The 288,358-nt window shown below is 39.0% G+C and overlaps 2 protein-coding genes across 2 annotated transcripts; both read right to left on the bottom strand.

Moving 5' to 3' along the window:
* Positions 1-92,371: 92,371 nt before the first annotated feature.
* On the bottom strand, positions 92,372-227,498 carry LOC149160742 (plastid-lipid-associated protein, chloroplastic-like). The gene is made up of 3 exons (XM_089436795.1): positions 226,322-227,498; positions 93,159-93,354; positions 92,372-93,070 (listed from the first exon to the last, which is right to left on the bottom strand). The coding sequence occupies exons 1-3, from the start codon at positions 227,290-227,292 to the stop codon at positions 92,756-92,758; spliced, it is 1,482 nt and encodes a 493-aa protein (XP_089292921.1). The 5' UTR covers positions 227,293-227,498; the 3' UTR covers positions 92,372-92,755.
* LOC149160743 (uncharacterized) lies at positions 97,840-206,392 on the bottom strand. Its single transcript, XM_089437599.1, has 4 exons — positions 205,916-206,392; positions 204,321-204,414; positions 98,328-99,523; positions 97,840-98,205 (listed from the first exon to the last, which is right to left on the bottom strand). The coding sequence occupies exons 1-4, from the start codon at positions 206,390-206,392 to the stop codon at positions 98,002-98,004; spliced, it is 1,971 nt and encodes a 656-aa protein (XP_089293725.1). The 3' UTR covers positions 97,840-98,001.
* Positions 227,499-288,358: the final 60,860 nt, after the last annotated feature.

Genomic DNA, 288,358 nt, shown 5'->3' with positions numbered 1-288,358 from the left:
CAATTGACATATGATAAGTCAGATGTAGTACGAACACACCACGAGTGAAATCTTTGAAGGATTTACTCTTAATTGTGAAATTAATAGCCGTTCAAGCGCCAATCGTGATGAATAAATACCATAAATACCATCTCATCAATCATATATTGAATGATTATCTCAAGCATGTCTTTGGATTTCCTGATCGGCGATTGGCGATAAATCACAAATCGCAATCGGGAGTTTCAAAAGGGTAAGGCTTTGTCACTTGCAATGAATATCTCTGATTGCCAATAAATTGATATTATAATAGGGTGGGGTATGTTTTCGTTAAATTGGTTTGATTTATTAATTTTTAAAAGACTTATGCATGCAAACCATTTCGCAAATGTTTCCTTCTTGAGATGCGCGCCTTATTTATTGATCGCAATCAGTGGTTCGGCTTGTGTTTTAACTCTTTGTCATTGATACCTCTAATTGATGATTGCGAATACCTTTATCGAATCGGAGGATTTGATGAGGATTTGATCAGTAGTCCGTCGTCGCTTGTTTTACCCATGAAATCAGAGGGTGAAATCCCAGTCTCCTCTCTGGGTCACTTGGAGGTTTCCCCTCCATGCACAGTCTAGGAGCAGGAATATCCTTTCCCTCCTGAAGGTTTCCCTTACACGGGAAGCATTTCGACCAGTGTTCATCCTGAGTTACCACGTAATTACGTGACTTTAGCTCAGTTGGTTTCAGGCACGCCTACTGCCTCATCACTATATCACAACCCTATTTGGGAATCTGATTGTATGCCTACCATAGGTTCATTCATTCAAAACCCGACCTCCCAACAGACGGTGATTTCTGCAGTTACTTCAGTCCCGATGCAACCCACCATTCCAAATCCTCTTGTTTCGTCAGTCCAAGTAACCCGTCTAGTTCAACCGACGATCTTGAGTCATGTCCCGTCATTTCTTCGATCCCTCAGTGAGTGGACAGGTTGTGCCACCACTTGGGGTAAAGTCCGAATGTGTCTATGATGTTGGGTACAACCAATGTGAGTAGTTCACAAGCTCACATGGTTGGAATGAACCAGCCCTCTTCGAGTACCGTTCTAAACCTATTGGTCGTGTTGGATTGAGCAATGTCTAGTACCAACAATCAAAGCCTTTTGGTCCATCTAAGTCAAGTAACATCCAATACCATAGCCTAATATGGCTCAGTTTTAGTACCAACCCCCTTATGTTCCACATGGTTCAAAAGCGATGGTTAATCTGCCCTACATCCCTCGACCTTGACCTTATGTCTAGCCTGTTCTGTCGCCACGTCTGGAAGGTATGGTGATCTGAAATGACCATAACTAAAAACTGATGTAGAATTTATTAACCATTAATGATTTGAATGTTAGCTGAACCACACAAACCGAGGGAAAATTGCTTGAAAAGAACACTTTACAACACCTGATTAAACATAAAATTGATGCATAACAGAAGTGAAAACAGTAAAAAAACACAGCGATACTAGACAGAAAATGATGACGGAGTTCGTCCCTGATGGACTACGTCTTCGGGTCTGCTTTCAGATGGGGACTGTTTTTATTAGGTTTGAGAAGAAAGGAGTCGATTACGCATTGATTTAGTCAGACTGAACTTGCACACATGCAATTCTAACCTTTGTCATCAGATATCCCTCTGAACCAGCTTTCCAACGTTGCTTACATTTTCCAAAAGACTCTGGATGCTCCTGAAACTCTGAAAACAAAATCACCTATGTCCTCCAGAATCTGCATACAAAATTCAAAAACCACTCTTTTTTCCTCCATGGGAAAACTTGCCTCTTATCCTGTGGATGCATAAAAACCTCATCTAACTACATTTGAGGTGAATGAGGTGACTTGAAGGTACGATTTAGGGTTTTGGTTATGACTTTTGACGCCTAGGGCTAAGTTCTATGGTGGTCGAATTAATTTTACAAACAAAACTTATCATAAAACCCAAAATAGACTATAGTCTATCCTCCAAAACGTTGGTGGTCATTATAATGCCTATGTGAATATGTTGTAGGCTAACCACAGGCAGACACCATTGCAGATAACGTACAGTGGTTCCGCTAACGGCAAGATGCTAGTGGTTAAATGTGACTGCTTCTGGCACAGTCTCCGCCCAGTTATCCTGCCTGCCATGGTGATGACCTCCGCTGCTTACACATTTGTTCCCATGCTACCAATTCTGATGCGGTATCCATCTTGTTGGTTAGGACCTGGCAATCATGCTAACCTGACGGCTTATCTATCCGCTCACATGGCACGTCCTACCACAGTTAGCATTTGGTGGTTTAAGGACTGTGTTAACAGTTTTATAATGTTTTTGCATTTGTTTGTAATGTTTACAAAGGCCGACAGTTACAAGTTCTAAACTTAGGACTTTTAGATGCTAGGTTTGTAACTTGGTTTGGATATGATGGTTAGGGTTATTAGGTTTAGGCTTTTAGCATAGGTTTGATGTATGAATTAGGGTTTTGATTTAGGATTAGGATGTTAGATTTTACATTAGTTGTAGAAACACATTTTCCAATCATTGTCAAAAGTGACATGAAACATATGCCTATCATCGACAAATGACGATATCGATCCTTTGCCACGACGACACCCATGTCGACACTAATCCTGTGAGTCGAACGACAAAACAATGTCGTCGACCATTCCTGGCGAAACTGTCATGAAAACTAGTCGACAGCCACGTACAACCCATATCAATTGAACGCCATGAAAACTATGAACATTACTTGAACAACGTGATCCCTAACCAACACTGTCGATCTATCGAAGATGAACTAAAATGACGATGACACTGATCACCAATGACAAAACTTGAACACCTATACAATTGAATCAACGAACTCTTTATCTCCTCTCCACTTGAAATCTTTTGGACCACAAAAGTTTGACTAAACAAATAGTCGATGAGGGTAGAACTCCTCTTTTCATCATGACCTGACGATGTACCAATACATTCGATCAATCACCTGCAAGTGATGACCCTGATGATGCTGACCATGATACCTTTTGAGTCGGTGACCTATTTCATCCATCCGCAGTATGAACAACTTGCGATGATGGGAAAACAACCTGTTATCAACATGGCAATTGAATTATTTCCACAAAGAATCATGAGTTAGTGATTCAAAAAAATCTTTGAAAATAGTATTTGTAGAACTTTGTTCAATACATCTGATGGGTATTAACAATCTACTTTCCGGAATAACTGAAATATTCAAAGACTCCTTTGATTTTGACTTCATATCAATTACTTGACTTGATTTACTTTTGTTAACTAATTACTAAGTGAACTTGTTGCATAGAACTCATCCAGCTATGATGTAAAGACTGTTGCAACTTAGTTTGACATTTAAAGTATCTAAGTAATTGTTTATTTACTTGAATCACTATTTCTTCATCTATTAACTAATATCTCCATTGACTAAAACTTTCACTTAATGCATTAGTTTTCAAATCATGATAAGGAAACATTAGATCTGCTTTCGAAAATGCTTTGTCATGAAACTTATAGACTTCCTCTCACTTGAAAAGAGGCTTCATTACTTTTTAAAGCATGAAATGATGATGAAATACCAAAGAAATGTAACGCTGACATTCCCAATACTGACCTGCACCCTTGAAACTGAAAATAAACATACCATCTGAAACAAGTCTCTGATTAGACTCACATGTACCATTCCCTGCAATACACTGCTAATGATGATAGTTTCTAGAATTCAGTTGAATGAATGAGTTGAGAGTCATTCTGTCTTTAAGAATATGTTCATAGGACATCAAATGTATCTCATTTTTCTTATCCCGTTTATGAATAAGATTTCTTGGAAAATAATTAACCACCTTGACCAATTGATTTATAAACTGAATCTCGCATTTTGAAAAATCATACCTATGTTGTTCCTTAATAATCATGAGTACATATTTACTTGAACTTATTAATTGCTTAACTTGATTTGTAACAATTAAATCCAAGTTTGATTTGACTTTATGTGCCCTAACATAAATTCAACCCTTCTTTCTTTAGGTGATATTTATGTTCTCTTCTATAAAACACTACATCTCTATCATAAAGATAAGGACTTCCTAAGACAACTCCACATATGTCTATAGGGACCACATCTAACTCCACTTCATCAATGTACTTAGATGTAATTGAAAATTTTAACCAACACTGTTTGGTGACTTTTATCTGAGTTGATTTATTTAGCCATCCTAATGGGTAATGTCTTGGATGATTTCGTGTTTCCAAACCCAAACTTTTAACTAAATATTCAGAGATTAAATTCGCTTGTGATCCACTGTCAAACATTGTATCTATCTTTGTATGCTTAGAAGTTATCCTTATGTGGAAGAGTTCAACTTTTATCCTCATGTGAAGGATTTATGTTCGAAGAAGATACAATATTTTCGAACTTGAACCAGTATCAGAAGTTTTACCTATCGTATCCATGGCGGTTATCCTCCTTTCATCATCTAAATCTGAACCAAATCTTGCTGGATTTTTGCAATGGCTTCTTTTCATCCTGCGCCTTAAGAAACTTTTTGGGCTTAAGTTCTGGATGAAGTTTCCAACACTTCGATTCATCACGACTGATTCTCTGGAAATGAGAACAAGTAGGTCTTTCCTTCTGAATGATCACTGATTTTTCTCTTCAAATTGTTCTTCCCCTTATTGTCACTGGAATCTTTGGTTTCCAACTCGTTGGATGACTGAGATGAAAACTTGAATGGTCTTCCACCTTATTCAATATGTATGGCCTGAACACACACCTCATCAAAATCATCAAGATTAAACATCAATAAATTATGCTGCAAATATGAATGTAAACTGATGATATATTTTAACAAAGCTTCATGTGTATCAAATGAAAAACCAAGTGCCAATGCTTTCTTTCTGAATTCGTGAGTTAAACTCCTGAACACCCTGCCTTTACCTTACCTCAGATATTCAATCAACAACAGCTTGCTGCATGTATCCTAAAGGATAGAACTGTTTCCTAAGAGCTTTTAAAAACTTAGACCATGAAGAGATGACTTTTCCTTTACGCTTTACATCTATCTGAGTTTTACTTTCCCACCAGATTAAAGTTGTTCCCCCCATTCTAAGTGTAGCTAACTGAATTTTAGTTTTATCGCTAGAAATGTTCTAAATGCGACAATACACTTCTAACTGCTTTATCTAGTTATCTAGATTTTCAAGATTCATTTCGCCATCATAAACAGGTAACTCAAATTTAACATCAAGTTTCAAAAGAGATGTTTTCTTAGGTTTCTTTTCCATTTCAGATTCTACACTGGAAGAAGAAGAAGAAGAAGAGGATGATGGAGATGATGGAGGTGAAGGTGGTTTATCAGTCTTCCCTTTACCTTTGTCCTTCTTCGATGGCTTTGAAGAAGCTGCATCTCTCGCCTTCTTATCTTCGTACAATTCTCCCAACATCTGCTGCATTGTTAAGAATGCCCGCTTAAATTTTTCTTCACTCATCTTAGTTTCATTGTTTTCACCTGCATCTGATCCTGACATGGTCAATTTCTGAACGACTCGTTGCTTTCCAATCTCTGGATTGATCTACCCAAGGATTCCTTCTCCTCATTGCGAATTTGACTGGTTAACATTCAATGGCACATTCTACAAATGAAACCTGCTTCGATACCAAATTATATGATCTGAAACAACCATATCTAAAAAATGATGTAGAATTGATTAACCATTAATGATTCGAGTGTTAGTTGAAGCACGTAAACCGAGGAAAAACTGCTTGAAAAGAACGCTTTACGACAACTGATTAAACATCAAATCGATGCATAACAAAAGTGCAAACAGTAAGAACATAGCAATACTAGACAGCAAATTGATGACGGAGTGCGTCCCTGATGGACTACGTCTGTGGGTTCGCTTTCAAGATGGGCGACCATTTTTATTAGGAATGAGAAGAAAGGAGTCGATTACATAGTGATTTAGTCAAACTAAACTTTCACATAGGAAATTCTAACCTTTTTCATCAGATAGCCCTCTGAACCAGCTTTCCAATGTTGCTTATGGTTTCCAAAACCGACTCCAGATCTCCGAAACTATGAACAAAATCGCCTATGTCCTCTAGAATCTGCATACAAAAGTCAAAAACACTCTTCTTTTCCTCCATGGGAAAAACTACCTCTTATAGTCCTGTGGATACATAAAAACCTGCTCTGACTACATTTGAGGTGAATGATCTGACTTTAAGGTATGATTTAGGGTTTTGGTTATGAGTTTTGACACCTAGGGCTAAGTTCTATGGTGGTCGAATTAATTTTACAAACAAAACTTATCAGAAAACCCAAAATAGACTATAGTCTATCCTACAAACCATTGGCAGTCATCATAACTGGTGCGCTGGCTAACTGCCTATGTGAACAAGCTGTAGGCTAACCACATGCGGACATCGTTGCAGATAACATATGGCGGTTCCGCTAACGGCAAGATGCTGGCAGTTAAATGTGACCGCTTCTGGCTCAGTCTTCACCTAGTTATCCTGCCTACCACGGTGATGACCTCTGCCGCTTATGCAGTTGTTCCCATGCTACCGATTCTGATGCGGTCTCCAGCCCAATGGTTAGGACCTAGCGGTCATGCTAACCTGATGACTTATCTATCCACTCACATGACATAGTCCCGCTGCAGTTAGCAATTGGCGATTTAAGGACCTTGTTAACATTTTTATAATGTTTTTGCATTTGTTTGTAATGTTTACAAAGGCCAACAGTTACAAGTTTTTAACTTAGGACTTTTAGATGTTAGGTTTGTAACTTGGTTTGGATATGATGGTTAGGGTTATTAGGTTTAGGCTTTTAGCATAGGTTTGATGTATGAATTCAGGTTTTGATTTAGGATTAGGATGTTAGATTTTACATTAGGTGTAGAAACACCTTTTCCAATCATTGTCACAAAGCGACATGAAACCATATGCCTATCATCGACAAACAATGATATCGATCCTTTTCCACGATGACACCCATGTTGACACTAATCCTGCGAGTCAAATGAAAAAACACATGTCATCGATCATTCCTGGTAGAACTATCAATGAACTCAAGTCGACAGCCAGGTACAACCCATATCAACTGAACGCCATGAAAACTATGAACATTACCTGAACAACTCGATCCCTAACCAACATTGTCGATATGTCGAAGCTTAACTAAAATGATGACGACACTGAACACTAATGACGACACTTGAACACCTGTACAATTGAATCAACGAAATCCTCCTAGATCATATGGCCAGATATAGTTCGAGAATTTTCAAGGTGTCATTCTGGCAACTGTTCAAGTACCTTTGTAGTAGCAAGGATAGCTCCTGCAGCAGCAGGGGAAACCTTCGTTGTAGCAAGGGCCATCCATGTAGCAGCAATGCTAGATGATGTCGCAGCAAGGATAATTGCAACAACCGCAGGGGCAACCCTCGCAATAGTTACAGCAATCCATGCAGCCACAAGTGCAGTATGCACCGCAATCCTCCCAGCATATTCCTTCACGAGGTCAACCTTTGTAGCCACAGGGACAACCTTTACAACTACAAGGTCAACCCTTGTATCAACAAGGTCAACTCGGGCAGCAAAAACCCTTATACTCATATCAACACGGTCAACTCTTGCAAGGGCAAGGCCAAGGTCAAGTCCTGCAGCAACAGGCACAAAATCCTTATGTCCAAGGGCAACAGGTTCAGCCTCCTTTTGTCCAAGGACAGCAAGTCCAAAATCCTTATGTCCAAGGGCAGGAAGTGCATAATCCTTACTTCCAAGGGCAGCAGATCCAAAAACCTTATGCTGAGGCACATCAAGTGCAAAATCCATATGTCCAAGGCCAGCAGGTTCAATAGCCTGTTAACCTGTATGTTTCTTATCAATAGCCTATGGTCGGATAGTTTCAAGGCCTTCAAGGTTAGAATCCTCCCTACGGGCAAGGTAACCTACAGTGGGGGCAAAATCAAATGCCATATAGACAAAATCCTCCACTATGGGGAAAAATACTTACCAGTAGGGATGGGCCCCACCAGTTGGGCCCCCTTATCGACCTCAAATGCCTTTCAATACCCAATTTTCGTTCTTGGCTACACTGGAATTGCCAAATGTGTCTAGACTCATGAATGACCCGATTATTCATTCGCCATACTGGCCTCCAGTTCCGTCCAAGGTTCCGAGTGATTTTCTGAAGTTTGAAGGAAAAGCAAAGGAGGATCCGCAAACCCATGTGATGACATATTACCTTTGGTGCTCCTCGAATTCCTACGTTGATGATTCCATTCATCTTCGACTTTTCCAATGAAATCTTACAAGTGATGCAACCAAATGGTATATCTAGCTCCCTCGAAATACCTATCATGACTTTAACACTCTCTCCATGGCCTTTCTCACACATTTCTAGCTGTCGATACATTATGAAACTGGCACCCATTTGCTAACGTCTCTCAAGAAAGACACTGCGACCCACATCTCCTATCACATCCATGAATGGAGACGTAGGCATCGTCTGATTAAGTTTGAGATTGTTGATCAGTGTTGATTGAATGGTTCACCAAATCATTTGTCAACAAAACTACTGAGTACATTGCTATGAGTGGATGTGTCACTGAGGAATAATCCATCGCGTGTGCCCAGTATTTATACCTCACATATTCACAATCTGGCACATTATATGATGTGTTACCCAATGCGCCCAAACCATCATCTGATCTGACGACATCCAAGTCTCCAGCTACACCTCTTTTTGATGGAGTAATTGGTTCAGTGACTCAGACCCCTGCAAAATCTTCTTCCAAACTGAAGTCAGTCTCAAACACTACTGCCAATGATTCCTCTCGCAATTAATCCGGCCCTGGTAAAGCCTTGGAGGTTCATGCTGTCCAATCTAGTGCAACGGATAAATCCTCTAAAGGTAATAAGAAAGGAAAATGCAAGGGTAAAGCCGATGCCCCGGAACAGGGTCCTCCTAATTTATCTGCTGGTGATGCTTCACAACGGAAACCCAAGTATCCATGCCTCATTTGTGACGAGGATCACTATACTAAGGATTGTCCCAAATGGTCCGAAGTTAGTCGTTTTCTCAAAGGGACCCCCGTTGTCTTGAAAGAGCCCTTTCCTTCCTAGAAAACTCAAATGGTAGACCAGCCTCAGTCATCTACTTCCTCAAGTTCAAAAATGTTCATGATGATCACCCCGATTAATGTGGCTACTAGGTCCAAAGATTATCAAACTCCTACCCAGACAGAAAGGAAAGAGAAAGAAGGCACCCCTTCTTCTTCTGCCCTGTCCAATGTTTGTCCTATTGATATAGAGAGACCTAATCCTGATTCAACCATTCGACCACCTTCTCGAGGTGTGCTACAAAAGTCCTCGTACATTATAACATTGTTGAAGATTTGGCTCAAGCGCCATTAGCTATGTCTTCTCTCGAGGTCCTTCAAAGTTGTCCTTCTCAGCGGAAATCGTTACTATTGGCCATTGGGGGTATTGATCCAACTGACTCTAATCTCATCTGTTTTGACTTGGAAAACCACATTCCACGTTTACCTCGTCAGATTTCCTTTCTCATTCAGGCGATCATAAATGAGAAAACCATTCATATGACCATCATCAATTAAGGTGCTTCTACCTGCATCATGTCTGTCACTTATTGGAAGGAAATTGGTTCTCCTACTCTGAACCAATCCACTAACACTCTGGAAGCTTTTGATGGACGAGATTCGCGACCATTCGGTGTCCTTCCCAACCTTGCCATTACTTTGGAAGGAAAGACAGTACACGTCGAAGTAGATATCATTGACACTAACTACAATATTCTACTCGGACGGAGCTGGACCCATGCCATGCATGTTGTAGCCTCCTCCCTTTTCCATGTGATTCGTTTTCCTCATCAAGGAAAGATAGTCACAGTCGACCAACTGTCCTTCTTTGCCTCTTCCTCCTCGGATGGCAATGTTTCTTATGTCAAGCACAACGGTGCTCCTTATGAGAGTGTGGGGGTAGGACTCTTTAAACATCCTACCTTGATGGGAATTTTTCTGCTCCCACCCCCCATGTTGCCTCTATCAACAAGATTTCGGTCAAGTCTCACCCTTGGGTCATTCCTTTGTGAGATATTGTTGATACGCGGGGTGAGGTTATGCCGTTAAGTCCCACCGAAATTGATTACGTCAAAATTGTTTCAGCTTCACCTTCGATGTCATCTAATCATCATGTTTCGAGAACATCTCTCGATGTGTATTCTCAATCCTCGTGGCTTGGTTCTTCAGAATCTCCCGATCCCTTAGTCGAGACTTTTCTTTCTGATGAGAGTATCATGGAAGTAATGTCTCTAGAGGAAGTACCTTGGAACAACACTCATCATTGTTCCTCGTTCTTTCCTGGCTCGGCGGTCATGTTTACTTGTCTCAAGGAGTTCTCTTCTCAGTTCCTGTCCCTACCACTTCAGATGCCAATCATGACTCATGAAGTTTGGTCGGAAGGGAACATGGGTAACATTACCCAAACGATGCTAATTGATATTTTTGTCAAGCCTGGTGTCATTGAAAATGTCCATATCGGGGTAACTTGTTCTCTAGAAGAGATCAAGCTCTATACTCATCTATTCCAAGAGTTTCGGGATGTTTTTGCGTGGTCATATGAAGAAATTCCCAACATTGACCCAAGTATAGTCATGCACGAGATTCCAACTTATCCTCATGCGAAGCCTGTTCACCAACGGCTTCATCCAGTGCACCCTAGAAAAGCAGTCGCCATTAAGGGTGAAGTTGAAAAACTTCTGAAAGCTGGATTTATTTATCCAATCCCTCTTATAGATTGGGTGTCGAATATCGTATCAGTGATAAAGAAACAAGGTACTATTTGCGTTTGTGTCGATTACCATGATCTCAATCGTGTCTGTCCTAAGGATAATTACCCCACTCCCTTCATTGACCAGATCATTAATGAATGTGCTGGGAGTGAAATCTTTTCCTTTATGACGGTTTTTTTGGTTACAAGCCGATAAACATTGTGCCGGCTGATCAAGATAAGACAACCTTTATCTGTTTGTGGGGGACCTTCACGTATAAAAATCTCCCTTTTGGCCTTAAGAAAGTTAGGACCACATTTTAGAGAGCGATGTCTTATGCATTCCACGACATTCAAAACATTGTTCAACCTCACTTGGATGATCTCCCCGCTCATTTGCGTAAACGCCATGATCACCCTGATCATCTTCGAAAAAAATTTCTTCACTATAGACACTATAACATTCGACTGAATCTGCATAAATGTGTCTTCTGCATCGAATCCAGATGACTCCTTGGCTTTATCGTTTCGAAAGAAGGCATTCACCTTGATCCTCTTAAAGTCAAGGCATTGCACCAACTGCAGAGTCTATAGGGAAGAGAAAATTTCCTCCATCGTTTCGTACCAAACTATGTTGAGCTAACTTCAAGGTTCACCTGGTTTCTCAAGCAAGGAACCCCATTTTTTTGGGATGAGGCTACCCAAAAGTCTTTCGATGACCTAAAGGTTGTCCTCATCAATGCTCCTTTGCTGCATCCCTCGAACTATCATCGTGATTACTTCCTTTATCTAGTTTCAGCCTCTAGTACCATCGCTATGGTGCTGGTATAGGACGATGACGAAGGCAATGAAAATTTTATTTATTACCTCAGTCGCAACCTCCTTGACACCAAAACATGTTATTCTCGTGTAGAGAAGTTGGCTTTGGCTGTCGTACAGGCTGTTCCACTCTTTCGAAATTACATTCTACTCCACACTACCACTGTGATTTTGGAATGCAACCCATGACCTACATCCTGACTCTTAAGTTGCTGGGGGCCAAGTATTCAAAGTGGATTTTCATCCTCCAAGAATTCAATTTGGTGTTCACTACTACCAAATCTAAGAAATCATTGGTCTTCGCTAAGTTGATTTGCTCCCTTCCCTTCGCTTCTCTTCGTGCTGGTGCTGTTGAGTAGCTCCCGGACGAGACTCTTTTCTTAATTATCACTCTCGACCCCTAGTACGATGATATCATCATATACGCCCAGACCTCCACTTTCAGTCTGCGTTGACCAAGGATGATCGCCGATGCATTCAGCATCAATCTCAACCTTATTGTATCATTGGAGATACTTTATACCGCATCGATGTCGATTCAATTCTTCGTCGTTGTCTCACTCTCGAGGAGGTTGAGAGAGTCTTGAATGACTACCATTCTAGTGCATGTGGTGGTCACCTGTCTGGATATGCTACTGCTCAAAAAATCCTTCGCGCTGGTTATTTTTGGCCCTCTATCTTCAAGGATTGCATCCTTGTTGTTCGCAAGTGTCATGAGTGCCAAATTTATCAGCGCAAGATGCGCACCCCACCCGCTCACCTACACCCCGTTATTACCGTTGGTCCTTTTTCCAAATGGGGCATCAACTATATGACCTGTAACCCTCGTTTGGCCGAGGGGCATGGGTATATTATCGTTGTTGTGGACTATTTCACCAAATGGGTCGAAGCGATGCCTACATACTCTATGGACGGTAAAACGGCAGCTCAATTTCTATTCAATCACGTTATTTCCAGGTTTGGAGTGCCTTAGGCCATTATCACCAACCATGGCTCCCATTTTCGAGATTACATGATGGCTGAGCTGACTTCTACATTGGGTCTATGCCATGATGGCTCAACCCCGTATTACCCTCAGGACAATGGCCAAGTTGAAGCTGTGAACAAAGTCTTTCTTACGATGCTTCAATGCACCATTGGGATGCAAAAGTCAAATTGGCATCTCATGCTATTTTCAACTTTGTGGGCTTACCGAACCTCGACCAAGGACGCAACTAGATTCACACCATTCGAGCTAGTCCACGGTCTGGAAGCAACTTTACTGATTGAGTGAAAAATTCCATCTCTCAAGCTGGCTGTCGAATTTCTCCCTGAGACCTCACCTCAGGAAGAGTGCCTCTTGTACCTAGAACGACTGGATGAGACTCGGCATCTTGCTGCTTTGGTCATAGAAGCACAGAAAAAGCAGGTCAAATCCTATTTTGATCAGTTTGTCTCTCCTCATGCTTTTTCTGATGGCGATTTCGTTCTTCTGTATGATCAAGCTAATGATATGCTGGGGGCGGGCAAGTTTAAATCCATGTGGCATGGGCCCTACATTGTTAAATGTGTTTTACAAAAAGGGGCCTATGAGCTTATTGACTATGAGGGAAATCCCTTCGACAAGCTCTAGAATGGGCTTTATCTCAAAAAGTACTATGCTTAGGTCATCTTGCATGGTTACTTTTGTACAATAGTGTGTTATTCATTTTTCTACAGTGTGGTTTGGTGTGTTGTTTTGCAAGTAGATTTCTTGCTTATTATGTTTCTCCCTGCTTTTTAGGTCTCGGTGTCTCCTCACATCAGTTTCGTTGATGGTGCTTGCCATATTACCCGAAATATATCATCCGCAGCATGGGCCATTTATGACCCCCGTGGTGATTTGATTCATCTTCAAGGTATTTGTCTAGGTCGAACAACTAATAACATCGTTAAGTATAGCGTAGTTATCGAATTGTTGTCAGAAGCTATCACTCTTGGCATCCGAGAATTGGTTGTCAACCTTGATTCACAACTTGTCATCCTTCAACTCAACGGGAAATATTCCGTCAGAAACCCTCAGATATTGAGAATGTATCTACGTATTTGTCTATTGGAGAGAAATTTTGATTACATTACATATCATCATATTCCTAGACACATGAATACATTAACAGATGCATTAGCTAATTATGTGTTGGATAGACATTTGTGAAACATGTAAAAACTCAAAACACAAAACATTTGTACCATAGTAAGCAAGGAAGTATAGTATATATATATATATATATATATATATATATATGATAATGTTTTTCATACATCAAAACCCCAAAAAATAATATGTGTGTTCAAATACATCCGTGGCTCGCAGGCCTCAAAAATGTGGAATGCTAGACCTATGCACTAAACAGCATGATGCTCATGGTAGCATGTAACTGCTCGAACTACGCGAGTCAGCAGTCGATGGATCCGATCTGATACCCCCACTGTATGCCTCTGATACTGGCGTGGAACATCACCCATCCAGGCATACTCTGGGATACCATGGGTCAATCCCTCGAGGTTCCACGTGATCTCCTCCTCATTGTTGCTTCCCTCCTGATAAGGAGTGACCTTGAACTACTGAGCAATGTGCCTGGCAATCGGGGACATCCCGGTAGGGCGTTCAGTCCAAAATCTACATTTATAAAATCAAAATGTCATGAACACATATATCTCAAAAACATAAAAAAATTAAAATTGTTTGTTTTTACCTCCATCATCATTATCCTTCCCCTCTGGGAGCGGCATATCTAGATCACCACAGAAGTCAGTACCGTTGTAAGGCCAATCCTCCACTACGATCAGCTGTCATCGTAGCCACGAGAAGAAGGCGGGATTTTAGGACATATGTTGGCCCCCAGTAATCCTGGGCATCAATGCACTCCAACAGACCATTTGTGGGTCTCGTGGTAATGGCGATTCCACGTCAGTCAACTAGTAGTGGAACAACGAAACCCACTCCAAGAAGAAGGTCACTAGAACTGATCCATAGAAAAATTGCTTCAGGTTTCCCACCTTAGATTTTGATAGTTGGCACTTCATGTTGACCTTCATAGATTCCGTCCATTTGAATATTGTGGGAGTCGTACAGTCGATAGCATATTGTAACTTCAACTTGTTGGTCTCATGCTGCGCTTGGTCCCCATCCACTCTGTTTATGGTCAACAGTAACACTCTCAACACAAGATCCAGCACAATCATGATCTCGATCTCACCACTTTTTGATTTGAGTGCTCTTGGACAATGTTCTGCAAGTAGCATGGTCACACTTGCCCCAATAGGCCTTGACCCATATAGATTGACTGGCTCCCCTCTTCGGGACAGTCCTATGATGAAATAAATGTCTGAAGTTTCCAACTCCAGTTCTTGGTCACGGATCATGAAAACTTCCTGATTCACGTCCCAGAGACTAATCAAATACCATACAAATTCAGGTTGAGCCCGTAGACCTGGTGTAAGGAAGAATTTGAGGAGTACACAGTTCCTCAAATATTTCAAGCAATTTGGGTCATCCATTGCTTGAGTTTCAATATCCTCATGCTCGCGTTCCTTCCAATCCACCATTTTTCATGAATTTTTCCCTGAAAAAACCATATAATCAAGTCAATAAACATCTTTGGCCAGAGAAATTTGGATTCAAATGGATAAATTGGGAAAACAAACTTGAAAAAAAACTGTTCAAAGCGTCGGCGCGCTTGACAGTGTTCATAGCCCCCGATTGGTGCAATTCCGTGCAAGGAAATCGCGTCAACCGAGGGAAAAAAAATTTTTGACAAAACCTCCTCAAGAAATCCAAAAAATAGTTAAAAATAGGTAAAAAAGCATGAAAATGGAGCTTAATGTCTTGGCTCTTACTTGCAACTGACGGCTCGACAAATGGCCTCCTAGATCTCCCACAATCTGCTCCAAAAAAACTATGGCAAAAGTGGGTAAAAAGCTCTTCACACAAAGGTAAAATGGTAAATGGTAAAAAATAATTACTTTTCCTCCTTTTATTCATTTTTCATGAAATATTAGGGTTTTCAGAGTATTTTTGACCTATTTTGCCTTAGAAACAGGATAATGCATTTACCTTTTGTGCAGCGACAGGTGACAGATTATCGATGATGATACTGGAGTCACGTTTAAGCTCTTTTCTCGACTCATAAAACTCAAATGAAAAGATCACCGATTATTTTTCCCTTTTTGACTCGTAAAAGAGAATAAAAATGGGGGGTCCACTTCAAGCTCTTTTCCAACTCTTTAAACACAAAAAGATTACTGAGCTCTTGTCGTTTTGAACTCGTTAAAGGCTGTGAAATGCCATTCATCTAGTATACATTCATTTTTTCCTTCCATTTGATCTATGTCACGTCATCATGACCACCGATCCTATGGATCCAAAAGCTGCCAAACTCTGGAGTTGTGTCGCCGATATGTTCAAGAGTTAGTCCTTTAGCAGTTACACTTACTCCTGATTCTTTGTATCATCTGAAATCATTTGCATCCCTTTGTCTCATTTCGATGATGTGGGATATGTCATGGCCCTCTTTCGACACGGTCACTTCCTGTCGACTTCAACTCATTATCCAAGAAGCTGGACGAGAGACTCCCTTCTAGTACCTTAAATCTTGCATACCCTAATGGCAAGTTCTTCACACTTGACGACAAGCTCACATCATTGCCTTTCGATCAGGTGATTTCATGAGTGTTCGACATCAATTCCTTTATTCACATTCTATGAACTGTGTTGTTGTTACCTTGAGAGCCATTGTCATTATTGGTGGTTTCTCTCGCACTTGTTAACGGTTCACATCATTGACCAGTAATCAAGCGAATTTCTAGCATGTTCAAATTCAACAAATTCCTTCACATGTTAGGATTTGTACTTTGATCGGGTCGTTTGGAGTGCAAGACCCTGGGCTAAGATTACACAAGTCCAGGTTGCGAGGTGATCTAACATGATCATGTTGATATACATGTCTCTTTCATATGGATGGTTGTGACCATACCATGAGTTGTTATATGTGATCCTCCTCATTATTTAATGGTTGTGACCATACCTTGGTTTCGTTATGATCCTTTCTATTAGATGATTGCACCATGCCTTGCATCCATTTACATGATATTTCTCTAGATGGTTGTGTCCATACCATGATTCATGTATCATTTGTCAGAGTTTTCAGTGATGTATATGTATCTACGCTTGCTTGCAGGTTTTCCGACAATAGACTCTATTTCCCTACATCCACTTGTAAAGCATGTAGGTTTTAACCCCATACAGAAATTACCTGCATACGAATTCTAAAACACATAAAATAAACAATGTGAGAGCATAACACATAAAACACATATACACACATATTTTCCCCTGGATCCCAAAACCGGGACTACTAGCTTGATTTTTCATTATGTTCCTTTCAATTTTATAATACATATTTATACATGTTGAAGCATCCAATACCATGGACAGAAAACCATCGCGTCCAAAACCATGGACCGAAAACCATCACGTCCAAAAACATGTGCAAAAATCATGCACAAAACCATAGGTGGGTCCGCCCAACCTAACATAGGTTCCAAAACCAAAATTTTCCGGGGCGTTGCCCCGGACCCCATAGAGTGGGGCTACCTGCACCCCTCAAACCCCTTGTAACCCCCTCGCCACGCAATCAGCGCAACGAAGGGGGGTGCTCCACCCCCCCCCCCCCCCTCTAACCCCCCAGTTAACTACATGGGCTAGTCATGGAAAGAATATAACACAACCCAACATTCTCCCACTTGTTGTTTTCTTTCCACAGGGGGCACAAGAGGGCTTAGTCATTTATCCAGCCCTGCAACACCCATTGTTTCTCTACACCAAGAGAACTTCTCAGAGCTCACAGATTTTGTCAATGCATCTACAATATTCTTCAAAGTGTCCACCTTTACCAGCAACACCTTTTTTTCTTCTATCATATCCCTCACAAAGTGATACTGAACATCAATGTGCTTTGTCTTTGAATGATATGCAGGGTTCTTTTCCAAGAAAATTTCACTTTGGTTGTCACAGTCTATCCTTATAGCTCCCTGTACTAACCCCATACTTGAACACAATCTCTGCAACCAAACAGCTTCCTTGCTTGCACGAGTGGCTACCATGTATTCTGCCTCTATAGTTGATAGTGCCACTACAAATTGTTTCTTACTCATCCAACTGACTGCACCTCCAAATAGGTTAAACACATACCCACTTGTAGATCTTCTCTTATCCAGATCTCCAACCCAGTCTGCATCAACAAAGCCACGAATATCCACCACTCTATCTAATCCTAGTCTTCCTTGGTAGCACAAACCATAATCACTAGTGCCATGCAAATACCTGAAAACCTGCTTCACTGTTGTCCAATGCTCATTTCCTGGTTTTGACATAAACCTGCTCAATGCTCCCACTGCATGTGTAATGTATGGTCTAGTACAGACCATTGCATACATCAGGCTATCGACTACATTGCATATGGAACATAGGACATGTCCTCTTCCTCTTCTTGTGTCCTGGGACACTGTTCAGTAGATAACTTTACACCTACAAGAATTGGAACCTTCACCGTTTTACTATCCTGCATATTAAATCTCTGCAATATTGTCTCGACATACTTCCTCTGGTTTAACCAGCTTCCTCTTTGCCCGATCTCTTTTAATTTCCATGCCCAAAATATAGTTTGCAGCACCAAGATCTTTCATGTCGAATTTGGAGGACAATTGGATCTTCAAATCCTGGATAATTTCTTTGCCATTTCCAACCAGCAACGTATTATCCACATACAAGACCAAATAAATAACACGGTCACCAATTAATTTAAAATACACACAGTGATCTGCTTTGCTTCTGGTGAAGCCAAGTCCCCATATAAATGTATCAAATTTTTGATACCACATTCTTGGTGATTGTTTTAACCCATACAGAGACTTATTTAACTTGCATACCAATTCTTTCTTACCCTTCACCGGAAAGCCTTCAAGTTGCTTCATGTAGATTTCCTCTTCTAGATCCCCATGAATAAATGTTGTCTTCACATCCATTTGTTCTACCTCAAAATCAAAAACAGTAGCAACAGATAAAAGTAATCTAATAGAAGTTACCTTGGCAACAGGAGAAAAAATAATACCAAAATCAATTCCCGTCACCTGGGAATAACCTTTTGCTACCAACCAAGCTTTGTATATCTCTACCTTTCCTTCTGCATTTGTCTTCTTCTTGAACACCCATTTGCTGCCAATGGGTTTCCTTCCAGTCGGCAACTCCACCAGATCCCAAGCCTTATTTTTGTGCAGAGATGCCATTTCATCAACCATGGCCTCTTTCCAGAGTTTTCCATCCTCTGAATTTACTGCTTCCTTCACAGTTTTGGGATCATCATCAGTAATAGATAAAACAAAAATTTGAATAGAAAGTAGATGGACTATACCTTTCTTGTTGCCTTCTTTCTCAAACTGATCTTCTCACACCCGGAGTTTGTGGCTCTTCATCTTCTGATTCCTCCTCTACTGTAGAGTCTGAGTCTTCCTCCTTTAGCTCAAACTCTATCTTCTCAGGTTCCTTTGGTTGGACTTCATCTTTAATAACATCTTTCACCTCTCTGAACACCACATCTTGGTTGTACACAACCTTCCTTGTTATTGGGTTCCAATGCTTATAATCCTTTAAACCATCCTTATACCCAATAAAGATGCACTTTTCAGATTTACTATCCAACTTGGTTCATTTCTCCTTTGGAACATGTACATATGCATCACATCCAAATACCCTCAGATGTGAAAGAGAGGGTTTCTTACCAGTCCATACCTCTTGTGGAGTTTTATCCTCCAACGCTAATGAAGGTGATCTGTTGACTAGGGAACATGATGTCTCCACCGCCTCTGCCCAGAATTCTTGTCCTAACCCAACACCACTGAGCATGCTTCTTGCCCTTTCCATCAATGTCTTTTTCATTCTTTCTGCAACTCCATTTTGCTGAGGTGTATATGGAGTAGTCTTCTACCATGCTATACCACAATTCTTACAGAATTCTTCAAATTCCTTACTGCAAAACTCTCCACCATTATCTGTCCTCAGCACCTTTATCTTCTTCTCTATCTGGTTTTCCACCAAAGCCTTGAATTCTTTAAACCTATCAAAGACTTCAGATTTCTTCTTAAGGAAATATATCCATGTATTCCTTGAGAAGTCATCTATAAATGATACATACTACACAGACTTACCCAGTGATGGAACCTTCACAGGTCCAAACACATCACTATGCACAAGCTCTAATATATGTTTTGCCTTCTTACCACCAGAGTGGAAACTCACCAATTCTGCTTCCCATATACACAATGTTCACAGAAATCAAAATCTAGAGAGCTATTACTCATACTTTTACCATGAAGTATTCGAAGGCCCTTCTCTCCGATATGTCCAAGCCTTTGATGCCACAACATGATCTTCTCTCCAGAGACCACTAGATTTTCTGTTCCACTTTCAGGAACCATAGAACTGTTGCACCCATCAACAACCGTGCTACCTTGCAGCTTGTACAGAGTTCCAATCCGAACTCCCCGCATCAATACCAGTGCTCCCTAAACCATCTTGCAGGTATCCTTCTCGAACACTATTTTTACACCTGCATCATCCAACTTGTTTATAGAAATCAGATTTCTGGCCAATGCAAGAATATGCAGAACACCCAGAAGTGTTCTAACCCTTCCACCTTGCAACTTCAACTTTACTTTTCCGCGACCAATGATTCTAGCCTTCCTATCATCCCCTAGGAAGACATCACCACCGTCATATTTCTCATACTCGCAGAACCACTCTCTATGGGGAGTGAAGTGAAAGGATGCACCTGATTCAATCAACCATGCCTCATGATCTACATGTGTACTTGAAGAAGCCAAGTACACATCCCCACCTTCATCTGAAGTGGTTTTCGCCTCTACAGAAGGAGCATCATCAAATCCCTTTCTTTTATCGGGAGCTTTAGATTTATAGTCCCTTTTATAGTGCCCTTCCTTTCCGCATTTCCAGCACACCACCTTTACAGGTTTTCCTGGAGATTTAGATCTCCCTCTAGATTTAGATCTCCCACTCGATGACTTATTTTTGCTTCTGTTGTGGGACCGTCCTCGTACAGACAAGGTATCACCATTCTATCTCTCCATATTTTTCCGTCTCATCTCCTCTGTCAGCAAGGATGAGACTATTTCATCAAATTGCAAGGTAGTTGCATTGCTACCTATTGCAATAACCAGACTATCCCACGAATCTGGTAGAGAACACAACAAACGGATTCACTTATCTTCATCTAAAATTTTAATATCAATAGATGCTAACTGACATACTGCAGTATTAAATGCATTTAGTTGCTCTGTCATCGAGTCTCCATCTTTCATCCTCAGGTTATACAGCTTTTTCCGCAGGAACAGTTTATTCACCAGAGACTTAGATTGGTACAAAGTCCCTAACTTGTCCCACAAAGCCTTCGTTGTAGCTTCCCCTGATACCTTCAACAATACTAAATCTGAGACACACAATCGTATTGTGATCTTTGCCTTCCAATCCAAATTCTTCCATTCTTCATCAGACACTCCTGTTGGTTTAATACCTGCATCTACCACGATCCACTGATCTTTATCCACACACAGATCCTCCATCTTGAGTTTCCACAACTCAAAACTCTGACCATTAAATTTCTCGATCTCTATCTTTCCACTGCTCGCCATCTTCTTTCACCACCAGAATCAATTTCACATATCTCCCACTAAACAGGGGCTACCACAAGCCCGAGTGAAACCCCTCAGCAACAAAGGCATGCCCTTGAAGCTAAAACAACTCTGATACCAAATGTAGGTTATAACCCCATACAGAAATTACCTACATACGAATTCTAAAACACATAAAATAAACAATGCAAGAGCATATCACATAAAACACATATACACAGATATTTTCCCCTAAATCCCAAAACTGGGACTACCAGCTTGATTTTTCATTATGTTCCTTTCAATGTTATAATACATATTTATACATGCCAAAGCATCCAATACCATGGACCAAAAACCATCGTTGATCTGGAAATGGGGCTCTTAGGCTTCTTGTATAACTTACAAGAACCTCTCCCACTTCCAAAGCTTTAAATATTCCCAAGTATTTATGATTAACCAATGCGGAAGTGCTTGAACAAAAGGTGTGTGTTGTTGTTTTTTATTAAAATTGTTTATGTGTTGCAATTTAATATGCTCAAACTGATATATAAATACATATAACAGTAAATAAAGCAGCAGAGACAATGCAGCAATAACACACACAGAACAACAATATTAATTAGGAGTTCACCCAAAATTCTTGGGCTACATCTCTATGAGCTCTATTCAACTCGATTAGACTCTTTGGGATTATGGCAGCAATATTTTTACAAGCTCTCTGGCTCAACTCCATGGTTTACATAGAAACAATGGGTTTAGCATGCCATTCGGTCCCCAGCTCTGAATCTCTCGGCCTTCTGGCTCTCGACTCTCACTCTGGCTCTTGGCTCTAGCTCTTGGCTCTGACTCTGACTCTGACTCTGGCTCTAACTCTAGCTCTTGGCTCTGGCTCTAACTCTGGCTCTTGGCTTTAGCTTCTTCGGCTCTCTGTCAGTTTACAGCCCTCTAGCTTTCCACTTGAACTCCAAGTGACTCCCTTGACTGCGTGTGCTTCCGCTTTTGCTTTCTGCGCTACTTGTTTCACTATTGCCTTTTCGCGCTTCTCTCTTACGCCTCAATTTCCTGCTTTGGCTTCACTTTCAGCAAAAACTCCAACAACTACCTTTCTGTCTCTGATATTCATGGCTTTTAAGCCAACTGGCGCTGTCCATTCATTTCCTCTTCTCAGGCTCTCTGGCTCTTGGCCTTTGTCTGCTCGAATTCCCTTCTGAGTGTTAGCACTCATGGCATAACATCTTTAGGGAAGGTGGCCACCTGTTCCGTAATGGAATGGACCATCGGTGCCCTTAAAATCCCAAAGATGGTTGTTCTCAGCTTAAGTAGGGAAATACACAGAAAGCATGTAAAAATCCGCCCAAACACGTCTATTGAACTTCAAAAAATATGAACTTCGTATTATATTCCATCGGGTCCACCTTTTAAATCGCTATCACATGTCGCAAATGCTTGTTCCATGGTTTCCCTTTGTATTTTTAAAATACATTAAAACATTGCAAAATGGTGCATATCAGACTTGAAACAATATATATTTTCATTCGCAAACCCTTTCGGGTCCAGTTTTCATTGTATCAGAGCTTCCCTTCGTGTTTCGTTTAATAAATTAAATACGCAAAAATACATAGAAAATTGTTGTTGACAGAACTCAAAATATTTTAAATCTGGTTCATATTGTCGTCGGGTCCGGCCATCGCCGATCCGATCATCGGCGATCGGAATATTGCATATCGCATGAGCCCCGCGATCTATCCATATGGCATGGCCTATGCCAACACGATCCGCTGACGCCGATACCAGCGATCGTGATATCGCTCGGCCCGGGGTCCCGCCTTTGCCTCATGGTATCGCCGATTGCGATCCACCGATATCGGTGATCGCAATATCGGCAGCCCATCCCGCCTTTATGTTATGTGTGCATGTGCCTTCCTCCAACCCGATTTGTCGAGGATCAACAATCGGGGTTGCTTCCCATTTTCACTTAAATCCTCCTTTGACCTCCATCGATGCGATTTTCCTCATAAAGCCTTTTAGGCCATTTTTAAAAGGATTTTGCCTCTTTTTCTAAGGAACAAAGGCATCTTCTTTCTGCAATAAATTTTACATCCTAAGTCCATCTTTTTCGTAGATTCAGAATGAGATGATCTCTGCAACGGGGCTAGTTCCAGGAACTTCCTTGGACTTTTATTTTCCTCAGTGAGGAACACTTAGACTTAGGAGTCTATCCAAAATCTTTTTTGGATCACGCCTTCCCACTAAAAGAACTTTTGGTCTCCAAAAGACTGATATACTGATCTGAGAAGTAAGTGAAAGTGACTAACCCTCTTCTTTCAGCCTCCCTACACTTTGTCTTGCATAGTGCCTCTGAACCAAAGTTTCTGACCACTTCCCTTCTTGGATGAGCTGGCCTTCCTAGGAAGAACTGTCTTCCTCCTTGCCTTCCTGCAGAACTCCTACTGAAATGGTTATAGAAGGTAGTTTGAGCTTCTCTGCCTTGATCATTGATCCAAGGTGGCTCAAACAAGTGTGAAGTACATCTGCTCCACAAAACTTTCATTTGTACTTGTTTGACAAGCTGTCACCAACAATTGTTAACAACAACTAAGACACAGACAACAACTGGATGGCCTAAACTCCTGCTTCAGCAAAAGAAACAGATTTCACATCTTGTGAACACCTCCATGCCTTACATTTGCATACAAATGATGGACTAGGTAACAAGCCCACAAAACATGCCTTTAAAACAAATGACCCTTCAAGCCAAGCATGTAGAAAAAGACCATTTGGACTCTTTTTCAAAAGATGAAATACTTCATTATTTCCTCCATCTTGGAGACCAAATCAACTTTTTCCAAGTTAATATTGCATGCATGTTTACATCAAAGCAATCAACCCTTCAAGTTAATTACACATACATGTTCAAAACAAGGAAAACATCAACATCCCTGTGTTCATGCACATCATGCTTATGCATGTATTTCATCCTTCAACTTTCACTTAAGCACATTGTACTTTCGAAGCTGAAATGAAATATAATGTTGCAGCCATAGAGTGAGCCTCCTACTCAACTTCTCCATTCACCTTCTTGGTAGAAACCTGCAACTTGCATCTCATCAACAAAGAACTGCAAATAGATGCATTAATAGACATGCAATCCTTAATTGGAAAAGAACTCTAACCATTTCTTACCAATCCAGTTCAAAGGTCATCCTTTTGTCTGCACATCAGCATCAACATGTGAATCATTTTGAGACACATCATTCATGGAAAATTCCTTTCCATTTCTGCTATCTTCTCTTTCCACCTTCTTCAGCTTTTGTGGAAGCATTGTTGGATCCAGAGTCCAACACCTTTTAGCAAGATACCCTTGCTTATGGTAGTAAGTGAAACACATGTGCATCCTCTTGACAACATGATTTTCCTTATCCAATGGACCTTTGGCTCTTTACTTCTTTTCCTTCAAAAGTTTCCTGTATGTGGCCATTCTCTTCCAACATCTAGAAACATGATGGTTATCCAAACCACAAAAGAAACATGCAATTCTTTTCTCATGCTTATGTGGAAATTTACCATGCTTTGCAAAATCAAAAGGAATGTGTTTAGAACCAAATTTATACCTGCCTCTTTCACCTTTATTTCCTTCATGAGGAGGTGAAGCAAATGAAGAAGTGGCTTCCTTTGAAGGACCATCAATCTCTTCAAGGCTTTTAGAGTTCCCACAAGTATCTTGTTCAAGTGTGTGCTTCTGAACACCTGCATCCTGCAAGTGATGTTTCATGATATTGCATTCCTCCTGAACACAATCTTCATGCTCTACAATGCAACTCCTTCTTGGAGCTATTCTAATGGTCTCCATGGCAGCTTTGGAACTCTCTCCATAAGACTGTCCATAGCCAAGACCCAAATACTTAGGCCTTTCCTCAACCATTATTGGTTCAACAATACCTTGTGCATGCTTTCCCAAGCCCTTTCCCTCATAGCCCATCTTGGACATTAGCTTGGAATCTATGCCTCTAGTATGTTTTTCAAAAGAACCAATATAGGCATTCTCAGAGGAATTTGAAGACAAACTGGAATGGTTTACCTATTCTTCAAGCTGTTACTTGACCAAGGCTTCTTTGGCAACAAAGAGTTGTGACTCCAACTCATGCATCCTCTTCAGGTTCATATTTGCAATATGAAGTTGCCTCTCCATTTCCTGCAGTCTGTCAGAAAGCAACTACTTATCTTCCTTCATGGAATTCAACTGCTTTCTAAGTATGTTGCTCTTCCTTCCATCCTCATACATTTCTCTCCCCTTTTCCATCATGATGAACAAGTGTTGCTTCAAGTCTCCATCATAGAGTCTTGTGATGAAGGAGGAATTTGAAGATTCACTTGTAGAAGTTGTCATTATACCAATGAACAAAAGAACTTCAAACAAGATCAATAAAGTGTTTTATTAAGCAACCTTTTGCAGCAAACATCTTGTGCTTCAAGGATTGCTTTGAGGTCCTTTGGGATAGAAGAATGCCTTCAGCCCTTCTTCCTTCTTGCCCTTCCTGGACTGAGATATCAATAGCTTTCTCTTTACCTCTACAAACTAAAAAAATAGTCAGTCTGCAAAACAAGCATACAATCAGCCTCTTATTGTTCAAACACCTTTCAGACAAACAGTCTTTGCTTTGTCAATAAAGCATTATGATATAACCTTATTTGAAGTTGTGGTTAACCAATCTCAGGCTCTAATACCACCTGATCTGGAAATGGGCCTCTTAGGCTTCTTGTCTAACTTACAAGAACCTCTCCCACTTCCAAAGCTTTAAATATTCCCAAGTATTTATGATTAACCAATGCGGAATTAAATATGTGCTTGAATAGAAGGTGTATGCTGGTGTTGTTTATTAAAAAAAATTATGTGTTGTAATTTAATGTGCTCAAACTGATATATAAATACATATAACAGTAAATAAAGAAGCAGAGACAATGCAGCAATAACACACAGAGAACAGCAATATTAATTAGGAGTTCACCCAAAATTCTTGGGCTACATCTCCGTGAGCTCTAGTCAACTCGACTAGGCTCTCTGGGATTATGGCAGCAATCTTTTTACAAGCTCTCTGGCTCAACTCCACGGTTTACATAGAAACAATGGGTTTAGCATGCCATTCGGTCCCCAGCTTTGAAGCTCTAGGCCTTCTGGCTCTCGGCTTTCGCTCTGGCTCTTGGCTCTAGCTCTTGGCTCTGGCTCTGACTCTAGCTCTTGGCTCTGGCTCTAACTCTAGCTCTTGGCTCTGCCTTCTTCGTCTCTCTGCCAATTTACAGCCCTCTGGCTTTCCACTTGAACTCCAAGTGACTCCCTTGGTTGCGTGCACTTCCGCTTTTTCTTTCTGCACTGCTTGTTTTGTTGCTGCCTTTTCGCGCTGCTCTCTTACGCCTCAGCTTCCTGCTTTGGCTTCACTTTCAACAACAACTCCAACAACTACCTTTTTGTCTCTGACATTCATGGATTTTAAGCCAACTTGCGATTTTCATTCATTTCCTCTTCGGGCTCTCTGGCTCCCAGCCTTTGTCCACTCGAATTCCCTTTTGAGTGTTAGCACTCATGGCATAACGTCTTCAGGGAAGGTGGCCACCTGTTCCATAACGGAATGGACCATCGATGCCCTTGAAATCCCAAAGATGGTTGTTCTCAGCTTACACAGGGAAATACATAGAATGCCTGTAAAAATCTGCCCAAACGCGTCTATCAGACTTCAAAAAATATGAACTCCGCCTTATATTCCATTTGGTCTGCCTTTTAAATCGCTATCACATGTGGCAAATGCCCGTTCCATGGTTTCCCTTTGTATTTTTAAAATACATTAAAACATTGCAAAATCCCACAAAACGGTCCATATCGGACTTGAAACAATATATATTGTCATTCACAAACCCTTTCGGGTCCAGTTGTCATCGTATCGGTGCTTCCCTTCATGTTTCGTTTAATAAACGAAACACGCAAAAATACATAGAAAATTGTCGTTGACGAAACTCAAAAATATTTTAAATCTGGTTCATATTGTTGTCGAGTCCGGCCAACGCCGATCCCATCATCGACGATCGGCATATCGCATATTGCATGAGCCCTGAGGTCTATCCATATGGCATGGCCTATGCCGACGCGATTCGCCGATGCCGATATCGATGATCGCGATATCGCTCGGCCCGGGGTCCCGCCTTTGCCTCATGGTATCGCCGATTGCGATCCGCCGATATCGGCGATCGCAATATCGGCGGCCCAGTCCCGCCTTTATGTTATGTGTGCATGTGCCTTCCTCCGACCCGATTTGTCGGGGATCATCGGGGGTGCTTCCCCTTTTCACTTAAATCTGCCTTTGACCTCCTCCGATGTGATTTTCCTCATAAAGCCTTTTAGGCCATTTTTAAAAGGATTTTGCCTCTTTTTCTAAGGAGCAAATAATTTTTGCATCCTAAGTTCATTTTTGTCCATTCGAGTTGCAGTAGATTCAAAATGAGACGATATCTGCAACGGGGCTAGTTCTAGGAACTTCCTTGGACTTTTATTTTCCTCAGTGAGGAACACTTAGACTTAGGAGTCTATCCAAAACCCGTTTTGGATCAATTGCGTCCAAAAACATGTGTGAAAATCATGCACAAAACCATAGGTGGGTCCGCCCAACCTAACATAGGTTCCAAAACCAAAATTTTCGGGCGCTGCCCCAAACCCCATAGAGTGGGGTTACTTGCACCCCTCAAACCCCCTGTGACCCCCCCGCTACGCAATCGGTGCAACAAAGGGGGGGGGCTCCGCCCCCCCCTCTAACCCCCCAGTTAACTACGTGGGCTAGTCGTGCAAAGAATATAACACAACCCAACAAAGCATTTCATCCCTCACTCTAGTTCGGCCCTCACACTTTAGGGGGCATCTGTTACACAACATTTTGTCACTGTACCTATACTCCCCATACATGATCCTGGAGGACCTCTACAATGAACCCAACATGCTTTCCCATCATGAAGAAACTCCCAGTATGTCCCTCTTCATCAGTAGAATAATTCCCCTTTGCATCATTTCCCAAGAATCTTCCTTTTATCCCAATTTACAGGACTGGCGCTACTGACCAGCTTCCTCCTCACGCTGATTTTCAAAAATAAAACTAGCCATAGCGTCGTACGGAGTGACTAAGCCCTTTTTTAGTCATGTTGATCCTCTTTTGGTAAGTTTTTTAAATATGGTGTTGAAGCTTTGTTGAGCCTCAAAATTACTCTTTCCCTAGCAACTCTTCTCATTCCTTTTCTTTGTTTTTCCATAAGAAAGATGCATTCTCATCACCAATGACCGGTATATACTGTCTTGAGGGGGACATTTAGTGATTTACATGTTATACTTTTATGTTTTGTTGTTTGAATAAATTTTTGTATATTAGCTACGAAACGCAGCCTATTCTGCAGCTAATCGGCTGTTCTGTAGCTACCTTCATGCTCCAACAGGTTCCAAGTGTCAGAAGGAGAAACTAGCCACATGGGCAGCTTGGAAATCATCGTGACATGGACCCTATCCTATTAATTTAGCCCAGGTCGACAAAGAAGATGGCATAATACTACGGTCAATGGATAAGTCAAACAAAGAGAGACCGAAGGTAACAGGACTCTGTTTTGTGGTTAATTAATACGTTTCACAGTGATGGGAAGCGTTATCTGGAGCAACTACATGTACCTACGAACTCCAACGGCCACCTGTACAAATGAATCTAATAGCCACCATGTCTTGGATTTATGTCTCTAGCAGTTGAGGAAGAAATTCCACATATTTGTCTTCTTCGTGTTTGGTTGTAGCATGTTTTTCTCCACAAATAGTGATAAGATTTTCTTATAAATACTTGTGTAAAGGACCAAAGAAATTAGTAGTGATAGTAATAGTTTTATTGTGAAATTGAAGTTCTAGACTCCATAATTTATGGGCATTTTGTGTCCCTATTTTTAATGTGAAGACCGCATGTTTTATGAAAATCTGAAGGAGTTTTCTTGGAGTTGATTGAGCAAGCGTAGCCTAATTAGTTACAGAGGGCCCCTGCACTGAAGAAGGTTTCATTTCATTTCTTCTTCTTGTTAACTGTAAATTCATCATTGTCTTTCACAATGTTTATAATCATTTTCTTACAAACAATTTTTATAATGCAATTTCGATCATCTTCTTATTAACAGTGTTTATAATTTAGAGCAGTTTCCATTTTCTTGATCTCTTTTTAGTTTTTTATCAGTAGTTAGAACATACAACTCAATGGTGTAATCTTGTTTCTTCAATTAAAAACTAGCCTTGTTTCAGGATGAAAGTAGGATTGAAGAATGATAAGGATACATTGTTGGATAGTTTACTTCATTCACTGTTTTGCTAGTTTAAATTCTCAATTAAATTGATCAGTGTCATTTACTGTCTTTGCCATTTCATTTTTAGTTTACTGACTCATGGTGTTAATGAATGTTTATGCAAAACCCTTCAAGTTGATAATCCATCCTTAACTAAGTGGTTGAACATTTCATCTATGCAATGAGTTATTTTTGCATCTCTGTATTTGCTTTCTCTTAGATTAATGAAGTATAGAATTACTCAAATGTCATCCCAAGAAGACTTTCTCCCAAAATTGAGAGGCAGAGTAACCAAGTATTTCATTTAGTTTTATTTCTGTAATTAGTTAGACATTAGTTGCAAATTACACTTTCCGTTTTAATTCATGATTTAAAAATAATGATAAAATAGGAATATAAACTTTGTTTTCATTTCTTTCTTAAGCTCTATTTTCATTTTTAGATTTTGAGCAATATTTACAAAAGTTAGATTTAAGTTTTGATAATTACATTGTAAATCATTAGGAATTAAAAGACCAAAAACCCCCCAAAACAACATAAAACACAAAAACAATGAAGTAAGAAGGGTTAGCTAGCACAAACAGTGCACTACACTTCATCAGTTTACGATACCCGGATTGATAATTTATGTAGAGCAATTTAGGACACTAAATTGACCAGACAAGCTTCCAGCTCTAGAAGCTTCGTAACGGAATTATGGTAGATGGTTGGGCTGGATGGAGCCGAAGAATTCAGTTTGGGCTCCTTACCCCTATTAGGATGGAACAAACTCAAGAGATAAGACCTTCTCCCATGATGAGAGGAACCATCTCCCATCCATCCAAGCTATATAAACCTCTCTTTTCCCAAGCTAAACTAGTTTTTGGAGTGAGTTTGAATGATCAACAAGACATCTATAGCTTGTAGCTTTATAGTGTATGTTTGAGGAAGAATAGTGTGTTTTGGTTTGGTTTGAGACTAGAGGGAAGAGGCCTTAAAACTTCCATTGTTGGGGCTATCCATGAAGTGCTAGCAGAAGTGCGGGAACCCGGATACGTCGGAGGAGACCAACAAGGTTAAGGCATTGGTTGTAATCTCCTTATGATTTATATGAATACAACTATTGATTGATTTCCTACATGAAGTTTTATTTTACATCTTTATGGCTTAATGTTCCTTGACCTATTATGTAGGTTGAATACAATATTGTATGTTATCACGTTTGTTGTTGTTGTATGTTTGCTTGTTTTAGGTATTCGAATGAAGGAAATGGAAAATAGCTGGAGTGAGGAGGTAGGATCATCACCAAGCGGAATAGAGTTCTAATAGGTAGGCCCTCTTAATTGATTCTATCTTAAGGAGATTTTCTATAGATTGTTTGTTTGTGGCTAGACTCGCTCTCTTGGGCTACAGGAATTGTTTGTGTCCGCACTGAGAATTTACCTGCAACACAGTATGGTAAGTAAAGAACATCTTTTGAGGTACACCTCTTAGTTAAGTTTGCAGGACTTCTTGTCATTGTCATATCACCCTGTCCTTAGTAACAAGCATGTGTGCAAATGCGAAAAGTCATCTCATGTGTTTCTTCTACATGTCTTGCTTCTTTTCACTTGTTCAACCAATTTTTGTCTTTCGCATTTTTATTGATATGTCATGCTTGCGACCTTGTTCTGGTGATGTTGAAGGTTGTGTTTGAGTTGTGTTCACCATGTACACATCTATTGCACTCACACATAATGTTGTATGCACTATCGCGCAAGCGTCATGCTAGTCATGTTGAGCATATGTTGTCTTGATGGTTTGAGGCATCTTGTCGTCAAGTTATGTTGAGTGTGTATTCACAATGTTCACGTATGCACAAATTCACTCGCTCACACACTTAGTCATTTTGTTGAAGTTATGACGACTAGATCACCCTCTAATAGCTAGACCTCCACCTTGCAATCGACTCGATCGACTGTCACCTAGAACAACGCAAAAGTGTCCAACAAGCCATTTCAATCTGCGATGACTGCACGTTGATCATTCAACTCTCCTACTGGTCAACTGGAGAGTTTGACTAGGCAGTCACCCCGAGACTCACTCCCCTCAAAAATTGTGCAGAAGCTGCAGACCTTACACGCTTCGCTGACTAAGAAAACTGGCAAACAGGTCAGACAGAAAACAAATGTCCATCCCTGTCTCCCTTCCAGGATTGCACATTTTTCCCAACCAGTCACCAGTAAGCCGACTGGTTGCTCACCCAGAAAACTGTGCATATTTCTAAGCAAGCCCCTTAGCAACCCAACATCTCGCTCAGCTCAGAAACTGAGTAGAGGTGTCCAGCATGTCATCCTCCCAACAATTGCACAATTTTCTTCTCCAACAAACCCCACAACCCGCTTCCAGCTCCCTCCAGGAATTGTGAATATTTTGCTACCAAGCCATCATGCAGCCTGCTGCCTACTCCCTTTAAGAATTGTGCAGTTTTTGTTGCCAAGACCCATTTCTGCACAAACTGCTTCACCCTAGAAATTGCACAGATCTACCCTCCAGCCGAGCCAAATCCCGCGGATAGTCACTACTGATCTGGATTATCCATCTCAGTCTCCCAGTGACCTCTGCGTAATTTTCACCAGTAATTCCTGGAGCTCGCATCCCAGCTCAAAGCTTGCCTCGCACAGTTTCGCAACCTTGTCCTCTCTCCTGGTCACCTGCATACAAAAGTGAATGATCATGCATCATGGTAAGCTAGGAGGTTTATGGATTTGATGTTGTCTCGCCATGAGTGATTACATATATAGGTACATGAACAGGGAAAATTTTAAGAACCCCCCCCCCCAAATTTATAAATATAATAATTGGGCGAATCTCCATGGTATATAGGAAAAATGGAAGGCGATTTTATCAATAATATAATATGTATATATAATTTTTTGGCGAATCTCTCACCAGGCATGGCGAATATTTTACTCAATTATAAAATCTTGTAAGAACTTGGCAAGTCTTTCACTAAATAATAAAACTTTGTAAAGTCCTAGTGAATTTTAGCATTGTGAACTCTTAGAGAATTTTTTGAAGAAGTATAAAACCATATATGATAAGAGCCACATGGTGGCAATATCACTATCTTTTTTCACATTTCCACGACATGGAACTTGTCTATAAAATTATAAAAAAACCAACCAGGAACAGGAACAACTCAAATGCTTTGTGAGAGCTAGTCTAGAAAAAAGCAACAAATAACATGTCGGCAGAATTGTTCATCGGTGAGCCACTATTTCGTGGGCAATCTGTAAAGGAGCAGTTGGATATCATATTTCCAAATCCGGGAAAGCCTTTCCCATCCCTCACAAGATTTGTTAAAAATGTTGGGTGTCTAGAAGGTGTGGATTTGCTGAAACAAATGTTACAAGTGGATGGAAACAAAAGAATAACAGCTAATGAAGCTTTGCAACATCCATACCTTCAGTCCTACAGGACTATAAATAGCTGCCATAAAGATTAAAAATGGAAATCAGCTACAAATCTCTTGATGACAACACTATCAAGATAGAGGCCGATGCTCTCTTAAAGACAGAGCTGCTGGAAATGGAAGCAGGTGCTATGAAGCTGACACTAGTAAAAGATGGGACAGCACAGCTTCCCATAGTGCATCCCACTCTGGGACAATCAGTTTTTTGATGTTTTGCAGATTGGGTTACAGTCTTGCAACTTGTTTTGGATTTGTCACCAACCTGATGTTTTGCTTCTAATTTATTTTCATCTAGTGATAAACAAAGTGTCAATCTTTTCTCAGGATAAAATAGTATTCTTTACAGATATATTAACTTGGCTGAAAAGTCCAGGACAATATGAACAGGACAGCTTCCAGGTTTTTTTGAAGATTTCTCCTATCAATTTACTGCCGGAGGGTTTTCTGTGATTTCTTGCACTTCTGAAATTTAATCAAATTTCTACTTGAAATAAAAGTTCAGAAGAGACTATATCACTAATGCTAAACACACATAATTGAGAAGCCGATATGAAGCATTGTTTTTTTGGGTGTGTTACAACTTTGGTGACCATGCAGCTCAGTCATTGCATGTTCAGTTTGTAACTCCACCTTGAAAGAGTGAAATGTGTGGTGTAGGATAAGAAGCTCTCTGTTAAGGCGCAATTGTTTTTCCCCAAAATTCTAATATCTAGATTCTATCCTGTTCATGTCTGTGTCAGGTGATGTTTCTTTTCATGTGCATGTGTTTAGTCAAATATAAAATACTCAAGTTCTCACCAGCCTGGGCTACAGTGGCCATTCTGATGATCTATTCCATACTCATTGCATTTTTCTAATAAAATGACATTATATTCATTTAAATTATGTGATTGAAATAGGGATATAAGAGCTTATTTGTATTTGAAGGTCTATAAGGCAAAGTATAAGCTCACACCAATCCTTGTTATTCTCTGCAAGAGAAAATCATTTTCTATTTCACTCCTCAATAACACTGACTAAATCTCAGTTTGAAAATCAGTTAAATTAAGAAGACTAAATCCCAATTTGAAAATCAGTTAAATTTAGATGAAATTACTCATTCAAAATCATTTGGATGAGGAAATTGTCAAATAATTGTAAGTTGTCGTCTTAGAGAACATGAAGGGAGCACATTCGTCATATTCTACCAACTGCAACATACCTACCTTAAATGCACTCTCTGTAAGGACCATAACGGGAGAAAATGTGGACCCATGTACAAATTTTTACTGCCTCAGGGTTTGTTTCGTCCTGTGACTACTAGGTTCGTTAGTCCTTCACATAACTCTCGAAAAAAATGAATCCAAGAGTGGAATATAGACTCTTTACACGCAATTTATTTTCTAGAAAGTCTATACAGAGAAATGAAAGTTGCAAGTATAAGAATTATGCTTCAAAAATGAATTTTCTTGTGTAGTGAGCTATACCAAGGGTATGCTTTTGCAAAGTTTTATAACAGAAAAATTTGTCAAGAGGAATTTATTAAGGAAATCTCTTGTTAGAAATGAAATCCAGTTGAGTTGAGATAAAGTCCATAGTTACAAAGAAGTATTGTTGTGGAAAGCAATTCCACTATGACATTCCTGTACATTTTAATACAATATAAAAGGAAATTGATGTGATTTCCAAGCTACTTGAATCCATTGAACACAGAGAGAATCAGTTGAGAACTGATGAATGAACATGGAAATCGATGTAATTCCTAAGCTACTTGAATCCATTTTGAACACAGAGAGAATCAATTGAGAACTGATGAATGAACATGAGCTGAAGCAAAAGGACACTATCATTAAGCTAGTCGACCCTGAAATTGAAGAAAATGATCATGTCAAACAAATCTACTAGCAGTGTACTAATAACGGTAAAATCGACTTGCAAGAAGAAAGTAACTTAAATACCACATTTGTTGGAAAATGAAATCAATCAAAAAATGTTCTAACCAGAGATGAAGTTGATTCAAATGAAAGAAGTTCAAATCAGGGTGAGGTGAACCCAATAAATGAGATGTCGATAATCCCAGGAAAAATCAACCAGCAACAATGAAGGAAATCGATTGAAAATAATTAGTTAATTCCATTGTTAAGATTTCAACTTGGATATCATTTGTTGCCCAGGTACATTCTCTTGGAGAAATCGACCTGCATGTTAGGATGTAAATAAGTTCCAATTAAACAAAACATTTTTATTTGAGGGGAATTGAGGTCCAAAAGAGCAGAGTTCTTGGCAGAGGAACAATATAACTGCAAACACCCATTCAATATCTATGACTGTAGATTGAAGTTCTGCAACCTTGGAAGCACTATTGAGTACTTAACCAGAGCTGTAGAATCATTGGTACTTTATTAGATTTGATATGCAATACAATGCTTGATTCGCCTTGATTCCCATTTATTCTGTTTAATTTCTACATACTGATTCCTACTGATATCGTTCCAACTGCTTGAAACAATAAAATTTTCAAAAGGTCTCTTTCACTCTCACTTCAATTAGAACAGTACCCCTTTCTCTACTACATTCATGCACATATGCTTACATTTCCAATTCTGCAGATTGGTTTTCATGAAATTAACCAATACTTGTTTTGCATCTAACAAATTCACATAACTAAACAAAGCACTGAAAATATCACCAAAACTGAGTGGCCTCTCTAGTATTACAAGAAGATTTATTCAAAAGAAACAAGAAGTTATTTTAAACTACCCTAGACATCTCATTGTCAGTACAGCATGCAGGACTTTTTCTGCCTGCCAGTTTTTTACTTCCGTGAAGTCTTACATTGAAGATCTAATCAAAAGATCGCTGCAAAACTTTAAAGGGGTGTAAAACCCCCAGCATTCAAATGCTTTGATGGCCAGAGCATGAGCCCAACTCAAAGTTTAATCTGAGATGTAATCTCTACAAATATAGAATGCAAACAAATGCACTAAAAACCAAAGAAACCTAGTTCACTGGCCCTTTCCTTCTCAAATGTCTCAAAGTACTCTCTTTCAATTCCTTAAGTGCTTGCATAAATGGTTGGGACATGACAAGACAAATAAATAAAGGGAGAGGAAAATTAGATAAAATGAAACACCCAAACTCAAAAATAAGACCATTACCAAGGCAAGTGAAGGATGATAAACCATTGGGGTCTGCATTTGCTCACAGGGATGGCTTCAAGTAGGGATTTCACCAGCACTAACTTATCCCCCTTGATGATAACCATCTATTACACCATATTGACATCTCCTTTTCAACCTTAGAAACCATCCACACCCATTATATTTTTTTGCAGTCACTGAATTTAAATAAAGACATAGCGCTGTGATTACAATTGAGCTAAGGACAATTCCACTCAAATGTATCTTCTACTCTAGAAACATTAATTATATCTTTTGTTATATTTGAATCAACAATGATTGTCCAACCTGTTCATAGTTTCAGTTCCTCTGTTACACTTCTAGTGAACATCAATTTAACTATTTTAGAAATATTGAAGCACTGTGTGAACAGTATTTGATTGCATTAATGGCTTCCAATGAGCGTAGAAATTCATTTGGGCTTACATGGGCCTAAGCAGTGGGATTATTCATACAACGACCAGGACACAACACAGAAAAACAAGTCTGTGGTCTTGACCAGATTAGCAGATTATAACAACTAACAAGAAGATGAAATGTGCGGCGTCTGCTGGGGCCAAAATGGTGAAGGAAGGGACTTCGGCTGGTATCCGTTGGGCCAAACATCAATACCACAAAAATGCCCAAAACTGAAATGGTAGTCAGTGTCCAAAATTAGCAGAAGAAATGAGTGTGGGAAGGGCATATATGTGATCTATTTTGCTTCTGTTGTATTCTAGAGCAGACTTATATTGTATTAATTTTTGGGCTAAAGTTTTGAGTATATTAAATGACTGAACCATGTAGAACCATTGACTTGACTTTACATATATGGTCGTAAGGCCTCCTGGTTTTAGTCATCCATTAAAACAGGGGATATTTGTGCACTAAATGTTCACTCCATGCTTTATTTTTCTGCTGAAAAAATATTTGAATCAACAATAACCTCACAATCATGTTCAAAAGGCCTCTCATTGTCATGCTTATTTGAACTAAGCACTAATCCAGCATTGTAGGCTTCCTATCATTTCCTTGATTTTAGTCTCTACTTCAAAGCAAGATCATTCTAAAGCTACATTTATAAAAAATGATCTATTATTATTTTTTTGAGTAAAGGTTCGCCTTTTCATTATGCCATCAATCATTCACAACTGATTTGACCTTGCATTATTGATTTTCCCGATGGGAAAACAGACCAATAACACAAGTTTATGAAGGAAAAGTAACCCCAAAGCACAGAAGTTGGGATCTTTCTAATGATGGGCATTACTGCAAGGCAGCCAACCGCCATCAGAGATTGCAACAAATTACTCAATTGTTGTTCTTTCACCTCAACAGGAAGCAGGTCATCCACGTCCTTGTCAACATTAAAAATTGATTCATCAACTGGGCATCCATATTCCCAGTACTTGCGGCCAACTGAATTGTGGTCTCTTTCAATTCCTTAAGTGCCTGCATAAATGGTTGGGACATGACAAGACAAATAAATAAAGGGAGAGGAAAATTAGATAAAATGAAACACCCAAACTCAAAAATAAGACCATTACCAAGGCAGGTGGAGGCTGATAAACCATTGGGGTTTGCATTTGCTCATAGGCTTCTTGCATGTTTCTGTATAATTTCCCTAAGGTTGAATTTTTCTGCATACTTTTCCAGATTGTTGTCACTAACTTGCTAAGCACCAACTGTAACAAAAGTACTTGTAAGTTACTCGTCTATAAAATGTCTGAATTGTGTCTTTTCCCTGAGAAGCTGCAATTGATAATTCCAATATATTAGTACTTGATGTTTGAGGGTAGTTAAGCCTTTCATGTGCATTGGAGATTCAAGAATAACACCATTTGAAGGAGGTATGCCAACAATACCACATAAAATAGTCTGTCACAATAAAAGGAAAATTTATGAATCCACTAGAGATTTTTTATGGAGGTGAAAACAAAGAATGAAGAGTTAGATCAAGATGTCTTCAGGAGAGCAAAAGCTCTTCCAGAATAGGGTAGCCAGTGATAGTTGAACCTAAACATGAACCCTGACAAAAATTACAACATAGTTCTAAATAATATATATTTACTATGGTAATGGGCCTTGACACAATCTCTGCAATAATGGCCCTGCTTGATACAACATCATTTTTCAAGGGTTTTTTGTGAAGTTTCCTTTAAACTTTTCTATGCAGACTTCTTCCCTTTCTTCTTAGTGATTTCAGTGTAAGTGCTCGGTATACACTCTTTTAAGTGAATCTGTTCCAGCAATGTTCTTTCTGCAGTAACATTCCACCAAGAAAGTTAGCCACTTTATCAGTGGCATTCACACTGGTCACAAATGGCTGAAACATTTTTTTCAACCATTGGAACAGTGGCACTACGAACTTTAGGATCAATTCTATCATCAACTGCTCCAAATTGATCTTGCACATCCTGAATACGTATCGTATAAACAGTGATATACACAACCAATCATTTAAAATGCATACAGTCATTTCCTAGAATAGATAATCCTTGTTCTGTTAGAGAATCCTAGTCCAAATCTTACAAGAACTAATCAAACTTCTAATTTGAGGACCAATATGATCTGCAATAGTAAAACTTATAATGTACTGCACATCTTCATTGTGCTCCAAAAGCTTTACTAATTCTTTAGCAACAGTGCAATTTGTCTTCTTACCCTCCACAAGTCTTAACAATCAATTCTTCAATTATATGTTTAGCACCCTTCACTTGAAGATAGGATAATTCTTCCCATCAAGCTTAACGTTGGGTAGAGGGATGCTTTAAGATGAAGCTATCCTCCCCCTTGCTCAACAATTCTCTATAGATCTTAGAACAGAACCAAAGGTAATCTCAGGAACAGCGTACTATACTACTATGACAAAGAACCACAATTCTGAAAGAAACATCAGTTTGGTTAGGATCTTCAAACAGCTACCAAGGAATCAAGCAAATGCTGCTCTGCAATTCCAAGACTTCAAGTTTGGCTATTTCTTTCCATTTTATGAGGGAGCATCCTTGATTTAAGACCATAGGACACACACGTAAGCTATAAATGATCAACTTGAATTTTATTAGGACAATAAGTAATATAACTTTAGATCGTTGAAAGTTGCAGTTTGAGTAATGAAGGCATTTCATCCATTGATGAATGAAGCACTAATGAAGGTGCAGAACAGTTTATAGGCCCAAAACCTGACAGGATCAATCCCAGCTTTCAAGCAGCAATACTGCCTGTAACTTCAACAGTTATATTTTCTAATAGTGCAGCAATACAATAAAGTATTTCCTGGTTTGTTGTGCATTACAAGTACCATGTAGGTACAACAGTCGTGAAATCAGATACATTATGGAAAAACGACCAAAGGAAATCTCTCAGATTTCTCTAACACTGTAGTGTTGATGAAATTCCACTGCTTCAAAGTGCTTACAAGTATTGTCAAACGGCAGTACATTCTAAATTTACTCATATTACACTTGAGAACTAGAACACATACCACTTGAGAAGAGAGCTGCTGCCGCTTCAAGTACCTCAAGCTCAAACTAGTCTGTTGTTCTTTCTTGCATCAAAAGAACTGAGTACAATAAGAAACAAGTTCCATGAGTATAAAATCAACAAATACAAATGAATATTACATTTTTTATCATCACCCAACGAACAAGAACCAAACAAAACTCAAGTCTAAGGGAAGGTTTATCAACTTGATGTCGAAAGAAGTACCATGAACAGGTATACCCCATCTTCCGGAAAGCAATTGCAATCCCTGAGAAAAGAAATCATCTTATTGTCTACCACAGTACAGACTATCGACATCTGAGACAAAAATTCATTCCCAAGTAGTCCAAAGCACCTCATAGCAGTTTCTCTATTACAAATCAGACAATATTAATACAACAGATTTCTTGCCTCGAAAACTTTTCAAAAGGTCTATACAAAACTTGAACTACAGTCTATACAGACACTGTGTTCAATCCAGATTTTGATTACAAACACCATTGAGGCCATACGGTATCTCCAATTTTTCACATCATTGAGGTCATCAGTATCTCCAGTTTCAAACAGCATTCAGGCCACATTTGCTTCAAAGTGCTTACAAGTATTGTCAAACGGCAGTACATTCTAAATTTACTCATATTACACTTGAGAACTAGAACACATACCGCTTGAGAAGAGAGCTGCTACCGCTTCAAGTACCTCAAGTGTAATATGTGTAAAGTTAGGCCTAAGCACCTTTATTATTGAGATTGAGTGCTTTCAAATACCAGGAGATAGGTGTGTGTGTTGACTTCAAGTTTGGCCTGGGAGAATTATTACACACTTTAAGCAGATTCTATGAGGTTTCAAGGCACAGTGGGAACAAATCTTCAACTAAGGAGGTTGAGAACTGTCTAGTGACCTAGAACAACTAAGTGGGTTATGCGAAGATATTTATTAAGGGTGGTTGTGTTGAAGGTAGTAGGGAGGTTTAGAACGCAAGACAGGGGCGAGTATAGTCACTGTGAGAAAGAACTTGTGGAAAATCTGGGAAAATCAAGATTGTTTGTTATGTCAAAGGTCAAAGGAATAGAGCAATTGACTAGTGGGTCATAACGTAAGGTTCCACAGTTAAGGCTGCTAGAAAAAGGGACCGGAAGAGCCAAAAATGGGAAGGTGAATGAATGAGATGGACTACGTTGAATGATGGAAATATGAGAGTAGCCAAAAGGTATGCATTAAGTGGTACTATAGCAATATTGATGCTCTTGGGGATTGACAAGTGATTGAGGAGGTTTCTGCAGTGAACCAAAAAGATTTATAAGATTGCTCGTGAAGAAGAGACATCAAAGTTGAGACAAAGAAACCAAGAAAATTTTGGGCAAGAGGAACCTAAGAAAAAAAGTGAGGAGAGAAAGAGATTGAGAACGAAATACAGGATTGGAGCATATTAAAGAAGTACCAACCAAGTGTAGAGTTAGGAAGAACTGAGATATTGAGACCTCAGAGGTTAAGGAACTAGTAGGTAACTGGTTTGTATTTTTTTTTAAATGTATACAAGGAGTTAATCCTTACAGTGGTAATAGTAGAAGGAGTGGTAACAGAGGACCAATAAAGTTCTTAAAGTGTATGGCAGCAAACTTACGACAAATAGGCTACAAAACAAAACATAGAAGGTTTCTAGCTGAGGTCCTCAAAGAGAAGAGAACAAGTGGAGTTCTCAAAAGGTGAGAAAAGTGTAGAAGCCATAGAAGACTAGAGCATGCTCAAGTGGGTTCCAGAGGAGGGAACCAGAGGAATACCAAAAGCCTAGGTTGAGGTGAAGTGGGTGAGATATTGGGTAACAAGTGATGGAGAAGAATTGTTAAAGGGGCTTGAGTGTAGCTCACAATGAGCAAGAGAAAGCTCACAAGAAAGGAGGAAAGAAGATGGCTACTGATGGACATAATTCAAAGAGAGGCCATAACAAAAGGGAGAAGCATGCCAAGGAAAATGGCATGAGTAAAGAAGAAATTGAAAAGGAGATTTATGAGTTGAAGGAGAGATTCAACATAGTCAAAATGAGGCTTGAAAGAGAATACCAAAGGTAGAGATGGGACCTAAGGAAGAAGGCCAAATTACTTGTCAGAAAAAAGATTTTAAGAGGAAGCCCCCTAAAGCTAGAAAGCTAGGGAGGAAGATGAAGCACCTGTTGAGCCTAAAGTTGAATTAGTTCACTATTTTGAACCAGAGCAGGGAATAGTCCTTGATGATGAGGAAGATGTTGAAGAGAGACTATCAGAGAGTCTCATGGACTGCATAAAGAGTTCAAATCAACATATGGATTTGTTGATAGAAGATATGGTGGAAAAAGCATCATAACAGTAGAGGGAGCTACACAAAGAGGATGTCGATGAGACAATAAATGAAAGTCTCATGGGAGGTTAGCTAGAAGTGCTCGTAACATATATACCATATGGGGCTAAAGAGCTTGGTGATTATGATACTGATGCTATGTGTATAGATGCAGATGATAAGGATTTTCAAGAGGGACAATCATTCATAGTTGTCATAAGAATAGAAGAAAGAGAAGGAGTACCTTCCTAAAGCATGGAAGGAAGACAAAATTTGATGTTGGAGGCATCAGAAGAGGCCAGGTAACCTTTTATTTTTAAAATTGGTGAATTTTATGTGAATGCATTCTTTGCATGTGAGGAGAATGGACAACTGGTCCAAAAGGAGAACGAGAGCACTAAATTGATCCAAGAAATCCAAATTGAGGTAGTAGATGCTAAACAATCCTCAAGGAAGGATGAGTTTCCAAAAGGAAAAAACAATGCATAATGAAGCCAAGATAACCTTGCAAGCAATTTTCAGAAGTGACCATGGATCCTAGCAGCCATGTGAAAGATGGATAACAAAACCAAGTTTATGTTAAGACAAGGAAGGAGGCAAAATTATCCCTCAAATGTCATTAAGGAGGAGGCCTTGAACAATCAAAGAATGCATCTATAAGAGAGAAATTGTAGAAGAGGGGATGAACAACATCATGATGCAATGTTCTTTAGAGATCGGTTGATCAATCCAAGGTTGAAGGATTGGCTTGAATAACATTGTTCAAAGAATGCAATCAATAAGACAAAGGTGTCAAGCTTATTGCTGCAACTGGAGAGCTTGGTTCAACAACAAGAATTATGAATGTTGGCACCCAAGGTATAGTACAATTAACCACAAAGAGAGACTCATTTGTCATGTGAAGTCCTTGAGATGAAGACTAAAATTGTGGAGGAGATTGTATTCTAGTATGATGGCAAAGGATAACCAAATGAAGAGGAGAAGGGAGAAGGATTATCTCTCATCGGGCAACGATGGTGGAGGTAGCCAAGTTTTTTGAACACATTAGAGTTGTTGTTGGATGATGAAATGACAACTAAGGTAGTACATTCTAAATTTACTCATATTACACTTGAGAACTAGAACACATACCGCTTGGGAAGAGAGCTGCTGCTGCTTCAAGTACCTCTTATGAAAACTTTTCAAAAGGTCTATACAAAACTTGAACTACAGTCTATACAGACACTGTGTTCAATCCAGATTTTGATTACAAACACCATTCAGGCCATACGGTATCTCCAATTTTTCACATCATTGAGGTCATCAGTATCTCCAGTTTCAAACAGCATTCAGGCCACATTTGCTTCAAAGTGATTACAAGTATTGTCAAACGGCAGTACATTCTAAATTTACTCATATTACACTTGAGAACTAGAACACATACCGCTTGAGAAGAGAGCTGCTGCCGCTTCAAGTACCTCAAGCTCAAACTAGTCTGTTGTTCTTTCTTGCATCAAAAGAACTGAGTACAATAAGAAACAAGTTCCATGAGTATAAAATCAACAAATACAAATGAATATTACATTTTTTATCATCACCCAACGAACAAGAACCAAACAAAACTCAAGTCTAAGGGAAGGTTTATCAACTTGATGTCGAAAGAAGTACCATGAACAGGTATACCCCATCTTCCGGAAAGCAATTGCAATCCCTGAGAAAAGAAATCATCTTATTGTCTACCACAGTACAGACTATCGACATCTAAGACAAAAATTCATTCCCAAGTAGTCCAAAGCACCTCATAGCAGTTTCTCTATTACAAATCAGACAATATTAATACAACAGATTTCTTGCCTCGAAAACTTTTCAAAAGGTCTATACAAAACTTGAACTACAGTCTATACAGACACTGTGTTCAATCCAGATTTTGATTACAAACACCATTGAGGCCATACGGTATCTCCAATTTTTCACATCATTGAGGTCATCAGTATCTCCAGTTTCAAACAGCATTCAGGCCACATTTGATATAAATAGTGCTAACTGACCCATGACTCAGGCAAGAAAACACCCAATTCCCCCACTCAACCCTATGAACCAGCCCATACTTGGCAACATGACTATAACGCTCCCTCTCACCATAAAAGACATTTGAGACAATTGTACCGAGATCAAGCTGAATGAAAAATATGAACAATACAACAATCATTGCCTAGATCTTTCCAACACGAACAATACATGGGAATCAGAAGCAGGAAGTTGCCTTCTCCATCACAATATTCATCTTGGGATACTGGCAGACTGCAAACATCCAAATGCTGTAATATTTAGGGTAACTACTGATAACTTTCCAGCTCAACAACACAACAAAAGGGAGGACACAGACAATCATAAAAAGAGTAAGCAAATCACGGCTACTTATCCCATGCTTGAATATCAACAGAGTTAATATACCTTTTACACGAACATGAGAATAAAGGGGCCTAATTTCTCGCACTCAGCCAACAATTCGGTCAAGTACCGACTATTGTTGTTGCTGTTGCAGTGGCATGAGCCGTTCAAATCCAAGAAACAATGGATACCGAAACCAGAGAAGAATAAGCGGATTGAAATCTGAAAACGCAAGAATATCCCACCGAAACTGCTACTGCTAACTAGAACATTTAGATTTGTGAACTAGGATGAAAAAACCTATTTCAAAACCATTTTTATACAGGGACCCAGGGAGCCATATACACCAAAACAGCGGGCTGAATCCGTCAAAACAGGGAGCCGCCCTCCATTTGAAAACAAATTAAGCTCCGCCCTCCATTTCAAAACAAATCTAACATCCCATGACCAAATCGACCCTCACAAACCACTCCCGGGACCAAATCGACCCTCACAAACCACTCCCAAACCAGAAAACCCAAACTGTCAATCCAAAATGGCGATTTTTCTCTCCCAAACCAGGAGCAAATATCAAAATGGGGCAATTTTGATCAAATACGATTCCGCAAATATCAAAATGGGGCGATTTTGATCAAATACGATTCGGTTAGTTTATCCGCCCTGGGCTAAAATAAAAAAATAAATTAATTTTTAAATAAAATATGGGCTAATTATATAAAAAAAAATATATTATTTTAATTAAAATTTCGCCCCATTAAAATATAAAAAGCCTTAAATTTCGCCTTTGGGCGATTATTCGCCCCTAAAATTAACCTTGTACATGAACAAACATGACGCGACAATGAATGGGATGAACAAGGAGAGTACATGCAAAGGGATATGTTCATGAACAGATGAACAGACGAAACATGCAAAGAGACAGTTTCACGAAAGGATGAAACATGCAAAGAGACAGTTTCGCGAATGGACAAAACATGCGATGAGACAGTTTCACAAACAGACGAACGACAAAACATGAGAGGACATATTTTCATGAACAGACGAACATGTCAAGCATGCCAAGTACAAACAAAGGAGCAATGTGCACATGCATCAAGTGAACCCAATGACCATCGAGGACTCTGCACACCTTTCCATTCAGAGGTGAAGCTGCGATACACCAAGAGGACATCCATCACTCAGCAACACTACAGCTCAACATGCACACCAACATCAGCATGAACATACCAACACTGTCATTTCGAGTCGTTTCATGAGTCATGTCGGTGACATCAACACTGTGGGCCATATTGTTGTCAATCAATGTAATGTAACGTGGAATTCCAAGAGACCCACTTGTAATCTGAAGAGTCATGTAATCCGAAAAATTCATGGAAGTAAAACAGTCATGAGGGAAGTCGAACAGTCAAAAGGGCCAGTTTCACCCTTGGCTATAAACACCCCCTCATTTGTACATGCAAAGGACTTTTCACCTTGGCTCCTCCCACATAGCCTTGAGAGTCTATAATCTTTTCTTTGAGGAGTGAGTAGTGGCTCCAATTCCCCACCCATGGGGTTAGTGATGTATGGTGTATCGATGTGTCTTGGAACTTTCACTTAATTCAGAAGCATGCTCACAGGCCAGCACGTTTTCTCACATGCGTTGTAAATGTTTATAAGAATTAATCTTGAACACTTGTAATACATGTTTCTTTAACCTGTGTTAAACAATTGAACTCATTCAGTTGTTTTAATACATATATTTGTTGCATAAGTTGTTAACGATGTCTTGCCCATGTCGGTTGCCTCTCGAACAACAGACAAAACCTTTTATGAAACCTATTATAATGACCATCGCACTCACGCAGACTACCGGCTGGGTGTTGTACGTGTTATCTTCCTTTGTGTGGTGTGACACCCGCATCCGTGTGGATTAATCTTCCGGAAGTTGTGCATGTCTTGTTGTGTTGTGTGTCTTTGACAAAGTTGGGACTTCCTCCCATCCAACCTTAGACTCACTCCTACCCTCTCTCGCTGCTGTGAAAAAACCTTGACATAAGTAACATTAGCATTCACCAGGAAAGTGAACCTCATTGTTTGAATAAAAAGCAGACCACTCTCTCGTGCTGACAAGAAAGAGCTAAAGTATATCTTTAAGATAATGGCAACCGGGCCATCATACCAGATGGGACTCTTACACCAAACTGTGTGAGGTCTAGTTGGGACTTCATACTAGGGAGATCCCCTGATGTTGGCAGGTCCAGCACCGTCATCAACAGTCACCTTTCATAGGGAGTCGGGATCCCCCCTCAGGCTCAAGGATGTCATGTTCATTTAGGGCCTAAAGAAAAATCTCATATTTATTGCAGTTTTGGAATATTGTGGTTATGATGTGATCTTCAAAAAAGGAAAGGCATTCCTGAGACACATAGTCACGGGACAAGTGAAGCAGATCGGGGTTCATGTGAAGAACATATACAAGCTAGATGTGGAGGATTGTGTTGCATTGAGAACAAAGGTGGAGAAGGTGCAGACCCATTATGTCGGTGAACTTTGGCATAGAATACTTAGCCATTTGCATCATGGTGCTTTGAAGATCATGTAGTAGATAACCACATGCCTCCCCAAAGGAGCACTTGAGCAGTAGGATGTATGCAAAGGATGTACCTTTGGGAAGTAAACAAAATCCACATTCCATGATCGGGATAGCAAAGCACATGCAATCCCTAAAAGGATCTACTTTCATGTATGTGGACCTTTCTCGATAGTGTCCACTTCCAGGCACAAATATTTTGTCATTTTTATTGATGACTTCTCACGAAAGTGCTAGATCTTCTTCATACAGAAGAAGCATGAGAAATTCTCCAAGTTTGTAGAATTCAAGGCACTGGTTGAGAAAGAAAAGGGAAAGAAGGTGAAGGCTCTCAGGAGTGGTAATGGAGGTGAGTACGTGTTGAATGAATTTAAAAAATTATTTGAAAAAGAAGGCATTCAACGGGAGTTGACAACACCCCCCCAACCCACAGCAGAATGGCATGGCTAAGAGGAAGAACCATAGCATTGTGGGAGCAGCAAGGGCGGTGTTGCATGATCAATGCCTACCTATGCATTTGTGGGTTGAGGCATGCAACACAACAGTCTATTTGTAGAACTAAAGTCATCATCGGATTCTTGGCATGATTGCACTAGAGGAGGCTTTCTCAGGGAGAAATTTAGATGTGTCGCACTTCAATATTTTTAGAGACTCTGTTTACTACCATGTCTCCAAATAATCAAGGAAGAATCTAGAGCCAACAACAGAATTGGGGCTATTTTTGGGTTACACAGAAACTCCCCACAACTACCGTGTGTACTTGTCATCCCTAAGAATGACAGTTGTGCAAAGGGATGTAAATTTTGATGAATATAAAGCCATGTGATGTTGTCTTGAGAGGGAGCTTCAAATCCCACTAGAAGAGGAGATTTTAGCTTCAAAAGAGGAATCTCAAGAAGTTTTGGAGCAGCCACAAGTTGAGGAGTAGAGAGTGGAGATAGCCACTCAAGCAAAACCATCTAGAGAAGGCAGGAAAAGGACCAGGGAAGCTGAGAGACTTGTTCAAGATGTGAGGGAGAATGTGGGTGCTCCTTCAAATCAGCGCAGGCAGAGAAGGTCATCAGATTGGTACACTAGATACACGGCTCTAATGACTGAGCTTGTAAATACTGAGCCATCCTTCGAGGAAGTAGTAGAGAAATGTGGGTTGATGCAATGGTGAAGGAATATGAATCCATTATAAAGAATAGTGTTTGGGAAGTGGTCCCAAGACCAACACAGAAATCAGTTGTGGGTTTGAGATGGATCTTCAAGGTAAATCATGTAGGAAATAGAAGCATAGAAAAGTACAAGTCTCAAGACCATATTTGTGTCCAAGGGGTACTCTCAAGTTGAGGGGATTGACTATGAGAATACATTTTCTCTTATAGCTAGGTACCCATCCATCATATCAATTCTTGCTATGGCTACACAGATAGGGTGGAACACCCACCAGATGGATGTGAAAACAACATTCCTCAATAGATTTATTGAGGAGGAGGTGTATATCGAGAAACCATAAGGCTTCAAAACTTATGATCAGGGGTCTCATGTGTGCATACTCAAGCAAGGATTGTATGGTCTCAAGCAAGCACCTTGTGCTTGGTACACCAGGATCGATAGTTATCTCACCTGTTTGGGCTTCACCAAAGGTGAAGTGGATGAAAACCTCTATCATGTCTTGGTAGAATGTAAATTGTTGATTATTGTCTTATATGTTGATGACTTGATTTTAACTGGTGATGAACAGTTGAACATATATTGCAAGGAGGACCTTGCAAGAGAGGTTGAAATGAAGGACATGGGTCTCATGCACTACTTCCTCGAATTGAAAGTATGGAAATGTGATGGGGAAATGTTTGTCTCTCAAGGCAGGTATGCCAAGGAGATACTTCAGAGGTTCTGCATGGACAGTTTCAAACCCATGGAGACACCTCTTGTGACCAACTGGAGGAAAGAGGATGCCACTTCAGGTGAGGAAGTGGATGCAACTCTTTACCGTCAATTGGTGGGTTCACTAATGTATCTTATGAACACAGGACTAGATATGTGTTATGCAGTAAACCAGCTAATCTGATCTATGGTTCGGCAAACCAAACTATTTTGGAGGGCATCTAAGAATGTTCTACGGTACCTCAGAGGAACTACCCAGATTGGACTATGATACAGACAAACAAGGGGAGAGAAGTTATGTGGCTTCATAGATGAAGATTGGGAGGGATTCTATCAGACTGAAAGAGTACATCATGTGGAATTTTCATTGTTCGGTCCAAAGTTGTTTCCTGGTACAGCAGGAAGCAAATATCTGTGGCACTCAACTCGGCAGAAGCAGAATACATGGCTTCCAATCAAGCAGCATGTGAGGTGATATGGATGAGAAAGATACTTGTTGGATTATTTGGTCAGATGATGGATCTAACTATGATCTACCATTATAGTCATAGTTGCATCAAGCTCTCTAAAAACCTTGTTTTTCATGATTGATCCAAGCATATAGATATCCAATATCACCATTTACAGGATTGTGTGCAGAGGCGGATAATTTTGTTGTAGTACATTCCAACAAAGGAACAAGATGTTGATATTTTGACAAAGGCCTTGTCAAGAGGGAATTTCGAGTTCCGTAGGGGCAGGATAGGGGTGGTTGATAATCCCTTTCTTGCTTAGAGGGAGTGTTGAAAAATGTAACAAGAAATTCTCAATTTTATTTTGCCTTGATTAAATTAAGAAAATTCAAATTTCCACATCAACGGACAACTTGGATGATGTTAACTTGTGTGACATGGCTTGTGTCACCCAATTTACTTAGTAAATTTGAGTTCAAAGGTTTAGAGTTCAGTTTTCAATGGATGATTTCTAATATGTAGCAATCAAGGTCAGTTATCTCATGTTGTTTACAGTTAAACTAGTTCCAACTTTTGGAGAAACTAGTGGAAGGTCAGTTAAGTAGTGGGACTTCAGTAAAACTCTTTGATCATCCAATTAACTGATCAATCAGCCCAAAATAGCTAGTGCATGCAGAGAATTTGAGTTACTTAGTTGAGGTGGAGATTCCAAGGCAGAGTAATATCAGTTGTAGACTAGTCTTGAGTGTATAGGTGTTGCATGCAATCATATGATTAGCCTAAGGAATTGCGCAATTCAATTAGAGGAATTTCCTAAATAATAGGGGCTAATTTTGTGTCTTGGAATATTTCTGCAAACGTTTTTGTTCTTTTTCGCTTTGGGTAGCTTGAAAACACTTTTTTGCAACGAGTGACAACATTGGCTCCAACTGGGGATAGTGCCTTGCTAGAAAGGTGATGAGAACCTACAAACAAGTAGCCTTCACCATTGGGTATGGAGATAAGAATATAATGAAATTTTATAACCATAATATCTCCATGAAACCTTGTTTGCAGGGAGTCTTTCCCCACCAAACTGAAATGCTGAAATATAAAATCTAACAACTAGAAATTAAATACTCATTGAGTGAGCTTATTTATGTACAACTCATACTTATGTATAGGGCTCAATTCACCTAAGTGAGTTCAACCCTCCAATCGAGCCAGGCCAGCATTAGAGTATTGGACCTAATGCCTCCCTGTTGTTGAAATTTGCAAATCAAAACAAGCATGCACCATGAAAAATCTTCAACCGAAAAACTCGATACATTCTCTAGGAACAACCTTTGTTGCTGACTTAAGAATGTCGTCATGTAGTCAGCTACAAGGTGATAGAACTAACAAGAAAAATTTGTAGCTGCATTTTCTTCATGAACAGTGTGCTAACCAATATCTTCTTGATCAGTGCAGCCACAAACATTGTTCATCTCCTCAACCTTATATTTTCTAAGAAAATCTCATTGCTGATCTTTTGCTACCCATTTGTCAATGGGACAACCCTCTTGGGAATCTGCAATAGAATCTTCAGTTTCTAAACTATAAGAGTTGTAGACTAGAGGGTCTACAGAGAATTCATGGAAGGAATCTTTTTGTAGCAGGCAGTCGCAGACCCTACTTGGTCCTTCAACTTCGGGCTCTTCTTGTGAGATTTGTTGCTGGAAGCCTGCTCCCCACTTGATGGTAAATGACTCCTTTTGAACATCCACGGCCATCTCCTCCTCTTTTGAATAATATGGATCATAAGTCGAAGGAGGTTCTTGAACTTGTTCTCCAAGTGAAGGATGTGCATCGTGGTCTGGAGCCGCTTCTTTTTGTGCATCTTCCCATGACTGGGACTATTGTAGTTCAGTGTCACTCAACTTCCCATCAGATTCATACTCATCATAAGAAGAATCATCAAATTCGGTTAAATATGATCTTTGAGGGTTTATGTGCAACTCGATGATGTTTCCTTCTTTTCTTTCTTAACCACTGGGCAATGCTTCCTGATGTGAGTATATATATTCTTGGAATGGAGTCTCACAAACATATTCAGCAGGATCATTAGCCTCAGGGATATTTTCGACATAAAAATGTGTGCAAAAATATTTAAACAAATCATTTGGTGGATATAATATTTTGCAATAAAGATGGAATGCTTTATGAAAAAATTTTAGGGAGGATATGCTGCCACGAGGTATTTTTCTATACCAAACTCTAAAATCTTGAGTACATGAACCATTTAATTTGCACATCTTCAAAAAATAATACCATGTTGCTCTATGCATTCATGAAAATCCTTAAGGTGTTGATCCGGCCTTCTATCGGTGTTTCCATTGAATCTAGGAAAATAGGTATTCCATTCATTAAATGCAGGTATGTGATTGGGATAACCAACAATAGAAGAAAAATCCATTGGGGAAAATTGGTTGGCCAAGAATGCAAGAATGGCCATTTTGAAAACCCCTTAGGTGAGTGATCTAGTTTCAAAGCTACGGAAATTTTTCGGCTGCTTTAGCATTAGAATGAGTATGAGGCTACTTGAAATTCAGGACGATCAAATAGAGATATGGTCAATGAAGTCGCCAAGATGTTTACCAAAAAATTGAGACAATCGAGTTGCCAAGGTGAGATATCTTCAACCCACACTTCCCTTGCTCACCTAACAGGGGGAATGTAAATATTTGTCATACCCAAGGAAATTATTCTAATCTATTCCCCGGAAACGACGCCAGAAAGATGTTGTTGCTTTTAATGGAACTTGTATCATGAGTGCTTTGGGAGACATAGAAAGAATGCTAGAGACAACCTTTGGGTTGATTGTAGACCAGTGCCTAGGACATCTTAGATATAGGAGTGCATGGAATATTTTCAAGAGGTGATTTCGGTTGCACCCTAATTGTCATGTAGTTTAAAAAGATAATAAAAGGGGGGCTCAATCAACGTTCATCAAGGTAAAATCAAGTTAATACATGGATCCAAATGTTCAGGGGGTAAATCGGGCCAGCCAACCTCAAAGAGAAATGCCTGGTTCTCGTGTCCGACACACAAAAACATGAAACTTACTATTGACTTTGCACTAAAGTGAAGAGGAGGAAATAAAGGAGGGAATTCAATGCATAGGGCTGCCAACAGAATCCTAAGCAACAATGTTCCAATAGAAATACGGAAGAGGGAGGAGATAAAAGAGTGGAAGGAGTGGAGCGCTAGTGAGGGTTTCAGGCCATATACTCATGGGCACATTTGTATCTAAAATCTCAAGAAAATATGTGCACATTACAAGTACTTAAGTAATTTGTAGCTAACACGTGTATTATTTCTACTTGGTAACAAATATGCAATTATGAACAAGGGAGAAACCAACAGCTTCATCGCATTATTTTAGAGAAAGAAAAACATATATGGAATGAGATTAAAGAGGGGAAAACATACTATGAATTTCTCTGATAGGAATCACTAAAATAATTTCATTAATCCTCGAGTCCCAATCACCATTCCATTACATTTAGCAATGCATCCTACGAGTCCCTTATGAAAGCGGTTAGAACTGAAATGGAACCATAGAATTTGGACACTCTGGGTGCAGAATTCTGGAACCTATATTAAGTGTTTCTCCCCCTTAATTATACAGTGAAGGGAGGCTTTGAATCCACATTTACAAAATATATTAGCCAAGGGCCAGCTGTCCGATTGACTAGCTTCCTAGGCCTACAATAGCTTTACTGCCCAAAATGATTTCCAAGGATTTTATTCCTTTCTTCAAAACAAATAGAAATTACAGAGTAAAAGAAATTACAGAAAAATAGAAAAGAGGGAACTGAACGATGATGGAGGAAAATATCGTCCTGTGGTTCCTGTAAAGGCCCCTGATCAGGACACATCTCTACCAAAATGTATCCCTCCTACTTCTTGGTTGGTTTATGTCGCTTTCGCCTTAACTGCCTGAATTGCTAGTTCTCCAGAGAAGGGAGTGGGTCGACTGTGAGTTGCATGTTACCAACTAGAAGTGGAGAATGTCCTGGCAGTCCTTCACTGTGTATCTGAGTGGAGCCCCATGTTGAGCCATTAATCTTCCTGAGTCCCCATACCTTCATTTACTCTCCGAAGACGTGTAGCGAAAGATTTGCATTCATTTCTGAGGCCATTGTTGTCCTGGGTTTCTTGTTGCGGAGGTTTCCACAGGATTAGCCCATATCGATCTACAACTGCTCCATGCCTTCATTTAATACCTCAGTTTCTGACCCATATGCCGAAAAATACCCTCATCATCCCACTGAGCGAAACCAAAATAGACATTTTAATGTTCGTTGATCTAGGTCGTTGACCCAGGCCGATTCAATCTGGGTCGTTGATCCGGGCTTATTGGTATCGCAATCGTAATAGAGGAGAGGGAATTTTTACCATATTTCATAGTGCTTGTCAATTTTCTGGACATGAAACTTCAATAAATCATGAGACACATAAAATATCGCATTCAGAACCAAGACTCGTATATCGCCATCGGAAAGAGAAAAGGGGCTTTAACACCGATTTTATGGTGATTTCCCAATATGTCATATCTGAAATTTCTGAAAACCATAATACACAACCTTTCGGGTCCATCGCAATTGCAAGTCGGAAGGGAGTTCAGTGGAGGAGGGAGTTATGTTTTGTGTGATCCCTGATTGTGACATCGCAGTCGGTGGGGGGAGGATTTATCATGATTGACGAAGAGGACCTTGTCGCGATCGGAGGGAAGGTGGAAATATCGTGAACAGTGGGGAGGACCTTATCACAATCGGCAGAAGGAGGGACTTAGATATGAAAATCAGCGGGGAATTTGCGATATCGCAATCAGCAGGGGAAGAAATTTATTGTGGTAGGTGGGAAACTTTGCAATATGTGATATCGCAATCGCAAAAGGAAAAGGGAGATGAGCGGATATGTGTTGCAAAGAGAAATGGGCCGATAGCGATGAATTTTTATGGGTCCCAACCTTTTAAAAGGCCTTCGATATATTCTGTGAATGTTTTTAAGATATTTGAAAGGGGAATGAGGAAACACGGCTAGAGTTGGAAATACAAAGGGTAAAATGGGGTTTGTGAAAGAAATGGTATTAAGAGAATATGGAGATTTCTCCAAAACAATTTAAATTGGACTTGTTCTTCCTCCTTTCAATGGTGACAAAACCCTCATCTTTAACAAGCCATATCTTCTGATTCCAGGGTCCATTTGAGAAGTTCCATATATCGTTTGAAATTGTATTCTGAGCCCTATCCAATGGAGAGGGTATGGTTTAGCTTTTAGAGCTTCTATAGCTTGGAAGATCGCTGCAAAATTTTCTTCTCTTTTGCACTTTGGGTAGCTAGAAAACACTTTTTTGCACCGAGTGACAACATTGGCTCCAACTGGGGACAGTGCCTTGTTGGCAAGGTGGTGAGAACCTACAAACCAGTAGCCTTCACCATTGGGCATGGAGTTAAGAATATAATGAGCTTTTACAACCATAAAATCTCCATGAAACCTTGTTTGCAGGGAGTCGTTTCCCCACCAAACTGAAATGCTGAAATATAAACTCCAACAACTAGAAATTAAATGCTCATCGAGTGAGCTTATTTATGTACAACTCCTACTTATGTATAGGGCTCAATTAACCTAAGTGAGTTCAACCCTCCAATGGATCCAGGCTAGCATTAGAGTACTGGACCTAGTGCCTCCCTATTGTTGAAATTTGAAAATAAAAACAAGTATGCACCATGAAAAATCTTCAACCGAAAAACCTGATACATGCTCTAAGAACAACCTTTGTTGTTGACTTAAGAATTTCGTCATGTAGTAAGTTACAGGGTGACAGAGCTGAGAAGCAAGATTTGCAGCTCCCTTTTTTTCATGAGCAGTCTGTTGATCAATATCTTCTTGATCAAGGCAGCCAGAAACATTGTTCAACGCCTTAGCCTTAGATTTTTTAAGAAAAACTCGTTGTTGATCTTTTTCTACCCATTTTTCAATGGGCCAACCCTCTTGGGAATCTGCAATAGAATCTAAATTTTTTGAACTATAAGAATCATAGACTAGAGGGTCTACAGAGAATTCCTGGAAGGAATCTTTTTGCAATAGGCAGTCGCAAACCCTGCTTGGTCCTTCAACTTTGGGCTCTTCTTGTAAAATTTGTTACTGGAAGCATGCTCCCCACTTGTTGGTAGACGACTCCTTTTGAACATTCGTGGCCATCTCAACCTCCTCTAAATAATATGGATCATAAATCGGAGGAGGTTCTTGAACTTGTTCTCCAGGTGAATAATGTGCATCATGGTCTGAAGCCTCTTCTTTCTGTGCGTCTTCCCATGATTGGGACTGTTCTAGTTCAGTGATGCTTGACTTCCCTTCAGAGTCATACTCATCATAAGAAGGAGAATCATCAATGTCAACTGAATAAGATCTCTGAGGGTTTATTTGAAACTCGATGATGTTTCCTTCTTTTTCTTTCTTAACCACTGGGAAATGCTACCTGATGTGAGTATATATCTTCTTGGAATGGAGTCTCACAACATCTGCGGCGGTATCATTACCCTCAAGGATATTTTCGACATAAAAATGTGCACAACAATCTTTAAACAGTCATTTGGTGGATATAGTATTTTGCAATAAATATGGAATGCTTTATGACAACATTTTAGGGAGGATATGTTGCCACGAGGTATTGTTCTATACCAAACTCTAAAATCTTCTTCTAAGAGTACATGAACAATTTCATTTGCGCATCTTCAAAAATAATACGTTGTTGCTCTATGCATTCATGAAAATCCCTAAGGTGTTGATCTGGCTTCTATGTTTCCACTAAATCTAGGAAAATAGGTATTCCATCCATGAAACGAAGGGACATGATTGGGATAACCAGCAATAGAAGAAAAATCCAGTGGAGCAAATTGGTTGGACAGGAATGCAGGAATGGCCATTTTGAAAACCACCTAGGTGAGTGACCTCAGTTTCAAAGGTAGGGAAAGTTTTTGGCTGCTTTAGCATCAAAGTGAGTATGAGGCTGCTTGAAAGTCAGGATGATCAAATAGAGATATGGTCAGTGGAGTCGCCAGGATGTTTACCAAAAAATTGAGATAGTGGATTCGCCAAGGTGAGAGATCTTCAACGCACACTTCCCTTGCTCACCTAACAGGAGGAATGTAAAGATTTGTCGTACCCAGGGAAAAATATTCTAATATGTTCCTTGAAAACGGCACTAGAAAGATGTTGTCGCTTTTAATGGCACCTGCAACACGAGTGTTTCGAGAGACATAGAAAGATTCCTAGAGACAGTCTTTGGGTTGATTGTAGACCAGTGCCTAGGACATCTTAAATAAAGGAGTGCATGGAATATTTTCAAGAGGGGATTTCGGTTGCACTCCAATTGTCACATAGTTTAAAAAGATAATAAAAGGAGGGCTCAATCGGCCTTCTTGAAGGTAAACTCAAGCCAATACATGGATCCAAATTTTCAAGGGGTAAATCGGGCCAACCTCAAAGAGAAATGCCTGGTTCTGGTGGCCGACACACAACAACAAGAAGCTTACTATTAACATTGCAGTAAAGTGAAGAGGATGAAAGAAAGGAGGGAATTTGATGCATAGGGTTGCCAAAATAATCCTAAGCAACAAAGTTCCAGTGGAAATACAGAAGAGGGGGGAGATAAAAGAATGGAAGGAGTGGAGCACTAGTCAAGGTTTCAGGCCATATACTCATGGGCACATTTGTATCCAAAATCTCAAGCAAATATGTGCACATTACAAGTACTTAAGCAAATATGTAGCTAACACATGTATTTTTGGTACTTGGTAACAAATATACAATCATGAACAAGGTAGAAACCGACAGCTTCATCACACTATTTTAGAGAAAGAAAAACACATATGGAATTAGATTACATAGGGGAAAAAATATTGTGCATTGATCTGATAGGAATCAACTAGAATAGTTTCATTAATCCTTGAGTCCCAATCACCATTCCATTACACTCAGCAATACATCCTACGAGTCCCTTATGAAAAAGTGGTTATAACCGAAATGGAACCATAGAATTTGGACCACTCTAGGTGCAGAATCCCGAAACCTCTATTAAGTGTTTCTCCCCCTTATTTATACAGAGAAGGGGGGCTATGAATCCACATTTACAAAATATCTTAGCCAAGGGCCAGCTGTCTGATTGACTAGCTACCTAGGCTTGTGATAGCTCTACTACCAAAAATGATTTCCAAGGATTTGATTCCTTTCTTGAAAAAAAACAAAAATTACAGAGTAAAGAAATTAAAGAAAAATAGAAAATAAGGAACTGAATGATGATGGAGGAAAACATCATCGTGTGGATCCTATGAAGGCCCCTGATCAGGCTATGTCTCTACCACAATGTATCCCTCCTGCTGCTTGGTTAGTTTCTGTCGCTTTCATCTTAACTTCTTGAATCGCTCGTTCTCCATAGCAGGGACTGGGTTGACTATGAGTTTCTTGTTACCGACTAGAAGTCGAGAATGTCCTGGCAGTCCTTCGTTGTGTATCTGAGTGGATCCCCATGCTGAGCCATTAATCTTCCTGAGTCCCCATACCTTCATTTACTCTTTGAAGACGTGTATAGAAACAGTCGAATTCATTTCTGAGGCCATTGTTGTCCTGGGTTTCTTGTTGCGGATTTTTCCACCAGATTAGCCCATATCTCTCTACAACTGCTCCATGCCTTCATTTAATACCTCAGCTGCTGACCCATACGTCGAGAAATAGCCTCACCGTCCCACTGAGCAGAATCGAAATAGACGTTTTAATGTTCATTGATCTGGGTCATTGATCCAGGCCGATTCAATCTGGTCCATTGATCCGGGCATGTTGGTATCGCAATCGTAACATATGAGAGGGCCTTTTTACCATATTCCATAGTGCTTGTCGATTGTCTAGATGCAAAACTTCAATAAAGCATGACACACATAAAATTCCGCATCCTGAACCAAGACTCGTAGATTGCCAACGGAAAGCGAAAAGGGGGTTTAACACTAATTTTATGGAGATTTCCCTATATGTCGGATTTGAAATTTCTCAAAACCATAATACATAACATTTTTGGTTCATCGCAATCGCAAGCCAGAAGGGAGTTCAGCGGAGGAAGGAGTTATGTTTTGTGCGATCCCCGATTGCGATATCGCAATCGGTGGGGAGAGGATTTATCGCGATCGACGAAGAGGACCCTATCGCGATTGGTGGAAAGGTGGAAATATCATGATCGGCGGGGAGGACCTTATCGCAATCGGCAAGCAGAGGAGGGTCTTAGATATGAGAATTGATGGGGAATTTGCAATATTGTGATATTGGTGGAGAATTTGTGATATTGCAATCGGCGGGGGAAGAAATTTATTGTGGTAGGCGGGAAAATTTTTAATATGCGATATTGCAATCGCAAAAGGAAAAGGGAGATGAGCAGATATGTGTTGCAAAGGGAAATGGACCGATAGCAATAAATTTTTGCGGGTCCTAGCCTTTTAAAATGCCTTTGATATGTTCTATGAATGTTTTTAAGATATTTCAAAGGGGAATGGGGAAACACAGCTAGAGTTGGATATACAAAGGGTAAAATGCGGTTTGTGAAAGAAATGGTATTAAGAGAATTTGGAGATTTCTCCAAAACAATTTAAACTAGGCTTGTTCTTCTTCCTTTCAACGGTGACAAAACCATCATCTTTAACAAGCCATATCTTCTGATTCCTAGGTCCATTTAAGAAGTTCCATATACCGTTGGAAATATTATTTTGATCCCTATCCAATGGAGAGAGTCCAATTTAGATTTGAGATCTTATGTGGCTTGGAAGATGGTTGCCATATGTTCTTCTCTTTTACACTTTGGGTAGCTTGAAAACACTTTTTTGCAGCGAGTGACAACACTTATCACATCAAATTTACTTACGATCATCTTCACCATCCTGAAGATGATGTACCTGCACAGCTTAGATAGAAAGTACAACCAAATATTATAGAAGCATGAAGTTAGCCATATCAAAATCTTATAATAACGTAAGCATTAGACTTTATAAATATAATCAGCAAGAGACTATATTTCAACTTCTTTCCCAGGATTAGTTACAAATCCTAAATCACATCCATAGCTAATCAAGATATCAAAATCATTATATCTAAGGTTTCAATATTCTTTCAATGACATGACACATTCTTTCATGTAGAAAAACATAGAAACAAATCATATTATGCATCTAACAATTTTCAAATTTCATATGTTAGACTTCCTACTAGGATTTCATGTAAACCCTAGATTTTATAACAATCAAAACCAATCGCAGCTTAATCAACATCATGACTAGCATCTACTCGGGTTTGATGTAAACCCTATATTTCCATCTACAAATTCATATCAATCATTATATGGATTTAGAGTTTTCATATTTCATATACTAGAGAATCTAACTACTATTAGGGTTTAGTTGAAAAACTCTAGATTTCCCAAACAACATCATACTAGAACATCAAACTATGACTGGGGCTTGATTCCAAACCCTAGGACTAATGACCATTAATAATGAGGTCAACATACATGCATATATAGGACTTCATTATTAAGTATAAGCACATCATATGTCAGGAAATATTGATTCATTAGACATATACCGACCTAGACCAGGCTAGGGTTTCAACCAAATGGACATATAACCACCTAGGGTTTCATTCCTAGGATCCTATTCTAAAGACATAACAAGGGTTTTTCTTATAGTCCCAACCAAACCCTAAATATCTATGGTTTCATAACATAGCAAAGCAAACCCTACTATACCAAAACTTCAAAGATTCAGGATTTTTAGACAACGCCATTTCAACCCTAACAAATTAGGGTTTTCATGATCATACCAAAACCCCAAACATGACATCATCAATACATCAAACATAGTAGCAATTTTCCAATAACCCTAAGCAGTCTAGGGTTTCACACATTGTCAACATACCCTTAGTTTAGGGTTTTCTAGAGAACCAATCTAGGGTTCTATATAATCAATCAAGAATATGAGGAGGTTAGATTTATCAAATGATGAATCATCCTAAACAAGAATCTTTATGATTCAAGACAACTAGACATAATGATGTTAGTAATGTAATGAAAACTTCAAAAATAAGATGAACGTACTTTTAAGAGAATCTTGTAAGGTGTATAGTCTAAGGCATACCTGGAGATGTTCCTTAGAAAACCTTGTAATGATTCCTTGAACTGTTCACTTTGTATTAAGTCATCATCTTTTATAGATGTAATACATACTTACAAGCAAAACATGTGATACCAAGAACATGATTTAATTTCTCAAGTTAGATCTTCTACATAATCATGGAGGATAGAATCCTATGATATCGAAGATCAAGTTATTCATTCTTTCAATCAATATTAGGACTTTTGTTTGACATCCTATATTACATGTAAACCCAAGAAGATAAGGATGTATGTTATCTAGGGATTACAATATTTATCCTAGTATAGCTATAAACAAGGATCATATGAATCATTTAAGATTAGATACTTTGAAAATTTAAAATGTTATGGACATACGTACCTTGAGTTTGCACACCTTTGATTTCATTAGACTTGTGACAATACTTACTTGATTTCCTAGAGTTGGTACCTTGTACTGGAGCTAGTACAAGATTTGTATTTTCTTCTTCAGTTCTTAGTCCTTCTTGCAATCATAGATACCTTAGATCGTTTGTAAGTCTCCACAAAGTTGCACCAAGTGTCCTTTCTTCAATGAGTTGAATGTACTTTACTACTTTGACCTTATCATTGCTCCAGCACTTAGTGCTTCAACTATAAACAACTCATTGAGCATGAAATCTCCTTTATGACTGTGACATTGATTAACATCAAAATTCACACTATAAATGCCTCATAAGATCATTTCTGAAATTGATCCGAGCTTGTCTCACTATGGTAGATCAAAATCTTGTCACTGTGACATCTGAATTGCCTTATGAGATTATGTATCGAACTTACACCTGTAATCCGCACTTGTTTCTTTCACGAGTCCTTTACTCTAAAACATATCTGAACTTTACTTTTTGCTTGTGACTTATGTTATTGTCCTATAGAGCGTAGTTATATCGATGAACATGTAGCCTTCCTTCTACGAACCCATTCTGAAATTATCTGAATTATCTTACTCATTCACTGTCATATCTTAACTGTATACTAAGATTTTGCATTTGAGCGAAGTACTTCTTGATATTGAATACAAATGAAAACAGAACCTTTTACTGAGAATACTTCAAAGATGTATAAGTGGTATTCAAACTTCCTTTGATCATGACCTTAGCTCTGAAACCATATTGAGAAATCCAAAGTGTGGCAGTTAAATGATTTCTCTTATTATGACATTATCTTGTGATGTTTTCGTTATTATTATTAGTTCTTTCGATTTATCTTTTTTTATCATCAATACTAATTCCAAGCAACAAATAGAAAAGGACACAAGATGTAGGCACACAACCAGGGAAAAACCTCACTCTAGGGGAAAACCCGGTCAAAATTCTTCCTTCAGTAGATTCAAGAAGAGAAGACCAAGACCCTATACTAGAGACTCCCTCCATCACGTCATCCTTGATTGTTCTTCTAAGTAGTGACTTCCTTTCATTGTGTTTGCATTGAATACTTAGCACTGTGTTAGCACCAAAACCTTATCACTGTTAATTGCACCGATATCTCATCATTGTAAATACATTGAGATCTCATCATTGTAGTTGCACAGAGACCTCATCACTATAATGCACCAAGACCTCATCATGATTTCATCACTATAAAAGTACCGAGATCTTCATCACTATAATTACACCGAGACCTGTGATAACATTGAGATTATAATGGCACCAATAACCTTTACTAAGATTTCACCGAGACTGTGGCACTGTGGTGAGACTTCATCACTGTGTTTGCACCAAAATATGATAGCACTGAAATTGTGATAGCAGCGAGACTGTAATGGCACCGAAACTGTGATCACTGTAATAGCCCAAAACTGTGGTCACTGTAATAGAAATTGTGGTCACTGTAATAGCCTAAAACTATGGTCATTGTAGTAGCCCGAAACTGTGGTCACTATAATAGCCCGAAACTATGGTAGCATTGAAATTGTCCACTATGATTTACGAACCTATCTTCGTGAGATTATCTATGTAATTAACCTGAGCTTATGTGGTTGGATTGATGCGAAAACCTTAGGCTTGTATATATAGTTGTTTCCCATAGTAAATAAGTCGACATGACCTTGTTGAAGGGTTTTCTTCCATATATGTTGAGGCTGACTTGAATTCATTTAAATGTAGTCGACTTGATGATGATCTATTTGAAGTCGACAAAAAGGAGACTTGATGGAGGAGTCTTTGACCAGTCAACAAAATGACCTATGACAATTGACCCAAGCATTAAACCCATGCTTTAACAAGTCAATTCAATAATAATAATAATTCTTTTTGCTTTTCTTTTAACAAATATATTTTGACTCAAGTAAAATTTATGAAGACTGAACCTAGTTACATTCTTTAATAGGTTGAAACTATTATGGTGGGTGAAGCCTATGAGAATTTCATTGTTGGTGCATGCGAAGGATTTCTCAGTGAGTGAAGCTTACAAGAAACAAAATTACAAAAACTGCCAAGGAAATATGGTGAAAGATACAAGCTATTGTGCTCCAATCAATCTTGTTACAGTGCTCGACAGTTTGGGAATCTTTCGTTTGTGTGCTCACAATCATCCAATTGTTGTCATAAATTGAAAACCAACTAATCGAATGGGTGTGCAAATCTTCTCTCTCAAAATACTGCTCAAATGAAAGAGGCACAAGAAATGGTTAAATTTGGATAGCATAGGTTATAAAACCTTAAGCATGAAATGCTACGCAGATAGAGAGACAAAGAAATGAACCAGGGAAGATGCATGGAATATCATACCAGCACTCAAATCTCAGAGGGCTAGTGAATGTCAGACCATACCAAGGCTCAAATCTCATAGCCTCTGAAAGTGCCTAGCATATAATACCATTGTTAGATTACACCCAAAATAAAATATACTAGTGGATTGCATTTCATTAAATATAATTACACATTATGTATGTCTTCATTTCATTTTCCAAGAGGATTATGATACCACTATTTGATTACACTCAAAATGAAAAATTATAGTGGATTTCCATTTTATTTATTAGATATATTTTTTTCAGAAAAGAAAAAATGATTTACTTTCATTAAAAAGAAATTTCATATACATGGGATTTTTGTTGAAGAAAGTAACTAGTGCTAGTCTTCATAATTATATTTGAGTCATGACGTAATGTATTTGTCAAAAGAAAGAAAGAAAAAATATGATTAAAGAAATTGACTTATTAACGCATGGATTTCATGCTTGGGTCAATTTTTTTAGGTCAAAGCCTCCATTGAAGGCTTCTAGGATTTATGTCAAGTATCCTTGTCTATGTCATAATGTAAAAGACCCTTCTTGGGCTCTATTTGTCAAGAAAGAAATTTATTTTAATGTAAATTAGGTCTTCTAAGCCTCCTCCACCAAGTCGGCCTCAAACTAGACAAGTCAACATAACTAAGGGGAAAAAACTCCTATATAAAGGCAGCCATTTGACCTCATTTGGAGCACTCATCCATCAAGTTCGATCTGAAACTTCTAAGGCCAGAAAAAGTGTGAAATTCAAGGAAAGAAAAGGAAAGGGATAGCGAATGAGAAGGATATCTCTATCAAGCACAAGAAGTTGAAATTCTTTGTCTCTATCTCACACGTGTGAAGCTGCTGAGTTGTTGGAGGGGCCGAAACGGCAATGTTGAAGCTGGGCCAAAACTCTGAGTTGTCGGGGGGCAAAATTCTAGGTTGTTGGGGTATTGTTGTTGGACAAGAAGAGACTATTAAAGATTGTTGAATTATATTGAAAAGTTGACTTGGTGGAGAAGGAAGGTCTTTAGGTCTAGGGTCTTGGGCTATATCAACTTGAATTTTCTAGTGGAAGAGTTTGACTGGGTTTCCCCCTATATAAGGGTTTTAGCCCTGGCAGAGTGCCTACATCTAGTGTCTTCGAACTTCGTGTTTTGATTTTAATAATTGCTTGATGAAACAAAGATAAAAGAAGATCATAAGAAACTTAATAAGAACTCAAAGATATCACAAGTAATTATAAACATAAGAAAACCTTCTGCCTTTTGATTTTCTAACATGGTATCAGAGCTAAGGTGAAGAAGAAGGAAAAATGCATATTGAAGATCTATTGAAGAAAAAGGGATCAAATAAATGTCATTAAGGAAGAGGATTATATAAGAAGAGAATCATACTACCTATAGAAACTATGTCAACTTCAATGAAGGGAGAAAACAAGCTAGAAGGAGCATCCAACTACAGGGCATGGAAAAAGAGGATAGATCTTATCCTCGAAAAACACAAAGTTTTGAATCTTGTTCAAGGAAAAGTCAAAAAGCCTATTGATGAAGCAGAGAAAGAGAAGTTCAGAGAAAGAAAAATATTGGCCATGAACCTAATAGTGGATGGAGTAAAGAACAACCTAATTCCATACATATCCAACATAGAGTCCACTCAAGTAATTTATGAGGCTCTCTTCAAACCATTCACCATGAATAACATTGGTCAAATAGCAAGCCTCGTGAATGAATTAAAATTATTAAGATGACAAAAGATGATATTGTATCATCCTACTTTATAAGGATTTCTAGAATCAGAGATGAAATCCAAGCAATAGATGAAGTTGTACCAGAAAAAGAGCTCGTAATTACTGCTCTTCTAGGACTACCAATATCTTGGAGTGTTTTTGCATCAGAAATTAACAGTTGGAAAGATACTCCAACATTTAAACAAATTTGGAATGCATGCAGTCAAAATGAATCTCAAATATCATTAGTAAACAACAAGAAGGAAGATGAAGAATAAAATACCTCTATTTCATATTCTACTCATCGCAAGAAAAAGGAAACCTTCAAGAAGTTCAAAGGACCAAAGAAGAAAGTTCACCTATCCAAAATTGAATGTTACAACTATCATAAAACGAGTCATTACAAGAATTGATGTCTTGAGAATCCAAGGAATAAGAAGATAGATAGGGAAAAAACAAATATTATCGATGAAGTTCCACCTATGAAGAACAAGACTTGGGAATCAGAAGTCAAGGACCTGTACCTACATATCCTTCTTAGTGTTGTATTGTTTTCCTTTATGTTTTGATTTCTAGAGTTTGTAGGCCTAACATGTATTGTAAGAACATTTTTGAATTATTTTGATAAATTTGTAGGTATCCCTCAAGATTGTATTAAGAGGAAGCCTCCACCATTCTCACTACAAAGATAAGTACTTTGTCCTTCGTTTCATCTTTTCATGTTTGGTTTCCTCCTCCTATCAAGATTTGTTTGTATTGTATGCTAATAATTTTTTATTTATATTTTCCTTGGTTAGGAAATATTGCAGAATACACAATGGTGATGAAGGAGACTTGAAAGGATAGACTTGAAGGATGGAAGAAGTTTTGTTGCAAAGGAAGCTCGTCAAAATTTGATATGTTATAAGGTTTGTTAAATAACAATTCAAGGTATGTCATAACCTACAATTTTTGTTACAAGGTTCTCTTTATAGAATAAGGAATGTTCATTCTCTTTTGAAATTTGTTTTACATTACTGACATCGTTATGTCTAGGGCTCTAAATCTTAAATATTCTTGTTAGGGTGATTAATCATTATATTGAATCTATCCTCGTCATACTATCATTTTGATCATTTTTGTGTAACGTTAACCTTTAGGGTTCACTATAAAACCCTAGCCTCTTGAAGCTAAGGGTATGTCAATAATGTTGAAACCCTAGTCCTCTTAGGGTTGTTGATAAAGTCTAGAAATCTTATTCTTTTAATTTTTAGAGTTTTGGTATTGTTATGATAGAAACCCTATATCTTTAGGGTTTGGTGAATTAGGGTTTATGAACAAAACCCTTGTAATATTTATCATAAGATACTAGGAATAAAACCCTAGGTGTATATTCGTCTATATGATCAAAACCCTAGCCTAGAGAAAATTAGTGTATATCTAACTTTGATGTATTGATGTTTGTATTGATGAGAAATGTTAATGCATGAAATCCCAAATATGCTAACCTAATTATTGATACTCATGTTTTAGTTTGTGAATTCTAGGGTTTGTAAAAAATCCCTAATAGAGATTGATATTCTAGGATATGATGATATTGTTTTAATTTAGTTTTGATGATAAAATCTAGGTAAAGTTTGACATGTAATTATAAAAGTATATTTTTGAAACCTTACATGTATAGTAGAATTGTTATTTAATTGATTGATGATATCTAAGGCTTTGTGTCTCGAAGATGGAGTCTAGGGTCTATGACAAAACTCTAGCAAGAAGTTGAAGTCTAGTATGTAAAAAGATGTGTCTCTTGTTGATTATGAACCTAACTAGGTTTAGGTGTTTGATGTCTAAAGTCTAAATACTTCCATTATAGTAACATGATTTTGATATAGTCAACTTTGTGTTTCTTTATTTTTGTATATGGTTGTACTTGTCATTAAAGTTTTGCAGGTACATAATCTTCAAGATGATGAAGATGTTCGTATGATAACAATAAGCATGACGAAGTTATATAAATTATGATGATCAAGATGACCTTGATGTCGTAAGAAGGAATGAAGCCATGAAAGGTTTTCCAATGTTACATAAAAAGGAAGTGGTTGATCTCAATAGGTTGAGAGGGAGCTTGGATAGAAGAAAGGGTATATCTCCCCAATTGAGAGGGAGAACATATTATGACAATGAATACGTTGAAGTAATAAAAAGTACTCCAAATTAATGTTCATGTTTCATGAAGTTGCAAACAAAAGACTTGAGAATATCTAAGGATGTATTTTGTGTTGTTGAAGAAATGAAAGAAAAAGAAATCTTCCAACAAATTGTATATGGATAACTTGATGATGAAAGTAGGATCAGAATGATTGAAGGCCCTGAAGGATTGTGTTTACTTATTTTTGAAAGTTTATTACTGTTGAGTGTAACTTTAATACCTATTTTCTACACTTTCTTTCCCCAGTTTTGATCCTCTTTTCCTCCAAGCCCATGAAACTTTACATGTTAATTACCATTTTTCTCATTTATACAGTCTATTCCACTATCATGTTATTTTTCCATGTTTTTCTTAATAATACGATACTATATTCCTTTTTGTGGCTAACTAGGGTGAGCATTGGAGGAGTATTTTGGAAGCTCTTCTCTTTTTCAAGTGTTGCTTGCGGGAACAAGGTTACGAAGTGAACAGGCCGCACTGATCGGTTTCATAGTAGGGTAGAGCAGATTGTTGTTACACCCTGTACGTTGTTATACGTTGTTGTTACACACCGTATGCTTTTATAGGATGTTGTTACACCACGTGCTGATACAGAAGACCGAAGTTACACCAAGGGTGTTATTTCCCAGTGATTGTTGTTACATCCTGAACCGCTACTCGACGCAAGATGTTGTTGCACCGTAGCTAAAAACGTCATGGGTACTATTCCACACAACCGTTGTCAGGTGTTATGAATTGTTTATTTAGAAGCAACAGACCCAAGTGGTTGCAATCTTAACCAATGTATCTGAGAAGTATATGTATTTAGAAATAGGTTATAACTGCTTATATTTTATGATCAGTGTGAGAATCGTGAGATTCTCATGACTGATCTATTCTTGAATTCAGACATGTAATAATTATAAAAGAAACTCGATTTCTTATGTACAAGGACGACATATAGAAAAGCATTGTTACTCGTAACTTTGAATTATTTTTAATAGTAAAGTCACTACGGTGATGTTGTTATTGCTCTTCATCAAATTCGTTAACTAATCTCGTGTTATTCTTGCGTCCCTGCTAGGGAGGAAGGGCCCTCCACTTTAGCAGGGACTGCAGCAGTAGAAGTAGTTGTATATTACTGTTTTTTTTGTTGTCATATGGTTTTTTTTGTTTTTGTTGTATAAATTGTGAAATAAATCCGCTTTGATTCCATATTATATTATGTTGTTACACTGGTTTGATTAAACAGAATGATAGTGACTAGCTGGTGTAGTCATTAGCTTATTGTGTGGCGCACCCTTTCTCTGGTAATTGTGAAGTGTGATTTCAATTTTGTGGAGTGTTTTAATTTCTACATGAATGATTTAATTTCTGCAATTGATTCAGTGACATATCTTATTATTTCTTTCTATTTTTCATTCTTGGTTGTAGTGTATCGACATAGACAATGCGAACTCCATTGAAACAGCAAGACCTACGCTGGATTGGCAATTAAATGTTGCAGTCTCGGTCAATTAGAATTGATTGAAACAACACTAAATTTTGGCATTGTTGTCGGGGATGGTAGTTGACGATACAGTCAGCCAAGTTGTTTGCTTGATGATAGAGTGTTCCTAGTCCACAATCATTGGGCGATAAGATGAGAGGTAATAACATGTGCATCGCTCTAACACACCTGGGCAGGCTCACCATTGTGATCACTAGGGCACTTAGGGTGTGGCATTTTGGTGTTTTTTTAGTGTGTCTTCAACTCTTCAGTTGTTGGGCGGTAAGACGAGAGGTAAGAACCTGCACATCGCTCTAACATACCTGAGCGGGCTCACCATTGTTGAAGACTGAGACACTTAGGGTGTGAATCAATACACATAGGGTCCATGTGTGCAATTGTAGGAATTATAGAAATACAAAAATTACCCTTACTCTAATTAGTCACAGGAAAAACTGGTCATAAAAAGGAAAGGAAGAGTGTAGATTTGGGAAGGAAAACATTTATCCAGGAACTAATCTCCAAGGTAGAAAAAGAACAATCAAGTTCTCAAAGGGACGCAAGGAAAACAAGGCCACAAAAAGTTGTTACTCCCATAACAAGGACAACCTCTGATTCCTCTATCTCGGGGCTATACCATTCTAAATCTAGCAACCACACTCCCAAGATTAAGCATCCAATTCAAGAACAACAAGGGGAAGCTAGTAGCCAAAACTTTAGGACTGAGGGACAAGGGGAAACTAAAGGGGGACATCAAAAACCTGAGATAAGAGAGCACCTATTGGTTTATCAATATCCGGATTTAGCTAGTGCAGTGAAACAACCAGCCCTGGAGTCACTTGAGCCACCAAATCCACCTGCAAGACAATCACAAGAGCAGTTTGAAGAACGTTTGTTACATCAAGGGTTAGAACGATTAGCAATGGGAAACAACAATGACAACAATGTTAAAGCAGATGCTACTGTCACCACCTTTGAGTTCCCAATTGGGGACATCAGAGGCGAAGCTCCCATGAAAAATATTCCTCTATCATCCTTACCATTCTTTTAAGGGATGACTGTGGAAGACCCAGACACCTTCCTATTTGAATTTAATGGCTTACGTGGGAGTTATGATTATATCTCAGATGCTCAGAAATTGAAATTATTTCCGGCTAATTTAAAAGGAGTCGCCTTGAGATGGTTCATGGGGTTAGGCTCCGCTTCTATTCGAACATGGAGCGATATGAAGGAGACATTCTTATCAAAGTACCAAGACTATTGCAGAACCAGGGACTTAAGGGAGGAAGTATTCAGAATGACACAGAAGGAGGATGAGAGCCTGGAAGACTATGTAGAGTGGTTCCACTATAATTTGCAGAGGTCTAAACACAGTGATTTAGACCATGAGATCTTGAAGACCATATTTATAAGAGGAATGAGGGACGACTACCTTGATACCTTGAACCTACTAGGAAAAGGGGACATATCGCAGGAACCATTCGCTGAAATTGTAAAGCTCTGTCTAAGATGCTCTAGAGGATCGTCTAAGGGGAGAAGCACAATTCGAGATGCCTTTGCCCGAATACAAAAATCTATAGGCAGAGGAGTAACTAGAGTAGAGATCAGGAATTTGTTTGAAAATTTCAAGACCGATATCCTCAGTACTCTATCTGCCCAGATAACGACAGCACAGATCAAGAAAACACAAGCGAACTCTGATACACCTCTGGTTGTGTTATTCTCGAATTGCTGGAAGAAACATCCCTTGAGGGAATGTGAAATGAATAGCATCATCTTGTGCAATATTTGCGAGTTGGAACATTCAACGAGTCAATGTCTGGAGCTTCCTAGACTGAAGGCAGTACTTAGAGAGTCAAGCGAAGAAGTGCAGTCCTTTTATTTCATCGCACCAAGGAGACCATGGCAGCCACGACCTCCAGGTATGTCCCAAGATTTTTCTTCTTTCAATTCATGGAACAATGCATATAATACTCAACAATATCCATGGCAATATCCTGCTCCTTCTTTAGCACAGTTTCCTTCACCCTGGAACCAGTGGTCTCGATCTCCCTCTATCCAATACCCTACATCTCAACCATACCCTTGGACCAAAATTAGAGAGGAAATGCCCAATATACAACTTTACCTGGATTACCAATGCAGCAACAGCTACAACTACCTCCTTTCCAAACTCCTGCTCCTACACCGCCTATGCAACCCCAACTACCTATGCAACCTAACCCTAACCCGAACAATAAAGCAGCCTAGGGCATAGAGGCTTCGACCACCTTCCAGACCTATCTTATTACTCCCGTTGGGCTTAATAAAATTCAATTGCGGGTGAGTAAGGTGATTACACCAAATCACCCCTACCATTACCAAGGAGGAATGTGAACCTTCCAGAGGAGAAATCGTAGATCTTGAGGTGGTCGTTGCACCTATAACAATCAATATAGAGCAAATTGTTACGTCTGTAACAGCCAACCCGTGAAGGATTGTTACTCCTGTAAGAGTCAACTCGGGTAAGGCAGATACACTTATAACAACCGACTCGACTACTATAACTCAGAATCATTCGTATCCTCAAATATTAACTGAGCCTGGAATGGCCTCACAGTCTGAATCTGATTTTCTTAGGGAGTTGCAAAATTTGCATGTACGAATTCCTCTGTTGCAAGATCTTAAAGAAGTACCTATTTATGCTAAAACAGTATGATATTTGTGCATCAAGAAACCTGGGAGGAAGCCTAAAGACCCTGTTACCATACATGTGATGGGAAATTATCTGAATTAATGTCTGCTCACCCTCTTCTAACCAAGTATAATGATCCAGGAAACCCTAAGATTATTGTCTACATTAATTACCAGCCCATAACTAACACATTGATTGATCTTGGGGATGCCATTAATGTGATGACAAAGGACCTCTTTACCACCCTAGGGCTACGTGGGATTAGACATACTCCTATTGTACTTGAATTAGCAGACAGATCCCGTGTTAAACTCGAGGGGGTGTTAGAGGACATAGTAATCACAATAGCCTCCTGGAGGTATCCAGCTGACTTTCTTATCTTACAGCCCAAATCCAACTTGGGGGGGCATCCTTTGATCTTAGGGAGACCTTGGCTAGCCACTGCAGATGCATTTATAGGATGAAGATCTGGATCTATGGTGATCTTGGATGGTCAGGCTACAAAGAATCTTAATCTTTACCCCCCAAAACCAAATGTGGATTTATATAACCCCTGGTGGGATGAGTTTGAGCCTGAATCGGATCTTTCCCTACCGCTCCTCACTCTGGGGAAATCCTAGTACTTCAAGGATGAGACAGAAAACGACATCATTAATGGTTTTATTAGTAACTCGCTTTTTGTCGCTTCCATTGAAAATTCAAAGGAGGAAGAGGAGGTAGAAGATATAGATTTTGAACAAATGAGAACCACTCTGAACACTGACAGCAGTCCAATTGAAATAGAACCAGGAAAGTTTCTAAACATTAACCCCAACTTGACTACTGAGCAAAACCAACTGGTGTTATCGTTGTTACAAAAATACAAGAAGGCATTTGCATGGGACTATACAAATATGAAAGGGATCCACCCCAGCTTGTGCACTCAGCGTATTTATTTGAAGGATGGTTGCAAACCAGTAAGACAACCGCAGCGCCGCATGAACTCTGCACTGAAGGAGGTAGTGAAGGAAGAATTACAAAAACTCTTGAGTGCTAACTTTATTTATCCAATATCTAACAGTCAGTGTGTGTCTCTGCTTTTCATCATTCCTAAGAAGAATGGAAATTGGAGAGTCTATGTGGATTACAAAGAACTCAATAAGGCCACTCAAAAGGACCATTTTCCTTTACCATTTATGGATCAGGTCCTTGACACCCTTTCTTGAAAAAAATTATTTTCATTTTTAGACAGGTTTAGTGGCTACAACCAAATATAGATTTCTCCGGAGGATCAAGATAAAATGACCTTTACTTGCCCTTGGGGAAATTTTGCATGCAGAGTACTCCCTTTTGGACTCTGCAATACGCCAGCAACCTTTTAGGGGGAAATACTGGGAATTTTTCCTGATTTGTTGAATGACTGTCTTGAAATCTTCATGAACGATATTACACCTTACGGAGATGCTTGAAACAACATTAGATAATTTAGAAAAAGTGTTGGAACGTTGTGTACAGAGTAATGTTGCTTTGAGCACTGAAAAATGTCACATGATGATCACTGAAGGGATCATGATAGAACACTACATTTCTATTGATAGGATCAAACTATACCCTTCTAAAATAGACGTAATTCTGGAAATTCCAACCCCCAAGATGCAAAAAGAGGTATGTAGTTTCTTAGGGCATGCAGGGTATTACAAAAGATTTATAGAAAAAAATTCAAAATTGCATCACCACTATTTTCTTTGCTCATGAAGGATGTCGACTTTTTATGGATAGGAAAGTGTGAGCAGGCCCTTTTGGCTAAAATTTTGTGTATCAGCAGCACCAGTTTTACGAGGACCTAATTGGGAACTGTCTTTTCACATAGCTACAAATGTATCTGATATTGTTGTAGGTGTTGTTTTGGGCCAACTAGAGTACAGGAAACCTTATTCTATTTACTACATAAGCAAAACTATGACTCCGGCTGAGCTCAATTACATAGTGACCAAGAAGGAATTCTTAGCAGTAGTACGCGCCATCAATAAATTTCGACATTATATCATCGGGTGTTAAGTATTTGTACACACTAACCATTTTGTCATTCGTTTTTTAATGAATAAGCCAATTACCAATGGTAGAATTACATGCTGGTTATTATTGTTACAGGAATTTGATATCACAATTGTCGATAAACCTGGAAAAGATAACGTAGTAGTTGATTTCCTTTCTAGGATAACTATTGATGACAATTGCACTCCTATTGAGGATTATTTCCTTGATGAATATCTCTTTTTTATTTCTACTTACTCACCTTGGTATGCAAATATAGCCAATTATCTCGCTGCAGGGAAGTTTCCACAGTATTTTTCCTCCAAGGAGAAGAGAAAGATCATACAACAGAGTTCTACCTATACCTAGATAGATGGGAATCTCTATCACACTGGACCAGATTTCCAGATCAGACGTTGTGTTAGAAAATATGAGATCTTTTATATCCTTAAGGCTCGTCACGAGAAACCTTGCGGAGGGCACTTCGAAGACAAGTGGATAGGATACAAGGTCCTTTTGACAAGGTATTATTGGCCAACAATATTTCAAGATGCCAAGAAGTTCGTGAAAGGATGTGATAGTTGCCAAAGAATGGGTCAACCTCTACAATCAGATGAGATGTTGTTACAGCGCAAAATCATCTTAGAACCTTTTGAGAAATGGGCCTTGGATTTTGTGGGACCAATTAATCCTTCATCCAGACAGAAATCTTACATCTTGGTCTGCACTGACTATGTCACAAAATGGGTTGAGGCAAAAGCACTAACTAGAGCCACGGAGCAGGTTGTTTTAGACTTTCTGTTTGAAGACATCTTTGTTTGTTTTGGTATACCCAAGGATATAGTCACAGATGGAGGGCCCCAGTTTACATCCCATATGATCCAAAAGTTGGTTGAAAAATACAAAATCCATCATAGAATCACAACACCTTATCATCCACAAGCGAATGGCCAAGTGGAAAGCACTAACAAAGTCATTGAGGGGATTCTTACCAAGATCATGGCCAATCACTGAAGGAATTGGGCCGACAAACTTCCAGAAGTGTTGTGGGCATACAGGACTACATGGAGGAATACCACGGGATTCTCACCATATGAACTTATGTATGGTAAAATCTCTTATTCCCTATTGAGTTCGAAATCAAGACACCAAGAACAGCATTGCAGGTAAATTTGGATCTAGCTACAACACAAAAGCAGAGGTTGAACCATCTCAATGAATTGGAAGAGAAATGACTAGCTGCTATCCAACAAACAGAGATTATCCAGCAACAGAGAGCTAAGTGGCATGACAAATTCATCAAGAAGAAGGAGTTCCAGAAAGGAGATTGGGCTCTCTTATACGACTCAAGATTCAATGACTTCAAGGGTAAGGTCTGCACCAAATGGTTAGGTCCCTATGAGGTAGATGCAGTCTTTCACAATAGGACTGTAAAATTGGTTACCATTGATAGTGCGAGGACACCATTTCTTGCAAATAGGCATTGTCTTCAATTATATCACAAACCTACTTCAAGGTATTCATTTGTCAACATTGTCACAAATTCGGATCCTCATATTACAGGAACAAGGGAAATCCCTCCTATGTTGCCAAAATTCTAATTTTTCAATAAGTGTAACAGCTAAAAACCAACCATTATTGGCGGCTATTACACCTCTTACAACAACAACAAAAACACATAATAAAACAATCTCGCTGTGAAAACTTTTTTTGGGCACATGTTATAGACAATTTTGTGCCTTGCAGCATCAGGCATGAATTGTCAATAATCCAAGGGATCCAAAGTCCCTAAACATGATGTTCCTACCCCTAGAGGAACAAGGTCAGCAAACCAACAGCTCTCAGATCAGTTCTCCACCTGAAAACACTCAAAAACAAGCAATCCTGAAATCAAAGCAGGTGCTCCACTAGGCTTCTGCGCTGAAACTCAACTCCTCCATGGTGTACCTGCGTTGCAAAGCAAGTGGAACAAAGGCCACCTGCGCTGAGCGAGATGGGACAAGTGGCACACTGAGTCATTGCTCTGGAATCTTCCAAAAATGACACTTGGATCAGGGATTTCGCCTTGTGATGAGTCAGAGGCTCTGTTTCTCCAAGTGGAAGCAAGGTTCTCCAAGTGGACTCAAGAACTGAAGATCAACTGAAGAGAGAGAGGACACAAGGCAGCTACACATTAGTTGCAAGCTGACTCATCCTTTCTCAATTCATCTATATATTGAGCTCTCTCCTATGAGCTCAGGAGGCTGGAATTTTGTGCAAAGTAATGATATGTTGTTGGTTTCACTATAGAGCTATTGGGTGATTGCTTGAAGGAGGTGAAGAGGAGAAATTCTTTCTGCTGGGAGGTGTTGCTGGATTGGGGCCTTCAATGGTTGTAACTCTCTCAGAACTTTACTTCTTCATTAATAAAAGCTATTGAGGTTCTTCTATATGCACTTGTTTCAATGATATATTGTGATAATTGTATATTTGATTTATGCTAATCCTTGAATCAGTTATGATTGCATGCTTCTTGTAGTTTCCTTCTTTGTTATTTTGCAGGATCTCATTGTAGCTGGGCCAGCAAAAGAGCAAGGAGCTGGGAGCAAGCAGCCAAAGAGAAGAGTTTGGATTCGACATTGAGCGCAAGGCAACGGTCAGTGCATTTCCTCATTCTCTCTTGCTTTCGTAAAGAAGTAAACCTTAAGTAGTTTTATTTACAGTTGTTGCTGAGGTACTATCACCCTTAGAGTGGGATAGGGTCATCCGAATCGGATACTTTTCCCTACAACAAACTGGCGACTCCACTGGGGATCGTATCTGTTTGATTGTTTGTAGTATTTTGCTATTCATTTCCTGAACAAAAGAGTACCAAATCGAAAAGCTTTTGACTATATCAAAAGCGAAGTAGAGGGCAGCTACTCTAGCTCATTTCTGAGCATGTTCATGATTTGAAGAGCTGATCTACAAGGATCCTTGTAAGCTCTTAGTGATAGCTTTTCATCTTCCTTGTCATCCCTTAGTGTGTGCTTGACTGATAGCTTCTGATTTGAGCAAAAACTGTGAATTTTTTAGAAAATTGTGACCCGGAAACTGAGAAAACGCAACTTTCGTTTTCCAAAGCAGGTAGTACACAGGCTACCTGCTTTGCAACGCAGGTCCCGAAGGGGCTACCTGCGCTGAGAACCAGACTGGCTGAGCAGCACCTGCGTTGGCCCAATTTTGCCTTGTGCAGTTGGGGTTTCCTCCCTTTTTCTTGCCTGTTTTCACTATAGTTTTTGCAGCAAGTTGTCTTTCTTGTACCTATTCTAAAACCAACCTTACTTGCCATCATTCCGCCTCTGTTATATAACGAAATTGTACTTGTTCTTTTGTATTTCTTACATCATTTACAATTTCCCATAACGAAAGTTAACCAGTCTTGCTTTGGCCTCTTAGATCTGAACCTGTGTTAGGCATTTTGCTGGTCTAAAGAGTTGCTTGTTTGCTGTCCATAGCTGATTAGCCTTTTTACTTTCGTCATTATGGTTTGATTTCATGTATTTCCAGTGATTAAACAAGTAAATCTTAAGGTGTCTTTTGATTTTGGACTAGCTTGTTTACTTTCGCTTGAAATCGAAATCAAAGTTATATAACAACTTTCTTTTTGTAATACATCAACATTAAGAAAGGGAAAAGAAAATACATGCATTGTGCATTTTGCATTTGACTGTTTGCATGCTGATTTAGGAAAATTTGCATTAGTGTGTGCTCTATGATCTGTGTGAAAAGATTTGCCTTTCTTCTCCCTCAGTAGTTAAGATTTTCAAAGTTGAAAGATTGAAAAGTTTGCTTCTCATCTTAGACTGCATTCAGGAATTTGTTACATACATCTCGTGGTGATCCTTAAAGGCAAACTACTAAGCAAGATCAACATTAAAATAAATTCAATTTACATAACAACGCTTTGTAACATAACGCAAACACATAGAGGTCTAGGTAGAGACGTGTTCCGGCGTCGTTAAACATAGTGACTGTCGATCTCTACGAAGGTGGGTGATTCCTCCTGAGAGTCGGTGGCACTAATACGGACTTGTGCTCCCACGTACCGTCGCGTATATATTGGGAGACCCCTATAGTGACAAAGCCTTTATCCATAGGAAGCCGTGTCGGCCGCCCTACTGATCGCGATGCAGTGAACACAGCATTCACGAAGATTGACCACCCGTACCATAAAACGTATTCTGTGGTTTCGCGAAAAGTTTGGCACACCCTCTGCCTAGAACTCCAGAGAAGTTTCTTTTGGCCTTTTTCAAACTCTATAACTGAAAAAGTCCATCCGAGCATTTGTCACTTCGGGCTCGTTAAAACATCGAAGGAGACTAGAGTCATCTTTAGCTTTTTCTCGACTCTTAAAACATGAAAAAGCAAAGTTGTGTCTAAAGCGTCGTTAATAAAATTTATTTTAATCGGAACATAATCACCTGTTATTCCCACGTTGATCTTTCAGTTGAAAAGTATGGAGCCCACCAACCAAGGAAGTCACCTTGGCGGAAGTCCCAATCCCTTCTCCTCTTGGGGAGATGTTGGTGCGCCTCATATGGCCACATTGTCACTTCCAGGATTGACAATTGGCCTACCTGTATGGCTCTTTTCAACTAATGTAGTTCAAATCACCACTAATCCTGAGCAGTCGAATCAACAGTCAGACCAGTCTAGAGTTACTCACCAGCCTTCCACTTCTTACAATTCTTCCTCTGATCCTTCATCTTCGCGAGGTAGAGCCGGCAAAAGTCAGCCTCCCATGGAGAAGAAGGAAAAGAAGAAGAGAGAAAAGAAGCAGAAGGGGCCTATGGCGAAGGCGACTGGGGGCAAGCAAAAGACATCTGACAAAAATCCACACACTGCACCGACCGGGCCTAAATCGCCATGTGTCATTTGCAAAGGGACCCACTTCCACCGTGACTGTCCTTGTATTCCCCGGATACTAAGGGACTGGTCCCCCAGGTTGCACAATCCGGTAGCATCAACCTCTGGTAGTCATGTTGATTGCAGTCCGTCAACTAACGAGAGTGAAGGACGAAAAGGGAGACCAAGATCACCCTGTATGTTGTGTGAAGGCGATCACGCCATCCACCGATGTCCATTCTTAGATGAGGCGAAGAGAGTTTTGGAAGATCGTCCGGTTTCACCGTTATGACTTCCTCCTGGATACCAAAAACTCGTGCCAAGTCCCTCGATAGTTGAAAATCCAGCTGGCCCGATCAAGTGGTCAGCTGAAGTGTCGGTCATTGAGAATGAACCTACTGAATCCAGACCAGACGAAAGTCTAAAGGTCGAAACGGCAGTTGACCCGGTTCTTCCTTCAGAGGTTTCATCCTCAAATGACTCCGTCATTGAAGACCCATCTTCAAATGACACCCTCACTGAAGAGGATAAGGATGACACCGTCCATATTCTTTTCATCAACATAGACTCTGATGAGCATCAGGTCAATGCGCCCATTCCTTTATCGCAGGAAGGAACATCGTCAGGGTCGTATCCTGCCGTGTATTCGGTCCCACCACCAAGCAACCTAGTTGTATCCTTTGATTGGAATCAACTAGGCGGACCCCGGTTACCAGCCAGTATCCCATTCAGAATCATCGTCCAAATCTACAGAATGGTGATGGCTGGAACTATCATTGATGAAGGGGCATCTGTGAGTATCCTTTCCTCTATTGCTTGGAAAGCACTGGGTTCCCCAGCGCTTTTACCTGAGATGAGAAATCTATCGGGTTTTGATAAAGGAACCAGTCGCCCGTTAGGGATTCTCCCCAATGTTCCAGTTACATTGAAGGGGAAGACAGTTCATATGAACGTCATGGTCGTCCAGGGACCCTTGGTTTATAACTTACTCCTTGGACGAGACTATATATATTGCATGGAGGCGATAGTGTCCTCACTCTTTAGAGTTATGTGTTTTCCGCACGAAGGAAGAATGGTCAAGCTCGTAGACCAACTTTCATTTCCAGGATCACGCATCGCAAATAGTCAAATACCATCCCTTAACGGTTTATTCACTCAAGGAATGCCTCCACCCCCGGTTCTACTTCCCGATGAATGCGAGTGATTCGGAAATATGTAACTGGGACCCAGGGGGCATGCACCCTGGCCTGCCTTGGGCAGAGGAAACCTTGGGTATAAAGTTAATTTCCGCAGAAGAATGGGACTAGTCCGTACCCCATCCGAAGGAAGGAAGAGAGGGTTGTTCTAGGATAAAGTTTTTTGTCAAAGTTATGTGAGTGAGATAATCAGCTTCTCGCTCCCTTTGTCTAAAAAGTAGGCTCTCCTGAGGGAGGAGATCCATTTGTGGCGGCAAGTAGCCACCATCTTTGAAGGCAAGCCTCACCCATTAAAACATATGTTTTGAAGGATAAGTAGGGGCAGCCTCCAAAGAAAGAGATGAAATTGCTGCAACAAGTAGTCACCATCCTTAGCAACCTAATGATAGACATCGCCGAAAAGAGAGTTTAGTTTGCGGCAGCGAATAAAACCAAACCTCCCTCCGTAACGCCAATGTTTTATCTGTTGCGATCTTGCAAAAATCAAAAAGTGAACTGATGGGAAGACAAGTACCGTCGGCACCGAAAAATAACGAGAAGACAAGTATCGTTAAAAATATAGCAAGACGACAAGTAGAAAAACAGAGGTGGGACAGAGGAGGGGTAGCCTTGAAATTATACTTTATACCTGGGGGCATGCGAACCTTTTGGAGTGCAAGCACGGGACGACTATTTATTTTTTTAAATTTTTAGGTCCTCCCTTTAAACCTGTAGGTCTAACCCGTTAAACTCGTAGGATTAGCCGTTTCCAGCTTGCATAAAGAAAGGATGTGGGGCAAAAGTTAAAACTTGCCAAATCGGAGTAACTAGTGAGGTATAGCTCCTTAAATATGACTACCTCACCTGAGGCGTTCCTTGTATTAAGACTGGTATAATCGAGCAGTTTTAGCAATGTTCATGCTCGTTTAAAAAATAAACGCAAGATCCGAGTAGTTTTAGCACATAGTTCATGCTCGTTAAAAAATAAACATAAGTTGTGAGCAATCTTCCCCTAGAGTTCAAGCTCACTCAGAAAAAATGAACCGGTAAATAACCTTGGTAAATGTAACCTTTGACAGCCATATTAAAGCCCTTGGTCGTGTTCTTGCAGTCTCACCTCCATCCGTTCATTTGGCCAATCGTTCATCTCCATATGTTTGTTTACCCATTTTGAGGAACAGCTGCGAAGAGTGATTTCACTTAGCCATCCTTGTGACACTGCCGTGATTGGAATATTCCAACCTGTACCTGGAATCTGCTGCTACCCTGTTCATCACTCGTTCCTCAAAAGACGAGTCTTCTTTGAGCTCTTTTCACTGACTCGTAAAATATGAAAAGTTTGCCGAGTTTTGGCCTTCCAGCTCGTTAAACGACCGGAAGAGCTATCCCTCCTCTAGATTTTAATCTTTTTGGACCTGACGGATTATTGCACAAAAAGATCGAGCGCTTGTTTTGTTCAGCTCGTTAAAGCAATCGAAAATTCATCCCTTCTGTATTGTTTTATACTTTTTTGGACTTAAGGGATTAGATGACGAAAAAGGAATTTTGGAGTTGACTTTATGTACCTTTTCAGACTCTCTAAAAATGAAAAGGACCGAGTTATCCTTGTCGTTAGACTCGTTAAATTCATTAAATAGCGACAAACTTGTCTTTAGACGAGAACGAGTTTCCCTATCGCTAGGCTCGTTAAAACATAGCGATGGGCTTGCCCGAAGGGCAGGTTATAGAACAAGCATATGTTATCCTCCTCAAGCTTGATAAAAATAAAGAGGTACTTTTCAGCAATGCCTGGGGAAAAATTGGGAGAACCTCACAGCTTTAATGGTAGCAAGTCGCTCTTGAACATGACACTTTGTCCTCCGTATCACATCGGGTTGGGTTGTTTCATTCACCGGTCTCATCACCATGGTCCTCGCCACACCATCCACATTTGGGGTAATGCTACCGATCCATCACATCAGTGTCGTTATATGTTCAAGAGATGTTGTTCTGCAAAGAGTCAACCGTGTCCCATCCACTGCCATACATTGTCCTTCATCCATTTCATGACCGCCACCCTGAATCATACATCACAGTTTGTTTTCACCTCATCACAATCACTAGCTCCGTTCCGTGTCACTGATGTGGGATTCATTAAGGCCCTCCTTTGACGGATCGCTCCTTGTCGACATCAGCTCATTATCCAAGGAGTTGATCTAGGAACACCCCCTTCAGTACTTTGAAGCTTGCATGCCTCAATGGCAAGTTTCTCACTTCCGGCGACGGATATACATCAATGACCTTCGACCAGAAGATTTTGCATGGTGGTCGACGCCAAGTCCTTTATTCCCACCATGTGAATTGTACTGCCGTACCTTGAGGGTCATTATCCTTATCGGTGATTCCTCTCGCGCTTGTTAACGGTTTACATCATTGACCGGTAATCAAGCGATGTCTTTCCATGTTCGACTTCAAGAAATTCTCACATGGATTGACTTGTACATCGAGTGAAGATCGGAAGAGATTGAAGACCCCAGATCTAGTTTCATCCATCCGGGCTGCGATATATATTCAGGATATAAAGACATTTGATATGTACATCATTGCAGCAGATGATCATCCTTCTCAAAGGATGATGATTTCAGCAGAGAATTATCAGTCTATCATCAGACGATCGTCTGTTCTATGTACCAAAATGTATTTATAAAGCTGAGCATGGGAATGCCCGCCTCAGCTAGATCATGAAAAAAGAATGAAAAATAATGTATTGTATTGTATCTTATTACAAGACACTTCTCAGCAGATTGAATGAACTTCGGATCCTCCTAATAAAGCATTTCACCCGATAAACGACCTCATACTTTAGGGGGCATCTGTTATAGACAATTTTGTGCCTTGCAGCATCAGGCATGAATTGTCAATAATCCAAGGGATCCAAAGTCCCTAAACATGATGTTCCTACCCCTAGAGGAACAAGGTCAGCAAACCAACAGCGCTCAGATCAGTTCTCCACCTGAAAACACTCAAAAACAAGCAATCCTGAAATCAAAGCAGGTGCTCCACTAGGCTTCTGCGCTGAAACTCAACTCCTCCATGGTGTACCTGCGTTGCAAAGCAAGTGGAACAAAGGCCACCTGCGCTGAGCGAGATGGGACAAGTGGCACACTGAGTCATTGCTCTGGAATCTTCCAAAAATGACACTTGGATCAGGGATTTCGCCTTGTGATGAGTCAGAGGCTCTATTTCTCCAAGTGGAAGCAAGGTTCTCCAAGTGGACTCAAGAACTGAAGATCAACTGAAGAGAGAGAGGACACAAGGCAGCTACACATCAGTTGCAAGCTGACTCATCCTTTCTCAATTCATCTATATATTGAGCTCTCTCCTATGAGCTCAGGAGGCTGGAATTTTGTGCAAAGTAATGATATGCTGTTGGTTTCACTATAGAGCTATTGGGTGATTGCTTGAAGGAGGTGAAGAGGAGAAATTCTTTCTGCTGGGAGGTGTTGCTGGATTGGGGCCTTCAATGGTTGTAACTCTCTCAGAACTTTACTTCTTCATTAATAAAAGCTATTGAGGTTCTTCTATATGCACTTTTTTCAATGATATATTGTGATAATTGTATATTTGATTTATGCTAATCCTTGAATCAGTTATGATTGCATGCTTCTTGTAGTTTCCTTCTTTGTTATTTTGCAGGATCTCATTGTAGCTGGGCCAGCAAAAGAGCAAGGAGCTGGGAGCAAGCAGCCAAAGAGAAGAGTTTGGATTCGACATTAAGCGCAAGGCAACGGTTAGTGCATTTCCTCATTCTCTCTTGCTTTCGTAAAGAAGTAAACCTTAAGTAGTTTTCTTTACAGTTGTTGCTGAGGTACTATCACCCTTAGAGTGGGATAGGGTCATCTGAATCGGATACTTTTCCCTACAACAGCACAGACAGACAATTTATGTCGCAGTTGAAAAGCACTTTGTGGCAGTTAATACACACTCTATAACAGCATTTGTTATTTCAAGCATACTCTACAACAATGTTGTTACACGACCTTTTTTCTTGTTTTTATCTTTTGTGAAAATCAATAATATATAACAGTCGTCTTGGTTGTTACATCTGTAACAATCGATGACTTCTAGAAATAATCTGAGTAAATTATTTATTGTAACAGACATCATGCATCATCGTGTTTCGAAAAGTAGTTGCCTTGACCACCAGAGTTAAGTTCACGTGCCTCGCCACCAACGTCTTCTCCCCGCGTCACCGAGGTACGTCATACAAAGGTGATATCGTTATCCACTTTTATTCATTATCTGCTTTTATTCAGTAATTATGGCAATTTAACACAATATCCCTTTTGACAGTCGAGGTCGGCTGTCACATTTAAGGGGGGGTAAATTATATGGAAACATGACCTTTGCATGACCTATGAATATTTAAAAACCCAACTAAAGCATGGTGATCTGGTAATCATTGTCACTTAATGATCAATCATACCAAAAAAAGGGAATTGTACCTACGACTAGACCTCTCATAACCTCACATTGATAGGGTAAAATTACTGCGTAGTATGAATCATGATTGCAAATCTTAATTTGAAATTCTCTCTTGCGTCACCCTACCATTTACCCCCTGCTAGAGCATTGCATCCCCATTGAAAGTGCTCAAAGAAGTGGAGAAGAACAGTTGCAAGGCTAAAACCATTGAGTAGTGTTCCCACTACTCCGAAACTTCTAAAGGAAGGAAAAAGAAAGGAGAACAGCATTGAATTTGTGTAGCGATGGGTGGAGCAGCAATTTGGCATGAACCAGGGTCAACAGAGGCTTTAGAGAATTGCCCCGAAACATGTCAAATTTTTAAAGACGTGGGCTGGTTTGAGTTCTTCTGGAGGCTAGAAGGATCAGACGAGAATTGCCATGGAGTTCGCGAAGAATTTAGAGAGAAATCAGACGAAGGTTAGGGTATTAAAGTTGGAGGTTACAGAAGGGGTAAATGCCCGAGTGACGACATTACCAGTAGAAGGAAAAAGGTGGTTTAATAGGAAATTTAATGACCCCTATTTGAAGGAGGATTTCCTCCAAGGGGAGGAACAGCGGGTAAAGAAAGGGAGGGGGGATTGACAAGTAGTCACTTCCCCAGCCATGGGACGGTATTTCCCTTTACCTCATCAAGTACATCACTTGTGAGGGAAGGGCAACAATCGTATTCAATTACCACTTTCCGTTGCTAAACCACCTTCGACATTGATAGCTGATAAATCTTCCCTACTTTTTGTTGGAAAACATAAAGCATATGGTTATGGTCGTAAAAACACCGGCGCATCCAGAAACATGCATCACAAACCATGGTCTCATCAAGCTTATTGTGTTGGACGCCCTGAGTCGCCAGGGCAGGAGTTGGGAGGAATTCGTGAGGAAGGAGGTCAAAACTACCCACAGGAAACAGAGTGGGATGTCTGAGGAAGTTGTTATAGCGGAAACCAAGGAGCAACCTCAGCGCTCAAAAGTAAGGGTTGGAAAGAGACCAGTTGGCAAGCCAATTGGTGATAGGTTTCCAAAATAGAGAATAAGGGTTAGTGGGCACCCAGAGTCCCCATTCATGTCAAAGAAGAATGAGGAGGCAATAGAGCAGAAGATGAAGAGCAGGTTCAGCCGGAGGAACCTTCCTCACCTAGTAAGAACGAAACTCAATCATTGCTATTAAAAATTGAAATTTTAGTTAAAGAGAATGGAAATATAAGGGAACAATTAGCAGAGGAGAAGGTAGAGGCAAGGGCCCCGGGGTTAGACACTTTGGCCGAGGCCGTAGACAGAACCGGGAAGGGAGATGTCTCGGGGGTTGTGTGCACGGCCTGTGCTAAGAAGCTAGTGGCAGTGGGGTATAGAGCCTGTGCAATGGACACCATCTCGAAGGAAACACAAACATAATTCTAAGTAGCTGACACACAAAAACTCATTGAAGATATTGTTGATACACAAGAACCAGTAGCCGAGACGGCACAGTCCACAGAAAGTAATTTGGTAGTTGATACAGAGGAACCCTTGGTTGACATTGTTGTTACACCGGAACCTGCAATGGAGAAAGAAGTCCACCAAGGGAAAGAACAAGACGCTGATATCCATGAACCTGTGGTTGACACTGTTGTTACACAAGAACCAGCAGTGGAGACAGAAGCTTACCAAGGGGAAAATGAGACACAAGAAACTATGGATGACACTGTTGCTACACAAGAACCAACAGTGGAAATGGAAGTCGTTCAAGGAAAGAAAGAAATTGTTACACAAAAATCCATTGATGACGTTGCTATGACACAAGAACTAGTAGCCGAAATGGAGCAGTTTCACCCTCGGGAGGCTGTTACACCCTCGATTGTTAGTGCATGTGGGAGAACACCAGGTCCTGGCGAAGGATGGGGTTCTGAAAGAATGTTGTTGTTGTCAGAGCTATAGAAATGGAAGTAGCAAGCACTCTCTCTACAAGAGGGGGTGATCTCGCTCAAGGCACACAAAAGGATGATGGATTCACTCAGGGAGAAATGGTTAAAGGAAGAATGGGAGAGAGAATGGGAAGCACAGAGACATAAGGAAGCTATGAAGAAAAAGGACGAACAGTTGCACTGTTGCAACGACAGGTCTTGGATCTGACAGATGACAAGACAAAGCTTCGTGATATTGCCTTGAACCTACTAGCATGCAAGTGGCCTTCCCCATCGTATCTAGTGTTCCTCCGGGAATGTTATTACTTATTTTAGTTAAAAGCAGTGTTTGAGAACAGGTCTTATTTGGGTTCTTCTACCCAAACTTTTCTTGAAATTTTTCGCACTTGCGATTTTGATGAACAAAGCTTGCTTTGCGAGCTATTTTTGCATAACATAATGTGTGAGTATGTCAGCACAAAAATGGTAGCAAGTGTCTTTTGCTATATGGGAGATTTGTAGTTGCAGGGTTTTCTTTCATTTATGAGAAACCACATCGAATGGCATCTGGCCATGAAATCAGGCGAAACTAATGAAGAAAGGACAGTGTTATCGGTCAGAGCAGAACCAGTGATGGTTTACGAACTTAGACGTGAGTTTAAGTTGTTCCTGCCCCGGGGATCAGGGAACAGTCAGCGACCTATAGGAATAGGATTTTGAGGATTTGCCTCAATTTGCATGCACATATGAAGAGTCGAGCGCTAGCAGGGTGCCTCAAGCACACCAAGGTATGTAGCGCTAAAGTGCAATAAGGAGATCCTTTTGAATACAGAAATTTCGCAGTTGCTATTACACGGGTGCCTGAATATGCTCGAGTAGTGCAGACATTGGGGGCATTCTAGATCGGAATTAGATTTAAATTTCCTTTGATTTGGTTACCAGTAGAAGAATATTAGTCGGACTACCACCTATGCGACTATGAAGAAGAATCATGGCTGCGACAATTGATGGTTACTCAGGGGTACAAAGCTTCGGGTGAAGACACTATTGGTGCTTACAGTTTTACAGACTTGCATCAGGGGTATAGCAGAAGGAGATGAGGTCCTGCATTGGGACATGTAGTTGCTTCAGATGGGGGGGGGATGTTGGGTGTGGCTTTTATACCTGTTTTCTACCAGTGTTGATCATCTTTTCCTCGAAGCCCATGAAACTTTACATGTTAATCACCATTTTTCTCATTTATACAGCGTATTCCACTGTCATGTTATTTTTCCATGTTTCACTGAATAATACGATACTATATTCATTTTTGTGGCTAACTGGGGTGAGCATTGGAGGACTATTTTGAAATCTCTTCTCTTTTCATGTGTTGCTTGCGGGAACAAGGTTACGGAGTAAATAGGTCGTGTTGATCGGTTTCGAAGTAGGGTAGCGCAGAGTGTTGTTACACCCTGTACGTTCTTACAGGCTGCTGTTACACACCGTATGCTATTACATGATGTTGTTACACCACGCGCTGATACAGAAGATCGCAATTACACCAAGAGTGTTGTCACCCAGTGATTGTTGTTACATCCCGAACCGCTATTCGACCGCAGGACGTTGTTGTACCGTAGCTGGCAAAATCGTGGGTACTATTCCACACAACAGTTGTTGGGTGTTATGTATTGTTTATTTAAAAGCAACAAACCCAAGTGGTTTCAATCTTAACCAATGTATCTGGGAAGTATATGTATTTAGAAATAGGTTATAACTACTTCTATTTTATGTTCAGCATGAGAATCGTGAAATTCTAATGACTAATCTATTCCTGATTTCGGTCTTGTAATAATTATAAAAGAAACTCAATTTCTTATGTACAAGGACGGCATATAGAAAAGCATTGTTACTATGATCTTGTAACTTTGAATTATTTTTAATATTAAAGTCACTACGGTGATGCTATTACTGCTCTTCATCAAATTCGTTAACTAATCTCATGTTATTCATGCGCCCCTGATAGGGAGGAAGGGCCCTCCTCTTTAGCAGGGACTGCAACGGTAGTAGTTGTATATTACTATTTCTTTTGTTGTCATATGGTTTTTTTTGTTGTTGTTGTATAAATTGTGAAATACCTCCGCTTCGGTTCCAGATTATATTATGTTGTTACACTGGTTTGATTAAACAGAATGATAGTGACTAGCTAGTGTAGTCATTAGCTGTGGCGCGCCCTTGTTTTGGTAATTGTAAAGTGTCATTTCAATTATGTGGAGTGTTTTAAATTTCTACATGAATTATTTAATTTCTGCAATTGATTCAGAGACATCTTTTACTATTTCTTTCTATTTTTCATTTTTGGTTGTAGTGTATCGGCATAGACAGCGCGAACTCCATTGAAATAGAAAGACCTACCCTGGGTTGACAATTAAATGTTGCAGTCTCATTCAATTATGATTGATTAAAACAGCACTACAATTACTGATCGGGATTTGTGTTTGTACAAGTAAATATCTCCATAAAAAGGTTGAACACTCTAGAAGCATGCTTGGACAAATGGATATATTTGATTTAGTTGATAGGGAGAGATGAAACATCTTCTAGCAAGATGCTTGGGAGGACATCTAGTCGGCTTATGTGTTGATGCCTAGATCCTGAAGGAGGAGGATGGCATTGGTCATGGAGCTCCAACCTTGAATACGCACCTAAATCCCTAGGTTGGTGGTAAAGCTTAGAACCCTGATGGTAGAGTGGATAAAGCTTGAGTCCCCTTAGTCCCACCCAGATAAAATACCCTGGTCAGGTATCTAGTCTGCAACACTGAGTGTGTTATAACTCTTCATAGAGCATATTATTTTGAGATCTTTCATGTACCTTTGTATATATGTAATCATGAATACCTCCCTAGTTAAGAGGGAGTATCGAAGAATGTAACTAGTGTCGGTCTTCATAATTATATTTGAGTCATGATGTAATGTATTTGTCAAAAGAAAGAAAAAGTGATCCAAATGGATCCTAAAACCCTCTAAGTCTTCATATAGTTAAAAACTATCGCAGGGGGGAAACCTTTAAAAAAGGCGGATAACACTATCAGGCCTGAAAAACATTGAAAAACAGAGCTATCGGAGGCTTAAAACTACTTTGCACGAGAGTCGTCGGATCTGGCCGATCAACGGTCCAGATCTGATCGGCACACGCAATCGGCGGTGACAAGCGAAGGTTATCAGAGGCAACTCTATGAACGTTACGACAGCGATCAGCATGAGTCAATGAGGACCGTCGATCAAGCGCGCAAATCGACAGGCCAGGTTAGCTCGTGATATCGCATCGGTAAAACACAAAGGGAAAGGCTTACGAAGGACCGAAGACCGTGCGACATGTGATTGCGATATATCGCATCGCATTATCGCATCGGAGCAATATAAAGGAAGGCCGATACACTTGCGACTTGCGATAGCCGGACCTGACAGAGATTATGAATGGAATTTAATATATTTTGAGTTCCGTAAAAAGGAGTTTTTCAATGTAAATTCGTGTTTTCGTTAAATAAACGAAAAACAAAGGAAATGCGAATTGGGCGATAAAACGGACCCGAAAGGGTTTTTATATGCAGCGATATGTGTTTTGAGTTCCAAAACAAGCGGAATTTCGGGCGGGCCTTAAGCGGTAAGCAGTATTAGACGGGCTCCACCCGAGCCCATACACTGGCCACCACGTGGCCAGGCGCCGGAGAGAGAAAACCACCCTTTTCGGGCGGTTAATCCCCATACGCATAAGTCGCCTGAAATGAATCTCAACCATTGGATTAAGATCACTTAGATCAACGGTGGATATGCGATAGCGATATAAAGGCTGACCCGATAGGATTCTATGGCAGATTTAATGATATTTTAGGTGCGATAAACGGCATATTGGTGAATTGTCTTGTTCTGGTTCTGGTGGGGGCATTGGCTTTTTTTCTATGGGCATTGGATTTTTTCTATGGGCGAAATTTTTTTATTTATATCTAAAGAGTGCTCTTTTCCCCTGGGGCATTTCCCGTGTTTTAGTGTATTTCTCTGTGTAAACATAAAATGACTATTCTGAGGATTTCAAAAGCGTCGATGGTCCCATCTGTTGCAGAACAGGTGGCCACCATCCTTGGAAGCGTTTAGCAATGATTGCTAATGCTCAAAGGGGGATTTGAGTGGACAGAGGCCGGGAGCCAAAAAGCCCAGAAGAGGAAACGAACAGACAGTGCCGATTGGCTTAAAAGCCACAGAATGACAGAGACAGAGGCAAGCAGTGCTGAGACAGAGCAAAGACAGAGACAAAGAGTGAGAGGGAGAGTCTGTGTACTCAGAGAGGCTTGAGGGATTCAAGAAAACTCCTGTTGTTTTGTATCTGTTGTGTTGAGACTCAATTTGAGCTCACATTTTGTAAAACTCTGCTCTTGAAGACATAATAGAGAGGTCACCACTGAAGGCTGGACCAGGAGACGTAGCCCAAGAGTTTTGGGTGAACTCCATATTAAACTTGTTGTGTTATGTGTGTTTGTCTATTATGTTTCTCTAACTGCTCATTGTCTATATTATTCGCAATCTTATCGATCCGTTGCACTAAGTAATATAGGCAAATCCATGCACATGAGTCTGTAATACCTTAATATTAGTATAAGATTTCATTTTCAAAACAAAAAGAAATTTTATTATTATAGAAATGGACTTATTAAAGCATGGGCTTCATGCTTGGATCAATTATTTTTATATCAAAGCCTCCACTGAAAACTTGTAGGGTTTATGTCAAGTATCATTGTCCATGTCATGATGTAAAGGACCCTTTTGTGCTCTATTTGCCAAGAAAGAAATTTATTTTAATGTAAAGTAGGTCTTTTAGGCCTCCTCCACCAAATCGAACTCAAACTAGAAAAGTCGGCCTAATTGAGGGGCAAAAACTCCTACTTAAAGGTAGCAATTTGACCTCATTTGGAGCACTCACTCATCAAGTCCGATCTGAAACTTCTGGGGCCAGAAAAAATGCAAAATTCAAGTAAAGAAGAGGAAAGGGCTAGCGAAGGAGGAGATCTCTATGAAGCACAAGAAGTAGAAATTCTCTCTATCTCACATGTGTGAAGTTGTTGAATTGTTGGAGGGGCCAAAACTACAATGTTGAAGCTAGGCCAAAATTATGAGTTGTTGGGGGCCAAAATTATGTGTTGTTGTTGGGTTAAAGTTGTTAGACAAGAAGAGACTACTGAAGATTGATGAATTATATTGAAAGGTTGACTTGGTGGGTCTTTGGGTCTATGGTATTGGTCTATCTCAACTTTAATTTGTTGTGGAAGAGTTTGACTAGGTTTCCCCCAATATAGGGGTTTTAGCCCTGCCAAAGTGCCTACATGTGGTGTCTTTGAATCTTCGTGTTTTGATTTTGATAATTGCTTGATCGAACAAAGATAAAAGAAAAACATAAGAAAGTTGATAAGAATTCAACGATATCACAAGTAATTATCAACTTTAGAAAATATTTCTGCCTTTCTCATTTTTTTAACAATTTTCAATTGTTTACACTGTAGAACAATTAGCCCTCTATGCTATCTTTACCATTTCATTAATTAGATATATAAATGCATATTATGTATGCTTCTTGGTTTCATCTACCCAGAGGTCTCTTGGACCTCTTGGACTCTTAATGACTTTTCTCACCATAATCTAAACAAATTAGGTGTCTAACATCATGTATAAGAATGCATCTTGTGCACTTTTTCACGCTGATACCACAAAACATTTCCAACACTAAATGTGTCTATTTTTACTTGGTTTAACTAGTTTTTGTAAATTCAGTTTTGACCAAAAATGTTGACCATTAATAGTAATGTTAAATTATTACTTAGAATTTTTTAATGTTATCATCAATTTCAAGATGTTTGAGAGTGGTTACAATTTCATCAGACTTCAGATGGAGAAAGTAGAATTTCATATCTAGCAATCAAAAATTAATAGACTTATTAGTATTATGAATTTCAGCATTGACCAAATTGCAACATTATCATCGGATTCAATCAAATAGAAGGGTATGAGATTGGCATTTAATCAAGAGCACCAAGTCCTTTATGTACCCCGATGTTGGTGCCATTAAATGTTGAGCTTCTCTGATGGTCTTCGCAAAAAATGTACCCTTCATTCAAACCAAATAATTGATCAAGCACATTAAGCTTTTTCTACCATATTTTAAGGCTTTGGAGTAGGCATTTTCATCAAAATTGAATCGTGTTGACTGATGTTCATGAATGATTGAGGTAGAGGCAAAGGCTAGACTAGCAAGGGTGATAATAATGATGAGTATCCGGTGGAATATTGCTTATCATTATGTTTGTTATTTAAATGTTCTTGTTTATTTGTTCATAATGTTTTCTTCCAAAAGTTTAAATATATAATGTTTACCCATTTCCAAATTTTTGAAGGGTATGTTTCCAATGCATTTCCATTTTGAAAACTCCTACCCATTTCCCCAATACATACAAACTAGGTATATTGAAATTCCATAACCACAACAAATTCTCTTCAATTCACCATTACCTCAGCATTGACAGCTTTAGCTCTTTGCAACGCATAACTACTTTCAATTGTTGGACTACCCCAACTATTAGCTTCATGTAATTTATCTCTGGTCCAAAACATAAAGATCTTATATCATTCTTTATTTCTAGCTCTGTACAGATACAAAATTCTACTTTTATTAAGTCTGTCGTGCTAGTAGTGGATTTTCATCGACTTCAGAAAGAAAATGCATAACAAAAGCCAACATAAGGCAATGTTAAATGGTTGAATGGACTATTGCTCAGGACTCTGAAAGTTTAAAAAGAATCCATAATAGGACCGCCAAAACGCACCAATAATAAATAAGTATGCATGACACATCCAAATCCATGCACTCTCACCACCTTGGGATGCTTAAGTTCCAGTACAGCCTCGCCCGTCAAAAAATTGTAAAAACTAATGGAATTAACACACCACAATATGTGAAGTACATGTTTTCCAATCTTCAATGCTTACAAACTCAAAAGAGGACTTCCTTCTTTGACCAGTACGAAAAGTCCGCCCCCATCTCCTCTAGATATTCGCAGATCTTTGTCAAGATACGTAATTAGCAGCCAGGATTGTGCCCCATCTCTCCCAATAGGAAGTTTAAGTGGAGGCTGTCCTGATATGACTCGGGAGATGTTTGTTGCAGCTTCTTGAAGAGGATGAAGAGACCCCAAAAAAGAAGTCAAATCTATTTTCTGTCCAAAGATTTCAACCTTTTGGGGAACATCAAGGGTGCTTGTAATTTCCGGTGGAGGTATTATCCCCTCCTCAAACTTTACCTGAAAGACATGACACATTTAATCATTTAGTTAAAAATCATCCTCATCACATGAATGGTCCATTAGGTTTTCAGTTGAACTATAGTACCTCTATTCGCTTGGGACTACGAACTTCAAAAGATGCTAATGCCCGAAATGAGAAATTTGCAAATGGCCCATTGTAGGAAGCAGAATTCTCTATAGTGAACTTATCTACATCAATTTCTTGGCATATTTTCTCAAGCTTCACAAATGGCAATGTCCCTGCAGCTATTAGAGGCAATAGCTCAGAAAATGAGGTGTACCTGGAAAACCTCAAAAACAAACACAAAAGTTCTATGTTAGAAAAATATTAACACAATTTTGTAGTTACAATACTATTGGAACTACAGTTGGGTGAATAGAAATTCTCATCTTAGGGCAGGAAAAAACTGCAATATTCTATATGCAGAACCTGGAGCACGTAGCATTTTAAGGTATCAAATTTGCAGAGTGTAAAAGACAGTATTAAAACGCACCTAACAATGGATTGTGAGTTTGCCACAGCTCTTTCAAAGATTCCAATCAATACGATAACCATTCAAAAACAAACAAACAAAAAGCTCTCTATATTATTCAACTTTCAGACACCTAAATCAACAAATTCGTTGATCGGACTTTGTCTACTCTTTGCAAGAAACTGGGAGTTAAGGATGAACATGGGGATGATTTGGCGAAATAAATTATAGGAGAATAAACTGCACCGGAATTCAGAAACCTATGTTCATGTCATCGGACAAGGCTGGTTATATTAAACTATGAGATAGGTTGACGTCTAAAATAACATTTTGTTGATACGGATCTTGACATGACTATAATGAAGGTGTCCAGGTTGATTGCCATAGCTGATGGTATCAAACTAGTTTCAATGATAGCAAGTGAAATGACTTCTTTTGAGCACAATTCATGAATATTGGAGTACTATAGCCAATAGCAGCAATCCAGTCCATGTTCTATAGGTAGCACAAAACAAATTCAGAGAGTATAGAAAACAACAACAAAGTTGATTTGGCAATCACAATTTCAACACAGTTGAGTTCATTATTTGCATCAGAACATAAGCCTAGTGACAAAGCTGGAGGCGTGCAACAAAAGAAACCTAGTTATTTTGTCTTTGTGAACTCAAACTTGTTGAAATTGCTTTAAAGTTAAATAACTTGAATGAAGGAAATAATAATATGAATAAATAAAGTAGCAGCTACACTAATATGTTGGACTAGGATTATGAAGGATTAAAATAACATTGCAAGAAGGAAAACAATCAAACACCTTGCAACAGTCACAACACGCCATAGTCATTCATAAGAAAAGGTACAAGCTTAATAAATGTGAATATCCATGATCGAATGGTATGCTGTCCATAAGACTGGCATATAGTACCTTATAAGACATGACCTTACATAAATATTATTAACCTAATTAGGCACATTGTATGCCCTCCCATCTAGGAATGCTTTGTCCACAAAGCACAAGGAGACAAAATGCATTGATGATTTTCCAAGCAACATTGATGCATTGTAGAAGCATCTATCCATCAAAGGTCGACTTTTATTGGAATTATTTATTGATAAAATTCTCAAGTAGAGCTTCTCTGATTATGAGTCCAGCACGATATCGAGAAACATGTACGAGCTTCCAAAATAGAGACATTCTGGAAATGCGGCCGTCAAAATAATTGGAAACAAAGACATATATATATATTGCACTGGTTTTGGAGACGGGGGATGAGTCCCCGGAACAGCTAGAGCACAACCCCAAATTTTCAGGTGACGACGAGTTGGGGATGGCATATATATATATATATATATATATGTTACCCTGAAACCGCTCCCGAGAGGTGTGAAACCCGTTCCAATGGTTCCCGCACTCCCAGAAGCTTTGGAACTATATGGGGACGTTCCCTTTTCAGCAGGAGCTGCAATAGGAGCTGGGAAAAGTTCAAGGAGCTTTGAAGACTAATTTTTTGGAAGTTTCGGCATTCCCTAGGGTTGGGGAATACAAAGCTTGTAGAGAAATATGTTGAACTGCCCACAAAACATGAGTCTATGTTGAAACATTCGCGGGAAGAAAGGCCAAAGACATCCTTAACACCGATATCCTTAATTGAGAAACTGGAGCAATCTCTTGATGGGTTTAAGGAAGCGTGCTGCACCTCGATGTAAGGGTGATATCTTGGATGTGATACTGATGAGTATTTATTTTGTTGTTTATGTATATATATCGCAGAAGATTGTGTGTGCATATTGTATGTGGCAGTCAATGCTTAAACATTAAACTTGCTTTACTTTCTCTCTTAAGAATAACTAGAGAAACATATGTAAAATTGCTCCTTTGTATTTTTAGGCCAGATCGTTTCAAAGACTGGTCATGTGTCAGAGAACTAATAATGAACTTGACATTTTAATATTTTATATATATAAAAAGGGAGAGACTCAGGGAGAGAGACACCCAAAGAATATATTTATATATAAAAGATATTATATATTTATTATTTCTATATTTAAATTGGTTTTAATATTTGAATATTTTAATTCAATATTAATTTTGATTATTATATAGCTTATATAATTAAAAATTTATTTTTTATTTTTTATTTTTTTATTTTATAATATTACCGCTCCCGATTAGTCGTTTCTTGTAAATTTTGGGGAAACCTCTAGCCGTTACCGACACCCGTACCCAAGTTCCCAACATTCCCATGTTCCAGAACCTCATGCAATATATATATATATATATATATATATATATATAACATTTGTAGTTGTTTCAAGCTTGTAAGCATAACAAGCTATACTTTATAGTATTATGCACAACCCTTACCCTCGCCAATTAAAATCTCAAACAATTTAAAAAATGGTTGAATGACATTCCATTATTGGCCACTAGACATGAGCTTTAGCTTTAAGAAACTTAAGTGTAACTACTTTAAATTTGTAATAAGGTCCATGAACAATCTATCACATAGAATTGTCTTTATAGCAGTTTTTTTCCTCATATTTCTTGTTAATGATGACTATGTTAAACATAAAAGGAATTCCCTTTTCAATAGGTTTTGCAAACTTTTACAGTTGTGTTGAAAACCACTATAAAATACTTTGGTTTTCTAAAGATATTAAATTCATATTTCAGATTAAGGGATTGAATAGGAATTTATTTAAACATTTAGTATCCAATCCAATTCACTACTATCTGATTGTTTTCACAACGCTTGGGGTTGGGATGATGGAAGCACTGAACTTGAATGAGTCCTCAAAACCCACATAAAATATATAAAAGTTGAGATGATCCAAAAAGTGAAAAAACAAGAAAAATAACCACAAGGATCAGCCTTTTAAAACATTGTATTTTCCGCTTTCTTGACATGGAGGCTGCTTTTTGTAATTTTTCCATTGAAAATACAATATCTATATCACTAGAAATCCAAAATGAAACCCATCATACAAACCCCATGTTTTGAGTTGCAATTTGCACAAAATATTTAGATTCAATGCATTCCAAAAAAAATGAATGGGAAAAATGATCAGATTGTTCGATCATCAATGTCCATGATTGTCAAAACTAAAGCCATGTGCTTGGATTATCCCTAAAACTTTCCCAAAACATCCCTGAAATCTTCCCAAAAAACCCTTGAAATCTGCCAAAAACATCCCTGAACTTTGTCCACAGCATTCCTGAAATTTATTCAGAACGTCTTGGGAATGGCCAACAAGTCCCCAAGTCCCCAACAATTTGGGGACGTTTTCTAAGGGTCCAAAAGTCCCCGAAATGCAGGGACGTGAGTATTTTTTTTTTTGGGGGGGGGTCCCTATGCAACATATATCAATCTAATTTGTTATTTATAAAATAACACTTTATATATATATATATATATATATAAAAAGTGTTATTTTATAAATAACAAATTATATTGAGATTTTGAAAGAAAGCATTATGAATAAAGGAGCAGAACATTTAAATGACAAGCAATGTTCTACCATCACCCTTTGCCTCTTTTATAATCTCTGCCTCTACCTTGATCCTCTAGAGAAATCAATCAACAATCTAAATTTTGATCAAACGGGGTAATCCAAGCCTTAAAATATGGTAGAAACAATTTAACATGCCTAATCAATGATTTTGATTTCAATGAAATGCACATTTTTGCTAAGGCCATGATAAGAGAAATTCAACAATCAACACCACCAACATTGGGGTACATAAAGGGCTTGGTACTCTTGATTAAATGTGAATTTCATACCCTCACATGTGATAGAATTCAACAAAAATGTTGCAATCCTACCAATCTTGAAATCCTAAAAACTGTTAAGTTTGTTGAATGTTGAATGGGATATGAAATTCTACGTTCTCATATGAAGTCCAATGGGGTGGAACCAATGTTGCACGAAGCGGGAGCGAAGCGGAAGCGCGAAGCGGAAGCGCGGAGCGCGGAAGCGTCATTTTCCAAAAATCTAGGAAGCGAAGCGTCTGCTATATATATATATATTTTTATATTTTTTTGCATTTATACTCAAAACAAACATCCCAAATACCAAATTAATTGTAGAAGACATGAAAACATGCATATTTTTGCATAAATCAAGATAGATATGGCATCCATGATTCCATTGTAGTTACTAGTATGTACAACAATCATCTATATTCTAGCTATTACAAACATACATCAAATTTTTAAGCATATTATAAAACATAAAACATTTAAGCATATTATAAAACATAAAACATAGAGCATATTATGATTTATCTAGCAAGTGAGCAACTGTCAACATTTGTCATGTCCAAAATTCAAATAATAATGTTTACAAAATATGTCACTTGGTCACCGCCAAGCCAAAAAGGTTCAAAATTCAAATTCACAAGTCTACAAGTCTAATGAGTAATCTATGACAAAAAGAAGTAGATTGTGAATATATCTACTAATCTCTCCTCCTTCCACCACGAATAGAACGTGATGGCGGGCCTCCACGTGGTGGCAATGAAGAAGATGGTCCCTGTGTAAGTCGTGGCACTGGAACTGATGAAGAAGAACCCCCTGCCGTTGGTGTTGAACCATGGAACCTAGAAACCAAGGGACCAGATGGGGGTGGGGGTTGTGGCATATCAACACCCGTGTCATCATCCTAGAATCGCTCAAAAAATTCATGCAAAAAAAAAAACACTAGTTAACAAAAAAATTAAAAACATGAATTAGAGAAATGCTTTATAAGGGAAAATTGGAAAATTCATACCACAATGGACATACCTGGATAAGAGAATCCTCTAATTGCTCTAGTCGCAACACTCCATCCTCCAAATTGGGCTCCTCTGGATTCTTGTCCCAAGTCAACAAGTCTTTATTAGACTTTGCATCTTCACAGTAATGGGACAACAATCGCAAGTTGTAATGAACATAAACCAAGCTCTCTGCCCGGTCTAAATTCAACCTGTTCCTTTTAACACTGTGGATGAAAGAATAAGAGCTCCAACACCTCTCTGCAGAAGAAGTGTTTACCACCTGTGATAGCACCCGCAATGCCAAACTCTGTAGAAGTGGAGTAGGCCCTCCATGCATGTTCCACCACTCAAGAGCAGAAAAATGCTCTCGATCTTCAATTGCATGCATGCTCCCAAATGGACCAGTGTTGCTCGTATAGTTGCTCACCTGTCTCCGTACCAATGCAGCCTCCTCATTATCAGGGATTAATCTACTCAATGCAGCCATATATTTTTCGTGAACCTCTTTATCTTGGTGTGGTTTTTTCCTGACTCCCCCCCCAGGTGTTGGTTTTGAAAGCCATGATGGATGATAGTATTTAGGTGTCAAAACATATGCTAATGCATGCAATGGAACATTTAGCATATCCCATCGTTTTTCCACCTCTTCACGAATATAATTGTACAAGGTGGTATCTCTAGGCTCAACAATGTCTTTAATCTGCCCCAACATGCTATCCATTTGCTCATACACCTCCCCAATTACTGGTCGATCTGAATCTGCAAACTTGATCATGTAATAAATTGGTTTGGTGAATTGCAAAACATATTTAACCTGTGACCAAAAGTAACTGTCAAGAACAGTGTCCTTGACTTCATTAGCACCATCTGTGTCAGTGTTAATTTCATCCCATGTTTCAGCACACACCAGATTAGTTAAAGCTTGTCTCACCCTCACTAGCCGCCTAAAGGTGAGGTAATAACTAGCAAATCTTGTCTTTGCAATTTTAAGCAATTGCAACTTGGAGTAAGTGCCATAGAAGTAGTTTACCCTTGTATGCCCTGTGATGAATTTAATGAGCTGCTTCCCTTTCCTGTAAACCTCAGCAATCCACCCACAATCTTTGTGTTTCACAATATCATGCATCAAAAGGTTCAATGTGTGAACCAGGCACCCAGACCAAAAGATGTGTGGATGAGTACGCTCAATAATTTTTCCTGCTAACTTACAATTTGCTGCATTATCTGTGATCACTTGAACCACATTATTCGGACCAACATCTTTGATTGATTTCAATAGGAGATCTGCAATGTTTGGTGCAGTTGCACTGATGGAGGAGGAGTCATGAGATGCAATAAATACTGCACCACTAGAAGAAACACCAAGAACATTTATCAAATGTTGGTTTCTAATATTTGTCCACCCATCTGATACAATGGATACCCCAGAATCCACCCACTCATGTGTAAAACGTGTCAAAGCTCTTTGAACCTTAGCTTTTTCTCTTTCTAATAACATTGTTCTAGCTTTCTCATAGTTGGGGGCCTTGTATCCTTTTGGGGCTTCATTGATGGCCTTTACCATTTCATGCCAATAGGGAGAGCGAAGCACATTGAATGGTACACCGCAAGCACAAAGAAAACGGACTATCTTTCCATCCACATCATCCCTCCCAGCAACATTAAGGAAATCCCCTATTGTTTTTCTACCTCCAGAGGTTGCAAAAGTACCATGAGGAGATGGGCAACTACCAAATTTAGAGGTTGCACTTGATTCAGAATGAGTTTTTTGTTTCTTGTTTTTTCGTTGTGCAGCCATCTCAATTTGGATGTATTTTTCTCTTTGTTCACTTGAAATGTTTGGGCAAATGGTTACCCCCACAGAACCCTTTTTTTCATCACTGTCCAGCACCCCACAAAGATGCCTCCTCAGACGGGTATATGAACCCGTATATGGTTTTCCTCCATGACAACCATGAGGGCACAAAAATTTGTAAGATCCACCACCCTTTCCCCCTTCAAGTTTGGTCACATAGTTCCACAAGGGATTTGATGTACCTTTCCCATCTTGTGCTTCAGTGTCCCCTTCAAGTTCATCCCCTTCCTCTTCAAACCCTTCCTCCTCATCATACATTGGGTCACCAAGTTCATCCCCTTCCTCTTCCCCTCTATTCCTCACCCTTGCCATCATTAAAACCAAGAGTGGAATGATACATAGAAGCCAAAAGAACACCATCTTGGAATATGGATATAGGTGGTGGACAACCTGTAAATAAAGGAGCAAGTAGAAACAATGGGAAAGAGTAGGAGAGGGAGGAGAAAAATACAATTTTTTTTTCAAAAAAACAAGGGAGTTTGGGGTTTGAACTTACCTCTTTAGCTCTTGTAGATGAAGTCCTCCAAGCTCTTGCTCCAAGCTCCTCCTCCTTCTCCTAGCTCCTCCTTCTTCACTCCTCCAAGCTCTCCTCTCTTCTCCTCTCCTTTCCTCTCTTCTCTTCTCCTCTCCTCTCTTCTCTTCTCCAACTCTCATAAACTCAAAGTGAGAAAATGAGAAGAGAATGGGGGCTTTATTCTTTTCTAAACTCACCCTAAAGTGACCCTAACCCACCCCTAACCCACCCCCTCATGCTTAGTTAAGTTAGATTTTAAATGAAATTAAAAAAAAAAATTGATATCCGCGGGTTGCGTGCGGGTTGCGCCCGGGTGGCGTGCGGGTGGCGTGCGCTTCCGGGCAGGTTGCGTGGCGCCACCTCATGCCCGAACCGCATGCCGAAGCGCGATTCCGGGGGGCCGCAACCTCATTTGGCAGGAGTCGTTTCAAAAATGCGGAAGCGCGCAACCTAAAAATCGGAATCGCGATTCCTCTGTCGATTCCGGAACGCTTCCGCACGGGTCGCGGTTCCGGGTTAGGATCCGAGGGGGGGCGATTCCTGCAACCCTGGGTGGAACCACTCTAAAACATCCTGAAACAAGTAATGGTAATGTTAAGTAAAAGTTAACATTTCAACTTTTACTTTAAGAATTTAATGCTACCATTAATTGTCGACATTTTTGGTCAAACCTAGTAAAATCTGAGTCAAAATAGTCAAATTTAGTGTTGGAAACATGTTGTGTGAAAACTAGTATGGCTCGAAAATGCATTTCCAATTGTACAAAATGTGTTTCCCGCATATGAGACACATTCATATGGTCGAAAACACATTTCAAAGCCATACCACATGTGTTTCTATATGGAAATGTCCCTGGTATGACACCTAACATGGCATTTCATGCAACATACCACCAAGTACATCTTTAGAAAGAAGTACTAGAATTTCGATTCTTTGCAATGTGCACAACATTGTCTTTGTTCAAAGGAATGTTGATGTTCGCAAGTTCACTGATCACCAACATGAATCTCCTAACTAGGTGAGAGTAAGGTTTCCTTGTGAGTAAATTAAGTGTTCCTTAATCTCAACTACAAAACATTCATTGTTAACCTTAAGTTAAGAATTGGTATCTCCATTAGATTTTTCAATTGATCTGCAGATCAACAAAATTTTGTCAGTGGTGACGCTTTGACTTTTAATTTTATGTTCTAACATGCTATGTGCATATTCCTTTGTCTAACAACCTACAGCTCAAATTTTGGCGGTATTTTTCCATGTTTGGTGTGGGTTTATGTTAGGATATTCCGACACATAGGAAATAGTTAAGTATAACTTGGTCTAGTATAGAGTTAGGTAAAGTGTGTTTTTTTACTATGTACATTTTGTAACTTACAATTCGACGGTCACGATATGTAGTGATCCAACGGTTCATTCTCTCCTCGGTATTACCGACACTTGATCCGTGGCTTAACACCTGATTGGTCCATGATCTCTATTTAAAGATCATGGAGGGTCATTTGTAGGTTAACTGTTCATGAGAGAAACTTATGTAAAATTTCATTCTTTTATTAATAAAGTGCTTGAAGTGGCCGCGTTGGCTCAGGTCGTGGACTGTTTCCCTCTTTGAGGGTTTTAACCACGTCAAAACACTGGTGTATTGATCTGTGATCTGTGTGTGAGCGGTGTCCTTTGGTGTTCTGTCTGAGGAACTTACCCTGTAAATTCCTACATGGTATCAGAGCTATTTGAGGGCTGCGTCCGTTGGTGATCCAAATCTGAAGCCGGTAGAATTGCATCTGACTACCGTTTCCTAGATCTACTGTTTCTGACTGCTTTTGGGCCGAGAGGACTGCTCTGTTGTGTTAGGAGCATCTGTTTCAATGAGGAACCCCTTTCGTTTCACGCGAAAAGGTTTCTGGTAGCCCTAGCTACATCATTTTTAAGATCTGGAGGTATACAGTGTTTATTTGCAGTTTCTAGTTTTTTTTCTCTCTGTTTATTATTTCGGTTTATTTAGTTTTTTTTTATTACCGGATCTATACCTTTCGTTTCTGCGTATGCTCTTTGCCCTGCGACTCTGTGCAATCTGGGCAAATCAGAAACAGAGAGGAAGGATTTTTCTCATGCGTATGCTCTTTTCCGCTGCACCTTAGTGTGATCTCGAAAAATCAGAAACATTGAGGAAAATATTTAGTTTCCGACTAAAGCTAACTTCGAGCCGTAAGGTTCGTTTTTTTTTGTATGTCCGTGTTGGGTTTTGTGTTTTTGTTTTGTAAGAAAAAAGAGCTTTCTCAAGCAAGCACGCAACCCAAAGCTTCAGTCACTAAAAAAACTCAACCCCCCCCCCCTCTCTCTCTCAAACTTTTAGTTTAGCTCACTTGGTCCAAAGCTAATTTATGAGAGTAGAGGTCTTGAGTTCAAGTCTCCTTTTTGTGGGGGCGGATTTTTCATTTCCGCACATTCCCGCACTTCGTCGGCATCTTCATCAAATTTTCTTCAAAAAGCCATAACTTCTTCATCCGAAAGCCGTTTTCAGAGCCATTTTTTTTTAACCAGCCTAATTTTTCGAGATCTTTCCATTGGAACACTTAGTTTCAGCATCTATAGCTTCAGTTTCTGTTAAAATGGAAAGTCCATGCCAAGTTATTCTTGATAGCACCAACTACTTCCAATGGTGGTCCTACATTGTGGATTTACTTAGAAGTAAAGGTCTCTACAGAATAGCCTCAGGCCAAGAAACCAAACCGAAAGATGAAGATAAGGTAGCTAAATGGGAAAATAGGCAAGATCAAGCACGAGGGTTGATAGGGATGTCTATTTCTCCAGATCTTAGATTCCATATTGCAGAACTTGATACTCCTGAGGAAGCAATGAAACAGATCACTAAAGTTTTTGGAATTAAAAATGAACTTAAAGCCCATCAACTTGAAAATGAGTTGCTTACATTGGACCCGAATAATTTTTCTTGCATTGAAGATTTTTTGTCCAAATTCAAGACCCTTAGACTTCTCTTGGAAGGTGTTAAGGTTAAGAAAGAAGATAGTAGCCTTATCTATTCCATTCTTACTAAGTTGGGACCAGCCTATTCTGTGTTTGTTTCCACCTTCCATTCTACAAGAGAAGCCTTCATTTCTCAAGGATGTTATGCTTCTTCATTGCTGCTTCCAAGGCTTCCATCTTCTTAAAGCATTTGGATTCTAAGTGGCCATCTCGATTACAAAAGTTGCAATGCCTACAAGTCCCCTTCCTTTGATTCCTTTTGTGATTCTTTAATAAGAGAACAAGAAAAGCTCTTACACCTTGGTATTCTTAATCTTGGAAACTCTTCTAAGAAAGCGTTAGCCGCCCAGCAGCAACCAAATTCAAAGAATCCTAAGAAGTTGTATCCTAAAAGGAATGGTCCTAAACCAAACAAGGGTCCTAAGCAATTTCAGCCTCAAAATGAAAAATCATTTCAACAAAATGATAAGACAAATAAAAACAAAGGGAAGAAGACTAATAGACATTGCAACTTTTGTAATCGAGATGGCCACTTAGAATCCAAATGCTTTAAGAAGATGGAAGCCTTGGAAGCAGCAATGAAGAAGCATAACATCCATTTGGAGCACTCTTCAACTTCAACTTCATCTTCAGGAATAGCACTTTTTTCATGTGGTTGTCAAGCATCTCGGTCTGGCTATGCACTAAATGTATCTTCTTCTTCTCATTCTCATGAGTGGCTCATTGATTCTGGAGCTTCTTATCACATGGCCAAAAACAAAGCCATGTTTTCTTCTTTAAATGATTGTAACACCAAAAATATATATGTTGGTGATGATAGATCTCTTAGTGTTGTAGGGACTGGAACTATTCATATAGACAATGGTCAATTTAATGATGTATTATGTGTTCCAACCTTATCTTGCAACCTTCTATCTGTATATCAGATAACTCATTCAGGTGAAGGTAAAATTGTTGAATTTTCACCTCATGATGTTGTAATTAAGGACCTAAGAGATCCTAGACAGATTTTAGCTACTGGCATTGCTGATGATTCTACAAGGTTGTATAAGTTTCACAACTTTGAGTCATCAAATCTTCCCTCGGTATTTGTTGCTCATAATGATGAAGTGAGCAAACTTTGGCATGAGCGATTTGGTCACTTAAACTATCGCTCTCTTCAGAATCTATGTAAAGAAAATATGGTGACAGGTCTTCCAATGGTATCTTGCAGAGATGGTGTTTGTTCCGGATGTGTACTCGGAAAACATCATCGGGACAATTTTGAAAAACGTGCCTCTTGGCACGCCTCAGCCCCTTTACAGCTTGTGCATAGTGATTTATGTGGTCCACTTCCAGTTGTTTCATTCTCTGGCTACAAGTATTTCTTAACTTTCATTGATGATTTCTCCAGATGCACTTGGGTATACTTCTTAAAACTCAAGAGTGAAGTATTTAACATGTTCTTGGCCTTTAAGGCCTTTGTTGAAAAACAATCTGGACATCAAATTCTTAAGCTAAGATCTGATAATGGCGGAGAATATGTTAACAACAAATTCATCAACTTTTGCACTAAGAATGGAATTCAAATGCAACATACTGTTCCATATACTCCACAACAAAATGGTGTAGCTGAAAGGAAGAATCGCACCTTAAAGGAAATGGCTAATTGTATGCTTCAATCTAAAGGACTTAGTCTTAATTATTGGGCAGAAGCAATTAACTGTGCAAATTACATAATAAATCGCACTCCTACTAAGGTTTTAAAGAATATCACTCCAGAAAAAGCATGGAGCTCAATTAAACCAGATGTAAGTCACTTTCGTGTTTTTGGAAGTGAAGCATGGGCCCATATTCCAAATGAGAAACATAAAGCTTTAGAACCTAAGAGTGAAAAATGTATTTTTGTTGGATATTCTGAAGATGTCAAAGGATATAGACTTATTCCACTTAAGTCCAAAAATGTTATCATTAGAAGAGATGTAAAGTTTGCTGAAAATATATCGGCCTACGAGCCTAGTTCGGCGGATGTGCCACCTCTCCCTATCTCTTCTACTTTTGAAAATATTTCTTCTTCAGATGATGAAAGCGAGGATGAAAATCCTCCCCCACCTTCTCAGGATCCTCCTTCAGCTCCTCAGCTTCCAAAATGGGTCCGTGCTACTCGGGATGCAGCAGGTGATCTTGCCGGTGATCCTACAGATCAGCGACGTACACGTTCTAAGTTTGATAGAGCCTCTTCTTTACTGGCTCAAGCTTCAGTGAATTATGATCCTGACACCTTTGCAGAAGCTTCAGGTCATCCAGATTGGGAAGCAGCTATGAATGAAGAATATCATTCATTATTGGCAAATGATACATGGGATCTTGTTCCTCTACCAAAGGGACGAAAACTTGTTAGATGCAAATGGGTTTACAGAACCAAGTATGGACCAGATGGGAAAGTTGATAAACATAAAGCTCGTCTTGTTGCTAAGGGTTTTTCACAAGTTGAAGGCATTGACTATACTGAAACCTTCTCCCCTATTGCCAAAATGAACTCTATCCGCCTTGTTCTTTCCCTTGCTGCCTCTTTCAAATGGGAAGTCCATCAGATGGATGTTAAATCTGCCTTCTTGCATGGGGACTTGCATGAAGAAATCTATATGGAACAACCTATTGGCTTTATACAAACAGACTCCAGCCTTGTATGTCGGCTTAAGAAATCCCTTTATGGTCTCAAGCAAGCTCCTCGGGCTTGGTATACCAAAATGGATAGCTTTCTTTTAGAATCTGGCTTTTCTAGGTGTCATTCTAACAATACTGTCTACACCAAGAAAGTGGGCAAGTCTCTTATCATTCTTGTTCTTTATGTTGATGATCTTATCCTCACTGGTAGTGATCCCAACCTTATAAACCATGTAAAGTCTAGCCTTAAAAGGAAGTTTGAAATGACAGACTTAGGACACTTACATTATTTTCTTGGTCTTCAAGTCTTGCAATCCAAGGAAGGTATTTCCCTTTCCCAGTCCAAGTATGCCTGTGATATTCTATGCCATTTTCACATGGAAGACTGTAAGCCAGCCCCTTCTCCCTTTCAGTCTGGAGTCAAACTTTTAGTCACTTGTACTTCTCCTGAAGTTGATGCTACCTTATACCGTCAACTTGTAGGAAAACTTTTGTATCTAACCCATACTCGTCCTGACCTTTCCTTTGTCGTTGGCCTTGTTGCTCGGTTTATGCAAAACCCCCATGAAAGTCATTGGAAAGCAGCTAAAAGAATACTTCGTTATGTTCAAGGTACAGTTCAGTTTGGGATTAATTACAGTGCCAAAGCAGCTCCTCTATTGGTTGGTTTCACTGATTCCGATTGGGCTGGTGACCCTGATGATCGGAAGTCTACTGCAGGTTATGTGTTCACTCTTGGTTCAGGACCTATTAAATGGGCTTGCAAGAAACAAGGTGCCATTTCTCTTTCTTCAGCAGAAGCAGAGTATCGTGGTGCCATAGAAGCTAGTAAGGAAGCCTTGTGGCTTCGTCAGATCCTGTCAGAGTTTGGCTTTCAGCAGCAGCATCCGACTACACTTTGGTGTGATAATCAAAGTGCCATTCAACTATGCAAAGATCCAATCCAACATCAGCGCAGCAAACACATTGAACTACACATGCACTTCATCAGAAAGCTCATTCACGACCATGTTCTTGAAGTGCAATATTGTTCAACAGATGATCAAGTTGCAGACATCTTTACAAAGGCTCTCACAGAGGCGAAGTTTACTAAACTTCGATTTATGGTTGGAGTTTAGGAAGTTGTCACTAAGGGGGGGATAGGCTCTAGTGCCTCCTTCCTTCTCCTATTGTGTCATATTTGTAAATCCTTCAATCCTATCCCAAGTTGTTCTTAAGGGGGGATGTTAGGATATTCCGACACATAGGAAATAGTTAAGTATAACTTGGCCTAGTATAGAGTTAGGTAAAGTGTGTTTCTTTACTATGTACATTTTGTAACTTACAATCCGACGGTCACGATATGTAGTGATCCGATGGTTCATTCTCTCCTCGGTATTACCGACACTTGATCCGTGGCTTAACACCCGATTGGTCCATGATCTCTATTTAAAGAGCATGGAGGGTCATTTGTAGGTTAACTGTTCATGAGAGAAGCTTATGTAAAATTTCATTCTTTTATTAATAAATTGCCTGAAGTGGCCGCGTTGGCTCAGGCCGTGGACTGTTTCCCTCTTTGAGGGTTTTAACCATGTCAAAATACTGATGTATTGATCTGTGATCTGTGTGTGAGCGGTGTCCTTTGGTGTTCTGTCTGAGGAACTTACCCTGTAAATTCCTACAGTTTAGGCCTCATGTGTGAGTGCCCTAGGCTATTTGAGGTGTAGGTGAACTTTATTCACTATATCATGAGGACTATGGGTTTTATAGGAGCGTTCCCATTGGGCAAACATGTTGAGGGTGATAATGCTAATTTAATGTTATCTTCACATTATTCTATTGGAGAGAGGCTTCTTACATAAGCACCTCCATTTTTAATGTTGTATTTCAAACTTGCTATGGTTTATTATGATGTGGAGGTGGTTATTAGGTGGAGCACTCTCGTTTTGCACACATGTTGAGGTGCTCACCCATTTTTCATTACTATTTTCTCCCTTCTTGGTATATGGTTTCAATCCTAACAACCCTTGCACGTGTGTTAATGTGGTTTAACCTAAGTTGCATGATATGGGAAAATGGATATGCGTTTCTAAAACGGAAACACACTAGACACGTGACCCCCCAAAAATTTGGAAACATTATATATATATAGCACATTATATTGAAACCTTGGAAAGAAATCATTTTGAATAAATGAGAAAGAACATTTAAATGACAAGCAATGTTCCTCATCATTAGTATCACCCTTTGTCTCTACCTCAATTCTCTAGGGACATCAATCAACAACACCCAATTTTGATGAAACTACCTAATCCAAGCTTTAAAATATATGCTACGAAAATCCTAGCATGTCTAATCATTGATTTTGGTTTGAGTGAAGAGTACTATTACCCGCCAAAAGTAGGTGACCCCATAAGAGAATTTTTTCTCCTGGTTATCTCTTCAGCTAGCACCAAGCAACCCTTGATAGCAATCGATGTAGCTGATATATTGTGCCATTTGATCTCCACTCCCTGCATTAGTCACGTCCCCTCACCCATATGTCAAGAGCATATGTTATAAGGCAATTCAACCCAAAAGGTATGTTTTTCATTGTGCAATTGGGTGCTTATGCTTGTTTTTCTTGGGCATTTTTGGCATGGACAATTGAGTGACTTGGAAGAAGGAAGGCTTTGGCAATGGTTTTGTTCCCTCACCTTAATTGGAGGGTTAATCCTTAATCCTAGTCCCATGGGATCTCCCCTATTGACCTATGGGTTAGGAAGGGCACCACTTGGGAAACCCTAATTTTGGTAGCGTGGTCTCATTTCCCCGTTCCACATTTTTCACTCCCCTTTACATATTACAAGCCCTATTTCATCATTTTCCTTCTCTGGGTCCACATGACCACTGGGTCCACAAGACACTGGCACTTCCCCTCCCCTTGTCCACATGTCTGGGTCGGGCCTAGAAATGTTGCCCTAGAGGTTGATGCAGCTAAAATAAAGTTAAAAGCATATCACGGCCACAAACAAGAAACAAAAGAAAAGAATATTATAAAATGCAAAAGATGGTCAGGACAATAATTAGCACTTGGGGAAAAACCAAACATGTGCTCTACCCCTTATCATGGTCATCACCATCATTCCTAAGGCCCCAAGAGTGCCCCCACATCATTAAGAAACCCATGCATGTTCCAACCCCTAGTGGACGATGAACTACCCCAGCTTAAGGCGTAATAACTACTTTATATCATTCACAGCATGCTTTAATTTCTTGGAACCCCGAGTAGTAATACAAAGAAAAATCAAGAAAAGACAAAAGGCAAATAAAGAGGGGTGAAAAAACAAAGGTTGGGGTAACTCATGTATCCACGATTTCTCCCTCCTACATCTATATATCCAATATGAGACATCCCTCATGATAGTTATCCTTGTACCCATGGCATTTGGCCTTGAGAACCCTGTGTCCCCATCCATTTTATCATCATTCACATGCCACCTATTAATTGAAGGATGTACCTAGGACCTTTCATTCCCCTTAGGGGTTGAGAACACCTAATAGAGTTGTCTATTAACCACTCCTACCTAGGGAGGTAACACTATTACGAGATTAAATCCCCAAATTTGGAAGGAAATCCCCATATGAAGTCTCAATGTGCCCTTGATTAACAAGCCTGGTTCACTTAGATGCACTAATGAATTATTGTACCTGATAGTGAAGATGCAGCACTGGACATTATATGTGATTGGCAGGTGGTTTCATCATGGGTTGGGCAATTTAATTGGGGCCCAAGTCCACCAAAGGATCATATTGACACCCTCAGGCAAAGCGTTGAGAGCCATGGACTCCCATCATGTGCAAAGCACCATTTCATGCCATGGGCACCTTTAGCACCCTCAACAGTCTGCTCATTGCCCCACATTATTCACGAGATGATACACTTGGACCAATGTAGCCCAGCCGGCTTAGCATTTACCACATGGTGTGCTAGTTGATCCAAGGCCCAAAGGAGGTGTGTCTCACCCTTTAATACATGGGAGGTTAAGAACCATCGTCAGAACCCTCGATATTGGAGCATTATAGGTTATTCTATCATCGGGAGACCCATGAGACCAATTTTTGTGCCCCAAACACAAATATGGGCCCACATCATGGAGATTGAGGAGCCATCCCCTTGTTCGAGATTTATGGAGCCCTCTCACACATTTTGGAACAAAGAGGACTCAATGTTTCCCTCCAGCAACCCTACATCAGCATGACATCATCATCTTGGCTTACATTTGGATAGCTAATCCATATTTTTGTAAAGCTACTTGGTCAACTTGTGACCAAGGGATATATCTTGCCCATTTTTATAATGTTGTGGGGCTTGTAGGCATAATTCGACTTATAGAAGATCATTTCATTGGATTGAATCATCATCATCACTTGGGAATTTCAGCTTCTTAGGCTAATTTGCACTTGCTCTTGGAGTGGCTATTGTAGTATCTTGGATGCATTTTGATATTTGGAGCTGATTTTTTATCTTCTTTTGGAGTTATCTCTTGGATTATGGATTGATATATTGCATGTCATCTTGTAAGTCACTTTTGTTGAAATTTTTCTTTTAAAATCATGTCTAATGTATGGGATTGTTGCAACTAGATTAATGTTACATTGTGCCCTAATTTTGAAGATAATTTTTTTTTGAAAGCTATTTGGTTGGCAATTGCATATATTATTCATGTCATGACATGTGATAAATATTCCTAGTGGTGAAATATTGATTTTCTCCATAAAACTCTATAATTCTTGAGTGACTAATTATTGAGAATTGGTAACTAGGGCATCAATTCTTAACCTCCTTAAATACAATTTTGGCCAATCTAAAGCATCTAGGACTCCATATGCCCAAAGGACAAGACACTAGTCCAAGCGTGTTTAGTGATCAAACACAAAATTTCTCCATAAATTTCCTTTCCTAAATTTCAGTCCCCTAAAGTAGGACGGCTAGGCTAGGGCATAGAGCGAATTGCATTAGAGAGTGATTTGGTGGAATCTAAGAGCCTAGACACCAAGACTAAGGTCTTGTCCCCTTGACCTCAAAGTTTGGTGGGAATCTAGTTGGTTTCCATCCATAAAATATCTTGCCCTAGGTGTGCCCTAAGAGTGAAACCCTAGCTTGTTATTGTCTCAACTTGGGGACTTATTGAGAGTTGTATGGTCCTAGTACTTGGTCAAGTAAATCATAAGAAGCCCTTTCTCCTCCTTGCCTTGACCTTGGAAGTGGCTCTATCCACGATTATATATAAAACCCTAGGTCTTGTGCAAGTCTTTCCTAGGTCTCTTAGAGGGAGCGAAGTACCTTTAGAAGCATCATTTCATCACCTTAAGCTTCTCTCGAGAGGTCATACCACATCACCTAGCACCTTAAAACCTAAAATATATGTCAAAGATGATTATCTATACCCCTCCCATCGATGAAAGTCCATAAAGAACAGGGGACATCGGTTGTGGTGACAGTGCGCCATTGTCCCATTGTTAGCACTTAGTCTAGCTCTTTGTCTTGAAGGGTTTCCCTCTTTAAGGACTGCTAGATTTTGTGGTAACAAGTACATTTTTGTTTGATCATTGAGGAGTCCAATACGCAATATCACTAACATCAAGGTATATAAAGGGTTTGGTGCTCTTGATTGACTACCAATACCATACCTTCATACATGATAGAATCTAATGAAAATAATCTTGAATTCTAAAAATTGTCCAAGTCCCTTGAATTTTGAATAGGACATGAAATTCTACCTTCTCCATATGAAAACTAATGAGGTTGGAAATACTCTCAAACATCTTGAAACAATCACTGGGAATGTTAAAAATTTAAGTAAAAGTTCTTTTATTTTAATAATTTAACAATACCATTAATTAACAACATTTTGGTGCGAAGTAATAGTGAAACCCTTTTACAAAAAAAAAAAAAAAAAAAATTGGTCTCAAAGATTTTTAGAAGTCTTGTTAATTCATAATTAAGCTTTGATTAGGCAATAAAACCAAAAATGTAAATCCCAACAATTAAATCAAGGCAACATCATACAGATTTCATTTGGAAACACATTGTACAGACATTGAAATGTGTTTTAGTTTGCATGGAACACATTTCCCACATGTGAAATGTGTTTCATATGAACTGAAACGCATTTCAGTCGAGTTTCAGAGTTTAGAAATGGTAATGCCAGTAAAACATTGGTGGGGAAAAGTTGGGAGGAGTCACCTCACTATGGTTTTTAGATGATCACTTCCCTTGGGCACAAATTTTGAGGGTGATTATGTTAATTTAATGGTTATTTTCACATTATTATAATGAAGGGAGGTTTCTGACAATAGCACCTTCCTTTGCAATGTTGTATTTCACACTTGCTATAGTTTATTATGATGTGGAGGTGGATATTAGGTCAATTGTCCCATCTTGCACACATGTTGAGGCACTCACATATTATTCATGACTATTTTATTGCTAGTGGACAAGACCACCCTCTCTTATTGGTATATGGTTTCATTCCTAACAACTCTTGCATGTGTATTGATTTGGCTTTAACCCCTTCTCCTTTGGATACAACCACTGGCACAATTTGAAGAGGCTTGTTAGCTTGAAGACTATGTCACTAAGTTGGTTACGAGATTGACTTCGCCTTGAAGGCTATCTTTAGCATGGATCTACACTTGGCATCATATTTTCTCCTATCTTAGAGGTAAACTTACCTTGTGAGGACCTTTTTGTTGAAATTTCTAAGTCTAACTGTTAGAAAGTACATGCTCAACACATGACAGATCATCAACTGAAGGAAACAAAACAAGCACACAAGTGACACCGTTGTTTTTGGACCAAAGTCCCCGGAGAAACCCAATGCGGGAAAATCGATGCAGCTATCTAAGGGTTTTATTATTATGCAGTTTCTGAATACAATCTGGGTGCCAAAACCGGCTCACCCAACAGAGAATAATCCCAGTAGTGGTACCTCTCTACTCGGAAGCAGATATTCCTACTGAAACCCTGGATGAACACTCTGACAGCTCCCAGCTCCAATCTGCCACACGAAAACCCAGCGTCTGCCTCTAGGGATTGCGTCAACCCTTCCTGGCCCAGCGTCAGCCTAATAACCCCTGCGTCAACCTCTGGAGGCAATGCGTTGGCCTCTAGAGCCTCTACATCACCCATGTTGGCTCTCTAAGGCACTGCGCAACTCCTAGCTGCTTCTGCATGGACCCTAGTTGGCTCTGCGTGGCCTCTAGCTGGCTCTGCGTCCCTCTCTCCTGGCTTCTGCGTTGATCCTCCCAATACTGTCTCTCTGCCTCTCTGCTTCTGTATTAACTGCCTGTCGCTGTTGATCACTAATTCTATCTCTCTTAACAAACCCCGCACTAGAGAATAGAATGACTAATCACTATGGTGTGTTCTCCAAGTGACCCTCAAGCCTCCTTATATGCTTTTCTCGTTGACAAATCAATGGCCGAGATTAAGTCCCTAATCAACGACTAAGATTAACTCTGGCTTGATCCATGGCTTTTGGACCCTTCTAACATAGTTTTATATTAATACACATTAATATTTTATTTTCCCTAAGTTAAGACTTAGGGACTCCATTAAAAATATTAATTATTTTAATATCTCCCAAATTTTTTAGAATCTGCCCAAACCATTTCTGGGTATTGGAGATCTCATGTGCCTTAGCCTCTCCACCAATTTTTGCGGCTAGAGCACATCTGATGCTACCCCAAATCAACACTCCCTCTTAGCGAGGACTTTGCTCTAGTAATACTCCTCACTAAGTATCACCCTAATCATTCGGCATCGGTCCCTGTGTCAATGCTAGGTCTGCTGCCCAACATCCTCTGCACAACTACATCCTGTACTGCTACCCATGGCCCTACCATTGCCACTGCTGCATCTGTACGGCAACTCCCTCTGCATCCGTGCTACTGCCCATGGCCCTGCCACTACCATTGTTGCATCTGCACTGCAACCCCTCTCATCATGTTGCATCGTGGTGCCCATAGCACTGCCACTGCTAACTGTTGCACTGCAACTCAATTATTGAGAAGTAACTGATCTCCCAACTCTGACATCTCCGTCAGGCAAGAAACACTCTCGATGTTGAAGCTCCCTCTGTCATTAACAAGTGCTCCCTCACTGACCTCTGCGTTGCTGCAACTATTCCATGCATCTCGCACCATTGCACACCTCTCTGTGTCATCTTGCACTGGTGCAACACTCCCATGCTTCTCGCACTACTGCCTCACACTGTCCTGGGAATCCTGCCCTATAGCTCCCTCTATCGCTCCATCCGCATCCGTCTCTACTGACATCTACCAGTACTGCTACTCCTCTTCGGGGCTCTCGTAGCAAGGTCTAATCCAAGAGGCTGGGTACCTCGAGGATCCTGCCCCTCATTGCTTGTAGTCTGTCCGACTACAACTCGATCTCTCCCCACTTCCACTCAAGTGGTGTGTGGGCACTCATGGCACGGTGATCATCTGTCTCCACTTCCTTCTCTGCCCTTGCTGGTGCAACCTTGGTCTCGAAGGCCTCTCCCTTGCTCTTCTTCCTTGGACACTGGGTCACATAATGACCCAGCTCCCCACAGTGGAAGCATTTGACCTTGAAGAGGTCCTTCTTTTGTTTCTCCTGCTTTCCCTCAGATGCTAGGGTAGCATCCACCTCCTCCTCCTTCTTGAGTTAGATCCCCTTGTCGTTTCTTCCCGCCTTGCTCAGCCTTCTGATCTCTTCTTGGCGAAGAGCCGCCCACATTTCCTCCCAATCTGGAAGGGTCGCCTTGGCCAGTATGCTCTGGACAAACACCTCCCAGTCTTCAAAGGTTGCGTTCAGGGTTGTTCCCACCATCAATTCTTGATCCGACGTGGCCCCTACGGAAGTCAGTTGATCCCGGATCTCCTTCAATCGTCCAAGGAAGGTGTCGATCTGTTCTCCATTCTGCATCTGGTATGACCACAACTGATTTTTAGTAACATCCTTCTCTACACAGAAGTATGCTAGTACAGTTTCTTTAGGACCTCCCACATCTCATTTGCCATGTCCTTTTCGACAATATGTGGTACTACATGGTCCTTGACCCCATCAAGGATGATGCTCTTGGCCCTCGCCATTGCCTCCTCGTACTTGTCGTTATCAGCTGGGTCAATTGGGATCGCTATCGTTCTCAAGGCAAAGTGCTTGACACGATTCCTGTCTAGAACGGATAAGATTCTGGACTACGAAGTTTGAGGCTCCGTCCAGCGTGTCCTGGTCTCTTACCCTGTTCACTGCCATCTCGCTACTCCTCTACTTCCCTCCTGGAAGTTCTTGGTATGACTCCCTCTAAGCCTCAATTTCCCTCCTGGAAACCATTTTGCCAATGTCGAGATGCCCCCACTCCGATTGTTAGTGCAGCTGCACCATTGATCTGGATTTCTCGGCTAGAAATCCTCGATAGCAACTCCCTCCTCCTTGGCCTTGCCTTGTTAGGTATTTTTCTGACTATAGTACCCCACCAGCTCCACTCTGCAACTTACTCACAGCCTCCTAAACCCCAACAAACTGAAGGTTAGAGCTCCTAGGCTCTACGCAATCAGGTATTGGCTAAAATGCTCCCCTAGCCAACTGCGTCAACCCTCCTAGTCTCTACGTGGCTCTGCGTGAGCTTTTACTGCCCTCCTCAGTCTTTGCGCTGGACTCTTCCTAGATCAATCTTGATGTCGCAGGCACTGCATCACCCCTTCCTTGTTGCTACTCTGCTAGGAACAACTTCTGTCACTCGGGACAACTGTTTTCTACTGTTGTTGTTCTTCTCCACTGATGTCCTCAATTCTCTTGTGATCTGCAACCACGCTCTGATACCATGTTGGAATTTCTAAGTCTAACTGTTAGAAACCCTTCATGTACTTTACTGATTTATTCCTACCTACTTGTTCTGTTAATTAACAAGTTATTTACCATGTAAATACTAGAAATAAATACAAGTACATGCTCAACACATTACAGATCATCAACTGAAGGAAACAAAACAAGCACACAAGTGACACCGTTGTTTTTGGACCAATGTCCCCGGAAAAACCCAATGCGGGAAAACCGGTGTAGCTATCTGAGGGTTTTATTATTATGCAGTTTCTGAATACAATCTAGGTGCCAAAACCGGCTCACCCAATAGAAAATAATCTCGGCATGTAGTACATCTCTACTCGAAAGCAGATATTCTTGCTGAAACCCCAGATGAACACTCCGACAGCTCCCAGCTCCAATCTGCCCCACGAAAACCCCAGCGCTTGCCTCTAGGGACTACGTCAGCCCTTCCTGGGCCAGCGTAAGCCCAATAACCCCTGCGTCAACCTCTGGAGGCACTACATCAGCCTCTAGAGCCTCTACGTCACCCACGCTAGCTCTTTGAGGCACTGCGCAACTCCTGGCTGCCTCTGCGTGGGCCCTAGCTGGCTCTGCATGGCCTCTAGCTGGCTCTGCGTCCCTCTCTCTCGGCTTCTGCTCTGATCCTCCCGGAACTGTCTCTCTGCCTCTTTGCTTCTGTATTCACTGCCCCTCGCTACTGATCACTGATTCTATCTCTCTTAGCAAACCCCGCTCTAGAGAATAGAATGATTGATCACTTTGGTGTGTTTTCCAAGTGACACTCAAGCCTCCTTATATACTTTTCTCGTTGACAAATCAACGGCCGAAATTAAGTCCCTAATCAACAGCTAAGATTAACTCTGGCTTGATCCATGACTTTTGGACCCTTCTAACACAATTTTATATTAATACACATTAATATTTTAGGTTAAACTTAGGGACTCCATTAAAAATATTAATTATTTTAATATCTCCCAAATTGTTTAGAATCTACCCAAACCATTTCTAGGTATTGGAGATCTTATGTGTCTTAGCCTCTCCACCAATTTTTGCGACTAGAGCACATCCGATGCTACCCCAAATCAACACTTTTCCACACTTTGGGATATCTTGGAGGCCCACATGTGCCACATGAGATTGACTAGCACACCTTTCCATGGATCAACCTCTCATGAAGAAGACGTTGGGGTAATTCAATGATTATTTTAACATACTTGGAGGATTCATCCCTCTTCGTTGGGCTCATTTAGATGGAGATTTATATGTGGCATTGTTGTTCATATTTTATTCCTTCTTTGACTAGTTCATGGAGTTAGTTAGATTAATGCTACTTGTTTATGCATTCCTAGAATAAATCTAGGTCTTTGGAATGGATATTATTATTTTATTGGTGGAGGCTTTTAAATCTGCATCTATATAAGGTGAACTCCTCTGTTATGAATAAAATATATATATAAAATAATATAAATGATGTAAAGTTATAATAATAATAAATAATGATTAATTAGTAACTAGTTAATGAAAAGGCATGCCCCTAAAGACATAATTGTTGGTGAAAAGGTACCTACTTAGGGTATATAAGCAGGCCCTCACCCGCATTGTAATCATTTCACTTGTATTCAAATATTCTTATATAATATTATTGTCCTATCATGGATGTTTATATATTTTAGATCTTCTGAATTAGTTTGTTGCATATATGGACCTTGTTCATTACATTGGTATCAGAGCGACATTAGCAGAGCCCAACCTTTGGCCATCAACTTGTCGTCGCAACTAAAGTGTTTCACTACACGAGTTGGAGTTTCTCCATTTTCGGTCAAGGCCTTGGCCACTTAAAAAAAATATATATATATATATATTATAAAAGAAAATAGTTTATATATATATATATATATATATATGTAAGGCCTTTGGCCATTGACATTTCAATCATTCTAGTAAAAAAAAATAGTCCGATGTAAATTTTGGAGAACATTCATATATATAAAAAGGTTCTACATTATTGATAAAAAATGCATGATAAAGTCAAAAGGGAATCTTTCCAAATATTTTTAGAACTATACGTAAGAGAAGGAAGAGTAGATAAGATTATCTTGATTCTTCATTAAGTGGTTTACAAGCTCGTGGTTTTAACAACCCATGGTAATTGCCCATGGTATTTTCAGAGTAAAAGAAAAGCAAAAGGAATGCAAAATCTCTTTATGTGAATGGTAAGTTTTGCTTTTTATGTGGAGAAAATTCACTGAGTCAAAGGCACATAAGTGGACATATATTTTATATTATACCCCAAAGGGGTGAATAGCCAGCCATGTTTCACTAGGGTTGTAACTTTTCAAAAGGAAAAAAGAAAAAAATATAAATATACATAGCAAAAAAAAAATTATAAAAAAAAAATAAAACAAAATAAAGTTAAAAAAGAAAAAGAAAAAGAAAGTTAAAAAAAAAATAGCAAAGGTTGAAGTAAGAAGAAGGAAGGGAAAAATTTCAATTCAATTATAAAAGGAGTAATTAAAATATATCAAAATTAAGGAAGCATTTTTCAAGAATATAGGGAGGAAAAAAACCAAATTATTGACTAATACAAATAGAGTCAATCTCTGAAAAAGGAAAAAAATGGAGCCTAATTCGAAAATAAAAGAAGGAAGTTTCTCCTATAAAGGTATCCCAATTGTAGATCTTAGATTATTTACATTAAAAGGAAGTATCCAAAGTAAAGAGATTAGTATCGCTATCAATCCAAACATCGAGGATAATTACATCAGTATTAATTTGGCAAATCAACTACTAGTTCTAGAGCCAAATATAAGCAAATGAAAAATGACTTCTTGGCGAAAAAAAATATGAAATTAATAATTTACAAGTGATAATTGATCATTATGAATACATATCTCAATTTTGTGTCGTAACTATGTTTGACAAAGAGGTTGACATAATTCTCGGTCGACCTTGGTTCAAGGAATTAGGTACGTTCATTTTAAACACCCAAAAAAAAAGAAATCTTGATGTTCCCTTACAAGAAGAAGATAGTCACGTTCCAAGACATGACAATGAAATCAGAATTGATTATGCCTTCATCAAAAGACCTTAAGGATATTGTGAAACTAATGTTTCAAGAGAATCCAGAAACAGTATCAAAGAAGCAAAAAGAGGTAGAAGTCATATCCAACAAAAATAAGGAAAATTCATGTTTGAAGGAGCATAATCAAAAACTACTTACACAAATAAGAAAATGTAATGCTAAGAAACACTAGTTAGAACAAGAGAAGGAAATTTTTGAAAAGAAACTCAACAAAAGTCTATCAGGAAAAGGAGGAAAGTTTACGCTTAAAGAACCTTAACCAAAGGTTATTAGAACAAATCAAATGTTTAAAAGATGAGAAGCTTGAAGACCAAAATAAAGTTGATTCAAAAAATGAGAAACTCTTACGTCTCAGAAACCATAATCTAAGTCTAATCACTCAAATTAAGAAACTTAAGGATGATAAGAAATCATTGAAAAACAAAATTGAACTTAAAATGAAAGTAATGTCGAAGTCTTCAGTACAAGTGAAAGAAAGAGGAACAAACACTGATTCAATCAATATCACAACTCAAGAAGATGAGAAACCAATGGAAATTAAACATATTCAAAAGTCGCAGTTCAAACAATGAAAAATCCAAGTGATAATTTAGTAGTCAATTCAACTACAACAATACCTGAAGTAAATCAAGAAACTGCCACACACAAGATAAGGGAAAGTCCAACCAGAAGAACTTCTTATCAACGTCTGAATCACAAAAGCAGACAACTAAGTCTGTCTACATATTTGAACTAATCAAAACGGAACCAACAGATTTATGTTCCAAGCAATACTGAAGTTTGCAGAATCCAGTGCTATGATAACAATTCATTACCAATATCCAGTGATTGGAACATCCACAAAAGATTAATCTAGGATTGTCAGATCCATTTTCAGCCCGACAATTTTATCTATCACTTAGAGGATCTTATCGTCTTGTGTCAACGGGGATGACAATTCTACAACGAGAAGACACTCAAAACAGGAAAAGAGATCAAGCCCTTTCATCGGTAGGCTTTGAGGACAAAGCTTTTTGAAGAGGAAAACAATGTTATGAATAAAAGTATATATATATATATATATATATATATAATATAAATGATGTAAAACTATAATAATAATAAATAATGATTAATTAGTAACTAGTTAATGAAAAGGTATGTCCCTAAGGACATAACTGTTGGTGAAAAGGTACTTGCCTAAGGTATGTAAGCAGGCCTTTATCCTCATTGTAATCATCTCACTTGTATTCAAATATTCTTATATAATATTACTGTCCTATCATGGATGTTTATATATTTCAGATATTCTAAATTAGTTTGCTGCATGTTAGTTACATCCTCCTATTGTAATGGTTGTTCAAAGTTTGTGGAGACACACAATACTACTACTGTTGTTTACTTTGGGAGCATAAAGCTTATGATTTTGGAACTCAAATGCTGAATACAAAGGCTGTAACTTATATCACATCAAATTCTATGAGGAGCTTAACCTGGGTATAACATTTCCTTGATTATGAGAGTTTCTGGATAGACTATTGCCTCTTGAAATTCATGTGTTATTATTAGCTGAAAATAGTGGAAAAGTAATTTTTCATGCTTAGAAATTGCTTCAAACAACTCATTTTCAGTTATATACATTCTTCTCTCTCAACTTGATGCATTTGCCATTATTAGGATCGAGAAATAAGTTCTAAATTTTATAAACAGCAGCAAGTAATTGGCTGTAGCATGGTTTTTGTCACTGTAAACAGCCCTACATCCAGAGATACAAGTTCACTTTGACCTTATCTTTAAGACCACATATGCCCAATGATATATAAGCACTAATCTTGCTTTACAACTCATAATAAAACTCTTACATTTTATTTGCTGGAAAGAAATCTGGAAAATTTTAGTGCATAAATCTGAATCAATATTATTCCTTAGGCCCCATATCTATCCTTGTGTGGGCTATTAGAGATCTGAAAATTTGCACAGAAATTCCAGCCTTTTAAGATCTCTCATTTTCAAGCAAGAGCCCCTTGCAACAAAATCTAGCACCCACATTCAATGTAAAGTCCTAAGCATCAAAAGGCTAGTTTTGTGCATTAAGGAAGGCTACCCTCTGTCACCTCAATCGCTCTTCCTTACACTATTGATTGGCTCTTCTCCAACTCAAGAGGGGCTTCCCTAAAGATAGGGTAGCTAAAACTATGGGGTGAAAGTTCATGGTGATTTTGTGAAGAGTTAGCCTAAGAAAAACAAATGGTTGTATTGAAATGAACAATGAGTGGTAAGAGAAAGGAGTACAAAGGCAGAAACCCTAAGACCAAGTGCTAATCCATATATTGGAAAAAATGGAGTTAAAAAGGCATGGATCCAAGAGGGTTAATACATCCCCCAAGATCTCTCATTTTCCAGCAAGAACCTGTTACAACAAAATCTAGCACCCACATATGATGTAAAGTCCTAAGCATCAGAAGGCTAGTTTTGTTCACTAAGGAAGGCTACCCTCTGTCACCTCAATCGCTCTTCCTTACACTATTGGTTGGCTCTTCTCCAACTCCAGAGGGGCTTCCCTAGATATAGGGTTGCTAAGACTATGGAGTGAAAGTTCAAGGTGATTTTGTGAAGAGTTAGCCTAAGAAAAACAAATGGTTGTAGGGAAATGAAAAATGAGTAGTAAGAGAAAGGAGTATAAAGGCAGAAACCCTAGGACCAAGTGCTAATCCAAATATTGGGAAAAATGGCATTAAAAAGGCATGGATCTAAGAGGGTTAATACATCCCCCAAGTTGGTCCAACGCTCAACAGTACCCACAGGAAGTCTCCATCAACGTGATGAAAATCACAAGATGGAACCTTAGACAATATAAGTTGTATCAAGGCCTATTCTTTGGACATCCCAAAAAATTAGTTATACATAATTAAAACTTCCTTGCTATTACAGTTGCTTCCAAGCCTGAAAAGACTTCTTATTCAAATATCTCTGTTAGGTTATTTAAACTACAGCAAATCTGGAATTCTTATTAGAAATTCATATTAATTTCCAGATTCAAATTGAACCTAAAGAATCGTTTGTTTATACCTGCTATATGTTCAATCTATTTCACCATATATTTAGAATTAACCATTCACTATCAACAACAAACAAGATTAGCATTAAGTATTTTTAAACCCTATTTGATTTATCATCATCCACCAAAGATTTATTGTGTGGGGATTCCCCATTTGTGTTGGCAATTAGACCAACCTAAAGTGTTTGAATGGATCATTGAGGTGATAGCGGGTGGCCCCTCCAAGTTGCTGTTAGGTCCTTACCTTGTGAATTATGACTTTGACACATTCAGTGTCAATCTAAATGGTAACAATGTCCACAATGGAGCTAGACTCCTCAAGCAAAGGGGGTGATGCTACTACTTTTGGGGGTAGGCCAAAGTGAACCACTATTTTGTGTATCAACAACTACGGAGACCTTACCTTCACATTAAGATCGATGTGCTGACTTATTTTGATCACCATGAAGGCCTCCACTTCTTTTTCCCATTCCCTAATTTCCAGTATGTACCTAGTTGAATCAACTGACTAGTGTCTCTGGCACTATTCTTCTTCTATATCAGGCTAGCAAATTCATCCTTCCACTAGTTCTATCTGATGGTCCAATTCATAACACTACAATGGGCTTTGGTCGTTTCCTTCTCACAATGCCACAGTCCACACACTTGACATCACTTAACTTGCACATGATATAACGTCTTCAACAATGACGATGAGCCATTAAAGCCAACCCTTTTGCCAAATTCGCAATGGGATAACCATATAGATGCCTAATCAATTTCCTCACCTCATGCTTGTAGCCACACACTAAATATTATGCTACAAACCTGGCATCCCACCAGCTGTAACAATGCCTACATGCTAAAGGTAAGACATGAATTTTTGATGTAGACATAGGAAAATTAGACCTAAGACGAGCTACCATCTAGAACCGTCTCCTCCCTCCCTTGTTGTGCCCTCTACTAGGAGTAATGTCATGTAAATTATTCCAAATCCCAATTGTAGAAGCCTAGAAGGAATTAACCACAACACACATTTTTATCGCCATCATACCAAATATAATCACTCGTGCCACTGCCATGGGTATAGGTGAATGGGGGTGACACCAGTGCAATAAATCTCTATCACGTTGACATCGCATACCTTGGCACTTGGTTGATTAAGGTGCACTTGCCATTGTGGTTAAATAATTCATGGGGAGCTTAAATTAACAATGCCCTGGTTTATATTACAAATTGTCTTCGTTGATCTAATATATGATAAAACTCAATGCTCTCAAGCTCTTTGATTTCTGGTGCAAATTGTTCGGTGAGCCTACCTAGTTTGATGTTTAGTGCAGTATTGCGAACATCTCAATAACATCCCGATTTTAACTCAAAATCACGATTTTTTTGCCTAGCCAATGTTTGCCGATTTTTACCAATATTTTGATGGCATCTTAATTTTGCCGATGTTTGTCAATTTTACCAATATTTTCCTGATTTTTACGATTTTTTTGTTTTCCAGACCCTTGCCGATTTTATCCCAATGTCGATGTTCACAACATTGGTTTAAAGGCAATTTTTTAAGGAGTCATGAGTGTGAAGTTCCCCACCACCATTGCTCATCTCGGCCCATTAATTTTTAGAATTAGGAGCCCTTTCCCTCATTATTGGTTGAGATCCCCAACCCCAACCCCAATGCAAATGCAATTTCTTTTTTTTTTCTCAGGGTTATAGATGCCCCCCCCCCCCGCCCAAAAAAAAAATGGCACCTCTATGACCTTTCTAATTTTTAAATAGTACCCCTGTTGAGACTTCTAAAAAAGGCACCTTACGAACTTTTAAGTTTTATAAAAGAATATAATATGACCTTATAAAAGTCATATGATGTAATATAGGCACAAATTTCTATACTAGACTATATTTTATGGTAACTTATGTCTCCACTTTAATGTCTAATATTAACCTCCCTATTTCTTGATATAAGGTAATATATATTTTTATATATATATGGATATTACATAAATAGTCTTAATTATAATTATTCATTAATTTTAGTGTACTAAAGTTAATTTTTTTATTTAATTTTGGAATGTCGCCAAATACTTTGTGTGACAATCGAGATTATCATTGCCAATGCCACTATTTTCAACATGTTACCCCTCATGTCAGCAAAGGTACATATATTTTTTTCACGTGCATTTATCACCATTGAAAGCCCAAGGTCAAAAGTCAAAATCCATGTGAAAATCATATGAGTCTTGTATTTAGGTGTCCTAGGCCTTGTGATAGTCAGTCATGACCTATCCTTTTGGGCTACGTCCTCGGTCTCTTTTTCCTCTATAGGATCAGAAGATTCTAGATGGATCTTGGGAGGACTCATGGTTTAGAGGAGTCGTGGTTATGTACGGGTGATCACTAGTGCATGAGACAGTCCAGCCTACCTCAGGGTGCCTTATGATGGTCAGCCATGGGCTGTCCGTTTGGGCTAAGTCCTCGGTCTCTTTTTCCTCTATAAGATCGGAAGATTCTAGATGGATCTTGGGAGGACTCATGGTTTAGAGGAGTTGTGGTTATGTAGGGGTGATCACTAGTGCATGAGGTAGTCCAGCGTACCTCAGGGTGCACCTATGTCTTACCGCATGGTTATGAGTCATAGAGTTTGTATGTGGCCTGTTACCCACCAAAATGGGTAACCCTATAGGAGAAACATTTCTCCTATTATTGTGATCCAAGGGATCAATTTAGTGCTCAAAAATCAAACTCTGCGATAGATCTCGGTGATCTGAATCCAACGCAACTCGAATCATTCAAAACTGATATCGTATGCTCCCAATATCGCGTTCTGATCGAATTCCCAAATAGGGAAAATTTTAAAGTTGGGTTGCAGGTATGCCCAGTCAGCAGTCTGTACGTTGACTAGGCATGTGACTGGGCAGGGTGATTGTATTTTTATTGGCCAATGGTTTGTTGACAAGTGTCTCCTTTTTATTGGTTCATGGATGGTGCAATTTTATTGGTTTATGGCTTGTTGAAGTGGTCGAATCAGAAGAGGCCATGTGGGCCAATGGGTGGCCACCACGTGGCCTCCTGACGTTGGTGCAAAATTTTTTATGGGTTGGACCAGGCCTAACTGGATTTGAACCAACGACCTTCCACCAAGCAACAAGACCATCCACCAATGTGCCATCGCATATGTGACTTAATAAACTATGGACTCGCCATACATTTGAATGGAGCACATTTTAAATTGGAGTTAAGGGTCGGGGCTAAACCACAACCCTGGTCCCCACACACTCAGAACCAAGGGGCGGGACCATGGGCTAAGGCTTAGCCCCAACCCCCAAGCCATGGTCACCGCCCACATACCTCAACACAATGGGACTGCAACCGAAGTGAATGGAGTGGGGCAGAAGTTTGAGTGGGAGCCAGCCCCAGGTCACATAGACCCTTCACATAACCACAGTCGCAGTCGAAGGGGGGGCCAACCCCTACGTGCTTGCAGCGGGGGCTAGCCCCAAGGCTTATGGTCCACAATATGACTAGTCCTTTGACAGTTGGTGCGCACCCACAATCTTCGGCACCCAATGTGATCATATGCGCGTTAATGAGACCATACAACAGGTGTTGGGAACCCAGCTGGCGGGGGCAGACAGGTAGCCCCACCCCTTGGGCACGTGGCCCCCATACGACCCAATTTTTCAGAAAGTGGGGGTTAATGGACAGTTTAACTATCCAACAATTTTGCCCGTTGGGCGAGATTGTAGGCCACGCTTGCGTGCCGGTTCCGGGTTTGGGGCGCTCAAGCCAGGTTTCGGTAGAATTGGAGGATGGATAGCTATGGAAATGGGAAAAAACTTGTAACAAGCATAACTTTCTCAGTTTTTGGCCAAATGAGGTACAGAAAGAACCCAGATGGGGGTTTTTGATAGTTCTGGATCTATTGGAGACATTTGTTTTGCATTTTGACCATTGTAAAGCCATGAAAACACAAATTTGAGAACTTAATGAAAGAGGCCTTGTATTGGAAGCTGGACCAGGAGATGTAGCCCAAGAGAGGGGTGAACTCCTTTATCATGTTTGTTGTTATGTATTTCTGATATGGCATTTTGTCTATGTTTTGGTTGTTAACTAAGTTTAAAAATCATTTGTTTATGTGTTTTGTAACTTGATCCATTACCCAAAAAAAAATTCACTTGCAATTTTTATATCACCTTCAAGTTTTCATTAACAGATCATGTTGGTATCAGAGCACCGAGTTATTGTGAAGGTTTCATTTTGTTTGCAAGTGTTTTTCTGATGCTTACAAGATTGAAGCTTAAAGGAGGAGAAGGAGAACTTGTGGAGCCAAGATCTCAAATTGTTTCGAGAACAAACACACCTCAAGCTTCAATAGTTATGGCAAGTGAAGAAGGTCCTGAAGGGATGTCTGAAGATGAAAGAACTTTTAGAAAAGCCTCCTTTGAGATGTCTGAAATGGTAAAGGTTCTTTATGAAAAGAGGAATTCAAGGTTATATGGAGCGAACTCAAAACCTCCAAAAGGAGATGGAAGAAAATGAGACAAGCCTCCAAAAGGGAATGGAGGGAATGGTGACAAACCACCACCTTCACCTCCATCCTCATCCTCATCTTCTCCTACTTCTTCTACCCTTTCACAAACACCTCCAAATTCTCCAAATGGTCATGGTAAAACTCCTTTGCTTAAGCTTGATATAAAGTTTGAATTGCCTATGTACAATGGGGAGGTAAATGTTGAGAAATTGGATAATTGGGTTCATCAGATTGAGTGTATTGCAAGATACAAAGGATCAAGGATGCTGAGACCAAAATTCAACTTGCTTCTCTTAAATTGGAAGGTGCATCACTTATTTGGTGGGAGGCCAAAACTCAAGAGGACATGAAGAAACACGGTAAGACCATCTCTATATGATAGGAGAGCCATCTTTCATCGCCATGAGAACAAATATCACTTGTTTAAAGATGGGGTTGAGTACATTGTTAGAGCACATAGCAAGAAGTTGAATTTATCACTTGTGAATGTTGGACAAATGAAAAGGCTTGTTAATGCTAGTAAGAACTTTGTACTCTTGATGATTAAACCAAAAGAGAATGTTGAAAATGAAGCCTTCCAAGGATGTGATGCAAAGTTAAAATCTGATTTGTATGAGGTTGTTAACACCTATGATGAGATGTTTCAGGAACCCAAAGGATTGCCTCCTAAAAGAGGAATCCAACATGAGATCCAATTGCAGCAAGATTGTCCTCTTCCAAACATTGGCATGTACAAGATGTCAGTCATGGAGAATGCAGAAATCAAAAGACAAATCCAAGAGTTGCTTGACAAAGGGGTCATCAGACCAAGCACATCGCCATGCAGGTCACCAATTGTTTTAGTACCAAAGAAAGATGGTACATGGCGCATGTGTGTAGATTTCAGAGCCTTGAACAAGATTATGGTAAAGAATCGTTACCCTCTTCCTCAAATTGATGATTTGCTTGATCAATTGAAAGATGTTTTGTATTTCACTAAGTTGGACTTGAGAAGTGGCTATCATCAGATTAGGATTGTTGAACGAGACATATGGAAGACAGCCTTCAAAACAAAGCAAGGTTTGTTTGAATGGTTAATATTGATAGTCAATCGGTCAACCACATAGCTAGCAACCCCTGACAGCCACCACTAGCGGATGATATGCCATTATATCTCTGTCGCTTAGATCAGCCATATGCTTCTCACCCATCTAGCATGAGCATATGGATGAAGGTGGACTTCCACTCAAAAGGTACTTTGGTCATTTTGCAATCGGGTGCTTATGCTTGTTTGTTTTGGGGCATTTGATATGGATTATGGGGTGATCTGGAAGAAGAATGGGATTTGACCATGATCCTGTTCTCTCACCTTAAATGGGGGGCTAATCTTCGATCCTAATCTAATGGGACCTCCCTTAATGGCCCAATGGGTTCAGGAGGGGCACTACTTTGGAAGCCCTAATTGAGATAGTGTAGTTCCATTTATCCCTATTTCATACTTAACACTTTTCTTTTCACATTACAAGCCCTTATCTCGCCTCCATTCTTCAGGTTCAACTAACCATTGGTTCTTTGGGATTTGGCACCCATATGTCAACATACCAGGGTTGGGCCCAGATGTTGATTTTTGTAGCATCAAATGTGTTCTAGCCACAAAACTTTGTGGAGAGGCTAGAATACATGTATTCTCCAAAACCCAGAAATCGTTTTGGAGAATTCCACCTAGAGGTGGTTTAATTAAAATAATTAATCATTTCTAATGTATTCCTAAGTCTAAACTTAGGAAATGTGATTAATTAAAGGGTATTAATTAAATCTAGTGCGAATCTTCTAGATAAAGACGAGGATCAACTCTCAGTTAATCTTAGCCTTTGATTATGTTTTAATCTTGGTGGTTGATGCTCCAACGAGAGATTATAAGAAAGAGGTTGATGGGCACTTGGAGAACATACCGAGATATTGAGATTTAGAGATTGAATTCTCAAGAGTAGCAACATTGAGTTGCCTGAGAGAGATCAAGTGATCTTCTTACAGTGAGAGGCAAGGATAGTAGACCGGAGTGGATTTTTCCAGTCTCGTTGAGTATAAGGTAGAGAAGGCATCAAGAGGTCCAGAGAGGCAGCGTAGTGCCACGCAGAGGCAGTGTAGTGCTTCAGAGGGAGTCTGCAATTTTGTTGAGGAGCAGTCGAGATCCAATGCCAGAAGCCGGGGTGTGAGTCTGGAGGGCTAGAGGGTCGAGTTTCCAGTCGGCAAAAGGTCAGAAGGAGGAGGTGACGCAATCCTTTGAGCTGTGACGCAGTGACTGCGTGAGCCCACGCAGAGATAGTGTAGGATAGCTCATCTAGAGCCCAGATCAGTGTCCGATCTTCAATGACAGTGTGAGATATTTTCTCACTACCTCTTTGCCAGTTTATTCTCTGTATCACATAGCTAATTTGGGCATCCAATGATTTGTACTCAGATTACTATTGCATAGTAATCAAACCCTCAGTTGCTACACCGATTTTCCCAAGTTGGGTTTTTCCGGGGACATTGGTCCAAAAATAATGGTGTATTATTGTGTGTGTGCATCTATTCTTCCAGTTTTTTATTTCTTCCACAGTATTGTATTTATGAAAGTTCTAGTGTATACGTTTCGATATTTGTCGTAGCAAACTGCAAATAATTTGTTTGATTAATTTAACAAATAGAAGTAACATTATTAGTTGATGCAGTAGGATTAGGTATATCCGAATTTTCACATGGTATCAAAGCACAAATCTTAAGTCAAAGAACTCAGTAGCAGAAGAGGAGGAGGAGGTTCGAATTTATGCATAGGTTCGTAACCCCAAAGGCAGCGCAGTCCTTGGGCCAGGAGGGTCGAGTTTTTGAGGAAAGATCTATTTCTCTAAGAGAGTCGACGGAGAAATTAGATTTTCCGGATCAGAGGCAGAGGGAGATACTATACTTTTCTTTGCAGAGCAGATCTTCAACTGGGACGCAGATTTTGCAGCAGTTTGCTATTGCAGAATAGTGTCAGGAGGAAGAAAGAGCACACACTGAGGGAATTCTTTTCTCAGGGAACTTCTAGTCCAGAAGTTCGATTTTTACCAGCAAAGCAGCAGTAGTTGTGAGCAGATTTTCCCACTCCAGCAGGGAGTGCGTAGAGCCAGTCAGCAGTTGTGCAAAGGAGAAGAGGAGGAATTTGACTTTTTTTTGCTGAGATGGCCATAGATGGGCAGGATCCATGGAAGAGTAGTAGATTAGATCCAATTGTTGCAAATTTCTCACATGGATCAGTATCCTTGCCACAGTAGCCCAACAGAATTAGTAGCAGGAGGATCATAGTGTCAACAGACGCAGCTAATCATTCAAATAACAATTGCATAGCTAGTTGCAGTCAATTCCCGAAACATGGTTGCAGTGACACAGGGAGTGTGAATTGCCCAGTTTCAGTATGCAGGTGCAGTTCCAGCAAGGAGATTCCCAGCGCAGAGCTTCCCAGTCCAATTTCCAGTGCAAGAGGACTGTGTGAGTTGCTAGGAGGTAGTAAAGAGAATTCCTATAAGGAGATCGAGACTCAAAGGGAGTCTAGTTTCAAAGGGAGCAACTCTATGGAAGCTAGTACTTCAGGATCTGGGGAGATCAGACTCATTATTGTAGTAGTTGCAGCAGCACTGCAGAAGCATCAGCAAAGCAGTAACAACAATAGTATGAGTAGATTAGACTTCGCGATTATGATAGCCATACCTCCAAGAGTGAGGTGGGGTGATTTGGTTTTGTAGCCGCAGAGAGCTACAAGATGGACATGAATATCTTGCTACGAGAGCCCAAGACATGCAGTAGCAGGATGGATCAATGGCAGTTGGTGCAATCAAGTGCCAGAGTGATAGATGTAGTAGCTAGTAAAAGGTCAGATACTGCGCAGCGATGCAGATGGCACAGAGCAGAGTCAACAGCAGCGCAGAGGCTTCAATGACAATACAGAGTCTAGCAACAGTCAGGGCTCGGCTGACAGATGCATCATACTGACCAAAGTCGGTTTCGTGATTTTGGATGCTTTTTCATTGCAATTGTTGTGGTTGCAGCAAGAGATGGAGAGGGAGTTGTAGCGCAGATGCAGTGTTGGCAGCAGTTCGCAGGGCCAGCAGCAGCACGAATGCAACGTTTTTCAGAGTTGCGCAGTAGTTGGTGGGCAGTAGAGCAAGACATCAGCAGCGTGACAAGAGGTGTTACAAAGACGAGGTGTTGCTTCAGTGGGTTGCAGTGCTAGAACACATTCCTCACTAAGAGGGGTGTTGATTTTTGTAACATCGGATGTGTTCTAGCCACAAAACTTTGTGGAGAGGCTAGAATACATGTATTCTCCAAAACCCATAAATCGTTTGGGAAAAATCCACCTAGAGATGGTTTAATTAAAATGATTAATCATTTTTTATGTATTCATAAGTCTAAACTTAGGAAATGTGATTAATTAAAGGGTATTAATTAAATATTGTGCGAATCTTCTAGATAAAGACGAGGATCAACTCCCAAATAATCTTAGCTTTTGATTATGTTTTAATCTTGGTCATTGGTGCTCCAACGAGAGATTATAGGGAGGAGTTTGATGGCCGCTTGGAAAACATACCAAGATATTGAGATCTAGAGATCGAATTCTTAAGAGTAGTAGTGCTGAGTTGTCGGAGAGAGATCGAGTGATCTTATTGCAGTGAGGGGAAAGGATAGTAGACCGGAGGGGATTTTTCTAGTCCCAGTGAGTGCAAGGCAAAGAAGGCATCGAGAGGTCCAGAGAGGTAGCACAGTGCTTCAAAGGGAGTCCGCAATTTTGCTGAGGAGTAGTCGAGATCTAGTGCTAGAAGTCAGGGTGTGATTCCGGAGGGCCAGAGGGTCGAGTTTCCAATCGGCAGAAGGTCAAAAGGAGGAAGTGACGCAATCCCTTGAGCTGTGACGTAGTGACTACACGAGCCCACACAGAGATAGCGTAGGGCAGCTCATTCAGAGCACGGATCAATGTCAGATCTTCAGTAACAGTGTGAGATATTTTCTCACTACCTCTTTGCGAGTTTATTCTCTGTATCGAATAGCCAACTTGGGCATCCAATGATTTGTACTCAGATTACTATTGCATAATAATCAAACCCTCAGTTGTTGCATCGTTTTCCAAAGTTGGGTTTTTCTGGGGACATTGGTCCAAAAATAACGGTGTATTATTGTGTGTGTGCATCTATTCTTCCAGTGTTTTTATTTCTTTCGTAGTATTGTATTTGTGAAGGTTGCAGTGTATATGTTTCAATATTTGCCGTAGGAAACTACAAATAATTTGTTTGATTAATTTAACAAATAGAAGAAACATTTCAGTTGCTGCAGTAGGATTCGGGGTATCCAAATTTTCACACCAGAAACTTTGCCCTAGGAGGTCGATGCAACGAAAAGAAACAAAAATAGCATATCATGGCCACAGTAAAATTAGAAGAAAGAATATCAAAATGAAAAATATGGCCAAAGGCATTAGAATTAGCACATGGGAAATGTGAAAATTTCTAAACTGAAATTCTATCACTGCAGCGATTGATTTATTTCACCTACTTATTATTCTCAATAAGTTATTTATGAAATTCCTTCAGCAAATATTAAAATAAATTCTATTGCAGTTATCACACAATTACCCAGAGAAAAAATACCTGCACAAGAAACAATCACATCGACACAATTATTTTTGGACAATTGTCCCCAGAAAAACTGAAAGAAAACACCTGAGACTTTCCCTCCAAGACCATCTGACACTTTGGAGACTCTGCTCCCACTTCTGCGTCACCCCTGCGTCACTCTGATTGACCCAACGTGGCTTTGAGTGGCTTTGCGTCCCTCTGTGTCAGCCTACGTAGGCCCTGCATCTCTCCTCTGGACTATGTCTCTCTTTCTGCATTGTCTTCCAATGCCCCTGCGTCACCTCCTCCTCGATCACTACCTGTTGTTGAAGCCCTCCTCTTCCTCCACCCTACAACTCCTTCTGAAATCGATCTCCTCTTCCTTGAGACTCGAATTTCCTTGAGACACTGAGTATATGCCGATGTGTCTCCAAATGACCCTCAAGTCTTCTCTTATACTTTTCCTATTGATGAATCAATGGCCGAGATTAAGTCCCTAATCAACAGCTAAGATTAAAACAGACTTGATCCTTGTCTCTTAGAAGCTTCTCATCCTTATCTTTATCAATACCCATTAATATTTTTATTTTCCTAAGTTTAGACTTAGAAACCCATTAAAAATATTAATTATTTTAATAACTCCTCATATGGATGGAATTTCTCAAAATGATTTCTGGGTCTTGGAGATCTCATGTGCCTTAGCCTCTCCTCCAAATTTTAAGGCTAGAGCACATCCGATGCTACCAAAAATCAACACTCCCTCTTAGCAAGGAATGTGCTCTAGCAATATTTCACTATAGAAACATCACACTGACCTTTCGCATCAGTGCCTGCGCTGATGCTTGGCTTGCTGCCTCACATCCCCTACACTGCTGCTTCCTGTACTGTTGCCCATGACACTGCCACTGTCACTGTCGCTCCTATACTGCAACTCCCTCTCAACCTGTTGCATCATGTTGCCCATAACATTGCCACTGCTAACTAAACTTCTGATACTTATCCATTATTGAAATGGATTCTTTACCATCCCCATCTTCTCCCTGAAATGAACAAACTTTGTTCTTCCTAGAGCCTTGGTGAGGATGTCTGCCACCTGTTCCCCTATAGGAGTGTACCTCAACTGTATTGCCCCTCGTTGGACATTATCTCTGACAAAGTAACACCTAATATCAATGTGCTTTGACCGATCATGAAATACTGGATTCTCAGAGAGCTTGATGCAACTCTAATTATCACACATGATCCTAGTCGCTTCCATCCTTCTCTTGAATAGATTCACAAGCAATTTCCTAAGCCATATGGCTTCGCAGTAAGTTGTGCTAGTTGCCATATATTCTACTTAAGCTAAGCTCAGAGCCACGGATTTATGTTTCCTACTACACCAAGAGGTCATTCCTGATCCAATGTTGAAACAGTACCCAATTGTACTTTTCCGATCTACTGAACTTCCAGCCCAATCTGCATCAGTGAACCCACTCAACCTGATGTCATTCCCTTTGGTGTACAATAGGCCATGCTCGACTGTTCCTTGTATATACCTAAGAACATGTTTGGCTGCTGCCCAGTGCGCCCTCTTAGGTTCTATCATGAACTGACTGAGAGTGTTGACAGTGTAACAAATGTCTGGCCTGGTATTGCCCAGATACATCAAAGATCCTATGAGCTTCCCGTACAAGGTGGGATCAACATCTTTATCTTCTTATGCATCAATCTTTTTCCAGTTAGTGATCATTAGAGTAGCCATAGGTCTACAGTCCTACATCATGAATCTCTTCAAGATTTTTGTAGCATATCTCCCTTGTCCCAGGAAGATCTCACCATTCTACTGCCAAACTTCCAACCCCAAAAAATAATGCAACTGTCCCAAATCCTTCATGTCGAATTCTGTGGCTAGGTTCTTCTTGCAGTATTTGATGAGCCTGGATGATCCTGTCAGGAAGAGATCATCCACATATAACACTAGGATTAGAGGCTCATTCTCTACAACCAGATAGCATAGCTTAGGTTTACGTCACTCTTGACGAACCCCATCTTCTGCAAGTAGCCATCAATTCGATTGTACCATGCCCTAGGTGCTTGTTTCAACCCATACAAGGATTTCTTTAATCTGCATACATGATATTTCTTCTCATGTATGTCAAAACCTTCTGGTTGTTTGATGTATACTTCTTCTATTACCCCGTTCAAGAATACCGTCTTGACATCCATCTGATGGATCTCCCACCCCATCTACGCTGCAAAAGTGATGGGCCTCTAAATTAGACATAAATTAAGGCCCATGACTCTAAATTAAACATAAATTAAGGCCTATGACCATTCTTTAACACATTAAACCTCTCTTTTTGCATTAGGAGTGTACCTCAACTGTATTGCGGCTATTGCCCCTCGTTGGACATAGTCTCTGACAAAGTAACACATAATATCAATGTGCTTTGACCGATCATGAAATACTGGATTCTCAAAGAGCTTGATGCAACTCTAATTATCACACATGATCCTAGTCGCTTCCATCCTTCTAGTCGCTTCCATCCTTCTCTTGAATAGATTCACAAGCAATTTCCTAAGCCATATGGCTTCGCAGTAAGTTGTGCTAGCTGCCATATATTCTACTTCAGCTAAAGCTCAGAGCCACGGATTTATGTTTCCTACTACACCAAGAGGTCATTCCTGATCCAATGTTGAAACAGTACCCAGTTGTATTTTTCCGATCTACTGAACTTCCAGCCCAATCTGCATCAGTGAACCCACTCAGTCTGATGTCATTCCCTTTGGTGTACAATAGGCCATGCTCGACTGTTCCTTGTATATACCTAAGAACATGATGGGCCTCTAAATTAGACATAAATTAAGGCCCATGACTATAAATTAAACATAAATTAAGGCCTATGACCATTCTTTAGCACATTAAAACTCTCTTTTTGCATTACACAATTTATTTTTAACTTTAATATATTCATTATAAAGGTTTATGAATAATTGCATATTTGTGCCTAATATTATTTATTTTTGTGGAATATTATGAGAATATTGGGCAAATTATGAAGATTTGGAGGAGGAAATAATTTAGGGACTTGCTCCCTACTACAGGAAAATCAAATATTAAATAATAAATCAACAAGATATTATGGAATTATGGCACAGATTGTGGAACTCCAATGATTGAGAAAATCTAGGTATGTGTTCCTTGCCAATTAATGCAGATTTATAGTATTGGGAACCAGATCCACTAATCAAGAGATTTTGGTGGGGAAAGCTTCCTCCTTTCATGGGGAATGATTCCTAATCATTTTGTGTAAGTACCAAATTGGATTTGCCTCTAGGAATGGATTTTTATTAGTCTTATTGTGGAGAGAACCCGTATTTTTGCAGCTCCGTTGTATTTTCTTGCAGAGATGTAATTGTATTGATGAAAATAATGAAGATTGGTGTCATGTTTAGCTTCTAAATTTGTTCTCCTCCATAGGTCTCTAATTTTCCTTGGTATTAGCAATCCCAGGAGCCTCAAAACCCTTTTGTATCATTTTCTTTTCTTCTTTTCACTTCTTATTCACATGCATCTCTTGTTCTTGTTTCTTTCTATTTTTGCATTTAGTATAATGATTTCTTGTTGTAGAATTGAGTTAAACGGTTGACGTAAGTTCTTTTGCAGGATCACAAGCATCATTTCATCCTTGGAAAAGCTTTGGAAGGTCATAGTGATCATTGAGCTACTGGGATTAGTTTTCTTATTCCCAAATCTAGATTTATGGAACTCCTTTGTGGCAAAGAACACTAAATTTATGCTATTTTTTAGAGCATGCTAACGAGTTTCAATCGAGTTGGTTCCACTTGCATTAGATCACAAACACATTTTATTTAAGAACAAAATTTACCCCATTGCATTTTCACTTGATTAGGTTATACATTTGATAGATTTACCGGCTCACTAGTTCTCGAATTTCTGATTTTTAGACTAGTAATTTTCCATTATTTAACAAATCTTTCCCATGTATAAATGAATTTGTGGATATATGCAAACAATAATGTGTGTTGCAGGAGCTTCTACATTGCAGGGAGACCTCATCTCATTCGCCTCATCCAATCCTCATCCACCCATGTCGCCAAAATCCACTAAAATATCAATCCGAATTCTTGTTTTATAAGCAAAAATTGCCATTTCCATTGAGCAAATCTACCCATCTTAAAGCCCTTGCTCAAGTTTTGGGTAGTGTCCACCACCTCCATGTTGTATTCTTCCATTATCCACCTTTCCCAAGCTCCATTCCACCTTCTAGACCACTTCCTAAGCTTTCGGCTTGCTTTTTGTAATAAAACAGGGGATCATGTAGACATCCTGTAGGAACTAGTACAACCTGTAGGAAATCTTGTAGTGGCCTATTTTGAGCTTGAATTGAGAAAAATCATCATTTAAGCTAGGATTAGGCCTCTACTTGACCTCCAAGTGATCAAAACCATTATACCCCTCTTCCTCCACACTTGTCTCCCCTGCCAAAGAACAAGGAAAGATTAGTATTTGCATTTATAAAATGAAAAGATAAAGAAAAATAGTTCTTTTTATTTCTTAATTAGCACATGCATGCAGCAGTTAATACTCCCTAGATCAGATTCCATGCTCAGTTAGTTTAAATCATCACATGTGATAAATAGGGTTGAGTTAGGTTTCTTTTACATTTAGTTCATGATCTTTATGCAATTAGAATATGTTTCTTTCCTTGTACATTATTTCTTGCAATAGGTTAGGGTTTCCATTTCGCGCAGTTCATTTTCTGCAGGTAGTTTAGGATTTGATTTCAGTACATGCACTCCATTACATCATGACAGCAAAGGAAGGACACATTGTATGTTGCACATATAGTGTTGATACCTCTTAAGTTTGTACGAACCCCGGGTTTGTAATTAAAGTCGGTAGCCTTGGGAGTTGCAACATTCTTGTTGCTATATCGAGGATCATCAAAGAGATATCACGGTCCTAATAGAATTATACCTGGCTACTAGGGAAAAGGTTTCTTCGTAGTCTATCCCTTCCTTCTAAGCATACCCCTTAGCTACGAACCTGGCTTTGTATTTCTCCACACTATCGTCTACAACATATTTGACCTTGTAGATCCATCTCGAACCTACCACTAATCTGTCTTGAGGCCTAGGTACCACTTCCCAGACATCATTGACCATTATAGAGTTGTATTCCTCCACCACAGCATCTACCCATACTTGATACTGAACAGCCTCCTGAAAACTAGAAGGTTCCCCAACCTGAGCTACTAAGGCTTGGTATCTGTCTGGCTATCTTCACTCCCTTTTACTATTCATGGGTGCACCAATGAAGTCTTCTGCATCCCATAGAATCTATCAGAGTTCCCGGCTCATTCTTCCACTGGTAGTAGGTACATCTATCAACTCTTCTTCTTCCTGAGATTCCTCCTGTTCTGAAGCCTTGTCTTTAGAAGGATTTCTGGTACCAGTTTCTGCTAGTTGAAGTGGTCTGACCAACGACTCATCTTTCGACTGCTCCTCGGAAGGCATTTCTCGGGATTTTCTAAGAACTCTATCCTCCGTGAACTTTACATCCCGTCGAACTACTACCTTCCTACTCCCTAGAAGATAGACTCTATATGCCTTAGCATTCTCGCTATATCCCACAAGATATCCTTTCTCAGCAGTTTGATCTAATTTCTCTCTTCTCTTAGGGTATACGGCAATATGCTAAACTCCCAAATATCCTGAAATGACTAACTTTAGGTGTCTTCCCAGTGAAGACCTTCTCCGGAGTGATTTTGCCCAATGCCCAGTGAGAAGTCCTGTTCTGGACATAAACTGTCGTGTTGCATGCTTCTGCCCACAGGAATTTAGGCATATCCTGATCATACAGCATGGCCCTAGTTGCTTCCACAATAGTCCTGTTTTTCCTTTCTACTACTCTATTCTGCTCCGGATCGTAGGGAGTTTTCCACTCTCTTCTGATGCCTTCCTTAGCACAAAAATCAGTGAAGTCCTTGTCAACATACTCTCCAGCATTGTCCGAGCGCAACACTTTTATCTTCTTTCCTGTCAAATTCTCCACTAGAACCTTGAACTCTTTGAATCGATCGAAAACCTCATCCTTGGTTTTCAGAAAGTAGATCCAAGTCTTCCTGGAATGGTCATCGATGAAGGTGACGAATTACTCGACACCACTAAGTGCTTTTGTGGACATCGGTCTGCAGATGTCTGAGTGTATCAATCCTAGCACACTCTTCGCCCTATTGTTATTTCTAGAAAACACAACTTTGGCATACTTGCCCAGAGCGCACCCTCTGCATACATCATCCCATTCAGTACTCAATTCTGGAACTCTTGATACTGTTTTCCTGAGAATTCTCAGAGCCCCATGGTGTAAGTGTCCCATCCTCCTGTGCCATAGCTCATTCAAGTCTTTGTCGCCATTACTGCCTATCAGTGCCATTGATGATTCTAGCTATAAACTGTACAACTTGTTACTTTTGATTCCAATCTGAGCCTTATTTTTCCAACTTGGGTGTTTGACATATACTTTCTCCTTAATGAAGAAAACGTCATAGCCCTTCTTTTGAAGTTGAGATACGTAAAGTAAGTTCATCCCCAATCCCAACACATGCAACACATTGGTTGCCCGAAGTCGCTCTCCTACTTCGATTTGAAAAACTATGGTACCTCTTCCTACTGGAGTACACTTTGCCTTATTCCCCATGGTGATCTAAAAATTCATTCTTTCTTCCTGATAATCTGAAAAACATTCTTAGATTCCTGTCATATTCCAGGAAGCTCCATTGTCTATATACCAAACCTCCGAGGAGGCAGAGCTTGCAAGGCAAGCGACTTCTTCTTCCAATCTGGGAGCTAACATCGAATATCCGTCCCTTGTGCATTCTTATGAAAATCTACGCGAGTCCCCTTGAGTGGATGCCTCTGCATCATGCTCTTGACCCATAATCGATTTTCCTTTCCAATTGTCAAATCTTTGCTCTGATACCATGTGAAAAATTCTAAACTGAAATTCTATCACTGCAGCAACTGATTTATTTCACCTACTTATTATTCTCAATAAGTTATTTACGAAATTCCTTCAACAAATATTAAAATAAATTCTACTGCAGTTATCACACAATTACCCAGAGAAAAAATACATGCACAAGAATCAATCACATCGACACAGTTATTTTTGGACAATTGTCCCCGAAAAAACCCAATGCGGGAAAATCGGTGCAGCAGATGAGGGCTTTATTAATCTTCAACAGCAATTGCTTTTACAAGGAATGATTTTACAGAGAAACTGAAAGAAAACACCTGAGACTTTCTCTCTAAGACCATCTGACACTTTGGAGACCCTGCTCCCACTTCTACATCACCCCTGTGTCACTCTAATTGACCCAACGTGGCTTTGAGTGGCTCTGCGTCCCTCTGCATTAGCTTGCGTAGGCCCTATGTCTCTCTTTCTGCACTGTCTTCCACTACCCCTATGTCACCTCCTCCTCGATCACTGCTTGCTGTTGAAGCCCTCCTCTTCCTCCACCTTGCAACTCCCTCTGAAATCAATCTCCTCTTCCTTGAGAATCGAATTTCCTAGAAATACTGAGTATCTGTCGGTGTGTCTCTAAATGACCTCAAGTCTTCTCTTATACTTTTCCTGTTGATGAATCAACAGCCGAGATTAAGTCCCTAATCAATGGCTAAGATTAAAACAGACGTGATCCTCATCTCTTAGAAGCTTCTCATCCTTATCTTTATTAATACCCATTAATATTTTTATTTCCTAAGTTTAGACTTAGGAACCCATTAAAAATATTAATCATTTTAATGACTCCTCATACGGATGGGATTTCTCAAAACGATTTATGGGTCTTGGAGATCTCATGTGCCTTAGCTTCTCCTCCAAATTTCAAGGCTAGAGCACATCTGATGCTACCAAAAATCAACAGGAAAAAGCCTACCATGAGCTCTACCTCACACTCATTATGGCCATCACCTGATTCCTGAGCACATGTTGCTCCATTACATCAAAAGAAGTAACCCTTGCATGTACCAACCCCAATAAGCAATGAACAGACTCATCATTAAGGGATAATACAACTGCCACGTCATTCAAAGCAAGCTCTAACCCTTAAGTTATGAGGAGTAATACAAAGAAAAAAATCAAGAAAAAGTAAAAGGCGCACAAGAGGGGTGGAAAAACAAAGGTCAAGTCAGTAACCTCATGCATCCACGAATGCTCCCTCTTCACATCTATACACTCAAGATGTGGATACCCCCATCAGTCGGTCCCTTTGACCATGGCACTTGGCCATGAAGCCTTATCCCATATACTACAATCATTATTATTCACTAACACCTATCAATTGAAGGGTGGACAGAGGAAATGTTACTTCCCCTTAGGGGTTGGAAACACCTAATAGAGTTTTCCTTTAACACTCCTACCTAGATAGGAAACACCATTATGTGTTCAAGGCCATGACTTTGGAAGGGGATCCTTAAATGAAGTAATAAATAGCTCATGACACTCAAGCTTGGTTCACTTAGATGCAATAATGATTTTTGTGCCTAAACACTGGTTGCTTTCACTAAGATCTATGTTGTGATTGTCAAGTAATTCAGCAACCCATGTCTTTGGCACCTTTCCATAGTTACCCAGGGCATTAGAGAAGCATATTGGCACAAACAAGTGAACCGTTGAGACTCTTGGGCCTCCTAGTAGCAACAGCAATTGACACATGTACCAAGCATGAATATAATATGTAGCGCTAAGAGCATTGGGCCTCATGATTATTTGAGCAAATGTTACATGTCCTAGAGCACCCTCAAGACCCAAGACGTTGGTCTACTTTGACCTAGCACATAGGATTCTTGATGATTGCACTACTCAACGCAACACCACCCCAAGCTAGCCTTGACACAACCTGATGGGAAGACCGTGATTCGGAGCCCATAATAGGATGGTTTTCCATGAGATACTAGGGAGGGCTTGTTGCACTTGATAGAGCCCTCACGCTAGAGAGAGGATGCGCTATTTTGACCATTGGAGACCCATGGGGATGACATGGAGACTCTCCAACTGGATTTGGGACCCCTAAAGAAGATTTGAGGTTAATTTGAAGGATACCCCTTAAATTTGGATGACCCTGGCACTCAAACACTTTTTCAACATTCATCACACCATAGCATGGCGTTTGGAGCCCAAAAAGGGCACGATGTCATCATTTATGAGGCTATGACTTACATGTGTGGGCTTTTATGACATGGTCTATCATTGAGCTAGTCGTTTGGCTTGTAACCCAGGTTTATTTCATGTCAAACTTGTTTTGAAGGCTTCATTAGTTAAAATTCATTAAGGTAGACCTCATATAAGTAGAGGTCAACCCATTGTTATTTTTCATCAACTTGTGGAATAATTCAACCTCCTTAGAGGATTTTGGGCTAGCTGAAAGTGTCTTGCATTCTTGTGAAGATGTGATCTCTTGTTGAGATTTTGCTTTTGGAGACTAGCTCTTGTTGTGGAGACATCATTTTGGGATAATAAAGGACTTGTTCATGCATTTCTTGTAAGTACTTTTATTGTTGATTATCTTTTGAATGGTTATTGCATGGAATGGTTGTTGTTAGGGTTTCTATGTGCTAGTTTTATTGAATATTTTTCTATGAAATCTTGGCAAAGTATTGCATGTGTTAACCTAAAGAATGTATGACAATCCCTTGAATGAATCTTCATGTTAAGCTATTTTCATGACTTTATCCCTTCATAAAGTGATAGCTAGGGTTTTGAAAACTAGGGTTTTTCTTTCCCTTACTCCATACTAGGGTTTGATATTTCCATTAGTAGGTCTCCCTTAGACTCCATCACCCAAGGATCAAGCATTGGCCATCCACATAGGTGATCACACCATAGAAAAACTCTTTTAACACCTTTTTATCTTTCTCTCCCTCACCTTTTCAATCCTTCAAGGCAAGCCATTAGACTAGGGCTAGCGATGAATTCAACTAGGAGTGCATTGGCCTGTAGGAGGGTTATGCACGTGGTTTGAGCCTCATTGCATCAAAATCTACCATTTCCCATAGTGGATTTTACTTTTTTAGGGCTGGCGTCACAAGCCCTAGGTAATTTTGTAATAGCATAAACACTACCCTAACCCTAGGCTTCAACTTAGGGCTTTTTGAAGGCTTTTTGGTCCAATTATTGATCATATCCATCTTTAACAAGCCTTTTCTTCATCTTTTGTACCTTGGTAAGCCATTATCCTTGCTTATTCATTAAACCCTAGGTCATAAATGCCCTAGATATGCCTCTTGGAATGCACACTTTGCCTTGTATTTGTTGGATTGAACCTTGTCCTTAAGTTGAGTGCCATTCTTGAGCCTATCCTTTTGTTACCTATAAGCCATAGACTTTGAATACCTATTAGGTGACCAATACAAGGAAGCCTCCCTTGTGGTGAAAGTCCACTAAAGAGCAAGAGGTGGTGAATTGTGGTGACAATGGGCCTCCAACTCATAGTATTGTCCCTTGGTCTAGCTCATGTGTTGTGAGCCTCCTCACAAGACCTGCTGGATTTCAAGGCAACACTACCAAAAATAGTAACCCTCTCCAATGTGATGAGAATCCTCTACAACATCTATCTATGAATCAAAATCACATCATTGAACCAATTTGGATCTCAACTTTGTCTGAACCACCCTCTAACTCATGAAAACTATCTTTAAAATCATACTTTGAACACAAACTTGATGAAATGAGCCAACCCTTAACCATCTTGTTTCCTAAGGAGCAAATATAAGGGTTAACACTTAGTTATACTTCATTTATTTTTATTATTGTTATTATTATTTGATGTTTATTTATACATTTATGTGCGTTGCATTGCCTATCCCTTCAAAGATGCTTTGCCCTGAAAACATTGTATGGAAAAGCTTATGTCTTTATTCTAGCTTGCAATGCTTTATCATGATTCTTTGATCTTCAAGTTGTGATGGTTGACAATACGAGACAATGCGAGTTACTAAACATTGCGCAAAACTATCTTATTGTAAAACAGTGAAACCTCTCTAATTTTATTTTTTTGCAGCGTTGTGTGGCAATGACATCTATAATTCAAGAAATGATAAGATTTCACACTAGGACTAATCTTCAATACAATAGGATCTTCACTTAGCTTCTTATATTGATTCCATCTTTAGACAGTTCATTCAATAATACGATAATATTATAATGAGGATGACAATAAGGCATCCTTGTATCTTGTGTCTTATTTTTGGAAACTTGGTCTTTCAATACTTCTAATGATTTATTGGTTGATCAAATTCCGATTAGATTTGTACTAGTTGTTTCCCTTTTCCAAGTTTTAGATTTTTACATTTGATAACTTCTTTATTTCAAGAAGGTTGGTCATTGTTTCTTTTTCAATCACTGATTCTTTGTTGGTAAGTTGCTCCAACATATCTTGTTTTTTTCAAAGCCAGAAGTGCATGGCTGGAGAAATCGCATCTAGAGTAGTCTCACAGGTGTACATGGAGCCCCAGGAATGGACCACAAGACTTGTGGGGAATAAACCCCACACATAGCAATGGGACCAAGCGTGCGTGGCTTGCTCCAATGTATCTTGTTGTGACTTCTTTTCACTTTGTATTCTTAATTTGTGCAATCAAGTTTTGACCATGATTCTTGAGGCAAATTCTTTGTCAACCTCGTCAAATTCTTTTTGCCTCATTTGTAATTTTGTATCCACCAATAATTAACCTAATGGATCACCTTTGAGACATCTTTAAAGTCCTCTTATAATGGAACCTCTAGGCATGACTTCATTGTAAAGTCTTGCAAGGTTATCCTTTTCTTCTTATAACAAATGGAAAAAAAAAAAAAGAATCTTCATGTTTAAGATGAGAGTATCCAATGTTTCCACTAGGTTGAACCAAGAGTTATGTCAACATCCTTTTTATATAGTTCTAACATTAAACTGAGATATTTAGTAATAATCATCAATTATTACTTGGAAATTCTTAATTTCATGTCACCCATTGCAAATAGTGTTTTTCTTTTCGATTATATTTAGCTCAAGACTCAATAAATGATTTTCAAAATTGATGTTAATGTAATTTTCCTTATCCTTCACACCAATAATGATATTAAGCTCTTTTTCTTAAAATAGCATAATAATCCTAAGCATTAGACTAACAAAGGAGCGACCTTCCTATTCTAATAAAATCCATTTTTAAGTTTTTTTCTAACTTCCTTAAATTTAAATACTTAAAAACTTTAATTACTCCTTTGATAAAATCCTTATTATATGTTTTTGGGATTTTGACTTATTAAATGTTTATGAGGTTTTTGGGACTTTGACTTATTAAATGTTTATGAGGTTTTGTCTTAGAATTTGGATTTTTTCTGATAAACTATTGTACCTTTCTCGCTTTTTGTGGTTGGCTTGGATATGAAAAAAAAGTACTCTTATATATATATATATATATATATATATATATACCCCTTTCGCATGCCTTTTATTAAAATAACTTGACCTATTCTTTTACGTAGAGAATAAAAGATCATACCGAATGAATGGGTGGTTCCCATAATTTGGATTTGAGAATACCTTTTGTTATGAATATAATTCATAACAAGTAAATAAATAAAATAAATGTAAATATTAAATAATCAAATATTGATTGGGTTAAATAGTCATTAAGTTAAGTGAAAAGGCATGTCTAAGAGACATGCCCAGTCACGAAAGGACACCTTCTAAAGTATATATATGCGGGTCCTCATTGTAACATTCATCACTTATACAATTTTATATATAATAAATTATTATTACAAATACCTCTCGTGTATTTTTACATTCAAGCCTACAAGCTATCAGTTTTTATGTCTAGTGCATTTTGTTCCTTAGGAAACTCTGCAACCTACTCACTATGTGGCATCTCAACTACTTCACTCTACAACCTAGCAAGATATCCCAACGTCACCCAAAGGCATTTCCACAACAAGGCATCCTCTATAAGAAATTTGATCGGTATGGTGGGCAAGGGCACCAATTTTTCTTTTGGACTTTACCAACCACTTGTTGAATGGATCGGAGTTAAAAATAGGGAATGTCAATGAAATTGTTGTGTCACAAATGCACTAAAAATTTAAAATGGTAAACAAGCGCCGCATGCCCCTGTCCTTCCATGTCATATACTTTGTGATGCATAATGCTGCCTCATAGCCTAGCACTGGCAATAAAATTCATTAGAGTCCTTGACCTCTATCTTCCAGCCATTCTTCAACGCACAATCATTCCTTCTTCACTTCATCAACCATTATTCAAATTTTAAACCACTGCACTCCTAATGCCAACTTGTAACCCAGGAGATAGACTAAATCTATGACCTCCACATCAATGCTTCTAGTCAAGGAGATATTTTCCCTTAGAAGTTCTAGGAAAATTCCAAGGCTACAAAATGCTTGCATTCCTAGAGTCACTCAAAGGTGGTCAACCACTCAATGTTTTGGAATATCTATACAACTATGGCATTGATCCAGAGTAATTCAATATGCGTCGCCTCTGTTTTGTCTAATCTGCAACACAACTGTTAAATTCGAAATTTTGTAGCTACAACTCAAAAGAGAAATGTTGTACTTCTTTCACACCTCAAACTCTCCATAGCTTGGCATCTCTCTATTGGTGGCAATCATCCATCAACGACAAAATGTTTGATTGTTAATATTGTGAGTTTCCCACTCCTCTCCAAAATGTGACTTTCTATTTTCATATCGTTGTCAATGAGGCAGTTAATGACCATGCTAGTGAATCCATTAGGAGGGATTACATTGTATGTCATTCCAATCTACCATAATTGTATAGTTTGGTAGAAACTGATTCACTCTTCTCATCCATCACTTCACTCCCTGGAATTCAATTTGTATGGCTTGTCACATGCATCAGCGGCATGATTTTGAATTTAGTGGAAAGTTGGTTAAATGTATGTCATCCACTGACGAGATGTGGATGTCATAAGGTTGATGGGACAACACCCCACCCCAAACAGTGTTGATTTGGGGTAGCATCGGAAGTGCTCTAGCCACGAAATTTGGTGGAGAGGTTGGGGCACATGAGATCTCCAATACCCAGAAAGGGTTTGGGCAAATTTTAAACAATTCAGGAGATATTAAAATAATTAATATTTTTAATGTAGTCCCAAACAGTGTTGATTTGGGGTAGCATCGGAAGTGCTCTAGCCACGAAATTTGGTGGAGAGGTTGGGGCACATGAGATCTCCAATACCCAGAAAGGGTTGGGGCAAATTTTAAACAATTCAGGAGATATTAAAATAATTAATATTTTTAATGCAGTCCCTAAGTCTAAACTTAGGGAAAATAAAAGATTAATGGGAATTAATATGAAACTGTGTTAGAATGGTCCAAAAGACATGGATCAAGCCAGATCTAATCTTAGCCGTTGATTAGGGACTTAATCTTAGTCGTTGATATGTCAACAGGAAAAGTATAAGAGGAGGCTTGAGGGTCACTTGGAGAATACACTAAAGTGATCAGTCATTCTATTCTCTAGAGCGGGATTTGCTAAGAGAGATAGAATTAGTGATCGGGAGATGCAGCTGAGGGGCATTTGAGTACAGAGAGACAAAGAGGAAAAGATAGTGCCGGGAGAGCAGCGCAATAGCCGGTGAGAGTGACGCAGAGCCAGCCAAGGCTCACGCAAGGCCACGCAGAGGCAGTCGGGAGCTACGTAGAGCCACAGAGAGGTCAGCGTTGCTGACGCAGAGGGCCAGAGGGCTGACGTAGGGCCTCCTAACGCTGATGCAAACCCATCCGAGGTGACGCACGGCCAGCGTGGGGCAGAGAGGGGCTGACACAGTCCAAAGAGAGGCTGAGGCTAGGGTTTCTGGGGCAAATTTGTGCTGAGTAGCTGCCGGAAGGATTATCTGGGGTTTCAACCAAGAGATTTGTCAGAAATTGAGAGGTATTACTACCAAGGAAATTCTCTGTTGGGTAGGCCAGTTTCGGCAACCAAATTGTACTCTGATATTGCTTAATAAGAAAACCCTCAAATAGCTTCATCGGTTTTCCCACATTCAGTTTTTCCGGGGACATTAGTCCAAAAATAATGGTGCCATATGGCGTGTTTGTTTCTGTTCCTTTTAGTTGTTGATCTGTAATATGTTGAGCATGCAATAGTGTTTATTTTCAGTATTTACAATGTAAATAACTTGTTAAGTAAAATAACAAGTAGGTAGGAATAAATCAGATAAAGTGCATGGAGGGTTTCTAACTAAGTAAACTTAGAAACTTCAACATGGTATCAAAGCATGATTGCAGATCACAGGAGGACTAAGGACATCAGCCGAGCAGAGCAATAGCAACAAAAAACAGTTGTCCCGAGGTGACAGGAGCTATTTCTAGCAGAGCAGCAACAAGAGAAGGGTGGCGTAGTGCTTGCGTCATCAAGGGTGAGCCGAGAAGAGGCAGCGCAGAAGCTAAGGAAGGCAACGGGAGCCTCACGCAGAGCCACATAGTAGCTAGGAAAGCTGAAGTAGTTGGCTAAGGAGGCCGGGTTGTTGGTATTGGGATTGCGCAAAGCCTAGGAGCTCCCACCTTCAGGCTGCTAGGGTTTAGAAGCTTGTGGGAATATTGCAGAGTGGAGCTGGTGAGGTATAGTAGTCAGAACAATACCTGACAGAGCAAGGCCAGAAGAGTTGCTACCGAGGGTTTATAGCCGACGAACGGATCAGTGGTGTGGTTGCCCAAGACGATCAAAGTCGGGTGCATCTCGACAGCAGCAGAAGGATTTCCAGGAGGGAAATCAGGACTCAGAGGGAGTCCAGAAGAGAACTTCTAGACGGAAGTAGAGACTCAGAGGAGTCAAACAGAGAACTTCCAGGAGGGAAGTAGAGGAGCATCATGGCACTACACAGAGTAAGAGACTAGGATAGACTGGACGGAGCGTCGAACTTCGCAGTCTGGAAGGCCAGAATCTTATCCGTACTTGACAGAAATCATGTCAAGAACTTCGCCTTGAAGGTAATAGCTATCCCAGTCGACCCCAATGATAACGACAAGTACGAGGAGGCAATGGCGAGGGCCAAGAGCATTATCCTTGACGGGGTCAAGGATCATGTAGTACCACACATAGCCAAGAAAGAAACAGCATTTGAGATGTGGGAGGCTCTCAAGAAATTGTACCAGCATACTTCTGTGTAGAGAAGAATGCTACCTGAGAATCAGTGGAGGTCGTATCAGATAAAGAAGGGAGAGTCGATTAACGCCTTCCTTGGAGGACTAAATGAGATCTGAGATTAGTTGACTGCTATAGAAGCGACACCGGATTAGGAGTTGATGGTGAGGACAGCCCTGAATGATGTCTCAGAAGATTGGGAGGTATTTGTCCAGAGCATACTGGGCAGAGGGACTCTACCACCTTGGGACAAGATGTAGGAAGCTCTTCGCCAGGAAGAGATCAGACGACAGTTGAAGACGGGTAGCAGCAGCAAGGGGATCAAAGTCAAGCAGGAGGAGGAAGATGTTGCCCTAGCATCTGAGGGAAAGCAGGAAAAGCGGAAGAAGAAGGATGTCTCCATGATCAAGTGCTTCCACTGTGGGGAACTGGGTCATTATACGACCCAGTGTCCAAGGAAGAAGAGTCAGGGAGAGTCTTCCAAGACTAAGGCAGCGCCAGCACGGGCAAAGATGAAGTTTTGACAGACGGTCACTGTGCCATGAGTGCACATGCGCCACTTGAGAAGAAGTGGGAAGACATCGAGCTGTAGCCAGGCAAACTACAGGCAATGAGGGGCAAGATCTTCGAGGTACCCAGCCTCTTGGATTAGACCTTGCTACGGGAGCCCCGAAGAGGAGTAGCAAGACTGGCTGAGTCGAGTAGAGACGGATGCGGATGGAGCAGCAGAGAGAGCTACAGTGCAAGAGTCCCGAGACAACGTGAGGTTAGCAGGCAACAGCAGTGCGAGAGGCACAGGAGTGTTGCACCAGTGCAGGATGGCACAAAGAGGTGTGCAACGATGCGAGATGCACGGAGTTGTTGCAGCAGCGTAGAGGTCGGAGAGGGAGCACTTGTCAGCGGCAGAGGGAGTTTTAGCATCAATGGATGTCTCTAGCCCAACAGAGAGGTAAGAATGGGAGATCAGTTACTTACTTATCAGTAACTGAGTTGCAATGCAACAGTGGGCAGCACGATGCAACATGATGAGAGGAGGTGTAGTGTGGATGCAGTGCTAGGAGAAAGGACCAGCAACAGCACGGATGCAGAGGGAGCTGTCGTACAGATGCAGCAATGGCAATGGCAGAACCATGGGCAGCAATACAGGGTACAGCAGTGCAGAGGATGTTGGGCAATAAGGCCTAGCATCAGCACAGGTACCGATGCCAGATGATCAGAGTAATACTCAGTGAGGAGTATTGCTAGAGCACAATCCTCGCTAAGAGGGAGTGTTGATTTGGGGTAGCATCAGATGTGCTCTAGCCACGAAATTTGGTGGAGAGGTTGGGGCACATGAGATCTCCAATACCCAGAAAGGCTTTGGGCAGATTCTAAACAATTCAGAAGATATTAAAATAATTAATATTTTTAATGGAGTCCCTAAGTCTAAACTTAGGGAAAATAAAATATTAATGGGAATTAATATGAAACTGTGTTAGAATGGTCCAAAAGACATGGATCAAGCCAAATCTAATCTTAGCCGTTGATTAGAGACTTAATCTCGGTCGTTGATATGTCAACAGGAAAAGTATAAGAGGAGGCTTGAGGGTCACATGGAGAATACACCAGAGTGATCAATCATTCTATTCTCTAGAGCGGGGTTTGCTAAGAGAGATAGAATTAGTGATCGGGAGATGCAGCTGAGAGGCATTTGAGTACAGAGAGACAAAGAGGCAGAGATAGTGCTGGGAGAGTAGCGCAGTAGCCAGTGAGAGTGACGCAGAGCCAGCCAAGGCTCGCGCGGGGCCACGCAGAGGCATCCGGAAGCTGCGCAGAGCCTCAGAGAGGCTAGTGTTGCTAATGCAGAGGGCCAGAGGGCTGACGCAGGGCCAGCGTGGGGTAGTTTAAGGCCTATTTAAAGGGCAAATCCGATTGAATTTGGCCAGCCTTGAGCCTTGAACCTTCGGCCAGAGAGGGGCTGATGCAGTCCAGAGAGGGGCTGATGCAGTCCAGAGAGAGGCTAATGGGTTTCTCTGGCAGAATTGTGCTGAGTAGCTGCCGGAAGGATTATCCAGGGTTTCAGCCAAGAGATTTGTCAGAAGCTGAGAGGTATTACTGCCAAGGAAATTCTCTGTTGGGTAGGCCATTTTTGGCACCCAGATTGTACTCTGATATTGCTTAATAAGAAAATCCTCAGATATCTGCACCAGTTTTCCCACATTGGGTTTTTCCGGATACATTAGTCCAAAAATAATGGTGTCATATGGTGTGTTTGTTTCTGTTCCTTTTAGTTGCTGATATGTAATATGTTGAGCATGCACTAGTGTTTATTTTTAGTATTTACATTGTAAATAACTTGTTAAGTAAAATAACAAGTAGGTAGGAAAAAATCAGATAAAGTGCATGGAGGGTTTCTAACTAAGTAAACTTAGAAACTTCAACAAACAAGAGTCAGTAGTCCTCAAGGAAGAAAGTGAATGAGAATTGTCAGCCCAAAAAAGGTAAGTAATATCAGCCAAAGTTAATAAGGGTGGGAGATTCTACTATAAAAATGTACAAGGTGGGGGAATAGTGGATGTGGACACCCGAGTTCCCTCCTCCAAAATTAGGAGTTGAACGTATGTGAAGGTAGCAAATGTTATCTTGGTAGCAAGTTGGAACACAGCTTGACTCGCAATTTGGCTTGCATATTCAGTGGTGAATGCAGCAGCAACAAGATCTTGCTAGCAATCAAAAATAAGAACGGAAGTGCTAAGTTATCAACAAAAAGAATGATTCACTAGGAAATAGAGTTATGGCAACAATCTATAGCAAGTCTGTGAATTTTGTCGCAACTAACAAACTAGAAGACCAATATTGAAACAAAGTCAAAAGAATCCTCAGCCTTGCCAATCTGTAGCATTGGTAGGATCGTTGAAGGTGGTGAAATCTGATTGGTTGGTTTATATCAATGTTACTTGGGAGCGGGAGCAGGAGCGACCATTTTCAGAAGCTCCCGGTTTGGGAGCGAATCCCGGAGCGATTTTTTAAAAATATATATATTTTTTTATATTTTTTAATTTTTGATACATATATGTCAACAAAAACATGTAGAATGATGAATTAGATATAAAAAACATAAAAAAGCATAGATTGAACCATATAACAACAATCATCTAGAAGTTATAATCTTCATCAACCACGTCCGCAAGTTAGTAACATACAACATATTGAGTCTCATGATTCATCAATCTTAAAGTTTCAAGCTTTCAAAATTCAATATATAACATTTATCATCATTGATCACCAAAGTTGTACTTGTAAGCTAAGTGTAACCATTACAACAAATAATATCTAACATGAAATGAAATGTTATAAAATGAAATGAAATGAAACAACTTTCAACTTTCATGAAGCATCATATTCATAATTCATTACTAATGAGTTATAATTGCCAACTTCAAACTTAAATTGTCATATATTGTTTAAAAAAATATCATAATAAATATGAAAGAGTCAATAGTTATAAAAGCTACTAGAAACTAGAAAAGAGAAGTAAATCTATTATCTATTTCTTATGCTTGGGCCTCTTGCCACCACGAGAAATGTCTAATTTTTTAGTCTTGTTGCAAAATCAGGATCTTTGTCATTAATATCACCCTCCAAGCATTAATATCCAGAGGTATCTTTGTCATTACCTTTGTATCTGTATAGGGATCTTTGTCATTAATATCACCCTCTAAGCATTAACATAAGATAGAAAAAGCATAGCATGTCAAGTCAAGATTTTGTTTGAGTGATGCGTACATTTTTAGAAGAGTCATGATAGAGGAGTTCGACAACCAATGTCACTAACATCAAGGTACATAGAGGGATTGGTACTCTTGATTAAATACGAGTTCCATACCCTAATACATGACAAAATTCAATGGAAACATTGCAATCCCCCAATCCTGAAATCTTGAAAAACTGATAAGTCTGCTGGATTTTGAATGAAATCTAAAATCCTACTTTCTCCATATGAAATCCAATGAGGACGAAACCACTCTCAAACATCCTGAGTCATTTCATGGTAATGTTAAAAATTTAAGTAAAAGGATGAAAATGAAAATTAAAGAAAATGTCACTTTTACTTTAAGAATTTAACATTACCATGAATAGCATATCAATACTAGGGCCTAGACTTGATCATTAAGCTGCCCCACTCAAAAACTATTTGTTTCTTTCAAAAAAAAATGCAAAAAAGGGAAAACGCTCCCGAAAAGGCGGGGAGTGAAATTTTTTTTAGGGAGCGCGCTCCCGCCCGGAGCGCGGATTGGGAGCGGGAGCGAGGGGGAGGGGGGGGCGTTCCCCGCAACTATGGTTTATATTGTTTTTTCTCAGTAGAGAACCTACCAGAGGACGAATTTTCAAGTTGTCTATTCTCCTATGACACCCCTAGGTATTTTCACCAAATGAAATGATTTACTGTGCAGAGGAGAACTTGCCAACAAGCTAGTTTTCAAGGACGACTCTATCATATGACTCCTCATAGGGTTTTCATCATAAGATATATAGAGTATGTTATCCAAATTTTTTTTATTTGTAAATTATCAAATGAAATGGCAAGAAGATGATACTCCTGATAGAGAGCAGTGATGCCTTCAGTCACATTCATGTGTTGTGTTTGTGCTTGCAAGCACAACACAAACACCTCATTGGATAATGACTTCTTGTAGAACTTCAAACTGTGACATTTGACCATCAATGGGGTTATGTCCTCGTCAATAATGCGAATCTTGACACCAATTTTGTAGGTATTGTTGCTCCAAATCTAGTAGGCTTCCTGCAAAGCCCCACTAGGCAGAACTAGACCTTATTGCAACAAGAGAAAGGGTAGCCACTATCTCCTCAGAACCTTTCACCTACTCTTCAATGCTATAGAGCCCCACTAGGCAAAACCAGACCTTATCGCAACAAGAGAAAGGGTCGCCACTATCACCTCAAAAATATTTCTCCTGCTCTTCAGTGGTATTTGACCAAAAGATAGGCTTCCCTAAACTCACCTAAAGTATATTCAATAACTATGACTCAAGGTGATTGATATGGGGTCTACAAGATGAGGTAGAGTACTATTGAAGCCTAGAAGGCCTAGATGTTCCATGCCAAAATTCAAATACTCAATTCCTAGACCAAAAAGATGGCCATTATAAGTTAGTGTTTTGTTGATTTTCAATGATAAGGTACAGGATGTCATATAACAACTAAGGAAAAGGCCTTTGAAAGAATAATCAACAAAAGGAAGTAAGGCCTTTCAATAGACACCAAGGATTAGTGTTATTAACATAATTTTAAGGCTGAAAACATGCATAGATAACAAATGAAAGATGTCAGCAATCCTAAAGAAGAGGGTTTTACCATGCAACAATGCTAGATGTTGCTTTTATATGATTTATTGATGCAATTCCTCCTTCATGAATCATAAACATCAAAATTAAAGTCACTTTTAGCAATTTTCAACATAAAACCCTAGCCACTAACCCTAGGTATCTTGGAAAAAGAAGGAAGATGGAAAAATTTAATAAATGGAGGAGGTTGAGCAACACAACAATGATTAGTGCCTTGTCCTAAATAGGAAAATGGGGTCTTTTAGGGCTAAATCTCTAAGAACAACTTTGATGGAGTAAGGGGGTATGACTAGGGCATCCACTTTAACTATTTTCCTCGTGACGGGAGAATTTAAATATAAGGAATGCACACTTGGATTTTCCTTATAGGTTTGAAGAGAACAACTTTGTAATTTAGCATTTAATCATGGCACAAAATTAAAAACCTACTACACAAATACAATATGCAAAATATAGAAAATACGCAATGTTGCCTCAAAATCTAATAGGTCTTATGAGAGGCCTCACAAGACAAACACTAGACCAAGGGACAACAACAAGGTGGAGATCCAATGTCACCACAACACACCACCTCCTGCTCTTTAGTGGAGCTTCACCACAAAGGGGGCTTCCCGATATTAGTCACCTAATAGATACTCCAAGGCCATTGGTTCAAAGGTGACAATTGGGATAAGGTCATTGAGGGCACTCAAACTAGGAACAAGGTTCAATCCAATGAAACAAGGAAAAACGCGCTCTCCAAGAAACCTATCAAGAGTACTTATAGCCTAGGATTTGAGGAATATGCAACAAGGTGGCACACACAGGCATATAAGACCAAGAAAAGTCTTGAGAAAAATACGTATGATCAACAAAAGGAACCACAAGCCTTCAACAAGCCCTAAGTTGAGGCCTTAAAGCTAGACTAGGGTCTGCTAGGGCAAAATTGCCTAAGGTTAATGACATCAACCCTAGGGAGGTTATTCCAACAATTGAAAAGCTTAGATTTTGATTTTATAAGGTTCAATCCACAAGAAAACTTCAAAACAAGCCAACAACTTGGCCCTAGTTGAATTCGGCCCTATGCCCCAGCCTTAGTGGCTTCCCTGGCCAAAATTGATAGAGAGTGAAAATAATAAGGTAAAAATGAGGTTTGACCATCTATGTGGAACCAGTGCCTACTTCTGGGGTGACGGAGTCTAAGGGAAAAATTACTATGGAGAAATCAAACCCTAGAAGAGAGTAAGGAGGTAAAAACCTAGTTATCACTCATTAAGGGAATAAAATCATGAGAAAGGATCTCTAGGAGGTTCTCAAGGGATGTCCAAGATCCTCCAATTTAAAGCATACAATATTTCACCAAATTTTCAAATAAATATATGTAATTTAACAAGTACATAAAAAAACCCTAGAAAATATATTGCATGTAATAACCATTAAAAGATATTCAACAAAAATACTTACAAGATATCCGTGGACAATCCTTCCTTATCCCAAAGTGATGTCTCCAAAACAAGGACCAATCTCCAATAGCAAAAATATCCACAAAGATCACATCTCCACAAGAGTAATAGGCTACAAGAGCTAGGTTGAAATCTCTAAGGAGGTCGAAATAGTCCACAAGTGATGATGAAATGAGATGTGAGGTGACCTTTTATTTATATGAGGTCTACCTCACCTAATTTTAGCCTAAGAAGCCCCTAAACAAGTTTGACAATGAGTAAACATAAAATAATCCTTGGGTTACAAGCCAACCCACTAGCTCAATGTGAAATTATGCCATAAAAGACCCACATGTGTGAGCCGTAAGCCTCTAAATGATGACATCATGCCCTTTTTGGGCTCTAAATACCATGTGATGGTGAGTATAAGGTTGAAAGTGTGTCCATGTGTCATGATCATCCATCATTTGAGGAATATCCCTCAAATCCAACCTCAAAGCAACTCCAGGGGTCCCAAATCCAGTTGGGGTGTCACCACGTCATCTCCATGGGTCTCCATGGTTAACGCAAAGCCTCCTCTCTCCAATGTTAGGGCTCCATCCAATGTAACAAAGCCTCCCTTAGTCATCTAATCAAATACCATCCTCATCCGAGCTCTGAATCATGGCCTGCCCATTAGGTAGTGTCAAGGCCAACCTGGGGGCATGCTGGGTCCAATGGTGCAATCATCAAGAATCCTTTGTGTTTGGCCAAAGAAGATCAGTGTCCTAGGTCCTAAGGGTACTCTGGGATGTGCATTAGCTGCTCAAGTCATCATATTTCCCAATGCTCTTTGATGTAAGTGGCCAATGTTGCATTTGCTACGTCATCAACCTCTCTGAAAGGCCTAGGTACCTGTGGAGTGGGTGCCCTCAAGGCCAAAGATGTAGTGGACCACCTGACAAAACCAACTCAAACTCTGGTGAAAATAACCATTCATTATAGACTAAGATCATATATGGATCTATGTGGACCAAGCATGCATGTTAAGGACATATTAATACTTCAAACTTGGATCACCTTCTGATATCTAAGTAGACCAAGTTTCGTAAAGGTGTTCCCTACCTCGATAGAGGCGACTAATGGTCAACCCTAAGTCACAGGGCATGTCCCTCAGGGTCTCGTGTCCCATATTTCACACGTCGGACACAAAACATGCCCTAAAACATGTCGAAAAAAAAAAATTCATATCCTCCAATCATGACATGTGTTTTGGACATGACGAAAATGTGCCCTAACCCGCAGCATGGTTTATCTTTAGGTTTTCTTTGTCATTGTTTACCATTGAAGTCAAGTTTGTTCGCCGCCGAAATCGTATTTGTTGTGTCATGTTGGAATTTCGTCGGATTTGAGCGTAGTGCTCACAACTTCACATTGAGAATGCAATTCACAACTTCACATCGACCTAGAGATGCAGGGGATGAGCGTTCGCATGCTTTGCTAAGAGTTTGGAGCTCGTGGGTTTAAAGCACTTAAATTTCCTGTAAGTTGTGCTATAGCCTATGGAACTTAACTTTATGATACACCAGTGACCACATTTTATGACCAATGATTGTGTGTTAAAATCAAAGGCCTAGTTTCCCATCATGCGCTCATTGCTCACTACACATTCAAGGTCTAAAAGGAGGGAAAAATCGATTAACACTCTGGTCAACAGTAAATTTTAAACACATATAAAATAATAATATATCTCATTTGAAAGGAAAATAAAACAAGCTTTATACCAATGACAACATATAACATACTGAAAATTGGCCAGGTGCCATAAAGGAATAACATTGGACAATTTTAAATGAATTATTTCAAAAAGCGCAAGATTGATTTTTGACACACAGTGGCGTTTAGCCTTCTCCAAGTGGTTGAGCATTTAAAATTGTAATGAAACCAAATCCAAAGAATACACATTGTTTTGTCCATATATGACCAAGGTCATGGAAATAAATGCACTACAAAGTTGTATATCAAGCTTCAATCCTACCCTGCAAATATAAATACAAGTTACATCCAAGGTTGCTTGGGCACAGGAGTGGCGAGCGACATTTTCAAAAGCTCCCGAGTTGGGAGCAAATCAGGAGCGAATTTTTATATAACATATATTTTTATATATTTTGATGCATATATGTCAACAAAAGCATGTAGAATGATGAATTAGATATAAAAAGCATAAAACATGGATTAAACCATATAACATCAATCATCTAGAAGTTATAATCTTCATCAACCAAGTCCAAAAGTTAGTAACATACAATATATTGAGTCTCGTGATCCATCAATCTTAAAGTTTCAACCTTTCAAAATTTAATATATAACATTTGTCATCATTGATCACTAAAGTTGTACTTGTAACCATTACCATTACCATTACCAAGTAACCAAACTATAACAGAGAATATCTAATATGAAATGAAATGTTTCAACTTTCACGAAGCATCATATTCATAATTCATACCAATGAGTTATAATTGCCAACTTCAAACTTCAAACTTAAATTGTCATATATTGTTTACAAAAAATATCATAATAAATATGAAAGAGTTGACAGTTATAAAAACTACTAGAAACTAGAAAAGACAAGTAAATCTATTATCTATTGTTTCCTCTAGCTCTTGCCACAAAAATGTCTAATTTCTTAGAAGCTCGTGGTGGTCTACTAGAAGTTTCCTCCCGCATAGTCTAACGACCATGTCCAAAATCAAAACCAGAAGGCACATGACCTCCACGTGATGATGTAGATGGAGGTGGCGGCAACATAGGCAAAGCTTGTGGAACTCGAGCACTATTACTGGATGATGGGGGTGGCATGGTTGTTGTTGTTGCTTCATCATCATCTTTCAAAAGTTATGTTTCCAATTCTTCTAGATGTATAGCTCCAGCCTCCAAATTATCTTCCTCTACTTTCTTGTCCCAAGTCATATATGATGTATCAGAACGAGCCCACTCACAGTACAAAAACCAAGCTTTCTAACCGATTTTCATTGAGGCGGTTTCTTCTCACATTATGGATGAAGCTATAGGTGCTCCAACACCTCTCTACAAAAGAAATATTTACAACCTGTGAAAAGTCCATCGCCACCATATATGTCCCACCATGTGACAGCATCCAATGTCTCTACTTCCATTGCATGCAAAGAACCAAACACTCTAATGCTAGTGAAGTATTTTCCTAATTCTCCATGCAATCTAGCACACTCCTCCCTATCAAGGACCAACTTGTCTAATGCTATCATATACCCCATTTTGTACCTCTGGATCTATATGGGGTTTTCTCCTAACCACACCCCCAGATGCAGGTTTGCCCAACCAAGATGGAGAGTAGTATTTTGGCATAAGGATGTATGCCAAGGCATGTAGTGGAACATTAAGTTTATCCCACCTTGCACACACACAATTGTAAATAATATCGTACAAGTTGGGATCTTTTGGTTGAAGAATATCTTTTATTTGCCCGAACATGTTATCCATCTGCTCATACACCTCCCCAAGCACTAGTGCATCTATATCTGCAAAACGAATCATGTTATAAATGGGCTTGCTGTATTGTAAAACTTCCCTCACCCGTCCCCAAAACAGACCATCAAGAGCAGTGTCTTCCACCTCTGCAAAACCTTCCCTGTCAAGTGCGGTTGGAGCTTTGTCCTTTAATACCTACCAGTGTTGACTTGATACAATGCTAGCCAATGACTCTCTTACCTTCAAAAGGCACCTGAAGGTGAGGTAATAGCTAGCAAATCTATTCTTCCCAGGCTTCAATGTCTCCAACCTTGAGTGGTTGCGGAAAAGCCCATGGGAATTGCTATGATTGGTAATAAAATTTATCATTCTATTGCCTCTCTTGAACAAATCACCAATCCATCTGTATTGAGGTTCTTTTTTCTTAATAATATCATGCATCAAAAGGTTCATTGTGTGAACCAAACACCCAGACCAAAATATGTTGGGGTATTTATCCTCAATGATTGCTCCTGCTACCTTACAATTAGAAGCATTATGAGTTATGACTTAGATAACATTGTACGGCCCAATACTTTCAATTGTTTGAAGTAATGGTTCTACAATTTTGATGGTGGTCTTGAACCTTTTTGAGTAATCATGTGTTGAAAGGAAGACTGCACTACTAGCAGACACACCAAGAACACTTATTGATGGCTTGCCTTTTACATTTGTCCAACCACCAGATACAATGGATACACCATAGTCATTCAAAGAATTTTTAATTTACCCAAAGCATGTGTTATTTTGGCTTTTTCGTAATCAAGTCCCACAGTTCTAGCCCTGTCATATTCATGGCTCTTGTATCCTTTAGGAGCATCATTGATGGTGCCAACCATTTCATGCCAATCAGGTGAGCGAAGAACATTGTATGGTATCCCACATGCATAGAAAAACCTGAAAATTTTTGCATTCAAATCATCCCTACACCCTTGATCAAGGAAATCATGGTTCTATGCCTTAAAGGGATGCCTATGTCAATGCCTCCATATCCACTACCATGGGTGGATGTTGATGGAATTCTACACTACCATGGGTGGATGTTGATGGAATTCACTAGTGGTGTCATGTTCAAAGTCATCCTTTGATCTTTTAGATTTGCATTGGGCTTCCTCCTCTTCCCTTATGTATTTGGCTCTTTGTTGTTGTGACACACTTCCACAAGTTTTTATTCATATTTGTTTATTTCCATCCCATGCCATTTTCCCACAAAGATGCTTTCTGGCACGGGTGTATGAACCTGTGAAAGTGGTTTTGCAATGGGGGCATGTAAATTTAGTGGTTACATGCCCTTTCCCTCATGAAAGCCTAGTAACATATTTCCACAAGGGGTTTTGGTCAACTTCAGTTTTTTTGCCCTCATCATCTCCACTCATTATCCTCCTCCTCTTCCTCTTGGTACTCCTCCTTTATAGGGTTTTCAAAACAACCACTCCCCACTTCTTCATCCTCGTCATCACTCCTTCTACTCCCCAACACCATCATAACAAAAAAGAAACCAACATCAAGAGAATGCCAAGCCATATAGCCATGATGTTTGGTGGAGTTATAGTTTCTTTCCTGCAATGGAACGAAGGAGGAATGGGAATGGGAATGAGAGAAGAGAACATATTTCATTCAACAATGAACATATAAAATTCACAAATGTTATTGCTACATGGAAATATAAAAAAGAATGGGATTAGAGTCTAGACCCTACATCTTTGGCTCTCCAATGGTGCATTCAATCCCAAACTCCAATCTCCCTTGCAAGCTCCCAAGCAACCCTCTCAATCTTCCTCTCACTCACCTCCTCAACTCAAGCCTCAAAAGCCCTATCTTCCTCTCTCAAGCTCCAATCTTCTCTCTCAATATGCAAATGGTGCATTGTGGGAGAGGAGGAGGCCTTTTATTTCTTTTGCCCCCCCCCTCCCTCCAAAAAATAAAAATTGGTTACGTGATTTTCTTCCATGAGGAGCTCCCACCTTAAAAAATCAATTCGAGAGTGAACGAGAGCAGTGAGGAGCAATCGCTCCCCGACCGCTCCTGCTTTTGCTCCCGGAAAAGCAGGGAGCGCAATTTTTTTTAGGGAGCACACTCTTGAGGTATCTCTGGATCCGCTCTCGAGCAGAGCAGATTCGAGGGGGGCGCTCTGCCACAACCCTAGTTCCATCACCTATTCATGGAACATTATACACAAGAAGAATAGAGATAATGAAACCTGTGGTAGTTAAACTCTCATGTAATTCTCCAATACGAGAATTCAATCATAGTTAAATATTCTAGGATTCTAAATTTATAATTTATAACCCCTAATTCAAATACTATTGTCATTAAAAAAAGTGAAAAATTATTGATTCAGCGTTAATTATTTAATTGTCTTTTTGTGTAGTTGAAGGATTTGGCAATTGTTACAACTTGCAAGTCATTTTTTTACACCTGTGGATTGTGTAACAGCAAGAAGTTACCAATTAATGGCTCAATCATCCATGACAGCTAGCAGAGGTCAAAGGAAAGGCAAGGTTGGTGTTGTTCGTGGTCCCCCCCTCCAAGTTTTTCAGTGTTTGCTGGTAACAGTGCCCCAAGTGCTTCAAGTGAAGCTTTAGGTGCTTCTAAGCCCACATATGACGTTGTTGTAGCAAGACAACAAGCACAACATAAAAAATACCCTCTATGGAAGTATGTAACAAAGAAACAAGGGACAAAGGTTGGTGTTGGAGGGAATGTCCTTTGGTTTTGTAATTTCTGCAAGGGTGAATTTAAGAGCACTTACTTTCGAGTTAAGGGCCATTTATTGGGCCTTCCTTGTGGAATTGGAGCATGCAAAAAGATTAGTGCTAAAGAAAGAATGGATTTGGAAAGGGAGGATGCAGCTGGCTTGGGGAATGTGGTGGCAGGAAGCAGGAAAATTAGAAAAAATGAAGATCCTCTTCCATTCTTGAGGAATACATCTAGGCCTAGAAAATTTGGGAGTGGGGCTTAAATTCAACCAACAAAAAATAGGGCAGCCCAAACTTATGGTCCAATGGACAAGATTTTTAAGCGTGAGAAGCGAGATGAGGTTGATCTTACAATTGCATTCTTTTTCTATCTCAACTTCATTTCTTTTAATGTTGCACGATCACCTTTGTTTATTGAGATGTGTCGAGCTCTAGTTGATACAGCTCCAACTGGGTATGTGCCTCCAAGTTCAGAGAAGCTTAAAAACACATTGTTGGTTAAGGCAAGGAAGGAGGTGAATAAAATTTTACAACCTATTAAATCATCATGGATCCCATTTGGTGTCAGTATTGTTTTTTATGAATAGTGGATACAGCACGCCATCCTCTCATGAATTTCATGGTATATTCCCAAAATGGATCGGTCTTCTTAAAAGCAATGGATGCTCTTGGACAATACAAGGATGCACAATATATGGGTGAGTTGTTTATTGAAGTTATTGAAGATATAGGTGTTGAAAGTTGTGTGCAAATCATCGCAGATAATGCACCTGTTTGCAAAGTCGTTGGCTTAATTGTCGAAGCTAAATATCCACAAGTATTTTGGACACCATGCATTGTTCATTCCTTGAATTTAGCACTTAAATCTATTGCTTCAGATGTGACATGGATTGGCAATCTTATTGAGGATGCATGTCATATCCAAAATTTTGTGAAAAAACCATACCAATGCCCTCACAATATATAAAGAGGACACACATCTATCATTGTTGAAGATTGTGGATATTTGGTTTGCTTCCTCATTCATCATGCTTAAGAGGTTGAAGGAGGTGAAAGCCACTCTTGGGGCCATGGTTATTTCAGATCTTTGCTCTTTTTGGAGAAAGACAGATCAAGTTGCTTCAAAAAAGGTAAAGGACATAGTGTTACATGATGGTTGGTGAGAGAGGGTGGATCTTACCATAAATATCATGAACCCTATCATTTCTTTCTTGTGGTTTGTAGACACGGACCAGCCCATCTTAGGAGAGGTTTATGAGGGTTGGGATTCCATGATCGAGTCTATGAAGACTTGTTATGGAGAATGAGTGCCCTAGATATGAGACATCAGCAGAGAGTCTATGGTCCACTATACAGGATATTTTTATCTCTAGGTGGGATAAGAATTGCACACCTTTGCATTGCTTAGCTCACTCTTTGTATCCCAAGTACTATAGTCAAGAGTGGCTCCGTGGTGAGACCTCACACAGATACCTTCCTCACATGGATGGAGAGATTTCACAGGGGAGGAAGGCAACATTCAGAAGAATATTTTAGGATAGAGCATCTTTTTGTGAGGTTGAGGAAGGCTTTGTAGAGTTCTCCACTGGCACTAGGAGATTTGGGGGGTATCATGTACCTAAAGATAGGGGGATCAAAGATGCCTATGCTTGGTGGGCAACTCATGCCCTATTCTACAACAGTTAGCCTTGAGGGTCCTCTCTCAAGTTACTTCATCCTCTTGTTGTGAGAGGAATTGGAGCACATATGGCAATCTGTATAGTTTGAAAAAGAGCGGGATTGAGCAATCCAGGGCAGAGACAATGGTGTATGTGCACACCAACCTTCGTCTTATTTACAAGCAGAGGTAGGAGTGGTTGAAGGGAAAGACCAATATGTGGCATGTGTTTCTTGATGATATGGGTTTGGACGACAGTATTGAGTTGGTGTTAACTAACATGGATCTTAATGACCCAATGCTAGAGCCAATCACTTTTGATGATGAGTCTCTTGAGGGGTCATCCTCCACACCAACAAATGTAGTAGCAGATCTTGGATTGGGCATAGAAGAGGAGGATGGAGCAGAGTCAAATGGCAGTGGCAGTGATGGTGATTATGACATGGAGGAGGACCTGGACTATTGATAGAGTCCTGAGTAGTGATTAGTGAGTCATGACCAGTACCACTAACAAGCTATGATATTCCTACTTATTTGGTATCTACTCTATTTTGTATTTTCCAGTAGCATTCCCTCGATATCTATGTAATACATTTTGATTTTGATAACAATGTAAAATCTGCAATTTAGGGTTTTAATATCTAAGTTCTCTTAAATTTCTAGATTTATTTTATCAATCATGATACTTCTAAATTTATAGTTAGTAATTTCATATGTGCTTGAACAATTGTTAATAACATGAACAATGAACAATGAACTGTGAAGATCTTTGATGTAGTAAATTAATAAACTAACTAATAAATTAGTAAAATTACTAAATACTAAATACTGAATACTAAATAGATATCATCATGATTCATATTTGTAGATGTTCTAATTTCTAAAAAATATGGATCAGGCACTATATTTCAATATTTTTTTAATATATATATAATGTGTCCCCTGTATCCTATTTTCGAGGTCACTGTGTCTCGTGTCGAATACTCATTTGCGTGTCCTCGTATCATGTGACTTAGGGTTAACCCTATTAGGTGCTTCCAACAACTAAGGGGAAGTGGCATTTCCAAGGTCAACCCCTCAATCAATAGGTGTTAGTGTAAATCAGTGGCAATGGAGGGGAAAGGCTTCATGCCCAAGTGCCATGGTCAGGGGGGCCATTTGATGGGAGTCCACAACTTGATTGTAGAGATGTAATGGATGGAGCAATCATGGAGGCATGAGTTACCTTTGCTCAGCCTACTTTTTCCACCCCTCTAGTGCACCTTTTACTTCTTTTTAACAATTATTTTATTTTGGGTACATAGCTCAAGGGTTATAGCTTGCTTTTTATAATAGAGCATTTAATTTAATCCCTTAAGATGAGACAGTTTATTGCTCATCAGGGTTGGGACATGCAAGGGTTCCTTTTGATGGCATGGAGCATCAAGTGCTCAGGAGGTGATAGACCATGAGGAGGGTAGAGTTCATGCTAGGCTTTTGCCCATGCGCTAATTTATGTCTCGGCCATCTTTTACAATTTGATTTTCTTCTTTTTCCTTTTATTATGGCCATAATATGATTTTCCATTCTTTTAGCTTAATCAATCTTCAAGGCAATGTTTATCGTCCCTACTCAACACTGTGGATAATAGGGTGCCAAATCCTAATGAACCAGTGACAAATTAGACCCAAAGAATGGAGATAGTATATATTGGGGTTTGTAATGTGACATGGCAAGTGTCAAGTATGGTGTAAGGGAGAATGAACACGCTATATCAATCCCAAGTCTTCCAAGTAATGCCCCTCTTATAATCCTACGGCCTCAAGAGAGGTCCCACTAGACTATGGGCTAAACATTAACCCCCTTGGTAAAGTTAGAGAACATATTTACAATCAAGATCAGTGGATCTTCCAAATCACCCCTTTATCCATACTAAATGCCCAAAACAACCAAGTATAAGCACCCAATTGTAAAATGATCAAATTACCTTTTGAATAGAAGCCCACCTTCATCCAAGAGGAAGTGTTGGATGGTAAAAGGTATGTGGCTAACGGAGATGGCGGAGACACATGGCATATCATCATTGAGAAGTGAATGTTAGTGGTTTTTGACCGGTTAGTTGTCCAGTGTAGGAGAAAATTTTCCTCCTATGGAGTTGCCCATTTTAGTGGGTAACATCTAGCTCCAACTCGAGGACATGAGCTCATTGTAGAGCGTATGATCCATATGGTTGAACAGGGAGTTCAATAGAACTACCGCAAACCCTAGGCTCATAGACCTGTTACTTGCACATTCAAATCAACTTGTTTAAGAGCATGTGCACTAGTTGTTGGTTATCACCCTAGTTTTATGTGATAATAATATATTTCATACAGAAATTAAAATCTATCTAAAATGCAATCTAATCTATGATGAAACATAACCATATGAAAATGTAAGAGTTACGATACTCACACAATATGCAATGCAACTAACTATCTATATATAATTCAATTAGTTTTCATCAAACAAAGTGAGGTTGTTCAACCTTACCAATGATGGCAAGAGTTCACCATCAAGTTTAACGATATAAAAGTACTCAACCCCTACTTTGCCATGGATCCTAACAAGGATAGGGTTCCTATCTAACAATACATGACCACCTACTTGGTATTCTCTACTTCGCTTCTAGACCCATTGTTTCTTTGGAAACGTTTGTTTCTTATTAATATTTTTGATATGGCAGAGGTTTTGGGAAGGATTAGGTTCCTTCAACTTTTCAGGCCCCTTCGATTTGCAATGATTTTGATCTAACCTTTGGCTTTTCAAGGGGCTTGGGGAATAGGAATGGTTCCCTATCTTCTACATAGTCGCACATCTGGGGTTCCCTATATATGACAAATGGTGTTACATCAATAGTATATATAGTCACATATGACAAATCCATTTGTAATTGTCCTCCAATTGAGGCACACCATTTCCTAGACAATAGCATTCCCTAAGCATCTAGTACATATATGAATACAATATCCATCAACACCGAGATACCTTTTTTAGCTGCCAAAGACACCTTGACATCCTCTAGGAGACCATACACAAGTATAGATTTGGAATCGAAGCCACATACATTCTTATAAGGTCTAGTCATATCCAGTTCTAATTGATTCATGACTCTTAAAGACATTACATTAGCAGAAGCACCAAAATCAAGCATACAATTGTGCAAAAATAGGTTGTTTATCACTAGAGACAGTGAGTATGGCTCAAACCCCCCATTTCTTTTATCAGTATACATGTTTTGCAGGATAACCGGAGGGTCCTCGGGCTCCTTTTTAAAGTTGAAAGCCTTCCTAACTTGCCCCCTTTGGGGTTCAAGCTTAGCTATCTCCAAAAGAGGAACCTGTACATTCACTTTAGCCAAAACATTAGTCAAATCAACATCTAGAGATACATCAAAGTTTTCAAGTTTCGACTTGGGTATATTTTCAGGGTATACAAGAGATTTATCCTTCTTTTGGAAGGTGACATCGAAACTTGTGCTTGCTTGGCTTTGGTTGACATTCCTCCTTGAGTATTGTAATCCACAAATCTTTGATTATTCTCCACATCCATGATCGATTCATCTTGATCATTAGTGTCTTCATCATGGTCTTGATTAAGATGTTGCTGGAAGTAAGAGTCACCAAGCAAGATGTTAAATGGAGCACCATCATTAACAACATTGAGGTGCTTCGGGGTTTCCTCCTCCTCCACTTGATTATATGGACACTCTTCAAGAGTATGAAACCCATTGCAAGGTTGGCACCAAGGATTCCCCTCATGTCCCACCATATTGGTTAGGGCAAAAGTGTTTGGAACATTCTGTTGTGATGAATGGTCTCTTGTAGGTGCCTTTTTCTTGAGAGGTCTTTCTTTATTGAAATATGGCTTTGGAGGGAAATTTTGATCGGGTCCCCTTTCTCTTTCCAACATTGTCAACTTGTTCATCATTGCCATTTGTGCTTGCATCATCTCATTAGTAACTTTATCAATTTTTTTGGTAAATCCTTGCAAGGCAAGATGCACCTCGGCACTAGGCTTAGCCTTTAAGGTTCTATTCTAGCCCTAGGATAGGTGAACAAGTCAATCTAAGATGAGTTCATATTTTTCTCTATTTCAGCAACCAGGACCTTAGCTTCATCTAAAGATTGAGGCTTCTTATCTTTTAGAGCATATGTCAAATGTCTAGGGAAATCTCATACATATTTATCAAGGATTGTCTCATTGGTTGGTCTATATAGATTGCAGACTTCCCTAGGTAGGTTCTCGAAACATTGGGTGAATTCCATAACAATTTCATTTTCAGTTTTCTTAGCCTCTAGGAATTTTTTAAAAGAATGATGCCCTCCTTCACTGTGGCCCATCTTTTGTCGCAAGCTTGGTGTAAGGTATCTCAATCAGTGATACTACCTTGGGATAAACTAAGGTACCAATCCCTTGCACTTCCTTCTAAAGTCAAGGCAAATAACATCATAACCATGTCTTCCTCCATGATCAACTTAACGCTTACTACCCAAATAAACTCATGCATATGTTTCTCAGCAATAATAGCGCATTTGTACCATTGAATTTAAGAAACCATTCGCTATACTTCTCCGATAATGGATACAATGCATCAAGGAATTTGCTAACATCCAATGGTCTTGTTAACCACCAAAAGTGGGTGACCCCTAGGAAAAACTTTTCTCCTATTCGTCTCTTCCAGCAAGTAGCCAGTAGCCCCTGAGAGCTTTAGTCATATGTTTCCTCACCCATTTTCCAAGAGCACATGTTGGAAGGTAGGCTTCTAATCAAAAGGTACTTTATCCATTTTGCAATCAAGTGCTTATGCTTGTTTGTATTTGGGCATTTTGACATGGATTATGGGGTAACTTAGAATAAAGAAGGGTCTTGGCCGCCATAGTCTTGTTCCCTCACCTTCTATGGAGGGTTAATTTTCAATCCTAGTCTAGTGGGACCTCCACTAATGACCCAATGGGTATAAGATGGGCACTACATGGGAAGCCATGATTGAGATAGTGTAGCCCCATCTCTCCTTATTCCATACTTACCACTTTCCATCTTACATTATAAGCCCGTATTCTTACATTATAAGCCCCTATTTTGCCTCCCTTCTTCAGGTTCAACTTGTTGGAATTTCAAGAGAGATGATAAAATTCTTTAACTTGATAATTATGTGTAAATATTATGTTCTTCATTTAGTATTTCTTCATCAAGCAATTATTAGATCAGCCATAAAAGCAAGATCACAATACGCATGAAAAGAGACAAAAAATTATCCTGGGAAAACCCCCCGTGGCGAAAAACCCAACAACCTTTTTCTTAGAGAAATCTTCAAATCAACAAGAGAAATCAAAGTCAATGTAGCCCTCCACAAGTGCTAAGTCGTTCCTTCCAACTGTCTTCCACAAGATCATAAGAGAAAGGAAAAATATGCCACACAGAACAATGCTAGGATTACTATGCTTCCAGAGTTTAGACCTTTTTCCTAGAACTTGACTTGAATTACGGCTTAATTACAGATTTGTAGCTAGACGTCACACTTGCTCTTTAGACTGAACAAAATTATATTGTAGTAATATAGTCGTCTTCTTCCACGGGAACAAAACAGAACTCAGATCCTTTAGATGTTACAAACTTCTTCCACAGGGATCTATTTCGAATTTTTGTTATTAAGACAAACCTTACGTTTCTTACTACAAATTCAGCTCTCTGCGATGTCACATAATTTAGACCTTTGTTCTTGTGACAGATCTCTATCTTGGACAAACTTTGATCCTCTGCAACAATTCAGGATTCAGACTCCTTTCTTGACAGTGATATGGACCTCATCCTTTGTTCTTCTAAATGAAAGAAAAGATAATACAGACTTCAACCCTTTTAGATTAGATCACCAAGTGCAGACTTCAATTCCTTTTGTTGACTTCAGATGGCAAGCAGAAATGTACTTGAGAAAGACTAGACTTTGATTCCTTTTGTTGACATCAGATGGCAGGCATAAATGTACTTCAAAAAGATTAGTATTTCTTGTCATTGTAGCTCCAATTGCAGATCTTCGCATTAGATAATGACTTGATTTATCACCTTCGCATGAGAGAACAAATACATATATTCTAAATGAATGAATGAACTTCAAGAGAGTGAGTTAACTTCTTTTATATAGTCAACAAGGGATCCAAATGGGTGTCCCAAAATGGCAAGCCGACTTGAACAGTTTGGAGGCCAACCAACACTTGTGGAGGCTATTTGAAATTACATAATATTTTTTCTCCTTTTAATGTCATGAGAAACATGAATTAACAAATATAAATTTTGATTAATGGAAGCATGATAAACATGCTAGAAACAAACATAATAAGTTGTTTTTCCAAATAGAATGATAACAATGGCATTATGAAGACCGACCATAGCTACATTCTCCAACACTCCTTAGCGAGGGAGGTATTCATAATGACTATCTAGATATTCTTTGTTGTAAGATTTCTTTAAGAACAAGGTTACACATTTCACAGTACCATTATCCAAGTTAGTAATCCTAACCAATGGTACTACAACATAATCAATACATGTTGATACATGATCATGGTTCACCATCAAACAACTAGTCTCCATACATAGTCTAGGTGAAACTTCAAAGGCCTTATCCTAGGCCTAATACTAAACAAGCTCACTCTAAAGAGTTTTGAGCAAGATAATCGGAGGAACCTACTTATCTGAGCTACCTTCGTGATCAAGGTCACAATGATAATAACTCTCCTTCCACAACCAAGGCATCAACCAACATGCATGCAGTTCCAGGGATCTAGATACCATCTAGGCTATTGTCAAAGTATTAGCCTAACATCTTCCAGGGATCTAGGTACCATCTAGGTCACTGCCAAGGTACTAACCCTACATCTTTCAGGGATCTAGGTACCATCTAGGCTATTTCCAAGGTACCAACCCTATATCTTCCAAGGATCTAGGTACCATCTAGGCTACTGCCAAGGTACCAACCCTATGTACCATCATACAGGCTACCCAGCCTAAGGTACAACAACTCTATGTACCATGATCCGATCAGCACCTCAACCTCATGGTATACAAACTAGTACAGGTTTGTCATCACTAAAGGTCAAACCTCCAACAACTTCCAAGTTCCAACTATACAGGGTTGGCCAAACCCTAGAGGACATTCAACTCCTCATAGTGTTGAAACCTTAAAGGATCCTTATATCACAAGGTTTCCATTGTCTTGGTCAAACCCTAATATCATAGGCCTCACTCAACAAGTAACTAAGCCAAACAAAAGCACCCACTCTTATAGATTGACTGGAACCTTGTCCCTAAAGTACATGTACTCAAAACTTGAGAGTTAAACTACTCCCTCTAAATCAAAGCTTCTTTTAAAATCATAGTTCTTTATGGATCCAAAGCTCCCTCTGAATCCACAGCGTTTTCAAGATTCAAATCTCCCCTTGAATTTAGGGCCTGTCACAGATTTTGTTTTGATATTGTAAATTATTCTAGCACAAACAGTGTTCAGCATGTACCTGCAAACCGCTTTCGGGGGAGATCACAAAAAAATAGTTACAATCAAGTAATGAAAATAAAGCAAGAGACTAGTTTTATTAAAGAAATCAATAATAGTATAAGCAGAGAGATAGAACACTTATCTTTAATGAACAACAACAACGCCCTCTTGATCTTGTATTTCTTGATGTCATCAATCTAGACATCATAAGGATTTTTCTTCATTTCAACAACTCATCCTAGGGTTTTGTCCAAACCCTAAGCATTCTCTTATCAAGCCTTTCTAGACTTGCAAACCCTAGAAATCAAAAAGTTGTAAAACCCTAATTGTTCTTTTTGCAAATAATGAATCTATCTAAGATTGTCCAAAAACCCTAAAGTCAATTATGCATATGATTCAAACTCCTAAATATATTTTTACACAGGATATATTACAGTAGGGTTTTGTCAAAAACCCTTAAAACCCTAAACCTTCTCTTGTTTAATAATATAAATCTTTGACATCGAAATCTTTTGTTTCGGCCTTCTTTGTTGGTTTGTTAGTGTCAGCAACAGCAACCTGATCTCTTTCTCTTTTCCTATTGTCATTCATTCTCTCAAGACATTGGTTTCTACAATGACCAAATTTGTGACAATGGAAACATTGAATCTTTGATAAACGTGTCTTCCTTTGTTGAGAATGATTTTTACTTGAGACTTTGTTTTGAGAACCATATTTCTTCCTTTCACCTTTCTTCTGGAAGCGAGTTGCATAAGCATTTGAAATAGAATTTTCTTCTTCTGGTTTTCCTTCCATTAGTGTCAGTCTAGCTTCTTATTGAGGGCAAGTTGTCCACAACTCTTCAAAAGATTGAGTCTTTTCCAGCTATTTATACCGACTATGAAAGAATTCCAAGATCTAAGTAATCCTAAAAATGTCGAAATTACAAGTTCTTTATCAGGGATTATCTCATCAATTACTTTAAGTCCATCTCTTAAACGAGAGATCCTTACAAATTATGAAGACATTGTGTCATATTTTGTCATCTTGATAGTTCAAAGCTCGTTCTTCAAGCTTGCTACTTGACCAACATTTTTTATTGTAAACAGTTTAGAGAGAGCAGCATACATCTTCTTTGAAGTATCTAGGTTGGAGATATAGCGAATTAGATTGTCTTTGATTGAATCCAAAATGAGGCTCATATCAATTATGTCATTTTCCTTGAATTTTTTTTCCCTGCATCATCTGATGGTTTTGTGATTTTGCCTTTCACAATGTCCAAAACATTGTCTCTAGCAAGGATAAGATCCATCCTTGTCTTCCAGGATCTAAAATTTGAAGCCCCTTGTAATTTGTTTTTTGACTTCAATGAGGATGCCCTTAGCATAAATCTTATTAGAATATCAATGTCTCATCCATTGGAAAATGCAATGTGGCAGCTATTAATTCAGATTTTCCTTAACCTTAATATTTGCTTGTGAACTGTAGTTATCTGCTTGTGTTTTCTTTATTAGTTCTTCTTCATCAAACAATTATCAAGAGCAAAATAGTAAAGACAGTGGACACAGAAAATAAGCTCCAAGCCAGGGCAAAACCCCTCCAAGGGGAAAACCCATAAAATCCTCTTCTTCTTATAGAATCTGCTTCAAATGAGGCAACCAAGACCAAACCCTAGACCAAGTCCTCCTCCAAACACCAAGTAATCCCTCCAAGAAGCTCTTCCAATACAATTAGATCACTAAGGTTTGATCCCACTTCAACCAGCATCTGACTTCAACTTCGACCCCAACTTCAATCCTGCAACTTTGATTTTGTAGATGTTGCAAATGCCAAAAACCCTAATTCCGGCACAAAACAGTTCTTCAAGAGATCCTCCTTTGACCAAGATAATGTCTTTCCAAGCTCAACGAAGTCAAATCAAAATATTTGCTCTTCCCAAAACTTGATCTCTTGCAATTCAGACCTGCAATTTCGGCCTTCCTTGAAGCTGCAGAAACCCTAGTTTTCCCACGTGTGAGAGAGATAGAGCCCAAATACAATCTTTCCTCCTCCTCCTTGAATTCTCCTTGCCTTTGAGACCTTTGTGCTTCCATTCTTCTAGCTCCCAACTTCTAATTGAACTTCTTATTAGAGAGAATCAAATAAGTGACTAATGAGTTCGAAGTTGCCTGTATTTAAAGCCTTTCCAAGGGGTTGAATCCCCTCCTTTACGCCGACTTGTACTTTGGAGGTTTCCGAGACATTCTAGACTCAAAAAGAATTCTTTTACAAGGTATATCTTGCCCATAAGGGTCTTATAATCATGATGTTGACTCTCTTGGCTCATGACAACAAATCCTATGATCTAACAAAACCTAGAAGCATCAAGAACATGCTTTTACCTAAAAGACCATCAATAAGAAGCATGAAGCCCATGTTTTAAAATAATAACTTATCTTTCTTCATTTGTTTGTTACATAAGATATACATATTGAAATGAGTACAATAACAATTATGAAGACCGAAACTAGTTACACTTCCAACACTCCCTCTTAACTAGGGAGGTATTCATGATTGTACACCTAGTACAACATCATTTTCAAGCTAAAGAGTTATCATAAGAAGAGTGAGATTGATAAGCCAATTGTAAGCATCAACATTATAAATAGCACTGTCTTTGAGGCCTAACTAGACAAGCTCAACTTCATTCGAGAGAATTATGTTGGGAGGCTTTACGTGAGATGTCGCACTACCTCTAAGGCACATATACCCCATTCAGATGTTCAATAGATATGTCCTGTTACCCACCATTTTGGGGGTAATATCCCTAGGAGAAAAAATTTCTCCAAGATGGTCCTCAGCCGGCAGCCAGTAGCCCCTTGCAGCCACAAGCTAGTTCATAGTGCCATTTCTCCGCCACCGAAGTCAACCATGTGGTCCCTCGCCCATCTGCCATGATCGTATGTTTGAAAGTGGGCCTCACAAACCTAAAGGTATGCCTTGTCATTTGGAAATTGAGTATTGTAGTTTGTTTATCATGGACACTTCTGGGCATGGATTAATGGGAGCATTCGACGGAAAGAATGGGCTAGGTCTATGCTCTTGTCCCCTACACCCCTTTTGGGTATTAACCTTGGATTCTAGTCCTGTGGGAACTCTTTTATCGTCCATTTGGCTCTAGGGATGGTATTTCATGGGAAACCCTGATTTTGGTTGCATGGTCCCACTCACTTATCTGCTTATATTACCCTCTTTCCATTCATTATTACCCTATTCATCATTTCTCGCACCTGGGTCCACATTCCTCCACTGGGTCCACCTAGGCTTAGCATGCACCTTCCCCTTGCCCACAACCTTGGGAATCCCAATGTTGCACGAAGCACCCCCCCCCCGGTTCCAAGCCCCGAAGCGCGTCCCATACGGAAGCGCCTAGGAAGCTTCGCCGGAAGCGTGCTTCCGAAATTCGGAAGTGTCGCTTCCGAAATTTTTGTCGCTTCCTGGAAATTCGGAAGTGTGGTACGGAAGCATCAGTCAGTTGTCGGAGAGAGCTAGAGATCGAAGCAGTGTAAGGGCCAAAGACAAAGAAGCTAGAGGAAGTATTCCAGATCCAGTGAGTGCATTTGCAGAGAGGCGGAAGAACCACAGAGAAGCTGACGCAGGGGCAGCACAGCAGCGTCTAGAGGCAAGTTCGATTTGCTGAGAGGGATTGATGTCTTCAATTCCAGAGACTGGGAAGGAGTCCCAGAGTGCCGGAGAAGCATCTTTCCAGTCAGTAGAGAGCAGAATGACTTCATTAGACAGAGGCTAGACATCAAGCAAGCTACACAGAGCAGCGCAGAGGCTGATGCAGAGGGTCAGAGGGCCGAGTTTCTGAAGGCAAGTTGTGTCAGGATTTGCCTGTGGGGTGAGGGAATTCCTCACAAGATTTTTTCCAGTGTTTTTCTCTGTAGGATTGCCAGATTTTGGCATCCAATTGTACTCAGGATTTCTCACTACTACATAATAATAAAACCCTCAGCTACTACACCAATTTTCCCAAATTGGGTTTTTCCGGCGACTTTTGTCCAAAAATAACATTGTAATTTTTCAGTTGCAGCCATAGTTTTAAAATTCGGCCGAATCAAATCCAAAACGGCCGAGTTGATCCGAGTCATTGAAGAATTTTATGACTCGGCAGAAAAACCAGTTCGGGAGGCCGAGTCATGACTGACTCAGCCGAGTTATTGCATGACTCGGCCGAGTCAATCATGACTCGGTCAACCCGGCCGTTTCCACATATACTCGGCCGAGTCATTAAATCTAGCCAGTCCCCACAAAAAACAGCGATTTTTCTAATTTTTTTTTAACTTTTTAACATTTAGTTGATTGTTGGGGACTCCAAGGTGTTTTCTAAATTGGTTAAGTGCTATTTGGGGTCCATTCACCTCTCCTAGTATTGATATGCTACTCAAATTTCATGGTAATGTTAAATTCTTAAAGTAAAAGTGACATTCTCCTTAATCTTCATTTTCATCCTTTTACTTAAATTTTTAACATTACCATGAAATGACTCAGGATGTTTGAGAGTGGTTCCGGCCTCATTGGATTTCATATGGAGAAAGTAGAATTTTAGATTTCATTCAAAATTCAGCAGACTTATCAGATTTTCAGGATTTCAGGATTGGAGGATTGCAATGTTTCCATTGAATTTTGTCCTGTATTAGGGTATGGAACTCGTATTTAACCAAGAGCACCAATCCCTCTTTGTACCTTGATGTTAGTGATATTGGTTGTCGAACTTCTCCAGGATTCGCTCCCAAACCAGGAGCTTCTGAAAATGTCGCTCCAGCTCCCATTTTCGCTCTTGCTCCCCCACTTTCGCTCCCGCTCCCAAGTAGCACTGAGCCAGATGATGTTGGCAACTCTAGCAGTAGCCAGTAGTACTGGTCACAGAGTTTTGTTGTAGAGGCCATTTATAGCCTCCTTGGTTATTTGTTTTTGTTTTGATCTCTATATCATCATCGTGTATGTATTGGACAATGCACTGGGTGCCATTTTGATATAATGGATATATTCATGAGCCTACTTTGATAATATGTTGTCTTCTATCTATATTCTAATGCTATGTGTTTGGAAACATGAATGAAAATCTTTAAAATTATGTGTTTTTATAAAAAATAAATATTTAATGTATTTTTTACAACGACCGAGTCACTGAAATCGAGCCAGCCGAGTCGATACCGAGTCGGAGTCGGAGTCGGAGTCGACCCTCGGCCGAGTCGGAGTCGGAGTCGGAGTTTTAAAACATTGGTTGCAGCACTATTTATTTTCTATAATTTTTATTTGTGAAGGTTGCAGTGTGATTTATTCAATATTTGTTAAATAAAATTAACAATTAGGAGAATAATTTCTAGTTGTTGCAATAGGATTCTGGTAGTGGAATTTTCACAAGTGAGAGGTTACAAGCCAACCTCATAATAGCTCAAAAACATAAAAAATAATGCCAAAATAACCCACGTGTGGTAAAAGAGGCTCCTCCACTAAGACATCATCCTCCATAAGTGCTCAAAATGCCATAAGCAAATGGTAAATGGGTCATGAGTGCTCCATACTCCAAGGAATAGCTCAAAGTACATGGGTACGCCTCCAAAAATGCCTCCAAACCATGACATCATCAACAAGGTGACCTGCATCACCCTTCTAAGAGCAAACAGAGTGACACAACAACATCATGCTCGAGCATTAGGGTCCATTAGTGATATGCAAGCCCTCACCTGTCATCTCAAGGATAACCATCATCATTTGGGCTTCAAAACAAGTAATGCCCATCAATGATCAAATAGTGTCAAGGCCAACCTAGGGGCATCCTGGGTCCATCTGGGCACATCATCAATAAATCCAAAACCAATCTTTATTGGCTCGACATTTCAGCATTTTGGGGTACTCAAGGGAGTCAAGTAGCATGTGGAACCATCTAACAGCCCAACGCTCCCCATTAGATGTGCAATGTTGCATCATCTAGGTCAAAAGAGCTCTCTATGTTGAAGGAAATGTAACTAGGTTCGGTCTTCATAAATGTAATTTTGTTATTTGTACTTATTCAAGAAAAGAAATATTATTTGTATAATATATGTCAATGAGTTTCTTGCTCATTGAAATAGGTCTAGCACTAGTTAAAGTGCTATAGGTGAGTCAAATAGTCAAAAGGAAAGGTTGAAGACCTTAAGGGCATGTTACACCTTGTATAAATATGTATTAATGTCAAAGAGAAAACCTCCAAGCAAAGTCAAGTCTCCTCCTATGCTAAGGCGCCATCAAGAAACTCCTTCAAGCATGCTACACCATCAAACAGAAGCAATCCGAATTATAAAAGGCAAGTCGGTCTACAAACAGTAAGTCGGCCTTCAATTTGGCCTAAAGGAGGGGCAGACCTCTATATATAGAGGATGTCCACTCCCTCAAAATAGAACGCACTCCTCTCTGAAATCTACGAAGGTGAAAGGCTAGGAAAAGCAAAGAAAAAGGGTCTCCCAGGGCAACGATGAAGAAAGGGTATACAACCGAAGATAAGGAAACAGTTTCTAGGGCATCAACAGCGACACGTGCAAGGATAAGGTAGGCTCCCTGCGGTCAAAACAGCAACACCACCACTAACTTTCTTTAGTCTAGAAATATAGGCCTAAAAGCCCTCCCACTCAAGCGAAGTACCAAGGAAGAAAAGCGAGGATAAGAGGGTTGTTTTAAGGCCCATTACAGTCACACATGCGAGAATAGGAGGCTGCCACTGCTGTCATAACAACCCTCCCATCACAGTCATAAAAGTTCATTGGTTGGCTAAGAGAGTGGAGGGATCATCATAAGGGAAGGGCCTCATCAAAGGCATGTCTTCTAGAGCAAGCATAACAAGACATACCATTAATTGAAAGAAGAACGAAGTGTCGAAAAAGTGTCAGGGAACAAAGTGCCGAAAGAAGTACTAGGAAACAAGGTGCAGAAAGAGGGAAGAACTTGACTTGTGATTGGAGGATATTCTTGTCAGAGGTCTAGGGTTTGGCATTAATCAATAGAAGATTCAATAAGAGAAATCCGTGAAAGGGTTTTCCTCTCAAGAAAAGAGAGGTTTTGGCCCTGGAAAAGAGCCAACATCTTGTGTTCTTATTCTTATGTTTTGGTAGCAGTTTGATGAAGTACACACATAAGCACTAATAAGAAGAAGAAGAAGAATAAGCTAATAAGGAAAAGTAAAAATACTCCACAAATTGTTATCAAGTAACAAAGAATCACACTACACTACTTTGCCCTAGATTCTTCAACATGGTATCAGAGCTAAGGTGACACATCAAGGAAAGGGCAACTCAAGAACACCCATCAAGGAGAAGCATCTACAAAGTTGAAACATCAAGCCTAGAAGTCTCAATCACTTCAAGGACAAGAAGGGTATACAATCCATCATTCATCAAGGAGGTCTACAAAGCTAGAAGAAAAGCCTTACATAAAGGCAGCTACAAAGAAGAGCATATTGAAGCAGGACCTACATCATGCTACAAGTCATTAAGCAAATCTCATCATCTAGCAAGTCCACTTGCAGAAGGCAACTTGAAGAACATCAAAATCCAAGGAAGGCAAGCCATGAAGTCTTCAAGGAGGAGGCAAATCCACTACATCTCAAAATCTATCAAGTAAGTACATGTCCCCTTCTGAATATACATCAATGTCTTTTTGCAAGGAAAGCAATAAATTGGTAGGTACTAATAACTTTCTTGCATGGAAGAAGAGGATTGATCTACTTCTCAAGGAGAATGAACTCCTAGAACATGTCAAAGGGAATATCACTATCCCTGCTAAGGAACAAACTCAAGCCTTATCCAAGTACAATAAGGATGAGACAAGAGCTCAAAGGATTCTGATAAAATCAATCAAAGACTCTCTCATTCCCTATGTCTCCAAATTTGAGACATCGAAAAAAATTTATAATAAGCTAGTAGAGCTATTCTCGGTATCCACAACCAGAGTAGTAGTATCTCTGAGGAATGAATTATACAAGATGAAGATAACAAGGGAAGGAATAGCTCCCTACTTCATGAAAATCTCTGAAATGAGAGATCAACTTCAAGAGCTTGGGGAAGTCATGTCTGACAGAGAAATGACCACTGTAGTACTCAATGCTCTACCTGAGGATTGGGGCAACTTCACATCAAGCATATATGCCAAGAAGGAAGCAACCACTCTCAGTGAAATGTGGTCTCTATGTAGGATAGAGGAAACCAGACTTAAGGCAAAGGAAGATGTGGGATCAAAGGAGCAAGCATTTGCTACCATGGCCAAGAGAAAGGGTAAATTTGGCAAGTTTGGTCCACAAAGAACAAACAACAAAGACATGTCCAAAATCCAATGTTTTGGATGTCAAGAATATGGACACTACAAAAGGAATTGTCCTAAGCTTAAGAAGGACAACAACAACAAAAGAAAGAGGGAAGAAGCTCACATGACTCAAGAGGTGAAAGAAGAAGAAAAGAAGCAAAAGAAGGAAGATCCTTCGGATCTCTACTATGACTAAGTCAAACTATTTACTTCTAGTCTTCTTTGAAGTTTTTGAGTAGTATAGGAGCATGTAGGAATATTGCATGGCTAGAACCATCGCCTAGAATCTAGAAGCATGATGTACATAGAGTTTTAGATACTCATGAAGATGTAGCATTTATAATAAGAATAAAAATGCATGGGTAGAAATATCCTCTAAAATATAGGAGCATGGAAGATATAGCTCAAGATATTCATATAGAAGAAGTATACCTAGTATAGGACCTCATCCACAATGAAAGAAAATTGATCATGATTAAGAATCTTAGAAGTCCTCCATCATAAAAAGGAAAGGAACATTTGCAAGAAAGGGTCTCTAAGATCCTACGATGGAATCTTCAAAAGAAGGTTCATGAACCAAAGCAGATGTCTCACTGGGAATCCATTCATGCGATTCAAGGAAAGGATGATATACAGGCAACCTAAGATGAAGCAAGAAGGGCCACACCAGGGACAACCAAATGAAGCTAAGATGATCAAAGGAGAATCAAGATGAGGTATGTATGCATCAAAGTTTAGTCATTTGTATATTATTGAGTCATGGGAATAGTTCTATAACATGATCAAGTATGAAAGAATCTCTTTCACCAAGAACATGCTCGAAGGCATGTACTACAATGCAATGAAGGTCAACAAAAGAATATGCTCACATAAGGAGTATAAGATTGTTGACTACAAAGCAAGAAGAAATGCTGACTAGTCCAGAAAACAAGCAAGGAATAAATGCTCTCACAAGAAGCATAAGATGGTTGACCTATCTACCTAAGAAGGAGCAAATGAAGAAAGAGATCAAGCATGTGAGGAACACCATGATCATCGAGAATCACTATTTGATAAAATACTTTGAAGATATCTCCCGAAAGAAGGCAAGACAACTCTGACAAAGGAAGGAAGGACCCTTGACACCTATGAAGGCCTTGGAGATGTGAAAGATGCAGATAATTGATTCTACTATATGAAGATGTTGTGATGAAGAAGCCATCCAACAAAAGAAAAAGCAATGTTGAAGCAATATCAGGATGAAGTCATGATGGGCTACTAGGTCGAAGCATGTAAACAAGCAATTACAATGAAGCATCCATGAGAAGAGTATTCTGAAGCATGGTCAAATGACAAAGGACTAGCCAGATGACAAGAAAACTTGATGTACGGTAACAAACACTTTCCACGAAAGAAGCAATGACATGACAAACGAGGAAGGAAAGTGATCGATGGATGGTGCCCTACCTAGAAGAAGTTCGAACAAAGACTTCATGACATCAAAGAAAGGAAGGAGATCAAGCAGCTGAAGGACCCATAAAGAAGAGGTTGTTGATGAATGACAGAGTCCCTAGTTAAGAGGGAGCACTGACAGGTCCCTGATCAAGAGGGAGTTTTGGATCACCCCTAATTACAAAGGAGTGACATTTGTGTTTTTCCATCTCATGGGTCATGCACTAGACCAGGACTAACTGTCGTAAGTCTAGATGAAGGCCATGAATGGAAATGTAGACACAAGATAGACACAACATTCTTGTCTTCACTTGGAAAGAAAGAATGGGGGAGTTAGGTAATCATCTGGCATCTGAAACTCTTTGAGGATGTGTAGGGCATCCGAGACAAGAGTAGGCAAGAGGGTCGATATTCTTTGAGGGTGGGAACCCAAGATAAGAATAGTCCTAGAAGGTCACACTCAGTGAACTCCAGGGTGGGTATGTACCTTGAGAGACAATGATGAAGGTGTCTATAAATCATTGGTCTCACCAGCATTGTAGCTCATGCTCTTGTAGAGAGATGGAGTTGTTAGTCAAGGCCTTGCACTATGACAATGCTGATGGATATGATGCTATAACAAATGGATTGCAAATCCAGTTTCTTTTATGTGAAATCTTCAAAGATTGATAATAGCCAAACACCTTGTAATGTTGTATGAATACCTCCCTAGGTAAGAGGGAGTGTTGAAGGAAATGTAACTAGGTTCAGTCTTCATAAGTGTATTTTTGTTATTTGTATTTATTTAAGAAAAGAAATATTATTTTTATAATATATGTCAATGAGTTTCTTGCTCATTAAAATAGGTCTAGCACTAGTTAAAGTGCTATAGGTGAGTCAAATAGTCAAAATAAAAGGTTGAAGACCTTAAGGGCATGTTACACCTTGTATAAATATGTATTAAAGTCAAAGAGAAAACCTCCAAGCAAAGTCAAGTCTCCTCCTATACTAAGGCACCATCAAGAAGCTCCAAGCATGATACACCATTAAAAAGAAGCAATCTGAATTATAAAAGGCAAGTTCGCCTACAAACAGTCAGTCGGCCTAAAGGAGGGACAGACCTCTATATATAGCGGTTGTCCACTCCCTCAAAATAGAACGCACTCCTCTCTGAAATTTGCGAAGGTGAAAGGCTAGGAAAAGCAAAGAAAAAGGGTCTCCAAGGGCAACGAAGAAGAAAGGGTATACAACCGAAGATAAGGAGACAGTTTCTAGGGCATCAACAGCCACACGTGCAAGGATAAGGAAGGCTCCCTACGGTCATAACAGCACCACCACTTACTTTGTTTGGTCTAGAAATATAGGAGTAAAAGGCCTCCCACTCAAGTGAAGGACCAAGGAAGAAAAGCGAGGATAAGAGGGTTGTTCTAAGGCCCATTACAGTCACACGTGCGAGAAAAGGAGGCTGCCATTGCTGTCATGACAGCCCTCCCATCACAGTCATAAAATTTCATTGGTTGGCTAAGAGAGTGAAGGGATCATCATAAGGGAAGGGCCTCATCAAAAGCATGTCTTCTAGAGCAAGCATAACAAGGCTTACCATCAATTGAAAGAAGAACAAAGTGTCGTAAGAAGTGTCGAGGAACGAAGTGCCGGAAGAAGTGTCGGGAAACAAGGTGCAAAAAGAGGGAAGGACTTGACCTGTGCTTGGAGGATATTCTTGTCAGAGGTCTAGGGTTTGGCATTAATCAATAGAAGCTTCAATAAGAGAAATTCACGAAAGGGTTTTCCTCTCAAGAGAAGAGAGGTTTTGGCCCTAGCAAAGAGCCAACATCTTGTGTTCTTGTTCTTATGTTTTGGTAGCAGTTTGATGAAGTAAACACATAAGCACTAATAAGAAGAAGAAGAATAAGCTAATAAGGAAAAGTAAAAATACTCCACAAATTGTTATCAAGTAACGAAGAATCACACTACACTACTTTGCCCTAGATTCTTCAACACCCTAGAGTAGCAAAACGGCCTTTGAAATGTTGTTAAATGGGATGAGAATCATCTCGCGAAAGGCCTTTGTTATTGTGATAACACCATCTAACAAAACCCTCTCAAGATCAAGTGAAATCATCAATCAATATGGACAATAACCGTAAATGCATCATATTGGACCATACCTAATGTTAGGGGCATAAGAATACTTCACACAAAATTCATCTTCAAATGTCTAACTAGATCGGGTCCTATAAACAAGTTACCTCCTTATATTAGGGATAGTTAGATTGAAAACTCTATTAGGTGTTTCCAACCCCTAAGGGGAAGTGACATGTCCCAAGTTAGCACATCAATTTATAGGTGTGTTTGAAAAAAAAGGCTATGGAGTGGGAAGAACTTTGGGGCAAGGTGCCATAGCCGTGGGATCAACTAATGGAGGTCCCACATCTTGAGTGTATGGATGTAATGAGGGAGAAATCGTGGAGGCATGAGTTACCCCTTTCCTAGGCCTGCTTTTTCCACCCTTCTAGTGCACTTTTTACTTTTAATGATCTATATTTATTTAGGTGCATAGCTTAGGATCCCAAGATTTCTTTTGAGATTTTTCATTACCCCTTTAAAATGAATCAGTTTATCGAAGACAATACTAGACATCATTTTTAAGGATGAAGCATCATGTGCTTGAGGAACTAAGTGATGGCTAATGAGGGGGGTAGAGCTTGTTACTGTTGAAACTAGCAGGGGGCCTAAAAGGGACAACTACTAGATCAAGGGCAACAATGGAAACTTAACCCACTATCACCTCAGCTAAGACTCCCTACTCTTTATGGACTTTCACCGATGGGAGAAGACCCGGTATATGGAAAGTCACTTATGAAGGATGAATCAACAAATGGATGTGAAGTGGCCTTAACAATCCTTTTCCTAGAAGGAGGTCAAGAATGGAGCTTGCTTGCTCTTTAAGCAAAGTATGAAGTTTTCGAGGAGAAGGAGGTGAGGATTTAAGGGCTAAGTTGAGGGGATATGACTTGTAAAGGAGTTTCCCAATCCCTAAAATCCTTATTGAACTTGCTATCCCAAGTGGTTCTTGAAGACTTGACTTTTCAAAGGTATGGGACCACACGGGACCAAGTGGACCCAACCTAGGTCAAGGGGAGGGAGTTTAGCAACCAATGATGATCTTAACCTAGACAAGGAAGGGTAAAGGATCAAAACAAGAATTTCCACTTAAAGGTATCAAATTGATCCTATGAGGTACTAGCCTACAGAAGACGAGGAAAAAGTTTGATCTCAGAGCTAGGGCTTGGGATATCTCACAATCCCACCGTCGGAATTTCTTCAAATTTGGAGGCGGCCTTGAGGACACACCAACGCAGTAGAGACTAGGGGATCGAACTTTTTCTATGGCTACTTTGTCGGGAAAGTGATGCCCTAGGTGACCCAACTTGGCTAGACCTAGAAGAGAAACGGAAATGTGAAGAAAAATGGTTCTTCGAGTGACCACCTATTGGTAGACCATTGCCCAATCCCTTGGGGAGAATGGAGTTTAGGAGAATAATAAGGACATCATTTCTTGGTCCAGGAGGCCTCAAGGACTACTTCGCTCAGCCTTTAGGGCAAGAAGAAGTGACCTCAAAGCTTTATACTTCGCTTTTCAAAAAGAGATGGCTTATCAAGATAAATTCAATCGTAGAATTATCCCTAGGAGATTTCATTCAACATACATGGCCCATACATTGAGAGATGCTATATAGAAACAATAATTCCACAATTTCGCAGTTATGCAATGCAGTGATTAGCCCTTATATAGTGAAAATTCCATTCCAATGCATATGACAAAGTAAAACAAGAATAGCATTAAATGTGTGTAGTTACATGTAAGAGAACATATCCAACCATCAACAATTTGACAATAAAGAAGCTCCAAGATAAGATAACCCAATCCAAACATCAAAATTCATCCATCTTCCAATTCATCCTCCAAGAAAGAAGTGTGAAATTCTCAAGAGAGAAGAATGATCCAATCCAAAGTGATGATACAAATTAATTCATGTCTCTCATATTTATGCACTCATTAGTTCGAATTACCTAATTTGAGCCTACATTAGCCCATCAACTAAAATAATGTGCAAATAACTATGTATTGGGGACAAGCCCGCCAAACTAGCTCATAAATCTATGTTGCAGGAAACGTGGGGCAGAAGGGCGTTTCCGTACGGAAACGGGTACGAAACGCTGAAACGCGTTTGGTACGGCCCTGAAACGCGTTTCAAGCCGTACTACCACGTTTCACGAAACTGAAACGTGGCCAGTACGGCCTGAAACGCGTTTCAGGGCCGTACGACCCACGTTTCAACATTTATTTGTGTTTTTATTTTATTTTATTTGTTTTCTAATCTATTCTTACGTTAGCCTAGTGACTTCTAGTTGCTTCTAGATGCCTGTCTAAAGTTATAAAAGTGAACTTTTGCCCTAGTGTTGATATGCAGTTCATGGTAATGTTAAATTCTTAAAGTAAAAGTGATATTCTCCTTTATTTTTCATTTTCATCCTTTTACTTAAATTTTTAACATTACCATGAAATGACTCAGGATGTTTGAGAGTGGTTTCGCCCTCATTGGATTTCATATGGAGAAAGTAGAATTTTAGATCTCACTCAAAATCCAGCAGACTTATCTGTTTTTCAGGATTTCAGGATTGGGGGGATTGCAATGTTTCCATTGGATTTTATCATGTACTAGGGTATGGAACTTGTATTTAATCACGAGAACCAAGCCCTCTATGTAGGGGAGACTCCCAATAATCAAGAGAATGTAGGGTACTAGGGTATGAAACTTGTATTTAATCAAGAGCATTAAGGTCGTTCGACTATGTAGGAGGAGACTCCCAATCAAGCACGAGACAAGAAATTAGAAATTTCTCATCCTGAGTTTGGATATTTCTATTTTCATTATGTGATTATTCATGAGTAAATGTGATGCAAATTTAGATACTTATAGTTTATGCATTGACAATTGACAGTTTTATCATAATGTAATAAATTAGAATGTATCATATATGCTTTATGATTGCACATATTTCTTAAATGTCCTAAAATATATATATATATATATATTCGTGTTTCCCCGTTTCCAAAATTTGGGGAGGTCGCGTTTCGTATCGCTTCCCGTTTCGGAAACTCGTACCCGTTTCCCCGTTTCGTGCAACCTTGTCATAGATAAAATAATAAGCCTCCAAAGAGGTCGAATAATCAATAACGCATGTCGTTGGGCTCTCTAAGAGGCCTAATGAAGTCCATAAGTGCCAACATGATGAGTTGGACTTCCAAAAGTAATGGACAAGGGGTTGGCCCCTTGTTCTCCACATAATAAACCTGTGGTGCTCCCAATGGTTGAGAAGGCATGTTGTCCTCTGAGATAATTCTAAGTTAATTAACTATGCCAGAGAATCTAAAACGTTTTGTTGTTTTAAAAAGTTTTTGGATGACCAATGTTATGAGCAGATTAAGGCAGGTGCTTAAACCTTCTTAATACTAAATGTTTAGAAATGGTTGATTCTTTACCTCTAAAAAGTAATTTGATTTGAAGTGTGTGGAAAGGCAGAAATGTAAGAGGCTATGATTTCCTAAATATTCAAACTGAATTTTTAGTTAATCATAAGAAAGCATGCAAGTAAACAATGTTTACAACCCAACAAAATATATTTAATCCTATGAAGATGGTCAACAATTTATAAATGTGGAGGAGCTTATAAAGACAAACAATGCAATAAACTAATCTCTAAAATAGATTATAACTTCAGAGGGGGTTTAAGATAGATTGATATTTAGTTCTCTTACCCAGTTTTCTTCATAAAAACTTAAATACATGTAAAACAACAAAATGAAGTGAAAACATAAGAAAAACTTACAAAATGACAAGTTGTTTGAAGCAAATCCAAAATCTTTTTATTAATATGAAGCTATTTTAGTTTGATACAATTCTGCTTTAGAAAACTCATCCAAGGGTTCAACCCTTAATACATCGAATTGCTACTTATTTATACAAAAATATTTGGATTCTAGAAACACTTAACTGATTACAAAAATGTAGGAATGCTTACACTGTTGAGCTTGCTGGCACTATCTTCAAGGAAATTATTGATGACTTGCCCCCAAAATGTGTTGTCTTGTTGTCTCTCTGTTGGAGATTAAAAAATTTTACTCGATAGTATCACAAAACTAATCCCACCTTTCATCATTTGGTATAGAAAGATTTATTAGCTTTCTATAAACTTCATCTACTTCAGTATATTTCTCGAAAGTTGGCTTGTTGATGAAAATGTGCTTGATTTCATGTTTGATAGTTAAATCAAACTCCAAGGCTTCAATGAAAGCTTTACTTGTGACATGTCCTTTAATACCTGCAAACTTGGATTTATCTATTGCAATAGTGTAAAGTTTCTCACAATAATCTTCCAAGTTGATTAATCTGTTATTGGGTGCTACTAACCCTAGCAATCCTCTTTGATTCAGCAAGTTAAATTTAGTATGAAATCTTTGGACAGCATTTTCTAGAGCTTGACACTTAGTCTCCAACTGAGTCATTAAATTCTTTTTCTGCAACACCTTAATTTCTAGGATAGTCTTTGTCCTATCTACAATCTGAATCTGCTCTAACTCTGACCTAGTCTTTCAGTTCAACACTTTGATCATGGATGTAGCCTCAGCTAGTTTTTGTCCAAGTGTTGTTCTAACTTGTTCAATGGTTGTTTGGCACCTGTCAATTAACTCTTCTTGTTCAAAAATAATCTGAATGGATGGCCAAATCTCAATTATGGCATGATTTATATCCACCCAAATTCTTTCCTTAGCTTGGGCCAAGGTGTGAGCCATCAGTGACTGATTTTCTAATTGATCAATCTTCTTGGCAAGTTGGTGAGATTTTTGCATCTCTTCCACCAAGAGGGTATCATTTTTTACCATTTGCGCTTCTAGATTCTTTAGTTTTTGCTGGAGCTTATCATTTTCTTATCTCTGCAAAGATAGGTCCTACATAACTTTGTTCAAATCATTTGGTACTAATGTCGAATCCCCTGCTGACGCTGCAACAATTATTGGTATGGTTATTACTGGAGCTATAATCAATTGTGCAGCCTCTTATTTTTCCTTAAGTAGCTTCTCTATCTGTTCCTCCATCTCCTTTATCTGTATATTTTGCTCAATGATCAATTTGAGCATGTCTTCTTTATGTTGCTCACTTTCTTCTATCTCTCTTGTTTGTGGATCCTCTGTAGAAGGTAACTTCAGCTGTTTCCTGAGTGCTGCTATGTCTGCATTCTTTTTCTTGAGGATCTCCTCCATTGCTTTGACATCACTGGGATCATAACCCAGCTTGATCACCAAATCTTCCAATGTTTTGATTTTAGTGTCCTTTGCTAATGAAGAAATTTTCTCCAATTTTAATTATGTCTGGACATTGGTGAGAGATGTCCTTAACTTTGAAAGTTCTATAGCAGTATTTGTCATGGTGGAGAAAATCATTTCTCAATACTGTCTATGCATATCCATTTGATCAATGGGATGTATTTGCTTTGCATCAAATGAGAAGATAGTCTTCTAATAATCTACAGGAGTTTTTGGATATGGTACTTGACCCTGTAAGAATGCCATTTACATCCTTCTTTTCTCACTATCAAATGTTGTTAACAACCTATGCTGGGAGGTAGAAGTCTGCTTCCAAAACTGAGCATAGGTGTTGGCTTTGAGTGTTTCATTTTTCTGCTTAATTTGCAAAAACTTACTGAAGATATTGGGATCATCATGTTCACCCAATTTTGTTGACTGTGATTTTTCTGAAGGATTCTGTGAGGCCGAGGAGGATGGGGTATCAAGGAAGAGTTCCTCTATCCTTGTGGAAAACTGTAAACCACTCATAACAATGGTTTGTTGTTCTTCCTCATTCTAAATGGTGACATCTTTGAGATGTGTCCACTGCTTTTTCTATTGAATATTGAATTCTTGGGCACTTATTTCTGTACATGCTGGAGATGAAGTTTCTTCTCTTTGCCTTTTTCCCTGTTTATCTTGAGGTACTAGAGTGTGGAGGGTGGTTGTAGACAGAATCTGCTCTTCTACTTCTTGTAGTGTATTTTCCTCCCACTGGTCTTGATTCATAAACTTCTCGATCTCTGGTCTGGGGGTATGATTATAAGGTGTGGTTTTGAGTTCCACCCTTAAATTAGAAATTATGTTGAATGGATCATATGACCAGGTGAAACTAGGCTGAAAATTGAATTGCTTGAGGATTGAGTCTGCCTCATCTCCTGTTGTTCTAGTATTACATATGAATGGTCCCACTTGGGTCTTGATCTTAAATTGTGATTTTCTTTTACCTGAGACAAAATGGATTTCATCCATATTGATCATCTGCCTTATGTATTCCAGAGAGAAAATCCTCATTGGAACATATTTAGGCAACTTGTAGGGAGCCAACTCACATCCATATACTCTTATCTCTATATAATTCTGGTATAAATACCAGTCTCTAGTTTTTGTCTGCTCACTTAGGTGCAAAAACCTTTTAATCTCTGAACTGATCCTTGGTTCACTCTGACTTCTAAGAAGCCCTGCCATTGTATGAACAAAATTGTCTATGAAGTCTGCAAATTTAAACTCTGTTGAGTTTTTCCTGACTAATGAAGTCCACTATATCACTGATTGGTTGATGCCTTGATCATCTTGTTTATGTAGAGTTATAGGAAACTTATCTCCTTGCTGAAAAAGAAACATATAGACTAATACAGATGCATATTTAAACATGCCTTATGTAGTAATCTTCATCATTTGTTCATGCATATTATCAGCCAAGAATTGACTAAAATTAAACATGAATGTTGGCTTGTGTTCATTAGAGAAAATAGATAGAAAGCCTAGAATAGGCTCATCTACCCACTGGTCTGATTGATACCCTAAAAGGAAAGAAACTAAAGCAATGATCTGTTTAGCTTTCTTTGGGAACATAAAAACTAGATAAGGGGGATTTTTCTTGGGAAGCTGAGAATCTTTTGGAAGGAAAATCTCGAAAATCTGGGCTCTCTGAGGAAAGGTGAGCTTATGATACAAGTCCATAAGGACAGCTGCAGAAAAATGGCTGAGGGAGTCATTTTGAGGAATTAGCAACATCTGGTTTATGGTTTCATGTACAATTGAGATTAAAATGTCTCCATTCTGGGCCACAATGGTTTTTTGTAGTGGATTGTATCTGGCTTGACACCACATGACAAGATCAGGGAAATAGCGTGTCTGTGGGAAAATGAACATAGGTAACAAGGATTCCCAATGATTAATCTCATCTTGCCAGTCTAGGTAGTTTTCCTTCAACCAGTGATGTAATTCGAACAGATCGAATTCACACTCGGTATCGGCAATCTTAAAATACTGGTCTGTCAATGGCATGTGGTCTAGGTCCAAGGTAGCAGAGATTTTAGGGGTTATCTTCACTCTCTGATTTACTTCTAGAGGATTGGCCCTTTCCGTTTGGTGCCATGTCTAAGGAATCTGAGAAGGAAAATAGCAGAGCTTTGACTTGAACAGGTACCTGGATGAGGGATGAATCTCTCAATGGTAGTAGGATCTAAATTTGTTGGGATTGACAGGTTCTAGCAATAGTAGGGGTTGCGAGCGCTGAAATCAATACCTGCAATCAAAAATAGTGACAACACAACTAGGAGAGTCGCGCAGGACGAGACGAGGTGATTTTATATACTTTGATCGATTACCGTTGCGGTTAGAACCGGAACGGGATTTAGATGTATTAATCGGCACCGGGAATATTGCAATGGATAAGCGTATAACGGGTAGATAGCAATGGGAATAGGATGTGAGCAAGTGATAGATTGACAAGTGGCGCAGTGTAATTAGCAATCGGTTAAATACGGGAAGCTGACGTGGTGACCATTGGCGGGAGTGGAGGAGTGATAGTCGGATTTCGGAGGAGGAGAGTGATGGTAAGTGGTTCTCAGCAAGGGGGGTGCGAAGTTGCGAGGAAGTGCCACGTTTCGTGGGGCTTGGAAAAAGAAATACCGCTTTTCAAACCCCCCCCCCCCCCCCTTGACGTTAACGGGAAATGGGATGAGGGGGTGCGAAGTGGTTTCCCCGTCGTTGATCCGGGCAGGGAAAATCATGGTCGTTGAAAAGTGCCTTTGCGATATCACAAGCCGACAAAACATCTTGTCGTCTCCCAACCTTATAATAAAACCGATGTTTAATGCTTATTACAAATTGCTAATCATGTTTAAATGACATGATTAATTCATTATTTAAACACGATTAATCTATCTAAAGCATGATTAATAATCTTAAGGGCGCATTTGATCTTGCAGACCCTCTTTTTATTTCCTAAAGTTACTTCTAACCTTATTCTAATGCATAAAAATACAATTGACCAAGTTTAAATGGTTTGGTCACTTTTTCTCTAATCTATCCTATCTACTAATTTCAACCAAGATTAGACAGTTTGGTTGAATTATTTCCTAATCTAAAAACATAAATTTAAACATATGTTTGATCATGATTATACTATATGATTCAAACAAGAATTATTTCTAGTGGCATTTGAGCTTGCTCACTTGTACACTTGTTTTTCTTTTCATGGGGTTCTTTTCATCATTTTTTCAATTTTATTCTTTTTTTCCATTCTTTTATTCTATTTTTATTTTCTATTTTTTTAATCCTCTTTTATAAATATCTAACTTATCAAAACCATTTATGTTACAACATGGCACACAAGTGACCTCATGCGTTTCCAAGTAAGTCGAAAATGCATGTAGACCATCTGTAAGGGCTCAGTGATCCCACATCAACATACAAGTCATGGGTCATCTGCCAAGTGCATGGTACATCTATGGGGCTCGCTGGGCAAAGATGAACCAAGTGCATCTTCCTCGTCCAATAGATGAATCTCGACCAATCTCTAAACATCTTTAAGGATCCATGGAGTGTTGTCTACTGTTGTGGAGGCCCATGGCTCTCAACAGACACCCTACCTGTGCCAATGTAGCCCTCTAGAAGGTTAGGATCCTGTATAGGGAGACCAAACCCAAGATGGAGACCACCTGCACTCCTGCCTAAGATCCAATGCGTCTCCTAGCCTTCTAGTACAACAAGACATCAAGGAAATCGAGTGAAAGGGCTTATAAACCATGGACCACAAGTGGGGACTTCATAATGGCCTGCCCTTCCATAATGGGCTTTGGCAGGTGCTAATGTCTGCAAATTCCAAATGGGGTTAACCAAATATCCCATTAGGTGGTCTCTACTTCTAAAGGGGACAATATGTCCAAAGTACATCCTTCAAAAGGTGTTGGCATGTGGTAGAGGGATGAATGGAGTAGGGAGTGAAAAGGGGCAGCCCTGTGCCACATGCTGGGGTACAAGGGTAGCTAGTAAAAGGGAAGCCCGCACTTGGGTATATAATGTATAAGAGGGAGGAATCGTGGTTCATGAGGTGCCCCGACCTTGATTTTTCCACCCTTCTTTATATGTCTTTTGCCTTTTCGTGATTTTTCTTTAATTAAGAGCATGATGTGTGAAATATAGCAATGGATACCCCTTTTAAGGTAAGGCGGTTTATTTTCCACCAGGGGTTGGGACAATCATGGGTTCCTAAATGATAAAGGAGGCTCATTAAGGTTTGTGGGAACGAGGGTGATGGCCATGAAGATGGGGTAGAGCTCACGTATTGGCTTTTGCCCACGTGCTAAATGTGATTGTCCCGACCATCTTTTGCATTTTGTGGCACATTTCCTATTGAATGTGGCCAATTATGCTTTTACTTTTCTTTTTAGCTGCATCAACCTTCGAGGCATCATTCCAGCCCTGACCCAAGGTGTGGGCAAGGGGAAGGGGAGAGCTAACCCTATGTGGACCCAGGTGGGAGAAATGATGAATGGGGTCATAATGAGTGGCAAAGGGGCAATATATGTGGATGAGGGCACAGAACCACGCAACCAAAATCAGGGTTTCCCATGAAGTATTGTTACACAGTAATTTGCCATTGTCCTTGTACTCCTTATTCCTTGATCTTGGAGCCCCTCTACAATAAACCCTGTGTATTTCCCTATCATGAAGAACATCTCTCTGAGTCACTTTCCATCTGCAAAGCATTTTCCCTTTACATCATTTCCAAAGTTACTTCCTTTAAACCCAGTTTTAAAGGCCGACGTTATCCCTCAGTTTCTTCCCCGAACCGATTTGCTAAGAATAACACTGAGCCCTATGTCGATCAGCGTTATTATCCACAAGTGGAGACTTCATAATGACTAACAAGCATAAACTAAGACTAGCAAGCTCTCCAATCTTCTAAGCTAAATCGAAGCTACGTCCAAAGCTAGCAGAGGTTGGAAAAGCAGGGGATTATATAGGCATGAGAGAGGGGATATGGTTCCTCTTATGATGGGAAGAAGCCTTATCTCTTGGGTTAGTTCCTTTTTAATAGGGGAAAGAGCCCAAACAGTCTCTCGAATCTATCTTGACTAACCATTTACCAAACTTCCATTCACGAAGCTTCTAGACCTGGAAGCTTCGACTCCATTTTTAAAAACTTTCGAAAAGAGGATCAACGCAGGTAATCAAGGGATAACAGCGCTGATCAGCGCGGGGCTCAGTGTTATTCTCAGCAAATCGACGCAGGGAAGAAACTGAGGGATAGCGTCGGCCTTTAAAACTGGGTTTAAAGGAAGTATCTATGGAAATGATGTAAAGGGAAAATGCTTTGCAAATGGAAAGTGACTCAGAGAGATGTTCTTCATGATAGGGAAGTACACAGGGTTTACTGTAGAGGGGCTCCAAGATCAAGGAATAGGGAGTACAAGGACAGAGGAAAATTATTGTGTAACAAGTACCATCCCTAAAGCCAAAAGGGTCAGTAAAAGAGATCCCACGGGACTAGAATCCAAGGTTAGCATCCAAAAAGGGTCTAGAGGACAAGAGCACAGACCTAGCCCATTCTTTTTGCCTAACCCCCCCATTAATCCACGCCTAGAAGTGTCCATGATAAGCAAACTAAAATACTCAATTACCAAATGACAAGGCATACCTTTAGGTTCGGGAGGCCCACCTTCAAACATACGATCATGGCAGATGGGTGAGGGACCATATGGCTGCTTAAGGTGGCGGAGAAATGGCACAACGAGCTAGTGGATGGCTACAAGGGGCTATTGGCTACTGGTTGAGGACCATCTTGGAGAAAAAAAAATCTCCTAGGGATATCACCCACAAAATGGTGGGTAACATTTGGCTCCAACTAGGACGTGATCTCTAGAAGAAGTGGATGAAGCTACTCAAACAAGAGGTCGCGAGAACTCCAGCAATCTCTTGGTTACCACAGACCTATTACTTGCACATATCAACAATTGAGCCCACGAGGCAGCGTGTTTTTCACGGTGTCTTATGATCACCCATGCTTAGTGTTAGGCCGTAAAATCAACAGAAAAATAATATATGTAAATTTTACTTTAAATACATCTAATCTACCATGAGAAATATCAAAATCAACATGTAATGCATCCTAATCTAACATGTATATGATATAGTGTCAAGTGCTAGGTATAATCATAGATCCAATACAACCAACATATCAATTGTTCAATACAAAAATGCATGCTTCCATGATTATTTTTGCAATGGACCTGTTGACCACTACGTGTCAACGACCCATAGCAATACACCCCATTTTTTCGTAAAAGGGATAGCGCCTGATCGATGTGTTCTTGCCATCTAGCTATCATCATCAGCTTGATCATCATCTTATAATGTAAACCCAGTCTGCATGTGTATAATGTAAATAATCTCAGCAGATCTGTGTCGTGTATGTAATTACCTAGGTAAACCTACTTTTCTGGTGACTATCTACATTCTGGGAAGTTTTTTGTCTCATCGATCCATTCTCGAGTGGTCGACAGAGTTTTCCTTCAACCTTACCCCAAAGCTGAATGGATTTTGTCACTGGGATCTTAGGGGAGTCCTAGTGTTCTAAATCGAGTCTATGTAAAAGTGATTTGGGAATAATCCTAACTATTTGGTTAGGTTATTTTATTACAAATTGCTTGATTTGCTAGATTATATTTTGTGTCGCAGAACTGGGTAGTCTGTGAAGGTCTTTTGCAAATGGGTTTTCCCCCTTGAGATGTAAAAAAATGTAAAAGTCATGATGTAAAGTGTCTTGAGGGTTAGAAAAATAATTTATCCCCTCATAGGTTAATTAATTAAATTTTCTGGCCAAAATTAATTAAAATCCTAAGCCAAAAATTTGATTAATTCTAGGTCCTAGGTAAATTTAAATTCTCCAAAGGCAAAATCCGTTGGTCCTTAAAAAATTAAAGTTTAAGAGATCCCAAGACTAAGGTAAATTAATTATTTTGCTAAATTTTAAGCCTTTGGTCCCTGGGGTTAAGTCAAAGTCAAAATTTTGAGGAAATTAATTCAAATTTTAATTTTTGAATTAATTAAAATGCATTTAACTGAAAAATTCGAATTTCCTCAAAAATTTAAAATTTCGACAAACGAAATTAAAAGAAATTTTGATCCTCATCAACGATCGAGATTGCTTTGACAAGGATCACTCGAACTAGCCGTTGGAGGATTTATCTTTAAATAGGAAGTCATTTGTCAATCAATTCATCCGATCTTTTGATCATGTACTAAGCGAAAAGCTCTCTTGTAATTTTTTATGAGCAATAAAGAAAGACTTTGAAGTTAATTTCTGTTGGTGTTACTCTTTGTGGATATATTGTAAGATGTGTCATTTTCATGCATAGATTCCTTTTTAGCCATTGATAATAGCTTTCTGAAGAGTGACTTGAGTACAAGTATCTTGCTCAGTCATTGGGGTTTGAACGATAATTTAAGTTTTGAATATAATAGCAAGTATCTCTATTAAATCTGAATTTTATTATCATTTTCTCGCTCTATGTTAATGGCTGAATTGAGTTTTGCAAGAAAGTCTTGATTTTTAGATCATCAGGCGTTCGGGGAAGTTCTCGGTTAAACCAGTCAACTCCCGATCCATGTTTTCTGAAGAGCCCAACTTAAAATTGATCCTGGGCTTGTCATAAGATATTTTTTATGGGTGATGCATGAAGGGTTTTGAACTCAGTACCTCCTTTAAAATTTGAAAAATTTAAATTTTTATGTGTTAAATCGATAGATCTGGCTGTTGAGAGCCTTAGATCATTAGATCTGAGAGCGGAGTCGGACTCACACTCCCTAGATCTAATAGATCCGCCATTTATGTATATAGATCTATAATTATCTTCAGTTTTCTGACTTGGGCTTTCTGGGTTTTAGTTTTTTTGGGTCATTGTACATATCGTTTGGGTGTTTCTTGTTGAATTGCAGCTACAAATCTAAAGGAGAAAACCATGTAGAGTCCAGATCTAGGCCCTAGAGGGTAAGATATGGATCTCTAGGGTTTGTCAGCATCATTTTTTGCAAGGATCATATCCAGATCTTGTAGTCGAAGAGTTTTAAATAATTTAAAATCAAATCTAGAAAATTTTAAGGGTTTCAGGGTTAAACCTAAAGCAAGTTGATTCAAAATTTTAAATTAAGTTCTCTGAAAATTCTTTAAGAGTTCCTGGTGGTGGATTTAAAGAGGCTCTGGCCCATCATTTTTGCTGGTTGGTTTGTTGCCTGGGTTTTCGATTTTCTACTGCATTCTTCTCCTCCAGAAAATTTTGAAATTATTTCGAGGGTTTCTGGAAAATTCGAATTTCTTTGTGGCCCTAAATTATCTTTTCTACTATCCACAGTTTGTTGGCTGCAGTTTCTCCACCCTCCAAAAGCGTTGCATTCTCAGCCATCACCATTCACGCTACCTGCTCCAGTTCTCTGTTGCCCTTCAATCAAGCAAATCCAAGCTTCCATATGCTCTTTGCATATCTCTCTGTCCACCTGCAACAGCAAACTCCATTTCGTCAGCTCTGCCCATCAAATCCGCAGCTCTTTATATCATTACTCCAGATCCGCAATCATAAAACATGATCCATCGAGCTACCTAAGCCCGTACGTTGCTGCCATCCAACTGCTCTCATCTTCCATCACTCCTCTTTTCTATCTGAAGCTTTTCTTCTGCTCCTCGCATACCCCCTCAGCCCCTTAAAACTGTGTTTTCTATCCAAATTTGCGGCTCCTCCTCGTTGTCTCCTTGTTGCATCCACGTCCTTCTCAAAGCCTCGTCGAGCTGCTCATCAACCCGCAACTGCCTTACGTTGCCATCCATTTGTTGTGTCCATCCATGCTGCTCCTCCAAACCGCGCTTCCCTATCGTCATTTCCTCATCTGTCATCCTCTACCCATGGCTCTCTTCTCGCAATAGCTTTTTCGTCCAGTCTAACCCTCGCTCCGTGTTGTCTGCCTTTCCCTCTGCCGCAACATTTACCTGCATCCCTCATTCCCTCGCTCCCTCGGTCTTCATCCCCGTGGCTCAAATCTGTTGAGTTGTGCCATCACAAATCCAAGCCGTCGACCTGCACCTGCACACAACAGCAAACAACATGCGTTCTTTTTGTTGGTTAGTATGATTAGGGTTAGTGTGTGGATGTTTTTTTAGTTTCATTAATTGTTTTAACTTAGTTCAATTTTATTCTATGGTTTCTGATTTCTTTTTTATTGTTTTGATTTTGTTGATATGCATTAGTTTCTTTTTTAAGTTAGTGCATTCTTTTTCATTTCATTTAACTAAGACTTTAGTTAGAATCATTAAATTTAAAAAAAAAAAAATCTAAAAAAAAATTTAAATCCAAAACAATTAAAAAACTTAAAAATCTAAACATTTAAAAAAAAAAAATATATATATATATATATATATCTAAAAAATAAAAATAAAAATAAAAAAGAACATTTAAAAAATCTAAGAATTTTAAAGTTTTTGGTGACCTCAAAATTACTAAGGAATTAAATCAAAGGGATTCGAGCATTCGCGTTTAAAAAAATTTAATGTGGCCTCTGGCCCATTAAAATTTTTATATTTTTAACCCTTTGATTCATTTTTCCATCACATTAAAACATTTTGATTTCTTCAGTTACCATCGAAGTTATTCCCTAAGGAATAATTAGAATTTAAACCTAAAGTTCCTTAGTGTTATTTGGTCATTAAATGCATTTTTATGATTTTCCTTTGGTCAAAGTACGATAAATGTTTTAAGTTATATTGATTGTTGGAGAAAATTAATTAATTCTAGATCTTAGTCATTAACGATAATTATTTAAATCTGGAATCTCTTGCATGATACAGTTTTGGGCGTTGATATTGATTATTCATGATTGTCATTATTCATCGCTTATTGGAAAATTGCTCTGAATAGCTTGTTTTATTTAGTTGATGGTTAATTCAAATATTAAAGGCACTAGTCTATAATTCTTTATATGTTGTGATTGTCTTGATTACATTATCGTTTAATCTATTCATCTGAGCTAATTAAGATTCATTTAAATTCGTTAAGTTGTCCATCATTAAAATCTCCTAGAGCCCGTGTTCCATAGGCTTTCTCATCCATTTACTTTAGGGACTACCCCCCATGACTTGCTTAGGAGAGAGTCTAAACGGAGTAAGGATCAAGAGTGACAGCCCTTACTCTAAGCGTTGTCGCAGTGCCTAGACACTTTGTGCGACAACATTTTTTGGCGCCGTTGCCAGGGATATTTTATTCTTGGCATTTCAACAACTTTTCATTTCTCATCTTTGCATTTGGGCCGACAACGACAACATTTTTTGGCATCGTTGCCAGGGACAGAGTTTTTTTGTCCTTGGTTTCTTCGACAACATTTTAATCATCTCATCTTTTCCACCATTCATTAGTCGGTCAAGCGGCACAACATTTTTTGGCGTCATTTGATCTTTTCATCGCCTCATCTTTCGTCATCTCATTAATCGTTTCAACTGCACTTTTAGCACCTGGACACATCGGTTCATTTCTTGTTTGGGTGGCGACTCCACTTATTCATCCATTATTTCTCAGACAAGAAGCCCTCCCTTATATCCAGATTGTTTTTTCCTTTTGGATCTTAGAGTTAGACTCATGTTCAAGTGGCGACTCCACTTGTTTCATTTCTTACAAGAATTTCTACTAGAAGCTCGCTTCTTGTGGATCTCTTGATTTTCTTTTGCAGGGGTCTCTCTTTATCATCCATTTGGTCCCTCGTTATTCCTTCAAGCAATTCATTATGGATGATTCGTTTACCCCGTGTCATTTCACTAATTTTCTCCATGATATTTCGGAAGTGGCCATTCATAAATTGTCTTTGTTTTCGGGTGGTGATTCAGTCGCTGTTAGAAAGCATCTATGCAGGTTTACTCATACAATACTCAAATATTGTAGTTCTCCACAATATAATCATGAAGATGTTAAAATGCGTCTATTTTCCTTTTCTTTAGAGGGTGATGCTTTGGATTGGTCTAATAATTTCCCTGAATATTCTTTCGCTTCTTTACAAGACATCGTCAATGCTTTTACAGATAGATATGGTTATCAAGGTAGCTTGCCTTGTGCCCCTAAAATTATGCAACATAATGAAAGTGATCTTGTAAAGCATCCAGCTGTCAATGAAAGATTTCAAGACAATTCTCCATATCAGAATGTGCCATCCACTTGTACCGTTGCAAGTCAAATCCATGACAGTGGGAAAACAGGGACAAGTTGTCAAATCAATGTCGACAATGAAAGGGAAAATGATAAGCAAATTATAGAAGAACTAAAGCAGTTGGTTAAAGACATGCAGTTCAGTCAAACGTAGCTGGTAAAAAATATGGAGCTTAATCAAGAAAAATTTGTAACTAATTACGTCAAGGATGTGAGAACTTTATACGCTCAACTGGAAAAACGTGATGAAGAGATGGAAATCATGAAAATTAAACACTCTGATCACGTAACCACCGTAGTAAAAAAGTGTTCTCAGAATATGGAGGATATGAGGACCAACATGCAAAAGGAAATGGAAACCATGAAAGCTAATCATGGCAGAGAAATTAATTCTATGCAAAGCAAGTGATTAACTATGGATGAAGAAATGACCATCATGAGATTCGATTACAATAATCAATTAGCTACCATGCAAGCAAATCATATGAAAGAGATAAACTATATGCAAAATTGTTTCATGGGCATGAAACCAAAGAATGAAAAAGTAATAAAAGATGTGGAAGCTGGTCAAATATGTCTTTAGAATAAGTTATTGACCATGGAGGAAAACCATGCCAAGGAAGTCAGTGCTATGAAGGTTGAACACTCTAGCCAGATGGATGCCATAACAATACAGGTACAGAAACTTTAGCACCAGTCAGAGGATGAAAGAAACAAGGAAACATCAATAGATCAGAAGCCTCCTTATCTGCTGCAGCAAGTTACATTTTATTATGAGGAGGTTATTTGTTCCATTGAAAAGTGGTTAATTGAAGGTGACCCGGATAAAATTGAAATTGATAAGAATCAGGTTGACGCTCACATGGATAATCCACCAGTCATAGAAGATCAAGTTATAACTCATGACACTTGTGAGACTAATCCATCATTCTTGACAGAGCAGATGCAGAATGAAGAGAGACATGTCATGCATATCTTACATACTTCATCTGAGAGTTTTGAAACAAAATGTTCCACATCCTCAGTGAGCCTACCACAAAGAAAAAGCGCAAGAGAAAGAGAATGAAAAAGCGATTTGATGCATCAGATGGCTGTGAGTAGCTTGATTTTCGGATAAGAAAAAGTCCTACCCTATGCAAGATTGGACATGGCACATTCAAGAAACCGCTGACAGATTTACCTGAAAGCAGGCAAATGCTCAGTATGCACTATAATGAATGCATCTGATGCCATGGGGCATCTTCGTATTGTATTTCTAACCTTATGCCCTGTTATTTTAGTGTTTCATTTTGTAGTTAGATTTTTGTTTTCCATGTTATTAAATTAGTCAATAAATGAAGAGCTTATATCTTTCCTGTGCTTAACGTTGCATGATGATTTTTGGATGGATGCTACTTATGTTGTGTGTTGCGTGGATGCAGATTCTGGACTCTCACATTCCTCCAATGCAGCAACGTGTCCCCAAGTAGAGCCAGATGTTGACCACTACGTGTCAACGACCCATAGCAATACACCCGCTTTTTTCGCAAAAGGGATAGCGCCTAATCGATATGTTCCTACCATCCAGCTATCATCATCATCTTATAATGTAAACCCAGTCTGCATGTGTATAATGTAAATAATCTCAGCAAATTCGTGCCGTGTATGTAATTACCTACGTAAACCTACTTTTCTGGAGACGATCTACATTCCAGGAGGTTTTTTGTCTCACCGATCCATTCTCAGATGGTCGACAGAGTTTTCCTTCAGCCTTACCCCAAAGCCGGAATGGATTTTGTCACTGGGATCTTAGGGGAGTCCTAGTGTTCTAGATCAAGTCTATGTGAAAGTGATTTTGGAATAATCCTAACTATTTGGTTAGATTATTTTATTACAAATTGTTTGATCTGCTAGATTATATTCTGTGTCGCAGAATTGGATAGTCTGTGAGGGTCTTTTGCAAATGAGTTTTCCCCCTTGAGATGTAAAAAATGTAAAAATCATGATGTAAAGTGTCTTGAGAGTTAGAAAAATAATTTATCCCCTCATAGGTTAATTAATTAAATTTTCTGACCAAAATTAATTAAAATCCTAAGCCAGAAATTTGATTAATTCTAGGTCCTAGGTAAATTTAAATTCTCCAAAAGCAAAATTCGTTGGTCTTTAAAAAATTAAAGTTTAAGAAGTCCCAAGACTAAAGTAAATTAATTATTTTGCTAAATTTTAGGCCTTTGGTCCCTGGGGTTAAATCAAAGTCAAAATTTTGAGAAAATTAATTCAAAATTTTAATTTTTGAATTAATTAAAATGCATTTAATTGAAAATTTCGAATTTCCTCAAAAATTTAAAATTTCGACGGATGAGATTAAAAGAAATTTTGATCCTCATCAACGGTCGAGATTGCTTTGACAAGGATCACTCGAACTAGTTGTTGGAGGATTTATCTTTAAATAGGAAGTCATTTGTCAGTCAATTCATCTGATCTTTTGATCGTGTACTAGGCGAAAAGCTCTCTTGTAATCTTTTTATGAGCAATAAAGAAAGACTTTGGGGTTAATTTTGTTGTGTTACTCTTCGTGGAAATACTGTAAGATGTGTTATTTTCATGCATAGATTTCTTTTTAGCCATTGATAATAGCTTTTTGAAGAGTGATTTGAGTACAGGTATCTTGCTTAGTCGCTGGGGTTTGAATGATAATTTAAGTTTTGAATATAATAGCAGGTATCTATATTAAATCTGAATTTTATTATCATTTTCTCGCTCTCTATGTTAATGGTTGAATTGAATTTTCCAGGAAAGTCTTGATTTTTAGATTATCGGGAATTCGGGGAAGTTCTAGGTTGAACCAGCCAACTCCTAATCCGTGTTTTCTGAAGAGTTCAATTTAAATTTGATCTCGGGCTTATCATAAAATATTTTTTATGGGTGATGCATGAAGGGTTTTGAGCTCAGTACCTCCTTTAAAATTTGAAAAATTTAAATTTTTCTGTGCTAAATCAATAGATCTGGCTGTTGAGAGCCTCAGATCATTAGATCTGGGAGCGGAGTCGGACACACACTCCCTAGATCTGGTAGATCTGCCATTTATGTACATAGATCTGCAATTATCTTCAGTTTTCTGACTTGGGTTTTCTGGGTTTTAGTTTTTTTGGGTCATTGTACATATCATTTGGGTGTTTCTTGTTGAATTGCAACTACAGATCTGAAGGAGAAAACCATGTAGAGTCCAGATCTAGGCCCTGGAGGGTAAGATCTGGATCTTTGGGGTTTGTCAGCATCATTTTTTGCAGGGATCATATCTAGATCTTGCAATCCAAGGGTTTTAAATTATTTAAATTCAGATCCGGAAATTTTTTGAGGGTTTCAGGGTTAAACCTGAAGCAATTTGATTCAAAATTTTAAATTAAGTTTCTGGAAATTCTTTAAGAGTTTCTAGTGGTGGATTTAAAGAGGTTCTAGCCCATCATTTTTGTTGGTTGGTTTGTTGCCTGGGTTTTCGACTTTTGTTGATTTGGGGTAGCATTGGATGTGCTCTAGCCACGAAATTTGGTGGAGAGGTTAAGGCACATGAAATCTCCAATACCCAGAAAGGGTTTGGGTAGATTCTAAACAGTTTGGGAGATATTAAAATAATTAATATTTTTAATGGAGTCCCTAAGTCCAAACTTAGGGAAATTAAAATATTAATGTGAATTAATATAGAATTGTGTTAGAATGGTCCAAAAGACATGGATCAAGCCAGATCTAATCTTAGCCATTGATTAGGGACTTAATCTTGGCCGTTGATATGTCAACGAGAAAAGTATAAGAGGAGGCTTGAAGGTCACTTGGAAAACACACCAAAGTGATCAGTCATTCTATTCTCTAGAGCGGGGTTTGCTAAGAGAGATAGATTCAGTGATCGGGAGAGCAACTGAGGGGCATTGAGTAAAGAGAAACAGAGAACGCAGAGATTGTGCCGGGAAAGCAACGTAGCAAACAAGGAAGGTGACGCAAAGCAAGCAAGAGGTCACGCAGGGCCACACAGAGGCAGCCAAGTGTTGCGCAGAGCACCAGAGGGGCCAACGTAGCTGACGTAGAGGCTCCCAAAGCTGACGCAGGGCCTCCTGGGGCTGATGCAGGCCAAGGAAGGCTGATGCAGGGCCTGCGCTGGGCTAGGAGAGGCTGACGCAGTCCAGATTGGATAGACACTGGGGTTGCAGAGCGGTTTTGTGTTGAGGAACTGCCCGAAGAATTTTCCGAGGTTTCAGCCAGGAGATTTCTCTCAAACTATGAGGTATAGCTGCTAAGGAAATTCTCTATTGGGTAGGCCAGTTTCGGCACCCAGATTGTACTCTAATATTGCTTAATAAGAAAACCCTCAGATAGTTGCACCGATTTTCCCGCATTGGGTTTTTCTGGGGACATTGGTCCAAAAATAATGGTGTCATGTGGTGTGTTTGTTCTTGTTTCTTTTAGTTGATGATCTGTAATATGTTGAGCATGCACTGGTCTTTATTTTCAGTATTTACTTTGTAAATAACTTGTAGGTAGGAATAAATCAGAAAAAGTGCATGAAGAGTTTATAAACTAAGTAAACTTAGAAACTTCAACAATTTTATGCTGCATTCTTCTCCTCCAGAAAATTTTGAAATTTTTTTGAGGGTTTCTGGAAAATTCGAATTTCTTTTTGGCCCTAAATTATCTTTTCTGTTGTCCACATTTTGCTGGCTGCAATTTCTCCACCCTCCAAAAGCGCTACATTCTCAACCATCACCATTCACGTTGCCTGCCCCAGTTCTTAGTTTCCCTTCGATCAAGAAAATCCGAGCTTCCATCTACTCTTTGCATATCTTTCTTTATCCACCTGCAACAGCGAACTCCATTCCGTCAGCTCTGCCCATCAAATCTGCAGATCTTCATAGCATTACTCCAGATCCGCAGTCATAAAACCTAATCCATCGAGCTACCTAAGCCTGTACGTTGTTGCCATCAAACTGCTCTCATCTTCCATCACTCCTCTTTGCTATCCGAAGCTTTTCTTCTGCTCCTCGCATACCCCTCAACCCCTTAAAACTATGTTTTCTGTCCAAATCCGCAGCTCCTCCTCGCTGTCTCCTTGCTGCACCTGCGTCCTTCTCAAAGCCCCGTCGAGCTGCTCATCAACCCGCAATTGCCTTACGTTGCCATCCATTTGTTGCATCCATCCACGCTACTCCTCCAAACTGCGCGTTCCTGTAGTTCCTTCCTCATCCGTCAACCTCTGCCCGTGGCTCTCTTCTCGTAGTAGCTTTTCTGTCCAGTCTAACCCTCGCTCCGTGTTGTCTACCTTTCCCTCTGTCGCAACATTTACCTGCATCCCTCATTCGCTCGCTCCCTCGGCCTTCATCCCCGTGGCTCAAATCTGTTGCGCTGTGCCATAACAAATCCAAGTCGTCGACCTGCACCTGCACACAACAGCGAACAACATGCATTCTTTTTGTTGGTTAGTATGATTAGGGTTAGTGTGTGGATATTTTTTTAGTTTCATTAATTTTTTTACCTTAGTTCGATTTTATCCTATGGTTTCTGATTTCTTTTTTACTGTTTTAATTTTCTTATTTTGATTTTGTTGATATGCATTAGTTTCTTTTTTAAGTTAGTGCATTCTTTTTCATTTCATTTAACCAAGACTTTAGTTAGAATCATTAAATTTAAAAAAATAAAAATCTAAAATCTAAAAATTTTAAAAATCCAAAACAATTAAAAAAAAAATTAAATCTAAAAATTAAAAAAAACATTTAAAAATTCTAAGAATTTTAAAGTTTTTGGTGACCTCAAAATTACTAAGGAATTAAATCAAAGGGATTCGGGCATTCACGTTTAAAAAAATTTTAATGTGGCCTCTGGCCCATTAAAATTTGTATATTTTTAACCCTTTGATTCGTTTTTCCGTCGCATTAAAACATTTTGATTTCTTTAGTTACCATTGAAGTTATTGGCTAAGGAATAATTAGAATTTAAACCTAAAGTTCCTTAGTGTTATTTGGTCATTAAATGCATTTTTATGATTTTCCTATGGTCAAAGTACGATAAATGTTTTAAATTATATTAACTGTTGGAGAAAATTAATTAATTATAGATCTTGGTCATTAACGATAATCATTTTAAATCTGAAATCTCTTGAATGATACAGTTTTGGGTGTTTATATTGATTATTCATGATTGTCATTATTCGTCGCTTATTGGAAAATTGTTCTGGATAACTTGTTTTATTTAGTTGATGGTTAATTCAAATATTAAAGGCACTGGTCTATAATTATTTATATCTTGTGGTCGTGTCTTGGTTACATTAGTGTTTAATCTATTCATCTAAGTTAATTAAGATTCATTTAAATTCATTAAGTTGTCCATCATAAAAATCTCCTAGAGCCCATGTTCCACAAGCTTTCAAATCCATTTACTTTAGGGACTACCCCCCATGACTTGCCTAGGAGGGAGTCTAAACGAAGTGAGTAAGAATCAAGAGTGACAGCCCTTACTCTGAGCATTGTTGCGATGCCTAGACACTTTGTGCAACAACAGGATCCAACAATACAAATGGGAATAATGATAGTAGGGATTACAGGGGCGAGAGGTGGGAAAACAAGAGACCCATATGATATAGAAAGGAACCTCAGAAGAAGGGAAAGACATCAACTGAAAATATTGAATTTGATCCTCTAACGAGAGGATAGAAATGACAATGATCAAGTACATGAATCTTTGATGAAGAGTTATCTCAAGCCTATCACCCTCTATGTGAGAAGGATTGAATGTCTCAAACACATTTAGGATAATATTATTTTGGTCATTGGGAAAACGAGAAGTGGACTCATCATTTTATTTGGGAAAAAACCATGATTCTTTGTTCTTCAAAAGGGAAAACAACTCTTCATCAAGGCTAAGGGAATGAACTTCATCACAAACATCTATTTCCAAGGCAGGGGCATAACAAGGGGAGGAATGCTCAAACATGAAGAAAAACCCTTTATCAGTGGCATGGCTAAAGGAAGCATCTTCCTCAATTTCTTCTATATTAGAGTCATCAGAATTACCCACAATTTTGGAAGGCTCTTCTTTGATTGAATCATCTTGGAACATAAAGAAGAGACCTTTCCAATCACTAGGAAGGGCTTCATAAGGGCCAACATTGTTATTCAGAAGGGGCAGAGCATTTTCTTCTTTCCTGAGCTCATTCTTATGGATTTGAGAAACTATGGGGTCTTCATTTTTATAATCATACCCAATTCCCCAATCAACAGCCCAAAAGTCACTCATAGATTCTTCATTTATTTGACTATCATGATCTTCCTCAGAATCCTCCCATTCTTCACTATATATTTGGTGTTGGTTAGGATGCCATTCATTCTCTTCTTTAGATAGGGAGGACTTTTCCTCCTTCATCAGCGCTCAAAGAATGATCTCCAAGGTATTTACTACATGATTTTGATAGAATGCTTCAAGAAGAAGGTCATCGGTAGGACTCTTTTTATATTCACACTTCATGTTACGGAGCCTTTCCGATTGCTCACAATAGTGGGAGAAAATCTCTTGGGAGTTATATGTGGCCATCAGTTGCTTGCAAGACTCTTCATATTCCATCATCCATTCTTGCAATGCCTGAAGGCTCTCGGGGTCGAGATCTTCTTCATTATCCTTAGAGGACATGCTTTCCAATTCATGAGTCTCTCTTTCGGCACTATCCTCAAGGTATGCATCAATCACTTGATCTTGATGATTTGGAGAAGGATCAAGACACTCTTCCTCAAGCATAAAACCATATTCAATAACTTCCTCCTCTCGAAGGGCCATGTCCAACATTTGGGATATGTCTTCATGAGATTGGAAACTCGACCCTTCATGCAACAAGAAGTGCGTAGTCAACATTGGAAGAGAAGGAATGCTTTTAGGTTTACATGACTCAAGCCAATCAATATTGGGGGCAATGGATAGGACAAACAATTCCATTTGGTCACAAGGTTGAGTTATATTTTGCTTTGAAAGATACCTCATGAACCTTACCACGTGATTTGCTGCGAAATGTGGATCCCCATCGAACATTGGCATATTCTTCATGGATTCTGATGAGGGATATCTCGGGATCCCTGTCATATCTATGGCAAGAATATATGTGGTCAACATGTTGCTAGGTCCTTAATGACATGGGAGTCGCTAGGGTGAATGAAACTACCTCGACAAATGCTTGCTTCACCCTACAAGCATTGACCTTAAAGATCAATGAAGAACTAGGGCTTCGTTCTTCTAATGGAGTCGCCAATTGTCGATATGTCGTATGGGGAACAAAACACAAGTTTCGTGTCCCCACCAAGGACGCCAAAAATGTTACCGCTCAAACTAGCAGGGGGCCTAAAAGGGACTCCTTAAGGGACAACTACTAGATCAAGGGCAACAATGGAGACTTAGCCCATTGTCACCTCAACTAAGACTCCCTACTCTTTACAGACTTTCACCGATGGGAGGAAACCCGGTATATGGAAAGTCACTTGTGAAGGATGAATCAACAAATGGATGTGAAGTGACCTTAATAACCCTTTTCCTAGAAAGAGGTCAAAAATGGAGCTTGTTTTCTCTTTAAGCAAAGTACAAAGCTTTCTAGGAGAAGGAGGTGAGGATTTAAGGGCTAGGTTGAGGGGATATGACTTGTAAAGGAGTTTCTCAATCCCTAAAATACTTATTGAACTTGGTATCCCAAGTGGTTCTTGAAGACTTGACTTTTCAATGATATGGGACCACACGGGACCAAGTGGACCCAACCTAGGTCAAGGGGAGGGAGTTTAGCAACCAATGATGATATTAACCCAGACAAGTAAGGGGAAAGGATCAAAACAAGAATTTCCACTTAAAGGTGTCAAATTGATCTTATGAGGTACTAGCCTAGGGAATACCAGGGCAAAGTTTGATCTCAGAGTTGGGGCTTGGGATATCTCACAATCCCACCGTTGGAATTTCTTTAAATTTCGAGGACTTGAGGACACACTAGCGCAATAGATGCTAGGAGATCGAACTTTTTCTATGGCTAATTTGTTGGGAAAGTGATGCCCTAAGTGACCCAACTCGGCTAGACCTAGAAGAGGAAGGGAAAGGTGAAGAACAATAGTTCTTCAAGTGACCACCTATTGGTAGACCAGTGCCCAATCCCTTGGGGAGAATGGAGTCTAGGAGAATAATGAGAAAGGAATCCTTGGTCAAGGAGGCCTCAAGGACTACTTTGCTCGACCTTTAGAGCAAGAAGAAGTGACCTCAAAGCTTTATACTTCGATTTTCAAAAAGAGATGGCTTATCGAGATAAATTCAATGGTAGAATTATCCCTAGGAGATTTCATTCAACATACATGACCAATACATTGAGAGATGCTATATAGAAATAATAATTCCACAATTTCGCAATTATGCAATGCAACAATTAGCCCTAGTATAGCGAAAATCCCATTCCAATGCATATGACAAAGTAAAACAATAATAGCATTAAATGTGAGTAATTACATGTAAGAGAACATATCCAACCATCAACAATTTGACAATAAAGAAGCTCCAATATAAGATAACCCAATCCAAACATCAAAATTCATCCATGCTCCAATTCATCCTCCAAAAAAGAAGTGTGAAATTCTCAAGGGAGAAGAATGATCCAATCCAAAGTGATGATACAAATTAATTCATGTCTCCCTTATTTATACACTCATTAGGAGTTCGAATTACCTAATTTGAGCCTACATTAGCCCATCAACTAAAATAATGTGCAAATAACTATCTATTGGTGACAAGCCCACCAAACTAGCTCATAAATAAAATAATAAGCCTCCAAAGAGGTCGAATAATCAATAATGCATGTCGTTGGGCTCTCTAAGAGGCCTGATGAAGTCCATAAGTGCCAAAATGATGAGTTGGACTTTCAAAAGTAATGGACAAGGGGGTTGGCTCCTTGTTCTCCACATAATAAACATGTGGTTCTCCCAATGGCTGTGAGGGCACACAAGTAACCTCATGGGTCTCCAAGTAAGTCGAAGATGCCTGTAGACCATCTGTAAGGGCTCAGCGATCCCACATCAACATACAAGTCATGGGTCATCTGCCAAGTGCATGGTACATCTGTGGGGTTGGTTGGGCAAAGGTGAACCAGGTGCATCTTCCTCGTCAAATAGGTGAATCTCGAGCAATCTCTTAACATCTTTGGAGATCCATGGAGTGTTGTCTACCGCTGTGGAGGCCCATGGCTCTCAACACATACCCTACCTGTGCCAATGTAGCCCTCTAGAGGGTTAGGATCCCGTATAGGGAGACCAAACCCAAGATGGAGACCACCTGCACTCCTGAATAAGATCCAATGTGTCCCCTAGCCTTCTAGTACAAGAAGTCATCAAGGAAAACGAGTAAAAGGGCTTACAAACCATGGACCACAAGTGGGGACTTCATAATGACCTTCCCTTCAATAATGGGCTTTGGTAGGTGCTAATGTCTCCAAGTTCCAAATGGGGTTAACCAAATATCCCATTAGGTGGTTTCTACTTCTAAAGGGGACAATATGTCCAAGGTACATCCTTCAAAAGGTGGTAGCATGTGGTAGAGTGATGAATGGAGTAGGGAGTGAAAAGGGGCAACCCTATGCCACATGCTGAGGTACAAGGGTAGTTAGTAAAAGGAGAGCCCACACTTGGATATATAATATATAGGAGGGAGCAATCGTGGTACATGAGATGCCCCGACCTTGATTTTTCCACCCTTCTTTATATGCTTTTTTCTTTTTTGTGATTTTTCTTTAATTAATTGCTTTGTAAAAGCATGATGTGTGAGATATAACAGTGGATACCCCTTTTAAGGTAGGGTTGTTCATTGCCCACCAGGAGTTGGAACAATCATGGGTTCCTAAATGAAAAAGGAGGCTCATCTAGGGCCTTTGGGAACCAGGGTGATGGCCATGAAGATGGGGTAGAGCTCATGTATTGGCTTTTGCCCATGTGCTAAATGTGTTTGTCCGGGAATCTTTTGCGTTTCGTGGTACATTTCCTGTTGAATGTGGCCAATTATGCTTTTGCTTTTCTTTTTAGATGCATCAACCTCTGAGGCATCATTCCACGCATGACCCAAGGTGTGGCCAAGGGGAAGGGAAGAGCTAACCTTATGCGAACCCAGTGGAGGAATGTGGACCCAAGTGGCAGAAATGATGAATGGGGTCATAATGAGTGGCAAGGGGGCAATATATGTGGATGAGGGAGTGGGACCATGCAACCAAAATCGGGGATTCCCATGAAATACCATCCCTAAATCCAAAGGAGTCAGTAAAAGAGATCCCACGAGACTAGAATCCAGGGTTAACATCGAAAAAGGGTCTAGGAGACAAGAGCACATACCTAGCCCATTTTTTTCGCCGAATCCCCCCATTAATCCATGCCTGGAAGTATCCATGATAAGCAAATTACAATACTCAATTACCAAATGATAAGACATACCTTTAGGTTCAGGAGGCCCACCTTCAAACATACGATCATCACAAATGGGTGAGGGACCACATGGCTAAATCAAGGGGCGGAGAAATGGCACAATAAGCTAGTTGGTGGCTTCAAGGGGTTGTTGGCTACCATCTGAGGACCATCTTGGAGAAAAAAATTCTCCTAGGGATATCACCCACAAAATGGTGGGTAACAGAGCTCATATTTAGTTTTTTCCCTCACGCTAAACAAATGTCCCAACCATCTTTTGCATTTTAACTTTTTCTTTCATTGTGGCTTTCTTATGCTTTTATCTTTCTTTTAGCTACATCAACCTCCAGGGCTAAGTTTTTCAGGCCCAGACATAAGGATGAGGATGAAGGGTACCAATCCAATGACCAATGACAACCAACCCAAAGAATGGAGATGAATAAGGGGGAAATATGGAAATTATGGAGCATAGCTGAAGGGTCCAAGCCTGCTTTTTATGATGTGGCATTTAATATTTACCTGTTTAAGATGAGTCTGTTTCTCGCTCATCAGGGTTGGGACATGCAAGAGTTCCTTGTGGTGAGATGGAGCATCTCAGCCTCAAGAACCAGGTGATGGCTAATGAGGATGGTAGAGCTCATGCTAGGTTGTTGCCCACACGCTAATTATGTCCCGACCATCTTTTGCATTTTAACTTTTCTTTTATTGTGGCCATTTTATGCTTTTATCATTCTTGTAGTTGCATCAACCTCCAGGCAAAGTTTTCCGGCCCTACCTAAAGATGTGGATGTATGAGTGCCAAATCCCAATCAACCAATGATAGTTAATCGGAAGGATGGATGTGATATCAAGGGAATGATGAAAAATCTCAAGTATGGAATGGTTATGGACAAGCTACCTCAATCCAAGCTTCCCAAGTAGTGCCCTTCCTATAATCCTAAGGCCTTAGAGGAGGTCCCACTAGACTAGGACTAAAGACTAACCCTCCTGATAAGGTGAGAGAACAAGTTTACAATCAAGATCGGTCAATCATCCAAATCACCCCTTTATCCATGTTAGAATGCCCAAAACATTAAGTAAAAGCACTTGATTGCAAAATGGTAAAAGTACCTACCAAGCAATAGTCCACCTTCATTCAAGAGGAATGTCAGATTGTTGGACACCTAATCCTCAATGGGTTAGTGTGGAAGCCGAATAGACAAAAGGAGTCCAAGAGACCTTGGGATGTGGAACCCAACGGTCACAATATGTACTATAAATGCATATCACTTGTTAATATAAATTGTACTCTCATGTTTTATCTTTCTTATTCCTTTGCTGCCCATGTGTGTTTATCATGGTATCAGAGCGGGCGATTGTTGGTCCTGCTCCAATTTGAACCACTTGTTTTGTGGTTTATATATGTCAGTTCTGCCTTTCTCCTAATCAGAGTTGATTAGAATTGCCACCTTATAAAGCGTTTTACTGTGTGCATTAAAAACGCTTCTTGCTCAAACCTGCCATTTCTACCCATTACCTGTAACGCTCCATTAATTCATTGTCTGCCAGAAATCCGCTGCCTCTCCTAACTGACATCTCTGTCACTGTGTACGTTTTTGTTGGTAACACTATCTCTGACTGACAACGCTGTTTCATAAACTCGGTTGAATTCTCCATACGTTGCTGCTCTCTTCACGCTGGTAATAACTGAGTGCCTAATTTATCTACTCCTGTGCTCCAACATAAAAACTCTTCTCCAAACTTCACAACGCCACAGAAATAGCATCGTCTCTCGCTGGCTCATCGTACTTAATTCCATAAATCCAAAGGTGATATAGCTGCTCCATCAGCTATTTACCTCATCTCTATTTTTCTGGTTGCGTATCTCTGTATGGTGCACTTGTTTAGCATTGGGATTACTTTCTCTGCTCTTTGGCTACCTAAAGTGGTTTACACTACCCTGAACTTAGCAATTTAGTGGTTTACATTCTCTATTCTTCCGCGCTACTATGTGGTAACACCTATTCTCTTCGGTTTTTGATACCATTGTGTGTGCCATTCCACAATATGGCTCTGCCCGGATACCGCCTCTGTTGTTCCGCACCGTATACCACCTCTATTGTTCTGCACGCAAACTCCCTTCACGAGTTCTCTCATCTGCGGGCCCTTCTTCCGATATATCGTGTTGCTATGTAAAGCCAACCTCATCCACTCCTAGGAGTTTGCTTCTGTTGATGGAATTACTCCGTGTCCATTACATACTGAACATTGGTTGGTTGGTTTTAATCTTGCGCACCAGTTGCCTCCACACCATACTCCGGTTATAATACATATCACTTGGTCAACATACAACTCTGCATAGTTAATACCACTTTGATACATACCACCGTGCGATACTATCCTCCATCGTCCAGTCAGTACACTCTACATTCACATTATTTGACTGAATTTCGTGTCAGTCTCCTCGACACTATTTTTGAGCTCATAAAATGTTTGCAATAACACTCAGAAACGCCTCCACCACTCTCGAAAGTTTACTTACTCGTGTTGTTTCCCAATCTGTTGTTGTCAAAGGAATTCAAAAAGTTTTGAACGTCCCTGTCCGCTCATATTACGCTCCTCCAAATGCCGTATAGATTGGTGATACGATGCGTTGTTTGATGATTCACTGCATTTTTCGGTGATGCTACGGGGTGTGTATGGTGATGCCACGACCTGCGAGAGCCAGTGCTATCATGTATGCAGCACAAATAGTAGAGTCAAAAATATTTGGGCATTTCAAACTTGTTCTCTTCTAGGCGTTGCATGAAAACCTCCTCGTAAGCCTTTGTACTGTTCTTTGGACCCATCGTTGCCCGCTGAAAATATTTGTTATTTGTAAGGGGAGAGAAGTAACAATTTGCAGAGTCCACCTATATTAACAATGAAGTTTGAATCTGCCATGGCGCATTGAATTTTTATGTGGTGCATTGGATATCAAAGTCTTTTTAATGATATGAAAGTGCTTATGGCTAAAAAAAAAAACTTTTAGTGGCATTTCTCATCTTATACTGAAGGCAAAGCGACCGAGAGCTTTTAATATCATTGCCACAAGACGAGTTTGTTTTCTGGTATGTGCGTTGAGTAGTGAGTCATGTGTCATATCAGCGATTGGTGATTAATTGGTAGTCATATCAGCGGTTGGTGAATTTATACTGTGAAACCCTTGTAAATTGCAATATTGAGTTGGTTTATATATGTGCATTGGTCATTTTAGTGTGGCTCCATATACTGTGCGTTGGTTGTTTTGGGCTATATTTGGTATTTGTATTTTGAAGACAGAGTATCATATGATGCATGAATTAACTACTAGGCATATGCGTGTGTCTGAATAGTTCTGGAAGACCATCATTTCACACCACAGCAAGCAATTTGTAGTTTATGAGATTATGTACAACTCTTTCTTTGGCGATCTGTAATCCCACAATTGCAGTTGTTCCACATGCTATCATCAATGGTTACAAGAATGTATTAGCAGTCGCTATTGAACTTGACTACTCTTTTCCACTGGCCGAGAAAGTGAAGGAGTATTTGAAAGATCCAATTCAATTTAAAGTTGCTGCTTGTTCAATTTACTTGTTCCTGTTGTGCAATTTGGGCATAAATTTATGTGCAACAAACAAATTTGTTTTTCTCAACAGCATCGCAATACAGTAAAGGAAAAACACATGTATAAATTCCAACGTTTGCTAACTTGAAGTGCTTTCAATTTCCTTCAAATACTCTAAATATGAAGCCATTAAATTAAGGAGGAAGGGAATTATTTCAAAGGGGACAAGATTGTTTTATATCAACCCTGCTGCAAGTGTCTACATATTTCTTTCTAGAGAATTCAAGTGCTTAAAATTGTTGTCATTATTCTGCATTTTTCTTGGCACTCTTGAGCTGGAGAAAATGGGAAAAGCTTATGAAGTATTAGAGTTTTTGAAAATTCTGATACAGTCTACTACTAATGACACAATAAAAATCAACAAATCCTCTCTGGCTGACATTAGAATTTGTCTGCAAAATGCACAAGAGAAGATAGAATTTTTGCAGCTCGAAACTCAGCTACAACAAGAAGAATTAAAACAGAGGAGTCATCATTCTGAACCTGTTTCTGTTCAGAAGATTGAAACAGACTCCCATAAAGCAGCAGTTGTACATGCAGATGCAAAAACTCAGTCTGCACTTCCCAAGCCCATCATCAGACCTTGGGAATAGCTTGTCCACAACAAGCACAGAACTGGTCTTGGATATGACAACGACTTGTCCTTTCATATTCCAGACTACTCAAAGCCCATTCAGTTTCAGAGTGTTGGATTCACTCATCACAGTTCATCGCCAGTTGTTCCAGACTCTGCCCCTCTTCCACAGCAACAGCAACAACAACAGATTGTGAAATGCCAACACTATGACGGAGTTGGCCATTTGAAAGATCACTATTTTGATCTTCATCCATGTAAACACTGTCATAAAACCACCCATTCTTCACACAGATGCTTCAGAAATAAACATCCTACAAGAACAAAGATTCATCTTGGATGGATCGCTTCTTGGCAATGGGCATCAACAGCCAAGAAGATATTCCAATCACATGTCAGAACTTGTTCCAGAGTATTGAACAATCTTGCAATTGAGTTTTCTCCATCATCTCATCTCCGAGCTTCAAAGTCACATCAAGCGAGCCTGAGCCACAACCTGCCATACCAGATTCAGAGTTGTAGCCAGAAACAAAGATGCCCCTGAGCATGCCTTCAGTTGGTAATCTGGGACACTTCCTCTAGCAGAAGACTTCAACTTCTTGCCAGTTTCGGAAGATTTCCAGGAACAAAATTGAGAACACTTCCTCTAGCAGAAGACTCCAGCTTTCCGCCAGTTTTGGAAGAGTTCCAGGAATTTCATTAAGCATTCCAGAGTTGTTGGTCATCCTTAAACCATCACAGGTTGAGACTTCCCTTTTCAGGTTGAAGTTCTTCCTTTTATGCGGGGTGAGACCTCCCTTTCATGGGTGAAGGTTTCCCTCTTCAAAACAATAGGAGCACTTCCTCTAGCAGAAGACTTCAGCTTCTTGCCAATTTTGGAAGAGTTCTGGGAACTGCACTAAGCGTTCCAGTGTTGGTGGTCACCCTTAAACCACTGCCCTTTATACCAACATTTCAGAGAGCACATTCAGCCTAGTGCTGCCATGCATTTTTGCACATTTTGTATTACAGCTCTCTTCTTGGACTCATACATAACCCTTCGGATTAAGGGGGGGAATGTTGGACACCTAATCCTCAATGGGTTAGTGTGGAAGCCAAATAGACAAAAGGAGTCCAAGGGACCTTGGGATGTGGAACCCAACGGTCACAATATGTACTATAAATGCATATCACTTGTTAATAAAAATTGTACTCTCATGTTTTATCTTTCTTATTCCTTTGTTGCCCATGTGTGTTTATCACAGATGGTGAAAGGTGAATGACCTGTGCAAATGGCAGAGGAATGTGGCATATCATGATCACTAAGCAAAATGTACGATTGTTGGTTGGCTAGTTGTCCAAGATAGGAGAAAAGTTTTTTCCTAGAGGGTTACCCATTTTGGTGGGTAACAATAACAACATCACTGAGCTCTTACTTGCTCCCACTACACACTACTTCACTTTGAGCTTAGTTAACCTATGGAAGGCCCCCTTAACTCAAAAAGGCAAAGTCAAAAGTGAAAAAGGTAAAGCCACTAAGATGATAGTGATAGCCTACCTATAGTTGCCCTTAGGGTCTCATCCCTTAATTAGGATTTTTGCACCTTGTGAGAACCTAGGAGGTAACAGGACCTATTAACATGGTCAACCTTGATTGTTTAGTATTTTCTATCGAAGTCTAACTTAACAACAAAAAGACAGATATCTTCTTTTGCAAACCTTCTCTTCTTTTCTTTTCTACAAATAGCTCTTCTTTGTGCATTTAATTATTGTTTTCAAACCATGGGCATATAGAAGAGCAAGATATCACACAAATCATATGAATTGGGGTGTTTCCTGGAAGAGAATTTGCAATTGCACTTTGCATTTTACAAATTTGAAGACCAAGAAATTTTTCATTGATCTTTAGTGCAAGGCAAATGTAAGAAGCTCATAATTCACTTCAGTTGACTTACGAGTATATGCAATTGGACATAAATAGGACAATGTAAATATTAGCACCATTTATGTGATTGATTTGTAATAAGGCTCTTTCAGAATTAGGAATCTATATTGATTGTACAAATGTTGATTATAAAATACATGTTAAGGTTTATCAACCAAAAACAATCTTTGTGCGAAGAAAGACAAGTATTCGAGAATGAACTTATCAGGACAACTAAAATGACATATTCAAAGCTATATATGGATACGACCTTCTTATTTGAATCAACCTTGATCTTGCAAATTTCAAACTAAAAAAAAAATTGTTATTCCAAATACTTGAGAGGAAGTGGTAAAAATTAAAAAATTGGAAAACAAACATGGATAGAACACAATGAAGATCTAAGTTATACCCAAATCAACACTAAATTCTAAGATCATATGATGTTGATTACAAGGTATATCTAAGAATCAAACAAAATAAATCACTATAAATAGGAAAATGCATAAAGTTCTCCCATAAATATTACAAAGCACTTAACTCTCCTAGAAAAGAAAACCAGCCCACATCTAAACAAAACCAATATTTTCTGTGAACTTCTCAAAGAAATAATTATCCAAATTCAACAATGTGTGAGCAAGTTTTATTGATGTACAAGGTGTTGGAAATCGAGAGGCTTTGTCATTTAATTCAGATTTCCTTATCCATAGTAATTGCTTGTGAATTTATTTGATTTAAACTTTTATTTTTATTCATTTCATCAAACAATTACCATAACATGAACATGAAGATCACATAAACAAAAGAGCACAAGTTATAGGCTCCGAGCCAGGGCAAAAACCCTCCAAGGGGAAAACCCAGAAAAATTTTCTTCTTTATAGAATCAGGTCAAATGACATATCCAAGACCCATAGCCACAGAAACTTCCACCTCTAGATGCCAAGTCAAACCTCAAGAAGACATCCCTTTTTTCAGACTTCATCCTCCACTTCTCCTCTGCCCTCTCTGCAGTATTTCAGATCACAAATCCATCAAGTGTGTATGTCCAAATGAGCTCCATCTTCCCTCTATTTATATAGTTTAGAGGGGGTGCGAATAGAAACGTCCATTGGGGCAGGGTTGACTTGGCATGAAGGCCAGCTTGGCACCTCGAGGGGTTTCTAACCCAAAATTACATATTTAAAAATTCTTTTTCTTTTACAATAGGTGTAAATAGGACTTTGACTCAAAAACCTAAAAGCATGAAGAACATGCTTGTCTAGAAAAATAATAATAATTTTTCTTATTCTTCTTTTCTTTTGCTTTTTACATAAAATACATAATGGTACAAATTATGAAGATCGAAACTAGCTACATTCTCCAACACTCCTTAACTAGGGAGGTAATCATAATTGTAAACCTGGCACATGAATACTCTCAAACTGAAATATTCTCATAAGAAGAGTCGGATTGATAAGCCATCTTTAAGCATCAACATCATAACCAACATTGTTAACATAGTAAGGCCTTTAACTGACAAGCTCTATTTACATCAGATAATGCTAGGAGGCTTTACGTGAGACACCACACTACCTCTTAAGGCACATACCCCATTCAGATGTTTACTAGATATGTCCTTTTAGGACTATTCTTATCTTGGATTACCCATCCTCAAAGAATTTCAGTCCTCTTCGACCACTCTTATCTTGGATACCTGTCCAATCCTCAAAGAGTGTCAATCCACTTCCTATCTTGGATTCTTTATCCTCAAGGAGTATCAATCTCAAATGCTTATCAAATCCTCCAGACCCCATTCTCCCTCCATGGCCTTCACTAGATGTACAGTTGTTAGTCCTAGCCTAGTGCATGACACATGAAGAAGAGAATATAATGTCCATCTCACTCTCAACCAGAGAGGAGATCCTCATTCCCTCTTGATCAGGGAATAGATCCTTGCTCCTTTTTAAACATTTAAGGAGACTTCTTACTCCCTCTTAAGCATAGAGGAGATTCCTTACTTCCTTTTAATTGGGAAGTCATAACCACAAGTTCTTTTAGCATGTCTTCATCAATAAATAAGTTGCTAGTACTTCATGAAGATCTTCAAGTAGCTGCATGGTTCCTCCTTTTCTTCGCATCTCATCAAATTGAGCTTTCATCTTCCTAGAACCAAAATGTGACAGGATTCGGGCTATCAACCTTTCATATCACTTTCCTCTGGTCATCATCAACAAAGGCATTATATTGAGCCAATCAAGGTAGAGCTAATCATAGCTCCCTCTAATCATGAAAGTGATCTTTAATGTCATAAAAAAATCGGGTTATCCTTTTGTACCGCTACCTTTCAATCCCAAGATGATGTAGATATCTTGAACATGTAATCTTCTAAGGATTACCAAAGCCATCCACTAAATCCATGTATTCATTGAATTGAGTTCAAAACAAACAATTGCAGATACACTTGCCTCAACTACTTTTGTATTTTTGCAACATTCTTCCAAGTGGCAAAACCATATGCCAACCAGATAACCAATACCAAACATCAATAACATAATTACCTCAACATGATGACCTCTTGTCAAAATATCAGATTCTACTTACGGGCTTTCCTTGAGATCAAAATTCTTTCGTATGGTCCATATTGTATAGGAATCCTTCTCCATGCTTTCACTTTTAATCAAAGTGCCCATGGAACGAACTAATCAGCAAGCTACAATATCTTCTTTCTTGGAGTTGTCACTATCAACTCTTTCTCTTTCTTGAAAAACCATATCTGATGTTGATCAAATATCATCAAACAAACTCTCCTTCCAGTCTCTTCACATGCTTTTGCAATATGCCTTGTTAGGGAGCCAAATCATATCCCATGCAGATCATCAATATCTGATTTTCCAAATTATAACATCCTCTAGTCAGAGTGTCATGTTAAAAACTACTACTTGCTCCCTCTGAAGTCAACATTCCTTTTCATATTTTATCTTCATATTGCAACAAGGTTTTGCTTCATCTTTGAATCATCGATGTGTTCTCCAATAGGGTCCTTACAGTTCCCTCTTTCCATCATGCTCATCATTTTCAGGGAAACGTCATCAAGCACGAGTGTTGTTTCGCTTATTCTTCCATCCTTCTCATCTTGATTTCATAATTTTGACAGCCTTCATTATGTCCCTGCAATTCTCAACAACGAGTACAACCAAGCAAAACATACAAAGACAAAAACATTATGTCAATTATGTCAATCTAGGGTTTTCATGATTCCTCAAAAGTCTACTTCTATGGTTTTGGTTACTAACTTAAGATATCCCATGGCCTAACACTTATTAGGATCTTTAATTCTAGCAGAAACGTATAGCCCTAGGGTTTTGACTTTCAAGCCCTATGTTTCATTTTTACTTCAACCCTTGCTAGGGTTTTACCACATATCCTAGATTTTTTCTGCAAACCCTAGAAATCATGAGCTAGGGCTTCATAAGAGGGAACAAACAGATAGAATTAGGGTTTTCACTTTTCTAGGGTTTTTCCAATCCAAGTCCCATCTAGGGTTTATGAACCCTAGATACCAAAACCTTAAAAATGTAAATGTTATAAACCCTAGATTCTTTCCATACAAAGTATGTTGCAAAACCCTAATGTATTTTATTTCTAATATGCTGCATATAACAATTATACATACCTCATTCCTTCTTCACAAGGATTTGATTCTTCAAGTGTCGGTTATTCTCCAATAGAGGTGTTTCAGATTTTTCTTTTGCTCTTCATACTAGGGTACAAACCATGGAGATGTTCTACAAAGTCCTTGTTTATTCAGGGGTTCCTAAGTTCATAGATTGGGTCCCTTTTGTCACAACAAGGTGACTCAAACTCCTTCCTTGCAGCGATGTGGACTTTCTTCAAGTGTCAAGACTGATCACCCTCCAATAAATGTACCTTTTTCTTCTCCAATTACAAAATCCTTTTGATGAACTGCCAGCCTCATGTATTAATACAAGATTTCTCCAAAGGCTTTAGTATTTTGTCCATCCGTGGCCAAATAATTTAAAGCCATAAAACGATGCTCCATATAGTAATGTCATCATACTGAACATTATCACTATTCGAGTCTTAGAACTGCGAATGAATTGATGCTTCGATGCCACTGTAGTTACGAACCTTTGAAATCTAAGATCATCTCGTTGACTTTGTTTACACATATTGGTATATATATGTAACTGTAAAGTGTTACTTCAACAGTCACAACCATACAATGTTGGTGATGCCATTATATCAAATTACTAAGCCATAATTTAAGAGCGATGTCACTTTGCGAACCACTGAGAGGAGTCGAATCACCGTGTCATGTGATCCCAAACTTTTGTAATGTTGAAGATTCTGAGTTCTGAGTCCTTCCTCACAGTCAAGCGTATGAATTAAATCTATGATATTACTTCCGAGATCAAATCAGTTCTGAGTCCTTCCTTAGAATCGAGCGCATGAAATCCATGACATTACTTCCTCGAAATGTGAGATATGATATCGAGCCATAAGTAATAATAAGCCATAGCAAACTACATTGATCCTTAGTAATACCATATCGAATCCATGTCACAGTGATTACATCGATCGATGCCACATGTCGACACCACAACTATTATAATCTGCAATGCCACAAAAATACCAGTTTCGACTTTGTAGTTATTGCATAGCAAGCTAGAATGTCATCACGTCAATACAGGGAGAGCCATGAGTTGTTGATCTTGAACCACTCTAATAAGAATGTGAATCTCAAGAAAATAAGAGTCACTGTGAAGTTTGAACGACTGCACAATTTAACGAGAAATGACGCAGAGACAAACCACGCGAAACTATTATGCCAATTGTTGGACATAAATTGCAATAAATATATATCAAATACTTCTAAGATGGATGCATGTTATCATGGGAATATTGCACATCAAATGCGAACCACGTGATCTCAGTGCAAGCCAGTGAGCCAAAGTTATGCGAGCACATATTAAACAATTGTTTACAAAAGATAATGACCACCGTGATTGGTGTGAATCCTTATAACGAGCCATTGAACCATGGATCCAAGATCACTGAACTCGCACTTCCTCACAGTCAAGCTAGGGTTCCCACAAAGAGTCAACATCCAGAATTGTGATTCACATGAATCTGGGATTTACATGTGATCCATCAAGGATTATGGACAGAATCATAATGCCATGTTTGATTTATGGGATCCACAAATCTCAGAGATATCGTGAGTCATAAATATACTATGATCAATCAGGGGTGGTCGGTCCATATGCCATAAGTGAGTTACAGAAAAAACGAGTCGAAGTGCGAACTGTTGATTATAACGATATCACCATAGTGTGAATACAAGCCATATTGTAAGAGATATAAGCCATAGTTCCATCGAAGTCATTATCATCGAGATTCTTCAAAGATACGATAGACCTCGAACCAAAAGCTAGAAAAGTGCGATCTTCAACCTCCTATTCCAGACCTTAGCTTTGATTCCAAGTTGGAAATCAGGGGACTTTGTTGTTTAATTCAGATTTCCTTATCCATAGTAATTGCTTGTGATTTTTTATTATTTCTTATTAAACTTTTATTCTAATTTTTTCATCAAACAATTACCATAACATGAACATGAAGATCACAGAAACAAAAGAACAAAAGATATAGGCTCCAAGCCAGGACAAAACCCCTCCAAGGAGAAAACCCACAAAAAATCTCTTCTTTATAAAATTAGATCAAATGAAATATCCAAGACCCATAACCACAGAAACTTCCACCTTTATATGCCAAGTCAAACCTCATGAATACATCCTTTCTTTCAAACTTCATCCTCCACTTCTCCTCTGCCCTCTGTGTGATATTTCAAATCACAAATTCATAAAGTGTGTGTGTCCAAATGAGCTTCATCTTCCCTCTATTTATATAGTTTAGAGGGGGTGCAAATAGACACGTCCACTGGGGCAGGGTCGACTTGACATGTAGGCCATCTTGGCACCTAGAGGGGTTTCTGACCCAAAATTACATATTTAAAAATTTTCTTTTTCCTTTTCTTTTACAATAGGTCCAAATAGGACTTTGACTCAAAAACCTAAAAGCATGAAGAACATGCTTGTCTAGAAAAATAATAATATTTTTTCTTTTTTTTCTTTTCTTTTGCTTTTCACATAAAATACATAATGGTACAAATTATGAAGACTGAAACTAGTTACATTCTCCAACACAAGGGATAGAACAAAAAGTACATGATCCCAAAGGAATCTTGAGGAAAGCACAATTAAACTTCAATATTGAGAAATAAGAGAAATAAATGATAAAATGTCAAATAGATTTGCTGAAGAACCCCCATAGGAATTAGCAATCTTTGCAAGAGAACTTGATCTCATTGAGAACAATGAGTTTCCCAAAGCAGAGAGAGATATTTTGGTAGTAGTCAAGCAACCATCAATAAACAAAGAACAAACCTCTTGTATATTTGACGTGAAGAAATGTTCACATAAAAAAAGATATATTCTTCACGAAAGAATAAATCGATTCAAGTAGAAGTGACTAAAATTAACACTGGAAAATGGTAAAGTTCAATTTAGGATGACAAGCCACAACATAAAATTGGTAGTACCATCCGCAACAATCTAGGATGACTGGGTCATCTTGATACTGTAGAATTTTGACAAAGTTTCAATAATATAATTATTATATATCTAGGGCATGTTTTTACACAAATTTCATTCACTCTTCACTATTGAATGGTGACCAAATCACTCTATTAAAGCATCTTCTTCGTAACTTCAAAGTTGATCTATCTTGACCCACATTTGACACTCTGAAATTATATCAAAGGCATAAAATGAAAAATTATAGGCAAATCAAGTTATTCCTTTGTTAAGAGCATCCAGTAAACAGCATATTGTGATGCTGTATGTTTTTACAAGAGGACATCTTTCTTCTTCCATCTTCAAAGCTTGGCAGGAGAATATCAGAATCAACACTACTCTTTGCCAGAGCTTTTCCTAGAGAAAGAAACATTATGCACTTACTCCATTGTTGCCTAAATAAGGGAACTTTGTGAAGGCATTGCAAAGTTCCCCTCAATTGGGTGGATGCACTGCTAGGAGACATTTATTATTGTGATCCAAACACCCAATCTGCATGGCAGATTGTAAGGATCAAAATGGTCTGCTTCCTATTGAAGCAATGGAATTGTGATGCAAGAGCATCAATGAAAAAGTTGAGCATGGATGAAATCACAAGAATGGAGAGTGCACAAATGAAGTTAGGCGCACCAGATGAAAGCACAATAGAAGTCAAATTCATGTGCATGAAGATTTCAAGTGCATAGAAGAAAAATGCACACCAAAGAGATAAGCGAGAGATGACAAAGCACGGTGAGAGCACACAGCAACAAATGCACCAGGGGAGGTTTAATCCTGAAGGGTTATGCAAAGAAGGTGCGGCAACATGCACATGGTAGTTACAAGAGTTGAAATGGTCAAGGAAGACAAAGCGACATGAGAATGCAAAGAGGTTATGAGTCATGATGGTTACAACGGTGGAGAGTCATGCAAGGTAGATGAAAGATTAGGTTAGCATAATAATAAATAGGATGGCAACCAAGAGGATAAAGATAGTTAGCCAGTCTTGGCATAGAATTGTAGAGAGTTAGCCATTGACCTTGAATAGAGCTATGAAGAGTGTGACTATAAAGTAATACCAAGAAGATTAAGATAGTTAGCCAGTGTTGGCGTAGAGTTGTAGAGAGTTAGCCAATGACCTTGAACACAGCTACGAAGGCTGTGACTATAAAATTATAAACATACTCACATTCATATTAATGAAAGTGAGTTGAAAATTCCCCTTGTACCTATGAACCCGGTTCTGTGATTTGTTCTGTGATTTCTGTTTCAATTTGTATTGTTTCAGACCATTATGCATAAGTCTGCACAGTTCACAGTTCCCTGCCAGCAGGTGCCTGATTCGATTATCCTTCAGTGGGGCACACTAACCTACATTGATAGGTTTACTAGGGATGCCATCCAAAAATGTGGTAAACCATCTTTTAGGTTTCCTCACAAGGTTTTGCTTGGAAAAAATGTCTGCAGAGTTCAAGAATTGAAATATTTGGGTCCCCCAAATGTGCCAAGATGTTGAATTGTGAAGTTCTTGGCAATCATCTTATGCAAGACAAACTTTGCTTTATTGCTTGTTTTTCTTTGTTTCCAATTATACCTTCTGGGTCTAAAACCGGGTAAAGAAGATAATGATGGAGTTTATCCATCTATACAATTTGATTGCAGGTTAAAATGCATTGTATATGTCAAAGTGGGTCATGCTAGAGCAACGAACCTTTGAAAGAATGTCTCATTGCCAATTTTAGTCCCACCCAAGACATAATGGCAAAGGTAAAGGAAGCTCGCAATCTGCTCAATCAACCTTGGTTAGAGGTTATCCCTAGTCAATAATAGTAAATACAATGGTACCTACTGCCACCTCAAATAATAAATAGACACACCAAATTTAGTTATCTCAGAGACCTGACATTCTAAAAAGAATATAAGTATTGACAAGATCAGTCAATTGTTGAACCTTGAAAGAAGAAAGGATGGTGCTTTGAGGATAAGAATGATCAGGACCTAGCAATGAGTGGCTTGTCAATGCTATATGCATGCCTTTATTGCTAGTATTCTCTTCTTGTTATAACATTAAAATCAGTCTACTCTGGTTGGCATTTATGGATGCCATTATTTTTGTAACCTTTAATTTGATAACTTGGAATTTTGTACCCAAGATAGTAGCAATACCTTGTAAGGCACAAATCTATCGCAGTTTTGTCATAATGACGAAATTTGCTCTATCATATTAGGCATCTAAGGCTAGCTTGTTGGGGGTTGTGTTCCATTGCTGCCTATTTTTATGGTCAATATAATTGAAAATTCCCATTGCTATGATTCATAAAATGATAGTATATGTATGTGTGTGTCTACGTGCTCTTGTCTGTACACACGTGTGTGCTTACACTCTAACAGAGATAATCTGTTTATAAAAATATACTTGAAATTTAAAACAGTCATAAATTTCTATAGGTAAACAAAAGATACTAATTACAAGTGCATATATGGTGTTTTTTGTTAGCTCACCCTTGAAAGCAAATTCATGTCTATTTATAAATTGATACTTAAGGAAAAGAATAAAAATAATAGTAAAGTTTATAAGTAAATATAAAATGTTAATTAGAAGTCCCAAGGATTAGCTCGATTGATAGATGTTTTTGTGTGAAAGTTTCAAGATCAAATCCTATCGAGTCCCTCAAGTTACCAGCCAATATTTCAGTTGGCAATTACAACCCTTCTTCATTAAAAAAACAGAGAAGAAGGGGGAAATCTGCAGGGAACTGGGAAGGTACCAGTGTCCTCACTTGGAACACTTAATACACGGGTGTCTCCAGAAAAAAATGCTCATTACATGTGCATATATGATGTTCTTTGTTAGCTCACCCTTGAAAGCAAATTCACGTATAAATGGGGGAAACTGTAGTTTTATTTTTAAGATACATAATTTTTTTGTTTTGGGGGGTTTGAAGCATGCCTACAGACATTGTGGTTTGGTGGGGGTGGAGCATGCCTACAGGCATTGTGGTTTAGTGTGTGAATGATTATGATCGTACGTGTATGTAAATATACATCAGATATAAAAGATCAGAAATGCTTCCTTCTATACCGCCCAAAATCCAAAAGAATAAATACACAAAAAATTGTAGTTATTGTCTCAAAGAAGTTTTGAACCATCACAATCAAATAGGGAAAACTGAACTTACACTAAAACCCACTTGCCCGGCAAAAGAGAGAGCGCTTCAGTTGGAACAGGGGTGGGATTCTGAGCTTCGAGCTGAGAAATCAACTCCCCAATTTCAGCCCTGGCCTGACTGCTAGCTCTCAGCCCATACTCAGTCCCATAGAAACAACCCATCAAACATCGCTTAAGCTCTGCAAGCCCACTTTCCTCAGCACTGCCATCACGTTCCTTAGGTGACAGCTTACTCTCTGTACCCCAATCATCGTCTTCCAATGAAGGTGGGTCTGCATCAGGCAGCCTTGTCTGTGCTGACAAGTCATCTGAATCAGTCTTCTCTCCCCGTTCATCAACATATGTGGCAGAAACAACACTTTCCTCGGCACTACCATCACGTTCCTTAGGTGACAGCTCACTTTCTGCACCCCATTCATCGTCTTCCAATGAAGGTGGGTCGGCATCAGGCAGCCTTGTCTGTGTTGACAAGTCATTTGGGTCAGTCTTCTCCCCCCATTCATCAACATATGTGCCAGAAGCAACGCCATTTCCGGCTGAGTCAGCACCACCCACATTGCCCGATGAGCTATTGGATTCTCCATTTTGTGGATTTTCCGCCTCTGAGTTGGGATCATTTCCCCTTTCATCACTGCCGACATTGGATGGTCGCTTGAGGGCATTTCGCCATTCATCATCATTGAGGGTGGGAGGGATGTCATCCTCTATTTGTGCTTTTGGGCATTGGAACCTCTGACCTCTGTTGTAGGAAAAGGGCGCTAGGGAAGATGACTGGACTCTGTTGAAACTGAAAATTAGGGATTTGGGTAAATTGGTGGTGGCTGAGACAGTAGGGGAAGTAGTAGAACTTGCATGACGTTGAAATGAGAAGGGATGAGGAGATATGAGAGTGGGTTTTGGCTGGGGAGATAGGAGAGAAGGATGATTGGTCTTATGAAGATTCTGAAAGGGCTTTGCAGTTGCTAGCATAGCCATTTCCATTGCCTCCAGTTGTTTGGGCCTCTTCAATTTCAGGAATGGTAGATAAACGAACGGAAAATATCTGAGGAACAAAGATACGCTGGCAATCCGCGAAATTGAAGTCAACTGGGAGTAGGATGACAAAAGCAATCGATTCGGCTGATTGCCAGCTTACTTATCCGAAGGAGGAGCGATTCGTCGGGAGTCCATGGAGACTGATGTCAACACGAGAAGGATGGCAAAGCAACTAAGTCGACGTATTGCGACGTTACTTACAATTTACTTGGGGTATAAGGGTTACAATTTGGATATCACGGTATAAGGGATGGATGTTTTAATTGGGCAACATTTATCATGAGGTAAGATATTTATTTTATTATGGATTGATATTCACGGTATTGTTAAATTATTTCATTTTAATTTACGTTATTTATTATAGATTTATGTTTATAATATTGTTTAATCATTTAATTTACAGGAGGAGTTTTCAATTTTTGTAAACTATGTATAAAAAAAAAAAAAAACTTCTATTGTTAATGGGTTTACTTTAAATAGTATGGGAGGAATGATTATTATGTTATCTATTCATATTTATTTTCCATAAGTGACATGTTGAGTTTATAATGAATATACTATCAATTGCATTGAGAGGTGCAAAAGAACGTTGATATGAGAAGTGGGGAGAATGTGGAAGGCAATAATCAAGCGAAATATATGGGCAATGATATACAATCGAAATTTGAATCTCTATATATTTTCTCAAGAATATAGCAAGAGGTTTAATTTAAGAAGAAAGTTAAACTAACATAAATGTCTCAAAACAACGGGAATCCTTGCAGGCACAAGGTAGATAGCAAAGGAGATCAATTTCTTTGGGGTTTTTTAAAATGGCATGAAATAAATTTTGAACATGAAAAGTATGAGGTATCTATCAGCTAATGATGTCGCTGACACTTGGGGGAAACGACTTTTATCAGTGAGTTGTTGTGAAGATGAGGAAAAATCAGATTACTGATAGAATTGTTGTATCAATGAATGTTGTGAAAAGTTTTGTGATAGTGACAACGACGTGCCTTCTACGAAAGTTTACATTAGCATCTCTGTGAAAAGGTTGTTGGATGAATATGTCATTTATATACAATAGTCCTTTGCAAAAGGATTGAAATATTGGTTGAGATGGCTCTCCTGGAATCCACAAATGGTTCATCATATTTAACAAGTAAGAAATGAGGCACTTACTCAATTAAATCTATCTCCAAGCATTATGGTGCACATTATTCTATTTTGTACTCTTCGTTTGAAGAAACAATTTTGTGGCGTAGCTCCTTATGTCATTTATGTTGTGTGGTGCTCCTTGTTCATGGAGGCATAATATTCACAACAAAATGCACGAAAATATTGTGCTAAAAGAAAATTAACTTCATTATGGAATTACAAGAACTAAATGTACATAAATATTGTGCTAAAATACATGGAAATATGCCTTTCCTCACGTATCCAATGCATTATGGAATTAAAAGAGCACTCATCCCTTCCCTTTTTAGATGTCCTTGTCTTCGGTCTTTCAAATGGTTCCTTATCCTTCTAAGTGTATCACAAGAAAATTCACATTGATCGTTACCTCCATGCTAACTCTCATCATCACCCCACTCAGAAGTTTGCCATCCTAAAAACCTTATTCAATAGAGTTGTTAGAATTTTGGATCCGCAATTTATAGTTGACGAAAGAGCTCATCTAACCAAAGCCCTTATTAAGAATGGCTACTCTACAACCCAATCAATAGAGCCTATAAATTTACCTCTTCTTGCCACCTCAAATATCATATGCCTTCTCCCAAAGCTCTCATTTCTCTTCCTTATATAAAAGGTACCACCAACATCATCTAAAAATTCTTAGCAAAAAAAGGATGTTAACACCTTATTTAAACCTGGCAAAACCTTAAAACATTTATTTAGATCTCCTAAAGATAAACTAGATCCAATGTTCAGCCTTAAAGTCTACCAAATTCCTTGTTCATGCGAAAAGTCTTATATTGGCCAAACTCTTAGGTCCTTTAAAGTTTAATCAAAGGAGTACATCGTCGATACAACCAATCATCGAGTCCTAAGGTAAGTTGTGGATTAACAATCCTTCCAAACCAAGCACCTCATCAGCTTTGACCAAACAAAAACATTGGCTCTTGCCCCTCTTTAACCAACATGCCTTATTTGGGAAGCCCCAAAGATCGAAAGTAAGCCTAAAACTTCAATAGTCAAGATGGGTGCAAGCTTAACAACTTTTGGAAACCTCTTATCCAACATCTAAGTCATCAACCTATCCTCTTGTTTCTTCCTCCCTTCCCTCTTTTCTCCCATTTCCCCTCCCACCCTTGGGTCTCTCTTATCCAACATCTAAGTCATTTTCCCCTCCCACCCTCGGGTCTCTCCTTGTCTATTAATTGAATTTCACCCTCCCTTCTTTTTTTTAAATTTCTCCCCTCAATCTTACCTCCTCGCCCCCTCCCCCCATTCCTCTCTTCCTTTCCTCCTTCCTTAATCTTATTTTTTTAACTTGCTCTTTTGGTGGCTTATTGATTTCTCCACCTTTAACCTTTTTCCTTTGTAATATCTCATTAATACGTTTGAACTTCATTAATTACATCGTAATTCGTTCCTTTGGGAATAACTCCCCTAGGCTGCCACTTTGTACCCTTCTACACCATTTGATCGATTATTAGATGATTCAAGGATTTGTGGTTGTTAGATCCCACCACTGAAAATTGCTTGAACTGTCAACCGCCTAAATCGTGAGACGATTCCTAACCGCCTGAACTGTGAGTTGATTCCTTTATTTTCTTATTTATGGGCAGAGGTGACACAACATTGTGCAACATGGAATGCCAGCAGCAACAGATAGTCATGGACGAGTGCAAAGAGAAAAGAGTTGTAGGTATCACTGGCATGAAGAAAGGAGGTCAAGTCTCATCTTTTGATCGCCATCAAAATTCAAACAAGTCCAACTTTCATGGGTCTAGTGCAATGACTAACCAGGAACTCATCCTCGTCTGATACTCGTTTTTCTAACACGAAAAGTGAAATTCTCACAATCAATCATGACTCCATGATAATACGCCAAGCCTCAGATGTCACAACATCATCTCAACCGAGTCAATTTGAAGATCATAATATAGGGTCATTTCGTACTAACCATACACCTCGTGGTTTCAAACTCAATCAAGAAATTAACAACAGGGATTCCAGTCCTGAGGTTTCCAACCATCCACAGCATGCATTAATTTCATTAGAAGATCCTCTTATTTCTCCCTTTTTAATTTCACTAATGTCTCCATTTTCACTCAATTTCTTGTTCCAATCACCAAAACTTTTATATCCCACTAGTTTCAAATATCTCCCTCTCTGCAGCCCCGGTTTTAACAATTTCTTTATAGACTTTCTAAACTAATGTATTTAAGTTATCTTCAGAGATTGCCCTTAAGCACCTTGTCCATGCAAGACTACTTTGCATTTATGCAAAACTCTTCCACGATATTAAGGGTTAATAGCATGATACAGTATTCGACATCAGTGGGATTATGCTTCATGTCCTGAAATTGATCGGGCAGCACCACTGGACAAGGAAAGTTGTGGTTGGGATCTGTCTAATTTGTGTACCATGTTTACTTATGTAGGGAGAGAGGAATGCTTCAGGTTTTGGGTAAGTTGCAAACGTTATAGTTTACAAATTCACCAAATAGAGTTTAAGTTTACCAGTTTGTAATTTAACTAATGTACGGTTTAGTAAATTTTAGCAATGAATATATGAGACATTTGATATTTATTTTTTTTAATTTTATTTATATTATTTTGTGTTCTTATTTAGTTTCGCTTTTTTTATAAGAATAAAATATATAAAGTGAATATTTTTTTCCGAATATTTTTTGTATTTAGACGTAATTATTTTTTTTAATTTTATTTGGAAAGGTTTTTTTTGTTAAATTTAATAATATAATTTAGAAATAGAATATGTATATTTTAATTATTTTCGAAGGTTTAAATTTATGAATTGAATAGTGTCACGACTTTTTCATCCTCCAATAGTGTTTGTCATTATCGATTGTTGACTAATGAGTTGAAACTGAATTGCATTTGCAGGGCTCGATGGATTTTATTTTTCACCTTAAGGGGATGACGTTGTTTTTATCTTTTCACATCATCTAATTTAGTTCCACTTTAAACATCACTATTAAATGTTATGCTAATTTTGATATTCTTAATTTGATGAATAAAAGTTTATTATTAAACACTAAAACTACATCTCGTAATGTTGTAAAAAATCTACAAAGAAATGTGAATGATATAATAACATGGGGTGCCTATATAAGCCTACATCAAAGCACGAATTTGAAATGATTAGAGTTCTCTTATGATGCAAAATCCTTCGTGATTTGTGAGTTGTTGAACATTTATGCTCGAATGACTATATATAATGTTTCATTCTTTTACCTTGTTTTAGTATAGAGATTTGAGTTATTAGATGTATATGTAATGTTTTAAATATATTATTCAAATTTATAATAACTAAGAATATTAATTATTATGACATATTTTGATTATTATAATTTGAATATAATTAATTATCTATAAACGATATTTATGATAAGATGTATTTTGGACCCTGGATGCGGGTGTCTGCGGTGCGATTTAAGATGACGGGACAGGGGCTGGGCAAGGCAGGATGCCACTTGCCCGACCAGTACAAGGATCGTGAAGTGGTTATGGAACTTGGCGCACGACACAATCGTTTGAAAGGTTATTCGGATTTGCAAGGCCACCGGCTCAGCTGGAACACCAGGTTTGCAGTGAAGGAGATCAGCTTCGCATGCACCAGCATGCAGCAGAGAGCACGAGCCATCAATGTAGCAGTTATGGGAGGAGCCTCCCGAGAAATGTCAAGGAATGTTAAAGCCAAAGGAGGGCCTGGGGGGATGGACACTTCATTGGCTTTGTCACTCCTCCCGCTTACCTTCGATCTCGCAACGAATTCCAGGGAGCATGAGGGGAAACGGGTTCTGGTGTTGATGGTCTTGGCCATCCCTGCGAAGCTGGTTTTACTCCTTCCCGGGTATCTTTTAGGTGTTGCAAACTGGTCTTTTCATTCACATATCTTGGTAACTGATCTCTTTGTATGGTCTTTGGTTTCGCATACGAGCAGGGATTCGGCACACCAGAAGGAAGGGTCCAAGCTCGGCAAAGGAGGCTCAACAAGTAGGCAAAGCTGCTGCCAACAATTGGTTATTACTCTGCAGCTGCAATCTCAGACCTGGGCCATCGTCAACAGCAGGATGCCTCGTCTGAGACCAAGAATGGGCAGCCGCAGGGGGCAGCCGAGGAGGGCTCCAACTGAATCGTCTTCCAGCGACTTGTCAGGGAGGCGCAGGCTTTCATCACGCAGCAGAAGAGGAAGACCTCGTGCCACTAGCTCTCGGCCCGAACCTATCCCTACCTCTGGCTCCGCCATCTTTACCTTTGACAGTGCTCTAAACAAGCCCAGGATCACTGCCTATTTTACAGTGGTTTTTCAGGAAGAAAGTCAAGTAGAAGATTTAAGGACACAGTCAGGGAATTCAAGGGCAATCCCGGATCCCTCTTCATCATTTCAGCTGGCTGCGGAAAATGCCCCTCAACAGGAAACAAATGAACAAGTGGGCAGAGCACAGGAGGCGATGATGGTTGATCCGGGTCCCGTGGCTCAGAACGCGACTCAGACAGAGGAATTACCTGATATGGGCTGGTGTCGAATCATAGAAGAGCCCCTTGATGAATAGCAAGTCCACCCACGCTTCTTTTTTTGGTAGAATGCCCCTCACCACTGGGCACGGCTGTAAGGCGACTTGGTTCTGGGATCTTTGGTATCCCTTAGTTTTTTTTGAGTTTTTGAAATGTCTTATGTATCAGAGATCGTTCCCCTGCGAGGGACACAAAATTAGACAGTTTTCAAATATGTTTGTTCTGGATAGATCTGCCTCCTACAGGAGCAGAGTGCTTGACTTCGGTCATGATGTAAATTCACTGTTACCCTGTTAATATAATAGATATAGTCTTATGTAGAAAAAAAAAGATAAGATGTATTTTGGAATAAATTGTAATGTGCAATTTTTTGTCATATAAATAATTGATTATAGATTTAAAGGGTAGCATGATTTTGATTAAGTTTTGGTATAATAATAATATGCGTTGTATTATGAATACTTTAATGATTTTTTTTTTTAATTTTTTTTTGAAAGTTTATTTTTGGTTAAATTTAATTATATAATTTAGAAATTGAATATGTATATTTTAATTATTTTTGAAGGTTTAAATTTATGAATTGAATAGTGTCGCAATTTGTTCATCTTCCAACAACGTTTATTGATTATCGGTTGTTGATTAATAAGTCAAAACTGAATTGCATTTGTAGGTCTCGATGGATTTTATCTTTTCACATTAAGGAGACAAGGTTATTTTTATCTTTTCACATCATCTAATTTAGTTCTATTTTAAATATCAATTTTAAATGTTATGTTAATTTTGATATTCTTAATTTGACGAATAAAATCTTACTATTAAACACTAAAGCTACATCTTGTAATGTTGTGAAAAAACTATAAAGAAATGTGAATGATATAATAACTTGCGTTGCCTATATAGGCCTACATCAAAGCATGATTTTGGAATGATTAGAGTTCTCTTGTGATGCAAAATCCTTCATGATTTGTGAGTTGTTGAACATTTATGCTTGAATAATTATATGTAATGTTTCATTCTTCTACCTTGTTTTACTGTAGAGATTTAAGTTAGTAGATGTATATGTGATGTTTTAAATATATTATTCATATTTATGATAATGAAGAATATTAAGTATTATGACATATTTTGATTATTATAATTTGAATATAATTAATTATGCATAAACTATATTTATGTTTGGAATAAACTTTAATATGTAGATTTTTGTCAAACAAATATAATTATAAATTTTTATGGTAACATGATTTTGATTGGGATTGGGTATAATTACAATATGTGTTGTATGAATTATAAAATGTGTATTTCTTTTTTAGTATATATGAAATGCTTATTTGAAATATTAGAATTATAGTACCATATTTAAGTTTCTTAGTAGCCTTTTACGAAATAGTTATAGTGGTAAGTTGTTATGTCATTAATAGAGTGCACTAATCATATGAGTAAATAGTATTATGGAAAGGATAACTATTACATAGAGTTGTTTAACATAAAACAATCTCATTGGAAGCTCATGTTGCATATCAACTACCAAGTAGTCTCTAATATGTTTATTAACTACACAGTTTAAATCCATAAATCCTACTTAAACTATGTTGAACTATGAAAATCTTTGACATCTCACTTTGTTGATAAGGTGTTTGTAAACTACAATCTTTGTCACAAGGATTATGTGTTGAAGACTTTAGTGAATACGAGATGATTTCAATGTGTAACTAGTGTTTAGCATGAAATTAGGAAGTTATATAAATCATAAATTAAAAATTATTGCTCTTTTGTTGCAAGATATTGCTCTTTTGTCATGAATTATCTGAAGAGGATTGGGGTTCGTTTTCTAAGGATAAATTAAAAAATATTGCTCTTTTGTTGGAAAATATCAGGGTATAGTCTAAGCTCCAAGGCCTTTATCTCCACTTGTCATAAGAATAAAAACAACTGAAGAAGAAAAGGAAATGAAATGAAATAAAATATGAATTATCACCATCACATGTACTCTTAATACAATTTATATTTCAAGATATGATGGGAATACGATAAAAATGTCTATTGTGGAGAAATTTCCCACATCATAATTTCAATGTTTTAAGTTTCTCAACTAGCACCGTAATCTTAACGTAGCATCCATCTATGAAGGTAAGAATCACTTTGAGTATGAATGTGTGTACTACTATATTATATTCTCAACAATACAAATGGTTTTGCCTTTAATTTTGTGCTTATTCCTTTGTTGGTCATTGTGTTATTTATTTCTCAACAATAAATCTTGACCATTTAGTTGATGTGTTGATGGTATATCCATTTACAAGCATAACATTGAACCAAATACGTTGTTGTGTGTAGTCATATACTTCAAGATTGAAATGTACAAAAAGAAGAAAGTATTGTTAACTTCTAAAAACTAACATATGCTTGATCATATCTTGCAAATTGTACTTCACAACTAGGCATTTTGTTGATTTTCACAACTAGGCATTTTGTTGATTTTCACTACTAGGCATATTGTTGATAGGCATTTTAGAGCGAAGTTTGTGCACCTTTATATCACATAACATATCACATCTGCCTTTATCTACGCTCTTCTTTCATATGCTACCAACTTACGATGTTTTCTTTGCAACATTTGGTGCAATTACTAGTTTTAATTCTTTTAATTTTGGCCCTTTTTTATTTGATCTATATCATCTAATATATTTGCGTACTTATAGTTTAACAATATTAATTGTATTATTTTATATTAGAAAAACTTATTATTATTATTATTCTAACCAAATATTTCTAATTAATAACCAAAAAATATTATTATTATTGTTCTCTTATTAATTTAGTCCAACTTATTAATATTATTTTAATCATGTTGCTTTATTGGTTGTATTTTCTTTTGAATATATGGTTAAAGGTTAATATTTTGATTCTCTCGTCAATCATTTTAGGTCAAAAATTTCGTAACAATATACATTTTTTTTTTTTTTTTTCATTAAGTCAACTTCATAATCACATTACCCATCACTTCGTTATTTTTTCCTTTATAACCATCCTAAAACTCTTTTATGATATACTATGCTTTGCCTAAATCTCTAATGATGGGTGATGAGACCACTTGAAATTTCTGGCAACTCTAAGTTGTAGAGAGCATATATCCAGAAACTAACAATAAACATACTTGGTTGCTATTTTTTTTAAGTAATATGTTTAAATGTTATGGTTTCCATATTGAAACCATAAAATTAACATTTTAGAATAGATTATAAAATCATTGTGTCTTGATGATGAACTACATTAGCTAGTTTGAAAAGTCGATTGAAAATTGTTCGGTCCAAAAGAATTACTTCAAAGAATCATTTTTAAACTTAAACTTATTTAATTACTTAAAAAAATTCAACTAATCTATTTAATTATTAAAAATAATAATTAAACTACACAATTATTATGATTTCCATATTGGAAAATAATAATTTTCATATTAAAAGATAATATTAACATTTTATTTCAATTATAAAACCATTTTTAAAATAGATTATAAAATTATTTTTAAATTATAATTTCCAAAATTATTTTTAAATTATGATTCCCGAATATAATGTTAAGATTTTATTGACTATCCAATCACTTTCATGGTTTATAAAATCAGTTTTAAATTTAATTTATATATATATATATTAAATTTTTAATTATCTGAATAAAATTTAGTTAATGAATATAATTTAAATATATTTAAAAATATATATTTGTTTAATCATTAAAAACATTCAATTAATCTATTTAATTGTTAAAAAATTAAGTAATTTTAATTTTTATAGTGCAATCATAATATTAACACAGTTATATTTACTTAAAATGTTATTAAATATTTTTTTTAAAAGTGAAAAAAATTATATATATATTTTAATTATAATTTTTTGTTCCCTTGACTCATGGAAAATTTGAACTTTGAATTGCTAATTTACATAACCACTTGAGCTATAAAAAATTTCCTCAAATATTAATATTTTAATTATCTCAATATATTTAATTAACAAATATATTGAAAAGCATTAAACTAACTCACCTAATTATTAAAAAAATTCAACCAATCAACCCATCTATATAATTAAACTAAAAATAAATAAAATTTAATTATAATTTAATATATCAAAATCATTTTTTAATTTAATATATCAAAATAAAATTATTTTCAAACTTATATGTTATTTAATACTTTAAAAATAAAAAGTAATCTCATTCGTGACTACGCATCCTTCATGGATGTCCCTGGAGAAAATTCTGAAAGGTTATTTTTGGATTCCCATTAGCAATCTCCATCTTGTCGGATCAACAAGCTATTATAACACGTGTGACTGCATCTATTTCGGTTTTGGAAACCAAAAAATCATTGTCGAAGGGATAGTCTCGCATTTGGATCATGCACTCCCCATACAAAAAAAGTAATTACATCTAGAACCAAATCTCGTTGAAGAAAATAAGTAAATCTGGTTAAAAGAGCTCAAAGTGTTGGAAAGAGCTTCGGACCTAAATCCCGACGAGAAACGACAAAATATATATATTGCTTTAGCAAACTTGTATAATTCAGAGGCTCGCCATAGATGGCTCATACTTTGTATGGCAGTATTATATATATATATTATTTTTTTTTCTTTTCTTTCAAAAGAATTTGCTTGGTAAGGCATGGGCAGAGTTCAATTTTCAATTCAAAGACATTCCAGATTATGTCCAGGTATAGGCCAATTGTTCCAAATCCCAATCAAGATTGTTTGGCAGAGATTTGAGTCAGCAAGAGGATGGACACTACTAAATCAGCGACAATGACTGGAACCCAAAGCCTATAACTGTGTGCAAAGTGTTTGAGTTCCCTCAATGGTGATCGAGGAGGGTTTAAAAAAATTCCCAACATTGGAATTTGATTGTTGCGTTGTGACGGGAGGAAGAGGATTTGTGGCTCGTCAACTTGTTCGGAAACTTCTGGAATATGGGCGACGAATTGTAAGGATTGTCGATTTAGCTCATATAGATAGTTGGGATGAGAACAATGAGCAAAGTTTGATTCTCATGGAGGCTCTCAAGTCTAGATAGGTTGTATATTATGGCGTTGATGTCAGAAACAAGGCGGCGCTGGCTGAATTAGGATGAAGAATGCGTTCAATGAAGGTTAGTATGTTCTTCAAGTTCATCAAGACACTAAAACCACCATGGATTCCACGGATGCCTTCTTTGTGCAAATGGGCCTCCCCCTTCTCTGTGAAAATGGGTGGCCTCCCCCCTCTATGCGCAAATGGGCCTTTGTACTGTAGAAACACGCAAAAAGAGACAACAACAACAAGGACCATCCACATGTCAGAAGTCAAATTTCAATTGGACAGGTGCAAGATTTTAATTAGACGGACAACGATGAAAATGAAAGTCTCCCATTAGCTAGGGTGAATAGTGTTTGCTCGCCCCAAGCCCGTAAAGAAAAATCCTATCGACGTAATTACTATATTATTATAATGGTTTGGAGCCTTGTTGTTGATTGATCTTGTGCCTTAAAGGTTCTGAGGGATTTAGCCTTAGTACCATCCTCGAAATGAGAGGAATTACTTAAGAGTTTTCCTCGGGTTATATATGTGTGTGTGTGTGGGGTAGACCAATTGGTTTATGTGGAGTTTAGTCCTTGCCAAGCCATAGATTTAAATATCATGGAGAAAGGTTGAAAGTGGGAATGAATTATCGGGAATAAAAACTATCCCCAAGTGTATGTATTTATGTATATGTCAATTGGATGTAACTCAAGTGGTTGGGAGAAATGTTGTTACCCTCCCCTGATCCATAAACTGTCGTGGGTATTCCACTGGAAAGTTTGTCACAACATATCTAATAATATTATATTAAAATTCTGAAAATTTTACACTATTACAGTTTATTAAACTTTAAGATATGTAGAGATAACTGTAATTAGTGCATGCATGAGAATGAAAATAATGCAGAAAAGTAGAGAATAATAAAATAAGCACACACACATACAAGACACAATATATGCTCTTTGGGAAATCCTTTTGGGAGAAAACTCAGCTGGAAGGTGAGGCTAATTCACTCTTTCTCTATCCGGAAATATGGCTGCAGGTACAAAGAAGTAATATATGTGGCCTGTGGGCTGCTATAGTGCACAAATCATCTTTGTTTTATCTACCTCCTATCTCTCCTGGCTATCTTTACTCATCTGTGGAACAAAATGCTCTCGAAAGAGTGGAATGCCTCTTCCTCCTAGTTTATAACACAACCCGATAGCCTACTAGTGGTTAAGTTTGACTACATCAACTCTTAACTAGAGTTACAAAATAGGCTCTTCTAGAGTATTTTACATCACAAACACATGTCTAGCCCATTTTCATGAATAATGGGGGCTGACGCGACGTCCTCCCGAACTATAGGTGTGAAAATAGGAAGGTCAACTTCTGAGCGGCATAACTTTTGCATACGGACTTTGATTGACATGCTTCCCGCATTGTTGGAAAGGTCTATGGGTGTAGAATAACATGCAAAGGTGCATCATTAGGGTGGCAAAGTTTTACCCTAAAAAAACTTCATTTGATGTCTCAAAATGCTCTCGAAATGTTTCAGACCTCGTTTCGCCAAACTGGGCCCCGCCGTAATAATGGTTCTGTGAGCTAATTCCTCCACTTTTTCCACTCCAAATGCATCGAGATGGATGAAAAACAATATAATGATCCAATTTGGATCACACCTCCCCATTTTGCGAGGATTTTGGTCCCCAAAATCTTTTACTGAATGAGGTGAGGGATTTTTTCCTCCACCTTCTCTTTGGTGTACCATTTAGATTTTCCTAGAAGTTGTCCCTTCAACCCAATCTTCCAAAGGTCATGTTGTCCCTGTCTTGTAGTTCTAGACCTCTTCTACAAAACTGTATCTTCGGTGAACTCTGCCTAACTGTTTGGTGCCAAATCCTCCACAGAAGGTAGGACATGTTCCTCTTCCTGAACTGGCATGCAAGACTCATAGAGTTTCAAATTCTCTACATTCAAAACTAAGTAAATGTGCATATATGGTGGTCAATTGAGTCGATAGGCATTATCACCCACCTTTTCTAATATCTCAAAGGGACCATACCTTAGAGCCTTGATTTTCTTACCAGGCCCCTGTAACCTCTCCTTATTCAGCTGTATCCATACTCTGTCTCCCACCTTGAATGGTTTCTTTGTTCTGTGTTGATCATGCCTGGCCTTATACTTCTCCTGAGACTTCTGTAGTGTTTCATGTACGTGTAGATGGATATTCTTGATCTTCTCTATAAATTTTTCAACCCTCATAGCATCTCCTCTAAGATCTTCCCTCACTCCTCATTGCTTCCCATATGCAATATCCAAAGGTGAAGGTGGCAAATATTCAAAACAAGTCTGAAAGGGGGACTTTCTTGTAGAAGTGTGGACTGCTCTGTTGTAAGAATGTTGTATATATACCAGATTTTCATCCCAGGCCTCCAGATGCTTCTAGTTATATCCCCTCAGAAGCTGCACCAAAGTTATTTTGACTACTTCTGTATGTGGATGGAATTTTGTAGATCTCTTCAAATTTGTGTCCATATTCTCCCATAATGTAGTACATAATGCACTAAGAAATCTTGTGTCCCTGTTTGAAATGACGCTCCCTCGTATCCCAAAGTGCACCCAGACCTACCGAAAGAAAGTGTTTGTTGCTTCTTGTCCACTGATGGTCTTTTTATAGGGCACCAGAACACACATCTTGCTAAACCTGTCAACTACCACGAACAGGTAGTCATGTCCTTCCTGGTTGTCGGTAAATCTCCCACAAAGTCCATGGAAATGATTTCCGAAGGATGATTAGGTACAGGTAAGGGATGATACAGACCTTGTTTCCTGTTGCTAGGCTTGTTGGTACAACAAAGCATGCATCCTTTTATGAACCTAGCTACCTGCCCTTGCATCTTGGGCCAATACACATACCTCTGCAAGTTAGCCACGATCTTCCCTACACCAAAGTGCCCTGCAACCTTGGAGGTGTGTGTAACATCCCCGGTGAAAATTCCATGTAATAAAAGTTAATAAAGGCAAAAATAATAATCATGGTTGATGCGACACTTATTCCAAGCTGAATGTTGGGTAAGACATCCTAGGGGGTGTTCATTTGGTTGTTTATGGCTAAGGAAATTGGCAAAGGCAATGGGTAAGGCTTTGGAAAGGTAAAATGGCATTTGTGGCACATTTATTTATGAAAATAATATAAATTAGGAGAAAAGGGAGGTGAAAGGTCACAGGTTTCATGTGAGGAGGAAATTGAAGGAAAATAATGAAAAATGAAGAAAATAGAGGCCTCATTCATAAAAAGGCTTCTGAGGATCAGTTGGTAACCTTTTATCAGTTGATTTTTGGAGCTCTCTCATTATTCTCTCTCTCTCACTCTTGGACACTTCGAGTTTTCTTGGAGCATTTTTTATTTGGAGCAAGAAGGCAAAGAAGGCAAGAGGAAGCAAATATCAAGCAGGTAAAGGCGGGATCAAGAAGCTACAATAGGGTTCATTGCAGGTATCGACTTGCATGTGTATTTTCCTTGCTAGATTTGGCATGCATGGTATTGCATGTGGTTCTTTTGCTGTTGTGGCATGGATTTTACTAGGTGTAATAATGTTTTCAGCCTAGCCTTGCCATTTCCGGATAGTCATGGTGTGATGGGGTTATCATGTTTTGGTTGAGCTGGATTACTAGATGGATTCGAAGCTGATAAGGTGGATCTCTGAAATGATAGAACGCATGGCTTAGTAACCCCTGAGTTGGATTGTGGGGGGCGGTAAAGCTGGATTTTGTGTTGCCTCGAATGGCCTAGGAATCCTTACCGGTGAATGGAAGGATATACGATAAAGCCAATAGGTGGTTTGCTCTCCGTTGGGCCTAGTAATCTCGGGTCTGGGATATGTAGTAAAGCCTGGAGAGTGGGTCTCGGTTTAGGGCCTAGTGATCTAGGTTTGGATTGCAGTAAATCCTGAGAGACTAGGAGACAAGAAAATTCTTCAAGGTGTAGATGGAGAAATCCGTTGGCATCCATGCTTGTTTGGCCTAGTGATCAAGTGGAGATCAAAGTAGATCCTGTTATGATGTGTTCATTGTGTTGGCATAGTGATCCGGGATGGATTACGGTAAAGCCTGGTTTCTATTGATGAGGGTGAGGTGGTTTAGCCTCGGTATGCCCTGGTTGGTTCTTTTGGTTTGAGTCCCATATTCATGCTTGGAATATGGTATGGAGGTGAATGGCTGAAGAGAGATTTGGCTCAGCCATTCTATGGTCAGGTGGAACGTGGTAGTCCCATCTCTGGTTGGTTTATTACATTCATTAATGAGAAATTCATTCCCTTGATTTTCATGTGTAAATGTAATGATGTATATGTGGATTTCATGGTTGATATGCTTATAATATTTTTGTCCCTGTTATGTTGGTTATATGTATGTTTTATGAAAACAACTATGTATGCCTCTTAGCATGTTTTTACTTGCAAATGAATGGATAATGTCTCTATGGCCTGATAGATGATGATGCAGCAAATGACATGAGGGAACAATGGTACATGGCAATTCTTAGATAGTATGAGGTCCCTACACTTAATTATGTTGTTTACACCTATAGGTTACATGTTGATGATATGTTTGACAAAATTCCTATCATGGCTAGTAGGGGTCTGATTAAGGTCTTGTTCAACTTATTTCTTTGGCATCATTATTTCCTTGTACTTTTGCAGATTTTAAGCTATCACTCCGTTCTAGGTAGTGGCCTCGGTTATAGGCCTGAAAAAGTGGCTTAAATCTCGAGGTTGCTAGTAGAAAACTAGCAACTTTGGTCTCTGGTTGCTGCTAGGCAAGCCTGTGAGAGCGAATTTGGGTCTCTGGTCGCTCTGTTTCCCATAGCATGAGAGTGACTGTGGCTTAAGAGGTCCAAAACAACAGTGGGGCCCAGGGACATGATGTCTGAGTCGCTGACATGTCTCTCGAGGATCCTAAATCTGATGTTGGATGATTGCGTGTGATGTTTCCGTCAATTCCACTTCCTTAAGGTCACATAGGAGTTTGAATTTGATCATAGTAGCCTCTCGTCTCATGTTTATCCTGGTTGGCATGGTTACTTAGGTGGATGTGGGAGGAGGGTGTTACATAGTGGTATTAGGAGCATGGTTCACCCCTCAAACTGGATGGGCAGTGTGTGTTGGTCATGCATGCATGTATTTTACACTTGCATTCCATGTGCTTGTTGCATTGCATAATGTTGATCATGATTGTAGTAATGTTGTCATGAGGAACTTGATGTTGTTATTGTGGAGTGCATTGTCATGGGTATATGATTGGTTACATATTGTTTCATGTCGCTTACATGTTGATTATATGTCTCCTATTTACATCCTTGTATGTTAGGTTACATTCTTGAATATTTTAATTACGTGTATCAATCTTGTAGGTTGATTACAAGAATTGATCTCTTATGTTTGACTACATGCATTTATGCGTAGGTGTAGTTGATCTAGCATTGATTATGCATGTTGTTGGTTGCATGTGACAATGTGTACAATGGAGTAATGGTTATTGTCATGCTTGAGGTCATAGCATGCATTATTGATATGGCCTTGCAATGATGACTGGACCCTAGCTAGAATGATGTTTATGCGTTAATGCACTTACTTGTTATATGTCTATATGTTGTTATGATTATGTTATACATCTATCACACTGATTTGATGATTTTGCAGACAAGGTATCCTCCTCAAATTATATTAAGGTATGTTGATTTATTGTGATTTGGTTTATCTAACATATTATGCATTGCGGGAAACAGATCAAATGGATATCAAGGTGGTATATTACATAGAATCTCCCTATGCATCAGATGAGTAGCGTGGTGTGGGGCACTCTTCTAATTTGGCAGACACACTGAGAAGCTTAAAGGAAGAAATAAGGAGTTGTAAGGGAGATAATGACTAGATCATACAGGAATAAAAGAAACAAGCAGAGGTTAATGCTATACTTCTTCATAGTTTGTCAGACTTGCAACGACAAGGGCCACTTTGGATCAGCCATGGACATGAGGATAGAACTAATGGGGCATATGGCAGTAGGTCTCTTGGTAGACACAAGTTGGATAGATCTGATACGGTGAGAGATGGCAGGTTGTTGGATACTCTGGATAGGAGAGGCGATGGATACAGGTACTATTCTAGTTCTGGTTTTGATAGACATCATGATCGTCATCACTATCATCCTTACAGGAGGAATGATAGGGGATACTTGTCAGATGAGTTTAAGAAAGCGAAGCCACCTACTTTTGATGGAGATATGAAGAAGTTGAAATATGCAAAGGCTTGGATACTTGGGATGAACAAATTATTTGAGTTGCATAATTACACAAATAACATGAAGGCTAGAGTAGTGATCTTCAGCTTGAAAGGTAAAGCAGACATTTGGTGGGAAGATGTGGATCAGGTCAGAGACATCATGACAGATGATTTGAGTTGGAATGAGTTCAAGAGGATTTTTAGGAAGAAGTACTTGTAAGAAAGGTACTACAACGGTAAGGCTAAAGAGTTTTATGAGCTAAATATGGGATCAATGACAAAAAAAGAGTACGTGACGAAGTTTATGGAGCTATTAGGGTATGCATCGTATCTTACTGATGAGAAGGATAAAGTTCAAAGATTTTTCAATGGTTTTCTATTAGCATTTAGAGATCGTATTGAGTATGATGAGCCTTGGTCACTTAAGGAAGTTAATGGGAGATTGAAGCATTTCTATGAACAATCAAAGCGTAAGAATGAATCTCAGAAAGGATGGAAGGGAAAAGACAAAGGTAAGGGTAAATGGAAACCTAAGAGGACAAGGCCTGAGCATGCAGATGAGAAAGAGAATGTGGCACCGCAAAAGAGATTTAATACAGCTAGATAGGGACATGAGTCGCAGCAGCAGCATAGAGGTGTTGGTACTGGTGAGTTGGACATGTGGCAAGGAACACCTTAAGAGAGATTGTTCACAGAATTAAGGTGGTAGGCCTCATATATACAGTTCACAGGAGGTGCAAAATATTGGGGATGTTGGTTAGAGCATTCATTGTATCTATGTAATAGTGGACAACAAACAAGAAAAACATCAGGCATCTATCATTGATATGGATGGTAAGCTTTATGATCAAGTTATTTCTATTTTGATTTACCCTGGATCTAATTATAGCTATGTTAGTCCTGACTTGGTGGATAAGTGTGGTTTAAGCAAGGAATTGCATGCAGAGTCTTGGTTAGTGCAGTTGGCTACAGGTATAAAGAAGCAAGTTCATCATTGGGTAAGAGCTTGTGCATTTTATTTGAGTGGTATGCCTACCGCAACACATCTAAATGTATTACCGTTGGGATCATACCCTATGTTGTTGGGCATGGATTGATTGTATCTTCATAGAACCAAGGTAGACTGCTGTGATAAAACTAGTGAGTGTGTTGATGACAATGGGGAACCAAGAGTCTTGCAAGGTAAGAAGAAAGCCACATCAGTTAGGATGGTGACAACTATGCAAGCAAAGCATAGCCACGGGAAAGGGTGTATGTTATTTGCAGTACACATTTCTGGTGATAAGGGTAAGGAGATTGAGGATGCAAATGTGTTGAGCAGGTACCCAGTTTTGTAGCAGTTTCAAGATGTGTTTCCTGAGGACATTACAGAGTTGCCACTGCACAAGGAGGTAGACTTTTTGATTAAGTTAGTGCCAGGGGCAGCTCCAACATCAAAATCACCTTACAGGATGATCACACCTAAGTTGGTTGAGTTAAAGCTATAGTTGAAGGAAATGTTGGACAAAGGATACATCAAACCCAGTGTATCGCCTTGGGGCACACCAGTGTTGTTCGTAAAGAAGAAAGATGGTACTCTCAGACTAAGCATTGAATACAGGTAGTTGAACAAAGTGACTATCAAGAACAGGTACCCTTTGCTGAGGATTGATGACTTGTTCGATCAATTGAAGGGAGCAACGTGTTCTCGAAGTTTGACTTGAGATTCAGATACCATCAGGTACGCATCAAAGAGGAGGTCATTTACAAGACCGCATTTAGGATGAGGTATGGGCATTATGAGTTTGTTGTTGTTCCATTTGGCTTAACTAATGCTCCAACTACATTTATGAGTTTGATGAATAGTGTGTTGTGTCAATATTTGGATAAGTTTGTTACTATGTTCATTGACGATATACTGGTATATTCTAAAAATAAGGAAGAGCATGCTAAGCATTTAGCAGCAGTGTTGAGGTTGTTGAGGAAGCATTAGTTGTATGCTAAACTCAACAAGTGTAGTTTCTTTCAGACTAATTTACATTACTTGGGACATGTTGTCTCCAAGGAGGGCATTACAACATATACAGAGAAGATAAGGACCATCATGGAGTGGATAGCTCCTAAGAATGTGGATGAGGTAAGATCTTTCATGGGGTTGGCAGGTTACTATAAGAGGTTCATTGAGAACTTCTCGCAGATTTCTTATCCTATTACATAATTGTAGAGGAAAGTTAAGAAGTTTGAATGGACATAGGAGTGTGAGGCTAGCTTTGCACAACTTAAGCAGTTGTTGACACATACACTAGTGCTACAGATTGCAGATCCAGACAAGGAGTTTGTAGTATGCATAAATACTTGCAAGAGAGGAATTGGTGGAGTCCTTTTGTAGGATGGACAGGTGGTATGCTACGAGTCACGAAATCTGAATGAGCATGAGCAAAACAACCTGACACATGATTTGGAGTTAGCAGTGATCATACATGCATTGAAGATGTGGAGGCACTATCTTCTTGGCAGGAGGTTTGTACTGATGAGTGATCACATTGGGTTGAGGTATTTGTTTGACCAGCCGAATCTGAATGCCAGACAGGCTAGATGGTTGGCCACGATCAGTGAGTTTGATTTCGAGATCAGGTACATCAAAGGAAAAGAGAATAGGGTGGTAGATGCTCTCAGTAGGCAGGTATAGGTAAATCTCTTGGCAGCTATGAGCTCCTATGGGACAGATCTACATGATAGGATCTTGCAAGAAGGTGAGCAGGATGTCAAGTATATGGAGACTGTACACAAGTTGTAGTAGGGTACTAGTACATGTAAAGGTTGTAGTACAAGTATAGGCACAGGTACAGGTGCAGGTGCAGGTGCACAGGGTATGGATTATTGTCTTACAACGGATGGATTGGTCAGATTTCGAGACAAGATATATGTGTCAGATAGAAGCGAGCTCAAGAAGGTGATCTTGAGAGAGTTTCATGTGAAACCTTATTCAAGTCACCTAGGCTATTAGAAGACATTAACTGCGGTGAAGATATTTTACTATTGACTGAATATGAAGAGAGATGTAGCAAAGTTCACGGCGAGATGTTTTGATTGTCAGGGAGTGAAAGAAGAATGCAAAATCCAGGTGGACTTCTACAACCGATCACAATTCCAGAGTGGAAATGGGAGGTCATTTCCATGGACATCATTACAGGTTTGCCGAATACAGTGAGACAACATGATTCTGTCATGGTCATTGTGGACGGGTTGACAAAGGCTTCACACTTCATTCCGGTTAAATCTACATTCTCAGCTAGCGATGTAGCACAGGTATTCATCAGAGATGTGGTTGGATTGCATGGTGTTCCAAAGAAGATTATCAGACAGGGATGTGAAGTTCACTTCCAATTTTGGAAGGAGTTGTTTGCAGGTTTGGGCATAGAGTTGGCCTTCAACATAGCTTATCATCCGTAGACAGATGGACAGACAAAGAGGGTCAACATGATATTGGAGGACATGTTGAGGATGTATGTGATGCATCAACAACAGAAGTGGGAAGAGTATCTCCCCTTTGTAGAGTTCGCATACAACAACAGGTATCAGGAGTCATTGAGGATGAGTCCTTTTGAGGCATTGTATGGGCGAAGTTGTAATACTCCTATCAGTTGGAGTGATCCGGTTAACAGGGTGTTGATTGGACTAGAGATGTTGGCAGACATGGAACAGGAAATGTAAGTTATAAAGAAAAATCTAAAGGAAGCACAGGATAGGTAGAAAAGCTATGCAGATCGGAACAGGTTGTTCAAGGAGTTCCAGGTTGGGGAACAGGTGTACTTGTGCATCAAGCTGAAGAAGATCTCCTTACGGATTGCATCATGTGCCAAGCTGGCACCATGGTTTTGTGGACCCTTCAGTATTAGTGAGAGGATTGGGCTAGTAGGCTATTGAATTGCACTGCCTCCGATAGTGAAAGTCCATGATGTTTTCCAAGTATCTTTGATTAAGAAGTATGTTAAGGATGTTGATCATGTGATTGAATGGTTTGTATTGTAGGTGGAACCAGATGGAGAATTCCAGTCAAAGCCTTAGTGTATATTGCATAAAAAGGTGCCCATGCTCCGGAATCGAGCAATCGAGCAAGTTAAAGTGCAGTGGAATCACTTTGGGCCCGATGAAGCAACATGGGAGATGGCAGATTAGATGTGGGCTATGTATCCTTCCTTTTTTGTCGGTTGAGGCAAAACAATTTTGGCTTGGTGTTTTGTTGTGATTTTGGTATATGTTTTCATGATTTTTCTATATGTACATATGTATATGGATGTAAATACCACCATGAGCTAAGTTATAAAGCTCCAATAAGAGGTATGGGTGACATGTCACTATGATGTCATGTTATTATGTTGTTATGTTGGCTTGCTTTCACGAGGGTGATCATTGTAAATACTGTGTCGAGCTATGTTATAAAGCTCCATGGGTAGTATATTTGCTTTTCAATGGTTTTGCCGAGGTCTTGGTGTGGTCTAACATCGAGGATGGTGTTCCCCAAGGGGGAGGGTTTTGTAACAACCCTCGTGAAAATTCCATGTAATAAAAGTTGATAAAGGCAAAAATAATAACCATGGTTGATGGGACACTTATTCAAAGCTAAATGTTGGGCAAGACATCGTAGGGGTGTTCATTTGGTTGTTTATGGCTAAGGAAATTGGCAAAGGCAATGGATAAGGCTTTGGAAAGGAAAAATGACATTTTTGGCACATTTATTTATGAAAATAATGGAAATTAGGAGAAAAGGGAGGTGAAAGGTCACAGGTTGCATGTGAGGAAGAAATTGAAGGAAAATAATGGAAAATGAAGAAAATAGAGGCCTCATTCTTAAAAAGGCTTCTGAGGATTAGTTGGAAACATTTTTTTTAGTTGAGTTTTGGAGCTCTCTCATTATTCTCTCTCTCTCACTCTTGGACACTTAGAGTTTTCGTAGAGCATTTTGGCATTGGAGCAAGAAAGGCGAAGAGGGAAAGAGGAAGCAAAGATCAAGCAGGGAAAGAAAGGATCAAGCAGCTACAATAGGCTTCATTGCAGGTATCGACTTGCATGTGTATTTTCCTTGCTAGATTTGGCATGCATGGTATTTCATGTGGTTCTTTTGTTATTGTGGCATGGGTTTTGCCAGGTGTAACAATGTTTTCAGCCTAGCCTTGCCATTTCCGGATAGCCATGGTGTGATGGGGTTCTCGTGTTTTGGTTGAGCTGGATTGCTGGATGGATTCAAAGCTAAATGAGGTGCATATTCAAAATGATAGAACACATGGCCTAGTAACCCTTGATCCAGACTGTGGGTTGCGGTAAAGACGGATTTTGTGTTGCCACAGATGGCCTAGGAATCCTTACCAATGAATTGTAGGATATGCAATAAAGCCAAGAGGTGGTCTGCTCTCTGTTGGGCCTAGTAATCCCGAGTTTGGTATATGCAATAAAGCTTGGAGAGTGGGTCTCGATTTAGGGCCTAGTGATATGGGTTTGGATTGCAGTAAAGCCTAAGAGACTAGGAGACATGAAAATTCCTCAAGGTGTAGGTGGAGAAATTTGTTGCATCCATGCTTGTTTGGCCTAGTGATCGGGTGGAGATCACAATAAATCCTATTATGATGTGTTCATTGTGTTGGCATAGTGATCTAGGATGGATTATGGTAAACCCTGGTTTCTGTTGATGAGGGTGAGGTGGTTTAGCCTCGGTATGCCCTGGTTGGTTCTTTTGGTTTCAATCCCACATTCACGCTTGGAATATGGCACAGGGGTGAATAACTAAAGAGAGATTTGGATAAACCATTCTACGGTCGGGTGGAACGTGGTAGTCTCATCTCTGGTTGAATTATTGCATTCATATATTAGAAATTCATTCCCATGATTTTCATGTGTAAATGTATTGATGTATATGCGGATTTCATGGCTGATATGCTTATGATATTTAGAAATCATTATTATGTTGGTTATATGTATGTTTTATGACAATAGCTATGTAAGGCTCTCAACATGTTTTTACTTCTAAATGAATGGATAATGTATCTACAACCTAATAGATGATAATGTAGCAAATGACACAAGGGAACAATGGTTCATGGCGATTATCAGATAAATATGAGATCCCTACACTTAATTATGTTGTTTACACCTGTAGGTTACATGTTGATGATATGTTTGACAAAATGCCTGTCATGGCTAGTAGGGGTATGATTAAGGTCTTGTTCAACTTATTTCTTTGGCATCATTGTTTCCCTATACTTTTGTTGATTTTAAGTTATCACTCCATTCTAGGCAGTGGCTTAGCCTCTGGGCTTGAAAAAGTGACTTAAATTCTAGGGTCGTTGGCACAGAACTGGAAACTTCGTCTTTGGTCGCTGAGAGGCAAGTCTGTGAGAGGGACTTTAGGTCTCTGGTCACTCTCTTACCCATAACATGAGAGCGACTGTGGCTTAAGAGATCCAGAACAACAATGGGACCCAAGGACAGGTTGTCTGAGTGGCCGACATGTCTCATGAGGATCCTGAAGTTGATGTTGGATGATTGTGTGTGATGTTTCCATCGATTCCACTTCCTTAAGATCACATAGGAGGTCGAATATGATCTTAGTAGCCTCTTGTCTCATGTTTACCTTGGTTGGATTGGTTACCTGGGTGGATGTGGGAGGAGGGTGTTATAGTGTGAGCCTCTCTAATTAGTTTCAAATGCTCACATTTAGGAACACATAGCTTATCTACCCTGTGGAGTAACCCATCCTGGAGATGGTAGTCAACAATGTTGTCATCGTTGTGCACATGAATCTGACTCTACAACTGCTGATACACCTCCTTGAAGTCCTCATATTTTGAATATGCCTCTTTGTACGCATCATGCGTGAATGGCTCCATGTGCATAACAGTCCCCAAAGTTGTAATCTTTGATGTGGGTGGCCTTGAAAGCTTATCAGCCAACTTGTTTTCGTTGCCATTCTTATACTTGATAACTAAATGGATTTGCTGTAAAAACCCCATCCACTTGTAATGCCTGGTCTATTGTAGCTTATTCTAGGCCTGCAAGTACTGTAACGGTTGGTTATTTGTGTGGATTATTGTCTCCTTTCCCATCAGATAGTGCTTCCATTTCTCCAATACTTGCATCATGGCATAGAGCTCCTTATCGTAGGTAGGGTAGTCAAGGAATTCCCCATGAAATACTTCAGAATGGTAGCATACAGGCCTTTCTCCCTGCATCAATATTACTCCCATAACATACCCACTCACATTTGTCTATTGTAGCTTATTTTGGGCCTGCAAGTATTGTAACGACTGGTTATTTGTGTGGATTATTATCTCCTTTCCCATCAGATAGTGCTTCCACTTCTTCAAAACTTGCACCATGGCATAGAGCTCCTTATCGTAGGTAGGGTAGTCAAGGACTTCCCCAAGAAATACTTCAGAATGGTAGCATACAAGCTTTTCTCCCAGCATCAAGATTGCTCCCATAACATACCCACTCGCATTTGTCTCCAGAAGGTTCGCTACAAGTTTGGTAATGCTAGAAATGGTGCTTGGCTGATCTTCTTCTTTAGCTCCTCAAAATCCTTTTGCTGACCTCTTCCCCACTGGAAACTCTTGTCGCTTGTTGTTATGGCGTGGAGTGGTGTTGCTACCGCTGAAAATAAGGCTATGAATTTCCTCAAGTATTGTGCTGCCACAATGAAACTCCTGAACTAAGAAAAAATAATAGGCACTGGCCATTTCATGATGGCCTCCATCTTGGAAGGATCTATCTATAACTCTCCTCCACTAATCACATACCCTAGATACACCAAATACTATTATGAAAACTCACACTTCTTGATATTTGCTAGTAGTTGGTGCTTCTTCAATGTTTCCAGCACGTGTGTCAAATGTGAAATATGATCCTCCCAGGTAATACTATATACTAGTATATCATCCAGATAGATAATAACAAACGAATCTAGAAAAGGGCGCATTATATCATTCATTAATCTCATAAATGTAGCTAGTGCATTACATAGGCCAAATGCCATAACTAACTACTCATACAAACCTTGTCTGGTTTTGAAGGCGGTCTTCCATGTATCTTCTTCTTTGAATTGAACCTGGTGATATCCATACTTAAAGTCTAGCCTGGTGAAATACTTTGCTTGCTACAACTGATCTAGAAGATCGCTTATCCTGGGCAAGGGGTATCTGTTCTTGAGTGTGATTTTATTCAATGCTCTGTAATCTATACACATTCACCAAGTCCCATCCTTCTTGGGCACAATGATGATGGGTGACCCACATGGTGATGTACTTGGTCGAATGATGCCTTGTTCCAGCAGTTGCTGCAATTGTTTCCTCACCTCACTTGCTTCTATAATAGACTATCTGTACAACCCAATAATTGGCAACGGGGAGTCTAGCAATAGATGGATCTTGTGCTCCACTTCTCTCTTAGATGGTAACCCTTTAGGCTCTCGAAACACATCCTTATATGCCCATAAAAACTCCTCCAATTATTGTTTATGTTTCTTAGTACACCCCTCTAGGGACACCTTGCCTCTTAATAACTCCTCTTTAGACTAACGTTCTATTAAAAACAATCAAACATACTTCTTGTTGGAATTGATCAATTTCTTAGCTTGGTTGGCACTTAACAGTGAGATTTTCGACTTGCCTTTGTGCACGTTGATGATCAATGATTTTCCTTCCTTTATGAGCCGATACTGGTTAGATCTCCTCATGAATATTGCATCGCACATGTACATGTACAAACTCCCAAACATGACTCCACATACATCAAGGGGAACCACATCCAGATCTACTTCGTCAATAAAATCAACATTGATAACAAATATAATTTTTCATTGTTTTGTTACCTTCAGCTCTACATCCTTATTTACCCATCCCAGTGGATATGGGTTTGGATGATCAGGAACTTCCAACCCCAGCTTCTTGACTTGCTCTGATGCAATGAGATTCGCCTGTGATCCTTAGTCAAACAATGCATTAATCTTTGTCTTCTTGACCCGTATCTTTATATTGAAGAGTTTGGTCAGTTTTTTCTCTTCCTGTTGTTGAAGGCTACTCAGATTCACCTCCTTTTGCACTGATGTACAGATGATCTTCTCATCCACATCTAAGCTACTTTTAACTTGGTTGCTCGAATCAGTGCCATGAGATTCTTCTTCTTATTATCTTTCTTCTTGTTCTTCAGGTTTATCTCTAGATGCAACTTCTAAAGCTTCTCCTATGTATGGCCATCAATGTTGCAGTGGTTGCTAGGATCTTTGCACTAGTGTGATGTGGCTATCATCTTTTTATCTTTTCCCCCTTTTTACTTCTTATTCCCCTCCTTAAAAGCTTCATGTTTCTCCTTATGCTTTGATCCACTTGATTGCACTCTTTTCAGGCCTATGTTCTCCAGGTTTGTGCTTGTACACAAGCATGTCCATCGATTTGGGATTGAACAACATCACTTGCTCACGTAGATGGCAGTGTAGACCCCCCAAATACTTGAGGATTACATCTCGGTACTTTGGAGAGATACCTTGCATTATAGCCATATTTATGAATTCTATGGTGTACTCTTAATGCAATAAAACTATGAACTAATGAGGGTTTTGAAATCCTCCCACTTAGTCATTGGAGGTTCTCCTTCCAACCTTAGGGTTTCTGTGTGGCTCTCCAACCAAGTCAGTGCATGGCCCTCTAATTTTAGTTGTGCAAATGAGATCTTTTGCCCTTCCTCGATATGATGGATGCTAAAATAAACTTCCAGTTGATGTAACCAGTGGTTTAGCTTTAGAGCACCGATCTCGTTGTGGTACGGCTTGATATCAACTTTTGCTTCCATTTTGAACAAGGATTGATTCACGACACTTGAATTGGGTTGATCTTTTTCAGATTCTTTCTTCTTCTGGTTCTCCATGTCTTCTCGATCTCCCAATCCCCCTTCTGATTGTTCCTCTACATTTGAACCCCCATCTTCTCCAAATATCCCCATATTATTGCTTAGGGACACCATGAAGAGGTTTACATTGTGGTTTATATCCGTGACTTGTTGTTCGAGCCACGAACACCTCACCTCTACAAGATCACGAGGAACATTTACAAATTCGTCAGCCATGATTAGGGTTTTACAATTTTCGACCCCGTTGACCTAGATCCCCTGCAAATATTGTTATGCAACCAACTCACAAAATAGAAGAATGAGATAGATCAACGACTTCAAAAGTAGCCTCTTTGAGGGGGGAACCTCCTTTACATTACACAAATGAACAATTATTCGATGATACAAATGACAAGACATCCTTTCTATATATAGGATTCTAAGTGGTCACAATATAATCAGAGCCGACATAACAATAATAATGTAAGTGCACAACAATAACAATATGGGGACAACATGAGCACAACAATAACAATAAGGGGCTACAATGACAATAGTAATAAAGGAATACACTAGTATTATATGGACCTAACAAATACCCAAAGAAAACTGCTATGATACCAAATGATCTGTAAACTGCCTTGGATATGCCACTGGAAATTTCATCACAACAAATCTAATATTATTATATTAAAACTCTGAAAATTATACACTATTACAATTTATTAAAGTTTAAGATTTGTAGAGTTAACTGTAATTAGTGCATGCATGTGAATGGAAATTATGCAGAAAAGTAGAGAACAACAAAATAAGCACACAAACACACAAGGCCCAAGATATGCTCTCTGGGAAACCCTTTCGGGAGAAAACCCAACTAGAAGGTGAGGTCACTTCACTCTCTTTCTTTATCTGGAAATATGGTTGTAGGTACAAAGAAGTAATGTATGTGGGCCGTGGGCTGCTATAGTGCACAAATCCTCTCTGTTTTCTCTACCTCCTATCTCTCTTTGCTATCTTTTCTCAGTTATGGAACAAAATGCTCTTGAAAGAATGGAATGCCTCTTCCTCCTAGTTGTCTGGTTATGGCACAACTCGATAGCCTACTAGTGGTTAAGTTTGACTACATCAACTCTTAACTAGAGTTACAAAATAGAATCTTCTAGAGACTTTTACATACGAAACACATGGCTAGCCCATTTTCCATGAATAATGGGGGCTAATGCAACATCCTCTCGAACAATAGGTGTGAAAAGAGGAAGGTCAACTTCTGAGTGGCATAACTTTTGCATATAGACTCTCATTGACACACTTCTAGCGCCGTTGGAAAGGTTTCTATGTGTAGACCAAAAATCCCCAACTTATTTCTTAGGGCCACTATGAGGAGGTTTACATTGCAGTTTATATCTGTGACTTGCTGTTTGAGCCGCAAAAACCTCACCTCTACAGGATCACAAGGTTCATTTACAGATTCGTCGGCCATGATTAAATCTTTACGATTTTCAACCCCGCTGACCTAGATCCCCTGCAAATATCCACAAATAACCAAAGAAAATTGCTCTGTTACCAAATGATCTATAAACTGTCGTGGATATTCCACTAAACAATTCATCACAATAGATCTAATAATATTATATTAAAACTCTCAAAATTCTACACTATTACAGCTTATTAAACTTTAAAATTTGCAGAGGTAACTGGAATTAGTGCATGCATGCGAATGGAATTTTTTTAGAAAAGTAGAGAACGGAAAAATAAGCACACACACACACACATAAGACACAAGATATGCTATCTGGGAAACTGTTTCAGGAGAAAACCCAATTGGAAGGTGAGGTCGCTTCACTCTCTTTCTCTATATGGAAATATGGTTGCAAGTACAAAGAAGTAATGCCCGTGGCCCGTGGGATGCTACAGTGCACAAATCCTCTCTATTTGCTCTGCTTCCTATCTCTGATGGCTATCTTTTTTTAGCTATGGAACAAAATGCGCTCAAAAGAATGGAATGCCTCTTCCTCCTAATGGCTCGGTTATAACACAACTCGATAGCCTACTAGTGGTTAAGTTTGACTACATAAAATCTTAACTAGAGTTACAAAATAGACTCTTCTAGAGTCTTTTGCGTCACAAACACGTGAATAGACCCTTTTCCATGAACAATGGGGGATGATGCGGCATCCTCCCGAACTATAGGTGTGAAAATATGAAGGTCAACTTCTTAGTGGCATAAATTTTGCATACAGACTTTGATTGATGTGCTTCTTGTGCCGTTGGAAAGGTCTTTGTGCATAGATTAGCACAAAAAGGTGTGGATCTAAAGCGAAAATTTTTTACCCCCAAAAAAATGTCGTTTGATGCGTCAAAATGCTCCCAACACTCTTAGAATGTTTTAGACCCCTTTTTGCTAAATTGGGTCCCACTGGTAATAACAGTCCCATGAGCTAATTCCTCCAATTTTTCCACTCCAAATGCATAGAGATGGATGACAAACAATATAATGATCCAATTTTGATCATCCCCTTGCAGGATCTATTCCCACATGTGAGATGTTGACTCTTAAAAAGTATACCCTTGTAATGGCTTCAAGAGAGTCCCTTGAGGACTTAAACATGTATATTCCTCATATAAAATATAAAAATGTTTCTTTTGGGAGAAGGATATATATATCGATATATATATATATATATATATATATATATATATATATATATATATATATATATATATATATATATATATATATATATATATATATATATATATATATATAAGAGTTTAAGAGGACCTTCTGATTATAGGATAGAGAGCGATGGCTAGGGTTTCTGAGAATGCTATCTGCGTTAACGTCGATCTCTAGACCAGAGATCTTAGCATCAATGGAGAACGCCAGATGGGCCACAGAACATTTGAAGTTTCTGAGGGAGGGACAGAAGGAGAGCGGAAGATGGAAGTGGCTCTGCATTTCGTTTCTACGTGTCTGCAATCCGAAACGAGTCAGACTCAGGATGATATTTTGCAATGGGGGCTCAACTTGAACCTTGAGACAAGTCCTTAGACGGTTTTGGGTTGGAAGGGGGCACTTAGGCCTCACGGCCCCCAAAACCCAAAAATCTCAGAAAACTGCTGAGGGGGACTCACGCAACACTTGCCTAGACTGGTAAAAGAGCCTGGCAAGTCTATCCGTTGCTTCAGGTTGCAGTAAAACCGACCGAAATTCACCATTGATGGCACAACCAGGGAATATACTCATGCGAGTAACCCTCCTGTTTCAAGTGGAAAATGGAATACAAAGCAGTATACACCCACCATCGATCTGCAGTGGCAACTCGTAAATAAGGCACTCAAAGCTGACGAATACGGCCCAGATGACCCAGATCCGAAGAAGAAAGGAACAGATGGGGCATCGATCTGCCTAGATCCATCAGATTTAGAATCATTGGCAGCACATCGAGCCCTATCTCAGACAGATCCAGCCAATACCGACCTGGATCTAATCCAAATCTTCATTAAAGTGCTAGAAGGAAGGAATATCTGTAGGAGAATCAGGAGAGGGAGACAGATCCAAGACTTAAGGCATGAAATCTAGACACACTTAGGCATACCAGCAAGCATGCAACACCTGATTTACTTAGTACACAACCTACAGGATAACCACACACTATAGGATTATGGTATTGCCACAGACTCGAATATCATAGTCAATCTGCTACTGTGAGGTGGATGCTATGGAACCAGTTCAAAGGGCACATGCATGTTTAAAGATGTAGTCAAAGGAAAAGAAAAAGCCCAAACCAAACCAGCATTACCCCCTGAACTACCAGAGACCTACATAGTGGAACAAAAATCTCAGAATCTTGCCTTCACAATCTCAATACCTGAGGTAAATGGGTTGTATTCAGATTTTCTTACCAAAGTAGTCATATGCAGATTTAATGGATTTTGGCCTAAATCTGATCTTTTGCACCAATGGATTTTTGCTGCATGGACACCAAATTGTGAATTCCGTTTATGTTCCAAAGGGTTTTTTTATTGTCAGATTCACCACAACACAAGAAAAAGAATATATACTCAATAAAGGACCATGGTTCTGGGGCAACGCAGGGCTCTTCATGACCCCTTGGTTCCCAGAATTTGATGCCAATACAATGGTGGTATCAAAAATGCCTGTTTGGGTCAGATTACACAACCTCCCATTACACTTCTGGCACCATCAAGTATTAGAAGGTATAGGGAACTCCCTGGGAAAGTTCTTAAATATTGATGTGGACAGATTCACAAGGGGCATATTCACTTTCGCCAGGATATGCGTCGAAGTAGACCTTAGTCAAGGACTACCATACAGTATTACATTGATATTCAATGATATCCACTGGAATCAACCTTTAGATTACGAAAATACAACTTTTCAGTGCCTTGGATGTTTGCAAACAGGCCACCTTCACAGTCCCTGCCCACAAGCTAAAAAAGACCCCAAAAGGAACAAAAAGCAACCCAAAAAACCAAAAGGTTGGCAATGCACAGACCCTTTGGAAGAAGTAACAGGACAAGCAAAAGCAACAGAAAATAATGCAAAAAAGGATTCACAGAAGGACCAGAACAACACACAAAAGGAGGAGATAGACCACACCACTACTTGCATTTTGAGGCCCAACAACCCCTTGCAGCATCAGGAGTCCCAAATATCAGGAATGGAAGTAAACAACAACAAATGAGCTCATGGATCAAAGGGATCTGATTCTGACAAAGAATATCCTATAAATACAAATGAAAATCAAATGTCCATTGTAACTTCCACTCCCAACACTGGAGGTTGGAGAAAAGTGGAAAAGAAGAAAGGTAGAAAAGAATAGATTAGCTGTAATTTTTAGTTTTTTATGTATTCTGTGCTAACATAATCAACTCATTTGCATATGCTATTTAGCATCTACAACATGTAATTTTTCCTTATGAATAAAATTACGATTTTTCCAAGGGGAAAAATATAAGAGTTTAAACTCAATTTAAGGTCATCAATAAATATATTCCAGGGCCATATTTTGATGACATCTCTTAAGGGAGTCCTTTTATAGGAGGCTTGGGAGATATATTATTTTTCTTTTCAAATCTACAACATAGCCTTCAATGTTAGTATTAGGCGAGAAAAAAATAACTATTCTAAATGGATAGCTCCCGTACAATCATTTTAGTTGACTCAAGAATATGATGTTACACTACAATTTTTTAGGAATTCATTGCTAGTTATCAAATGGATTTGAAATAAAGCATCTTTCAAAAAAAATTCTTTACAACCACTTACAATATACAATAGTAGATGACAACTTTCTCGCACATTTCTTTAACACACATATATGGCGACAAGAACCAAGGAATAAATGGCCTCTCAAAAGAGGCATTGGGGTTGGAACATGTTACCTAGAGCATTTCTATCTTTAAATATGGGCATACAGTTGACATCCCAAATGCACCATGGATATAATTTCCTTTTTCTTTTATATGGTGCACAAATCACAGATTTACAATTTTGTACATTTTTTTACTTTTAAGTTTATGAGCGGCCTTATTTTTCTAAAGATGTAACTCAAAGACTTGTGATACTCAACATCATTCAAAACTTGATATTTAATGTTCTAATTAATGGCTCTTTAAGTCAAGCAACAAATATATTTTTTGATGTAGCTTACTAATGTTTTAAGGTAAGAGTTGTTGCTCCAACCTGAGTGTAACTCAATTGCAGATTTTGAAATAATCTGAAAATTTTACGAACATCAATGAAGTCAAACAATTGACTTTTCTCATGTCCGCCATATTTCTGAAACATTCCAAAATCTACAATCAACATAAGAATGGTCGTTACTCCATCTCACATATGATAATGTAATTTTGTCTTATTACGTTGAGGGGTGCTCTACAACCTAGTATGGGGAAGATGTAGCGGCATGTTACACAAAACATTAAATTAAATAATAATAATAATAATAATAATAACAATAATGTCAACTCAAATAAAAAATTAATAAAATTAATAAATCTATTCGATTCAATTCAATTTGTTATATTGTGATTTTTTTTTTTGTAGTTTGGCAATTTATGTTATGTCAAATGATGGCTACATAGACCAAATATTTTCTACTACCAGTCTTCCCTAAGGGAAACCAGACTAATAACATAAGTTGAGGGTCCTGAGCTTTCTAATACCTTGTTTAATTATAGCATCTTGTAAATAGAAACTTATAAAATCAAGTTGGTTGTGCCAAACCTTGACATACATCGATGTGAGAAGTCAAAAAAAGACTACTAGTGTTGCAAGCAAAAAAATAGTGAGTCATAACAACTATTGGGTGGAATCTCCAAGCATCTATGTTGGCTAGTCACTACCCTCATATGAGGAGAAGGAGATGTTGACTGATCTCTTGGCTAGAATTGTCAGATTGTGGTCTACATTGTCAATTTTTTCCTCCAACTCTGCCAATCTAATAGAATTCTCTTGTTAAGTCCCCTGACACCTCCCTATATCGCCTGCAATATTCAAATGACGTTTAACCTTGTGTTGTCTTTGTGCCATGATCAATTAAGTGATGAGAGTACATGCAATGTGCTAAGTATAGTGGGAGCCACAACCCCCTTTCATGTGAGATGGAATCATACAAGGTAGGGGGGAACACCTTCTCCTTGGCACCCTCCTTGGAGGATAAAGTCCTTCGTAGCGATATTGACAGTGATTCAATGGATTCTGAAATGTCCTCACTCAAATCCAAGTCAAGGGATGAGCTATTATGCTGAGACCAAAATTGGCTAGCTTGTCAGCCAATTTGTTACCTTTTTTACAAACATGAGAGAGGAGGGGAGTGGAGAATTTTTACAAGAGTTTTGCGGTATTACCTATTCAAGCTTCCAACCTCCAACTCTTAGATATTTTGGAAGGATCTTATCCACATTAGATTTTGCGAAATATCTTGATAATGGTCTTGGAAAATCCTTCAATAAAGAGCTTGTGAAATAGTTTGCATATAGCAATTGAGAGACCTTGCTCAACCCAGCTCCAGGGGCTAGTAATTCAACCCACCAAGGGCTCCAAAGCATTTGTCTCAACCTAGGCTCCAGGACTAGTAATTCAACCCAAGTTGTTCCAAGGCTTCCAAAACATTTGTTCCAACCCACAACCATAAGGAATTATGAGCACCAACTAGAAAAAAATCAAGTGGAAAAACCCACAACACCATGGCTATCCAGGAAATGGCAAGGCAAGGCTAAAATCATTGTCAATCTAGGAAATCCTCCATGCCAATGACATAACATAACCAGACAATCACATGCATATACCATGCATCCGTAAATGAACAAGAAGGTCATACATGAAACCTGTTACTTGCAAAGTAATCCAATTGTAGTTGTTGGTCCTGTTGTCCCCTTGAGCTTTCCTGCCTTCCTTTGCCTTTTTTTTCCAATCCAAGTGAAACTAAAGAGCTCTGAGCATGCTCCAAGAATGCTCCAAGATTTCTCTAAGTGTGCAAGAGTGTGAGAGAATGAGAGAATATAAGAGAGCTCCAAGCTAAAACTGACAAAAAGCTATGAACTGATCCTTAAAAGCCTCTTTTATCATTGAGGCCTCTATTTTCTTCATTCTCTTTCATTTTTCCTGCAATTTCCCTCTCATGGAAATTTGTGACCTTTCATCTCCCTTTTCTCCTATTTTCCTTTATTTCATAAATAAAATGCCAATTATTGCCACTTTGCCTTTGCTAATGTCCATAGCCATTAATTAGTCACCAGTGATATCCATTACTATGTTTTGCCCAACATTCAACTTATAATATTTGTCCTTTATTTGTTTGTTTATTTTTGTTTTTGTTTTTGTTTTTTTTTTACATAGGAAATCAACCAGGGGTTGTTACAAACCCCTACCCCTTGGGGGAACACCGTCCTTGGTGTTCAATGACACTTATAAACTAGTAAAACACATATTGCCCATGGAGCTTTATAACACAGCTCAATGCAACATTTACAACATATCATATTGCTGAAGACATAACCAACATATCATGAACACCATATCGCTTATTGGAGCTTTATAACACAACTCGATATGATGTTTACATACATTTGCATGTATTTAGACATAAAAAAAACACAACATCAAAACATATATCAGAATACATCTGCTCTACCAATAATAGAGAAGGATACATAGCTTGCATCTAATCAATCGTCTCCCATGTAGCTTCAACGGGCCAAAAGTGTTTCCACTACGCTTTAACTTGCTCGATTGCTTGATTCCAGAGCATTAGCATCTTTCGCTACAAAATGCATTGAGGTTCTGACTAGAATTTTCCCTTTGGTTCCACTTGCAATACAGACCAGTCAATCACATGGTCAACATCTTTCACATACTTCTTAAGCAATGAAAAATGGAAAACATTATGGACTTTCACAATTAGATGTAGTGCAAGTCAGTAGGCCACAGGTCCAATCCTCTCAAGGATCTCTAAAGGCACGCAATACCAAGGTGCCAACTTGGCACATGATCTAATCCTCAAGGAACTCCTCTTAGGCTTGATGCACAAGTACACATGTTCCCAACCTGAAACTCCTTAAATACCCTATGTTGATTTGCATAACTATTTTTCTTGTCCCGCGCTTCCTTTAGATTCCTTTCATAACTTGCATTTCCTATTCCATATCTACCAACATATCTGGTCCAATCAATTCTCTGTTTGTAGAAATTCCCACCTGTAGATCACTTGATAATGCAATATACTAAAGCAAAATACTTGATCTACTTCTACAACCAATTTAGCGGAAGCTTAATCGAGCATAAGCAACATCAATAAGAACACATATAACTGATATGGAGAAATCAATCACACATAACACAGAAGATATAACCAGGGGAAAGCACCAGCCTAAAACCCCATCTCTGTATTATCATACAAGTGGAAATATAGCCATATTACAAAAGGAATCAACTCAAAAGCTATCCTGCTCTCTCTGTAATACCTCTGTTGCTCATAGACAGTCAAAGGCCTCTCTCAAAGCTCCTATTTCTTTGCGCAATTTTGATTGGGGTCCAGTGCAGCCACTTGTGTGAATTGGCCTCTTCACACACTCACTAACCTCTGATCCAACTACACAGTCCTGAAGGAGATAAATCCTCATCATGGATGAGCTTCCTTTATAGGAAAAATATTCATCCAATTGATAGTACACTGTCCCTTCTCTGATCTCAACTGGGTCTCTATCTGAACTGACATGCATGAGTTATTCATAAGAGAATCTTCAGTTATCTAAAGTGTAGCAGTTATATGCAAGCATGCATTACCTAACTGAACTCACATTAATTTAAACAAACTGTTTAAATCAATCTAACTAGACTTGAATCAGTTAACTGAGCCAACTAATTACTACTCAAATTAGAACTCATCCTTATCTCTTTAACTGATGGATAAATTCCTCAATTAATAGATAAAATGTTGCATGTTCTCACATAGACTTCATGTTTGATTTTTCACAACTAATTAACTCATGGAGAATTAATTAATTTATTTTCAAACAGCTGTTAATTTCAAATTCGAATTTTACTTCCTATTTTTAGTCCGGGGACTGACTAAAATAGGAATCCATCCTGAACTACTAAAAATAGAATGCTATTTTTAGCACTTCAATTTTTCATTCCCTATTGCTCAATCCAGCACTGGTACCGAAACTGCTATTTTTAGCACTTCTATTTTTAGCATTTCTTGTTGCCATTTTTCAACACTGTTCACTTGATCACTCTAGCTGATGGGAGTATTACAACTCTGCGCATAAAATTCCTCAAACAGACTCATCCTCAAGGACTCTTGATACCCATTATAAGCAAACTCTACCAATGGAAGATATTATTCCCATTTCTGTTGTTGATGCATAACATGCATTCTCAACATATCCTCAAGAATCTTGTTGACCCTCTCTATCTGTCCATCTATTTGCAGATGATAATTTGTACTAAAGGCCAACTCTATCGCTAAACCTGTAAATAACTCTTTCCAAAACTTGGAAGTGAATTTGGCATCTCTGTGTGACACAATCTTCCTAGGAATATCGTGCAACATCACTATCTCCCTAATGAAGACCTGAGCAACCTCACTAGCTGAATTCCTATACTTCACTGGAATGAAGTGAGCTACCTTAATCAACTTGTCAACCACAACCATAATATAATCATGATATCTAGATGTCCTTGCCAAACCTATAATGAAATCCATGGAGATGACCTCCAAATACCACTTTGGAATCGGAATCAGATGCAATAAACCACCTGGATGCTTACACTATGCTTTTACCTCTTCACAATCCAAACATCTCGCAACATACTCAATGACCTCTTTCTTCAAGTTCGACCAATGGTATAACTTCTTAACTGTTGTCAATGTCTTTTGATATCCCAAGTGACCTTAATACGACTTGACATAAAATTCTCGCAAGATAAGCTTCTTGAGCTCACTGTTGTCCGACGCATAGTTCATGTCCATAAATCTTACCAAACCATCTACTGTGAGACGATAATCCACATCATGTTCACATGTACCCTATTGCTGTAACCGATGCTTAAGCTATTGGTATCTGTCATCCTGTTGTCCTACCTGCAAGGTCTAACCCTATAAATATGTCCCATATGAACTCATAGCTTCTATGTGATTTACCTGCATTCTTCTGCTAAGAGCATCTGCAACACTTTTCTCTTTACCTTTAATATACCTGATCTCGAAGTCAAATTCATAGAGTGTAGCCAACCACCTAGCTTGTCTGACATTCATACTAGGTTGGTCAAACAAGTACCTCAACCAACTATGATCACTCATCAAGATGAACCTCCTGCCAAGAAGATAATGCCTCCACATCTTCAATGCATGAATGATAACTTCTAACTCAAGATCGTGTGTTACATAGTTCTACTATTTCTCATTCAATTTCCTTAACTCATAGCATACTATATGTCCTTCCTGCATCCGAATTCCACCAAGTCCTCTCTTTCAAGCATCAATACATACCACAAACTATTTATTTAGATATGCAATCTTTAGAATACGAACATTTGTAAGCAATTGCTTCAAATACTCAAAACTAGTTGCACATTCCTCTGTCCATTCAAAGTTCTTTCCTTTTCTTTGCAAAGATGTAATAGGATAGGTAATTTGTGAGAAGTTATTGATGAACCACCTGCAATAACCTGCTAACCCCATAAATGATCTGACCTCATCCACTTTCCTAGGAGCTTCCCATTCCATGATAGCTCTGATCTTTTTTAGGTCCACTACTATACCTTCAGTGGAAACCACATGCCCCAAGTAATGAACATCTGTCTGAAATAAATTGCATTTACTAAGTTTCTCATACAACTGATGCTCTCTCAATAGTCTTAACATTGGTCCTAGATGTTTTGCATGCTCTCCCTCATTCTTGGAATATATCAATATATAATCAATGAATACTATCACAAACTTGTCCAGATAAAGACACAACACATTATTCATCAAACCAAAAGGAACTGCTACAAACCCATAATTCCCATACCTGGTCTAGAAATTTGTCTTGTATATGTCCTCTTCTTTAATGTGTACCTGATGATGTCCTGATCTCAAATAAATCTCCAAGAACGTTGATACTCCCTTCAACTGGTCAAACAAATCATCAAGCTGTGGCAAGGGGTACCTATTATTAATCGTCACCTTGTTCAACTACCTGTAATCAATACACAACCTGAGAGTACCATCCTTCTTCTTCACAAAAAACACTGGTGCACCCCAAGGCAACACACTTGGCCTAATGTATCCCTTGCCAATAATTTTTTTTAATTGCAATTTCAATTCCACAAACTCTGGAGTGCTCATCATGTAAGGTGCCTTAGATGTTGATGCTGCTCCAAGCATCAACTCAATAGAAAATTCCACTTCCCTATGAGGCGGTAACTCTGAGATCTCTCTTGTAAATACATATCGAAATTGATGAAAAACTGGATATCTCTTCAAGACTTCAGTATCCACAACATCCTTCCCTTTGTCATTAGAAATATGAGCCGCAAATAATACACATCCTTTCCCGCTACTATGTTTTGCGTGAATAGTTGTAACCATTCTCACTGATGTAGGCTTCTTCTTACCCTGCAAGATTCTCTTCTCTCTGTCATCATCCAAGCACTCAATAGCCTTATCATATCAATCCACCTTAGTCCTATGAATGTACAACCAATCCATACCCAACAACATATTGTATGATCCCAACGAAAGCACATTTATATGTGTTGATGTATACATACCGTTAATCTCAAATGCACAAGATCCTACCCAATGATGAACTCTTTTCTTAGTACCTATAGCCAATTGTACTAACCAAGACTCTGCATGCACTTCTTTATTCAAGAAACTCTTATCCAGGTCAATACTTATTTAACTATAGTCAGATCTAGGGTCAATAAAAATAGAAACAACTTGATCACACAGCTTACCTTCCATCTCAATAATAGATGTCTGATGATTATCCTGCCTATTATCTAATGCTGCATAAATAAGAGGAATACTTTGTCCAACACCCCCAACTATCTATGCCTCCTGAGCACTATAGATCTGTAGTTTTCCACCATGATGTTGTCGATAATCTCTCATGTGATGATCCTTGCCACAAGTCCAACACTGTAAAGGCTTCCTGCCATCACCCTTGTTTTGCTCCTCCGACTAAAATCCCTATCCTTTGTCAATTGTATTAAACTTCTTGTATAGTGTTGTATTCTCCTTGTCATCTGCATCCTGAGGTTTCCCTCTCTTCTTAGCCCACTTTCCCTTATTCTTCTCATTAACTTTCCAATCTTTCTTAGACTCAATCTTGCACTTTGATTGCTCATAACAGTGCTTCAACTTTCTGATAGCTTCCTCCAACAATCTAGGCTCATTAAACTCGATCTTGTCTTCGAATGGCACCAACAACCCACTAATGAATTGATAAATGTTTGCTTTCTCCTCCTTAGGATAAGGAACATATCTTAACAACTCCAAGAATATGCTAGTATACTCCTCATCGGTCATAGATCCCATGTTCAACTCATAGAACTCCTTTTCCCTATCATCATAGTATCTTTCAGATAGATACTTCTTCCCAAAAACTTTCTTGAACTAACTCCAAGTTAGCTCCTCTTCCTGAATGCCTCTGACATTCTTTAATATTCCCAAATAATTTTTGGTTTTCCTTTAAGACTTAAAGTAGCTATCCTATCTTTCATATTCTTTGAGTAATCATGCAATTTGAAAAAGTTATTCATCCCAAGCAGCCAAGCTTCTGCATCTTGTGACTCTTCATTTCTCCATCAAATGTTAGAGGTTTTGATTTCCTAAACTCCTCTGGAAAGTATTGCTTCTCACTCCTCCTATACATATGGTTGCGGTGATGACGATGTTGTCTCTCTGAACTATAACTATAATATAACCATGGTCATTACCACTCCTGTAAGGTGTGTCGAATAACCTACCATGTCTAACTGTATCATCCTTTTCAAACCTGTGTCTTGACTGAGACCTTCTGCCATATACCCCGTTAGTCCTTTCCTCTTGTCCACGACTGATCCTAAGTGGTCCCTGTCTTTGCAAATCTGATAGACTCTAAAGGATGACTGCATTAACCTTTGCTTGCTTTTCCTGTGCCCTAGCAAGTCTTTCCTGTGACTGAATGATCCTGTCATTATCTACCTTACAACTTTTGATCTCTGCTTTCAAATTTCTCAATGTATCTGCTATGTCAGGGGAGTACTCATCACCATGTTGTTCATATGATATGTAGGGAGAATCACATGAACTGTAGTCCACCATTTTGCTTGTCATCTTGATCTTTTACTTCCTGCAAACATACCATGTCAGATAAACCAAATATAAACATGATCAACATACCTCAATGAAGTTCAGGGGAGGCTATCTCATCTGCAAAATCAATCTGGATTAGCACAACATATGTATATATAATGAAATAAACATATCAATCATCTCAACATCGACATCATTAACTTCTACATGATGATACTACTGCAACAATGACTATCACAATGCATGCATAATGAACACATATACCACTGACATGCATGCATGACAAACACATTCAACCAATCTAGTCCAAGTGTTGAACCTGAGAGCCGTGATACCAATTTGTAACCACCCCTCCCACATTTACCTAGTTTCTACAGCCTGCCAAGGTAAACATGAGATGAAGAGTTACTATGACATGACATGAACTTCAAGCTTAAATTATGAAAGTGGAGACGACAATTGACGACAAATTGACAACTCACCTCATCCCTCAAGGCTACATGACACTCAAGGGACAAAGAACCACCCTAGGTGACCAATCCCTGTGTTGGGGTTGCATTTCACACACTTTAACCCCCAATCACATGCTTGACAAGGCATCCATGTGGTTACAGGCCTCCAACCGCATGCACAAGATTGCTTGGGTGTGGTTGTGACCCAAATTGTCAAGTTCAAAGGGTGCGGCCCCTAGATATGAACCTAGTTTCCAGGTCAGCCTCCAGATCACTGCCCATAACTTCCTGAGACTTCTCGGAATCAATAATGACATGAAAACAATGCTAAACATACAAACTTGAAGGTAGAACTTGACCTATACTGCCTAGAGCATAACATACATTTGATCAAACACATGGCAAACATGTAAGCTACAGGTCATGAATGCATATTTGATCATAAAAGTCTAAGATTCATCTTAGAATCATCGAGAAGGCCCTATGCCCTCTCCACATAGCTATAACAACACTTATTAGTCCATACATTCATCAACTAAGCACAACATATAAAGAGTCGTAGCTAGAACATGTTATGGAACCATGCTTATAACCAACATATAACCTAAATTATAACCATGATAGAACAACCGTTAAAGCCACATAATACAAAGTACAAGTACTCATAAAATAAAATAGGAAAAGATCTCTTATTAACATATGCAAAATCCAGAGAAATTCGGAGGAATTATGCTTGTTGAAGGAGCTGCGCAACCCTGGCCGGCAAATGCAGCAAGAAGCACGCAGCAGCTTGCAGTTGCCCCTCAGCGGCCTCCTTCTGCTAGGGCTTGAGCACCATGGAAGCATTAGAGGACGAAGAGCCTCTTTTAGATCAACAACAAGAAAATGAAGGAACAACAAAAGCTTTTGCCTCTCTCATTTCTACAATAGGCCCGACAAAGAACAAACCATCAGTCACTGAGTTTGTTAAAAGATTGGAAGATATTCCTGAAATCTCACTCCCTCCTACCCTTCCTCGCAGAGCAACACTTTCTCTGGCGGAGCGTGGATTAATGGGGTAGTTCACTGGGTTATGGCCATCGCCCAAAACTGTGCAAAAATGGGTAGAAAGGAACTGGATTGCGTCAATAGATGGGACAATCTCAATCAGGTTTTGTGGAAGATGTTGCTACACCTTCCACTTTGAAAGGAGGTTCGAGATCTGATATTTAGGAATGGACATTATTTTATGGATACTAGGGGTTTGTATCTAAACAGATGGACGCCAACTTTCGACCCAGAAATGGATGTTCCCAATGCCATCCCCGTTTGGGTTAGACTGCCACACCTTCCCCTTCACTGTTGGGGGGATGATTCAGTCAAAGCCATAGGAAATGTAGTTGGGAAATATATAGATAGGTGCGAGCCAAAGGAAAATATGCATGCATGCGCCAGAATCTGTGTAGAAGTGGATCTTGGGAAAGGGCTACTAGAAGCCATCAAAATCAAAGTGGACCAGTGGACACACATACAACAGCTGGATTATGAACAAATCCCCTTCAAATGCAAGGTATGTCACAAATACGGTCATTTTGCAAATAGATGTACAAAAAAAAAGAAAATGAAAATGAAAACAGTGAAGACCCGAAAAACAAATGGGAACAGGTTAAAAGAAAGAAGACAGTCCACAAACAACCAAATCTATCTTCCTCGCAGCCCTCCACATCCTCTGATCTCCATCCTCCTTCACCAAAAGTTAATAACCTTCTTGCTAGCCCTAACCCTTTTGAGCCTCTGGATCCTTCAGCCCCCCCATCCCCTGGACCAAGATCCAGATCCAAATCCCCACAACATACCCCCAATCCCCCTCATCCCCTCTAGTATCAAACACTCATACCCCTCCGCCCCCTCAGTAGACAGAATCCTAACCAAAAAGCAGTCAAAGGAAGTACCCCCAAATGTAGAATACCAAAAAAAATCAGGAAGAAAGACAAACAAAGAAATGAGGGATGAAGCAGCAGCAAAGGAAATGGCATTAGGAACACAACAACCTATGGAAACCTTCTTAGGAAGGAGTACAGGAAACAACGAAAAAAGCTAGCAAAGAGGGAAAGAAGCCATGCACCACCCAACAAGCAAATAATGATAGTGGTCTCCTAGAATTGCAGAGGAATGGGATCGTCCATCAAAGAAAATGCCACAAGAGACATTCTGGCAAAAGAAAACCCAGACATTCTTATGATCCAGGAGACAAAAAAAACAGCTAAGAAACTGAAAATATAAAAAAAAAAAATCAGAAATTATGAAGGGGAAGCAATACAAGCAACAAGAATGTCAGGAGGTATATGCACAATATGGAAAAAAGGAACTTAGGAATTAATAAAATACAAGAAGATCAGCACTGGATCCAAACGGATCTAATGCAAATCAGTACAAAAGAGAAGTATAGTGTCATAAATATATACGCCCCAAATCACTACAAGGAAAAAGAGCAATGCTGGGACACCTTAAAAGAAGCACTAAAAGAAGTGCAAGTTGGGAAAATAATACTAGGAGGAGATTTAAATTTGGTAAGAAACATAAAAGAAAAGTTTGGAGGAACATATCACGCAGACCCATCCGGGGATATTTTAGAAGAAATAATGGAACAACACAATTTGATAGATATCCCGCCAAACAACGGGAAATACACTTGGAGCAATAAAAGAGTGGGAAAAAGTAACATAAAAGAAAGGCTGGATAGAATTCTGATACAAGAAAACATAGTAGCAGCGCACAACTCGATAAAATAAAAGTTTTTACATACCACAGCATCTGACCATAAAGCGGTGATAATAGTCATGGGCAAAATGGAAAACTAGGGTCCGCTCCCATTTAGATACAGCTCAATTTGGGACAACAACAGAGAAATGAGCGAATTAGTCAAGGAAGCATGGGAGACAAGAGTAATAGGATCACCTTAGTATATTTGGGAAAAAAAATTAAAAACTGCAAGAATCAAATTAAAGGAATGGGAAAGAGCAAATGAAATAAAATAAAAAAGGAAAAGAAAAAAGAGTTACAACAGAAAATGGACAACATGCAAATTGAATAAGAAAACAAAGAAGAAAGCAAGCAAGATTATCTAAGAGAGAAGGAAATCTTTTGGGAAACATATAGGGAAAACAGGAAAGAAGAAGAAGAGGCAAGATTGAAATCTAAAAGTTTGTGGCTCAAGGCAGGGGTTAAAAACACAACATTTTTCCATAACACAACGAAGATAAGAAGAGTAAGAAACCAAATAGAAAAAATTCAAGTTGAAATCCAAGAGGTCAAAGGAGTGGAGGAACTAAAAAAAGCAACCTATCAGCACTTTAAAAACTTACTTTCAGCCAATGAAGAAATGGCTGAAAATGAAGATTTCTTAAAGCACAAAAAAGAAGAAGATCAAAATGTAGCAATGTGCAAGGATCCCACAGAAGAAGAGGTAGTGGCGGCCATATGGAGCCTACATCCGGACAAAGCCCCAGGGCCAGATGGTTTCACAATAGCATTCCACAGATTTCATTGGTATACCATGAGAAAGGATTTCTTAAGAATGGTGAAGAATGTGTTAAAAAAATAAAATAAAATAGGAGGCAACACAAAATCCTCCTCTCTTTCTCTAATCCCAAAGGAAGAAAACCCCTCAACTTTCAACAAGTTTCACCCTATCTCTCTCTGCAATTCATCATATAAGATAATAACAAAAATAATTGCAAATAGAATCAAGTAAGTACTTCCAATAGTCATATCTGAAAATCAAGGAGGATTAGTGCCCAACAGGCAAATCATAGATAATGTAATTATTGTATAGGAAGTGGTACACTCCAGTATGCTAAGGCAAGAAAAAGGCCTCATAATCAAACTAGATATGGCAAATGCATTTGACAGGGCCAGTCACCCATATCTAATGGTTACCCTCCAGAAACTTGGTTTCTCAAGAGAAATAGTGGAATTAATACAAGCATGCATTTCTACTCCATGGATTGCCCCCCTCATAAATGGAAGGCCCCGTGATTTCTTTCAAAGCACAAGAGGCCTTAGGCAAGGTTGTCCTCTCTCCCTCTTCCTATATATTATAATGGCAGAAACATTAAGCAGGGCTCTAAAAAATCAAATAAAGGAAAGAAATATCAAAGGGATAAAAATAGCAAAAGGAGTAAAAACAATAAACCACTCACTCTTTGCTGATGACACATTGCTGTTGGGACGGGCATCAACAATAATAGCAAGGAGGTTCAAAAAAGTTCTGGATTATTTTGTACAGGTTTCAGGTGGGCTATTAAATAATACAAAATGCAGGATATATGGATGGAATACCCCTCCCAGAACTATGCAAAGGATCTCACAAATCTTAGACATCCCTGTACAGGAAAAATGGACACACTTCTTTTATCTGGGACTTCCAATCTCAAAAGAGAACATGAAGACATAAATATGGACTAAACAAATTGAAAAAATGAAAAACAAAATACAAAGCTGGGGTATGATGTGGTTGAATATGGCTGGAAGGGTAATCCTAATCAAATCACTCCTTGTGGCACTATCTATCTACCAATATGCCATAATCATGGCCCCAGCAAGTGCCCACAAACAAATGGAGCTAACCTTAAGAAGCTTTTTGTGGCAAGGGGGGAAGCAAGAAAACAAAAAATTTAGCCTGGTCAGGTGGGAGCAAGTAGTACTACCTTATGAACAAGGAGGCCTATCAATACGGATACCTGGGCTTATGAATGCAACACTGGGAATGAAAATAGTATGGAGACTAATTACAGGAAAAGAGAGTTGGTGGAAAAAGACTCTTATATCAAAATATATGGATGGCACCAGGAAAAGACTGCTTAATGGAAATATCCCAATAAGACAATGTACCCAAGTATGGAAGCTGGTTAAAAAAACAATTCCATTAATGAATAGATATATTTCTAAAATCCCAGGCAATGGAAAAACAATTTCAATTTGGGAGGACAAAATCATGGGAAAAGAACCACTACAGACTCATCCAGAAATTGAAGACATACAAGAGTGGATGAAAGATAAAGGTTTCAATACTTTACACTCTATCTCTCTATGGAATCAAAAGGAGTGGCAAGATTGGAAAAGCTTAGCAATTCCGGCAGATCTGGAAGGGCAATGGAGCAAAATCAGGCAACTCCTAAAAGGGGTAGTGCCAATCCACTTTGATGAGGAAGATGCTTATATCTGGGACCCAAGTGGTGGACATTACACAGTTAGGACTGGATATAAAATCCTACAGGAACAATAAAATCAACAAGACTGAGATTCTTGGAAAATAGCATGGAAATCAGAAAGTCTGCCTAAGATCAAAATGTTCATCTAGACTCTTTTAAAAGGGAGAATACTGACCAGTGACAACTTAAAAAAAAGGCTTTCAAGGCCCAACACGATGCCCATTATGCATGCAGGCTGAAGAAATATTCAACACTTATTCCAAGAATGCACCTTTGCCAAAGAATGTTGGTAGCAGTTGATAAGTTCATTGGAAATAAGAATAAATTTTGAAAAGCCCTTGCTGGATTTTCTTCAGACCCTTGAGAAGGCCTATCCATACACAACAAAGAAGAAAGTCACAATTCAGAGAATATGGAAGTGCATTCCAGTAGTCCTATGTTGGCAAATTTGGCTGACACGAAATAAGTGCATTTTCAAAAATCAAATTCCAAGGATAGGGAAGACCCTCTAAAAAACGCGGGGATTAACTTCTGAAATCCTCAATGTCAAAGGAACAACACCAATAGATTATAACACTCTTCAACAGGAAGAGCGAGATTGGCTCAGCAAAGCCATAATAAATAATAATGGACAAAAAGGACATAGGAAGATAAACTCAGGAAATATATGGAAAATAAGAATGAGTGAAGAGGAACTGACAAACTGGAGGAAAAATCAAAATAGATACTGTCTATACTTTGATGGGGCCTCAAAGCATAACCCGAGAAAGGCAGGGGCAGGGGGAATAATCCTAGATCCTAATGGGAAAGAAAATGTCACATATGAATGGGGATTGGGACAAATCTCAAATAATAAGGCAGAAGCATACAGCTTGTTGATGGGAACAAGAATAATAAAAAAAAGAGAAATTCAAAATCCTATCATAATAGGAGACTCAGCCATAATAATAGAGGCAATGGCAAGAAACAAAAATCCAAGCAATGAGTTCATGAACAGAATTCTTAGAAGAATCAGGAAGAACTTGGAAGGCTCTGGCAATGTAATCTTCAGACATGTCTTGAGAATTCACAATCAACAGGTGGATTATTTTGCAAACCAAGCAGTGGAAAAAAATGAAGGGCATGTTCGTGAAAACCAGGAAGAATATCACAACTCTGTTCCTTAATGAGCAGCAAAAAGCACAAGTATAAAGCTCACCAAAATCAAGGAAAAATCACAAGGATAAAAGCAATAAATCAAAAAACAACAGTCAAAAAGCAACAAAGGACACATCATTGTAGTAACAGCCAGGAAATCACGGGAATGCAAAGGAAAATCCATGAAACTTCAGACTCTAGTATGAGAAACAACAAGAAGGAAGATTGCAATCATGGTCACAAGAACCATGTTGCAAACTATTTCATCGAAGGCAGGTTTCAGGCAGCGTTAAAGCACTATAAGAACAGAGGGTGCATTCGCAGAAGCAACCTCAGTGAAGAAATCTTCACCTTCCATGTTAGTATAGTGCTATTTTGGTTTCATAGCCCCTTCCTGCCTTCTATAATAGCTTGCAGTGTTACCTCTGCTAAGCATGTAGACTTATTTTTAAGCCCCCTCCCCTCTCCTTACCCAGCTCGCTCTCCCCATATCCCTTCATTCCCTTCACTCCCTCCACTCACCGACCCATTGCAGCATAAAGCCCCTCTGAGCATCCACGCCTCCCATCTGCCCCTCCCTTTACCTCAGCCCTCCTCCCTGACTGTTTTGTCTAGATTTCGGTCCTCCTTCAATTCTGTCGTTCTCCGGGAACTCAGTTCTATCGAAATACAAAGGAAAAACATGACCGAGCGCTTAAACCAGACTTCAAAAAAGCTTTCAATTGCATCTATATCTATCATCGGGTTCGCTCTCCCAAGCCTTTTCCACAGCGCTATTCTCTCCTCTCTCTGATCTCCAATCAAATCTGGATCGTTGATATGGCACTCGATCTGACGGTTGTCGATCAACCCATCCAACCAAACATGTGTGACTCTCCTCCATCGTTGATCTATCCTCAAGGGATCAACGGTTCACATCGATATCGGGCCGACATCATGCCCATAGATTACCTGCCTGAAAAACAGTTTTCTCTCTCTCCTCCACTACTACGTGTCGCCCGGTCAGTGGAATCGGGCGACCCCCCCTTTTTACCACTCACGGTTTTTTCTCTGCCCAAAATACCATCTCCGTTTATAAACCCGCCTCTCTCCTTGGTTATCGTTCAGACTTGTTCGCGCCCAATGACCATAGATTTTAATCATTGACGGATGCGACGGTTCCTCTAGACTCCTCTTCCACCAGCGCCTCTAGTTAATCTCCATCGTCCATCCCATGATTCCAAACTATGTGACTTAATCTTGGCCATTATTAATCTGATAACCTCGTTCATTGATTCCAATGGTTCCCATGTTCGACAAAAGGAAAGCGGTCAACATCAGCAGAAGAAGAAGTACCTCAGGCAATACAAATTCAAGGAAGCACAACAAAACAAGGAGTAAAACGCAAAGCCAAAGGAAGAACAAGAAAACAAATCAAATGAAATGATAGTGGCATATTACAAAAACAATATCACAAATAATGAAGGAGAGAAATCGATCAAATATGAAAAGAAGAACTAGCCAACTCAGGAGCAAACAATCTACAAGCCATGAAAAATTGTCAGAGAATCCATGACATGTAAATTTCTCTTTCTAGTAGGTTAGTTTGTTAGGCAGTACACTAGAAGACTCATAAAAATACATGAAGTCTTGAACACTAGCCTAGGAGAAGAGACTACATTCCTATCTCATGGCTTAGATGTTTATCATTTTATAGTCATTTGTAATAGGAGCTTGCTCCAACAAAGCTTTTGATAATATATCAACTACCCAACCTTGTTAAAAAAAAAAAACATATGCAAAAGCCAACCAAGTTAGGGACTTCCACATGCTACCCGATCATAGGTTGAGTTGAAGCAAATATTTCTTTTAGCCAATCACCCACGTGCCATATTCCAAGTTGAACATGGGATCTCATGGAATAAACCAAGCAAAGCCAAACCAAGGCTTCCATAGGCTAAACCACCTCAACCTTCAACCAATGATTCCACCTCGTGGTCGGACATCACTAACACCAACTAGATCGATCTCTACCCAAGTTGTCCAAGGCTACAAGAACTAGTAACTCAATCCACAACCTTCCAAGGCTCGAGAGTAGCTGTCCAAACTGGCTCTAGGGACTAGTAATTCAACCCAGCAAGGGCTCCAAAGCATTGTCCCAGCCTAGGCTCCAGGACTAGTAACTCAACCCAAGTTGTTCTAGGGCTTCCATAACATTTGTTCCAACCCACAACCATAAGGAATTATGAGCACCAACTAGAAAAAAATCAAGTGGAAAAACCCCCAACACCGTGGCTATCCAGGAAATGGTAGGGTAAGGCTAAAACCGTTGTTAATCCAGAAAATCCTCCATGCCAATGACAGAACATAACTAGACAATCACATGCATATACCATGCATCCATAAATGAACAAGGAGGTCATACATGCAACCTGTTACTTGCAAAACAATCCAATTGTAGTTGTTGATCCTGCTGTCCCCTTAAGCTTTCTTGCCTTCCTTTGCCTTCTTTTTCCAATCCAAGTGAAACTAGAGAGCTCCAATCATAGTCCAAGAATGCTCCAAGATTTCTCTAAGTGTGCAAGAGTGTGAGAGAATGAGAGAATAAAAGAGAGCTGCAAGCTAAAACTGACAAAAAGCTGTGAAATGATCCTCATAAGCCTTTTTATCGTTTAGGCCTCTATTTTTGTCATTTTTCCTTCAATTTCTCTCTCATGTAAATTTGTGACCTTTCATCTCCCTTTTCTCATATTTTCGTTTATTTCATAAATAAAATGCCAATTATTGACAATTTTCCTTTGCTAATTTCCATAGCCATTAATTAATCACGAGTGATATCCATCATTATGTTTTCCCCAACATTTGGCTTGGAATATGTGTCCCATGACCTTGGTTATTATTTTTTATTTATTTATATAGGAAATCAACTAGGGGATGTTACAAAGGGGCTCTGAAAACCATGACTTTGAAGCTTGTCCCATGTCAAAGTTGTGTTCCATAATAGAAGCCATAGAAAAATAGTGATTTTTGGCCAGTGATTGAATTCCATGTTTGATGCCATTTGCCTTGATCATCCTCATTGTTGTTTCTTATAAGAAGACTACAAGCTTCAGAGAGGTTGAAATTTCTTGAAGGACGATAACCCCAATGATGAATATTGTTTCCCTCTTGAAGCACAATTCTTCTACTTGCTAATTTTTTCTTGATAATTGTGCTTTTGTTTTAGGAGGGAGGCTTGATCCATTCCTCACATGACTTCCAATTTCACTATTGGGAAGTGCAGGAGGATGAGTCCTCGTAATGTGCAACTAATATTTGGCCCCTAGAGATGACAAAGTCCTTGGTTGGACGAAGTTGTTCATTCTGAGATAATTTTGGCCACTAATGCCACAATTTATCCCAAAACAATGCACTCGTCCCATTTTTTATTTCCCAACAGCTATGCTCATGCAAAGGATGTTTGTTGCCCCAAGCATCATTCCAAATATGAGAACCCCAAATGTTGCATGTCATTCCGATGAGCTAATATTCCAGGGTATTGGGGGCATACTTATGTTTCCACATTTTTCTCCATAAAGCCTCTGGTTTTTTTTATCCCTCTCCATCAGGTTTTAGCCCTTAAGGTTACGTTGAGTATGTATGGATTGCAGAGACCAAGGCCTCCTTTTTTTGGAAGATATATTTTGCCCCATGTAACTAGAGACAATTTTCGGTCTCTTTTGGGGCCCCCCACCCTCCAAGAGGAAGTTGCGTTGAATATTTAGGATCTTGTTTAAGATGCTTTAGGGGTATCCATTGTTGAGAGAAGATAGGTGGGGATGGATTGAAGGACATATTTGAGCAAGATCAAGTGACTAGCTAGATTGAGCGATCTGAAAGTCCAACAAGAAAGTTTGGCTTCAAATTTAAGAAGATATCTCCCCATACACTCTGTATAAGAGGATTGTTGGTTAGAGGGGCTTATAGGTTTTTGTAGGGAAGAGAGATCCTTTAACATCCAAGCAAATGAGATATGTAAATTGGGATAGCTAGCAAGGTATTAAAAAATAATATTTGATATTTTTTCATGTTAATGGAGGTTCTTGAAGCATTAGAGAAGTCTTGAAGGATGTTTTTAAGGGTAGTGGCTTCTTTGATAGTGGGGATGCCCAAGAGAAGAGTATCATCCACAAACTATTGGTGTGAAGAAGAGAGATCATGGGAACCAAGAGGAAGACCTTTTAGCTGGCCAAGTTGTAGGGTTGAGTTGATAGATCTGCCTAGCCCTTTATCCATGAGGAGAAAGATGTAAGGGGAATGGGGTCTCCTTGCCTAATACCCCTTGAGGGGAAAAAGGTGGGAGAGGGAAACCCATTAACTAGGATGGAGAAAAAAGTTTTGGAAATGAGGGAAAGAACCCAATGAATCCATCTTTCTACAAACCCAAAAGTAGTGAGAATGTGAAAAAAAAATTTCCAACTCAATTATTCAAATGCTCTTGACATATCAAGTTTGATGAGAATATTTGGAGACTTATATGAATTAAGTGAGTGAATGTGTTCATGACCTAATATTATGCTTTGATCCATATTTATGAAGGAACACAATGAAACACATATATAAACAAAAACATAGAGATACAACAAAAACATAACTTCAATTCATTAATAACAAAGTACTCAAAATTGTTTACATGTAGAATGGAAATAAACTGGCTCAGGCGATGGTAGCTTATCTTTGAGAAGAGATATGGTGGCTACATGCCTTTTGAAATTTGTGTTACAATGAGGCTCAAAGGCCTATTTATTGTTGAGAAACAATGGAAAACCATAAACATCCACAAACCTAACCCTAAGAGATGAAGCACTAAAAGTCTGTGGGCCCCATTGGGGTAAATTGGTACATCAACTTCTCGGGGTCGTAACTTTGGCATACGATATTTGTTTGATGTGTACAATAGCTCATTAGAAAAATCTATCTGAGGACTAAAATTTTTGATTGAAAAACCCTGCCACAAGGTATTGAATTTCCCGTTTACCAAAAAAATGTTGTTTAGGGCCTCACAATTGCTACGGAAATTCAGGACCCAAAAAATTGCCAAAAATAGTAAATTGTGCTACAATTAAGGAAATTGAAAGAAACTATGGTGGGTGCCCAAGTGGAATTGATGAGTATCCACCAATATCCACCTGAATTATTCCTCCCCCTTAGGAAGCAATGGTCCCTATTGCGTTAAGTGCCTCCATGAGATGGGGAAACTTATGCTAAACTTGGTCTCTGGGGAGCCACTTGGCTTGGTGCAACAATTGACTAGCTTTGACAACCCGATATAGTTGGATATTTTGTTGGTAAGTGTTCTTAATCTACATGTCCATGATATGATCAATTGTGGCCTATTACATGTAGTCTAGGTTTAGCTATGTTGGGGTGAGTTGTTCTGTAATGTCTTATGTGTCTAGTGGCTCGGCTAGAATGTGCTTAGGAACCTGCTATCCCAATCTGATATAATGCTCTACAAGAGCCCAAAATGTACCCACACTCGTTCAAAGAAGAGTTTGGTAGTGTCCTTTGCTATGATACTCTTCTTGTAGGCTGCCAATATAACCATCTTAGAAGATCTATCCACGAACACAAATACACAATCATTACCATGCTTGGTAGAAGGGAGGAAAGATAGATTGTCCATGGATATGGATTCCTAGGGCTAGATGGGAGTAAGAAAAAGAGTGTACATGCCTTTCTTCATGATGCATGGCTTGGCAATGGCATAGGCAGTGCAGGATATAATACATTTTACAACATCCTGTCAGAGTTTTGGCCAATAAAAGTACTTCTATAGTACGACCACAGTTTTCTCCACACCAAAGTGTCCTACGACCCTACTATAGTGTGCCTTTCAAATCATATTGGCATGCTCGCTTGAAGAAACACAAAGGTGGCCCAGGTAGCATAGTAATGCATCCTGAAGGTGGGAATCGAGAGCTTGCTTGCCATCCACTAGCATCTAGTATGTGGTGGTGAATTCTGGATCATTTTTTCACAGTTGCGGTCATCCAAAGGTCTCGTGGCCACAAGAGTTGAGAAGGGTAATCAGTGCCGCAACTGGGAGCTGGTTGAGGCAATCTCCAACTTGATTGGTATTGAACTTTTTGTATTTAATGTTTAAGTGGAATTGTTGCAAATATGTAGACCACTTCTGATGGCAATTGTTTTGCAACTTCCCTTGTGTTTGTATAAACTCGGCGTGGATGACTGTCTCCTTCCCCGTAATGTAATGTTTCCATTGTCGACAAGCATGCACAATAGAATACATCTTTTTATCATAGGTGTAGTACTTCTGAATTATATCGGAAAGTGTCTTACTATGATAGGCCACTGGATGCCTGTGTTGGGTGGGGATTGCACCAATAGCATAGTCGAAGGCGTTTGCCTCAATTTCAAATGGTTGTTGTAGGTCTGGAAATGTGTGTACAGGTGCATAGTAGAGGCGGTTCTTTGGCTCAACGAATGCCTTCTGTTGGGACTTGGACCAAGAAAACTTTTCTTTCGCTTTGCCCTTGGGTAATTTGAATTAAAAGAAAAGTGATATGGGAGAATCCCAACATGAACCTCTGACAAAAATTTGCAAGGCCCAAAAAACTGTGAAGCTCTGTTAGAGTGGTTGAGGCTGGCCAATCCTGAATGACTTGGATCTTAGTCAGATCCTCATGCACGCCTTACTCATTTATAATGTAACCCAAATATTGGAACTGGCTCATGCCAAAGGTGTATTTCTCCAAGTTGGCACACAGTTTGTGTTGTCACAGGGTTTGAAGGACTTGTTGAATATGTTGCAAGTGTTGTTCCCAAATCTTGCTGAAGATGAGGATGTCACCAAGTTAAAAAACCACGAACAAGTTGGTGAGGGATCGCAAGATGTCATCCATCGGCCTCACAAAAGTAGCAGGGGCATTTGTCAACCCGAAGGGCATGACCAACCATTCAAAAAGTCCTTTCTTGGATTTGAATATGGTCTTCCATGCATCTGTGGGATCTATTGGAACCTGGTGATAGCTAGACTTTAGATTTATCTTACTCAAATACTCGATCCCATTGAGCTGGTCGAGAAGGTCATCAATGTGTGGGAATGGATACTTGTTCCTGACAGTGGTTTTGTTTAGTGCCTGATAATCAATGTGGAGTCTCCAAGTCCCATCCTTCTTTTGTACAAGTACAATTGGGCTCCCAAAGGGTGAGGAACTTGGTCGGATGTGCCCTTTTTACAACAACTCCTAGATTTTCCGCCTGATCTTTTCATTTTCCAAAATGGAGAGAAGATATATTGGCGCATTGGGAGTCAAATCGATCAATTGTTTGACCTAACAGTGCAAGGTACCCCTGTGGGTGAGGAGAAGATGTTAGTGTATTCTTCCACGACCATATCCACCCACTTTTGCTGAATGGAGGAACCCTTCCCAAGGGCCATGGTTGTGGCCATGATCTTCCACTTATTTTGAGAGAAAATTAGAAAGAAAACGAATTTCCCAGTCTCGGAGATGATCTTGCTGCATTGCTTAGTAGATATCAAAGAGATGAAGACAGGGCTACCTCTGATATCCTATATAACTTATTTCCCAAAGTAATAATAACAGTGTGAGGCCTATACTCATACATAGTATGATGCTTCCACAAGTATGGTTGGCCTAATAATAGATCACAAAATTCAATAGGAGTAACATCACACAATACCTCATCTGTGAAGGGCTTGATGTTGTAGGGAAGGTGACACTGTTGGTTGATGCGAAGATCTCGTCCTTGGTGAAACCACCCGATGGTGTACGGTTGCAGGTGTGGTGTGGTCGGTAGGCCCAACTGCTTAATGAAATTTGCTAAAATCAGGTTCTTTTGGCTCTTTTTGTAGACAATGAACTGGAGTGGAGAACCCTTCACCCACATTTGTGAGTGGAAGAGACACTCCCCATCCTCTGGATATTGAGGCTCAATCTTCTAGACCTTGGTGGTGGAAACGGTGGCATTGGATTCCGTGTCAATAATTTGCTTCCCTTGTCATTCCCCTTGTTGGCTTCTAGCTCAGAATTAGAACACGCATCAGATTTTGAAGCTTTCAAGTTAGCCACCAATGACCGCTTGGTGCGACACTCATTTTTGTTGTGAGTGGGGCTCTTGTGGAACTCACACCACTTTAATGTGTCCTTCTTCATCTTTAGGGTGCCATTCTTTGCTTGCAGATTTAATGGGTTGTCCTAGGTCACTCCACCTTGGATTTGTACTTTGTTTTGTGGTTTGGGGGCGCTCTTTCCCTGCTTCTAATTTGCGCTTTTTTGTTTAATTTTTTGTTCAATCTTGGCAGCATATTGGTATGTTGCACCAAGTGAGGATATGTTCGGTAACTCCATTTCTTCTTGAGTGTATGTGTGTAGAAAACCATGGTACTTGAGCACCAAATGTTGCTTAGAGTCTTTGATACCAAACTTTGTGCGTAGACTATGAAAAACATTTGTGAGCTCATGCACATCTTGGTTCCCTTTGTTGTCATAGTGTGGTTCACTGTATGTACTTGTCGTCATAGCTCCCAATGAGGTAATATTGTTCCTTGACAACATATTGGAAAGATTTCCAAGAGGGGATGGTTGTAAACAGAGAGGATTCCTCTGCCCTTTTCTCACAGTAATTTTCCCACCAATCCTTGACATGGGTGGCAACCTTCAGCAATGCAAAAGTAATATTCTCCCTATCATAGAAATTATGGACCAAAAAGTAACATTCGAATGATTCAACCATTTATCTACAACATATGCATCTATTTGACCTTCGAATATAGGCATATTGAAGTTCACTTATACCTTGAAGGGGGGGCGCCTCTGAAGTGATTACTGGATGAAGACGTGTCGCCGGTGGGCATCTGTCGAAGGATATGGGAAAAGTTGTCCATCATCGCGTTCCTTTACTGGTCTAGGGCTTCTTCGAGAAATAATTTGATAGTATCTCCTACTCCCTCATCCTTCTTTTCTTCCACCATGGGAGTTTTCGGTGTTAGCGGGGATGGTCTTGTAAAGGCTTAACCAGTTCAAGTCCCAACTCCTTATACCCCAACCTCATTGCGGACATGCACAAAAAAGTAGAGAAAGAATATACTACTTTGATACCACTGATCCATATTTATGAAGGAATTAAATGAAATATAGATATAAATAGAAACAAAGAGATACAATGAAAATAGAACTTCAGTTCATTAATAACAAAGTACTCAAAGTTGTTTACATGCAAAATGGAAATAAACTAACTCAAGCAATAGAAGCTTATCTTTGAGAAGAGATGTGGCAGCTACATGCCTTCTAAAATCTGTGTTACAATGAGGCTCGAAGGCCTATTTATTATTGAGAAATAATGGAAAACCCTAAACATCCACAAAGCTAACCCTAGGAGATGAAGTGCCAAAAGTCTATGGGCCTTGTTGGGGTAAATTGGTACATCGACTTCCTAGGGTTGTAACATTGGCATACGATCTTCGTTTGACATATATGATACCTCGTCAGAAAGATCTATCTGAGGACTGCAACTTTCGAATACAAAAATCCTTGTTGATGGGCTACAAGTTTTCCTATTTTCCAAAAAAGTGGCGTTTAGGGCCTCAAAATGGCTACGGAAGTTTAGGACCCGAAAAACTACCAAAAATAGTAAATTGTGTTACAATTAAGGAAACTGAAAGAAACGATTGTGGGGGTAAAACTAGAATCGGTGGGTGGCCACCAATATCCACCAGGATCATGCTCTCCATAATCTGTCTGCTTTCCACATAACCAGTTTCTTCATGAGAGATAAGTAAGGGGAGAATGGGTTTTAGTCGATTTTAAATTTGGAGATGATTTTATAAATAAGATTACATAGGATAATAGTCTTGAAATATGAAGGAGAATCAACACGAGATGTTTTAGGAATAATAGATATAAAGGTAGTGTCAAGGGTTGTTAATATAGAGGAGGAGAGTCGAGAGTCTTCTAATACTTGTTAAACATCGTACTTGAAAATTTTCCAACAAGCCTGGTATAAATTAGTGGTAAATTCGTTGAGACTCGGGGACTTGCATCTGCACATTTCCATAATAGATTCTTCCACTTCCTACAAGGTGTTTTCCTTCAAAAGGTGTTCATTTTGTTCCCTTGTTACAAGTTTGAGAACATGCTCTATTATTTTCTTGATAGCAAGCCTTCTGTCTGGAATCATTTTCGTGAGTGAGACTTGTAAATGATTCATGAGTTCTTGGGCTATTGTGTCATGGTTTTCCACTTTTTAGTGGTTGGGTATTTTGATGCTAGATATTTTATTACTTTTCATATGGTTGATCATGGATTTGTGGAAGAATTTAGTGTTTTTTTCTCCCTCCTTAAGCCACAGTACACAAGATTTTTGTCTCCAAAGTATTTCCTCTTAATTCAATCTTTCCCCTAGCTAGAGGTGAGAGACTATACTTATTGATGTTCTAGTTCCTCAAATATTCCATTTGATATTATTTCTTGTTAGATGGTGGCCATCTCTTGTTCTAGTTTTAGGTTTTTTTTGTGGATTTCAACAAAATGTTTAGTATTCTAGTTCTTTATTTTCATTTTGAGATATTTTAACTATTGCTAGAAGTGATACATAAGGGTACCAAGAAAATTGATATGATTCTTTCCACCACTTTTATACATTAGAGAGAAAATCATGATGTTGTAACCAGAAAGACTCTAATTTGAAGGGCATGTTCTTAGGACTACCAATTCAATCCATAGAGATTTCTATGAGCTAATGATCCGAACAATCTCAAGGGAGAAAAAAAGTCTCAAAATTGGTGCTTGAAATATAGAGAGACTCTACTATGATGAACCTATAATGTGTTGAAGCTATTTGAGATGTGCCTCCTTGCTTATTGTTCCAAGTGTATAATTCATTGTGTGTGGTTAGATCTACAATTTCTGATTTATTAATAAATTCCACAAAGAGGGGGATTTCTTCATTGAGTCTATGAATCCCACCTTTATTTTCATTAAAAAAATTTAACATGTTAAAATTCCTGCCTATAATCCATAAGCTTTTCCCTATAATTTTTGAGGCTCTTTAGAGGTTTTAGAAGAAGATGTTTTTGTTTGCAGGAATATGAGGGCCATAAATGTTAGTTATGGAACTCAAATTGGTTGAACTAATGCGCTGAAAGTTAGTAATTCGGGATTATGGACAGAGAAAAGTAATATTAAAGAGTGACTTAGGAAGGATTCCATGCAATATAAATTCCTCCTGATGCTCCTAGGGTATCTTGGACTAGATAATCAAAGTTTCTCCAGACATTCTTTAAAATCATTTTCAAAGACTTAGAAGAGAATTTTGTTTCGTGAATCATCATGATGTCAGGGTGTTCTTGGTGGAAATTGTTTTTTAGAGTATTTGTTTCGATTTACCATTAAGACCCCTAGCTTTCCACGAGATGACTTTCATTAATGATGATGAGAGGAGGGTTGAAAGATGGCATCCATTGGTGACACTCTACTAGTATTCACCAAGTAATCCCCTAGGTCCTTTAATAATTGACTATTTATTTTCTACCCTTTATTCTTTGGTTCTTTTGAAATGCTCAATTGATCTAAGGGAGCATTTATTTTGATTCCATGATAGGAAAAAGAAGAGTTATGTTAGGGGCGTTAACTGGTTCATGAGTTTGACAAAAAAATGGACCTTTATTTCAAATGTATGCTCTGGTGATGATTTTGAACTTGTGCCTCAAGAATGGTTGTTGAGTCGTTGTTTCTCCATTCCTCTACAAGAGATTGCATGTCAATGTTTTATAAGCCCATTACCTTGAAATCTTATGCATCGGAAGAATCTTAGGTGTTATTATCCATTTCTAGATATTGCTGGTAATCTTTGTCAATTGACTGTGCATGTGCATATTTTGTTGGTTGGAGTAGTTGTTGTCTAGTTTTCTCAATCTCTTATCTTTTGGCTTTTCTCCTTCGGTAGTTGTCTAATTTTCTTCTAGTTGTTAGAGGACCGTGTACCAGTTACGACCGACTGCATTTTTATAGATTGGATTCTTTGTTCCTTTTCTGGCTTTCATCCTTTTATTGGTGACCGTGGTAAACCCACCTTGATCTCGAGATAGATTTACTTGTGCATTTTGTTAGACTTAGTTTGTTGGGAATTCTATAAATAGATGGTCATATTCGTGGCAATTTTTAGCATTTCAATGGGGTTTTATCATAATCTATTCATTCTTCCCATATTTCATTTTCACTACTCAGTTAAATGCTTGTTGAGAGGGGCTTGGATATGTCTAGATAAGCACAAAGGCAAGCATAGGAAGTGTATCAACCTTAATTTGTGGTATTCAAGATCACAACAAAATGCCCCATGGCATCAATAATTCTTTCTAAGATTTTAGGGTCCCAAATATCCCAAGGGAGAGAATTAAGACATATCCATATTGGGGCCATGGAGAAGTATTCTTTATCGAGGTGGAATCTATAAACCCATGGTTTCATCAACAAGCCAATCAAATTCATGAAATATGTTCCTCCATAAAATATGTGATCTCTATCCTCTATATTATTGAATATGGCCATGAAGAAACCCTTGGATCCCAACTTGAGGTCAAGATCCCATTCTAGTGTCTAGTTCTTCCAGATCGACCTACAAATTTGCATATTACCACATGCTCTCTCATATATTCAATTTTTTCCCCTATTTTTTCTGATGGGATTTCTAAGAGGGGAGCTTTGACTGTCGTAGGAAGGTAGGAACCATTAACATTTGGATTGTTCATTGATGGAGTAGGAAAAGTAGCAGTTGTAGCTTCATTGTTGGTCATATTAGATGGGTTCGCCTCTACCTGTGTTTTGTGAGTTGAGGAATTACTTAATTTGTGCAAGTTGTCCTGTCTCATAATCTATTGGTAATTCCCATATTTCATCTTCTCTACTCAGTTGAATGCTTGTTGAGAGGGGCTTGGATATGTTTAGATAAGCACAAAGGCAGGCATAGGAAGTGTATCGGCCTTACTTTGTGGTATTTGAGATCACAACAAAATGACCCATGGAATTACTAATGCTTTCTAAGATTTTAGGGTCCCAAGTCTCCTAAGGGAGAGAATTAAGACAGATCCATATTGGGGCCAAGAAGAAGTATTATTTATTGATGTGGAATCTATAAACCCATGGCTTCATCAACAAGCTGGTCAAATTCATGAAATATGTTCCTCCGTGCGATCTATATCCTCTATATTATTGAGTATGGTCGTGAAGAAACCCTTGGATCCCAACTTGAGGTTAAGATCCCCTTTGAGTGTCCATTTCTTCTGGATCTAGCTTTTCGAAGGGCTAGCGACCTACAAATTTGTATATTACCACATGCTCTCTCATATATTCAATTTTTTCCCCTATTTTTTCTAATGGGATTTCTAGGAGGGGAGATTTGACTATCGTAGGAAGGTAGGAACCATTACCATTTGGATTGTTCATTGATGAAGTAGCAAAATTAGTAGTTGTAACTTCATTGTTGGTCATATTAGATGGGTTCGCCTCTAGCTATGGTTTGTGAGTTGAGGAATTAATTAATTTGTGCAAG

The sequence above is a fragment of the Pinus tabuliformis genome, chromosome 5_2 (assembly GCF_031772625.1).
Source record: "Pinus tabuliformis cultivar Carrire ecotype Pingquan chromosome 5_2, CPIR1, whole genome shotgun sequence".
In the NCBI taxonomy this organism is placed as follows: Eukaryota; Viridiplantae; Streptophyta; class Pinopsida; order Pinales; family Pinaceae; genus Pinus; species Pinus tabuliformis.
This window is presented reverse-complemented; position numbering and strand designations above follow the sequence as displayed.

Bases quoted from the DNA above. Each gene is read 5' to 3' on its own strand.
- LOC149160743 (XM_089437599.1), bottom strand. From the start codon at position 206,392: ATGAAGGAGGAAAAGTCCTCCCTATCTAAAGAAGAGAATGAATGGCAT. The intron at 204,415-205,915 runs GTTTGTGATGAA...TGTTGTGTGCAG, and splicing joins CCCCTGCCTTGGAAATAGAT to GTGCAGGTCGACGACTTGGA. The intron at 99,524-204,320 runs GTAAATGTTGCG...AAGTGATCACAG, and splicing joins CGAGCGAATGAGGGATGCAG to ATAATGCAGCAAATTGTAAG.
- LOC149160742 (XM_089436795.1), bottom strand. From the start codon at position 227,292: ATGGAAATGGCTATGCTAGCAACTGCAAAGCCCTTTCAGAATCTTCAT. The intron at 93,355-226,321 runs GTAAGTTCAGTT...GAGGTTTTCCAG, and splicing joins CCGGGCAAGTGGGTTTTAGT to GTACACCTCATTTTCTGAGC. The intron at 93,071-93,158 runs GTACTATAGTTC...CATGTCTTTCAG, and splicing joins GTAGTCCCAAGCGAATAGAG to GTAAAGTTTGAGGAGGGGAT.